Genomic DNA, 288,358 nt, shown 5'->3' on the forward strand with positions numbered 1-288,358 from the left:
CACGGGTGGACTGAACATTTTCTACAAGCGGGGGGTGTTTTGTACCTCACTGGTAATAAATTAGCATAATTTGTTATTGTAATAGCCTTTCCTCCACGGTAACAGCAGCGTCACACGTCCATATGGATTGTGATCCAAAAAAAGTAACACAACGGATCATTTAGGGATCATTCGCAATCCATTGTGATCCAAAATAAGCTCTAGGATGGACCATTGAGGGATCATTTACAATATCTAATCCGGTGGATGTCCACCGGAAACCCAGAATAGGATCCAGGACGTTTGGACCATTTGAGGACGTCCTCAGGACGTTTTGCGTTATATGGGATGGTAACTGAAAGAATGCTGTCGGTGATTTTTCACACCACTGGAACCATCCGTATGCAATTAAAGTAACTCATATGATAAACTTATATCTTGTCGGCAAAGGGTTCCTTGAAGTTTGCGCTAATAGTATCCCCCTTTGACATGGAAGGCATTTACTGTATCGGCTTCTTGTGTGTGGAGAGCCTACTTCTCGAAAATAACTTGCCGGTTCACGCGTGTATATTCCAACCTACTGAAAGGTTAGGAATGAGTTCGCAATGCATTCGCTGGTCACGGCAACGTCACGGCACCCCAAGATTCCGGAAAATACACTATAGAATACTCATCATTAGCATCATCTATTTTTTGTCCATGGCAGGGCTAAGGCCTGTCCTAAATATAGTAGCGACAATATTGTGGCTGCAAAACTGGTGGATCGGTGGGGTAGAATCAACCGAGCCCAACATGCACCCACCGTGCAAGCCGGCAGGAAACTCAACCACGGAGTTCACACCCGTCCACGAGCGAGACAGCCAGCGACTGCGAGGTTTGCCGGTGGAATTGCAGCCCATGACCAACAGACCTACGATTATGGCCACGCGGGACACCAGCACAGTGACCTCTCATACCGGTACGACACCTTCCTACTCCGTGGTACACCAGCCCCGCACACCAAATCTTTCCATGGGGATCGACTTCTTCGAGGGCACGGAGGATTGGCTCGACCAACTCGGGCACGTCGCGAACTTTAATCGATGGAACGAGGAACGAAAGCTGCACACTGTTAATTTGAATTTGAAGAGTCAGCTCGCATGCGGTTTGAAACACGTCGTAAAACCAGTTTCGCCGGCAGCTGTCGTCCACGTACGCCTGCATGGATCGACGGCAACGAGCTGAGTCAGCGCTGCAAGCCAGAAACCAACGGCCGAACACGGCCATGTGCGTAGGAGACATGGCTCGCCTCTTCGGGCGTGCAGAGCAGGCTATGTCTGAGGCAAAGAAGTTAAGACACATTATGCGAGGTGTAAAGTAGGATATATCTGCTGGGAGATGGAACGCAATTTGCCGCTGCCGGTCAGTTGAGAGAGTACTACTCCAAAGGACGTGGCAGCACAGCAGGGACAACATAACTCGGCTCGCCGGAATCGGGAATGCCGAGCAGTGGCAATTAGGCTTTGGAAAGGAGCAAAATGATGGTACGGCAGAAGCAAAAGAAAAGTACGCGATTGAGCAGGCGCCGCGCATGCGCACCGTCGCCCGTTGTAAACGCCGTGTGTAGTCCAATGCCGGGCAGGCATGGTCGCCAGCAGTTCCCCCATCTTACGCCATCTCTGATGAACTAAACCAATGCCGCCGCGCACATTGAGTCGCCTAGGTTCAACACGGGGCCAAATATTAACGCCAGTCCCTCAAAAACAATGGAAAGCCTACATTGTAACCAGAAACGAAAATGTGCACCACTTAGAAGCAAAACCGAGTATATGGCATTGTTTGTAGGGTTTAACGCGCCGACGCAACGCAAGCGATGAGGCGCGCCGTAGTGGAGGGCTCCGGATTAATTTTGACCACCTGGGGATCTTTAACGTGCGCCGAAATCTCGCACACACGGGCGTTTTCGCTTTTCGCCTCCATCAGAAAAGCGGCCGCCACGGCCGGGAATCGAACCCGCGACCTCGTGCTCAGCAGCGCAACGTCTTAGCCACTTAGCCACCGCAGCTTTTTTTTTCTTTATTTCAAAACAAGCACCGCATTTACAAACATAAACATCAGTGTCACAACAAACCCATACTAAAACATAAAATCGCTGCTCCCGCTCTGGGATACAGCGCTGGTGGCTAAAATATTTTTATCTTTGTTAGCCTTTAACTTGTGACAGCCATTCCGGAACACTTTGTTGGGCCTTTTTCAATTCAACAAACGAAACAATAGCCTCCTGAAAATACTCTCTGACTGGGCGGGCGTCAATGTCCGAGTGACGGACTGCCAGCCGACACCTCCATATGCTGTGCAGGCCCAATAACATTATTAGATCTAGCGGTACACCCTCCTCATCATGTTCAACGCTCAAATACCGGATGCCATGGGCATCGACTGGCAGATCTTTTTTCAACGTACGCTGCAGCACATCCCAGAAGAATACACCATCCCAACAGTCGATGAAGACATGTTCAATGGTTTCCGGTTTCTTGCACAACCAACACTGTTCCCCCCATGGCATAAAGAGGCCCTTTTCTTGCATCCATGTCTTGACAAGGAGTGTTCCGGTATGTAATTTAAAGAAAAACGTTTTAATCCCTGGTGCAACTGGCATTTTCTTGACCCGCTTTAACACATCTCGACCAGGGCCTGCTGAGTACGTTATTCTGTACAACGGAACCGGGAGAACTGTATCACAAAGATCACCATACAGTCGCTTTCTTGAAACTGCGCTCCGATAATCCAACAAAAATCGCACAGCTAGAAAACGAAATGACTCAACAACTTCTTTTAGCTAGCCACGTATACCTCCCGGCAAACATAATGCCGTAACTATAAACTCTGGCAGAACCCTGCCTAATCTAATTTGACAAACCGTGCGCAAAAATGGGTCTTTAACATCCCGCAAAAAAAGAAAACGGTTTACCAACTGACGTAAAAAGAAATGCGTTAACCCTAAACCCCCATCACGAACGCGCCGAAAGAGGTTTGTACGACTGGTTCGTTCCCAGGACGAACCCGAAATAAATACTGCAAAAACACGGTGCAGCTTTTGAACATTTGCCCGTGAACAATGGAGTACTTGCAATACATACCAAAGTTTGCTCACCATGAATGGGTTGCAAACCGTTGCGCGAGCAAAGATGGACAAATTTGTGCCCTTCCACTTCTCTGCCTTCTCTCGTAGCTCCACAGCTTGTTTCCGCCAATAATGGTCACTATCGGTATACTCTAGCGGCACGCCTAGGTACTTCACGGGCGTCGTTACCCACTTGATATTCTTAAAGGGACACTTAAGTGATATGTAAACATTGCGGGATTACTAGCGCAAATTGTAGTCCGGAGTCCCCAGGCCATGTTTCGACCACTCTAGGCGCGTTTACGCGATTTTATTTAGTAGAAAAACTAATTCGAAAATGCTGTCCTCCTCTCTTTACGCTCGCCCATTTTCTGTGGCGTTTTCGTGTGACGTCAGGAGGGGATGAGCTGGCAATTGGCTGGCTGCGCTACTGCACGGCTCCCCGGCCTTCAGACAGAGTCAGTCGGCCCAGCGTTTCGTCTGCCGGCCGCCGACGGGTCGTCGCAATTCGTTCGCTTAGTTGAAACGAAGCCAGGACACGTTTGTGAATGGAAGAATGTGTCTTTCTTTACTTGGTTTGTTTGTACACTGTATCTAGCTCCAAGTCAAGGTCGCTTCACACTAGCGCTGCACAAGCCCACATGCGACGCTTCGCTGACTGGTACGCCAGTAGGAAAATATAAGGCCTCTTGAAGGCGGGAGAAGAGTCAGCGAAGTCAATATAGGTACTAAGGAAATAAAATGAACTGATATTTTTACCGTACAGCGTAAAACTAGGGCGCGGAGAGCACTTTTTTGCGCTGGGCGAACAAGCACAGCGGCACGGAGCAAGAGTGCACAGCGGTCAGCAGCACGACTACGCATCTGCGAACGCTTTTACGTCTACGAAATGCAATTGCTAGACGTGAGCTACTGTGGAAACTCGGGCGACGCTTACTGCACGAGCGTAGTACAACAAATAGTCACCTAGGCTGCTTGAAATGCCAAAACTAAATAAAAGTGTAATCCGGTTGTACAATATATACCCTATATTACCATGGCCAGCGGAGCCAGCTCCGTGGCCGAGTCGTTTGGGGCGCTAGATATGCCACCGCAAGTGTTTTGCAAGTCAGGAGTTCGAATCCCCGCGGGTACGTGCTTTTTTTTTTCTGTAAGTAAACTTTTTCGTTTTCTGCCGATGTTTTCTATATTGAGTTCACCTTTTTTTGGGCCGCAACGTTCATGGCTCCACGAACTAGTTCACAAAACGCGCGCAGGCTGGCACTGGCGCGCTAGCGAGTTCTCGTTGGTGTGCTGTTGCCATAAGCACCGACTGCTTGCAGGCAGTGGGCACAGGCGAGAATGAACAGACCCTTGGCCTGGTACGAACACGCTTTTTACGATACAGGCATGAGCGAGGAAAGCTCCAAATATGGGGGAAAAGCGCATGACATTTGGGCGTCTGCGGGTACGCGGAGGGCGTTCATGCACTGCGTAGGTCTCGGCTAGTGAATGCTACGACTACAAGCCGTCCTGGGAGGCTTATCTTGTGCATTTTACAGCCGACAACATGGCAGAAGTGCGGTACGATGATTACTGAGATATTGAGAATGCCCATTCAACAACGCCATTGGTTATGTTTTACAGAACCGAAACCGAAACCGAAACTTGTTTGATTGCTAACCTTGGGCATCGTCCAATCGCGGCGCCCCTCCTCCCAACGTCACAGCCTTAGTTGGTGCGGCCGCCGCAAACCGCGCATGGTAGTTTTTCTTCTTTCGCGCTTTGTAAAATAATTACGGATTTGTCAACCGGATAAACGATGAAAAGTGTGCTAATTTGAGCCAGTCTACGCAGTGCAAGCAAAAACGGGAGTTTGGCAAATTCACTTCAGTGTCCCTTTAAATTCCACCGGTGTTGTACTCCACTCTCCATGCCATATTCCCAGGCACTTGTCCCAGTTCACGGCGCATCCACTCACATGACAAAACCATTTCTAAGTTAACGACTTGAGCGACGCTTTCTTGATCCACGCAGAAAATAGCAATATCGTCTGCGTAAGCTAAAACTCGAACCTCGGCTGCATGAAGTTGAAATCCCTTGACAGTTTCATTTCTCATTATGGTTAAATACAAGGATTCAATGTATATGCAAAAGAGGAGAGGTGACAGAGGACACCCCTGCCTCACCGACCTCTGCACTTTTATGCGCCTTCCCAACACCTTGTTAACAATTATTCTGGTCGTTCACTTGTTGTAGGCCATGCGAACACCTTCTAGGATAACAGAGCCGATGTTAACGTGCTCTAATACTGCCATAAGCCCATCGTGTGGCACGCGGTCGAACGCTTTATCGAGGTCCACTTGTAGCATTGCTACACCGGTATGCATCACATCACAGCTCTCGAGTACACTCCAAGCCTTGTGTATGTTCGTGACAATTGATCGTCCTTTTATCCCACATGTTTGATGCGGTCCCACTATGATGCCAATAACAGTCTGTAACCTTTTAGCCAGTATTTTCATTAGTATTTCGTAGTCAACGTTAGTTAAGATTATTGGGCGGTACGACGTCACCTGACGAAGTTTGACAGTGTCTTTGTTTTAGGAATTAAAATGGTGTGCGCAGCCGAAAACGACGGTGGCAGCACCCCTAACATAAAAGCTTCTCTAAATACTGCCGTTAACACAGGGGATATCTCATGTTTAAGGAACTTATAAAAAGCCGCACTCAAGCCATCAGGACCATGGTGACTTTCCCAGGTTTAGGCTATTAATCGCTTCTTTCACTTTCTCTACCGTGATGGGAGATTCTAATAGTAACCTTGTTTCGTCATCGATTTTTGGCAGCAGAGACACAAATTCACGTTCAAACTTCTCAAGTTGAATAGCGCTTCGCGAAAACAAGGTACTGTAGTGCTAAAAAAAATCACGTTCTATGTCTATGTTTTCGCCGCTGACTACGCCGTTGTACTCAATTTCTGTTATTTCGTTGCGGCGAGCGTATCTTTTTTCTGTCCCCAGTGCTCTCTTGGTGGGCATTTCGCCCGCTATCAATTTTTCCGCTCTAACGTTCGGCGTCTATCAGCTCAAGTTTTGCTTTTGTGGCCTTTATCTCATCTTTACACGACCCCGGGACTTGGCTTTCTTCTTCGAACATTGCCTGCAAACAAGTTCGCAAGAAGCTTTCTTGCTTTTGTCTTTCCTTCTTAATAGCGGTTCCTCTTTCGATTGCTTGCATTTTTGTTTCTTGCTTAAAGTGCTCCCATTGAACTCCTAATTTTTCGCTGCTACTATTACCAATATTTTCTACAGTTGCTCTTACTTGCTGCATAAAAAGATCGTCCTCAAAAAGTTTATCGTTAAATTTCCATAAATCCCATGTAAATTTACTTCTGTTTTCTTTTTTATTTCCCAGGCAAAACGATACTAAGCAGTGGTCGGAGAACGAAACAGAGCGCACGCTGTAGTCACAACACCATGGCAGCAGCTCAGCTGAAATATACGCCCTTTCCAAGCAGGCGTGACTAGCCCCTTGAAAATGCGTATAATGTACATCTCTTCCACTGCTAACACACTCTCCCACGTCCTCTAAACCAAGATCGTTCACCATTTCACATAATAAAGTTGTGCTTACGTCACGATAGGGTGTACAGCTGGTTTTGTCTCGTGCGGAGCATACACGGTTAAAGTTGCCCGTTAACACTGTGTATCGATCACCACTGCAGTATTTTCTAATTTCCTCGAAAAAATCGCGCCTTTCTTGGACTCTTGTTGGTGCACAAACACAAATCACTCGCCACTGGCTTGTTGAAAAAGCAAAGTCACAAACTACGAAACGTCCGTTTAGGCACACTGTGACATTTTGGACTACCACCCCTAACGATTTGCGAATCAGGAGAACACACCCCGCCGACATTCCAACCGCGTGACTAACACATGCATAATAGTGTGACAAAATAGAACTAGCCGAGCTTTCGAAGTTAATCAATCAGCGTAAGGCAGCTGACATACGGAAGTATAATATGGAGAGGATCGAATACGCTGTAAAGAACGGAGGTAGCCTGAAAGCAGTGAAGAGACGTCTTGGCGTGGGGAAAAATCAGATGTATGCACTTAAGGATAAGCAAGGCAATGTCATCAAAAATAGGAATAAAATAGTTACAGTAGCCGAGGAGTTCTATAGGGATCTGTACAGTAGCCGGGGCATACAGGATAATGCCGAACGAGACAGTAGTTCAGAGGAGATAGACCAGTAACGGAAGGCTTTGAAAGAAATGAAAGGGGGCAAAGCACCTGGTGAGGATCAGATAACAGCACACCTCTTGAAGGATGGCAGAGAAATTGTACTTGAAAAACTGGCAAACCTGTATACGCAATGCCTAATGACCGCAATGGTACCGGAATCTTGGAAGAACGCGAACATCATCCTAATCCATAAGAAAGGCGACATGAAGGACTTGAAAAATTACAGGCCGATCAGCTTACTGTCAGTCGTCTACAAGGTATTTACCAAGGTAATCGCTAACCGAATCTCTGCAACCTTAGATTTCAGTAAACCTAAAGAACAAGCAGGGTTCCGTAAAGGTTATTCAATAATGGACCATATTCACACGATCAATCAGGTGATAGAGAAGTGCGCTGAGTATACTGAACCCCTATATATATATATAGCCTTCATAGATTATGAGAAAGCATTTGACTCTGTCGAAACCCTAGCAGTCATTCAGGCATTACGGAACCAGGGGGTAGATGAGCATTATGTAAGAATACTAGAGGATATCTACAATGAGTCTACAGCTACCATCATCCTCCATAGGGAGAGCAGTAAAATACCTATAAGGAAGGGTGTCAGACAAGGAGACACAATCTCTCCAATGTTATTCACAGCATGCTTACACGAAGTATTCAGAACTTTGGATTGGGAACAGGTGGGAGTAAGGGTTAATGGAGAATACCTCAGTAACCTCAGATTTGTTGATGACGTTGCCTTGCTAAGTAACTCGGGGAACGAATTGCAAAGCATGCTTTCCGCACTGGGCGAACAGAGTAGAACCGTGGGCCTGAAAATTAATATACAGAAAACAAAGTAATGATCAATAACCTCGGGACAGCACAGCAGTTTGAGATAGGTGGCGAGGCAGTGGAAGTGGTAAGCGAATATATCTACTTAGGCCAAGTTGTGACCCCAGATCCCAACCATGAGGCAGAGATAATTAGAAGGATAAGAATGGGGTGGGGTGCATATGGCAGACATTCTCAGGTAATGAATAGGAGCCTACCATTGTTGTTGTTGTATGTGTTGTTTATTGGCGCAAGGGCAGCTTGGCCAAAGAGCGCCAAATACCAGGGTCTTTTATATTTCTTTGGGGGTATACTTCTTTACGTAAAAGGGTTAAAAATGATGTAGGGGGCCATTTCATTAAAAGCAACCTATTGGTGTAGAGAGCCATACTGCTAAGAACTATAAGCGGTGAGTGGAAATGCAGTTCAGCTTTCAGTGATTATGCAGTCCTCATCAGAGGGAAATCGGTGAAACAATTATGGTCGATATGAAATTGTTTGTAAAAAAACGACGCTAAATAAATACTCTAGGACACGACTGCACGCAAACATGGGATTGTCTGCAAAGAAATGCGCTGGGTGAATCGGGATGTGGTGCGTGTAGAGTTCTGGAAAGTGTTTGCGTCTGTCAGCATCGTGTTCTTTGCATTCAACAAGGATGTTAATAACGGTAAGTGCTTGTCCGCATCTCGAACATTGTGTTCTTTGTGTGCCATTTAAAAGGTGAGAATGTGTGCCGTGTGTGTGTCCTATACGTAATCTGCAAAGTGTAACTTCAATGATTCTGTTCCGTTTGTCTGTTATGTATTTGCCTATTTTTGGCTTAATTACATGAAGTTTGTTCTCTGTCTGTGTGTCCCATTCTTCTTGCCATTGCTTGCGCAGTTTGCGTCTGATGAGGGGCTTTAGATCAATGTACGGTATTAATGTCACGTCAACCTCATCACGGTGGGTGGCGGCAGCTGCTTGTCTGTCAGCAGACTCATTGCCAACTATTCCGCAATGGCCGGGGACCCAGCAGATTGTAATTTGGAGCCCCATGGAGTACGCACACATAATAGTCTTTAGAAGCTGGTTAAAATATGTATTTTTGTGGCTTTTGCCACACGATAAAGCCATTACAACACTAAGTGAGTCTGTGTATATAATGGACATAGGTATTACGCTTTGTATGATGTGTTCAACAGCCATAGTAATACTGTATGCTTCTGCAGTGAATATGCTTGCGTTTAGGTTCATTGGTTTTGAGCAGGAGAAGTTTGGTCCAAGTGCCGCAGATGCTACTGCAGAGCGCGTTTTGGATGCATCAGTGTAGAATTCTGTGCATTGATATTTGTGTTGCAGACTTAGGAAGTGTTGTTGTATGAGGGCCTGAGGGGCTCGGTTCTTATCAATTTTAACAAATGACAAGTCGCATGACACGGGTAGAAGTTTCCAAGGTGCAATGAGATCCGTAAAAATAGTTTTCTTAGTGTCCGTGAAAAATATTCCCAACTCAGAGGCCTCAGACCTGGCTGTAAAAGAAAAAGGTTGGGCCAGTGAGGGGCGTTTTAAAAACAAGTTTGCGGTAGTGTGATCGCTTAGTGGTGCGTTACAGGGATGCTGAGGTAGCGAGGCCACTTTAACGGCATACAAGAGTACACTGAATTTACGCTGGTGTTCTAGGGACCACATATCAGACTTCACATAAAGACTTAAAACGGGACTCGTACGGAAAGCACCTGTAGCTAGCCGGAGTCCTAGGTGGTGAACAGCATTGAGCATCTTGAGGGCTGTTTTTGATGCCGACTGATACACAATGCTTCCATAGTCAATTTTGGAGATAATTAGGCTACGGAATATTCTCAGTAAGCATGTCTTGTCAGTGCCATAGGAATGGTGTGATAAAACTTTAAGTATGTTTAAAGATTGCATGCACTTTTTTTTCCATACATACATACATACATACATACATACATTTTATTTCCTCTTCATGACAAACAGATACAAGTGCCAGCCCGCGTAAGCAGGGCAGTCGGTTCGAGAAAAAAAAAGATAATAAAGGCACAATACATTCTGCTATCAAATCGAAATAACGTCCAAAACTTGTACTGTTATAATAAACAATATATATATATACATACATATATATATACACACATATACATACACATATGTATCTACACATAAACACATATATATATTCAGAGGGAGACAGGTACCATGCAATAACAACACACGTCTATTGCAAAAACATCAACCGTAGGGTAGAATTCCACATCTTGCACTATATGCGTAGCTGAGCCCACAGAAGCCTCAAAGTGATAATAGAGCACATGAAATAGACCTTCTAATATATATATATATATATATATATATATATATATATATATATATATATATATATACATACATACACATACATATATATATACGCGCACACACACAAACACAGATTCGATATTTTCTTCTGCAGTCGCGTTTATTTAGGCAATGTTCTCGGAAATCCAGGCATGGATTAACGTTCGAGCGTCTTTCATAGAGACTACTTGAGCGTCATTCGGCAATTTATTAAAGTAAAATGGCAAATAAAATGCTCTAGTCCTTTTGCCATAGTTGGTGTACACTTTTGGAATTTTATACAGTTCAGTTTTGCGAAGGTTTCGGATTTTCACATTCTTTATTTTAAAGTCATTCGAGAAAAAGTTTTTTGTAAGTGTTACAGACAAAAATAGCTGCTGCACGCTGAAAACTGAGTGTGCTGCCATAAGCTTCGTTGTATCATCCGAGAATTCCCTTGTGCCATATGCTATATTTTTGGTAATCCTGCGGAGTATTTTGTTCAATATACTTAGTTTATACGGAGAAGCTAACCCATATATTGAGACACCGTACCGCAATATCGATTCCCCTAATGTTTTGTATATAATTTTACGCAATTTCCCGTCACAAACCGATCTAATTTTATATATTGATGCACAAACCTGTCTTAGTCGAGTTGCGAGGTGTTCGATATGGCTGGTCCATGAAAACGTTTCATCGAATATTAGGCCCAGGTACTTTACTTTTGTCGAAAAATTCACACTAGCACATTTGCAATTTCTACATAGATTATTATGTAAATACAAAGGGACATGGAGTTCAACTTTTCTATGCGGACTGTGAAAACAAATAAGCTGGGTTTTGTCTTTGTTAATATAGATGTGATTATCTTCAAACCAGGCTATTAGTTTATTAATATCTTCTTGCAATAATGCCACTCCCTCGGATACGTTTTTCCCCGCTAATACAAGGGCTGTATCGTCAGCGTACTGATAGATCTTAGAATGCAGCTTAACGTCTGAGATATCGTTAACGTACACGTTAAAAAGAAATGGTCCCAGAATAGAGCCCTGAGGCACGCCATATCGGAGATGTAAGCGGTTACTATCAGTACTGTTGATTCTAACAAGTTGATAACGGTCTTCAAAGTAGTCTTTAAACAAATTTGTATAAATGCCGCGAAATCCGATCAATGATAATTTGTTAATGATAATACTGTGGTCAATGGTATCGAATGCTTTTTTAAGGTCTATAAATAATCCTAGGGCTATATTATTACTATCAATTGCTTCGTTTACACCATCTGCAAAATCCTCTAATAATGTAATGGTACTTCTCCCAGTATGAAAGCCATGTTGTGCATCCGACAGAAGCTGAAACTCCTCGCAAAAAGAGATCATCCGCCTGTAAATGGCTTTCTCCAGAATACAGGCTACGCAGGACAATATAGCAATGGGCCTATAATTTTCGCATTGGTCTTTTTTGCCCTGTTTGAAGACAGGTCTAATCAATGAAATTTTCATTCCTCTCGGAATTTTTCCTGTTTCTAGTATTTTTGAAAAAATGTACATAAGCAATGCTTTCAGCTTTTCGAAATGCACAACCAGGTCTCTAATTCAGATTCCGTCGTAACCTGGCATTCTGTTAATAGGAAATGTTCTAATTATCTCCCATATTTCTTGCTCGGTTATATCAGGTAGATACGCTGAACGCATGTTACTTTTCGGACTGTATATCTGAGACTGTTTTATGACACTTTGACTTCTTAATTTTCTGGCGGCGTCCGCAAAACAATTGTTGAAGTCATTTGCTAATTCCTCAGCTTGTCTTTCAGGGAAGTTGATCGTAATAACCTCGTCTATGCCATCTTTTGGCTTTCTGCCCGTTAACGAGTTTACTAATTGCCATGATTTTCTTATATCCTTCCGGCAGCTATTTAGTTTGTTTTTGTAGTAATTGTTCTTGGCCAGCCTTATTTTGGCGGTAAGTTTATTTCTCATTTGCCTCGATTCATGTTTTAAAATTTCATCAGCTGGGTTAGCTTTACTTCTGCGGTACAAACGTTCCTTCAGATAACTTAACTCCATTATTTCTTGAGTTAACCATGGTTTGTCTTTCTTTCTTTGTTTAATTGTTACCGTTCTTTGGCTTCACTTATATATGTGCTGCAATTTTGAAGCGAGTTCATCGTACTTCATTTTGAGTTGCTGAATATGTGGAATGAAAGTGAGCTTTTTGTCAAGCAAAATGCCCAAGAACTTCTGTCTATCCTTCACGGGGATTTGGTTTCCATTGAGCGTAATGCACGGCTCCACTATGATGCCTCGCTGCCTAGAAAACAACACACAGGAGGTTTTGTCGGCGTTGAACCGAAAGCCATTTTCGGTTGCCCATTTTGACAGCCTGTTAACTCCTAATTGTACCTGTCTTTCGCAAAATGCTACATTACATGATTTGAAACTTATCTGGATGTCATCCACATAAACAGAATAGAATAAAGAGCGTGGCAAGACATTCTTCAGGGAATTCATTTTGACAATAAAAAGCGTACAACTCAACAATTTGCGGCAGCGAGGAGCCTACACGAACTCTGAAAATACGGTGGGTTCAGTAACTTGTAATGAAATTTAACATATTTCCGCAGATTCCAAGCGAGTCTAAGTCCAGTAAAATTCCGTGGCGCCACGTGGTATCATACGCCTTGTCTAAGTCAAAGAATACCGACATGCAAGTTTGTTTGTGAACAAAAGCGTCTCGTACATAAGAATCAAAGGTAACAAGATTGTCGTTTGTGGAACGATGTACTCGAAAACCTGATTGGTGATTATCCAGCACACCATGAAACTCCAAGAAATACAGTAAACGCCAGTTTATCATCTTTTCTAACAATTTACACAAGCAGCTTGTAAGGGCTATTGGCCTGTAGCTGCTAGGCAGACCTGGGTCTCTCCCTTGCTTCAGCATAGGAATGACAATTACCTCTTTCCATGACTTTGGCAGTCGCCCTGTTTGCCATATCAAGTTAAAAAGGTAAAGAATTGCTTCAAGCGTGTCTTGGTGTAAATGTTTTATCATATCATATGTTATGTTGTCTGCCCCTGGAGCTGTTTTCCTACATGATGAAAGTGCAATGGAAAATTCCTGTTTTGTGAGTGGAGAATTATAACCGTCGCTTGATGTTTTCTTGTTGTGAAGAGGCTTACGTTCTGCAATCTTTTTATGACGAAGAAATTCTGTTGAATAGTGGGTAGAGCTGGAGATATGTTCAAAATGCTTGCCGAGCGCGTTGGCCTGATCCTGTAGTGTGTCACCTGTTGTGATAATAAGTGGGAGGGTGTTCGTGTTCTGACCCCGAAGTGCTCTTATTCGTTTCCATACCTTGTGTGTATCAGTGAATGAGTTTATAGAGGTCAGGAATGTTCTCCAGCTCTCTGTTTTCGCAGCACGTCGAATTTGTCTCCCTTTGGCTTTTGCTCGTTTAAATGCAATGAGGTTTTCAACTGTTGGATATCTTCTGAAGGTTTCCCAAGCTTTATTTTGTTCTTTGCGTGCAGTCCTACACTCTTCGTTCCACCATGGTCTGGGCCTGTTTTTTGTGTTTGTTGAAGCTCGAGGGATGGAGGAATGTGAGGCATCAATAATATGCGCAGTAATAATGTCTGTGGCTTGGTCAATGTCTAGATGCTGTATGGATGTGTAAGAAAGCTCAGATAATTCTTTGAACTTCTTCCAGTTTGCTCCCTCTTCTTTAAACCTTGTTGGGATGGTTGAAATTGCAGGGTTGTGAGCTAATTTAAGTATGACAGGAAAGTGATCACTCCCATATGGATTTGGAGCGACGCTCCATTCAACTAGAGGAAGTAGAGTGGCAGACCCCAGCGCTAGGTTAATAGAAGAAAATGTATTGTGTGTTGCGCTGAAAAAAGTTGCTTGTTTCTTATTGAACAGACAAGTGCCAGAGGACAACAAGAATTTTTCTAGGAGTCGTCCTCGAGGGTCAGCCCGTGCTGAACCTCAGAGCGGGTGGTGAGCATTCAAGTCCCCTACTAATAAGAATGGTGCTGGAAGTTCATCTATTAAACTTTCAAACTCTGTTGTTGTAAGGTGATAGTCGGGCGCAATGTATGTTGAACATGTAGTTGTTAGCCTACCAAAAATAATGGCCCTCATTGCTAGAGCCTCTATATTAGTCTGTAGGTTTAGTTTTTGGCAGGCCACCGACTTTTTAACAACTAAAGCTACACCACCTGATGAATGAGTGCAGCCGGCTCTGTCTTTTCAAAAGATAGTGTATTGCCTAAGAAAGTTAGATTGTTGACTATTCAAGTGTGTTTCTTGAAGACATAATATGCTTGGCTGGTACTCGGTAGGAATTTCATATATATCGTCAAGATTTTTGATTAGGCCCCTACAATTCCAGTGAATTAGGCTTTCTTTCATACTTTATTTACTACAAGAGGAAGTTTAGTGTGTTGTGTTTCTGGAGTGTCATTTGTTTTTGGGTGGTTGAACTCTTGGAGGTGGCTTTTTCTGGCGCTCCAGGGAATGGCGCCTTTCTTTGTACGTTTGTGGAGCCGGTGAGGCCTGCGTCACCTCCATCTCTTCATCTGATGGCAAAGGAGTAGCTGACGGGTCAGGCTCCTTCACCCGTGCACCCTTAGGAGTGCTGGATGTGCGTGCCACAGAAGGCTGCAGCAGCGCAGCGTTCGCAGAAGAAGAGCCAGCGACTCCCACGTCCTTGCCCGTCAGGCTTTCAGGGGCCAGTGGAACAGGATTTGGGAGTGCAGACTCTCTCACGGCAGTGGTGGTGGACGCCACTACCACCGGTGGTTCCCCAACCGGCGGAGCAGTGTCTTGGGCTGCTGGGGCAACCCAGAGGGGGGCGGGGGCAGGACAATGTCTGCACTGCAGTACTGGGTCGCTGCCGAGACAAGACGCCGCTCCGCCCCCCGGCGAGCTGCGTCGGCATATGCTCTAGACGAGAACATAGCGTGCTTTTTGCGGGCTTCGGCAAAAGTGATCTTTTCAGTGACTTTCAAGTGTATGATTTGCTTTTCGTTTTTGAAGACGTCACAAGACCGGGAATAGGCGGCGTGGCGATTTCCGCAGTTAGAGCATTTGAATGTGTTGCTGGGACAATTTTCGATTGGGTGGTCATGCTGAGCACATTTTCCGCATGTCAGCCTACCTCTGCATGTCGTGGTACCATGCCCATAACGCTGACATTTGAAGCATCTACGAGGATTTGGAATGTAAGGGCGAACCTGACAGCGAATGAAAGCAGCATTGATGGTCTGAGGAAGAGAGCTTCTGTCAAAGGTTAGTACAACATGTTTAGTCTTGATTTCTTTGCCGTCGCGTCTCATAATAATTCGTTTTACAGCTGTTACACCTTGATCACGCAGGCCTTCAAGAAGATCTTGCTCTGTTTCATTCAAAAGTACTATTTCAGAGATTACCCCCTGCGAAGAGTTCAGGGTGCGGTGCGCTGAGACAGCTACTTTGAGGTCACACATATCAGTCTGGTTTAGAAGCTTGTCTGACTGGTGCTTGGTAAATACTTCGACAAGCACATCACCGGATGACAGTTTCGTTGCTTTATAATTGCTACCAACAATAGATTCAAGGGATCGTGCCACTTTGAACACGGACTTGCTTGCGAGTGCAATTTCAGCTTCAAGAGAGTGAATCACGAGGAATTTGGGAAAATTCTGTGGTGCACAAAATATTTGGCTGTTGGACAGTAGCTTAGTTGCTTCGGTGCGGACCCTTTTCGGGGCCCGATCTTTTGGAAGAGAGGGTTTCGATAATACCATGCGACATAGTATAAAGCAGGGGACTGGGGTACTTTCTTCTTTGACGTTACCCTGATGGTCAAAGAGGTCCCGGAGCTCCCAGCCTGATAGACAGACAGGGAGCCCATCGGCCGGAGCTTGACCAGGGCTCCGACGGCCACCGTTCACGGCTTCTAACCCTTCACTTTTCAACTTCTCGCCACGGTAGGTAACAGCTTAAAGGGGCCCTGAAAGGCATTTTGAGCATACTGAATGAACTAGCGCAGCCGTTAGATTGGGTCGTCAACGTCCTCTGTGCCAAGTATTACTCTTTTACGCGCAGCGGAAAGCTCACACATTTGTTGCAAAGTTTGTCGTTTTTTTCTCACCCTTTTCTTCGTGTTTTTGGACGCCGCCATCTTCACATGTCTACATCATCGATTCCCAGATGTTCGTCATGAGCTAGACATCCTGCTATTGGGCGGCTTTTTCACGCACTTCCGGCAAAGAGATGAGTCGTCTGCTCAGCGTCGGCTCGCCGGCTGATCTGCCAGCGGAGTGCCGGAGTGCTTGGGCATTTTACGACAAACGAAACAAGTGTAAAACAAACGCTTAACCGTTTGTATTGAATGCAACAGGGCCATAACACGACATGGATATTCTCTTACCTGAGTACGTTCCATAAAGAAAGCGTTCAAGCCCCGCGGCACTTCTTTCGTGCAATCGCAGAGAACGCCCTGAGCCGAATGCCCGGGTTTGACGCATACATTTTATTCAACTTCAAAACAATCCAGAGATGCATTTCTAACGAACACAACGTCACAACATGCGTTGAAAGTCTGAACCACGATTGACAGAGGATGGGTTGCCTCCTGCCCATCGTAAATTCGGTACTCACCTCGCGCGCGGTTTGCGGGGACGAACAGCAAGTCACTTAACTCTCGCGCACAAGCCGATGGCTTTTAGCCACGCAGACTGCACATACCCCATGCGAGGTTGAGTCGTACGTCGCTCGAGAAAGATTATCCAGACCATGGGAAGAACTATATATCCACCCGCAGAAGCACAACGTCGCATTTCATCGCGAAACAAAGGCGTCCACAACACACACACCATCGCCTCCTGTAATGCCAAACGCATCTCGCACTTCCCAATAGGAGTGGGTGGTACGCCTGCAGTGCCCACATGTCGCGAGGTGGGGCCCCAAGCTGAACCGGGATCACGGAACCGTAACTGACTTCTGGAGCGGTTTGTGCTTTGTTGCCAAGGCAACCGATGTTTGAGATTGTCAAAGAAATGGCGCTCGCTCCAGCGCTAGAAAGCTCAGAGCCGTGGCGGAGAATGTTTTGCCAACGTTGCCGCTCTCCACCACGCGTCGCCCCAAGCTGAACTGGTCACATGATTGAAGCGTTTTGTGCACGGGTTCTGTATCGGTTTAAAATGTCTTTTAAGTGCGAATGCACTTCTTAAGCGAGCCTGAATCGTCCGCCGCCGTAGTCCACATAGCAACAGCTGCGGGTGCGCGCGCTCCTCGTCTTCCTTAGCAACGGGGGGAGATGGGCGCGCGCTGCCTGGCCGCTGACATGGCACATACCCACGTGGGGGATTGGCCAGGAATCGGGCGTGAGAAGGGCTAATGCACCCGCTTAAAGGAGTACTGACACGAAATTTCAAAGCTGAGATCCGCTCTAGCAATCAAGTACAACGACAACACAAATAGGTGTCTGTGAATAAATGCATCTTTCTTTCTTTGTAGTTGTGTGTCTGTGTGTGATCTCTCTTTCGCGCACATTACCGAACCGCGCAAATTCTACTCGTGCATTCGCACTTTCACATTCTTCCCCTCGGGGAAATGCGGGAAATTTTTTCACATGCCGCCGGCAGGAATTACCACCGCCGCAAAATAAGACCCGGCACCAGCGGGGCCACATCTGATACGGCGTTTTTTGTATAAACAGTGCGCGGTGCATCAAGGGAACGAGCGCACGACCCTCCCCGTGCGGCTGCGAGTTCGCCGCCGATAAAAAGTCATGTGCCGCCAGCAACGTACACCGCGAAAGGGCAAGGCCAGGCCGCCGCATACATGCGGCCAGATTTTTCGTTCGCTTTTCCAGCCTTGAGCGGAGTGCGTGTGGGATTCATGGGTGTCAACAAAGCCTGCCCGTAGCAGACGACAGTCTGAGCAGCGCAATAGCGGAAGTACGTCACCGCTGCGGAGCGCAGCATCATGGGAGGCAAGGCTCTCGCGCCGTCAACAGCGGAGAGTAAGTCGAAAGGAGGAGGAAACTCGGAGCGACGATAATGCGCGGTTTTTGATTTACGATTTCTCAGCTTATACTCATCGCTTTAACAAAAATCTTGCGGGAGGAGATTGCAAATACATTGCTTTATTTGGGTGCATGTACAGCCGGTAAAAGGCTTGTCTATAACACAGCGTTTGTACTCTCAGCCCTATCCTGCCCCGCCGGAGCGGGATTTGAATAAAACTACTGCGGAATTCTGAAGTCTTAGCCCTTCGCTTTTGCATCCGGCTCGTTTGGAACGAGCATGTTTCGGCAGTTTTCGGATGTAGCTGGTTGAAGTTGAAATCGCTGTTATAGACAAGCGTTTTACCGGCTGTACATCCATGCATCGGTGGAAGGTATTTCAGGACCCCTTTAAGTATGGGGGGCTCGGGGTACGCGGTGTCGCCACTCACCGTCACCAAGATTACTCAAGGTGCCCCGTGCGGGGGAGCCTACCATTGTCGCTGAAGAGGAAAGTGTATGACAGCTGCATCCTACCGGTACTTACCCACGGGGCAGAAACTTGGAGGCTCACTAAGAGGGTTCAACTTAAATTGAGAACGACTCAGCGGGCAACGGAGCGTAAAATGATAGGTGTAACATTAAGGGACAAGAAGAGAGCGGAGTGGGTCAGGGAACAAACGCGTGTTGAAGACATATTAGTAGAGCTTAAGAAAAAGAAATGGACGTGGGCAGGGCATGTAATGCGAAGGCAAGATAACCGCTGGTCATTAAGGGTAACAGAGTGGATCCCTAGAGAAGGCAAGCGTTGCAGGGGGCGGCAGAAAGTTAGATGGGCAGATGAGATCAAGACGTTTGCGGGGATAAATTGGTCACAGTTGGCACAGGACCGGGGTAATTGGAGAATAATGGGAGAGGCATTTGCCCTGCAGTGGGCGTAGATAGGCTGGTGATGATGATGATGATGATGATGAATAGTGTGCTGTAAAGGGACGCACCATACAGTCGGTCTGATCCTCACTTTCGACTTTCGTCTCCTGTAGGGCGACGACATCTAGGTCTCGCTCCGTAACCATGCGGTACAGCTGATTCTGCTTTCGCTCAGCTGAAAGTCCTCGTGCATTGAGGGTAGCCATTCGAAATGGCTTACAGAGGGCCGTCATTTTGGAGGGACCAGACCAAGTGTAAAGTGCTCACCTTTATCTCGCGCCATACAGTGTGCCCGGACCTACATGTGGTGAGGTGATTTTCGTGCCGCCTTTTCCCGGCGACGCCGCCCCTGGCTTAGTAGTGGCGGCTCGCTAATTCTTCTTTCCCCGACCAGCCTGCCACGGCGGTTCTGGCTTTCGCTGGTTTGGTTCGTCCGCAGTCTCCGGGTCATCTTCGTGCCGAAGCTTGCTCGGCTGAACCTCGAGGTCCATCCTCTCGCTCTCGTCCTTGGTGGTTCCAGCACTGTCCCCGTCGTGAGAGGTGGCCTGCCGAGGCGGATCGGCTGCTGGCGCGCTACGCCCCTCCGCCGTCAGTGGCTTTCTCTCGTGCTTTCTTGTGGTATCCGCGTCCGTTTCCAGCTCGGGGTGGTGGGTCCTGGGTTCAGGTGCTGCGGGTGCCGCTGCTCCCTCTGCTTCTTCCTTGTCCATAACGAGTTCACTGTTGTCACTTTCCAAGCCTCGACCCACAGCCCGAGCGTACGAGCGGGTGCAGTCCGCCTTCTCGTGCCCTAAGGCGTGGCATTCCGAGCACCTGGGGGCCCGGCATTCTCGGCGAATGTGCCCGGCTCTGCGGCACCTTAGGCACAGTGGGGCTTGCCCAGGCACCGCGACGAGCGCAGTGCTGGGGCATAACCGCAGCTGGTGGGGAAGCCTGTCCGGCGTGACACCTTCATGCAAAACTAGGTGCACAACCCGGGTTGTCGACTCGGAGCTCTCAAAGTCCTGCACACGCCACTTGTCACTCGTCACCTCCTTCACGTCGCTGTACTCAGCGAAAATCTTCCTTATAGTCTCGTTGGTAATGTTGAAGGCGACCCAGTGCAGCTTCACCCGAAGTTCGTGCCTTACGGGGTCGACTACAAGGCATGACCGTCCTTTCCCGCTCAACGGGCCCCTTTCCAACAGTTTTTTCTTCGCTCCGTCCGTCCGAAAATTTATCAGCCAAACATGAGACATCTGGTAGGCCCCTATGCCACAAACTTCCTGTATCACTCCAGTGTCCTTCAACGGCTGCCTGAAGTCGTCAATTCTGTACGGTCGACCGCCGACGTCGCAGTGCAGAACAACCACACGATTCGTCGCTTCTCCGGTGGGCAGGGGGGCAGAACAACACGGTAATCCTTGGGCAAAGAAGAAACCGGTTCACAACGGCCGGCATCGGCCGCTATCGCAGCTCGCACGGAGCCATCCATCCCGCGTCCGCTCCTATCGGCAGCCGGATACAGAATGAGCCACCGCGGCGGGTAGTATATGGCATCTAATTACAAGAACTTAAGAATAACCATTTTCGTGTTCGTGTCACACCACAAGCTCCGTCCGGCAAACGATGATTGGCCGGCAAATTAAAAAAAAACAGAAATCGACCAACGCGTGATCCCCGAAAAAAGCCACTTAAGAATATTCGGCATGGCCCTTTCAGAGAAGCGGGAGAACTGATCATACAATCGCCAAAATAGAAGAAATTAAACATCGTAATACGCCGTAGAGGCGAAGTGTAGGAGTGACCGAAAAAATAACCAAATTTCTGCAGGCAGTGATCATGAGTCGAATATTGCACAGTTTTCAGTACCAGAAACTACTTACCCGCTCTGAAGAAGCTAAGCAAACAACATCATGAGGAGAGCACATAGGGCACCCCTTAAGCTGCATTCACAATCACCGCAAGTACGTTTAAATTGCATCTGGCTATGCTCAGACTACCGACGTAACAGCCATATCGAGAGCTGTGGGCATAAAAACACAGCGTGTCACGCAGTTCGGTTGGCTGAGACGTGAAATGACGTCATTCTTTACAGATATTACGACAGCTACGACAACATTCTGAAGTTGGCCTCATATGCGGCTAAGTATCTCATGTGGCTGTGGAGGTACTATTTTCATAATCACCGCAAGTACCTTTAAATTGTATCATATGTGGCTACCCATCTTTATGTGGCTACTCGCTGGCTGGGAGGAGGTCTTGCAGCGAAGACTTCGTGTTGGTGTAACCCTCTCTCCCGCTCTTACCCGGGAGTGGCCGCCACTCTTAACAAGACGGTGCCCTTCAAGGACAACCGGCGGCTTTATTGAGCGTCTCGCAGACCACCGTCAGTCCGCCTCCATGACCGAACATGAAGAGGACGAAGACAAAGTGCACGAGCCGGGCCCATACCCCAAGCATGCAGTGCAGGCCCAGCGCCACCATTCAATGTCACTTCTTTTTCCTCTAACAACAAAGTTCCAACAACCTGCCCCCCATGAAATTAGCAGGGCGGGGCTTATGAGTTTTCCTCAAAACGCACTTCTAAGGGGTACAGCATCCGAATGGAACGCTGTAACTGTGATCCATCAGCGAGTTTGACGGAGCAGGCTCTAATCTTTCCGTCGCATCCAACGTGAAGATCTGTGATGCGCGCCAGTCTCCAGGTTTGGCGAGGCCTGAGAGGATCATCTACTAATACGATGTCTCCGGCTCTGACAGCTGCTGTTGACTTGATGGGGCGAGACGGTAGCTCCAGCAGGTACTCGGTTGCCCATCTTCGCCAGAAGGTTTCCAGGAGATCTTGCCTTTTTGCCCACAGATTATGAAGTTGCGGATGTTGGAAACGACAGAGTTCTGATGATGGGCAAGGAACAGAGCAACTGTTGTCAGCGGTGGGATGACAACGTCGCAACAACTGGTTGGCAGTGGTCAGATGGCAACTTCGTAACACCTGGAGCCAGCGGTGCGAGATCCAACACCACAGACGTCAAGGCAGCTTCGGACTTCGCAGAATTCACGGCGGCCAATGGTGAGTGCGGGACTTTTCTTCACTGAGTTTTACAAGGCTTCTGAGGATAGCTGGTAGGGCGTGTGTTTTTGTCGCGTGGGTTATTTGCGCAAAACATTTTTGGAGCAGTGGGAAAGCAGTACTCTAGACCGGCCATGAATTTGAAAGCGTTGAAAAAACCGCAGTTGTTGGGGCTTGCAAAAGAGTTGCGCTTGGATGTTTCGGACGCGCTGAAAAAGCCAGAGCTGATACAGGCTATACTCGCCGTTGGGGCTGAGGATGACGAGTTGTCTGAGAAAATTGAGAGGATCAATGGCAGCGAGACCGCGAAACGTCAGGCTGCAGAGGCAGAGGCTGAGCGCCAGCGTGAGGAACGCGAGACAGAACGAGAAGAGGAGCTCGAGAGGGAGAAACAGGAACGCGAGGAAAGAAAGCGAGATGAGGAACGCGAGGATGGAAGTCGACAGCAGGAGCGACAGCATGAGCTGGAAATGAAGTGTCTAGAGATCGAGGCATCTCGATCTAGGCGTGAGAGTGACAGCAGCGCGCCAAGCGCGAAGTCTGCGGTGACTGAGCGGTCTACGCTACGAATGAGTGACCTAATGCGACCCTAAAATGTAGGAGAAGACATCGGTTTTTTTGGTCAACTTCGAGCGTACGTGCTAGAGGGCCCAGTTAAGCCGAGACTCATGGCCGCAAAACTGCTTACACTTTTGCCAGGTGAGGCATCCGACGGGATGACCCGCTTGCCAAAAGAGGAGGCGGAGGACTACGAGAAAGTCAAGTCGAGCCTCTTGCGTAAGGACAGGGTGTCAGCAGAGGCGTTTCGCCGGAAATTCCGTGAAGCCGAGAAAGCTAAGGGCGAGTCGTACTCAGAGTTCGCCTACAAGCTGAGGGCTAACATGGAGGAGTGGCTCAAAGAGGCAAAGGTTTTTTGAGAGCACGACGAGGTAGTTGAGTGATTCGGTCTCAAGCAGTTTTACCGCCATCTACCAGAAAACCTGAGACTTTGGGTGCAAGACAGGCCAGGGGTAAATACTGTGGATAACGCAGCTCAGCTAGCCGACGAGTTCGTCGCACGACGAGGTGCGCAGGGGCCGAAAGACGGCCAAAAAGAGTTCAAGCCGAGGCCTGATAAGTCAGGGCCTAACGGCAAAGCTGCCCAGGAAGACGGTGGAGCAAGGGGAGTCGTTGTCGTGGAAAGGGAAACTGGCCGCGATAACGGAAAATTAGCAGAAGACGCTGAAGAGCAGCGCAGAAAGAAAGGTTTTGAAGCGCACAGACGGGCTGCGTGTTACAACTGCGGCGAGACGGGACATTTCGCTGCGAGTTGCAAGAAGAGAAAACTCGTCTTTCACGTGGTAGATCACAGTGAGGACAGCAGGCAGTTTCTAGAGCCGTGCGTACGTGCGCTAGTGGTCAACGGTAAACCATGCCGAGTTCTTCGCGACTCCGCGGCGACGGTAGACATGATCAACCCTTCGAACGTTGAACCGGATCAGCTGACCGGACAGTGTATTTGGGTGAAGCAGGCCGTAAAAGCACGAAACGTGCGCCTGCCGATTGCTTAAGTCAGCATCGGAGGTCCGTTTGGTGAACTTGTCACGCAGGCGGCAGTGTCCCCACAACTTCTTCCGGAATACAGGTACCTATTCTCGAACAGGTTGGATCAGCTGTTGCGCGAGAAAGGGTACAATTTGGCGAAACTGCTGAGCAAAGAATCAGCTGAGCTCGCTGCGAAGCGCTCATGTAACGATAGTGTCGCCACCTCTAAGAGGAACGGCGAAACTCGGACAGATAGCGAGGATGGGGCGTTTCCGGAGGCTCACGACAGAGGGCAGCGTAAGTACACGGTGTGTAGGCCCCTGTGAGCGTAGATGTATCAGCGTCGTCGTGTGCGAAGTGCGCAGGTTCACGGGAGGCCTTGAAAACGGCTGTCGACCCAAACGCGCGCAGTTCGCGGGCTAACCAGGGCTAACGGCGTTCTGCGGGAAAGCCTAGACCGAGACGTTAGCGAAAGGGGGCAGCACGAGTCCGTTGAAACGGCGGTTGTTTCCGAAGCGACTAAAACCTGACTGGAACACGGACGTTGTTGCCAGCATACTGTACAAACGCGTGCTGGCAACACTGCTTCGTCCTGACCGCAACGGGGCGCCCCACGGCAGTGGGGCGCCCCGAGGAAGTAGCCCAGCTGGAGGATTTGGGGACCGACCCCGTAGGAAAAATGCTGCCACGGGCTTTTGTCAGCCGACGGCGCAAACGCAGAGGCCTACGGCGAAAGCGACAGGGTAGAGGTCTGCAGCTAGGTTTCCTCAACATGCAGGGAGCAAGGAAAGAGTCGAAATGGGCCGAGCTTACGAAGGAGATGCGGACCCATCGGCTAGCGGTTTGTGCAGTCGTGGAAACACACCTTCGAGATGAGGAAGTCCCCCCAGCAGATCCTGACATGCATTGGGAGGGGTGCAACCGGCAGGCTAATGAAAGGCGAGGAGGTGGGATAGGATGCCTGTGTGCGAGTCCCCATCAGTGGACAAGAGAGAGGCCTACCTGCCAGGAACATATGTGGCTAGCGGGCAGGGTAGCCGACAAACCAGTGGCCCTGGCCACAGTGTACTGGTGGACGGGGGCAGGGCGTGAGAAGAACGAGGAAATTAGCGCCTGCCTCAGCGCAGACATGCAGGAGCTCCGCAGCCAGTATGAAGTTCTGATAGTGGGGGATTTCAATGCCCACGTCGAGGAGCTAGATGGTCACACGGACGCGAATGGAAGACTGCTGCTGGACATGGCGAGGAGAGAGAATCTAGTTGTGGTTAATCTGACGGACAAGTGCCAAGGGGCAGTCACGTGGACAGTGCGTGATCGGACATCATGCATTGACTACTGCCTGATGTCTGAGACGCTGTATGAGTCATTAGACATGATGGTCATAGACGAGGACGGGGAAGGCAATCTGGCCAGCGACCACAATCGTTTTCGTCTCTTCTTTGGCCAGCATCAGCAGACCGTCCCACAGCCTGCTCAAAGTGGACCGCGACGACCAAGTGAACGTGACGTTGAAAGGATGGCATCTGTTCTGGAAGACAGGGTGGATGAAATGACAACATATGAACAGATGATAGCTGTGCTCCGTGGAGCACTGGCCCAGTGCTCTATACAGAAGAAAGGCCGGCATCGGGTGAAGGCGTGGTGGACGGCCGAAGTGGCGGTGGCCATTAAGCGCCGGCGTGAAGCCAGCCGCCTACACCGGCGGCTGAGCAAGCACACGGACCATGAAGCCACAGCGGGTGCGTGGGCAGAATTTCTAGCGCGTAAGCGAGAGGCGGCAGCTCTGGTGCAATCTCGAATAAGGGATCTGAACCAGCGTTTTCTGGCCGATTTACAGCGCGCTGGGAGGCAGGCGCCCCAACGTTTCTGGCGCCACATTCAATCGGGGAGTAGAACGGCTCCACAGGGCCGACTCCGCGCATCAGGGGACGAACAGACACTGGAGGGAGCGGCTTGCGTGCCTCTACTCGAAGAATGGCTGCGCGCGCTCCAACGGTACGAGGACACAGGGATCCCTCCGAGCAAACCCAGCGAACAGGTGGCGCAGCCAACTGGGAGAGCTGCCGCCGTCCACGACGACAGCTTTCTGCCGGCCGACCTGCGACAGACACCGACGGACCGCGAATTCAAGCAAGCTACCCGAAGAGTGGACGCAGGAACGGCCTTGGGGGTGGACGGCATCCCCATGAGTCTCATCAAGGCGTTGGGCCCGAAAGCCAGGGTGCGAATGGGGGACTTGCTGTCACGGGTCCTAGTGGAGGCAGAGATTCCTCGGGACTGGAAGCGCAGTAGGGTTCGCCCCTTGTATAAAGGCACCGGGGATAGGATGGACCTGAACAACTGCAGACCTATAGCCATCACTCCGGTGTTGTACCGAATGGCCATGCAGATTGTGAACAGCCGGTTGCAGCGCTGGGCCGAACGCAAAGGTGTCTTGGGGGAGCTGCAGGCAGGCTTCCGGGTCGGCAGACGCATTGAGGACAACTTGTTTGTCCTTACGCAGTGCATAGAAATTGCCCTGCAGACCGGGAGCCCGCTCTATGTGGCGTTCCTGGATATCTCCAAGGCCTACGATCGGGTGAATCGTGAGATGCTGTGGGAGCTGCTCCGGGAACATGGCCTGGACGAGTCAGATCTGTACCTACTCCGGGCACTGTATGAGGACATCACGGCACAAGTTGAATGGGGTGGCGAGACTACGGCGCCGGTTGACATACCACGCGGTCTGCGGCAGGGATGTCCTCTCTCCCCACTTCTGTTCATGTTGTATGTGGCAGAGGTAACGCACCAGTTGGAGTTTTCGGGGAGCGGTTACCGGCTGGAACACCGGGTAGAGGGGCAGCAGGTGGTCCATCGAATCCCAGCCCTGGTGTACGCGGATGACTTCGCCGTCATGGCAGGATCGCCAGAAGAGTTGCAACACCTGCTGGACATCTGTGGCTCAGAGATGGCGAAGCTACAACTGCGGTTTAGTCAAGCTAAGTGCATGGTGATGGTATGGGGCATGGCACAGGTACATCAGCGGACATGGGCACTGCAGGGGGACACGGTGCACATGACGAGTGCGGCGAAGTACCTGGGCGTGCACTTGAGCACAGGACCGGACTACCTGGTGACACACGAGCGGCACATCAAGACCAAAGCTGCCAGAAACAAAGGGTTTCTGGGCCGGCATGCACTTTGGGCTTTCAACCGCTACGAGGTGCTACGTGCCTTGTGGAAGATGGTGGCAGTGCCAGGGCTGACCTACGCTAACGCCACGCTGTGCCTCTCTGCAGGAACGCGTGAATTCTTAGAGAGGAGACAGAGAGACGCAGGCAGGATGGCCTTGGGCGTCCACAAGAACACTCCGGTGGAGGGGATCCAGGGGGACCTGGGTTGGTCGTCATTTACGGCGCGGGAAGCAGTGGCAAAGTTGAGCTACGAAGGCAGACTTCTCCGGTTGCCCGACACTAACCTGGCCCACCAGGCCCTGATCCACACCATCTATTCCGGCATCTCGACATGGTGGACCCGACGGACGGCGAATCTGCGGCGCCGTTATGAGGTATCGCCCGAGTCTATCGCGTCAGCTGCCGCACAGCCCGTGAGCACGAGGACGGCCAGGATCCGGGCTCAGGTGACAAAGGTGGAGACGAGGGAGTGGCTCGAAGGTGCAAAGGCGAAGCCCTCTCTGGACCTGTATAGCGCCACCAAGACGACCATCGGCCGGGAGAAGTTTTTTGATAACTCCCTGGGCAGTGGCCTGCTGGAAGAGGCCCGTCTCGGCGTGCTGCGGACACGTGTGTGGCGGGCGAAGTTTACGGCCGGGCTCGACACAACTTGCACCGCCTGTGGAGCTGCAGAAGAGACCACCAGCCACGTCGTCCTCGAATGCCCTGCGGTTGCACCTGCTCCCGAGAGCCACACCCTGTCAGCAGCTCTCGGTTTTGAAGAGGCTGGGGGTGCTGCGTGGGTGGACAATGCGAAACGACGCCTTGAGGCCTGGTGGCGACATGCGGCGTTGCGACGGAGAGACGGCTTGAACAATGGTGGCAGTGGCAGCACGGAGCAGTACGGGGAAGGTTTGCGACATTGAGGACTGAGTAGTAGTGGCTCATCATGTCTTGTGTGTTAGGGACAGTTTTTTCGTCTTTTTTCTTCCTTTTTTTTTCTTTTCTTTTCTTTCTTTGGCTACGCCGCGCGATCCAACGCAGCGGCGACCCGCTACAAAGGGCACAGCCACATCATCATCATCATCATCATCATCATCAACCGACGCTGAACGTTGCCCCTCACGGCTACGCTGGCAACACTTGCAACGCGCACTGAACAACGTCCGTGTTGCGGTCAGCTCTTAGTCGCTTCGCTCAGCTGTGCTGCCCGTCACCAACAGGACGCGTCTAACGAGCTACAGTGAATCAGTAGCCCAGCTTTATTTGGAAGCTCCTACAATGTGCCCTTCTTGCTGGTTGCTTTCTTCAAACTGCTGCTGAGTGTTCTCCGTGCGATCCTTGTGTGAAGTGTTGCAACGCGCACTGAACGACGACCGTGTTGTGGTCAGGTTTTAGTCGCTTCGCTCAGCTATGCTGCCCATCACCTACAGGACGCGTCTGCCGAGCTACAGTGAATCAGTAGGAAGCTCCTGCAATGTGCCCTTCTTGCTGGTTGCTTTCTTCAAACTGCTGCTGAGTGTTTTCCGTGCGATCCTTGTGTGAAGTTGGCTCACCGTGGTGCATTTCGTGCAGCACCACCACCCGTTTGTGCCAAGTAATCTGAGAGTGGAAGGCGAGCGTCACGCTTCCTGCAAGCTTTCGACATTGGTGCCTGTGCTGCTTCGTGTATTGCCCGGCGTGCTTCCGGCCGTCGCTTTTATCTCATAGTTGTGATGGAATATGCCTAGCAGTAGTGACTAATAACTCAGAACTTCTAGATAACCTAGTGTGCTTCAACGTGGTTTTACAATCTACTAGAGCGTGCAAGCTCCGCATCAGTATGTTAGTAGCGTTAGTAGTGTATTCTAGCCTGTGGGATCTGTAGTCGCATATTTTGACGTGTGTCGGTATATGTATGTTCCTTTCAGAAGAATTTATTGAGCATGTTGTCTTAAGTTTAGTGCGAAGGGCGAACAACGAAACGCACAATGCTTTTTAACTGTACATAGAAGCTCTAGTTACAGCTGTTACCTGTGCTACCCACTTATGATGCCTGCTTCGCTTATATTTATGTCAGCAAGGCAGGTACAGACTGCTTCCAAATAATTGCCACATATACAGCAGAAAAGTGCCGCACTGTTTTGTGTTTGCATTCTGCGTTAGGATAGGATGATGTGCTGTTTTATGCCCAATTTGGCCTTTGGGTGAAAATCTGTTTTATACCCAACCACCCTGGATTTTCTGTTTCTACTAGTGGAACAGCTGCACCATAGCCACTTTTACCTTCCAACCACTCTTCAAGAGGTCATTGGTACGTGCATCAGTTCTGGGTGCGAAGACCATAAGGACATTGAACAGACAGGACGGGCGCTACTTGCAACCGATTTATTTAGGGTATGTCGATCAGGTATAAGAAGCATAAAAAAAGGTCACAGGATCAGGTATAAGAAGCATAAAAAAGGTCACAGGCGTTTGGCAAGAGCACATTCCTTGGAGTAGATTGATAAAGAGGGGGCTCACTCACAAATTGTTCTTTCATTTGATGCAAAACATTTGTTACATTATGTGCCATTACATCCGTGCTTTCTTCCACTATTTTTCTTTTTGTCAACTTGGGTGCACAATTACAATGTTGCACTCAAACGGCCAGTGTAATTTTCTACCGAAGGTGCACATTTTCAAGTGGTCCCTGATACATCACTGATTTGGCCAATGAAAGCTTTATGTCAAGTCAAAGGTGTCTCATCGCACAACTAACAAGGGGCTTAGCATGCTTCTTGCCACAAATTTTGTGCATCTTTCCTTGTGTTGTTGTTGTACAAAGCATGGCACAGTTTAAAGGTACCGAAAACACTGTCGGAAGATTTCATCTGGAGGCGACCTTTTTAAAGTTGTGCACATTTCGGTGTGACCTTGGTATGATCTTGGAAAAAGTTTTATTTCAAAAATGGTCTGCAGTAGCCGTTGGTGACACAGCTTTTGCCTTATAAGAGTCACAGCCAAGATGTTTAGAGGACTACACAACAGATAACGTTTCCACCTGCACTATTTTTATGCGGGAGCACTAGGTTCCCCACTTTGTAGTGTTGTGCCCGCTGTTGAGTGAAGCCTGTCATTGAAGCCTGTGTGTGCCCTGAACAGTAGCGCATGCTCTCACAGGGATTGGCAAGGACAGGGTACTGTTATACTTTGGAGGCACTAGGAGCAGGGTCCATCTGGACCCACTTAGTGAGTGCTGTAGCTGCACAGGATGCGCAGCGGACGATAGTGCGGAGAGACGGTTAGCATTATATATATATACATTAAGACAAACTCGAGGGGACGGCGAAAATTTCTATTTACCAGAAATTCGTCTTCAGCGGACGGTATTGCGTTGTGGATGTTACAAGTAAACGAAAGTGTTGTTCGTCTTAATCATGGCACATGGAGTTCATCTTAAGCGGACTCTGGTACTTGTAGAGGTTTGAAGCCTTGGGAAAAGGGAGCTGAGCATGGCCAGTGGTCAATTTACTACGACAGCAAAGAGGGCAGCCACCAACTTGGAGGGGCGGAAAAAGCGGGGAGCCCCAGCTCGAGGAATCAACATGGCTTTGTGAGAGAGGCACAGTTTTCTTACAATATATATATATCCAGATTCTGGCCTGTGTGGCTTCATTTCCTCATGCTTGTGCAGTGTATTGGCCCCACAGGCTCCACTGGCAGTAGGACAGGCCAACTATTTCAACTGATATCGAAGCTCAGTATCACACACAGTCGTCGTACTGAACAAAAAAACAAATCAGAACGATGACCAAGCTGTGCTTCCTCCACTCAAGCGCTCCTACTTGCACTTCCTGTAGTCAAATGACTTCCAAACTCTTCTTTATAATGGAGGATATGTAGTTCACAGAAAACAATGAAAATGAAGCGCCGACTGTGCATGCTACATCAGATTGCGAAAACAAAAACATTATCTTCCAAAGGAATTAGATGCACTACTCCTGCGATATTCCTTTTTTGCTAGAAGTGTACAATGATAAAATTCGGTACTGCAAATCACGTGCAAGTAGAAAAAGTAACTGAAAATATAATAAATTATGTTCGAATATGAATATCATTGGTTTAGTGTAACAGCTTTGAAAGCTGAGGTCAAAGGTAACTTGGGCAATCACGGCCTAACACGAGTGTGTGCACTGATTAGAAAATGGTACAAAAAAAGGTGAAGAAAAGACAGCGGAGCAGTGAACAAAATTTGGCACACATGGATGTGGTTCTTCAACATGCTGTGAATAGCAGTATATATTTGACTGGATGCAGTCCTTCCAGTCATTCAAAAGAGGCCCTTGCTATGCATGCCTACTAGGACCAGGATGTTACTGCAGGCATTGCCAACAAGTAATAACTCAATGTCTTGCTCATGCCGTTCTCTTGAGTAGATGGTTCTTCCCAGCTCATAAATTCTGTACTGGTAACATTCCACGTCATCTAATGTACACCAGAGTGAACAAATTGGCTTTGGGCAAGGTTTTGCGTGCATTAGGCTTTCTTGCATGGCGTAGGTGTCGTGCAATAAAGCCGACCTAAGCAGGCGTGTCTTGCAGTAACCCACTGTAACTGCCCAGCATCTAGGATGTTTTGCTGCCATCATCGAAGACGTTGGTTCAATCCCAGCTGTGGCAGCCATTTTTCTGGTAGAGGTGGAAAAGAAAACCTCTGTATAGAGACTTCGTTGCACATTTCAAGGCCCACGAGTGGTCCAACTTGATCCATAGCTCCTAATGTGGTGTCCTTCAAGGAGCATGTGCAGCTTCGGCACGTAAAACAAAGCCCCCCCCCCCCCCCCTCCTGCATAAAGGATGCGTATTTCAGCTGTTGAGATCACTTAACTACATTAGACTAATAGAGGACCTCTACTTTAAGATTTTTATTGACTTAGAAATTTGGTGCTCCCTTGACAGACCGGTGTTTTATCACAGCCCTTCAGGATTTAGGGTATTTCTTTCAACAGTGAGGAAACCATGGTGTACACCAGATATTGCCATTTCAGGCAAGAGCACACAAGTCTGGTCGCAGTGAAAAGTTGTGCCACCTCTACACATTTTCGTCAAATTGTCATCCCATCCATGTTATGATTGGGAACTTTTAAATTTGTAATAGTGCCGTGGAGGCCTTTCCTGCCAGCTAGTGTACACAGACGAACTGACAACTCTTCAGTAAAAATTTTGTCTGCACTTAGTGAAAAATAAAGGAGGATTTATGGCTTGCTTTGCTGCCATATTTTCATTTCATTCTGTTAAGCAAGACCTGGCCGTCAAAGTTACTTGTAGAATTGACACTTGGTTGATTGATTTTAGGGTTTAACACGGCGACGCAATGCAAGTGATGAGGTGCACCGTAGTGGAGGGCTCCAGATTAATTTTGACCACCTGGGGATCTTTAACGTGTGCCGAAATCTCGTACACACGGGCGTTTTTGCTTTTCGCCTCAATCAGAAAAGCGGCCGCCGCTGCCGGGAATCGAACCCGCGACTTCGTGCTCAGTAGCGCAACGCCTTAGCCACCGCGGCGGGTAGAACTGACACTTGGACAAGCAGATACAAACTATAATGACAAGATGCAACACAAGAAAAGGAATCGCACTAGTAAATAAATTTTATTCATAGCAATCCACACAAATATATACACCGACATACACTTGTAATGCAGGTTTTATGCTATAAGGCGTACAACTGCAATTAACATAAAGGGTTGACAGCGCATAAACACGACGACACAAGGAAGAGAAGACAGTCGTCGTGTTTACGCGCTGTCAACCCTTTATGATGCTACACCAACTAGCCCACCAAGCCATCCTCGTGAACTGCAATTAACGAATATATTTGCGTCATTTGTGTGCTTACATTGAGGTGTACAAAACTGTAGGCACCAAAAACAATAGCAATGGCCATGAAAGGCACACGTACCCATTGAAAATTATATTCTAGCATACTGCAATTGCACTTCAACAACAATACATAAACAATCCATGTGGATTATGTGTATAGTCAGCTGAAGAGTATGAAAGACAGGATCTATCCATCTCCGCTGTTTTTTTATTTACTTTGCCGTGGCTAAAACCACGACTGGCTTCATAGATAGTGACCTACCGATGGCAGCCAGCGACAATGGGGGCCAGTGTGCCAAAAAATTGCTGTGTAGGAGCGGCACGCCCCGACAGGAGGGGCTAAATAATCTCCAACCTCACCAGCTTCGCTTTTCTCACAGTGTGACTGCTGGCCCAAGATGTAGTGGCTGTAACAATCAGTACCGACCGTTCCAGTCGGTATGTATATCACCAGTCAGCACCTCGAATTCAGCACTTAGTCACAAGTCAGTATCAGTCAGCCGGACCCGATTCTCACCTATGCAGAAGTCAAAGTGCACAACTAAACCATACAGGTATATATCTGCCTGCTTGACTACCATTATTAATTTTTGAGCATATACTTCATTCAAGCGTTCAGAACCTTTACCAACTTTGTCTTTACATGGAGAAGCTTTTTTTAAGTGCGAATGCACTTTATAAGCGACCCCAAACCATCCACCGCCGGCGGCGGCGGCGGCGTCCGCAGTGCTCCTCTATATTTAAAAAAGAAACAGCATCCGGCGCCAGGTTTCGATCCGAGGACTTTGCGGCCGCAGCGCGACGCTCTACCGACCAAGCCACGGACGGGACGCTGATATCAGTGTTAGTGACGCGCCTTATATCTTTAACGCATTCAAACTACGTCGTCAGCGGCGTGCGTTGGCGACTCAGCGGCGTTATAGCGGCTTGATAACTGCGTGGTGTACACGTGATACTACAAACCCGATGGAAGAGAAGGCGGCGAGGCGGTGGGCTGCGGGGGCCGAGCGCAAGCGCCGCAAGCGGGCCGACAACCGTGCATTCGCACTTTCACATTCTCCCCCTCGGGGAAATGCGGGGGAATTTTTTTTGGCATGACGCTCGTTTGCGCACATGCGGAAATGCTTGAGTGTGTGCAAAACAGTTCCAACTTGGCCATATTTCAAGCGTGGCAACGCCGTCATTCTAGCGCGGAAGCATGATGTTTTGCAGTAGCAGGAGCACTACTTGACAAAAATTTCTTCAGGGGCTGTGGCGCTTTCGGATAAGCTGCGCCCCTCTTGTAGCACCTTCCGCAAGGCGGCTTGCCAGGCCTACAAGTGGCCAAGTTGGGTATACAACAGTTGACCCCGGTCAAGGCCAGCAATGAGAACCGTACATGTAGTTATCTTCAGGATATCTTTTTGAGCCATGCCCTCATACCAAAGCGATAGGAAGCAAAATGAAAAATGCTTTGGCCATGTCGCACGCAAAGAAAAAAGTTTAGCAGTGTTAATAATTCTTTGCAAAACTATTCTTTTTGCACTTTTGCAGGGCATCAGCAACAAAATCACTGAATCGCTCCACAGCAATCACTTTCTTCTTGCTCCGCAAGTGTCCTGGCTCTAACACGCAGCTCAAACAGATGAGGCACCCTACTCCGCTGACCATGAACAGAAGTTGGGCTCCAGCAACATAACACCTGTGGTGCCAAGTTTATACAAAGTTTGTTGCGTCCTGGCTTGTGGCTCCCTCGGAGTAACAGGTCCTGGCAAAAAAATGGGCAGTAACAGTTAGACAAATGATTGCAAGGAGAAAAAAATAAATTTCTCCTTTTACAGGATTACATGGCACAACGAAATTTCACATATATGCATGAGCAAACACACACGCACTCCTTAAAGGAGGCTCCATGTCAATGAGGCATGGGTGACGTAACACTGCCCATTTCGAAGGGGCAATGTTATGCTCTTCATCTTGCTGGATGACGTGGCCAGCATGTCAAAGATGGCAAGACCGAGAGAAGGAATGATGATGCGGAAGGGAGACAGCGGCATTCTACTCGTTCGTAACTGTCACACATAAGAAGCTGCATCACGCTTCCATGACTTTCTTACACTAGTGAGGACCACATCTGCTTCTTGTAAGCACAGTCGTGATCCCACTCATCATTCCCCACCCTCTCATTAGTGGAGTGCGGCTCCTCCCCCGAGTTAGTGATGGCTGTGACAGTGTGTAGTGATGCAAGTGGTACAGATAAATTTTAGTATAAGTTTGCTAGGTGCCCTACCTTATTGAATTGCATCTGTCATTTTGTCAACCTGTGAAGTCTGCCGAAATATGCATGCAAGAAAAAAAAAAAAGAAAGAGTGTAACAATGTTAGACCACACAGAAAACAGCACAGTAGAAGCAAAGGATGGGGTGAGGACGGGACAAGAGCTAACTTTCAATAAATGCTTTACTGTAGGACCAGCATGTATAAACACATCTGGCTTGTAATAGGTATGAAAGAGAGAAAAACATCAAAACGAAAAACTGTTGGAAAGCAAAGCTTTAAACGACACCCACAACAATTGCCCATGGGATATCCCTTGAATTCGTCTCACACGTGGCTCTACAACGAGTGAAACCAGAGATTCTGCCAGCCGTTACTTGAAATCCGCGGGGGCGGCGTGCCGAATGCTGCAGCGTCGGCCACGGCCTGGCTAGAGTGGTGGACGCTGCCTCCATAGCCTGCCCGTGCGTTGGCATAAAGAAAATGGAGAGGAGCGTCTTCCGAAGGGTGAGACAGCAGAACCTAGCCATCCTGATGTGCTAGCTTGGGGCTACGCCACTGCGTGACACAAGCGCAGACACCGAAACAATTTGGCATGTGAGCTTAGTGATTCCAATTTATACCGATTTAAAGTTTAGTAAGTTTAAGAATTGCAAGAAAGCTGAGGGAACTTTTATAATCACTATTTATCAGGACCAGTTGCTACTTTTGCCTTTTGTAATATTTCTTAAAACACAACCGAATTGGTATTCATCAATTTGAAAAATGGAGCCCCATTCGTGGCAAGTAGTGTGCAAAAAGTAGCGTTTCTCTAGCGGCCAGATGTCTGTATGTGGTTTGTACATTTTGTTTTCTCGTCCTGCACGTGGCGGTTTTCGTCTCTCATCTATTCCTGTTTGTTTTTTTTTCCTTTTCCCTTTCTCCTCTTACGAGCCAGATGTGTTTATATGCGCTGGTCCTGCAATAAAGAATTTGTTGAAACTTTGCACTTGTCCCGTCCTCGACTTGTGTTTTTACTGCACTATGTTTCTCGTGTGCGTATGAACTAACATGCCCAAACATTTTCTCTTCTACCCTCCAATAGTTTCAAAGAAACAGGCCATGCAATTCAGCTGATATTGTGTTCGTCATCACGCTTTTAGAACTTGATTGATTGATTGTAAGGTTTAATGCGCCGACGCAACGCAGGTGATGAGGCACACCATAGTGGAGGGCTCCGGATAAATTTTGACCACCTGGGGACCTTGAACATGCGCCGCAACCTCGTACACACGGGCGATTTTGCTTTCCGCCTCGATTAGAAAAGCGGCCGCCGTGGCCGGGAATCGAACCCACGACCTCGTGTTCAGCAGCACAACGCCTTAGCCACACGCTCTAGAACTTCACAGCATAAACAATGCCAAGGTCATCATGCACTGTCGAACCCAGAATAGTAGCTGTACTAGTCACACAGAACAACATAAGTAACAGTCACTAAGCAGTGCTTAATGTCAGTTCAAGCACTACCACATCAATTGACATTAGGTAAACAATTTTTTTTTCATCTAGCATGCATTGCATTCCGTAAGCATATATGCTCGTGTATGCATATATGTGTGCCCACATATTTTGTATACATACGCACTAGTGGCATAGGCAAGATGCATAAACTTGTGTATAGCTTCTTAGCCAACGCCTTTTGGCCTTGGCCACTACAACACCAGCCAGATTAAATTGTGGTGGAGGAACTCCTGACGTTTGTACTGTGGATCCGGGCAAATTTTGATACAGTCAGGCACACATCACATTTCTGATAAAATGTGGCACTCCCCAGCATTCAGCTGAGCGACAGTGGGCCCACAGTACTGGATGCATTGCATGGACATTTAGAACGTAACGACACCCTGCAGTGTATGGGGATAGCATTCCAACTTACTCCATTGTGGGGTAATATTTGACAGCTGAAGCAAAAAGCACCATAATTGTTTGGCCATCGAAGTCAACCAACGTGTAAGCAAGGTGCTCACTGCATGTTCCAAAACATGCAAACGTCTATTGCAATCTCGTCCTGTCTATTATGTTAGGTTATTATGCACGCTTTCAGCGTTTAATCAACTTCTAATTTTCGCTACGCATTCCACCGATGTGTGCAACATTTGTGAGCGTCGCCCTCGCCTTACCGCGGACAAATTTACCCGTAAATTTCAACCTCATAAAAATCAGATTTCATTACATTTAAATGTTTTCAAAAGAATGTTCGATCACTGACTGATTCGCACTCTCTCACTCACAAGACATCCAATCGTCATCGCATCGTCACAAGTTCTCGAAGCGAAGATCGGCAAATCGTAACGGTCATTCTTAGCGGTTTTCAACAATATCGATGCAACCAGGCAGGTTTCATTACGGCAAATCATGCCTGAACATCAAAGGAGTACTATAAAAACAACGGCACAGCCGCAAGCAATGAAGCAACCAAGTTACAGCCACGGGACGCGCAACAACGCCGGTAAGCAGGTCGGCCGATTCCACTGGTATTTTTACTATACACAGCTTAACAGTAGAGAATCGCTAGGCTTCGAAGCTATTTGGGCTTCGGGTGCGTCACTTAAGCTCGAAAACCTCGTAATATAGACCGTAAATAATTATTAAGCGGTATTTGAGTTCGATAACTCACTTGCCGTAAACAGACATGGGCGCCGCCATCTTGGAAGTTTGTTTACATCAATGTTACCAGACGAGCATCGACATTTCGCTAAATTAAAAGGCCACTTACAATTATTGCGATTTTGGGTACTCATTAAGCTTAAAAACAAAGCCAAAGTAGCATGGTATTCATCCACAAAACACAAAATTCGCTGTTGCAAATTATGGTGCAATGAGAATGCGCTTGTAGCAATTGTGTCACCATAATGGATTTGCAGAAAATTTTAATGCATACAAGGTATTTTTATTTAGTTATGCTGTCTTTTAGTGGGTCAGCACGCTCACTGTCCTGTGTCGCGCTGCTTCTGCGGACCGTGTGGCTTGCTGCTAGAGTTGTCTTTCAAAAAAGTCCGGCATTTATTCGTTCTTTTCTGTGACCAGCCACCAGTAACAGACATGTTTTCACTGTTTTTTCCATATGCTGCAAGCTATGTTCAATCAGGTGTGTGTGGCACCTGAGGTAAGCTTCCACACATTTCTACATTCTCCAGATGTGTGAAATAGAACAAGCTCGCTTTTCCGCCAGATTCATGGCTCACACAAGAAAACTGGCGCTCAACTAAGAATACCTTGTTCTGTTTGGTTTATTTCAGAAACAATGATTTCTTCTATGGCTTGAGCATTGTTGGACAAATACACTGGCACATTGGAGTCCAGCATGATGATACCATTGCCCACTGTGCGTATAAAGATAAAGGAGCATTTAAAAAGTTGGAATGCAAAATAAATGTTCTGAGCTATGTCGGCAGTCCATGCGTGTTTTGTCCTCCATTGCAGTTTGTACAGAGTGATTTTGATAAGATTGGTAGCAGAATATCTGACACTGAATTTCCTCACCACTGGCTGCACTAGAAGAAATCGCAAACATGATAATACGTAACTAGTATACTGTGAATCTCTCTGAACACTGAGCTAGAAATAATTCTCAAAAGGAAAAAAAAAAAAAAAGAGTAAAGAAAGAAAGGGGAAAAAAAAAAAAGGTTGCTCAAGATTACGATACCCCCAATGCAAAATCGGAGCGCAGTGCAAACTGCAGTCTTCTCGGTGACGGCGCGTAACTGCTGTGTCTCAGAAGTGACCGCGTCATCAGTGAACACACGACAGCGGGCGCAACTCTGGGGCGGTATTCTCGTAACTGTCCCTTTTGAAAACGTCCCTTTTGCGTCCCTTTCATCGTGACGTACTTCCGGTGAAGAAGTGGACCTTTGATTCAAATACCGTAACTGTTCTTGCAAACACATTTTAAAGAACTGAAACCGTATCAGAGTATCTTTTATGTGTTTATTGCTCCGCGAGCGAACCAACAATAAGGCGACGAAAAATCGTCTGCTCCAAATCGTCTGCTCCGAGTAGCCACGACTCATAGATCCGCCGTGCTTGCATGGCGTCACATCCAGGTTTTCGCTTTTAGCCAATCAGGGCTCGCTCAAAAGGGACACTTTTGAAAGGGACACAAAAGGGACAAAACACGGGAATACCGCCCCTGGTGTTTTATCACAGTGCATCACTGCCGCCGAGTATGTCTCGCGCGGCCTCTGCTTACTGCCCTCCCCCTCACACTTTCACCATACTTTCCTCCTCCACCTTCCTGTTTGCTCTATCTCATTTATCTCTGGTGCCCTCTTCTTCATTCGGTTACACCGAAGCCGACAGTGATGTGAACCTCTACCTTCCTGTTTGCTCTATCTCATTTATCTCTGGTGCCCTCTTTATTCGGTTACACCGAAGCCGACAGCGACGTGAAACCACAGAAGCGAAGTGGGCACTTAAGGGGTGCCCTCTAAATAAGAAATGGCAAGCAGATTACCTTAGAAAGCTGTGTTTCAATGAAATTTCTTTTATACCTAACCTATCCTAACCTTGTAGCTGAACAGTTGGCATTGTTCAATTTACCCCAGTCAGCAAAAGCATGATATACAGCTCTTTAACTCCAGCCCTTGTTCATTTTTAAAAAGTGTTTTTTCCCTTCTTTCCTTACTTTTTTTGCTGCTCCAGCAGCGCTGGGAGCATGAGCATGCAAGAAAAAATGTTTATATGTGTTTCACATGAAAAGTTGTATGGCCATGACACCTTTAACTTGCGTTACAAATTTCCTGCTTCACTTTACCTGAAGCAATTGAATAATTAAGTGAAGCATCAGTTTTACATTTAAAAAATGGGTAAAATAAGCAAGTCCACCAAGGCAATAAATATTTTAAAGACAAAATGAAATGTCTATTTATATCTTATGTTAAAGTTGGGAAAATTAAAATTCTTCATGATTAGTGTTTGCTATTAATTCAATTTGCAACATTGTTTACTGTTTGAAGCATTTATAATTTACAAAAATTCCTTGGGGCACTTAGTCTGCTTATGTGGTTTTCAAATAACAAGCATTGTGGCTTCAGCTGGCATTATATGCTTCCTGCACTTTGGTCTTGTCATTGTACTTGCCTGGTCAACCAAAGTTAGCTAGTGCAGAATCTAGCAGTACACCCGACGTCAAGCACATTCCATACCAAGACACGGTGCTAGTAACTCCAATACCTTTGAGAAACATCATGTAAACTGATAGGTTCGCCTGGCGTGCTATTGAGGCACAATTATGTAGTCCTCCAACAGCTCCGACAAATACCAGGCAATCTGATGGCTCCAGATGGGAGGTTATTGAGCCACGCAGTCTTGTAAGAGCCACCAAGGACTTGCTTTCGTTTTTTATGTTATTTCTCCTTTTAGCACACTTTTGTTCATAAGCCATGCTCCACGCGTACCTGATAAATATCAGGGCCATTCACTGCTTATAACACTAAATATTTCGCCTCATGGAGCAGATAAGGCTTGCACCTCATTAATAATGATGATGATAACTGATAACGGTATCCCTTTTGTAGCGGGGTGATGACATGTCATCTTACAAAAAAAAAAAACCAACTAATATACCTGGGTTTTACACGCATTTAATACTAGCTCTGCTCTTAGGGCAGGCACAAAAAAAACTTATTAGGCACAGAATACTTATTCTTTCTGTTACACGTGGTAGCTGTCCTAGGCAATATTCCCGTCTGCTTTTCATCCACCAGCATTCTATTAGAATATCTTCTCTTTGTCGCCTCGACAGCCCTGAAGTTGACTTCCTCTGTGCTACCCTGAAACCCTGCGGCTTCTGGAAGCCAAACATTTCCCTCTAGGTTTGGATGGATACCCTCGCATTCAAACACTATGTGCCGCATAGTTTGTTTCTTTTCCGCAGACCGCGCATACCCCATCACTTTGTGTATACTTTCCCACAAAGCTCTTAGTTCACAAGCAATCTGTCCCAGCCTCGAGAAGCAAAATGCTTCCCTTAGAATTATCGTAGAAATTTTCCTTTCTATTGTCCAATTTCTCAGCCCTGTACATTTCTAACGACGTTTTAGCTTCCATTTCTTCTCTCCATTTATTCATTTCTATCTGCCTTGCCTCCTTTTGGTTGCTTTGGCTGTCTTAGCTTCTCCACTGTTGTTTCTGCATTTCATCTAGTCCTCCTTAACCATTGCGTGTCCACGCTTTTCATGTATATGTACCTGAAAACCTTAGCTGTCCACCTACGTCGATCCATTGCTCTCAGCCTCCTCTCAAAACATATTTTACTCTGAGCTTCTCGAACTGGAAATGCCGCTCAGGCCATTCCTCTGTGCACTGCTTCGTTACTTGTTTTTCCATGCGCTCCTAAGGGCAAATGGCCTACTGTTCTCTGGTTCACTTGAAGGTCTGATTTTAAGCTTATTAATACAGAAATAAAAGTTGGCTCTGCCGCACAACATGCAAACTTACAAGCCTCACTGCATGGCTTGTTCCTTGGGGTAGGTTTTTTAGCACAACACCAAAGCCATGCAAGAAAGCGTACCACAAAAGCCTTGCACAATGTTGGCTGCAAGAGTTGGCTGCAACCAATATATTGGTTAATTTGAAGTTACTTAGCATAAAAAAAGAGAATGTGAAAGCAATTGAAAAAACAAATGTGCGCGGATAACGCAATCTCACTGGTAGTAACCCACAACGGAGAAACTTGTAATGCTTCATGTGAAGGAAGGGAACGTGAAAATTGCAGTTAAAGGCTGTGGGATAAAGAGAACAGAATTGGGGCTGCTGCGATAACGGCCATTTTGGACCTCTCGTCGTGGCAAACAAGAAGACAGAAAAATCAGATGGCGAATAACTTCACCGTATGAAATTTCAGATGTCGTTATACACTGGCACAGCCAGGTAGATGGCAGTGCCACTGATGCTTTCGAATTATTGGACATTCCAAAAAAATTGTCCAGTGACCGTGTACAGCGCTCGGCGATTGAAACGCGATACTCGGAGCGCGTGGCTGCCGGTGCTTGTTGCGTTACAGGTGAGCGCTTGTGAAAGCGAGCTGACGCATTGTGGTATACGGTGAGGGTGAGAGCATTTGTGACGCATGCTTAGTGCATCTGGGAGACAGCCCTTCAGTGCGTGGTTCTTGACGGCGCCATAGGGGTGCTACATGCCATGGCTTCAAAACGCTGCGGCTGCGTGCTGCGCCGGGCCACGATTACACATCGCGATAAATGTGCATTCAAATTCTTCATAATGCGCACGGTGCCCGCTCGCCCAGCTTCGCACGGTGCGGCGCAGCACGCAGGCACAGCGTTTTGAAGCCATGGCATGTAGCACCCCTATGGCGCCGCCAAGAACCACACACTGAAGGGCTGTCTCCCGGATGCACTAAGCATGCGTCACGAACACTCTCACCCTCATTGTATACCACAATGCATCAGCTCGCTTTCACAAGCGCTCACCTGTGGCGCAACAAGCACCGGCAGCCACGCGCTCAGAGTATCGCGTTTCAATTGCTGAGCACTGTACGTAGAGATCGAAGTCAAACATTATGATTAATTTTTCATCAAGGAATTTGGCATCACTACTCGTTTAAAAGCACCTTTTGTTACATAAAAACTTGCACACACCTATAAGGTTGCAATCAAGGAATGCGAGGCCTGAATAAAACGGAACACTCGGTGGATGAGTGTGAAAGGAAAACCTATGGGCAACAGATAGATTTGGATAAAGCAGGATAGGAGAAATCGGAAATGGAGCAGACAGGCCTCTGTTCTGGAGTGTACACAAATAGACTCAGGATGATGACTACGGCATGAGCAATGTGAGAAAAATTCTGGTCTGGCGATGTGGGGCCGGTCAAGGAGTGCCCCCTGTCAGCAAAAAAGTAGCGATGGCTACCTATTCTTCGATTACCTGAGGCTCCTTTAATCTTAAAACCCCACTTGCATTGCTTGAGGAAATTTTTGCCGAAACGCAATTTCATTAGTAAATTGCAATAAATAACTGACTTCTAAAACGACCATGTACAGCAACCTCTGTAGTGCAGTCTTAGCGATAAAAAAAAAAGAAACAGCGGCTTTGAATGCACTCAACACCAATGTTTGGGCACCAAATGTGAGTGCATTAGGTGGGTGCACCACATGGTACGCAGTATTTGTTCATTGTTAGCATCGAGTGTCTCCATTTCACTTTCCCCTGAACAGAATAAGTCGCGGCATGTATCCTGTGGAATCCATTCCATCTTCTAACTCCTGCATGCGAGCGCTAGGAATTCTCAATTATGTTTCCTAAAAAATTACAACAGAAATTGTGGTGACAGGTGCAAATTGTATTTTTACACACACACACACACGCACGCACGCTTATATAATCCAGCTTCTCAACAGGAATATACTTTCACTGCACTGACACTACGAAAGACAGACTGCGAAGAGCAGATTTTGCGAAATACTTACACCCGCAACGAGAACAGTGACGCCCTTAGCCCAAGGCATCGACAAGCAGTCTCTAGAGGTAGGTCTGTGTCTCTTTAGAAACAGCGCAGGTCACCCGTCGGCCACTCGTACACGTGCACCGGCTGTAGTGGAAATTTTCGACCAGCCCCTGTAATGGAAGCAGTGAGCAACGTTTTGATGACATAAGATACCGAAATAAATACCTCCGAAACTGTGCCCGCTTTGCATTTGTGCATGCAACCCAGAACCCCTGTTCTGCTTACTGAGGCTGTGAACGTTCACCTCGGTGTAATAACTGTCACCAGTAGTAAGCATAGTGACACCATAGCTAGCAGATTCGAGCTCAGTTACGCATATGAGCCCGTAATAAAAAAAAAAAAAAAATCACGACGCTATGCTTGCGGGTGCGCGTTCGCAAGAAATATGGCACGTAGCTTACCCACTTTAAAATGAGCCCACACTTCTACCACGAGCCCTTAAGCCAGCAACACCTTGTGTGTTTTCTTCGGGATATAAAAAGCGCAATATCAGATGACTTAAACACTTACCTCCTGACGAGCTTGTCGCTACCACCGATGTAGACGGCCACAAAATCGAGCTCGCTAAGTCTCCGCCTTTGTGTCGTCGAAGCTGAATGTTTGAAGTTGAGGCGCAGACTGACGTGAGGCTCGGTAGCACCCTAGGAACGTCAGCTGGAATAACAGCTGCCATTTCAAACCACAACAGCGTACAAGCCGTCCGTCCGTTCTGTTGAAACGGTGCCGCAAAAGCACGGACAGACGAACAAGAAACAAGAAATGCACAAAACAACGTCGTCAGCGTTGTCAGCATGGCCAGTGCCCCTCGATTTTTCACACCAAAGTTGGAGAGATTTTGAGGCCAAAAAGACAGCGTTGCCAGCATAGTTGGGTGAGTTTAGGCCGATTTGGCGGCGGTTGTGGTCAGGTTTTAGTCGGATGCGTTGTTTCTCCGGACGCGAGTTCCGAACCGAGCAACGCTGTGGCAGAGCCGGCAGTCGAGACCATGGATGGTCGAGACACACCTGACGTTCAGGAACGGTGGACGAGCCTTACTGCGCATGCGCCAGCTAGACATCAAAAAACAAACAAAGCGACTTTTTTTTTTTGCCGGATGTGACGTCATGGTTAAAGAAAAATGGCAGCTGTTGCGCGGTTATCTCGCTGCGCTCTTCTCGTCGTGATTTTTGCCTGCCGTTGCAGCGGTGCATAGGTGTTTGGCTTACGATTGTGATGAAGGCGCTCTTGAACTTCTGGAGAGCACTTACGGTGGTGTGCAGCGTGTGACCTGGACGCTGAGTGTGTTCGCGTAGCGTAGTACGTTGCGACGGTGACCACGGGCGCCCTGCATCAGTTCTGCCGCCTCGATTTACGACAGTGATGAGTGCGTTCCCGACGAACTTCTGCGGTGTGTTTTATTAGAGCGCCGTGTTGAGGCCGCTGGGCGTTTCGCCGCCGCCGTGTTGTGGCGAGAGGCAGCAACGCCGGTCAGACGAGGGCACTGGGACGGCGCATGACCACTCCCATCGTAACCAAGCTAGCCACTCCAAACGTAGACCGCAGGGCTGTGTTTTTGTCCCAGTATAACGGAGTTAACCTGTGCGAAGGTATAATGTTCGGAGTCGTGAGGCAGGCAGGTAATGTTCACCATTGCGAAGGTGTAGTAACTACCATGCTGAATAATCTGTCTGCTAATCACTTCGTTGGTCTGAAACCTTAAGCCAGCTGATAATAGGACATGCAGCCCGGTGGAAGGTAGGGCTGCGCACAGGACAAAGGTTTTTTTGTTGTTGTTACCAGTTGTAGGAACCAAGCCTTAATAATACACATCCAGGCCTCAAGTAGTGAATGAGAAAATATTAACTAGCTGCACTTAGCCCTGGTGCCAAGCATTTTTTTTTTTCGTGGGCCCTCTCAAGTTGCCGTTTTTAAAATTATCCCTTCTGGGGCACGTTCAAGCTGGTATAATGCCATGCATTCAACACACGCTGAACAGTTCACTACCCAATATGTCCTTGATGTGTGCTGTCACATGCCGAAGAACAATATTGTATTTAAGTTGGTGCTTTTAGGAACAGATCTTATGATGTGCAATGCTTTCAACTTCATTTCTTCTGTGTTTAGCGTGACTGAGCTGTGTCTGCAGCAATCTTACCGCAAATAAGTTCATCATCATCATCATCATCACCAGCCTATCTACGCCCACTGCAGGGCAAAGGCCTCTCCCATTATTCTCCAGTTACCTCGGTCCTGTGCCAACTGTGACCAATTTATCCCCGCAAACTTCTTGATCTCATCTGCCCATCTAACTTTCTGCCGCCCCCTGCAACGCTTGCCTTCTCTAGGGATCCACTCTGTTACCCTTAATGACCAGCGGTTATCTTGCCTTCGCATTACATGCCCTGCCCACGTCCATTTCTTCTTCTTAATTTCTACTAATATGTCTTTAACACCAGTTTGCTCTCTGACCCACGTGCTCTCTTCTCCGCAAATAAGTTATTGCTTGTCAAACAACACAGAAGTACCACTACAACTTAAAACTGAAATTAGTCAGGGATAAGGTTTTGCTTGTGAGATTTCTCTCTCCAGCAGTGATGACAATGGCAGCAAAGCAGTGGCATTGCTGGGTATAAACTTGCACCCGGGGCCCAGAAAATTTGTCACCCCCTCACATATACAAAACAATTAATAATAAAACTAGTGTTATTGTTATTATTGGTAATATTAATTTCTTCTATTGTGACCATATGAAGGCTGGTTCACACTTGCGACTGTAGCTATCAAAAGCGATTTCTGTCACTCTTGTCACTCGGCATTGCTCTCATCGCGCAACAAGAGCGATTGGTCTCGACAAATTTTGTGTCTTTCATTTGGATACCAATGTAAAAAAAACTTTTTACAGATACTGAATGCGTGGGCTTCGAAACGTCAATGCAAGCATGCATAATATGCGATATGCGATGCGAAATGAAGCCACAGGATAATTGATGTGTAGTTATTTATAAAGAACTGGCAATATATCAGAAAAGTAAGCAGAAAGATAAGAAGCCGTGTGGTATTAGGCAATAATAGCTACACGAGCTTGGGTTAGAGAACCCCAAACGACGACTCTGGTGCAGATGTTGATACACAACACCGACCTTTTCAGTGAATTAGGCATCGATAAAAATCCTAACAGTAAGAAGCATCATGGTGTGTCACTCGTGAGCACGAAAACACCGTTAGCAGCCGAGAAAGGAGTGGCCAAGAGCTACTTGCGGCAGCACAGGGTGCAATGTGCCAAACCAAAGTGGGGTAGGGGAAAAGTGAAAGCTGATACGCGGCAGTGTTAGAGTACCACATCTTACAGTCGATACCAAGCAAATGGATGCCTGCAAGAGCAATAGAGGTGTGAGAGAGTCTCGGGCCTCGTCAGAAAACGACACTATAAGGTGGTCGCCAGAGGCGTTCGGAAAGCTTCACAGCCCACTGTGCCGACTAAATCATGCAGACGTCATGCGGGCCTGGAGGAGGGTGGCCAGCAATGATAGGGCTGTTTAAAGGCAACACATGCAAGGCAAATAGTCGCTTCATTCTCATCAATTTTCCTGTGTCTAGGAACACACCTTGAACAAATTACGCTTGAAGGATCACAGGCGGAGCCTGGTGAAAGACGGTTGGGGGAGAAATAGAAGCTGTCCCAGCAAATTAACAGCCGGGCTTAAAAAAAAGCTATTTCCAAGTATTGTGCAGGAAAAGTGGTATAAAATGTGAAAGAAACGGCCGCCCCAGAAATTCGGAAAAACCGCCTGCGCCTGCCCGTTTGTCACTAAAGGCAGCCTCTGCGGCAGCATGCAACTGCATGCTGGAAATTTCTCTAAGTGAGAATTTCAGTACGTTTGAAATAGATACATTGTCGGGTCTCTTTATTTCTATGGTTACGTGATTACTGAGAATGGAAGCAGATAGAAAGGGAACATTTAGCGGGGAAAGAGACGACTGGCCGTACATGAGTCATCTAAGCGGCCAGTGCACGGCTAGTCGTGTGGATGTTTGTCTGCGACGATGTTGTTTCCTTTCGTACGTTGTAAAAAGATTCCACCACACATTTGCAAATAAGTTAATTGACATTGGTGTCTTGGGAAAATGAACACAGTATAAAGTATAAAATGTGAGGTTCGGGCTTACCAGTGAAGCAGCCAATGGAGGAAATCTGAATCGAAGGAGGTTACGAAGCGATAAAGAAAGAACTCTTGAGTAAAATATCAGATTTGTACAGGCCCGAGTGTATCGACGCCACACACTGGCTCACAACCGTTCGGTCATGCCCATCCCGATATGTTGGTGACAACGATTTCATTAACGTCGTCGTACAGTCGACTAGGTCAAGGCAGATCCTAGATGAAACAACCTTTTCCCAGTAGCTGAGGAAATAATATCGCCCTCTCCAACCAAAAGTAATAACCAAGAACAAGACGTTTGGGACCCATCTCGATTCCCTCTTCCTTCAGGGGTGACTGGGGTCGCGTTGTAGCGCCGGTCACTCACAAAGCGCCTCACTGTGGAGCGCGGTGCCCGCGTGTACACAAGTGGTGAGGATTCGGAGGGAAGGATTTATGTTATTTGCATCTTTTCCTCCAGTAGGTCACGCTCCTGGAGCGTTTCACCGAAGTCTCTTTTGCGTTCTGATGTTTTGCAGTACTGGGCAACGGTTTTGCAGCCGGACGTCGTCGTTGTGCTGCCCGAGTTGTTCCAGTAGATTTTTCCTCTTCCCAATGCATGGCGAGGGGCACTCAGCTCAAAAATCTTGTATACAGCACTGGGCGTTCTGTCCTTTGTCGCACAGTCTTCAACATTTTTTTTTCTAGTAATGTTCACAAAGCACTCAGCAGAACGCTTTCACTAACACAGAAACTGCCCCTCACTCCCACCTCAATTATCGTGGGGTCTCCCGACCATATACCGGGATGGGAGCACTCAGCGGATCGAATGCCTAATGATAGAAAGTGGGCGACGTACCTGGTGTTTATCTTTTTGTTATGCACTTAATTTTGATGTCCTGTTTTTTTTTTTCACCCTCCACCTCGAAAGATGAACCTACCAAAGCAAAATATTTAGGTCATCAGCTTCAAGTATTTCTTCACTTAGAACTCCTTGGGACAGCCACACGAAAACCATTATAAAATGGAAAGAAGAGGAACACAAGGCTATCCGCTTTATTTATATGCGCAATGCAGGTAGTCATTTGTATTGCTCTTAACTTACAGGAGAATAAAATAAAAAAACAGATTTACCTCATTAAAAGTTAGGTAAATAAAAAAAATGCCTACATAACTGTTCTATTTTTTGCATAATTTGTTCGACAAGCTACTCGTCTGTTGTTGTTCTAGTTTAATTACACGGGCCACATGGGATACGCCCCTTCCATATAATGCCATCTTCGTACAATCGCCATGTGCTGGCTGCGTCGCTGGGCACGATGAAGGAAAGTCAACGACATAAAAAATATGAGCTTCAACGCCCGATATCAGATCCTTCGCGATTGCTTGGATTGCAAATTGGTTGGTTAGTGCAAGCACTGAAGGAATCTGGTGCAACCAAGGGGAAATCGCGACAACCCATTTGTCTCGCCTAATGTTGGACACCTGAGCTCCCACCCCTCCTCCCAACACAGGCTTAATTTGTACAGTTAGCTCCTCTGCACCAACCTTCATTGCATGCTTTCATTTCGTTTTAATTCTCAGTCCCCAATTCCTCAAGATTCCCCATATTTTTTTTTTTTCCAGGTCATTTTCACCTTGGTTTCCTTCTGAAAATATGACAACCGGACCGGGGTACGCGGTCTCCGGCGCGTCACCGCGAATACTCCAGAAAATGCTAAGCATTCACCACGAGCCCGTACACAATATCCCATGTGCGTAAAAAAAAGCCACATAGAAGACCGCCGAGGACACATGACCAAAGTCTCGTAGGCTTGGATGCCTCCCCCTTCACTCCCCCCCCCACCTACTGATCTCGTCCGTCGCCCCAAAAGTGGTCCTGGACGTGATGAAAGGGCTTTGTTAGCCCCCCGTCATCCCATTGAAAAGCAAGCTCACTCGCTACACCCCTCCGAGCATTGCAGTCGTATACCGACACACCCCCTCTCCAGGAATCATTCCTTGTTTGCCTCCGCTCACCCTGCAGCCAATTAACTCCGCAAGCTGCACCCATCCTCGACTACCGCGACATTCCTGGATGCCAAAATTCTCCTCACTTTCTTCATTGTACCAGGAAACAAATTTGAATAGACTGGTGGGGACGTAAATTGAACAGGCCAAAGCTGTGGTCTCGTTACAGTTGTCTTCCAGTTTTCGACTTCAGCATTACACATTGTAGGTGCACAAGTGGCACCCCCCTCTTTACCGAGGGGCTGGTACCCGGGTCCCAGGGACCCCCGGCACCCCCTTAGCGACGCCACTGCAGCTGAGCGTTTTCTGTCGCTACAAACGACAACTTACCTTTTGTATATATATTTAGAGGTGTGTGATTATCAGCTTTGCATCTGTGAATTGAATACAAGAAGTTAACTTGGCTGTGAATTGAATAAAATATTTTTGGATACGAATAGTAAAAGCTGGCTGTGAATTGAATATTTTCAAACCACACTATCTTTGTTTTGGTGTTTCTAGAGTGTATAGAGCATAGCTACACCAAAAAAGGCAGCTTGGGCAGTCAGAACTAGACACATCTCTGTTCAGGTACTTGTGTTTGACATACAAAAAATTTAATGTAACAGAAAATAAAACATAGACATGCAAACCAGTGCAAGAAGAATATTGCATACATTGCCATGGAGAAATATGGGTTCCTCAAAATACTGTGAACACACTAAGCATATTAAGTATATTTAATATGATAGGCAGCAGTCCCCCCCCCCACCCTCCTCAATGACTGAAAGGAGGCTGGGCATGCTAGTTACCGGTGGGACCTTACCAACAAGCCAGCAATAATGTTTTATTTCTCACTCCTACTATTATATTTATAGGAAACCTATTTTAGATTATAAATTTTGCTCTCATAGTGTTGCACTTGACCTAACATACACCACAGTTAGCAAACACTTGTTGGGTGCAAGGCATCTACATTGGGCTTTTGGCACGGCTTCGGTGTCATGCAGAGAAACCAACCCGCAAGGTCGTACCACGTAGTGAAGCTTGAAAGTTTGCACGTCTTCAGATAGAGCAAACATTCGTTCCTCTACTATTTGTAAATTTCAAATATTTGAAACAGCTGCAAATCGAATATCAAAAAGTACTCACACAGTATTCTAAGTTGCGAATGTTCACACACCTTCAAATATACTGCCTGGTCACTTCAGTATAAGTGTATAACAAGTTTATACAAATAATTCCATGAATGAAAGTTAAAAATGCTGTAAGGTGTTCCGCATGCAAGTTTGACGCATTTATTTGAAATCACTGATAAGCATTTGGTGCAGTTGATTGGATGGTCAACCTCTCTGTCTTCCCTGTACTATCTCCTACATCCCCTCAAACTCAACGGGCACGGCTTCATTTCTCCTACTCCCTTCTTTAGACACTGCTATGCTTTCCTTTCTGTCTCCACCGGATTCGACCTCCCTCAAAGAATATGCCATTGCCCTTGCAATAGAGCACGCTACTCTTAATGTTATTTATATATTTTCTCCGACTGTCAGTCAGCCCTTCGTAATTTCGCTGACCATGAGACCCACCCACACACCACTGATTTCGTCACTCCGATACTTGCATCGAATTCTCGGCCACGCTTCACACTGGTTTGGGTTCCCGGCCACGCTGGCATGTGCGGAAACGCCTTAGCAGACGCGCTCACCCGAGTACCTTTCCAAGGTCCGCCCATGTCCTGGCCAACCTTGTACCACCCACCGACGGTTCGTACTCAACACCGCGCTTCCCGCCATTACCAATTACACGCCCAACGCCTATCACGCACCCTGTACCCACCCCCCAGTTCCCGTCTAACTCGTGAGGCTGCGTGCCTCATTCGACAGGCTCAAACCTCTTCACTCCCCTCCCATCACATTCTTCACCGCATCTATCCATCCTTCCTGCCCCAGGTGTTCTTCCTACCCATCCAACGCTCATTCTTATGGGGAATACACCCCACCATCTCTTACCCAATCCCTCGCTTTCATCACTTCCTGGGAGCTCTGGCTGTCTCCCCCGCCGACAGTGAACATCCAGGCTGCCCAGGAAGCTCTCTACAAACACGTGCACAGGATCCGCACAGGCATTCAGGAGTACTACGTGGATCCGGTGAATTGAACTTTCAAATTAGTACCTGAGAAATAAAAGTTTATTCTCTCTCTCCTTCCTTCCTTCCTTTACAGGGTGGGCATTCATAGGGGCATGTGTTGGGTAATATGTTGTGTTGTAGTATGTGTGGGTTTGTAGGCATCTCTACAACGGCTTTGGACTTCGAGGTGGATGAGGGAATCTGGCGGGTCTTTTCTGCTTTCTATGAATCCGTGGCTAGTAAATTTGAGGGCAGCAGTGCGTGCCGCCTCATTCCCTTGTAGTTTAATAAGGCGTGATGTCCAGATGAGGTAGATGATCACTAGCTTTTGTATGCGTCGTAGTGTACTTGAGGTGTGATGCATCCTTCTTGATAAAGGGACATGCTTACTGGGAAGCACGGTGGAATCTGTCATGGCTGTGCTTGCATCTGTTTTTTGCAAAGTTGTGGAAGTGGTGAGTTTGGCGGGCATCAGGGGTTTCTTATGAGTGATTAATGGCAGACGTCCCAGGGTTTGGTGCTTAAATATGCATCAGAACAGTGAACTGAATGAAGGTGGCTACGCAGGCTAGTTGAGACTTCATGGAAATTTTGGTCAAATGTCAGGCATGACTCAAGGAAAGGATAGAGACAGGAATGAGCTTCATCAACGAAGCTTCATTTCCCTCTGAGAGTGATTACAAAGTAAACAAAACCCTCATGTGACACTGCTTTAACACCACATGTAAAAAGCAGTTACAGCTGCTGCACACTTCACACTAATTATTCAGTAATCTATAGTGCATCTGTCTCCCATCTTTATCACATAGGCCTCAAAGATTTCTCATTCCTGTTTTGTGCCATACAACTTCAGCACTCTCGTCGTATCAAATTCTGGCATGCAGCCACCTGGCATGCATTGTCTTGGAGTAGAGCACAAAATCGGTTCCTGTTCCAGTCGTCAGCAATGCGGCATGCTCCCACCACCACCTGTTAGGGCAGTGCTTTGTCTGCCCTTTGTACCATCAAGATACATTGAAATACGAACAACAAAGCACGTGACTTGCAGTACATGCTGTGCATCATGGTGAAAGGGCTGTGTAGTCACAGTCGGAACAAGTTACAAGAATTGGTGTCCAACGTTTCTGTGTAAATAGCATTTGAGAATGTTAATTTGGCCCACTGCCGCATGTCGTGCGGGGCCCGCTACGGTTATCAAACTTTGTGACTGTGTAGGATCAAGCAGAACACGACGAAGGCTGACAGCAGAAGCACAAACGGGCACCAAATATGTTGGGGGCGAAATAAATATTTTCACAGACCGAACGGTGCCTTCTCGACACCCACGTGCAAGTTGGTCGAACTGGAAGTACATAATACCTTAAACTGCACAAAGCTTACCATCACTCCCAAACCTCCCGCCTCAACCACCTACCAGACGAGACACCCTTGAACTCCTCGTATATCCAGCGCCCTAAGAACAGTTACAAAGTGTGCCCCTCCACATCCGTCAACGCATTTGTACAGCTCCCATACCGCGACATACGCATCAATACGCTCCTCAGGAAAGCAACCCTCTAGAGACCAACGAAACTAACGTGGATAATTACAAACTTTTCATTTCTGCGCGCCAAGAGTCCTCTGCAATGTTTTAGCGAGAATATGCAGCAGCACCATGACCACCTGAATGTAATGTCCCGGAGCTTATGACAGCATGCAGCAATTACAAGACACGGGGTTCGACGAACCAAAGCGACGCGTAGGAATCACCTTTGTAGGTCGCAACAGTCTTGATATTTCTTAGACAATGACCGTGTGGTGAGCGACAAGAGTTTCGTGCGAACGATCGTTCGCGGCTGGCCATGATAGCACCGCCGTTTGAAGTTGAAGGCATACGCGCACTCGCACGTCGGAGACGAGACGCCCAGCGGCCTCAACACGGTGATCTAATGAAATGCAGCGCAGAAGCCTGTCGCGAGCGCACTCATCACTCTCGCAAATCGAGGCGGCAGAACTGATGCAGGGCGCCCGTGGTCACCGCCGCAACGTACTACGCGAAAATTAGGCAGTCGCACACACTCAGCGTCCCGATCACACGCTGCACACCACCGTGAGTGCTGTCCAGAAGTTCTTAAAGAGTGCCTTCGCACAATCGTAAGCCTGTGCACCGCTGCAACGGCAGACAAAAATCACGGCGAGAAGATCGCAGCGAGGTAACCGCACAACAGCTGCCATTTTTTAAAACCATGACGTCACGTCCGGCAAAAAAAAAAGTCGCTTTCTTTGTTTTTTGATGTCTAGTTGGCGCATGCGCGATAGAGCTGGTCCACCGTTCCTGAACGTCAGGTCTCTCTGAACGATGTCTCGAACGATGAGCAGTGAGCAGTGAACGATGAGCAGTGACGGCGCCGCAACTGGGCGAGTCGCTAGCGTTCCACCTGAAACTCAGATACTCGATGTCAGGCAATGTCCAGCCAAGCTCGTAGTCACTCCGGTGTCGCCTGGGGTTGAGCCGTCTTCTGAGACCGGGCCGCCCGTGCCTAAATTGACCTTGACAGCCGGAAAGGAGAGCGAAAAATCAGGGGTGTTCACTTGCAGACAGGGTCGCAAACAAATCAATCAATCAATCAAAGAAGTTTATTTTTCGCCATATATACAACGAAAAAAAGGTGGTCGGAGAAAAAAGCCGCACTTTCGCAGCTTGACGAAGCTCCATCCACCCGTACACAGCAGTGGTAGGCGCGAGAGAAAAAAAGGAGAAAAGAAGGGGGAAAAAAAAAGGAGGAAAAGGGAAATAAAGAAAAAGGTAGACGAAAATACAGATTGTAAAATTCGTTTAAAATTTCGATTAAAAGATTCGCTTAAAATTTTCACCCAGGATACAAGACGATAAAACCGCGATGATGCATGTAAATGTACATTTCACACGTCAAAATTATATGTAACTCACTCGTGAAGCGAAGCATTCTCTTCAACGCTGGAGTAAGAAGGTATATATATACATTATATATCTACATACACACGTATACACACATACATGCGCATACGCACGCAGACATACCAGACACACACATATATATGTATACATATACTGCAGATGCCGCAACTCACACGCCATACAAAGAAGCAATATTGGAGAATGACACAGGGCGTAAAACTCACAGCCCTGCATTAAATAAGCAACAACCAACCAGACAACAAATGAAACAAGGGCAATAAGTGAGTACCGTGACAAGGTCAGGCTGCTTGCGGTACAGCAAAGTATTTTTGAGGCATTATACATTCTTAGAAACATGCGATGGAAGCATAACTTCGTAAAAATAAAAAATGACATTTTGTTCTGACAAATTCGCTCACAATAACAATGCAAAAATGCCTTTACGAGGCATGTTTAGGATGTCTATGCGTCCTACATCAAGGAAGTTTAGTGTAGCGGGTAATGCGTGTCGAATTCGTTCCGTCCCGTACGTAGTACGAGAAAATGGTATCTTCCATGGTGGTCTGTAGCGTAGAGGATATATATTATTCTGTATATTGAGATGAGCATGTTCTAGAAACATGTACAGCCTTCCCTGGACAGCACTTTTGTAGGTACACAACAATCTGAATATGTAGATATTTTGCGCTTTCATTATGGCATGTTTTTCAAAAAGTGGCGCTGTGTGCTGTAGGTATGAAACGTTTTCTATAATACGAATAGCTTTTTTCTGGAGTAAATAAATTCTGTGTAGGTTAGATGAAGTAGTTTTAGCCCATACTAGTGCGCAGTAACAGAGTTGTGAATAAAAAAGCGTGTTGTAGAGGAGCTTTTTAATCCTACATGGTAGCAATTGCCTGTTGCGGTTTAACATGCCGATTATTTTGCTGAGCCTAATCGACAAATTTCTAACGTGATCATTCCACGACATGTGCTGGGTAAAGGTAACGCCCAGTGTTTTTATGGACTTTTCTACCGCAATACTGAAGGGACCTAGAGTAATTGTGTCTGGATAGGATACATCGGTATTTTGGGTCCTATACAGTACGCATTTTGTTTTTGCTTCATTCAGAGTTAAGCTGTTTTTTCTGCACCATTCTTGGAGATGGTGGCAGAAATTACCGGCCGTTCGTGTTATTGCTTTTATATCCTTGCCACTAGTGAACACTGCACAGTCATCTGCGTAGATAACAAATTTACAAGTTTTATCTAACATGACAATATCATTAATATAAAAAAGAAAAAGGATCGGTCCAAGAATACTGCCTTGAGGGACGCCTGATTGAATAGGTCTCAATTCTGAATTGCATTTGTTTATTTCAACAAACTGGTAACGGTTTGAGAGATAAGATTGAATTAGGTTCTGAGCTAATCCACGAAAACCGTAGTTTTCTAATTTGGCAACTAGAGTTAAATGATCCACACGATCGAATGCTTTGCTAAAATCAAGGTACACTCCTAGTGTCAGAAGTTTATTTTCGAAATTTTCCAATATTATTTCTTTTTGGGCCAGTAGAGCGCTTTCAGTGGATAGGCCTTTTCTGAAACCAAATTGAGAGTCGTTTATGAGTTTATGCTTACCTAAAAAACTGTCAATGCGAACATTAATGATCTTTTCTAGACATTTCGAGAAAACTGGCAAAATTGAGACCGGACGATAGTTGCTAAACGTGTTTTTGTCCCCACCTTTGTGGATAATTACGACCTTCGCAGTCTTCATTTTGTTAGGAAAGACGCCTGTTAAGAGTGCCGCGTTAAAAACGTGTGTTAGTGTGGGGGCGATCAAGTCCAACACATGCTTAATTGGTCTGATTTCCAAGTCATCAGCATCGCAACAATGGCTGTTTTTAAACTTCTGAAACAACGTTATTATTTCATAAGGGTGGGTTGGGCAGAAAAATAAGCTTTCTGTTAGACTTAAAATGTCGGCCGCAGCTTCGGGAGAGTGTACGCCTTTTCCTATTTCGATGAAAAAGTTATTAAAACGATCTGCAAGTTCTTTACCGCCTATCTCTTCGTTGTCAATAACAAGGCTATTAATCGGATCATTGACTTTGTTGGGGTTAATAACGTTGTTTAGTTTTTTCCATACCACTTCAGAATTCCGTAAGCAAGTGCTATCAAAAACGCGATTGTAGTATTCCATTTTAGCTTGTTTTAAAGTTTTATTCAACTTGTTTCTGAACACCTTAAACTTTTTCAATTTAGTCAGGTCACGTGATTGAATAAAAGATCGATAAAGTCTTAATTTCTCATTTATTAATCGGATGTGTTCCCTCGTTACCCAGGGCTTCCGGGACTTCGTGTGTTGGCGGGTTTTTAGAGGGAAACAAGCGAAATAGTGGGTTTTAAATATTTCGAGAAATTTTTCATATGCCTCATTTGCATCACTTCGTGCCGTTACGGCCTGCCAGTCGACCTGCATAAGCGTATCACGGAATTTTTGCAGAGTGGATAATGATATATCGCGGTAAACGTTTCTCGTTTGTTTTTTTGTTTCGAGAGATTTATTGCGCTCTACCATTAGAAAGATAGGCAAGTGGTCACTGATGTCGGCGCAAATTGTGCCTGACATGGTTTTATCTGAAGGTGCATTTGTGATAAACAGATCAAGCACAGATGACGTCATGGAAGAAATACGCGTGGGCGTAGCTATGGCGTTACGAAAATTATTGCTTTGTAAAACGATAAGAAAGTCAAGAGAAGCGGTGGTGTCTTTCGTCACATCGATGTTTAGGTCTCCCCCAATCGTTAACACATACTGATTTTCGGCAGCAAAAGAAAGCAGACTGTCAATGTAGCTTAAAAATGCTGAGAAGCTTCCGTTTGGTGGTCTGTATAGGACCGTGAAAATAGTTTTTTTGTTCCTGATTGATAGCACTTCGTAGTCATTGGTCATTGCAGTGTAATCTTTAAGAATTTCAAAGCCTGAGACTGCGCTTTGAATGGCCACCCCTCCACCCCTCGTGCCTGAGCGATCCAAGTGGTAATGGCAGTAGCCCGGGAGTACAACGTGATCAGAATCTTCAGTGTACCACGTTTCGGTGAAAAATAATATATCGAATGAGAGGCCGCAAGATTCTAATAACGAAAACACTTCGTCTCGCTTAGGTGAGATTGACCTGCCATTCAAGTGAAACAACTTCAACCACTTTCCAGCATGATTTGTTGAGACTAAATGTGGCAAATCTTTCGGGAGAACGCAAACCGCCATATCTTCACACGACAAGTGGACCGGACTGTGTGGTTTTATGCGTGTTCACTTCGAATTTCACTTATTATTTTGTCGAGGTCACTTTCATGTTGAATTGATACGGCATCGGAAGAGTCAGTTCGGCGGGCGAAAATGCGTCCCTTTTTTGTCCATACATAGCGCCAGTTGTGCTCACGCTTTCGAGCCACGGCCATTCCCAAAAGCCTTTTAAGGTAAGGGCAAAGATGTTCATTTACGAAAATGGGCGTGTCTTCCGACTCAGACGTTGATTCTGCCAACCGCAGCCCGATACCTTCGTTCGTAAGCTTTGTCTTACGGCTTTTCTCGAGAACTTTGTCCCGCTTTTCACGCCTCTGAAACTGGACAATTATGTTTGACTCTTTTTTGTTTTTAGTTGGGACCCTGTGACATACACCTACATCGCTAGGTAATATCGGCTCACCAAGGGCCTTCCCAATCGCTTCCAGAATCTCGGGGATGCTTTCGCTCTGTTCTTGGATAACACCTTTAACCTCAAGATTTTTATTTCGGGTGTATTGTTCAGACTTAAATAGGTTGGTCTGACATTCAGAGAGGTCCCTGTTCAGCACGTAGACGCGCTGTCGCAGCTCTTCGTTTTCCTTTTTTAAACTTTTATTTTCCTTTAACGTATCTTCCAACCGCTCGTTTGCCTCGTCAAGGCACTTACTGATATGATTCAGACCAACCTTCATTTCGTCCATTTCCGTCCGAAGACCTCGATCTTCCGAGCGGAGAGCCCGCTCCATTGCGTCCTTTAAATTCTGTTCGGAACTCCTCCTTAAAGTCTAGAAACAGCTTCTGGAAGTCTTTCGTCATCACTCTCGCGACAAAATCCGACACGGAAATATTACATGCACAATACCAGCAGCAGTAGCAGCGAGAGAAAAAAATATCAACAGGCTGTGAGAAAACTGCGCTAACCTGCAAAGGGCCGAAGGGGAGATTACGCAGTGCTCGCACGCTGCCACTGCTGCAAGTGTCCTCGACTGGTCCGGTGCTGTCTTTTATAGGGTGCACAGTGGTCACGAGGTCTGGTCGCTGCGTGTCTCTGCCTTGGGGCTTGTGACGCTCGCTGCGCCGACGAGGACCAGGGTGATGTTGTCGCGCATGCGTCGGGTTTCAGCCACCGGTGTCCAGTTGAAGCCAGCTCTGCAAAGGGCCGAAGGGGAGATTACGCAGTGCTCGCACGCTGCCACTGCTGCAAGTGTCCTCGACTGGTCCGGTGCTGTCTTTTATAGGGTGCACAGTGGTCACGAGGTCTGGTCGCTGCGTGTCTCTGCCTTGGGGCTTGTGACGCTCGCTGCGCCGACGAGGACCAGGGTGAAGTTGTCGCGCATGCGTCGGGTTTCAGCCACCGGTGTCCAGTTGAAGCCAGCTCTGCAAAGGGCCGAAGGGGAGATTACGCAGTGCTCGCACGCTGCCACTGCTGCAAGAGCTCTCCACTGCGGCAAGAGCTCTCATGCGCGCCTGCCGAGTGGCAGCGCCACTCGCCCACTTTGTGCCGGGTCTCAGAGGACCACGCAGCGGCCGAGAACGAAATCGCAGCCCTTGCTCAAGCGGTGCAAAGTAGGGCAGTTTTCTCCGTGCGCTCGAGACACGTCTCGTAAGAAGGCCGATGTCCTCTCGACCGGTCGCAGTCGCTTTCAGAGCGCGGGGGCCCCTAAAGTACGGTACAAAAAGGGGAAAAGCTCAGGGCAATGACGAGAGGTCAAATCGCAGCTCTCAGTGAGAGACGTGGCTTGCAGACGCCTGAATTTCTCAATTTCATTGTTTTTTTTTGTGAATCAGGTTTCGCCCTTTTACGATTACGTTCTTTTTGTGTGGGACATTTTCAATCACGCTAAATGTCACCTTTCAAGTTTGTGCACTTGTCTAAAGTTGCGCTGGGCTAAAATATAACTAGTGTAGTAAGTTAGCGTATTTTATCACAACTAAAAGCCTGGTAGAGCTTCAGTGTGGATTTGCCTTCGTACTTGCCTGCGATGCGGTTGTGTCTTCCTGTTTTGTTCTGTTGCTTGTCCGACCAAGCCAGAGACGTTCTTGGGGAGCCACTACTCGTCCAGTGACCGGCCCGGTGAAGCTCCAGCACGGTGTCATACAGCCCAGGCCTGGAGTCGATCATCTGGCGAGCACTTCTCTCCGAAAGCATCCCCCCAAACAACGGTTGAACGCCCTTATCCATTGGGATCTCCGACAACCGGTGGAGAAGCTGTTACGACTGAGCTCGTCGCTGGGATTCGTCTCATCACTCCTAGGCTGTGCGGCGAAGCCACTACGTGCGCCTTTCGAGGAAGCCCCACCGTGTCGGTGACTATTACTTTCACGTCTCGACAAAGCCCGGGGCAGACGCTTCGCTTTCGGCACGTTTCCAACTTGGACAGTTGCCGGCCTGGCCAGGCATGTCTCAGCGCGCGTCAAGGACACAGAGGCCCCGCGATCGTAGCGGAGTCCTCCTCTCTCTCCTCTCTCGGACTCAACGTGCGCCGATGCTACCGACTGCTCACGAGCTCTGGAAAGAGCGTTGTGTGTGTCTGTGACTTTCGTAGCGTGTGCACAAATCTACAGGGAAGGCTGTTTTGACTGTTGCGCTTTTGGGTATAAGTACGAGCTGCCCAAGCGCTTTAGATCATTCCTGTTTGGGCAGAAAATCCATGCTGTCACTCTGCTCGAGTCCTGTCCTGTTACCTCGCCGGTCGGGGCATTGTTCTTTGCCTTCGGCTCACCTCTTGCTATGAAGGAAACCGTTACGTTAGCCTACGGCTTCTGGACTTCTTCACGGCTGCAACAGCGGCTAGCCGTTCGCTTCACCACTCTACCACACGTATGTCTGAGGCGACGGAGCTCGGCTCAGGTCGGCCCCTCCCGTACGCAGCAACTGTTGTCAGCGGTGGGATGACAACGTAGCAACAGAGGTCTTTACATTATGTTTTCCCGCCCTGCAAAGCAATACTTAACGTATGTTTGCCGTACGAGCACTTGATTCCTGCGGGTGCGGGTTACCCTGGAGGTGTTGTCGAACAAGTTAATCAAGCCCTACGCAGGCAGCGCGCAATAGACGCGAAGCTGCCCCAAAACAGGCCCAAAACAACCGTCGCTAAAGCAGACAACAAAGTCGTAGCGCCGACGCGGCCGCTGGCCAGCAGACACCTACGCGCGGGGAACGCTTGGTAAATTCGGCGCACCATCTACAGTGTGCTCCGAGAGTGAAATCCTCCTCCTCTGATACGGAGGGCGGAGGCAGTAGTATTAGAGAGTTGCCGCAAAGGAAAGTTTGGCATCCACCTGAATGCAACCGTACGGCTACAAAGAAAAGCTATACAGCTTCCTCGGAAACTTCGCAGTTGAAGAAAAAATCGTCCTGGTGCAGGATTCGAACCCGGGACCACCGCTTAAAGGAGCCATGAAGAGAAAACACAAGTTTGGTTCATTCAAAAGATTGTCTCGTTAGAATCATGCTGGCACCACTTTTAACGTAAACTTCGCTCAAATAAGCTACATAATTAGGAAAAACGGGAATGGTCATGCGACCCACCAGCTCATTTCCCGCAAAAGAACCTGTGATGTCACATGGGCTAAGCTCGGCGGTTGGCGGAGGCTGGCAGAAGCAGACGCAAATTAGGTAGAGCTTTCAAACTAGACGAACGAGCGATTTGCGCTTAAATTTAGGGCACATTCTTTACAAAGCAATAAGAATGATGGGACAAACAGTGGAAGTTACGAAAGCACATGTAAACATAGAAGTACTGATGCGTTCTGCTGTTCGTACTGCGCACGGCATGCTTTGGTTTAGCTGCACAGCACTACGGGGCTTGGGGTTGTCTCAGACGACACTGGCCGATTGACGCAAGCAACGGTGTCTTACGTGACCCCATTTGTCGAGCGAGCACTGTTTCAGGGAACGAATATTTTCTCCCAGAACAAAAACAACCCAGGTTTAAATGCGGGCAAAAACAAACCAAACGCTTGCCACGGTATGGTGGCGCCATCTAGGTTACGGAACGTAAAGAAACGCGGCAACAAACCAACACCGCTGTGCAGGGTGGAGACAACCTTTGAACGGTCCCGTGCCGCCGAAATTGGGCCAACGGGTTCAACGCGTTATTCTTTTCGTTTCCCACGAGACCCAGCAACGCGAAACAGACAATATGATTCAAACTTCTTCAGTAAAACGCGTTGCGGCGATAATTTTAGCGCGGTTTTGACACAATGACTTGCTTCGGCGGCGAGCGAGCAACCGAACATGGCGGCGCCAGCGTTACGTGTCTCTACCCTGTACGGCGGATGCGTGAATGAAGGTACTCTAGGCTGCAGAGCGGTCGGTTCCCGTGATGTCACTTGGGACCACGAAAACGCACTATTGAGCGGGAAAATCAAAATTTTAACCTATATTGTTTAATTTCTCAGTGAATAAAGCACCGTTTGTATCCGGACAAGCGCTGGGGGCACTATAAAACACGAAATCTTTCGAATAAAACCAACTTGCATTTTCTCTTCATGGCTCCTTTAACCGGAGCAGTCGCTCTACCAACTGAGCTAACCAGGAGGCTAGCCGTTTGTAGCGCGAGAGCGAATTGATCAATAACTCGGAGTGAAAGACAGGTGTTAATCGACCAGATTTGTAGCCGTACGGCTGCATTAAGGTGGATGCCAAATTTTCCTTTGCAGAAACTTACTCCACCTTGGGGATTTCCCCTAAATCTGGTAGATTAGAGAGTTTTAGCAGTCAGTCTGTTCCGTTGCTTACGCTGTTACCGGGTTTACCGGGACCTGTCTGCGCTTGCGCGCGCGGGAGGGCGAGGAGGAAGGGCGGGGAGGCGCGTACATGGCGAAGGCAGGCCCGCGGAACAAATCCCCCTACCCCGACGATTTCCCAAGTGCCCTGACGGGTCCCGGCCAACCCGGTAGCAACGTACACGACGCAACGGACGGACTGCTAAAACTCTCTATTAACACTATGGGCGGAGGGCTCCCGATCGTGAGCGGATGCCGAGTAGACAGTTGCCACGAGGACAACGGTGCGTCTTTCTCGTCAACGTTCCGGCACGCGCGACGCCGTCGTCGTAGCCGCGCAACGCCGCGCCTCGCATCGTCGCCGGAACCAACTTCTTGTTCTTCTTTCTTCTTCTTCTTCTTTTCTTCTTCTTATCTTCTTTTTCTGTATTAGTTGTTATTGTAGCAGTACTACTAATCTCCGTTTCATACATCAAGTGCAACGCTGTCAAAGCTAGCGCTCTTGTTTGCGCTGTGTGCTTGCGCGACCAAAAGTAGTGGGTTGCTTGCGGTGAGCCAGAAACAATAAATGCGTCGCCGGCAAACTTAAAGCATAAATATTTATCATCAGCTTCACAAAAAACACCCGTATTGCCGGAAAAACGATCGAAATATGCGAGTTTGTATTTTATGTTTGTCGCGTTCGTATCAGGTTTTCGCCCTCCGCGCAACCTTGAACGCCGTTTTTTGTTTACTCTTTGAGGCAGCGTTGAAAAAATGGCGTCCAGCTCTCGGGCTTCGGCCACGTCTCCTGTACGCATTTTTTCGGGGGTTTGCAGGTCAAGGTTGTCAAAGAACGCCAAGCAAGTAATTGCAAATGTGTACGCCCGTACCAGGATGCGTTTCACGGCGAAATGTGTGCTGGAAGTACTGAGTGTTGTGAGCAAGGACACTGGAGTATCTCCCCGTACCGTGGCGAAATTGAAGGCGGAGTGTGTGCGTGGGAATTTGGTGTCTCCGAAGAGAAGACCTCGCGAAGTGACGATATCAAGCACGCGAACCGTCAAGCATGACAGCTTCACAGTCCATGCTATCCGTCTGAAAGTGCAGAGCATGTACGCAAAGAGGGAGATCCCGACACTGGGCAGTGTGCGAAAAGCTGTCAACGAAGACGACGACTTGCCGAACTTCACGAAAACCACCTTGTGGAGGTTAATGAAGGACATGAGCTTCACCTATGATCAGAGAATATGGAATCTTGGCATCATTGTTTGGCACCGCAGGTACCTGCGGGGGATCAAGGAATTCCGAAGACAGGGCAGGGGGAATCGTTGATCAACTTCCCAGGAATGTGTGACCTCTCAGTGGCGGCTTGGTTCACGAGGGTCAACCGCCGGCAGAGCTGGAGCGTGGACACTTTTCTATCCAGCCTGCTCGCGCTGCTTCATGCTGAGCCGATTCCCCGAGAAGGCTTTGTTACCGCGACAAAGCAAACTGTGTTTCCTCGTTGTGTGGTTTTGTTTGTGGGGTTTAACGTCACCAAGTGACCCGTGCTATGACCCGTGCTACATTGCAGTGCTGTCCTGTTCGGTCGTGAAGTGTATACAGCCGGAACAGTCATATAACTTCTGCAAAAACTGGGTGGAAGAAAGAAACGAAAGGGAGAAGTCGGAACCCACCAGGAAATCGACCAGAGGTGCATGCTCTCCTATAAATAAAGTTAGAGTTTATTTTTAAAACGCGAAAGTCAGCCTCCTCTTGCAATATTTGTGTACGACACACAATCCGTATGTATTTATGTATGGCAACAAATTCCAACTCATGAGCTAGTACTGTTTTTTGTCACAGCATTAACCTATACCATAGACATTTCCCTAACACACAAAAAAAGGCCATATCAAGGTTCGGTATGTAAAAACAATTTACCTATCTATGAGTCTCTTGCGAATAAGAGCCTAGCTTTAAGAGCTCCATTTTCAACCACAAAAGAAAATATAACTCTTGCTTCTGGGGTGAAACATTATAGTGAAACAAAAGATGAATCACGCACAAGAATTCACAAAAATGTTGGATATATTCGGACTGGAAATGGGCGAATAAGAAATTTAAAATATGTATTATGCGTTTCTGCGCCATAAATCAGTATTCTAAGGTACAGAAATCTGCTTTCTGGCCTTTCCCATAAATAACAAATGGTACGTTATTCGCACCAAGTGCTTCAGGCTACTCCACAGTGCAGTGCCAAAGTCGGTTCCAAGCTGTTTCGGTAAAAACTGAACCCGTTGCTCTGCTGGCGGCCCGGTATAATCAATAACATGCTGAGTGTTTTAAGACAGGCCCAGAAAGAAGTGGATCATCAGGGCAACGGCAAAAACGAAAGTTGAAAGTGAGCACCTGTTGGTAATTCACCCTGGTTGGAACAGCTGTGCTAACTAATCAATAAATTAACGTGTTTTTCTTACACAAAGTTCTCGACAGAATCAACGAGGTAAACTGACGATCCGGTAGAATCGCGACAAAATCACCACTGCTGGTCAAACATCGGTGCGAGCGTGTTTCGGCCCGTACAAATGAGCACGGTATGCATCCAATGAACCCATACGTGCAGTTCATTTCCGCATGTGCGCATTAAGTTTCTGGGAACGAAATAAGATTTAGAATTGAACTCGCAGAAGATGTGATAAAAAATAAAAAGAAACGTCAGAACGCGGTGTCGAACCCATGCACTTAAAAATTCAGCGTCTTTTTTCCAGAGCGACGCGTTAGACCACACGGCTAAAAAACCGCGCGGAGCGATACGCCTTCTTTCTTTGCGGACTACTTGCGTAGCCTTCACAGCGTTGCACTTGATGTATGAAACGGAGTTTAGTTGTTGTTGTCGATGTTTCTTTTTTTTTTTTGAGGGGAGGAGTCCCTCTTCTTTTTTTCTGTTATTTTTTTTTTCATTTTCCTTTCTTTTCGAAGAGGTTTCTTTCTTTGCTTTTCTTTTCATTCTCACTCCACCCCTGCTGCTGCCTCTGTCGATGGATCTTAGGGCTTGTCAAGCTGCTTAGAGCGGCTTTTTCCCAACAAATCCACCATAAAGTAATGTATATTTTATGGAAATAAAGCAATTCAATTAAACTACGCCCTGCGGGCACCGCCTCATCGCGGCGAGCATTTGATGGGCACTTTTCTTGGTGTGTTCTTTAAGTTTGGCATTCGTTAGGGTCATGGAAAGTTGGCGTGGGTTTTAGTTGCAGTTGGCTGCACGTGTGTTTGTTCAAGAATATATGTTTCGCGATGTTTTTTTGCAAACACGCTCGTGGTTATTGGCACTGCGGCAAGTCCCAGTCACCACTGAATCCCTGAAAAGAAGCTGCTGGGTTTTCCCTCATAGTACGATGTTATTTATGTATGATGTCTCCCATTTCCCTACATCTCTCCCGGTATTGCCACCAACGTAGTAAATAAACGTTTGTACAGCTCAGCCGTAGTGAGCTTGTGTACTGTCTTCTGCACATGCTTGGCAGCTGCCTGCTCCGGCCAGCCAGCAGTCAAAGCTTCCTTTCCTATCTGTTGTGCGTAAATGAAATTTTCCGCGGCCATATTTAGATAATCCAATCAGTCATTTCTAATTAAAAAAAGCCGCGCATGGCTAACTGTGCCTGCATAATATATTTCTTTAACTCGCGCTTTTGGTGGGGGAGGTTGGCAGGCGCTCTGCGTGTGAGTTTTTGTCTGTTAGACACCCTATGGATGTACTCAGCCTAGCAGTCACCGAAGGCTGTAATATCTTCTATCCCCCCCCCTCCCTCCCGGCCCGCTCCGCTTCCGCACGCCCATTATATGCCGCTTTCATTTCTTGCGCGTTTTAGTGGCGAAGCCGCTTAGGGGCCGGGGCTGTTGGTGTCTCCTGTCGTCCGTCGTCGTCGCCGTAGTCGTCGCCTAATGTAGTCATGGTACTTACGCTTACGCTTACGCCTTATGCCTCGCGTTAGAACGTAACGCGTGCTAAAAAAACACCTGGGCACTCGTTTACGCCTCGTGCTAGAGAGCCTCGTGCTAGAGAGTCAAGCTGTATACCCCGACCCCCCAACGGTTTCATCTCCGTTGGCAAAAACGCCAAGGCGCCGAGAATACGCTGATGCACTGCATGCCCCTCCCCAGGATTCACGTTAGTGGATATGGCTCGGGATTTTTTATGCTGTTAATCCTCACATTGTCCCTAAAGATGAAAGAGTATAACAGCTACGTCTTATCAGTACTCACATACGGGGAAGAAACTTGGAGGCTCACTAATAGGGTTTAACTTAATTTGCGATCTCTGACACGGACTCCGAACTAAGAAACTAAAGGCACATTCTTCCATATACAAGTCTTTCCGTGGCTTAGTTTTTCTGAGCGAACGAACTGCAACGACGACCCGCCGGTGGGGGACGACTCGGGGTGTCGGCCAGCCACGCAGTAGCGTACACGCTTAGGCAAAAAGGTCTAAAAGTTCGTCCTTTGGGGGACCAACGGCCTTCGCCACAATTATTACTCCCTTCGGGGACTAAATGTGAGGGGACGAATGTGAGGGGTCTAAATGTGAGGGGACTAAATGTGAGGGGTCCACCACCCGGTTGGTCCGTTCCGATAATCCCATTTGCGGAAGAGTAAGAAGACCGCTTGCCAAATGTGAGATCACCATAAGGAACTAGTGGAGAAGGAGGATTAAACGGGTGTTCTCAGCAGAGCCATAGCGTATAGGCCTAGTTTGTAAACATGTTTGGTTCCGTGAAACCCAGGAGCAACGGCCTGGTGGACACCAGATGACGGCGTACAGCGACTTCGAGGCACGCGAGGCCCGGGAAACCACTTTATGTCCTGATCCCGCGGGCCTAGCCCTCGAAAGGCACCCCCCATGGCTGGCTGCTCGACCCACCGCACCGACCACTAGTAAACCGGAAGTGTCCAGCAGTAGCGCCGTATCCAGAACAACCTCCCTGTGGACATTCAGCTTACTGAGGACAGGGAGGCCGTGAGTCAACTGAAGTGGCTCGGGGGACATTCTCCTGGCGAAGATATCCGAACTCGTCAAAACAACCGACAGCCTTGTGAAATCACCAACTCCGACAATCCTTAAAAGTCCTTAAAGTACCTGAAAGTCCAAAATCCTAAAAGTCCTAAAAGTAAAGTAAAGTAAAAAGTCCTTAAAGTACCCTTAAAGTTCTCATATTTCTTACCCAAGTACAGGACGACATAAATAATCTTGACATACAGGTACGAGATTTCCTAGATATCTAAGATTACGAAAAGGATTACGAAGAATCTGATATTAAATACTTATATACGATAAGATCTCAAAGATGAGCTTGATCCGGAAGAAGATAATCATGCAGCATGTCAAGAAGGCGAGTAACAAGCAAAAAACACGGGTTGAAAGAATGACACAATCAGAATGGCTGTATACAGGCCCTGGTAATTAGCAGAATAACCTACGGTACCCCTTAATTGGGGCTCAAAATTGCTGAAATAAAGAAAGTCGACATTTTAATTCGTCAAATCTACAAATTAGCACTGGGACTGCCAGCCAAGACATCCACAGAGAAACGTTTTCAGCTAGGAATTCACAACACATGGCAAGAACTCACCGAGGCGAGGCGCATCACCGAGGCGCATCACTCAAGCTTACCCCGACCGGCCGAGCTACCTTGTACCGCCTCGGTTACGAGCCAAGCGTGGGACCTCAAAACCAAAAACGACGCATCCCCCATGCCTTGAGGGAATACATCATGGTTGAAAACATCCCACGCAACATGCACCCGGTTCACCACAAGGGGCGAAGGGAAGCCAGGGTCAAGGCCTTGAGAAAAGCCTACAGCAAGGACAGCTCAACAAGATATGTCGATGCTGCGAGGTACCCTGCACGAACCGAGTGGGCGTACGCGGTTAGTCTGGCAAGCAATAAAGGAGATGAGTTGTGCTCAGCAACGGTCAATACAGATGACACCGACTCTGCGGAGGAGACAGCTGTCGTGCTTGCCACCACCACAGTACCAGATACCCAAGACCGGGTGACCGTCATCACCGACTCGCAAGCGGCCTGCCGTAATTTTCAAAAGGGCCGTATCTCAGCGGTGGCTCTTGATCTACTACATAAGGCTTCAAGAGCACGGAAAACTCCACTGGACATTTATATCATTTGGACACCAGGTCACGAGTCCTTAGAGGGTAATGAAGCGGCACATACCACAGCCCGAGGCCACTCACACCGGGCTTCAACCCGCATAGGCACTCACCACTCTGCCGACAACCACCCGTCCATCCCCAAGCGCAGCAGAGACATATTAGAGCACTACAGGTTATCAAGAAGACGATACCCGCCACCACACCCGAAGCTAACCAAAGAAGAAGCCACACAATTCCGGAGACTGCAAACAAATTCATTTCCGCACGCCACACAGCTGTCCAAAATAAACCCCACGCTCTTCAGCTACGACTGCAACTTCTGCTCTGGGCCGCCCAACACCCTGTACCACATGGCGTGGGAGTGTAAAGGCGTCACCGAACTACCTGAAGACATCGCACCGACACAGGAGCAGTGGGAGGTCCTGCTGAGTAGCGATGTCCTGGAAAACCAGCGTGGCCTGGTGACCAGGGCCATTCGAGCTGCAGCTGGCCATGGCATCCCGGACTAAGGACGCCACCCACCATGGACGACCGACAACCATCCCGCGCTCCTTTCTTCCCGTTCAATGGGACCAATACACGTTTTTTTCCTCCTCCTCCTCGTAGGATCACCACCTTCAGCGCCACATGTTGAAAGTGAAGAAATACGTACGCAAAGTAACCAACTTGCAGATGCGATGCGAAAGGTTTTCAGAACACAGGATGATATTGAAAATCGCTCCCGCAGGAATAATCTTCTGTTTTTTGGTGTAGAAGGAGAGGAAAAAGAGACATGGGATGAATAAGAGGCCAGGGTTATTTCGCTTTGCGCTGAAAAATTGCAGGTTACAGTGAACCCGTCATCAATAGAAAGGGCTCAAAGCCTAAAGATGATAATCCCAGACCAATAATTGTGAAGTTCGCTCTTTTTAAGGACAAGCAACGAGTGCTCTCTGCTGCGTAAAAATTAAAAGGTAGTAAAATTTCAATAAGTGAAGATTATTCTAGAAACATCCGACAAGAAAGAGAAAAGCTCATCGCTTTTTCACGGGAACGCGGCGCCAAAATTAAACTTAGGTACAATAAGCTCATGCTGGATGGCAAGACCTACTCGTACGATAGCACCAGTGATTCGGTTCGTGAATGCGCTCATTAGCAGCCAAGGCATACGACGTCTCACCGAAATAATGCTTCTTTCGATAACCTGTCTTTTGTTCTTGTGAACTGCCGCCGCTTGAAAAACAAAACCAGTGAATTTCAAAGCCTGGTCAGCATCACGCAACAGGATATTATTATTGGAACAGAATCCTGGCTAGATGGTGACATTTTAAATAATGAAGTGTTTCCTTCGGGGTATACCAGCTATGGGAAAGATCGCAATACGCGAGGTGGTGGCGTGTTTATTCTAGTACGCGATACTGTACAGAGTATTCCGGTCCGTGGTGATGACGCTTCTTCCGAATCTGTGTGGTGTAGAGTAATATTTCCGGACGGACGGAATATTGTCGTCGGTTCTTTTTATCGACCCCCTGGTTGTGTCAGCACAGCCCCCCTTCTTAGTTTATCGAGATTTCTTTCTGCCCTTTCGTCAGATATTGTTCTTCTTGGTGGTGATTTTAACATGCCTGACGTTACAAGGAATGATACACTTCCAGTTGAAAATAGTCGAAGCGCAATTCACGCTGCATTTTTTGAAATTATTCGTGCATATGGGCTTTTCCAGTCGGTAAATTTTCCTACTAGGATTACTGCCTCCGGAAGTAGTGTACTGGATCTGGTATTCAGCAACCAAAATGATTTTGTTCAGTCGGTTATACCATTACCAGGAATTAGCGATCATGAAGTTGTAAGTGGTCCATTAATGTGCAAGCGGGTCAAGAATAGTAAACCATGTCCACGAAAAATTTATTTATATGACAAGGGCAATTACGATTCCTTGAGTGCAGAATTGAGTTCTTTCTTGCCGTCCTTTGTGGACTACAGCCAATACCTGGACATAGAGAGCTTGCGGACCATATTTAAGGATAAAATAATTTCATTAACAAATAAGTTTGTCCCATCAAAAAGACAGAAACAGCGCGTCAAGAAACCTTGGATGACAAAAGAGTTACGTACGTCCATAAAAAGAAAGGCTAGAATGTACAAGACATTTAAACGAACAAAAAGCACCAGCCTATACGGTAAACTAAAGGAATTTAGTATGCAGCTTAAAAACGACCTGAAGCTTTCAAAACGCCGATATTTATCATCCCTAGCTGATAGAATGAAGAAAAACCCCCAAGAAGTATGGCGTTATATCAAAAATAACAAGAATGACCCCGTTGGCATTCCTGCTATCACGGATAGCGGCAAATTACTGGAAAATAATTTCACTAAAGCCGAATGCTTTAACGCATATTTTTGTTCAATGTTTTCAGCTCAAAATCCCACTTTTGTGTCTCATTCGCTTCCACAATTGCCATATATGAAAGACATTGTTAGTACCGAGCAGGGCGTGACGTCATTACTCAGTAATCTTAATCAGTACTCTGCGTATGGCCCTGATGGTATCTCAAACCACACTTTAAAGCGCTGCGCAGCCGCAGTAGCTCCTTTCTTAGTTTTAATTTTCAATGTTTCACTCCAAACTGAAATGCTACCTCGTGATTGGAAAAGTGCAAATGTCACACCCATGCACAAAGCTGGGGACCGGAATCAAGTATGCAATTATAGACTAGTATCTTTAACGTCAGTTTGCTGTAAGACACTTGACCATATTTTGTACTCGTCTATCATAAAACATCTTGAGGGAAATCATTTCTGTTCGCCAGCTCAGCATGGCTTTCGCTCTCGTTTATCGTGTGTCACACGATTGACTGAGTTCATTCATGATGTTGCCTTCTCTTTCGACCAGGGCCTGCAAGTAGACGCAGTATTTTTAGATTTTAAAAAGGCGTTTGACGTAGTGCCACACAACCTCTTGTTGCATAAGTTATCACTTTTGGGAATCTTTAATCGCCTTCTTGGTTGGTTAAAACAGTACCTTATTGCACGGGAACAACGGGTAGTCCACTTCATCATCACCAGTTGAAGTTCTGTCTGGCGTGCCCCAGGGATCAGTTCTTGGCCAGCTGCTGCTTTTGGTTTTTGTGAATGATTTACCCAATGGTATCCGGTCAAATATCAGATTGTACGCCGATGACTGCGTCTTGTACTATCCTGTCAAGAGTGTCAGTGATTCACATGTATTACAATCAGATTTATTCAAAGTATCAGAATGGTGTGCGCAATGGCAGATGAATTTAGACATAGCTAAATGCTACCATGTAACATTTCCTAATAAGAAAAAACCACTGCAATGTAGTTACCTTTTAAACAATAATGTATTACAAAGTGTAGAACAAATGAAATATCTAGGTGTAACATTGAACTCTAAATTAGATTGGACAGACCATATTCATGCAACAGCTGGAAAAGCTTCTCGGCTCTTGTACTTTTTTCAGAGAAATTTCAAACATTCCCCTCAATCACTAAAAGAAACACTTTATTTCACCAACATTAGGCCTATTTTGGAATACGCGTGCGCAGTGTGGGACCCATATACGGAAGTGTTGAAAGAACAGCTGGAAAGGGTGCAGAAGCGTGCAGCCAGATTTGTTACAGGGAACTTCAACTTCAATGTAAGAAGCTCTGTCATCCGAGATAACTAAGGGTGGCAAACATTATGCTCGCGTAGAAATATTTGTATATTAAAGCTTCTCCATAACATTATGATAGGGTCAACTGGTATTAACAAAAACACTTCCCTAAAAACGCCGAATTACGTGTCCGCACGAAGAGAAAATTTAGAAAAAATTAAACCGTTCCAGTGCCGCATCATCAATTTATTTAAGTATTCCTTCTTTCCCAATACAATTAACGATTGGAACGTGCTCCCCAATGAAATTGTGTGCTCACCGAATGTTTTGACTGCTCTTGAAAGTGTTTCCTGAATGCTAACATTTGATTTACTGCTTTTGACCGTATATTGTTGCTATGTTCTGAATTATGCTCTGTTGCTATGTTCTGCTGCATTCTGATTACCGAGACAAACCTGTATTCCCATTTTATAGCTTGCATTTCTATGATTACTTGTTGTTTTTGTGATTAATAATTAACCCCCTACAAAAATGCCCAACGGGCGCTGTGGTATTTGGAATAAATAAATAAATAAATAAATAAATAAATAAATAAATAAATAAATAAATAAATAAATAAATAAACGTGAGCGCGTACACAAATGCTACGCTGGGGTCACGGATATATACTGTACAGAGTGAAGAACTCTTAGCACAACCTCCTGAGGCCGTTCCCGATCATCAGAAGCACGTTGTTTCAATGCATCTGATCACGAAAACTGATGCCATGACCACCGACATGAACCGGCGCAAAAGGCGAAGACTTCGGGACAAGCCTAGAAAATAAAAAAAGGACTGCCAAACTAAAGACGAAACTCAGAGTTCGTGGACATTCGCTTAAACTACGACCCGATTCCGTCAGGCGGAGTGCAACTAGTTCCTCCACATTTACAAGGCATGTTCAGACACGGGAGGTTCGGTCGGGACAAGTGCGATCCCGACTAAGGCGATGTGAGAGACCAGCTAGACGCCAGACAGCCCGAATTTGCTTCCCTGCAACACAACAGAGGGCCGTTGTACCTTCATCTGCGATACTAACGAAGACCGTCATTAGAAAGCAGCATCGGACGTCAAAGCACCGATGGAAAGTTAAGCTGTTGACGAACGGTGACCGAATGGCTAGACGGATTCAAACCAGGCTGCTGAACAGACTATTATTTTATTTTTCCCGCATGTTTTTTCTCCTCAAGTCTTCTTGTCCGTAGATGCATTGTGAAGAAAGGGCGAGCCGGGGAGACCCCTCACGATGATTCCTTTAACGCGGTAAACTCCTGATAATGATAGTGGGGCACGGGAGAGGCAGAGATACTTCTTTTACAACATCCTCCCCCTCGCAACAACGGAAGAGCAGAGTCCACGGCAAAAAATTGCTGAGTCCCAGGAGAGTTCCTTTCAAGTACATGCGAGCCAAATGAGTTGCACGCCATGTGGTTTCCGTCTATAGACGGTATTCGCTGAAAAGTTTAGCGGTCAGTTTCTTCGATTAGCAACCCTGGAAACGGCCACAGACATGGCCGATGCGCCACGGACACGGCGCAGCCTGGGCCACTGCGGCCGCACGCCCAAGAAAAAGAAGACACCGGCGTGCGTCACCTGCTCCGTTCCAATCCCATTCTAAACTGTGGCGCCAACAGAGATGTTATTAATCGCACTCACAGTGAACTCGACGCAATACTTAGTGTTCGGCAAAGAGTTCGTGACGTGAAACACAGTCTTGTGTTTCACAGTCGTGCTTAGCACGGACATGTGCCGCCATCCCGCGTAGCCCGACGTAACGAGTGACGGCGCACCGTGGCCTTCGTGATCGGCTACCGGCAAATCGCGTAGGCCACGGGCGCACTAACACGGTTGCATGGAGGAGAAGAGGGGTGCCTGAACTGCGGGCCGTGAGCGCAACGTCGCCTAGCAACAGTCGCTTGGCCACAGATATGGCGGCGCACACTTGGTAGCCTGCATACATTCCACGCCATTGAATACCGAGGATATGATCGTTGATAACTGTGCCTTGGGTTTCGTGGGTCCATGAACAGAACTACTGCGGCCCCTAAATGCAGTGTTGCGGGGAGACTAGTTGAGCTCGTTTTCCCGGTCTTGGTTGCACGTATTACTTGCTATTTCCGCCCTACGTCATTTTTCTTTGTGGCAGCCGGATGCACGTGGAGCACATTGGACGTAGGCTTGATTAGACACGACAAGAACTGGCAACCTTTAAAGGAAGCCAATTTTCAAACGCCTGAGAAAAATGATTCATTTATAGCTTTCTCAAACAAGCAAGTGCAGCTGCTTTCCTGCTGGGTGTGGTGTTAATTTTGTTAAGCATAGCATAGGTTTTTTACAGAAAAGCAACATTTATAAAGTATAAAAAAGCTTTTTTCACAAACATTTCGGAAGTTTTTACTCGCGTTAATAATATCCCAAGTAATTTGTAATTATTTACACAAGTTGAACGACCAAGTAAAATCATGCTTCCCTCAAAGAAAGGCGGCTATGAGCCCTAAATATTTTTTCACGCATGTGTGGCTAAGCGTAATTTAGTAAAACAACATCCACGTTTATATTTCTAAAAAACAGGAGCACTCATGAAGCAGAAAACCCGCACATTCACTTACCAAAGTCTACGTAACCTTATAAAGGCATTAACACGTATAGTTTGTAAATAAGGTACCACAGAAATAGCTAAGTACGCCTACATAAAGTAAAAATTAAATACCAGCGACGTCTAAAGAACGTCTGTAGGTTATGTCTAAATAGCGCCCACAAATAAACGACCAAGTATATCTGAAGCCCGTCTGTAACATACGTTTAAAAGCTTAAGAAAATAACGTACCACCAAGTATTCTTAATGTCGGAAGTTTTTAAATCAGCAATTAAATGTATTGCGTACTTCCAGTAGGTGTACTCCCGGGACAGACACTCGGGTCTTTCTTTAGTGTCGCCTAGGAGGTCGCGCAGATATCAGATAACCTGCATTTCGAACGGGCACCGCGTTACAAATGCCAGATAAGGTATAGGGGAGCGGTCACGCGTTGTTGAGAGAACAATAGGAACCTGAAGTCATTGTTCCAGGTAATATGCTCGACAACAGCAAGATAGCTCTTTATTCTAGGCGGGAAAAATAACGCCCCCTTGTGAAGTGCTTCCGTCGAAGCGGGACGTATATGTCGTTTAGGTAATTTGCTACGTCTACTTGCGATAGTACCCGGCGGTGCCCGTGGGGGCCACTATACTGGTTGCGCGAATGGTTATAACAATTGTTTAGGTATGTTTTACTTGTCATAAACCGATAATTTACCGAGGAATGGTACATAATTGGGATATGCAGCCTGTACCGTCAATGCATGGGCTCTCCCCGGATGCGTGTCGCAATGGAAAACGGCCGGAACGTGGGCTTTATCCGAACTATCCTGAAACAGATTTACCAAAAAGGTGCGCTCGTACGACTACTTACTCATGGGAAGTATGATCTGGTAGGTGTTAAGCTTACCGATCAGTCACTCTGTCACATCAAATGTTAGGCCTTTTCGGCCCACAATGGGTGCAATTCAAAGAAATACTTTTCGCCTTTCACCTTTCTCGCAGGGTGAAATCTTTAGAATTCGTATTGAGCATTTATACGAGTGACGTTTGTCAACAAAAAATTAATTGAATGTAGCAAGCAATGAAACATAAATTGGGAGATCTATAAAACCATTAACGTAGGTCCTAATTGCAGATTCGCGCCATTAGTGTTGGTTAAGACAAAACTGTAAAACTACCTTTTAGATAATCTTTCTGGTTACACATATCAGCAAAAAGCATCTCGATATCTGAAGGATTGAGCAACTTAAACACAAATTTGGGCAAATAAAATTTCCTCGTTGCCTCGGTTAGGGGCGTTATTTTGGAAAATCTAGCGCTAGGGAACCCCATACGCCATTAGGGAAATATACTCCGGAAGATTCAAGTCTCTACGTCCAGTAGGTTCGGCTGGGCGTTTGTGAATCCGCAGTCGGTCGGCTGGTCGACGGGCAATCCATTTATAACTATAGATTGCACTACGCGTTTATTCTGCGCAGGTTCGAAAACTTGAACTTTCTTAGAACTTTCTTGTTTTCCCAATAAAGATTGTTTGTTAGTATGCGCTCTCCTTATATTTTACGTGTCCTTCCGTAAGCCCTCGTTGTATCAGGCGTAGTATAATGAACCCGTATCAATTAGCCCATTTGACAGAGCTCTTCTGCACAGAAAAAAGGGCTTTTAATAGAGTGATGAATCGTGACGTCGCCGAGTTCTCGTATGATGAACTTCCCCATGCGACAATTTGCCCTGCTACGAAATGCCTTTCGACGCATAGTACTACAGCCTTTTTATTGAACGTCAACTCGGCTAACACTTAAAACTTTCCAAATATTTTTGAAGCAGGACTGCTGAAACTTTATTCTCGCGAGGGCAAAGACATTCGTGCTCATTGCAGTAGAAGAGGACGATGTAGAGCAACAGCCGATATCCAGCATGTTGCGTCTGTAAAAGGTGTAAATACAGGTGTTATTCCTTAACGGAGGTGTTTTAGTCGCCACGGAGGACAGTCCTTGGATTGCACTCCAAAAATTGCTCGCACAAAATCGCAGCCTTCGGATTTTTATGACGGACCCTTTATGGGGGCGTTGATCAGCGATCCATTCAGCTTGCTATGACAACAGGGTGTTATTTAGGCAAAACAGCTCTTTCCTCGCAATTCTAGTGGTACAGGTGTGATGTGCTGTTTTGTTCTATTACGGTAATTATTTATTTAAAGCGAACTTGCGGGGGCGCCTACGCTCACCCCTTTCATCGCCCCGATGAGTGATACAGCGATAGGGGGCACCCAGCGTTGGCAGCTTACTTATCAGCGTTCACAAAGAGTGTCGCATATTGGCATGGACTTATCAGGACGAGTGCCGCACAGAGTGCACCATATGGCGTTGGTATTGCAGGGGAGCTGGAAATAACACCTGCTTTATTTGCCAGAACAGCTCATACACGGCGGGAAACGTAAGAGGCGACGAGTACAACCGAAGCTGCCCAGGATAGAAGAATCCCTAAAAGTAAGGACGTGCTTACACTGGTCACTTATGGGTAGGGTTTAGTGTTGCCAGAATTTAGTCCGGATGCCATTAGGAGTGTCTAATCCTGACGTTTCTATTTAATTTTACAGTTACAGGATGCTGTGTTTTCGGGACCTAAAATGTTCGAAGAATTTCAGGTCTTATTTAAGTATACAGAGTACAATACGGTGGGCGTGTGCTGCATACAGATGTCAGTTACGAAAAAAAATTGCGGAAATTCAAAGAAATGTCTGCTAATGTGTACCATCATTATGCCGCTTGCCTCCATTGTGAGATCTTTGCAGCCACATTTGGCTAGCAACAGCCAAAGACGTTGGGTTATTTTATTGTTTAATACCGGTAGTCTCAGGCGATGCCCAGTGGTCCACTATACTAATTACACAAACAAGGAAAACCAAAGAAAAAATAATACACTAAGAAGCAGGAACACTAAAAAACAAAGAATACAACTCCAATCTATTCAAAAATGGAGATATGAATACCACATCAACAACAAGACATGATACTACAGTTACAATTCAATCAAACAGAAGGGCCTAACAAGAAAGTCTTTAATTTGGATTTTAAAAACGCAAAGTGAATTACAAGATTTAATATCAGAGGTTAGTGAATTCCAGAGTGAAGTGGCGAAGAATTGAATCGTATGTCTGCCGTAGTTAGTGTGTATACACGGAAGTAACAGATTCTGGCGTGAACCAAAGCGCGTTGAAACGAGATTATAAGTGATGCGTTGAGGGAGAATATCGCAAGCAAGGTGATTGTGCAAAAGGTTAAAAAAGAAAATACCAATGCTGTACCTATACAGATGATGAAGGGGCAAAACACGGAGCCGATAGAACAGCGGGGAAGATTCTGCTTGTCGATGGGAAAATGTAATGATGCGTAACGCTTGTTTCTGCGGTGTTATTAATGGTGCGATGTGGGTATGATAAGTACCACCCCAGGAAGAAATGCAGTAATTTAGGTGACTGTGGACAAAAGCGTAATACAAAGTTACAAGAGTTTGCAATTTGAAGTATGGTCGAGCTTTAATCAAAAACTTTTATACCGAACATAACTTTCTTTGAAATGAAGATTACGTGCTCATGAAATTTAAGGTGAGAATCGAGTATTACGCCAAGAAATTTAGTGCTACGACGAAGTTCAATTTTATCACCTGAAATGTACAGGGAAGGGATGGCGGAAATTTTTCTTTGAGGGGAACTAAAAAGCAGAAAGCAAGTTTTAAGAACGTTAATAGATAACTTGTTGAGGAGACACCATCGCTCGAGGTAAAACAGGTCAGCTTGGAGCATTTGGGTTAAGGCCTTGATTATATACAAAAATCGAATAAAACTGTCTGTGCTAGATTAGTGAGGGCAGAATACTGCTGAAAAATATTGGAACGATAAAAAAATTAGCCGCGAATCTTCTACTTTTGTTGCAAATGTCGGCGATAGACGATAGCCGTCTGGCACCCCTGTCAAGTAAGTGCCTGGCTTCTGTTTCCCACTCATCTGTTATGCTGTTCCTCTCCCGTCTCGCTCCTCCCAAGGTAAACACGTTCACGTCAAGATACTGCGGATAGAATACCGCATTCAACAACACGCGACTGGGTGAACAAACGTGCGCAGCTATAATTTAAAACGAACCGTCTAAGTTTAAAAGGGGCATACTCGTGTGAAGGGACGCTGAAATGGAAAGCGAGTCATCATAAACTCGGTGTGGGCGGCGTATTTTCGTAAATGATCCCTGTGGAGGCAACTGAATTCCTTCGAAAGACGCGTGCATTACTTGTGAGGTCTTAAGGAAACGTAACTACTGCGAACATGGCTATTGCTGAAACCAATAGAATCAACCCCATGTTATTTTGTTTACTTGTAGGTGCAAAATGGAAGGCGAGGACCCAATGGAAGCTACGAAATTGGACTCGACACCAATCAAGGAAATTTCAATGCAGACACCTCCTGGGTTAGCCGCCTTTTACTGTGCTATCATTTATTGTGCAAAAATATGTTGTGCTAGAATATGCTGTCCTAACATTTACGGGCAAATCACTGTTAACGGAGCGCTTGTGCAACCGCTTCTAAAGAAACCATGCGTAATTTGAAATTGATAGTCCTTGGTGCCACGCCGTGTTCATTATAAAATACCCCTAAGCAATACTGTAAAGGACGGGCAGTGGCAACGACATCCCCAACATAGTCAGTCTGCAAACATACTGACTGGCGCAAATACACACACGCAAGAAAGAAGACACGGACAGGCGCTACACTTCCAACAGTTTAATAGCAATGATCGCGACGTACATTTATACACACATCCCGACATGCACAATAGAGATGCCCACAGCGTCAGCAGAAGAATTTATTTAAAAACCACCCCTCAGCTTTGAACAATACCACCGAAGTGTCACAGACGCAGTCACTTCCCTTCAATCTGATACAGTCAAACCCGTTTATAGCGAACTGCAATATGCACCGCGATTTGTTCGATATATCCAATAGTTCGATATAGCCGAACCCGCCTATAACGAGTTTATCGTTACTAGTTCGCATTGCGCGGTAGCCCCCTCCCCCCTCCCCTCCTCAACTCCACCATCCCCGCATGCAGAAACAAACACAGTAAAGTAGCCAATAACCATACCAAAAATAATCCATTTATTGCAATTAATAAAGATTGTTTCCGCCTTACTCCCTATTTTGAAAAAAAAAAGCGGTGATTTTTGTTTTCACTTTCGTTTTGGCGGCTGCAACTAGCATAGCATTCTCTACACGAAACCTTATTTGCAGCAGTACGAGTCTGCGTTCCCCAAATTCGAAGAAGCATTGGCGGAGAACATCGACTGCCGAAAGCGTTTCACTATAAGCATCGGATGTCTTTCACTCGCGACATCATCAGCAACGTTGGCGAACTCTTCCCACAGGTCACCGATGCTGCTGTCTTGGTCCGGACTCGCTGACTGGACGGGTTCCGTCGTAAGTCCTACGCGTCGGAAAGAGTTACGGAAAGTGTCGGCCGTCACGGCGCTCCGTGCAAGGCGCAATCTCCCAGTCGCGGCTCTTGCTCCGTGGTCGGGGCCAATCCACATCTCAATCGCCGCTCCGAGACCATGCATTTCGGCGGCCATTCTAAGCGCGCGGAGTTCGGTATATCGGATGTGAACTTCGTTATAAGGAATATGTTTCCCATGTATTTCCGTAACTGAAGTATTTTGGTTCGATATATAGCATAATTCGCTCTATCCGGGTTCGTTATAGCCGGGTTTGACTGTACGATGCGCCTCGAGCCATTCTCTGGCCTTCTGACATCTGCTCTTTCGCAGTATCTGTCTCGGAAAATCGTGGTTCGCACTTTGTGCAGGAATCACAATGCGCTGCCAAATGTGCGCCATTATTAGACTTTAAATTTTGCGCATGCTCCCTGAGGCGGTCCTTCAAACATCTCCCAGTTTGGCCGATGTAGGACTATCCACAGGTGAGGGGGGTTTTGTAAACCACCCCTAATGCGCAATCAACGAACGGTCTATCATGTCCTGTTTCGCAGGCCCTGTTTTTGCTAGTAGTAGCAATGCGAGAGCAAAGTTGGCCGCGCTTACTCCGAGCAGAAAAACGACAGGGACACCGTACCTCCTCGCACCCTTTTTTTAAGTTATGCGACACCTCGTGTAGGTACGGAACCACTTCAGGTCGCTTGTCATTTCTTAGCGGCGGATTGTCCTTGGCTTACTGCCCTTCACTTTTTGAACGAGGGTTTCCGCCATCGCATTCACGACCGACAGAGGGAAGCCAGCCACCAAAATTAAGTGCACCTGAAATTCAAACCTTGACTGCATCATGTGTGCGCACGATTTCCTCAAGGAACATTCCAGGTAGAGACTGGCAATGGCCCGCTTAACTAACTTAGAGTGCGCCAAGTGATACGGTAGCAGTTCTTTTCGAGACCGAGGTGAAAAGGACCAACACACATGGCCCTGCAACACTTTAATATTCAGGTCTAAGAACTGGACGGCATCATCATGCGGCAACTCACGAGTACACGTCAGGCCTTTTCCAAGGCGCTTAAAATAGTCTAAAACACATTTAACCAAGTCAGGTTGCGTCACAGAACTCTGTTTGCTGAAACAATTTAAAAATCATCTACATATCAAAAAACTTCAACACTAAAAGAGGACTAAAACACGCTCCAATGCCTCCAGGCGCTTGTCAAATGATATGAATGTGCTTTTACGATACGCCTCTAGCAAGGTTAAATAGTTGTCAACCGGCATGCCGATACTACTTTGAAAGGGAATTACGCCACTGGCATTAATACACGAAGTTAAGCTTTCGAAAAGGTCAGCGTGGGGAATCGATTAAAACAAATCTTCTACGTCTACCGACAACATAGGTCCGATGGACTGGTTATCCCTTAAAAATCGGCCACATCATCATATTTCTTCCTGAGAAAAGGAAAAGCCACGGCCAAGCGGTTTAAGCTTTTAGCAGAAATTGACTAACAAGAAGCTGCCAAGTACCTTTCTCATTTATTACCGTTCTAAACGGCATGTCGGGTTTGTGCGTCCTGGCTGTGAAAAAGACAGACAGCGAGTTAGTCTTACACTTGGAAGCGCTTATTCTTACACTTGGAAGCACTACTGACAAGTGCTTCCAAGTGTAAGAATAACTCGCTTTCTGTTTATCACAGCCAAGACGACAAACCTGACATGTCGTTTCGAACGATAATAAGTGCGAAAGGTACTTGGCAGCTTCATGCTAAAAGCCTTGAACTGCTTGACAGTCGCTGACTTTCTCATGAAGAAATCTGATGATGTGGTCGATTTTTTAAGGGATAACCAGTCCATCGGATATATGTTCTCGGTAGACGTAGAAGATTGCTTTTATTCGATTCCCCACGCTGAACATTTCGAAAGGGTAACTTCATGTATTGATGCCAGTGGCGTAATTCCCTTTCAAAATAGTATCAGCATGACGGTTGACAACTTTTTAACCTTGCTAGAGGCTGATTTGATTGATTGTAGGGTTTAACGCGCCGACGCAACGCAGGCGATGAGGCGCGCCGTAGTGGAGGGCTCCGGGTTAATTTTGACCAACTGGGGATCTTTAACGTGCGCCGAAATCTCGAACATACGGGCGTTTTTGCTTTTCGCCTCCATCAGAAAAGCGGCCGCCAACCTTGCTAGAGGCGTGTCCTAAAAGCACATTCATATCATTTGACAAGCGCCTGTATGTGCAGAAAAAGGGTATTTGTATTGGTTCGTGCCTCGCCCCTATCCTGTGTAATATATTCTTAGCACAGATTAACCAGCCACTGGAGCGTGTTTTTAGTCCTCTTTAGGGTTGAAGGTTTTTAGATATGTAGATGATTTTTTAATTGTTTTTAGCAAACAGAGTTCTGTGACGCAACCTGACTTGGTGAAATGTGTTTTAGACTATTTTAAGCGCCTTGGAAAAGGCCTGACGTGTACTCGTGAGTTGCCGCATGATGATGCCATCCAGTTCTTAGACCTTAATATTAAGGCATTGCAGGACCATGTGTGTTGGTCCTTTTCACCTCGGTCTCGAAAAGAACTGCTAGCATGTGACTCGGCACACTCTAAGTTAGTTAAGCGGGTCATTGCGAGTCTCTGCCTGGAATCTGCCTTGAGGAAATCGTACGCACACATGATGCAGTCAAGGTTTGAATTTCAGGTGCACCTAATTTTGGTGGCTGGCTTCCCTCTGTCGGTCGTGAATGCGATGGCGGAAAGCCTCGTTCAAAAAGTGAAGGGAATTAAGCCAAGGACGAATGCGCAGCTAAGAAATGAAAAGCGACCTGAAGTGGTCCCGTACCTACACGAGGTGTCGCATAACCCCAAAAAGGTTGCGAGGAGGTACGGTGTCCCTGTCGTTTTTCTGCTCGGAGTAAGCGCGGCCAACTTTGCTCTCGCATTGCTACTACTAGCAAAAACAGGGCCTGCGAAACAGGACATGATAGACCGTTCGTTGATTGCGCATTAGGGGTGGTTTACAAAACCCCCCTCACCTGTGGAAAGTACTACATCGGCCAAACTGGGAGATGTTTGAACGGCCACCTCAGAGAGCATGCGCAAAATTTGAAGTCCAATAAAGGCGCACATTTGGCAGTGCATTGTGATTCCTGCACAAAGTGTGAGCCACGATTTTTCCAGACAAAGATACTGGAAAATAGCAGATGTCAGAAAGCCCGAGAATTGCTCGAGGCGCATCGTATCAGATTGAAGGGAAGTGACTGCATCAGTAACACTTCGGTGATATTGCTCAAAGCTGAGGGGCGGTTCTTAGATAAATTCTTGTGCTGACGCTGTGGGCATCTCTATCGCGCATGTCTGAATGTGTGTGTAAATGTACGTCGTGGTCGTTGCTATTAAATTGTTTGAAGTGTAGCGCCTGTCCGTGTCTTCTTTCTTGTGGGTTGTGTATTTGCGCCACTCAGTATGTTTGTAGACCTCCACCAACACGCCCAGCAACATGTTCTTTTGAGAGTCAGTCTGGAGTGCTGTCCCACCGAGCTTTGCAATGCTATGTGTAGGTGGCCTTAAAAAGACACTGAAGTGACTTTGTCCATCTCTTGTTTTGCTTGCATTGCGTAGACTGGTTTAGATAAACACACTTTTTATCGTTTATCTCGTCGATAAGGGGATATTTGTTTTATAAATCATTAAGGAAGAAAAACTAGCATGCGTGGTCTGCGGCGGCCGCACCAACTAAGGCAGTAACGTTCATACGAAGTATACAGTTGCCGACGCATTTTTCGGACCTGAAGAAGAACGAGAAAAAACAGTCCGAAAACTGCGTGAGTCATTACTCCTATGGGACAAATGGCGGTTCGTCGGGAAAGTCGAAATTATCGAGCCAGTCCGAAATTTCGGAGTCCCCAAAAACGGTCGGCTACTGCAGACCGTTTAGAGCGAGCCGTTAGCCCCACCTTAGCCAGAGGTCCGGTTTCGTCGTAGACTCTCATTGTCCGCTCAAAGTCCGTCGTTATACAAATTGGCTAGGCACGAAGAAAAGTCATAATTTAATATTGTAGACGCGGTGGGACCTCATGTTGGTCGTGTCGAAGTGGAACAGAAAGATCGCGGAAGCACGCAATGTGCGCAAGCATGCGGAGTCTGCGGCGCGGCACCACCAATCATGATTGAAACATTGGCTACAAACAGTTCAAGTTCCCTACATAGGCTCCATGTGTCACGCTTATTGCGATGCGACAGGTACATCAGAGGGCGTGGGAAAAGCACAGAAAAAAAACGTTATCGATCGCAGCTGTGGTTCAGAACGTGTGCTCAGTCGGCACCCTCAACGAGCATCACGTACATTGCGAAGGGCGCACTCTCGAGGGCGCCAGTATTTGAAATCTTGGCAATACATTTCGCTGCGCAATTTCTTGAAGTATATTACAGTCAAACCCCGTTATAGCGAACTGGAATATGCGCCACGATTAGTTCGATATATCCAATAGTTCGAAATAGCCGAACCCGCCTATAACGAGTTTTTGTTAGGAGTTCGCAATCCGCGGGACCCCCTCACCCCCCCCCCCCTTTCCTCCTGCCATGCCCCCTTACAGAAAAAAACACAATAAAGTATGTCATTACCATACGCAAAACTATCTATTTATTGCATGCAATAAAGCTGCTTTCCGCTGTAACTACCTACTTTCCCAAAAAGCTGTGATTCTTGTTCTCCCTTTCGTTTTGGGGGCGTCAACTAGCCCAGTAATCTCTACATGAGACATCCTTTGCATCAGTTGCAGTTTGTCCTTCAATATCTAAGCAATATTGGTGGAGCACACTGAGTGCCGAAAGCTTTTCATTAAGCATCGGACGGCAGTCACTCGCGACATCCTCCGCCTCTTCAGTGCCTCTAGCAGCGCCAGCAGCCATGACATCGGTGACGGTGTCGGCGTCCGAGGGGCTCACAGTGAAGGGGACTAGGTCGTCGACACTGAGGCAATCATCGAAGGGCACTTCTTTCAGCACGACATCGGCAACGTTGGCGAACTCTTCTCACATCGATGCTTCTATCTCGGTCCGGACTCGCTGACTGGGAGGGTAGAATCGTGAGTCAGGCGCGTCGGAAACAGTTATGGGAAGGGCCGGGAGTAACGTCGCTCCATGAGAAGCTCAACATCACCATCGCAGCAAATCAACATCTCAATCGCCGCTAGGAGACCATGCATTTCGGCGGCAATTCTAGGCGCACCGAGGTAGATATATCAGATGTGAACTTTGTTATAAAGAATATGTTTCGCGTGTATTTTCGTAACTGATCTTTTTTTTAGCGATATGTAGCATAATTCGCTGTATCCGGGTTCGTTATTAACGGGTTTGACTGTATTGTAACGGCATATTTCCAACGTAGTCTGATGCATAGCCACAACTGAGTCTGTGCAAAATGGAAGTTCGCCACTTCAAGTGTCTGTGACTAAATCCTATGTAGGGTTCTAATCAGCGGCACAAATGGTTATCGCAGTAAAGCAAACGTTACGAATAATAAAACTTGCTGCAGGCAGTCTGAAAACAACGGATGCGTGAATGCGCAATTAAAAATAAAAACTAAGGACATATCGAAAAATTGTCATGTCCCATATGCTACGAAACAAATTATGTAATGCATAATATAAAAGTGCAGAAAATGCTTACATCTGCAGCCTTATGGGCCAGCTACGGAAGTATTTGTATGTACGTATTAACGAAGCTTGATCACCCGATTTGCACGCCTAAAAATATCACTGTATGCACAACGCAAAGTATTATTTGGTGATTTGCGGGCGAGCGCGCAACGTTAATAGCCACGCATATGTGATATTCCCGTCCAGTGTATGCGCCATGTGACACTGTGAGCACGTGAGTTTCCTTAGCCGAAAGTTAGCACATACAGAACAGGCAACAGCTAATCATGTGGAACAGGCATACAATACCGACCGCGTCCGCTGTAAGTCAGCTGACAATTATAACGCTGAGCGCTGCAGCTTTTTCATCGCACGTCGAAACATGAAGAAGCGGTACGAGGGTACTTTTTCCATACCCGTGCAGGATTATTTTGTTTTGCGGCCGTTCATATTGTTACGTGGCAGCGGGACGAAGATGAGACGAACGATATGATGGTGTGAAGCGATCTATTTACATAGCGGCCATGACACAGCTCGCGCGAGATTTGCGCCAGGCACTAAGGCGTCGTCGTCATCGTTCTTAGTTGAAGGAGCTGTGAGGCATTGCCCACCTTAGTCCCGTAACAATATTCATGATATTGTGGGTTCGCGGCCAACGGTTTTGGCGTAGGCCGGGAAAGAAAGCTTTCGAAACAAGCTTTAGGGCGTTATTAATACAACCACATTGTATAATCATTTGAAGGAATTCGGCAACTGTACTCTACCAGGGTCGCCCAATCCTTGTCCGGTGACAAAATGGGGTTTTGCGTCCCAGGGAGCCTCACCTGGCATGGCTGAACCCAGGTAGTGCAGCCTCCCGTGGGATACGGCGACGTTGCGACCGAACCAGGCAGCATTTCGCAGCTTTGTAGCGGGAATGTAAAGCGTGCTTTGTAGATGTCACAGTTAATGTGCATCAATGGAGCGTGCCACAATTTCCAAGCATACCAATGCTCAGCAAGCACCCTCCATCACATTACCAGGTCCGAAATGCTGCCTGGTCCGGTAATGACGTCACGGGATGCCACGAGAGCCTGCACTAGCCGGGTTCAACCATGCTAGGTGAGGCTCCCTGGCACATAAAACAGCAGTTCCGCACCGGACAAAAATTTGGCAACCCTGGTTGAGTAAATTGCCTAAACACGTCCTAATAATTATCTACCCCGATAGGCGTGACTGGAGATATTTAGGAGAGGCTTTCATGCTGCAGTGGACACACCCAAGGGCGTCCGCAGAACTTTTTGCAAGGGGGGGCATCCATCAGCGGGGAGGGGAAGGGGGGGGGGGAGGGTACGGTTGGATAGCACCAAAAAGGCGTTATTTGTGGTTACAAAAATTACAAACAGCGAATTAGAACCAGACTTGGAGAATATACATTGGATTTTATTACCGAACAAAGAAATAAGGTTAATAAAGAAAATTCGAAAAGTTACTGCCACTTTGTAAAGGAGAGTGGTCAGTCTCGCTGCGTTAGGGTTCTCGACTCACGCCAATTGATCATCCGCACACAGCACAATACGTTCACATACACACAACTGCACTGTGTAAATCTTCCTTGAATAGCAGCTGCAGACGCCTCGGGTTTTTCTGTTTTTCTGGGCAAATTGCGAGATGACATGTGTGAAGAAGTCTGTTAAAATGGCTCACACAATATAGATACTACTGGCCTCCCTGACTTTCAATACAGTACAGGCATACAAGCGTTTTGAGGGGCTGATTTATAGGTTTTGTGTCGGGGCTTGGGTGTTGCCGACATTTCGCAATTTCGAAGGAAAGGGTGTACAAGGTGATGGGACGGCACGGGAGGATGTTACACTCTCGCTACTAAGTGTAGCGGTGAAAATGTTTTGCTAGATATAGCTGCAAATTTGTCCGAAAACTGAAGTTCTTGCGGTAAGACTGCATAAATCTAGAGTTTGGAAAAAAAAAAAAAAGAAGTCAAACCTTTCAGAATTGTTCGCTATCTTCAATAGCCAGCACAGGCAATCTGTTTCACTGCCGTCATATGACCGGCAATGTTATAAGTGTCGAAAGTGCAATGTTGACCGCAGTCCTGAAGGGCGTTCTGTACGGATATGCAGGACCTGAGTGTGCTAGTCATTTGAGTGGAGTGGATTGTTGGGCTAGTTCGTTCGCGTACATAATTAAAAAAAAAAAAAAACTTAGCGCTAAAGGACGAGACAACGGAGGGAACGTCGGTGTCGTTCTCTCCTCTCTTCCGTCCTTCAGGGCAAAGGTATTTTAATTATGGGCCAACCAAGCTGTGCAGCTTTTTTGTAGTGCATAAAAATATCCGAATCTCCAGGGAGGGGCAGTTGCCCCCCCTTGCCCCCCCTTCCGGACGCCCATGGGTCACACACCTAAGCTTATGACGATGATGAGTACAGCGAGCATAGTTTTTACTACGCGATGTTACAGACCTCAGGGTATTATTTGGTTGCTAGAGAGTACGTAGAAATAAAAAAAAACTAAAGCCATTGGGCAGCTTTATACGGACGAAACGCGTGAACAGAAATCTAGGCAACGACTGCCAATCAAAACTGAGCTCAAACAACCTTTATGTGGGATTATTTGTGACTAACTAATTTCTGAACCTTAGCCCAAGCTACCTATAACAACAAGCCCCCATTCGTAGCAACCCTCGAACAAAATTGTCGAACACGACCGGCCAGCCATAGAGAGAAAGAGAGCGAGAAAGCTCTTTATTAAAAAAGAAAGCCGATAGATTTGCCAGAATCTTTACACTGACATGCTACTCGGTGGGGGAATGGGTAGGGGAGGGTAGAAAAGTCCCTATAGATAAATGGGCTGAAGAACGAGGGGAAAAGAGAAAAAGCACACATCCTAGAGTTTGTGGGAATAGTTCGATGAACATCACAATCTCCTTAGTATGTCAAATCAGTTCAGTGACACCGATTTCGTCTATGTATTCAAATAACGCCACTGCTTTGCGTTGAGCTGAAGCGGAGGGCCATGGGCCGAGGAGTACTTTTAAGTTGATTGGTCATGGGCGTAGGCGCTCGATCTCCTGCTCCAAACGGCATCTTGCGACTATGTAAGCGGGCCACTCTAACAGTAGGTGTTCTACGGTTTTGGGCGATCCGCAGTTATCACAGTACGGATTCGAGGTTGCGCCAAGTCGAAACAGGTATGTTTTTGTGAGCGCTGCATTGAGGCGTAATCGGTAGTATAAAGTTTCTAGCCGGTGCGGAAGTCGCTCTGGCAGCTTAATCCTGAGCTCGGGGTCTACGTAGTGCAAGAAGGCATAATGGTTCTCTGGAAAAGACCAGAGATGGTTCCGCTCCGTTAAGACAAGTGCCTTCGTCATAGCTGAGGCATCATGCTTGGTGAAGGAGACCTTCCTCCTGTTATGCATTTGAAGGCCCCTGCGAGCTGCTTCATCTGCCTTCTCGTTCCCTGGAACAACACAGGGGCCTGGAATCCAATGAAATGTCACTTGGTGCCCAATGTCCTTGGCTAGATGGTGCAAGTAAGTTATTTCACGAGAGGCGTGTTGGTGGATGCTGAAGCAGTCGTTGCGCGGTAGACTTTGGAGGGCAGCCTTAGCCATAGAGTTTCATAGAAAACTCTATGCGTCTAGCCGCGACAGCGTTCGCCGAAGCGCACGGGCACCAGCGGAGGCCGTGGGAACTGGGAAGAAACGCGCTCGAAAAGGCCAGCCATGCCGAATGACGTCACGCCGGCCAACACGGCCGCGCCGACAGCGCCGCGGCGTAAACGGTCTACACTGTATTTGTATGATGTCCATGATTAGAATTCTAACCGGTTTCGGTTTCGGTTGTGAAAAAAAAAACATACCTGGCATCAGACGTTATCGTTGGCTCGGCGTTCTCGATATCTCAGTAATCGCCAAACCGTGTTTGTGCCATGTTGTCGGCTGTAAAATGCGCCAAATAAGGCTACCAGCACGACTTACAATCGTGACGATCGCTAGGCTAGGCCTACCCAGTGGATGCACTTTTCCACCACCTTTGGAGCTTGCCTGACTCGCGTCTGTATCTTAAAAAGCGTGTTCGCCCCAGGCCAAGCGTCGACTGATTCGGGACTTTGCCCGAAAGCACTCTGTGCTTGTCGCAACACCACACCAAGGAGAATTCGCCAGTGCGTCAGCGTCAGTCTGCACGCGTTCTGCGAACTCGCTCGTGAAGCAACGAAAGTTACAACAACAAAATGGTAAATTCAGCGTAGAAACCATTGCCCCAAGGCAAATCAATCAACTTCAAAATAAAAAAGAAATAAAACATGCCCTCCCGGGGATTTGAACTTGCGAATTGCGAAACGATGTACCTAGGGCCCCAAATCACTTGTTCATAAGTCCGCGCTTAAAGGGGCGGAAATATAAAGTATATATTGCATAGCCTGTTTACTTTTTTATTTGAGTTTGGGCATTTAATTTCAAGCAGCTTTGATTACTATTTCTCGAATAACGCTCGTGTAGTAAGCGTCCCCAAAATTCCACTAAATGTCTCATCACGCGACTGAAGAAAACCGTTGGCAAAAGTGTGGTCGTGCTGCTGACCGCTGTGCTAGTTCGCCCAGCGCAAAAAGTGGTTTCCGAACCTAGGTTTTACTCTTTCCCATAAAAGTGTCGATTGATTTTAATTCCTTAGTGCCTATAATAACTTTGGTGACTCTTTCCCGCCTTTAATTTGGCTGAGATTTTTCTACTGAAGTACCAGTCAGCAAAGCGTCACACGTGCGCTTGTGTGGAGCTACTTGGACTTGATACAATCTATAAACTAACAAACTAAAAGCACATTCTCCCAGGCACAACCGTCTCGTGGCTTAGTGTTAACTGAGCGACCGAGCCGGCCGACTAAACGCCGAGCCGCTGATTACGCTGGAGTGTCGGCGAGCCGTGTAGTAGCGCAGTCAAGCTAAGCAATCTCGCTTTGACATCACACGAGACGTCTAGAAAAACGGCAAGGAGGAAGCATAGTGCAGGACAGCACTTTGGAATTGATTTTTAGATGCAACGCATCTCATTCACCCGCCTTGTCCCTGCATCCGGCGTTGTCGTCGTCGGCGTCCGCCCCTCCCCCATTCTCCTCGCCGCGCCAGCTGCGCTCTCCGCCGCTCACCCCCTCTCCTCTCAGATAGCGAACACTCTCTCGCGAGGGGCATTGGATTGGATTCGATTAAATTGGCTTGGCTTGGATTGGAATGGATTAGATTGAATTCGCTCGGATTGGATTTGGATTGGATTGTGTTGTATTGTGTTGCTTCATAGCCGCGGCAGACGCACTGGCGCCGGCGCGTCCCCTCACCGTTATGAGCGCTATAAAACGCGGTGCCTGCGCCGCTCCGCTCCATCGTTCCAGCGCCGTTCCTCCGCTGTCCAACGCTGCAACGTGAACCCCCTATGCCTCGCATCTACACAGGGGTTCCCGCGAGGGGAGGTGGGAGAAATTTTACTTTTCTACTCAATTCAGTACCCGTAAGCGCAGCGAGAGTGGTCGAAACATGGCCTTGAGGCTCCAAACTACAATTTGCGCTAGTGCTTCCGCAACATTTACAAACCACTTCAGTGCCCCTTCAGTGCCATCGACCTAGCTTATCAGGGCACGCTGCAGGGTGCGGTCATGTTGACACGAGGCACCGACAGGCGACTAACAAACTTTGTCGTAATGGGGGGATTTGCCGCAGCTTAAGGGCACAGGGTAAGCCCTATACTTCCCATGCATTTTTGGCCATATTGAGGTACATTTTTCTCGGCATCTAAGAAAGGTATCTACATAACATATATATATCATTTTCTTTCAAATTTCGTGCTCTTTTAACTGTACTAGAATTATGAACATTCTTCCACGGCGACGAGTTGCCGTGGAAGAAGAGGACGAGGTGTGATGGTTGTGCTTCCCTGAGTGTGTACTAGCGGCACCCAGCCTCAGGCGCTTTGAATATTGCAAATATATTTTTTCCACGGCATCCTCGCCTTGTAACATTTTGTGGTGGAGGTTCGGGAGTCTTCTCAGAAGACGGAGCTTCGCAGCGGTCACCAGATTTCGTTCACCGAGCTTCGCTCTGACTACCCAACGGCTACTGCAACCATGACAACCCCGCTTCGCAACGAGGCCCCAGCGGCTACTGCTTCTTTGACAAGCTCCCACATTTTGTCACACCGCCGGGACCCTCCCTTCTTCTATGGCACGGCTGACGAGGATGTGGAAGACTGGATCAAGATGTACGAGCGCGTCAGTGACCACAACCGCTGGGACCAGACTATCATGCTCGCCAACCTGTCTTTCTGCCTCAAAGGTACGGCCCAAACATGGTTTATCATGAACGAGGCACGCCTCACCAGCTGGGACGGTGCCAAAGAAGACCTCAAAGCCATTTTCGGGACGTCCGCTAGTGGGCAGCTCACAGCAAAGAACAATCTCGCTTCTCGCGTGCAGAGTCCCACTGAGTCCTACGTCACGTACATCCTCGACGTACTGGCCCTTTGTCAAAAAGTTGACCGCCAAATGTCCGAGGAAGACAAAGTGCGCCACGTTTTGAAGGGGATAGCGGACGACGTGTTCAACTTCCTGGTTTTCAAGAACTGTGACAAAGTAGACGGTATTATCGCCGAATGTCGCCGCTTTGAGCAAGCGAAAAGCCGTTGCATCGTTCAACATTTCACACGACTTCCGAACACGGCTGCGACCTCGTAGTGCTCCGACAACGTATTGCCAACACCACCTCAGTTCCCTTCGACAGGGGCAGCACCGACGTCCGAAAGTGTGACCAGAATAGTGCGTCGTGAACTTGAGGCCATGGCTCCAGCCAGTGCTCAGCCTAAGCAACAACCCTCCATTGTTCCTGCTGTATCTTTGATACAAGCCGTTATACGCGACGAGCTTATCCATCTCGGATTGCAGCCTATTTGCGCCGTCACTCATCCAAATGATCGCCCTGTTCCTTCCTTTCAAGCGCCTCGACGCGACAATATACCGCCACGCTTCCGATACCGCAAGCCACATGAATGGAGGACGCCCGATTTGCTTCAACTGCTGCCGCGCCGGCCACGTCGCGCGCTACTGCCATAACTGCTCGTTCCAATCGCGCCCGACCAGCTTCTCCCGGTACAACGACGAGGGAAATCGACGCTTCTACACTAGCCGCTGCAGACGCCACCCCCCAACTTCTCCAATTCTACCGACAGTCCTGGTCCGGTCGCTCGCCGTCACCGCAGACCCGTCAGTCCCGTTCGCCCTGCCGCTCTTCCTCGCCATACCCACGCTCCAACCTGGAAAACTAGACGATGCAGCGCCCAGAGGTACCGCTGCATTTTCCCGACAACCAGAAAATCCTCTAACAACGCAGCCTGTTGAAAGGAACTTGTTAGACGTTAAAGTTGACGGTGTCCCTGTGAGTGCACTGATAGACACAGGGGCGCAGGTGTCCGTGATGAGTGCGCAACTTCGCTCCCGCCTGCGCAAAGTTTTGACGCCAGCCACTTGTCTCCGAGTAGCTGACGGAGGAACTGCTGCCATTGCAGGCATGTGCACTGCACGCGTCACAATTGCTGGTCATGATACCTCTGTCCTGTTCACCGTTTTAGAGCATTGCACCCATGACCTAATTCTCGGGGAAGATTTTCTGTCGGACCATTCTGCGCTGATCGATTGTTCTCTCGGGCTCGTCCACCTTGACCTACCCCTGTCACCAATCACCGTCGATGAACCCTTGCCCCGTCTGTGCTGTCTCGAAGACACCCGTTTGCCGCCTCAAGCTCTTTCTTACGTACCACTGTATCTCCCTCTGTTCCTGAGGGCAATTACGTCATTTCTCCAATAACAGCCGTTTTCCTGGAGCGCAATGTGACCCTCCCCCACACAGTCGTCACGATCACGCAAAATCGGATATCTCTTCCCTTCCTAAATTTCAGTTTTTCTACCCAACTTCTGCCGCAAGCCATCACTCTGGGCCTCCTCTCCGCTTTAGAGGAATGCCATGTTTCTGTATTGGCCGTTAGAGTGGCTCCGCTGCCTCCTGGCTTCCTTTTGGGACATTTTCGACCTGAACAATCGCCCTTTAGGGAAAGCCTCCTCAGTCACCCACCGGATCAACACCGGCAGCGCAAGCCCCGTTCACAAAGGCCCTTACAGAGTTTCTCGTGCAGAGCGGCGAATTATCCAACAGGAAGTGGATAAGATGCTAGAGAAGGACATCATTGAAAGTTCTTGCAGTCCGTGGGCCTCTCCAGTGGTGCTGGTGAAGAAGAAAGATGGCGCATGGCGGCTTTGCGTCGATTATGGGCATCTCAATGCAGTCACAAAGAAGGACGTGTATCCCCTCTCAAGGATAGACGACGCCCTTGACTGCCTTCACTGCGCTAAGTATTTTTCATCCATTGACCTTCGGTCTGGATATTGGCAAATTACCGTAGATGAAATGGACCGTGAAAAAACCGCCTCCATAACACCCGATGGTCTGTACCAGTTCAAAGTGATGCCATTCGGCCTTTGTAATGCCCCAGCCACATTCGAGCGCATGATGGACTCGCTGCTCCATGGCTTCAAGTGGTCCACCTGCCTCTGTTACCTGGATGACGTTATCGTATTTGCTCCCTCATTTACTACCCACGTCGAACACCTCTCGGAAATTCTAACCCTTTTCCGGCGCGCTGGTCTTAAGCTGAATTCCTCCAAATGCCATTTCGGACGTCAGCAAATCACGATCCTCGGCCACCTCGTTCGCGCGAAGGGGGTTCGTCCCGACCCTGATAAAGTTCGCGCAGTTGAGAACATTCCAGCACCGCGGTCGACGAAAGACGTTCGACGCTTTCTCGGACTTTGTTCGTATTTTCGACGCTTTATCAAGGAACTTTGCTGATATTGCTAGACCCCTCACCAACCTCTTGAAGAAAAACGTTCCGTTTTCGTGGAGCTCCGAGCACGCTGCCGCTTTTACCAACCTTATCTCCGTACTCACCCACTCTCCGCTTCTGGCACACTTTGACCCGTATACACCCACAGAAGTACGCACAGATGCCAGTGGCTACAGAATTGGGGCGGTTTTGGCGCAACGACAGGATGGTCTTGAGCGGGTTATTGCCTATGCCATCCGTACAGGAATATACATTCGACGTAAAATACAAATCTGGACGCTTGCACCAAGATGCTGATTGCTTGTCTCGCCATCCGGTCGACCCACCTGACGCTGCTGACGATGACGACGCAGACTTTCTGTATGCTATATCTGGACTCCTCCATATTCCGGAAGAACAGCGTCGTGACCCAGCCTTACGATCGATCATCAACAACATCAACTCTGCCTCACCTGACGCGTCGACGGGAATGTTTCTGCTACGCGATAACAATTTGTATCGCCGCAATACCCGTCCTGACGGGCCGGCACTTTTGCTCATCTTCTTTATGGCCGTGAGCCCACCCTACCACTGGACACCCTTAGGCCTATGTCAGCAGATCAACCCTCAGTGCGGTCGGAGTACGCTTGGGACGCTATTGCTCGCGCTGACCATGCTAGGTAGATTGCCCGAAACCGGCTTTGTTCCTCCCAAGCTGATCAGAAAACGATTTATGACCGAAGACATCGAGTGGCGCACTTCGCTCCGGGATCCCTTGTCCTCCTCTGGAAACCTCCCCGCCGTATCGGCCTTTCTGAAAAGCTTCTGCCCCGCTACTATAGTCCCTTTCGTGTCTTGCGCCAAGTTACCGACGTAACGTACGGGATCTGCCCCGTGGCGTCGACACCGTCGAGTCATGCTACTTATACAGACGTTCTACATGCTGTACGACTCAAGCCATATTTTCCGCCGGACACTGTAACCCCATAGCGCCGCGATGGCGCTCGTTCGGCCGGGGAATAATGACACGAGGCACCGACGGGCGACTAACAAACTATGTGGTTATGGGGGGATTTGCCGCAGGTTAAACGAACGGGGATTGTGCGACGAGTTCCCGTGGAAGAAGATCACGAGGTGTGATGGTTGTGCTTCGCTGAGTGTGCACTAGCGGCACCCAGCCTCGGGCGTTTTGAATATTGCAAATACATTTTTCTACACCATCCTCGCCTCGTAACAATATCACCACTTCTATTAAATCTGGCCATTCTAACAACACCACCAAAAATCAGCCAAATCTCCGGACTCTACCAGAGCATATGCGCTTATGACATTACACTCTGGGCAAACCAAAGCAGTGACACGCAAATAGAAATCCTCCAGAAATGCGCCCACATACTGATCAAAGAAGCCGCCAACACAGGATTCTTATGCTCACCTCCTATATCAGAGAGAGAGAACAAACTTTATTTCCGCAGGACCTACGTCCAGGTCCTAATTTCAAAGTTCAATTCACCGGATCCACGTAGTACTCCAGAATGTCCGTGCGGATCCGGTGCACGTGTTTGTAGAGAGCTTCCTGGGCAGCCTGGATGTTTACTGTCGGCGGGGGAGACAACCAGAGCTCCCAGGAGGTGATGGAGGCGAGGGATGGGTCAAGTGATGGCAGGGTGCAGTCCCAATAAGAATGAGGGATGGAGGGGTAGGAAGAACAGGTGGGACAGGAAGGATGACCAGGGCGCCGATAGATGCGGTGAAGAATGTGATGGGAGGGGAGTGAAGAGGTTTGAGCTTGCCGAATGAGGCACGCAGCCTCACGAGTTAGACGGGAACTGGGGGGTGGGTACAGGGTACGTGATAGGCGTTGGGCGTGTAATTGGTAACGGCGGGAAGCGCGCTGTTGAATACGAACAGTCGGCGGGTGGTACAAGGTTGGCCAGGACATGGGCGGACCCGGGAAAGGTACTCGGGTGAGCGCGTTTGCTAAGGCGTTTCCGCACATACCAGCGTGGCCAGGAGCCCAAACCAGTGTGAAGCGGGGCCGAGGATTCGATGCAAGTATCGGAGTGACGAATTCAGTAGTGTGTGGGTGAGTCTCATGGTGAGCGAAATTACGAAGGGCTGACTGACAGTCGGAGAAGATATATACTGGCGTGCTGGTAGCAACAGTGAGAGTAGCGTGCTCTATTGCAATGGCAATGGCGTATTCTTCGAGAGAGGTCGAACCCGGTGGGGAAAGAAAGGAAAGCGTGGCAGTGTCTAAAGAAGGGAGTTGCAGAAATGAAGCCGTGCCCGTTGAGTTTGAGGGGATGTCGCTGGCGTCAGTAAAGTAAACGATGGAACCATGGGAGAGTAGAAAATTAATTCGTCTGGAGAGGGCCTGAACGCGCAGTGCACGACGAGCAGGGTGTCGATCAGGATTCATGTTGCGAGGCAAAGGCTCAACCCGTAAATTAGTGAAAGTCGCCCAAGGAGGGTGTTCCGGTGGTATGGGGGGTAGTTGCGAAGTGGGGTAGTTAAGTGTATTGAGAATAGCACGACCTTGGGCAGAAGTCTGCAGGCGTTCGAGTTGGGCCTGGCGATGGCACGCAATGCGTTCTTCAAGAGTATGTACCGACTCTGCGCACACTTCACAATCAGATCACTCAGCTATCCTATATCAGAGTTACTTTGCTAACACCACAAACCCGTAAACCGGACAAGCCAAACATAAGGCGACACTTTCAAGAACACCCTATACCAGAGGCCTCGAGCATCCAGGTACCCGTTTCACTGGGTTTTCCCACCTAACGAGCCAGTACGAAAGTCTTGCACGATCAACCGAAGGGAGGTACACACTCCAGGAGTTATCCATCAGAGACCACAAGAACTTCACTCACCTCTATCCTATACCACCACACATCCACGCAAGGCTAAAGGTGAAACCGCTGGCCCGCATGATTCACCCCAAACATCACATAGCCAGGGGAAAGATACGGGACTAAGCACTGCACAAAACACGCAGCAATAAAATATAGGCACCACGGCACATACGTAGTTGCTATAACTGACCTTTCTCTGCATCCAGCGATAATACGAGCCACCCGCCCAGAAATGGCGGAAGAGGCGGCCATAGCCTTAGTTATAATACAGAATAGCAACATCCAGAAAATCGTTTGTTATTCAAAGACTGCTATTTAAACTTTCACTATTGGCCGATTGTCAGGAGTGGTACTAAAATTTTCAGCAAAATGTCCCCTCCGTCCAACTCGATCTGGGCACCCGCACACTCCAGCCGCCAGGGAAACGAGACGGCCCACGAGCAGTCCCGATAGCTCACGATCCCAGCAGAGCCTAATCTTTATTCCTATCACAAAGCGTGGTCTGCGAGGGGTCGCCGGTCACATTTAATGATATCACCACACACTACCGCCTCTCCACCCGGATCTACCAACCTGCGGAGCCGCAGATAGATAACAGCAAAGCTCACTTTTGGCGTTTACAACAGGGAAACATTTTCCCCAACCCAGCCCGTCTTACCCACGTACAGCCAATACTCTACCGAATCGCCGACTTCCACCTGCGTGGCGAACACTCTAGCTCATCTCACATAACATGGGCATGCCTTCAGAATCTGTGCCTGCTAGTAGTCACTGAGGGGCACTGGGAGGCCCCTCTCCACAGTCGCGATTCGAACCATTAGGCGTGGTTCATCCACAGGGCTAAGGAGGATGCCAACGCCCACAAGCGCGACCTGAATGAAATTACCCCCCCCCCCCCCCCCCCCCGAGACAGCATTGGCGACACCGTGGACTCCGAGCCCCCAAACGTAAGCTATAGCGAACCGTGGCAATGCGCTTATAGGTGGAAAGCAAGAAACCACAAACGGTGGTCGTCGGAGCCGTGGTCGAGCTCAGGTGGATGGGCTCCCTGTATGTTTACAAGGCAGGGAGCTCCGGGACCTTTCTGACTACAGCCCCGTTTACATTGACCCGACGACGGCGCGTTGAGTTGAAATAAACAGGTTTTTTGGACTCGACGCACTCATGTATAAGCGGACGCGGTGAGTCGACAAGCCGTCGGGGTGAGTCCGTTCGACTAGCAGGCAGGGGGTGGGTTGACGGGCTCGTCGGGCCGAGTCGGCGGTCCGTGAGGAGCTGAATACCGTATTTGCACGATTATAACGCGCCACCGATTATACCGCGCGGGTAGGTTCACGCAGGAAAACACGAAAACATAACTGGATGCCGGCTTTACCACGCAGATGTAAAATACATCCCACTACTTACCTAGAAGAAGGACATTTTATTTTGCGCTTGCAACTGTGGCAGCCAAAAATAAATTGTGCTTCGTAAACTTGCTTATTCATCTCCTGCAGGGAATAAAACTATAGTAGGAAACATTGAAGCTTTTTGCGATTTCAAGTGTCTTGACCTTCATAATTCTACGTGTGACGGGCTAATTGAAATAGTAGAAAAATGTGCAACAGCTGGCCAAGGTATGTCATTCAGAAATGAGTGCGCCAAAATTCACTCACATGATATTGACGGATTTTTTTATCAGATTGAGTTGGAGTTCTGGAGGACCTCGTGCCTATGGCAATGTTGCTGGCCGATAAAACCTGTTTTGGTTTTGAGACCAATTGTAACGCGCACACAAATTTGAAGTCAAGCTTTGAGCAAAAGAATGTGCGCGCTAAAATCGTAAAAATACGGTAGCTCCTTCTCCGGCAATCCCCCGGCCCCCTCGCCTCGACTCTTTGAATGGAGCTCATATATACGCATGAGGGGTCGAGGTAGCTGAACCCGCCAGTGGACTGGACCCTCCCTCGTCGGGTCCATGTATCCGGGGTTTATCAGGGTAAGGTTAGAAAAGAAAGAACCCCCGTCCCGTGACTTTTTCCTATGCTCTATGGAAAATTCAAATCCCCCCTCCGAAAATGTGACGGTCCCTGAAAAGGGGCCGCACCGAAGGTTCACATTCGCCCCTTCCAGCCATTTCTTTCCCGAAGAGGGAGAACTATCGCCGCTTCTCGGTTATTGAATCTGTGCACCAATCAAAGCCTCTTTCCTCTCAACCCGTAATTCTGGTTTCTAAGTTTTTTGAAGGCACCCTCGGCAGATCATAAGACGCTAAAAAACTCCGAACCGGTGAAATTCTAGTTGAACTCAAAACCCAGCAGCAAGCTACCAGTCCCCTGACCCAAACCCGCATGTCAGATCTGGACATTATGGTTACACCCCACCGCATCCTCAACAGCTCCCACGGTGTAATTTTTGAGCCAGATCTGATGACGGATACGTATTCCGACCTTTAATTATTTAAGGCCCTGAAATATTAAGGTGTCACTGCTGTTCGGAGTATCACCATGCGCCAAGCCGAAATACCCACCAAGCACATTATCCTGACTTTCGATCGGTCCACAATTCCAGAACATGTAAATGCCGGTTCATCCGTTGCCCGATCACACATACCAAACACGCGCCGCTGTTTCAATCGCCAGCGGTTCAAGCACGGTACCACCTTCTGTGGTGGCAGAACAACGCGCACGCCAGTGGCGCACAACACTACCACCAAACGGAGGCCTGTAATACACAACAATTGCTCTGCATGAACTGCCAGGATCCCACCTTGTATACTGGAGGACTTCGAAAATGTTCAAGTAAGAAAAGAAAATCACAAACATCGAGGTAACGCAAAACAGCTCCTTCCCAGAGGCGCGAAGGACGCTTGCCTCTTTCCCACTGGGGAGATACGCCGACGCAGCTTGCCGGGGGTGGAGCGGCGTCTGGTTTCCACGGCGACCCAATTCAGCGAGTCTTATCTGGTCCCTCCCTTTGCCCCCCGCTAGGTTGTCTCCGGCAGCTCAACCCGTCACCGCCCAACTTTGTGAGTCACCAGCGATTGTTGTGGCGACCACGTCTGTCGTGGCTGATGCTGAACTCTCCGTTTCCACTCCGCCGGTACAAAGCACACCTGAGGGCATGGAGATGGGGACTGATAACACACGGCGGCTCCCACTGCCGCCACACCACCTCCACCACTTCTGGCACTGCCAACGCCATCGATGGTGGTGGTGGTTGCAACAAAGAGCACCCACAAGGGTGTCAGGTTCAATGAGCCCTGCCCGTCAGGTACTCTTTAAACGTACGACGAAGACATAGACGATGTTGTACCCTTCCTGTCGGAATCGCAACGAAAGGAATGAGTTAATGATTTCTGTCGTTCAAACCTCCAGATATGCCAAAAAAGACAACAGTCGCAGCCCCGAAAGACCGTACAGAAACACTCACCCACAAATTTCCTGTCCCTACAAACTGTGAATAATGGGAAGAGAAAACACTACAATGGAAGTGTAGAGGCCTGATAAAAAACCTTGACGATGCATATGAGATACTGTATGTCAAGCAGCCAAGTGTAAGGTGCCCTAAGGAAACGCACCTGCACAGAAAGAGCACAAACTTCCTGAATATTATATAGGGTATTTAGGAAAAAAAAAACAAAGATGGATGCACACACTTCTCGGGTGGTGTGGCCATTCTCGCTCGAAAATCCGTAGCCTGTAGTACCATCTCCACAAACACAGTCCTTGAGCATTTTGCAGTTCGTTCAATAATATTGAATACATTAACAACGGTATGCTTTCTTTGCATCCCTCCTGACTCTGAAGTCTCGAGAGAGAGAGAGAGAGAAATCGACTTTATTGGATCAAAAATCCTACGGAGGCTGCAGGCGGACCACGCAGGATCGCCCACAGCCCGACTATTCTAGGCCTGTCGTCAAGGCGCGGTGTCCCCCCGACCTCCACTCGGGCCGGCCGGACCGCCTCGAGCCCTGTATTCGAGGAGCTGATAGATCAGTTGCCTGAACCTTACATCCAGATAGGCGATCTGAATGCGCATAATTCCCTCTGGGGCTCTTCCGACACCGATGCCCGGGGTCGCCTCATTGCAAAATTTCTGACATAATCGGGAGCATGCCTATACAACAATAAACAGCCTACGTACCATAATACCAGACACGGAACATACTCTAATCTTGATTTGGAGGTTGGATTGGCTTTAATCTTTCCATCTCTTGAGTGGGACGTGGACACGAATCCATATGGTAGCGACCACTTCTCTACTTTCATGCATAAGCAAATTCCCTAATAGTACACCGCCCCATAATAGGTTCAATGAAGCTAGAGCGATCTTGAATACATTTACAGAAACATCCAAACTACACCACACATTCATAAAACACCTAGACATTGAAGAATCAACCAAAGTACTCTCGGTTAGAGCACTGCACGGGCCTGATTTTAAGGCCCGAGCCCGGCCCGAGGCCGCTATGTGACGCCCGATCCAGACCCGGGCCCGTAACACCGAGTCCGGGCCCGGGCCGGGCCCGTCGTTTCGAGCCCAGGCCCGACCCGGGCCCGGTCATTTATTTTTGAGTCTAGGGAGGGTGCGCGTGTGTGTGACCAGGCCCGCTCTTAGACGCTGAAGAAAATTGCTTTATTATATTTGGTCCATTGTCTTCGTAGCGGGAAATCAGACGGAGCATCTAGTCTGTACAAGAACGTCCTGGATTGAAACGGAAAATATAATGGTTTAAAAGTGCACGTAGTGCTCACACCGTCTGCAGTTCACGCCACATCGGCGTAATAATAGCTCGTGTTCTTACACGAGAGACGATCACCTTTGACGACCAGATGACCAGACTTCTGGCAACTTCACGTGGTTGTCTCGGTCACAAGTTGGTATCGCTGAAATTTCTTGTTCCCATTGGAATCCACGAGTATGTGCGTGCATTGAAATATTTTTCCTGCAGTGGTTGTTAAGCGGTGGCGCTTCTCTAGCACGCGAGTTTGATTTCCAGCCACGGCAGCCGCATTTAGATTGGTTCGACATCTAAAACACACGTAAATAGACATAGACATAGGTGCACAGCTCCAGGGTGTCTTAATTAATTCCTTCCCCGCTAGGGCATTCCTTGTAACCCTATCTTTTATATGTTATATGCCAAAACATAAAATCTCGATTACATGAAATGTTATAAAAATTACAGTATGTGACTACCAGACCTAGCAAAACACGTTTTAAAAACAATGTGTACAACAAACATCAAGAAGCGCGTAAAAGTAAACTGAGAATATTCACTTTTATGCTCTTTTCTACACTTCACGTCGGAACTATTCATGGCCGCGCCTATAAATTCAAGCCCGAGCCCTGTCCGGACCCATGGCTTCGAGCCCGAGCCCGGCCCGGGCCCGCCGATTCGGGCCCGGCCGGGTCGCGCCGGGTGCCCGGGGGCCGGGTCGCGACCGGGCTGTCGGCCCGGCCCGGGACCGTGCAGTGCTCTACTCTCGGCGCACATCCTCGACGCCGACGAAAAGTTCATTCCCAAGGCCTCCGGTGCTTCGCGCAACCAAAGGAGGCCATGGCGCATTAGGGACTCTTGGCAAGCGCGATAGGACCAGAACAAGGCGTGGGGGGCCTTCGTAGGTACCCCACGCAGGATAACATAATTTCTTTCAAAAGGGCGAAGGCTTTGGGAACGGGCCTGCGCCGGGGGGCAAAACGAGAGTTGCCGCTCCTTCGTAACACCCACAAATTTATACGCACACTCACGCAAGATATGGTCACGAATATGTAAACTTGAAGGACAATATTGAGTTTTAGTACTGCCAGAGTCCTTCAATGCTTCTCTGGTCATGAAACTCCCGGCCAAGTTTCGTACGGGGACAAAGGCTACCGCGAGGGGCGCAACCACAGATCGGAGGGCATCGGGCAGCCGCCGCTGCTCTGTAGCCAGACCGGCAGGCAAGAACGCAGTAGCAGCATGCCCGTTCGCACCAAATTTTTTCGCCACTCACAAAATGATAAGTCCATTTGAGCGGCCCACGACACGTAAAGCGAGAGCGCACTGCTGATATGGCGGAGCGCGTCTGTTTTATTTTACTCCGTGCACGGCCGGACTGGAGAAGCGCCGAACGCGCACTTTCATACGGCCTGCGCACCCAACAAGGAAACAATATAGCAGATTCTTGACAGAGTGAGGGCGCTTCGAACCAACCCTCTACCCTCCCAGCCCTCTTTTAAATGCATAGCATTTTAGTAACTCACAATGTCACGCGGCGTTGGCGTGCCTTGTCGTGGTCCGCATGCGCGCCTTGTCGTAGTCCGCAGCCAGGAAGAAATAACAGTTTCCGGCGCCCGGTTTCGAACCCATGACGCCGCGGGCGGAGCGCAAGGTGCCCGGCGCACTACCGACCGAGCCACGAAACCGACACAGATTTCGATGCACCGAACGCGCCTTATATCCTTCACTCATTTCTCGTTTGTTTCGAAAGCGCCACAAGTTGTCCCGCGCCTCCAAAAGATGGCGACACGGGTCCCGCGATCAAGACTTGCCGGCGCACCCCCTCGGAAATGCTGTGCATTTGATCGTGCCCCTCGCATGGGGGATGTCTTTTTTTCTTAGTCGACGCATCGCCTCTGGCCGAGCGAGCCGACAACGCTTGCCGCACGTGTTTTGGATCTGCCGCGGAATATCACCGGTACCAATGAATGCCTTCGCTGCTATATCTCACCAAAAAGAAGTCTCGTAGTGCACTTCAGTTGCATGATTAAGAGTTTCAGCTGTATGTTTTTGACAGTGCGCTCGCTGCCAGCGGTCCGCTCAGCCCGACCGGAGCGTGAGCAGCAGAAACACGTTTAGCTAAGCGATAACCGTATCTCCCTCGGCGGGAAATCATTCGCGCCACTGGTCGTGCCCTGTGCGCGTGCAAACCAAGGCATCATCCGAAAGGAAAAATAACTGATATTTCAGTCACGGAAAATGCCGCGTTTATTTCCTGCCTCACCATTTTCATATAATACAGTCGCTGATAAGATATGAAGGCCTCGCATATTTTTCTTCATGTGCCCCGAGTTAAAATGTTTCTTTCATCAATTTTTAAATGCATAGCATTTTAGTAACTCACAATGTCACGCGGCGTTGGCGTGCCTTGTCGTAGTCCGCAGGCGCGCCTTATCGTAGTCCGCAGGCGCGCCTCGCCTTGTCGTAGTCCGCAGCCAGGCCACTACACTATAAAAGAAATAACAGTTTCCGGCGCCCGGTTTCGAACCCATGACGTCGCGGGCGGAACGCAAGGTGCCCGGCGCACTACCGACCGAGCCACGAAAACGACAAAGATTTCGTTGCACCGAACGCGCCTTATATCCTTCACTCATTTCTGGTTTGTTTCGAAAGTGCCACAAGTTGTCCCGCGCCTCCGAAAGATGGCGACACGGGTCCCGCGACCGAGAGATACGACTTGCCGGCGCACCCCCTCGGAAATGCTGTGCATTTGATCGTGCCCCTCGCGAGGGGGATGTCTTTTAAATGCAGGGCATTTCAGTAACTCACGATGTTTAATTAAGCGGCTGACGAGATCAGTACGTAGGGCATTCGTAGAAACTGCCGGCGACGCGGAATCGAGAGTGCTACGGCAGCTCAGCTCTGTGATGTCCGTCCGACGTTCACTTGGACAGCTCTGTTTATACAAAATCCCACGTTTCGCGGCACCCGCTGAAACCGAAACTGGGATTGGCCGCATTGAAAACGTCTCTAGGTAATCCTTTCGGCCCTGGTGGTGTCAATTGACGTCATCACATAAAAGTACCTCCAGCGCATAGGGCACAAAACCAAAACTGCTAGTTGGGGCATTATTCGTCATTGATGCCTATTGCAATAGATATAACTGTTGTTTCATTTTTGAACTATAGGCGCTTCCGAGTGATAATGTTAGGCTGTTTGACCCTATTAGACAGAAAATTCAGAAGGGGGGAAGGAGTCGCCGATTTTAATGACGCACATGTAAATGTACACGTACATGTATCACCTGTAGCCACGGCAGGGCTACGGCAGTGGCAAATGCGCGCGCGCCGCCGCTCTAACCCGCCCGTGCTGTAGGTCAACCGGCGAGGGTTAAAAGGGGCTTTAGCGCTGCGAGGGTTGGTCCGCAGCGCCACGGACTAGCGGCGGTGAAAGGTGGGAACTATACCCAAAGCTCAGGCCGTATGAAAGTGCGCGCCCGCCGCTCCTCCAGCCCGGCCGGCCGTGCTCCGTGGTCCGTTCCCTGCCAAACGCGCTCTGACCACGCCCCCGGCTGCTCTCCGATCAACACCAGCGCCGCGGCACGGCAGCGTATGAAGCTCTCCCATAGCGTGACGGCGAAGTTTCATGACCATAAAGGCATTGAAGGACTCTGGTACTGCGTTTGTTGCGTTTGCGCATGCAAAACGCTAAATTTCTGCGGCACGCTACGTAAACACCGCGAGCAAATAAAGTTTTAGTAGGGCGTCACATCTGTTTTACGTGGGGACGCGTGAATGCTTACGGCGCCATCTGTCGAATGTTTTGCGAAATGTCTCGCTGGCTGATGTGCCAGCGAAGTGCCGGAGTGCCTGGATATTTTACGACTATCCAAGCAAGCCCAAACAAACGATTTCCCATTAATGCAATACGTCCATAACACGATATGAATATTCTCTTACCTGAGTACGCGTCATAAAGGAAGCGTTGAAAACCCTTGGCACTTCTTCCGTGCAATCGCACAGAAAGCCCTGAAGCAAATGTCCGGGTTTGACGCACACATTTTATTCAACTTCAAAACAGTGCAGAGATGCGTTTCGAACGAACACAACGTCACGACATTCGTTTCAAGTCTCAACCGCGGGTGACAGGCGATCGGTTGCCTCCTCCTGCCCGTCGTAAATTCAGCACTCACCTCTGGCCGTTTGCGGCCACGAACAGCAATGCGCTTAACTCTGGCGCGCAGGCCGAGAAGGCTTTTAGCCGCGCACACTGTACAGTACATACCCGATGCGAGGTTGAGTCGTACGTCGCTCGAGAAAGATAATCCCGAGCATAGGAAGCACTGTCCACCTGAAGAAGCACAACGGCGCATTTCATCGCGAAGCGAACCCGTCCACAACACATCGCTGGTCGCTGGCCGGCTACAAAGCTACGTTCGGACACTCAGCTGCAGCGATGTCACGATGATACAGAGCTGTGCGAGAGGGACGGGCTAACTACGCGAAGTATTTAAAAACACAGGAGCAACGGACTTTGTGCAGAAGAGCGGAACCGTCGCTGGTTGCCGCGCCACTTGCCGCCGTGTCGGAAACTCAAGCGGCCTCGCGTACGCACGCTATTTTGCTGAAATAGCGTCCACTCGACTTCCGTCGCTAAAGGCAGAACCGGCCTAGCGTACTGCGCATGCACAGTGCGAAGGACTCAAAGACATAGCGTTCGCTAACTTTTTGCGTACGGCTGCGTACGTTATTCTCGTACGTACGATGTTCTTCTTTGATGCTCCCTTTACTTATCACAAATTCGGTGCTGTCGCACAGCATTTCACCCCTCCTCGCTTCCGCCATGTTTCCGATTACCTCGATTCCCTTTTTTGAATATGCATGGTTCGATGCGTTTAAGACGAGACAGTCGACAGGGAGGCTACGTTTGATTCTTGACATTGCTTTCTCTCCTTAATATCTACTTTTCTACATAACCGCTACGACAAAGACTGTTTAATTTCAGCTTCATCTTTTCAACCAATGAAGCCAACTAGGAATCAGAATTATTAGGGATGCTGAAGTCAGTTAGTTTTTAGAACGGCAGCTCATTCGAACACCGTTTCTTTACGGTTTCTCGTTCTGTGCGTCCCGCATGTGCATCAAATTTGTGGTTCCTCTTCTCAATCATTTCCTGGTGTTTGGTGCTGTTGTCGATAGTTTTCACCAGCGGCAACTGTTTTCTTTTCGCGTGAACAAACAAGGCTTCCCAGCCCCTAGGTGCTATTCAAAGGGATCAAAAAGAACGTGGGAAAAAGCATGGGTTGTCAATGCCTAAGTTTCTCCAGCAAAGTCTCGTTAATCCTGGAAGGTGATGGATATGGGAGTGAAAGACAGTTGTCCTTTGGAATATGCCCCTTTGAAGTCGCACCAACGTCACCACTTAACTGTTGCTTACTTTTTGCTACGAAGATCTTACCCCTATTCGTTCTCTTCTCTTACTACGCTACGTTCACACTCTGTTTTTTGGCGCATTGTTCCTAAATATGCCTAAACTGGTCCAGCTTCGAGAAATCCTTTTCACAAGGCTTCCTGTTTGCGGAGGTGAGATGCAAGTTTTGGCGTGTGTGCGGGCGAATTTAAGGGAAATGTGCATCACCCTCCGCACAGGCTTGCATCCGACGTGGTCTTCCGACCCCCAGCTTTCTCGCTAAAAATCCCTATATACCCGAAACCTAGTCAAACCATTGCAGGAAAGTGATGTCTAGCGTGCACTAGAAATATGAATTGTATACGGTAAAGATACTTTGTAAAGATACTTTGGAGAACTGAACATAGTTAAGTGTAATTCGTTGCCAAACTCACCGCTCGCACATTTCAAAGGGAAAGGTGCCATGGATCTGGGATGGAGTAAAGCGGAGTACAAAACTTCAAGCTCTGCACAATGCAAGCTTTGGCCCTCACCATTAGCTGCGCAAAAAATTTCTTGCATTCCACTAAATAACTACAGCAATAGCTCCTGAAAGATTTTCGATGAGTAGCCAAGCTGCACGTGTTCATTTATTGAAATACGTAGCGCTGCTCGCGCATTTATTATTTACGCGTCAATGTTCCGTAAGAGACACTGCCCTGTCTAGCATGTGGGGTATTGATGTGCTGCGTCCTATACCATCCTATTCGATATTGCCGCGAACCATACATTTGGTTTGTTTGTTTATGTTTGTTTTAGCTGCCCGGTCGCGCCCGGCTGTGTTATCAGTGTGCCAAGTGAAGCGCTTGTTCCATTCTTTATTTATTTCTATGCCGCACGGGTTATCTCATTTGATAGGGAGAGTGTTTCGCCTTAGCGTCACTAGCCTAGAATAATCTTGTTTGATATACAGTGTTTTCGACGTAGTTCGACGGTTCCAGAAACACTCGCTCCGAAAGATAAATACCCGCACAGCTGACGCCGCGGCATTCGATTAGCCGACACACACCTGCGCACGTCACTTTTTTGGCTGCTGATTCACCACCCGTGTATTTTTTTGAGTTGTTAGGGGAGAACAAGTTCGCTCCAGTCAACCTGTTCTTCTTTCAAGCCAACTGCGTCATCTTTGGCTTCATACACATAGCCTGTCCCTGGTGAGTACAACAGGGTACACAGTCGAAGACCAGGCCAACACACTTGCCCAACACTTTCAACATGTTTAACTGCATGAACTGAGGGCTTCTCTGAGCACAAGCCCTCAGCTCGAGGCCAGACAACATCACATATACAATGATGCAACACCTACACGCAAACACTATTTTAACACTGCTCCACCTATGCAGCAAGATATGGCTTTTTAGGCACATTCCAAGGTCATGGCGAGAGGTCATAGTTGTGGCTTTCCTGAAGGAGGGAAAGGACCCGTCGTTCCCGTCAAGTTACCGTTTCATCGCCCTGAGAAAATGGTTAACAGGAGACGTTTGTACTTTTCGGAGTACAATGGTCTTCTCGAGAGCTACCAGGCAGGCCGGGCGATCCACGAACTACCATCTCGTCAAACTTTACATGTACATCAAGGATGCCTTCGTGCATAAACAGTTTTGAGTAACAGTGTTTTTCGATATCGAGAACGCCTATGAAACCGCTTGGTGTTATGGCATGCTTAGTGACGAAGTCAATTGGTGCTTTGGGCAAGTAGTCGAACATCCTATATCCAGTTATATGTCGGATAAAACCTCATGTGACAGTTGTTAAAGGGACATTGAAGTGATTTGCAAACATTGCGGGATTACTAGCGCAAAGTGAAGTCCGGAGTCCATAGGAAATGTTTAGACGACACTAAGCGCATTTGCGCGAATTTATTTATAAGAAAAATCAATTCGAAAATCCTGTCCTCCTCTGTGCATCCTCGCCCATTTTCGGTGGCGTTTTCGTGTGACGTCAGAAGGAGATGACTTGGCTTGACTGCGCCAAGCCAAGGCGCACGGCTCGCCGACCTTCCGGCCCAGTCAGTCCGCCCAGCGTTCAGTCCGCCGGCCGCCGACGGGTCGTCGCAATTCGTTCGCTCAGTTGAAACGAAGCTACGACACGTTTGTGAATAGAATAATGTGCCTTTCTTTACTCTGGTAATTTGTACACTTTATCTAGCTACAAGTCCACGTCGCTCCACACAAGCGCTGCACAAGCGCACATGTTACACGCTTCGCTGACTGGTACGCTAGCAGGAAAATCTAAGGCCACTTGAAGGCGGGAGAATAGTCAGCCAAGTCCATATAGGTACTAAGGAAATAAAATCAACTGAAACTTTTACCGTACAGCGTAAAACTATGGAGCAGGAAGCACTTTTTTGCGCTGGGTGAACAAGCACAGTGGTCAGCAGCACGACTACGCATCTGCGAACGTTTTTCCGTCTAAGAAATGCAATTGCTAGACGTGATATATTCTGGAAATTTGGGGAACGCTTACTGCACGAGCGCTACAAAACAGCCACCTAAGCTGCTTGAAATGCTAAAGCCAAATAAAAGTGTAGACTTGTTATTCGTTATATACTTTGTATTTCCCGTGCACGGCGGCAGCGCTCTCCCGTGGCCGAGTGGCCTGGGGCGCTATACTCGGAAACAAGTTACGAGCGGCAATAGCTCATGTGCGGTATCAGTCTGCCTCAGCGACGGACCCGGATGTCAACGGGCGCGCGCGCTTTGAAAGGACATTGATATGAATGCGTGATATCGTCTGCCTTTGCTCGCGTAGTTTGTTTGTCGTCGCTGCAGTCGTTTATAAGCATATTGAGTAAAAAAAAAAGCGAGACGGCTCATGCCATGTTCAAAACATTCACAAGAACGCACTACCTGCCCCCCGCGGAGTAACATCCGGCTGCGGTGATTAAGCACAGAGGTAACTTCCGTTGCCGTTTTTAAGTTGTTCCCGGGTATAGGTTTGTTATTTTGAAAGTCGCAATTTCGAATCCCCGAGGGTACTTTTTCTTGCAAAGCAGTACATGTCTGACCCCCCTGGTTTTCATTCCGGTGCCATCGATTTACTCGGCGTAGCTCCGGGGCTCCTCCTCACCACCGCTGACACCTTTTTCACAACTATTTTCCCCCTCGCCTCCACCGATGCCCCTTTGGCATCGGTGGAGGCGACTGCGCTGTTAGCTGCGCAGTCGGTAGCTAACGGCGGTGTGGGGTTATCAGATGATTGCAAAAATAAACAGAAGCATGGATATGCGTAAAAAATGCACTGATGATTACTACACTCCCTAATATAAAATTTGTGCGCAGTGCGAGCTGCAGTCATCTCGGTCTCGGCGCATTTCTGTTGCGTCTCAGAAGGTGTTCCCGTGACCAGCGAACGTACGGCGGCGTGCGCTACTCTACTGCTACCGCAGTGTTACCTCTACTGCTACCTCGCAGTCACGTGGTTCGGATTAGCCCTGCACAGGGGAGCAGCGAGCATGTTGTTGCATATCGCGTTTTAACCTCCCGCGCATACGTCACGTGGTTTGGATTAGCGGAGAATGGAACAGCGACTGGGGAAGTATCAGGGGAAGGGCACTCCTTGGTGACAACACATTAAACCTGTGTGAGGGAAAGGCAGTGAGAGAGATGACGCCGTAGCCGCACGTGTCGTGCTTTTCGCTGGACGCTCCTTTCCGTTTTAAATGCAGAGCATTTCAGTAACTCACGGTGTCACCCGCGCTGTCCCGTCGTAGTCCGCACCGTCGTTGTCCGCACCCCTCCCCTTACACTATATAGGAGAAAATACTATCCGACGCCAGGTTTCGATCCCTCGACCCTGCGGGCGGAACGCAATGTACATGCTGCTCTACCCACTGCGCCACAGAGCCGACACAGAATGGGGCACTATGAACGTGCCTTATATGAACGCGCCTTATAACGCGCCTTATAACGCGCCTTATAGCAGTTGCCACAAGTGCAACAACATTACCGTAACGCAAACTACTTAACGTAATGCGCCCCCGGAAATGCTCTGCATTTGATCGTGTCCCTTGCGAGGGGGATGTTTGACGCTACCTCTTGCAGGACCGAGTGCAACCGCCGAGAACAAGGTCCCACGAGCGGCGCGCGCGCCGTGGACTGGTCGCGCCATCTGTCAGCTGCGACGCGAACTACCATCAAGGCAGTCAGAAAACCGAACGCGCGAAATACAAACTGGGCTTTAACAAAAGAACGCTGTTTTATATAGTGTAGGGGGAGGGGTGCGGACAACGACGGTGCGGACTACGACGGACGTCAACGCGGGTGACATCGTGAGTTACTGAAATGCTCTGCATTTAAAAAACCAAGAAAACGAACTCGACACAGCCGCGCACATGCCCCTCACGGTCAAAGACACTTCCCAGGGAAAACCACGTGAAAAGTCGGACGCGCCAAAGTTTTCAGGTGCGAACACGTGCGCAGCCATCCACCGATCACGGGAACGCCGCCGGACGGCAAGACGCAGCACGTGTAGGACGAAGAAGGAACGAGAAACGGAGCTTGTAGGAATGAGCTTCTCGGCACCATCATTTCTTCACTGAATACCACACAGGACCTTACACGAGTTGCGCCAACGACATATGTTATCCCTCCCTCTCCCAACAAGACATATGCCTCTTTATCGTCAACTAACGGGGCGAAACCCACAGCTCCCCATCTCTACCCAAATGGAACGACACAGCGCCAACGAAACACGTTTATCTATGGAAGCAGCACTATGCTCGAAACTACGGTTAATCATGAGCGAATCTCAAAACCTCCTCCTGACATATCCTTGAAGGAATACTGAATTGAATTCGTCAAGTTTGTGCTGCACTGCGTAGGCTGGCTAAAATAAAGACACTGTTTATCGTTTATTCTTTCTTTCGTCGCTGCTGCGTCGCTCACTCGGGTACGCGGTCATAAATAGAGGCCGCTCCCGTGAAGCCCAGGTAACGGCTGCCAAAGGGCTTTTCCCAAAAACGACCGAAAACCTCCGTCACCGCTTCCACTCAAATTCACTTGGCCAAGTAGCTGCGAATTCTTCCCACCAGAAGAGAAACTTCCCAAGTTGGAACGCCGGCTTGAGCCCATATTTATTTTTCATCTTGCAAGGCCTTCCGAGCGACATTTTCGCCGATGTCTTTCACGCCTAAATGTGCGCCATCAGCGGTTGCCGGTTTATGCGTGCACGGTGTGCGGTTGAAAATCGGGGGCGTGCACGCAGAGCTAGGCTTCATGCCGCTACCGATGAAATGCCCATTGTGCTGTTATTTAGATGTCGAAATTACATGGCTCAATGCGGTTAGCCGGCTGTCCTCTCCAATCGAGTGGTTCTGGTGTGGGTTGATGTGTTACACAGACATCTTACACTCAAGGTAAGATGCATACGAGGGGGAAGGAAAACCGACAGCCACATGTCTGCACGCGAGAATAGAGCTCAAGGGCTTCCAGGTTTTAAGTTGTTATGGGATGGATGCACGCTGTTTCTTTGGAGGAAGAAGAGCAAGAATCGAAGCGTTGGCCCGAACACAAGCGCGAACGGGTGCAAAAACAGCGGAAAGCTGCTGGCGCCGCCGTTATCGCCTCAAGTTCAGCTCGACGAGTATAGCGTTGAATCGCTCCCGGACTAACGGCAAATTGCCCGCTTGGAACGCCGGCGTGAGCCAATTCTTCAGAGGGCTTTCAGGGGATATTTTCGATGGCGCGTGTCACTTCTAAGCACGCGCACATGACCGGTTGCCTGTTTATGCGTGCGCGAGAATAGTCCGTGCGAGAATAGTGGGAGGGAGGAGGTGAGGCGTGCACGCGCAGCTACAGCTTTTATGCCCGTACTGATGGATGGCATGTCCGTTGTACTGGTGCGAGATTTATACGTGTAAGTACAACGGGCCAAAGGGACCTGTCCGGAGTCCTTTTTGGTAAAGCGGATTGGGTTTGTGTGCTAGGCAATGTTCAGATTACCAACGCAAAACCCGTATCGTGATGTATGGACGTAAAAAATGCCATGTCACGCAGTGCGGTTGGCTGAGACGTGAAATTAGGTCATTCTCTAAAGTTATTACGACAGTTGCGGCAACAGTCTGAACCCGGCCTTACCCGACGCGGGAGGGACACAGGCAGTTCTATGTTCATCTGCAAGAACAAAGCTTGGATCCGTTAGAGGTTCATTCAGCTAACTGGGTAGGAAGTATGCTCCATCGCAAATTACGATAAACATGTTTTGTTTCGTGCACTCTGTGGACTGCGTCCAGCTTTGGAGGTTATCCTTCTTCAGAGTGGAAGGGCAGTATTTTTTTTTCGTAAGTTGATTTTTTTTTTCGTTTTCGGTCGATCTTTTCTATACTGTGGTCAGCATTTTTTGGGCCATTACGTACACTGCTCCTCGAGCGAGTTCGTAGAACGCGCGCAGACTAACACTGACGCGCTAGCGAGTTCTCGTTGGCGCGTTGTTGCCATAAGCACCGACTGCTTGCCCCCAGTGGGCACAGGCCAGAATCAACAGACCCTTGGCCTGGTGCGAACACGGTTTTTACGATACAAGCATCACTGAAGCAAGCTCCAAATATGGGGGAAAGCGCATGACATTTCAGCGTCTGCGGTGACGCGGAGGGCGTTCATCCACTGCGTAGGGCTAGGCTATTGATTGCTACGATTCGAAGCCGTCCTGTGAGGCTTACTTAGGCTTTTTACAGACGACAACATGGCAGAAGCGCGGTATGACGATTATTGAGATATCGAGACTGCCCGTCCAACGATAACGTCGGATGTCAAGCATGTTGTTTTACAAAACCGAAACCGAAACTGGTTGGAATGCTAACCCTGGACATCGTCCAATCACGGTGCATCTCCTCGTGACGTCACAGCCTTTAGTTGGTGCGGCCGCCGCAGACCGCGCATTCTTTCGGGCTTTATAAAATAATTATCGACTTATCAACCTGACAAACGATGAAAAGTGTGTTAATATGAGCCAGTCTACGCAGTGCAAGCAAAAATCGGATCTGGACAAATTCACTTCAGTGTCCCTTTAATGCACTAGTTCAAGAAAACGGCGAGCCTCAGGGCGGCGTTCTAAGCCTCACACTTCGCCTAGGAAATATAATTTTAGTTGGGAGGACACAACCACCTGCAATTTCTTATTACATGTATGTGGAGGACGTCCACATATCGTTTAAGTTAGGTAATATATCTTGGTGTATATAATATATACGCCAAGTGCAGCTTGGCGCTAACAAATGTGCTGGCTGGGCTGAGAGGAGGAGTAGGAGGAGCAGGAAGAAACATTTTATTGTGAGCCTGGTGGTGTGGGAGTGGCTCCTCAGCCCAGAAGACCATGGGACGACCGTGCTGTCTCATCCCTGGACTGTCTCAGCCCTGAGTTGCTGTGCATCCAAGCCGCGCTGGTCGTCAGGTTCTCCCACAGCTCAGGGAGGGGAAAGGAAGTGGGTAAAGGTGGGAGGGCTGGGTTGTGTGCGCACCGCAAGGTCATGTGTATGAGGGTACATAGGTTAGGGCAGAATTTACATGTGGCAGGGTATTGAGTGGGGTACATCCGATGTAGACAAGTTGGGTGAGGGACGGTGTTTGTTTGAAGCCTCCGGAGTAATACTTTTATTTTAGTAAGCTGCGGGTGAGGAGTAGGAAAATGTTGTCTTGATGGGCGGTGATGTTGGGTGATGTCTCCAAATGTGAGCAGAGGAACGAGGCTCGGTGTTTCCTGAGAGGCCTGGGAGAAGAGTTCGCAGGCTTGTATGTGGGCAAAATTTTTGCCGTTAGTGAGGAGTGTCCCGGGTCCACACAATGTCGATATTCCTGTTGGGGCGTGTTGAGCCAGGAGGTTCCGCGTAGTTGACCGTAACCGTCCGATGACGTGACGCGTGCGTGTTCCCGCCTGACGCACCCATCTGATCAAAGACTGGAGCAGCTGACCCTCCGCTGGCTACGGAATCAGTCGCGCTGGGCACTTGCTGGGCATTTCGTAGGAGCAAGCGTGCTGGAGAGGCGGCGTAAATATCTTGCGGGTATACTCTTCCGCTCCTTCGTGCTCCTGCTCCAGCCCGTCGTCATCCGTAGCATCGACGATTTTCTCGTTGAGGGCGGTGAGCTCTGGCTCTCGCTCTACGATTTAGTCGACGTGGGAGCCCAAGGTTGCCGAGTCGGGAGAGGGCTGCTGCAGCAGGTCATTCAGCTGGGTGCGAGCCCGCGTGACGCCGCTCCTGACGACGCCACGAGTCTTCCGAAGGCGGTCGATCGACGAAGACATGCGGGTGATGCTCCGAAGGGCGATTTCCCGGGTATAGATCGGCACCAGAGATGTCGCAGAAGCTAGCGCGACTCAAAGACCCTGAGCCATGACAGAGCGACCCGACCTTCTTTATTCGATGTCCTCGAACCACTTATCCTGATCATGATAATTCGCCGCGTGCCACTGCCCACTTTCCCCTCTTCATTTTAATCGGTACGTGCTCTCTTCCCGTCACTCTCAGGTACAGTTTAACGAGGTTTCACTGTAACTGGATTTCCTAAGGATAATAATGATGATGACTGGCGCAATCCCAGCGGGAGATTAAAGAACGTCTACCGAATGTGGTTGCTCGCTTGGCAGAATGTTTATTTGCGTACCGCACACGCATAGTTTTTAAGTGACGGCGTTTAAAGCAGCACTCCTGGCACTTTCTGCTTTCAGCTACTCGGCTTTGTCGTGGTTCCGAAAGTAACCTTTGCCGGTGGGTGCGGCAGAATCGGCAGAACAGCCAGAACCGCGCCCGTCGCAAAGTATGCCAAGGAATCGCGTGTTAGAGCATGTGCTTTGTAAGCGCATCGACCGTCGTATGGTACCGGGGAGATCCCCTTTTAAACATAAATACTTTTGCGATAAACATCTTCAGCGAGTGGAGCAAAGTCGACCAGTGTAAATATGTGAAAAAAAAATGTGTAATTTTATGCCCACTATGCTAGCAGTAGCTGTTTGCCAAGGTATTTTTTAAGTACACAAAGTATTGTGTTTTTTGTTATTTTACTAATTTCCCTGCAAATGAGTGGGGAATGGCCTGTTCGTTCTTAAACTCGGTGACAAGTTGAACAAATTGCCGGGTACGCTGTGTGACGCCGGTAAAACCCAAATGAGAAGGAAGCATTCCTTCCGATTTGATGGCAGTATGAACGGAAAATATGGCAGCCTTGCGTGTACAATCCACGTACACGTCGCTGATAGGAACACGTCACGAAGAGGCCGTTTAACTTCATGCACGATGAGCAACACTTAGAAATGAGTACAGCAACATGTGACAGTAAATGTCATTGTGTGCGTGTAAAAACTGTGAAATTATTTTCTCCAACAAATCATGTTGTACACTGTTGTACAACATGAATATGTTGTACACTGCTTTTCAGATCAACTCAAATTATGTATATTAGACCTCCTAAAATACCGGCTTGTACTTCAAACAGCGTCGACACGCTGGAAGAAAATTATGTCGCAGTAAAGTACTTTTCTATAGGTTGTGGTTAGCTCACATTACGGTGACTAAAACTGCCGGTTAAAGTTATGTTCGAGAGAGATCACCAGGGGCCAACGGAACGCCATATCCTAGCTTGTGACGCCTTGCACGTCTCTGGTAGCGCAGATAACTTATACAATAGGCACCTTACACTTGCCGCTTCGCTTAGATATTTGTCATTTCTCTCAGATGAGCCGTTTATTCTTCTGGACAAGGCTTGGAGAAGCCGAATCCAGTGTCACACGCTTTGGTTCTACGGTTATTCGAAGTGGTGCATAATTCAATGTCAACCGCTGTGCCTTTAAGGGTGTTATGAGTGTTACAGGGTTGAGTGAGGCGCGTTTACATATCAAGGTCATCGATACTCACACAAGTGAGTATTAAACACAAGCAAGCGGTAGTAATGAGGCTTTTCGTGTTGAAAAGATTCGTGCTCGTGTCAAACCACCTGTGGTAGCGAGAGAACACTTGACGTTTTTGTATAAAACTACTGGGTTTTAGTTAGTTCCGATATAAAAAAATTTCTATTTTGGGCAAACACCACGGAAATGTGTGAATATTGGTGATTTAAAGAAAAACTGCGTAGCGCGTGTCTCTGATTCTTTATCCAGTCCTTCTACTTTTGCGCGTACGTCACAAAGTATAGAAATATATCGCGCAAACTAAAAAGTACCATCGACCGCCGACGCATTTAAAACCTCTTAAGAAAAGCGCTAAATTTTCAATAAATTTTTGTTTGGCGGTCAGTTATTGAGGCAGAACGTTGTGACAGCATAGTCAGCACTCTATATGCACACTTATTTATTAATAATGCATTGCCCATATATTCGCAGCATGTTCTGGATAATTGGTAGCACAACAGGATTAGAGAACTTAAACTGCACCTAATAAAAAGGCATTTCGTGCATGCGGTGTACTTGAGGACAATTTTATACATATACGGGGTGTGGAGGAGCTTGGAACACAGCGAGCCCTAAATAAATGTATCACACTTTGCCACTCTATTTTAAATAAATGCAGAAATTACGTCGACACATTGCAAAACGACTACATGAGGAATTGGAATCGAATGAGCAAACTGACTCGAAAGCGTATGTTGCCGCGTGGCTGCATCGAACACCTGTGCCTGACCTATACTGACTAAACACCGAGATAAATTACTGCTCCTTCACGACATAGCGGTTCCTGCGTCTTTTGCAGTGTTTCGTTTCACAATCAGCTGATTCTGACATTCATGTTTTTTGCAAGAGTTCATCGGTCTTTGCACTCTCCAGCTGCATTGCTCAGTTTGCGGTCCCGTTGCCCGGTGCTCCTTTTGCTGAGTGAGGCCCAGGGGGTTCACGCCCATTTTATGGTGATTACACCAAGAAACAGATTCATTGTTTGTTTAGTAAGTGTATGCAGGTTGACAAAGCCCATGGACGATACTTGAACTCAAAGCCATCCACCACTTCACGTTCTGTGTTCCATATGTTTGTTCCGTGGTTAATTCGGTTTTTTATCATTTAACGGCTGTCATGGTGCCGTACGGTATAGAAAACAAGGTCGGATATTAATGATCGACCTCTGTCTTTTTAAGGTTTATGGTTCGAGCTTGGGTTTTGAGAAAAGTCGAAAGCGAAGTAACAAAAGATGGTCGGCCAGTAAAGCGGACAACGCTGTACCTGGAGGACGAGACCGGAAAAATACGCGCTGTTGGCTTCGGCGACAGAGTTGCGGCCTGTTGCGAGAAAGTGGAAGAATTGACGGTAAGTATAGCGGCGAGTGTTTTAAAATCATTTTTTCTTGTAAAATTCTTTTTGCAGACGTAGCTTCAGGCAAGAAAAATAGGTAATGGGATGTATGGCAGGCAGCTCCAAAGCTCTTCAGTGTGGGTGGATTACAATATAGGAGCGCAAGGCACTTTTCTGTAACAGCGATTTCTACTACAACTAGTATCAGAAAGATGCTGACGCACACTTGATACAAAACGTTGGGGACTTAATTGGTCATGTCAAACTTCAGAACAGGCGTTCAGTTGTGGCTTCATCAATTTAGGCCAAGGCCGCCGAGGGCCTAAAGTAGGAAAAGCAGTGTTAAGTACGTGTCTTGCGTTCTTGTCCTCTGTGTGAAGACAATACATTTATATAGGAGGCAATTACAGTAACCTCGACTCGTAAAATGCCCTCGCTTTACCATAGGGGCGCTTTTGCGCAGTTCTACGTGGTAGTAATTTCGCCATTTTGGAAAGATTATACGGATTTTGCCTACAGCTGAAGTATTTGTGAATTGAAAGTTGAAATGTTGTGGACAAAATCTTGATACTCGTACTGAGATCCGCATTGCCCTCTATTTAAAAAAATGCATATCAGACATGTTGTTAAAAATTTTAGAGGACTAAGAGGTACCTTGGCAGCTGCCTCCTACTATCACCATCATTGTAGAGTTGCATCCGCCATAAAAAGAATCACCCGCGTCCCGCGGTCGTCGCCTCGGTTCTTCAACAAAATGGTGCCGTGACCAGGATGGATAATACAGTTGAAGAGCTGAGTGAGCACCGCCCCACAACGATGACCTGAGTCACCACAACGATGGGACTAAACTGTGAGCGCTGACCACGGATCTCAGGCGGGCGTGAGTACCCAAGGATCAATTGAGGGCTCGCCAAGCGACTAACGATCAGACGCCCGCACCAACGCTACCGACTCTTAACGGACGCCTGCCGGGACCTACGAAAGAAACGGATAAGGTTTATCGCCTACCATGACTCTTCTCAGCGACCTAGAGATATTAACGACGCCAAGCATCGACATGGAGGCCGTTTGCAAACAAAGAAGCCTAATCCGGAATGACGCCACCACACTGATCAACGACATAAAATCACGGATGAATGCCGAGACATCATCAATCGGTGAGCTAATTTGCCTCAAGAAAAGCCTAATGGAAAAATATGAACTTCTGAAGCAACTGGACAGCGAGATTGAAGAACTTCTCGACTTGCATCATTTATAGAAAGAATATGAAGCCGCCTATAAATTTGAAGATATTATCCTGTTGACCAAATTTAGAATACAGTGATTGTTCCCGTAACTGGAAAAGTATTGTACCGATAACAGTGTTACAATATCCCTGAAAAAGCATGATGGTATCGTAAACGTCAACGAAACGGCTTTGGAAAACAGTCACCTTCTAACAGTCACCTTAGGCGTAGGCTTTAGTGTACCTCATATATCCGCCCCCCTTCGCGAGCATATCTCACCTACAAATCAGAATTTATCCAGAATTGTGCAGCATCCTTCCTCTTGTGAAAGTACCCACGTAAAATCAACATCACTGAACCAAAACGAACACTTGATCTTCCCAATTTCCAATACCGTCGTATCATCTCGCGTCGGCATACTTCACACTTCCTGACCACCACCTAGTATCTAACCGCCTTACAACTACAGCAATTGAACGACACACATTCAATGCCGCACGTCTCCGATGAAGTAATATTTTTTTAATGGCGAAAGCCATTGTGCCCGAGTTGAGCGAGTGTCGCCGTGCTTGAGTGATACCATGTGACTCACCCTAGCTGCACCGATCGGAACTCCGTGCCTGCCGCCTGTGTCCACGTGACTGAGCACGTGACTCACCCATCGATTCAGTTTGATTGATTCTAGGGCTTAACCCGCCGACACAACGCAGGCGATGAGGCGCGCCGTAGTAAAGGGCTTCGGATTAATTTTGACCACCTGGGGATCTTTAACGTGCGCCGAAATCTCGTATACACGGGCGTTTTTGCTGTCTGCCTCCATCAGAAAAGCGGCCGAGGCATCCGGGAATCGAACCCGCGACCCATCATTTCCAAGGGAGGCGGCGCCGCTCCCACTGCAACCACCTCGAACACTCGTTTCAGCTTCAGCCGCCGGAGTCGGACACTTGGGACATGTTCCTGGGTCCTCTGGTGCGGGTAGGTGTGAGGGCCACCCCAGCCCGAAGCCTCCTGAAAAAAATTTCTTCCACCCGGGAATGATTAAAGGGGAGAAAGCAGACACATGGGGGAATTAAGGCACGTGTGTCCCTTCTAGGAGAGATTTTACTAAAACCGACGCAACCGACTAATCGATCAATTAACCGATTGAACCCTGATTAATCAGGCGCACTGTCGCAGTTTCAAGTGCAGAGTACTTTAGGGGCTCGCCCAGAACTCACCCATTTAAAAGAACGTGCCTTGCGACCTCTGCAAACCCACACTCCCCTTGCAAGGCGGTACTTTACCACATTCGTCCCTCCCGGTACCCATCACCTATAACTGCCCCGCGTCTGCTATCCGTGCTACAGTCCCCCATTCTGTGTGGGGCTTCCTACTTGACCCTTTCCCTTTAATCACCTCTGACGAGCAGTGGGAGGGAGCGCTGGCTAGCTCTGAACGGGAGTCCAAGCCTCACTCGTGGACAGAGATGCTACTGTCGCCGCCAGACTCTCTCTCTCTCGTCGCCGTAGCTCGCTGTAACGCGTAACGGTCCAAGATGTGAAGCGACTGCCGGAATTAAGCGGCGCAGAGACATAGCGGACCCAAGTAGAGCCCGGCGTACCGTCGTAGCGGCTGCCGACAGAGGCTTCGAGAACCACGCAGTTTGTATATTAATAACCGTTCGAAACTCGTGAACCGCTGGCGCTTGTCATACGTCTCCCGTTGTTAAGCGCAAAGAAACTGCAGGTGCAGTTGAGGCAAATTATACGTAATTGACCGGCAGCCCTCGCGTTCATTTAGTTAAGAACGCCCGTTTGGCTCCATTTAGCGATGGTAAGCGAAAAAAAGTGGCAGTGCAAGAAAAAAAGTAGCAGTGGCTTAGCTTGGCTATGCCAGGGTCACGGTGGCCAGGGTCACGTAGCGTGAGCTAAGGTTATTCTTAGGTTATTCTAAGGTTTCCTGGTTGTCTAGGTTACTGATTATGGTTACTGATTATGGTTATGGTCTGATTATGGTTACTGCTGCTAAAACGTTTTTCAATTCAATTGAATCCAATCCAATCCAATCCAATCCAATCCAGTCCAGTCCAGTCCAGTCCAGTGATATCCAATCCAGTCCAGTCCAGTTCGGTTCAGTCCAGTCCAGTCCAGTCTAGTCCAGTCCAGTCACTGCTCCTCGCGCATGCGCGGCACGGCTCTCCAGGAGCCACGTGAAACGGCTATCAAGCGGCTCCTTCGCAGCGTCAGACTTGGCTACTGCGCAACGGAGGCGCACAGCTAGGCACGCGCCGCGCCAGTGCGTCTGCCGCGGCTATGACATCACTCCTCTGGAATGCGCAGACCGGCGAATGTGCAGACCCAATTTTCTACACTCCCGTACTTCAATTGGATTGGATTTCAATCCAACACAATCCAATTTAATCGAAGCCAATCCAAGTCAAGCCAATCCGATCCGATCCAAACGAATCCAATGCTGCTCCCGCTTGCGCAGAACGGCCCTTGACGGCCCACGCGAAACTGCTCAACCTCGGCCAGTGTAGCTTTGAGAACGGTGAAACCCAGCCTTAAAGACGCCAACACGAGAGAGAGCAGACAACACACACGCGTTTCACCGTTCTCCAAGTATGTACCAACAGGCCCAACACCAAACTCTTCTACCAGTGTAGCTTACGCTACAAAATGAAGGAAGCTCACACTAACGCCGGTACGCAACGTTCCCGACAATCTCGAAGGTTTAAATCCACTATTGCAGCCTATTTGCGTCTTCTTCGCTGCCGCAACGACGTTTACTCCATCATTGTTGCTAGAAGTGTGAGCTTCTTCATTTTTGTAGCGTAAGCTACACTGGCCGAGGTTGAGCAGCTTCGCGTTTGCCGTGATGGGCCGTTCTGCGCAAGCGCGAGGAACATTGGATTGGATTGGATTGGCTTGGATTGGATTGGATGGGGTTTGATTGTATTTGGATTGGATTGGATTAAAGTGGATTGTGTTGGATTGTGTTGTGTCATAGCCGCGGCAGACGCACTGGCGCCGGGGCGTGCCCAGGTGTGCGCCTCAATTGCGCAGTAGCCAAGTCACGCTGCACCGGAGCCGCTTGACAGCCATTTCGCGTGGCTCGTGAAGAACCGCGCTGAGCATGCGCGAGGAGCAGTGACTTGACAGGACTGGACTGGACTGATTGATGATGATTGTAGGTTTTAACGCGCCGACGCAACGCAGGCGATGAGGCGCGCCGTAGTGGAGGGCTCCGGATTAATTTTGACCACCTGGGGTTCTTTAACGTGCGCCGAAATCTCGTACACACGGGCGTTTTTGCTTTTCGCCTCCATCAGAAAAGCGGCCACCGCGGCCGGGAATCGAACCCGCGACCTCGTGCTCAGCAGCGCAACGCCTTAGCCACTGAGCCACCGCGGCGGGTCTGAATTGGACTGGACTGGATTGGACTGGATTGCTGAACCTTAGCTCACGCTACGTATATCTTGGCATAGCAGAGCTAAGCCACTACTAATTTGTTTGGAACAGGTAATCAGTGAACATCACCTTGGAGGGGTCCTACGCTCTGTGGTGTTTTTCTCGCGCCGCGCAAGTGCTGCCACGATTAGGGCGAACGTTGGAATTTTTTTGCCAATCTTGGCCAGTCTCTTAAAGTGGGTATGCTTGGCATGACAAACGTGCAACGGAGACGCTGCGTGGTCGTCGCAATCTTAGCCAATCTACTTAAGTGGGTATGCTTGACTTGGCTGACGTTCGCCGGGGACACTGGGCGGTCGCCGCGATTCACGCACTCACGAGTGCTCGGCATTTTCTTGTTTTTGTTTTAACTGCCGGATGGTCGCCGCATTCTATGGGCATGATTGGTTTGCAAACGTGCGCAGGGTACGCTGGGCGGTCGTGACGAGGCACGTGCACACGAGCGCTAGGCATTTTCTTGGTTTTGTTAACTGCTGGGCGGACGCCGCGAGGCCCGCACTCACGTGCGTGCACTCGGCTATTTCTTGCCATTTGTAACTGCGGAGACGAAAAATTACGATTCGCTATTGAGCTTCGCTATTCAAAAATGGCGCGTTCCAAACTGGACAGGATGGCCCCGGTGGCGCCGGCACGCGCGGGACAAAAAGCAAGCACAAAAAGAACAGAACTCACGCTGACGCTGTTTCAGGCAGGGAGTGCGCGAACACTGCGAGATCGGGAAATTTGAATTGCATTTGACAAACCTCCGTTCCACTCATCACGAGAGGAGTGAAACGGCGGCGAAGAACATGGTTGGCGGTAGCAGTGTGCGGATAACGGCGCTACTGCCCATTATGGCGAATCACTGCTGTGCACCTCGCACAGCTGTCACGTTGAGTGGAACGGCTTTAATTTTTACGCTTGCTGGACACACTCCATGAGAGCGATTGATCTCACGCTTGTCTTCTGCGGTAGTTACGTCAGGAATTGTTGAGGCGATTGCCGGGACGACCCATGCAGATTTATTTATTTATTTACTTTCACATACTGCAACCCAAGCGGGCTATCGAAGAAGTAGGTCAAGAACAGTGCAAAAAACAAGGTGAGCTCAGAAACAGCGTTATACAATAATATTCAGTGATTGTCAATTTCGTACACAAATTCATGATATGGGAGAGAACGGGTTGAGCCGGGCAGAGTGCGGGCAAAATACGGGGTAACGTTAAGGCAGTGAAAACTGCGCGTTGTGGACGGTTCAGCGAGGATGAAATAATGATTATCAGAAATTTAAGACGTCAGTGCGAGCTGATACCTGCACGAAGAAACTTCAGTGATTCGGTGTTCCGACGCACAGCTGGTGGAGTTAGCCCTAGAAATTAAGTGCATTAGTGGGTGAAATTTCTGAATCAAAGCGGATACAAAGCGAACGGCTTTCTTTTGTACAGATTTGATCTGGATTATTTCGCCTTGGTTATAGGGACCGGGCGGCCGTTGTATGGCACCACCGTCGCTTCAGCGAAGCGCCGCCCGTGGCGAACCGCTCGTCAGTGGAATGCCGGTGGCGGTCAGCGCAGCATGGTTGTGCACGGCTTTCTGTCACTCTGCTGCAGTGTGGCTTGCGAAGCGCAGATAACCACAAGGACTTTTTTTCAGATCGGTAAATCTTGAGCGTGGAGGTGACCTTTATGAGGCATGCAATGTGTGTTATTTACGCCCATACTCAGTAACTACATATTGCAGACGACGCCCAATGCGCCAAGCTAGAAATTAAGCTGGTAGTGCAAGACCGTTCCTTCGTGAAAAGGTTTCATGCTTGCGTGCAGTTTGGCTTATCGCGGAGTATATTGCAGCTAAATGCTGCTACAAAGCCGGTGTATTCAGCAGATCCAGTAATGCTGCGGGGTTGGACTTTGTCAGTTGATGACGAAACGGCGTCGTGCACAAGCGAAAGACAAATTTGGGGCGTGCATTCTAAGTTTTACGTAAAAACAAATTGTGATGAACGACGCTTCCGTAACTTCATTAACTACGGTAGAAAAGTGTTTAATTTCGCAGAAATAGATTTCTTAAAGACATCGAGAATCGTTTACAGAATAAATACCGCATGATAGTACAACGTTATTGCTTCTCGGGGAAAAGCATTGGTTTATAAGGGTTGCAATGGTTGCTGGATAGTTGAATAATGGTTTTTCAGAAATAAAATTCCTGCGGGGCTGAAGGACGAGAGACAGAAGGGTGCCATAAAAACCTGTCCTCAGTTTCTCAACTGAATGCTGCGGTCGTTTTACAAGATGCCACACGCTTGAAAAAATCATGAACTCTTCCGTTTAACTACGATGATGGTTTCCTTGGTTGCTTTCTGGATTTAAACGTCGATTAGTTGGGCTTTGAATTTGACCAGCACTCAGTTTGGTCTTTTTAACGCAGCGTCCTTGACTTTGACCATTTCTCATTCGATTTCGCACGCAGAACCCTTCGCCTTCAACTATCGTCTTCGTTAAACGGAGGGATGGATGATTTTGATGTTTAATTTTGTACTTCCATGCACTCCTCTCCAAATCCTAAGCGTGTCGGAGATGCGTCTGTGCTGGGGGACTCGGGCTGATGCACCCCCATATATATACTTGACGTTTTTGGTTTCTTCACAAGGCATTTCACGATTTTTTTAGGCGCTCGGGAAAGAATCCTTAAGCATTAAAAAACACAGGCAGACGTCCACACTGCCACATTTTTTAACTTTCGGTGCCAGCCTTTATTCCACGCAGCTCGCAAAATGGGAAGGGCAGGAGGGTTGGTTTGTTGCTTGGGCTGTTGGGCGGTTGAATAACTTTCGGTCTTGATAAAATGACCACATCAAACGTGGGAGTTCCGCTTCGGCTCTGAGGCTCCCATGCTGCCACAGTGTCGCTCATCAAAACCGAAGGCACAAAGCTCAGCGTTACAGAAAGTGTAAACTGCCACGAAATTTCCACGGTCACACGTTAATCGATCACGTACGTAAGTGCCTTTCTCTTCAAAACGCACATATCGAGGTATGCCAGCGTTAAGGATGGCGTGGAAACCGCAGTCATTGAAACAAGTGAAGATAATTTAAAGTAGGGGAAATGAATACTAATATTAATAGTTTTATTCCTACTCAGATCGCGCGGAGCCACGCGCAAAGCCCTGCATAAAACGCTCATGTCAACGTAGCCCATTCCCAAACTTAGAAGCGTCAAATAAGTTTACGTAGCCTCTAGTGCATGTAAGAATTAAGAAATGCTTACTAATAATAGTTTTATTCCTACTCAGGACGGATAGAGCCAAGCGTAGATCTCTGCAATAAGCGCTCATGTCATTGTAGCCCATGCCCAAATTTAGAAGCGCAGCCGTTATTGCATCTAAAAACCCAACACATCTGTCTAGGCTTCGTTTCACCGCACATATCCGCTCACAATACTAGCAAAACATTCAATCATGGAGGAAAGAATAGTTTACGAGGGAGCGTCACATGACTATCAGGAAGCCTAGTCATAAAAAAAATTGGCCTCGTATCTCCTCCTTTCGTTGCAAATGTCGTCAAAAGACGATAGTCTTCGTAGACAGATCGTGCAGGCAAAGTGGTCGGACGGGAGAGACAGAAATCACCTTTATTTATTGGGCTTTCGGATCCGTCGAAGGTCACGCAGCAGTCGAAGTGTTGTGTTCCGCCGCCGTGCAGAAGTGGAGATGACTCCAAGCAAAATTGGAAACGCAATCGTCAAAGCACACCTGGCAAACACCACGCACCCGTAGGCCGCTCCGTGCTTGTGAATGTCTACAGCGGCGCGTTCGAGCAAAGCCGGTCGTGGTTCCAGCGGTAAGCGTCAAGCTCGGCTCGCAGCTCGTGAAGGTGCTTCCTGAGCATGGGATCTACGTCTCGTGTCGCTTTGAACAGCGACAGTACTTCCACGATACGAGGGTGGGAGCGCAACGCTGGCGAAAAATCTCGTACGGCGCCTTCGGCAACGCCCCTCGCCTCCACCTCCACCGGCAGCCAGCCGGAGCCACTAAATGCTACCGCGGGCCTGAGAGTGGTGCATTTTACATAATTTTTTTTTCATTTTCATTTTTATTTCCCTAAAGGCCCTTGCGGGCATTACATAGGGGGGGAACAACAGATTGGCACAATGCACTCTAAGCAGCAGAAAGTAAATTTAAAAAAAAAGTGTTGAAAAAGTACACAGAAGGTTACAATAAACAGGTAAAAACCGCACACAACAAGCGTAGGTAATACACTCTCATTAACAGAACAAATGTCAAACTAAATACACGGGGTAGGTCCGATCAAAAGTAGGACCTAGGCAACAAACGAGAATAGACTATATTTTATTGCACACACTGGAACAGTTCAACAATTTCCTCGGTGAATTTTTCGTGGTTAGTAATTGTGGCAATACGCTCTGGGAGGGCACTCCATTCACTAATGGCTAAGGGTAGGAAAGAAAGGCGGTGCAGGTCCGTACGCGAAAATTCAGACTGAACTTTGTTAGGGTGGTCTACACGTGCGGAAATATGTTGGGCTGGTTTTATTCTTGAGGCAGTGAAGTTGTTAGGGTGATGGTACAGCTGATGAAAAAATGTAAGCCTGGAAATTTTGCGTCTTGTTTCGAGCGATTGAAGACCGAGATTCCTTTTTATCAACGTAATGCTAGAATGGGGCGTGTATTGTCCTGATATGAAGCGGGCGCTCTTGTTTTGCAACGATTCTATTTTCGTGGCCAAGTACGATTGGTAAGGATTCCAGATTATTCCAGCGTATTCAACTTTTGATCTTATAAAGGATGTAAATGCGAGCAGTTTGGTATCTTTATTGGCTTGACGTAAAGAACGACGAATGAAACCAAGTTTCTTGTAAGTGTCACCTAAAATTGAATCTATATGAACTTTCCAAGACAGGTTGCTTGTGAGGTGAACTCCTAAGTATTTAAACGGATTGACAGGCTCAACAATCACGCTATTCAGTGTATAAGCAAATGAAATAACTTCTTTGCGTGTGGTGAAGCGCATTAGTTTAGTTTTTTTAACATTAATGTTCATTTGCCAGTCGGAACACCACTTTTCCAATCTACACAAGTCGGTTTGAAGTTTAACACAGCTAGAATGGTTCGATACACGCCGATAAACTACACAATCATCTGCGAATAACCTAAGAGAAGAATTTATGCCAGCACAGATGTCATTTATGTAAATTAAGAAGAGAGTGGGACCAAGCACAGACCCCTGCGGAACCCCTGATTTGACTAGCTGAAACGAAGAGTGTACATCATCTATAGTAACGGCCTGTTGGCTATTTCGAAGATATTCCTTAACCCACCTAATAACATTGCGTTCTATTTTAATGTTTACCATTTTATGAATGAGGAGATTATGGGGGACACGAGCGAATGCCTTTTCAAAATCGATGAATATGGCATCCGTCTGCTCAAGTTGATGAAGGGAGTCATGAATATCAGTTGTAAGTTCAAACAGCTGGGTTTCACAAGAGCGCCCGAGCTGAAATCCGTGCTGATTCGGGTATAGAATGTTATAATTTGTCAGGTATTTCATTATTTGGGACGATAGGATATGCTCAAGAAGCTTGCATACTACGGAAGTTAAAGATATTGGCCTGTAGTTAGAGAATTCATTTTTATCCCCCGCTTTGAAGATTGGTACCACATACGCTAGTTTCCAATCCTCAGGTACACCAGTACACCAGTATCAAGAGACTGCTGGAAGATAAGTGCTAGGATTAGTGCGGAGTACTTTTTTGTAACTTTGAGTAGTTTAGTGCTTATGCCATCAGGACCTGGACTTGAATACGTTGGCAATCGCTCGATCGCTTTTATAAGTCCTTCGGAGGTAACTAGAATACAAGGCATGCTGTGCGGAAGACTAGTGAATAGGCTTTCAGAAGGTATCGGACTCTCGTCCTCAAAAACACTGCAAAAATAAGAGTTGAAGGTATTTGACACCTCTAGACAATTCGAGTGAGATTCGGAAACAAGCTGAGGCATTTCTTTTGAGGGTGGCGGAGAAAGAACTTTCCAAAATTTTTTAGGGTTTGTTTTCATGAAATTTGGTAAGTCGACATTGAAAAATCTGTCTTTGGCCTCTTCGATAAGCTTCTTGCACACTTTTGCATAATCAAGATAATCGCTCCAGTCCTTGTCTTTTTTGCTTCGCCTGGCCTTGACGTACAAGCGCTTCTTTTTATTCAAACATCGCTTTATATATGTCTTGAAAACCAAGGCCTATCAGTAGTTTCAAGAAGACATATTTTGGGGACATATTTTTCCTGTACCGATCTCAGCTTATCTCGGAACAGCAACCAGTTTTCATGTACCGAACGTAGTTTATATGTTTGTGAGAAAGATATTAGGAACTGTTCCAAGTCTCGGTTTATGTCCGCGAAATTGCTTTTAGCAAAGTCGTACACGAATTTCTTCTGGGGTACCTTCTTTTTAGATGCAGAGCATCTGATTCACTCGCCTTGTCCCTCCGGCGTCGTCGTCGTTGTTGTCGTCGGCGTTGTCCACCCCTCTGCCATTCTCCTCGCCGCGCGAGCTGCGCTCTCCGCCGCTCTCCGCCGCTCACCCCCTCTCCTCTCCGATAACGAACACTCTCTCGCGAGGGGCATTGGATTGGATTGGATTGGCTTGGCTTGGCTTGGCTTGGATTCGGTTGGATTGGATTTGGATTGGATTGGATTAAAGTGGATTGTGTTGGATTGCGTTGCGTCATAGCCGCGGCACGTTGCGTCATAGCCGCGGCAGACGCGCTGGGGCCGGCGCATGTGCAGTACTCTCTCTTCCGCGGTTTCCTCTCCTTCGGTCATCCTCTTAACTCGACCATTCATGATGCATCCTCACAGCAGCTCTTTTTAAACCGTCCATCTATTCCCATGCCGTTCCCTCTCAGAGTGAGAGCAGAAGCTTCTGAGCTAGCAGTGTCATTCTCATATATCCACAAGACACCGATCATTGATTTTATTGCACCATGGCAGGCCAGGGATGTTTCCTGTGACCTGTCTTTTGTGCAGTTCGACAAAAACCGGGCACCAAGGGCAGCTATTATGCAGCATTTCCTCTTCCTGCAGGATAAGTACCAGTGTGCAGAGTTTTACTCCGACGCATCAAAGACAGCTGATGCTGTGTCTTGTGCTGCCCATGGACTGAACTTTAACATGGCAAAAAGAATGAACTCACACAACAGCATTTTTACAGCTGAAGCACACGGCATTTTACTTATTTTAGACCACATTGTCCAACATCAAATTCCAAAGTCCATAGTTTTTACAGATTCTCTTAGTGTTGTACGTGCACTTTTGTCCAGAAAACGCTCAAAAAATTATGTAATCAATCTTGTTTGTAAGGCCCTTATGGCGGCATACGCATCAAGTCTTGAAATAACAATATGTTGGGTTCCTGGCCATTGTGGAATAGCCGGGAATGAAAGGGCAGATGAAATGGCCACTGCTGCTACACTCTTGAATTTAGTGGGCATTGCAACACTGCCGTACACAGATATGAAGCCACACATCAGACACCAACTTCACAACACATGGCAAACACACTGGAGTGAACAGACAGATAACAAGTTACACGTAATAAAACCACACTTGGGACCATACGCTACTGACTCACACAACAGACACATTGAAGTTACCTTAGCTAGGTTGCGGATAGGCCACACACATGTAACACACTCACACCTGCTCACTAGCTCTCCAAGACCTGTGTGTAGCAGGTGTGGGGAGGGCCTATCCGTAGTCCACATCCTAATAACATGCAAGGCACTCGACACAACAAGACACAGACACTTCAAGGAACTATACAGACAACACTTTCCGCTACACCCTTCCTTGTTTTTGGGTGACAATGCCATGGTCTCTGTGCAACGCGTTTTTAAATATTTGTCTGACGTTAAGTTTTTAAACCTCATTTCCTATCATGCGTAATCAAAACTGGCTCTATACACCAGCCATCACCATTGCCGTTGATTGATTTTACTGCTGTTATTTTGGCTTCAGTAGCCACTATTTTCTTTTACATACTTTTGTTTGGCGCTCTTTGCCCCAGGTGGCCTTGCGCCAAAAAACTCCAACCATCATCATCATCCTCTCCTTCGGGTGCGCTGCGCATATAACCGGTGTGCCGTTCTCCGGCGAAGCAACATCCACGCTTGGCTCAAACACCTAGAGTCCACGCCGCTTTACAAGTACGCCAACGTCGTCATCGACTGGGACCAGCTTACGCAGTCCCCTCAACGTTATGAGCGCTATAAAACGCGTTCCCTTCGCCGCTCCGCCTATGCGTCGCATCTACACCGGGGTTCCCGCGAGGGGAGGTGGGAGTTTTTTGTAATTGACTTAAACAAACAATGAACAATGCGATGGTCACTGATGCATTCTAGTACATGCACATCAGCTTGATCGGGGTGTGTAGTTAAAATAAGATCAAGAATGGCATCTGCACGTGTAGGGGAAGTCACCAGCTGAGTTAATTGGAAAAACGATAAAAAATCCAAGAAAGCAGAACGTTCGTGTTCTGGCCTTATGCCATCAGTTGATACGTTGGACCAGTTTAAAAAAGGAAAATTAAAGTCACCGGCTAAGATGATTGGAGAGTTCCTATACGTATCCTGAATTCCGACGACAACGTCGTGTAGTTCGTCGATAAAATCTGCAGGTGAGTCAGGTGGCCGGTAACATGCTCCAATAACTATTGTTGCGCTCGGTAGGTAAAGAGCAACCCATAATGTTTCAAGAACGCTGTCCACATGAATCAGCCGCACAGGAATATGTTTTTTCGTGGCTATCAAAACTCCTCCTCCCCGCCTACCATCACGATCCCTACGAAAAACAGAAAAAGATTTGGAAATGTCCATTTCGGCACTGTCGATCGGTGATGTGAGCCATGTTTCCGTCCCAACAATGACGTCTGCATTGCAGGTATGAATAAAAGCAGCGAGTTCATCCTGCTTGTTTATAATGCTGCGGAAGTTTGCTAATATCAGTGAAAGATTCGGGTCAGTCTCTTGAGGTTGTTCATTACACCCTTGTCACGAACGTCGATCTTGCTGTATGCACTCAACCACCTGCGCAGCAGCTTGGTCATAACGGTATCTACGGTTGTTGAGCAGAAGCTTGTCAAAAGATATCTTCATTTTTTCATTTGGTTGACGATTTGCTCGCGCATAGTCCCGAAGTTGCTTTCTGACAAATTGAATCCTGGGTGAAAAGTCTTCTTCAATCCATATTTTTTGATCCTTTAATTGTTTCAGTTTAAACGCGTTTCCAAGAACTTCACATTTTGTTTTGTAGTTGAGAAACTTCACGATAAGAGGACGGTCGTAACCTTCCTTTGGAGCGCCAACCCGGTGCGCGCGTTCAATATCAGTGATATCTAAGCCGAGATGCTCCTTGCAAAAGTTAGTAATCTTAGATTCAGAGGCGTCAGAGTTTTCCTTTTCTTCCTCAGGCAGCCCCTTGAAGATTAAGTTTTTACGTCGCATGCGATTGTTCATGTCATCTACCACATCGAGTAGGCCGGTTTGGCTGTCCTGCCAACGTGAAAGGGCCAAAATATCAGTTTTGATTTCACTAACTGAGCCTCCGACGGTTGTTATGGTGTCGCCATTTTTACTTAGTGCAACCAAACTTTCCTCAACCTTGGAAAGACGCTTTTTTAAATCTATGATTCCTGTAGATATGTCTCTTACTTTAGAGCTAATTTCTTTTTGGAAGGCATCACGTGACGTTGCCGCATCCTTCAGTGCACTAATAATCATGTCCAGTTTGTCAGGGCCGGGGTTGCGCGGGAGGAGCCCGAGGAGAGGGGAATGCGGCGTCAGAGGAGGTTGGCTTGCCAAAGCTGGGCCGCCTGACGTCATGCTCCCTCCTAACATTTTTCTTCCTCCATGCATTCATTGCACGGAAGCGAACATGGCAAAAACAAGGGGAGGCTGCGTAGTACAATGCGCCGGCTCATACCACTAACGAGGGGAGTTCCGCGTGGTGGCGCCACCCGTCCAGGTATAACAAATATGAAGTAGTAAGAGGAATGTGGAAAGGAGTAATGGTTCCGGGTCTCACGTTTGCGAATGCTGTACTCTGCTTAAAATCAGACGTTCTATCAGGCCATGAAGTAAACCAGAGAACGGTAGGACGTTTGGCCTTAGGCGCGCATGGAAAAACAACTAACGAAGCAGTTCAGGGAGATATGGGCTGGGCATCGTTTGAAGTTAGAGAAGCTCAGAGTAAAATATGCTTTCAGATGAGGTTGAGGGCAATGGATCAACGAAGGTGGGCAGCTAAGGTTTTTAGGTACCTATACTTGAAAAGCGTGGGCACGCAGTGGTTAAGAAAGACTAGAAGGCTAACGATGAAATACGGAAAGAACAGTGGGGAATCCAAAACAGCCAAGGTAACCAAAAAAGACGCAAGGCAGATTGAAACGAATAAATTGAGGGAAAAAATGGAAGCTAAAACGTCGTTAGAGATGCACAGGGCTGAGAAAATGAACATCAGAAAGGAAAATTTCTACGATAATTCCCAGGGCAGTGCTTTGCTTTTTGAGGCTAGAGCAGGTTGCCTGCGAACTAAGAGTTTTGTGGGGAAGTATTCACAAAATGATGGGGTATGTGTGGTCTGCGGAAAAGGAACAGAAACTATGCGGCACATAGTGTTAGAATGTGAGGGTATCCATCCAAATCTACATGAAGGGAATATTGGGCTTCCAGAAGCCCTAGGATTTAAGGGTATCAGAGAGGAAGTTAACTTCAAGGCTGTCGAGGGGACGAAAAGAAGATTAGAATGCTGGTGGACGAAAAGCAGAGAGGGGAATATTGCCTATGAAAGTTACTACCTGTAACAGGGAAAAGAAAGTATTTCGGGCCTAATAAGCTTTAGTGCCTGCTCTAAGCAGCGCTAGTATTAAACCAAGAGTCTAAAGCATGGTTATATTAGTCCTTTTTGGTAAGATGACATGTCATCACCCCGCTTCAAAGGGGAAACCAATAGCAATCATCATCATCATCATCACCTATACGAGTTCCAAAGTGGCGAAGCGCATTCGGGCATGGGGCGTATTAGCCACTTGTAAGCAATCAGCTTTGTTTCTCTAGGTGGTTCAGCCAGCGTGCGTCGAATGTAGTCAATGTTTTTCAGTGCCTTGTTTGTGATAGAATTGATATGCTTCGGCCAAGACAAACTAAGACAAACCAAAAGAGATCAGGCGCTTTAACCAAGCAGCGAAAAACAGTTACAACTTTCAACCGTTTCCACGCACTGCTATTTCCATATGCCGCGACGAAACTACTACTGCAGATTGTCGCGTCATCTTGCAGTTTTTTTCAGGCAGTGTGTCCGCTAAACATACTAATTGCGAAAGCACACCAGCCTCCCACCAGAGTGCTCTGCAGTAAAGGCGAGCTCCCGTGTTTACTGTCATAAAGCTTTAGAATGCACACACCTGGAGATATCAGGCAAATTGAGGTGCTGTAGTATTCTTCCACAGCAAGCAAAGCTTCAAATTTACTATGCTTTATTTTACTCACACATAAATTACTGCAACCTGGTTTGGGCTACCACAACTAAAAGAAATATGAATAGGATTGTCACTATACAAAAAAGAATTATACGACAAATATCAAATCTTAAACGCACCGACACGACAAAAGAGGCATTTCTAGGGAATAATGTACTTCGCGCCGATAAAATGTATGAGTTTCGGTTATTACAGATCTTTAATTGCTCCTCACCTCAAATAGTTAATTACCTGTCCTCTCTTGCATCATTACAACATTACTCATCGACTGTTAAAACACGCTGCACCGATATATGGGCTATACCACATTTTCGTACAAATTACAAGTTTCAGTCATTATCTCATAATGTTCCCATGACACTAAATAGACACCAACATACTTCTGGGTACAGTAGAAAACAACTTCGAACAAACATCCTTCAATCGTAACTGAACCTAGCTTGTTTTTACTTCTGTATTCCTGGCCTATTGTAACTGAACCTAACTGGTTTTTACTTCTGTATTTTCTGTCCTATTGTATGTTTACTGTGTGTTTGGAATCGATTATGCACTGTGTTCTGAATCATGTTTTTTCCTACATATTTCTAGCGTATTATTTTTGATCTTTATTTACAGTGTGCTTGAATCTCCTATTGATAATGTAAACTATTCATTCTGTTCGTGGCCTGTTTCTCTAATCTGTGTTTCCTTCATCTAATTTTGATTTTCTTTGATGAAATTTTTTTGTAGAGCTGATTTGTTAAATTGAAATCGTGTTTTATTTTTGTTTTTTTGTTACTTATGATTACATCTGTGTTACGTGGTCCGTCCTCCATGCCTTGTAACGGCTTCCTGCGCCTTTGTCAAGCTGCTCGAGCAGCTTTTAGCCAGGAAGTCGTCCAGATGCTTCTGGGAAATAAACTGAACTGAACTGAACTGAACTAATTTATCTGGATCGGCGTTCCAAATAAAAAAGTATATGGATCCTAACGCGAAAAACGTGGTGCAGGAAATCTTCCATGTAACTTATTTAAAATCGGAAAATTTTGATGAGAAGGCAGAAATAAATTTGGGGCAAATAACAGGCACAAACATAAACTTCACCGTGGGACATGCAAATGCACCCAAAGAGCGAGTCCAGTTCAGTCACAGCCATTTAGAACGCAACCAAATGAATGATTTCCCCCGTCGCACCAACATAAATTGTAGTTTTTATACTATGTAAAATTTTACCACTATAAATTGTGCTCACAGCCCCGTTTCTATCGGTACGATTTCATATGCTAGGCAGGCGTGAACAAGGAATAGTTCGCCACCCTTTGTGCTCCAGACGTTGGATTGGAGGGAAATGCCTCGCCTGTTAGTGACAGCCGCAGCGATGCAGCAGTGCAAAAGTCTTCAGTAGTCGCTGGGTTTCGCCTTAAAATCACTGAAAAGAGGCTTAAGTGCCCGTTGAATTTTTTCCGTTTACACAGGAGAAGGAGGAATAAACATTTATTCAGCTGTATTAGTTCCGTTGTGGGAGGCCTCCTTGGTACAGGAAGCCTTGGTCCTTGGCGGCCCGGCGGGCCCTGTCCACCAGTCGTTGCTGGTCTTGAGGGCGTGAGCTGGTCAGCTGGTCCTCCCACTGCTCCAGTGTTGGGTTTGGTTGGGGGGTTAATGATGGCGATTGTCGGCACTCCCAGACCATATGGTAGAGAGTGTTGGGTGTGGGGCAGTGTTGACAAGTCAGAGTGTATGTTGTTGGGTAGATGGCATGGAGTAATGTTCCGTAGGGGTAGGTGTTAGTTTGCAGCTGTCTGCGGGTAATGGCGTCCTCTCTGGTCAGGTTGGGGTGTGGTGGGGGTAAATGCGGCGCTGCAGTCGGTAATGGGCGAGGACATCCGTGTATCTTCTTGGAATGTCATCGCTGGAGGTCATCGATCTGTCTGCCGACGAGGGGAAGGCCCGGAAGGTATGCTCGCGGGCAGCGGCGTGTGCCGCTTCATTCCACTCGAGGGATGCGTGGCCCCTGTCCAGATTATGCGGTGTTCGGGTGGGCTTTGTAGATTGTTCAGGATGCGGATGGCTTGACCAGGAACACGACCTAGTTGGTAATTGCGGCAGGCGGTTTTGGAGTCTGTGATCACAGTGAGGTAGTCTGAGCCCGTGGTAGCAGCGAGGGCGATGGCAATTTCCTCTGCAGACTCTGTGTCAGGGACTGGGATTGTGGCCGACGTGAGTTCTGTGCCATGGTTGTTGACAACGCTGATGGCATGCGCAGACTTTCGAGGGTACCGGGCAGCATCTGTGTAGCGGACCGCTGGTTTGTTGTCTCCGTAGGATTTTCTGAGGGTGATGACCCTGGCCTTTCTTCGGTATGCATTGAATACGGGGTGCATATTTCTGGGGATTGGAGCAACGGTAATAAGTTGGCGTAGAACCAGGGGAATGCGCTGTTTACTATATAATGTCTCTTGTGCATCGTAGCCAAGCCGACGTAGCGTATGACGACCCGTTTCGTGAGTTTAAGTCTTTCGAGTTGGCTGATTTTGTGAGCTTCAGCGAGTTCCTCCCAGGTGTTGTGCAGACCAAGTTTCATTAGCTTGTCGGTAGAAGTCGTCGGAGGTAGACCAAGTGCAAGCTTGTAGGCCTTCCGGATAAGGACATTCAGTTTGTCGCGCTCGCTATTCTTGGGACTGAGGTATGGAGTGCCGTAAGTAATCCTACTGATGATTAGGGCTTGGGTCAAGCGTATTATGTCGTGCTCTTTGAGACCATGGCGTCTGTTGCTTACGCGGCGAATGAGATGGGTGACTTGAATTACTGTTTCTTGAACTTTTTGGATGGTTGCAAGGCCTGCTCCGTCTCTCTGTAATGTTAAGCCGAGAATCCGTAGGGTATTAACCAGGGGTTTGGGGTTACCATTGACTGAGAGTTCAAGGTCGGGTATGGGGGCGGGTGGGCGACCTCTGCTGCGTTTCTTGAGCAGTAAAAGTTCCGATTTGTCAGGGGCACAGGAAAGCCCGCGAGCCCTGAGGTATTCTTCCGTGATGTTTATTGCTGTTTGGAGTGCGTCTTGTTGTTCTTCTACTGAGCATGTACGCGTCCAGATAGTGATGTCGTCTGCGTACAGCGCATGGCTGATTCCTGGTATCTTGTTCAGGAGTGGCGGTAGCCCTCGCATTGCCAAGTTAGAAAGCAGTGGAGAAATGACAGGACCTTGGGGGTGCCTTTTGGTGGTGTTTTTAGAGTTGCCGTGCGGAGTTGTCCCTCGCCAATCGTGGCCGTGTGGTCGGTGAGAAAGTCGCGCACATAACGGTAGACTTTCTCTCCGCAGTGGGTAGATTGCAGGCCTTCGAGTATAGCTTGATGGGTGACATTGTCAAACGCGCTTTTGACGTCAAGTGCGAGAATGGCGCTCTTGTGTTGGCTGCTGAGGTTATCTAATAAGTCTTCTTTAATTTGAAGAAGGATGTCCTGTGTTGAAAGTCCGGGGCGAAAGCCAAACATGGTGTGCGGGAGGTACTCCTTGTCTTCCAAGTACGGTGATAGTCTGTCGTGCACCATGTGTTCGTAGAGTTTGCCCACGCAAGAGGTAAGAGAGATTGGGCGCAAGTTGCGGAAGTTAATGGGTTTGCCTGGCTTGGGAATCATGGTGATGTCTGCATGTTTCCACTGCGCCGGCAATTGTCCTCGCTCCCAGCTTTCATTGATGTATTGTAGGAGGCTGTCAATGGTTTTATAGTCAAGGTTTCGCAGTGTTTTATTGTTGATGCGATCGTGTCCTGGTGCTGTATTGGGGGTCAGTTTGCGGATAGCAGCGATAATTTCCGTCGTCGGTGAAAGGGGCATCTAGGTCCGGGTTAGGTCTTCCAGCGTAATCGGGTAGGCCCATGGTCGGGGAAGAAGCGCTAAGAGAGGCGCCAATATGATGGGTCGTGATGTCGCGGAGGAGTTCTTCATCGGTACCGGGATAGTTGTGGATGAGCAGCTGGAGGTGGTGTCCTGTAGTTGCTTTGCTTTCCGTGCGCCCGAATAGAGACCGGAGAATGAGCCAGGTGCGGCGATTACTTAAGGTACCTTGTAACTGATCGCAAAGCTGGTTCCAATTTTGTCGGCTGAGGGTGTTTGCTCTTCCTCGAGACGTATAACGCGCTGGTTGAGGTTCAAGCCCATCTTGTCAACTTTGTCGTTAAGAGCTTCTTTGAGACGAGTCATGCGGGTGTTGAGTGTTTCTCCTAACTTCATGATGGTATGGCTAGTGTTCTCCAGAGCTTTGTGGACATTTTCCAAGTGGGACGGGAGGTGTTGCTCTCCCTGTTTCTTGAATTGCGTCAGCTTCTGGTCGATCTTCTGCTCTATCATGAGATTTAGCTGCTCAAATGTCGGGAGTGCAGGGACCTGTGGGGCGTCAGGGGTGGGCGGGGGTGCGTCTTGTTGGAGAGGGCGCAGGGTCGCTGAGCTGCTTTGAGATGTTTCAATTTGGGTGATAAGTTGTTCTATTTGGCGTTCTAGGGCTTCGATTCTGCTTTGGGCGGCTTTCTCAATGAGTTCAAGCCTTTTAGTTAATTCCGTGTTTTGGCTACGTAGGGTGCTGATGGTCTGCTCGTAATGTTGGGTGTTGGTGTTTGATGATCTGTCTGGGAGTGGGGGAAAGGGGTTCGGAGCAGTGGGGGGGGGGGGGGTGCTTAAGGACTTGTGACCAGCTCACCTTGGTGTTGTCTTGCGGTAGCGTTTACCGAGTCTCCTGGGCGGGTGGGCACTGAACGCAGGTGTCTCCGGAGTATTCCGGATACCGGATGAAGCGCTCACGGATGTGTAGAGGTGGAGGGCTTGGTCGAAGGCGTTTCTTACAGTCCTTGCCGGCTGTTTCATGTGGTAAATCGCATAATTTGCATTTTGGTTGGCACAAATGATTTGGCTGGGGGTTTTCATCACCGCAAAGCTTGCAGACGTTTTTTTCCGTTTACACAGAAATTAATATAATTGTTTCATGCTGCAGCGCAAAGGTCCCAGCAGAGCTTCCGCTCTCAAAATATGCGCGCGACTTCATTGATTTCAGAAAGCGGTTCCTTCACTGCAGATTGGTCGCATCGCAACAAATTTCCCTGGGAAAGCACTGTGTTTTTTTCAACCTTGCCTTGGTTGAAAAGACGCAAGAAACATGTTTTTTTCTAATGCTTTTTTTTGCTTTTTCAACCGCTCACATCTCTGGCCAGTGGCGTTGTGAGCGACTGCAGCCGCAGTAGGGGACCGCCAGCGTGCCGAAGTCGCCAAATTGCCCTGCCGTTGTCAAACCAAGGTTCCCGTACAGAAACCGTACTCCTAAGTCGAACGCGCCCACCGCCGGCCCACCCTTCGGACGCGTACGCCGGGCCCACAAGTGCTCCCAGCACGATGCGATGGCCGTCCATTGCGCACATTCCGCTCGTGCGCCGTGGCACAAACTAGCCGCCCTCCGTGGGTTAACTTCGAGTACATGCATACCGCGGCGATTGGCGTTGTGAGTGACCCCCGCCTTTCCGGGAGGTGGCCGCCGGCGTGCTGAAGTGTTCTCCGCTGTTTCTGCAGATGTCACAGGCGTGGAACTGGATATAATTTTTGTGTACGGCCGCTCGTAAGCCTTCTTTGTTTGTTATAAGCTCCGCTCGGCCACAGCTGTTACAGAGTCTAACGGCTGAAAATAGTGGTCGTAGCTAACATTTGGTACGCCACAAAAAAATTGCTGGCTAGTACACAGCTAGTTTTTGTAAGTTTTTAGTTTTGTGCGCACTGCCGTGCAAAAGCAATCGGCACTTCAATTGTTCGTTCCACGCTACTTGTATTTCGTGGGAAAATGGAGTGTTTAGTTTTCAGACAAGCAGGTTGCACAGTGACGGTTGTCTGCACTTATTTTACACAAAGACTCCTAATTTGCGTGCACGTCTAATGCGTTATTGTGACAATTGCACTTCAAAAAACCGGAAGAATATTTTTTTCTTCAGCCCTTGCCACATCAGAACAGCCGGACATTACGTCAAGTGTTCCGCTGGCTCGTCGTACCCTATCTTTATAGTAATCCAGAGGTGAATGCAGAATGGCACTTCCGTTACTTGGAGCACTCGTAGCCATCCCATATAAATTCGCTTTATCCTGGAGAGCAGCGAGACGCGATGTAAGCGGGCACCTTGCTCTCAAAGAACGGACGAAAGAAATTACGCCGTTCCGCTCATCCAGGGGCACAGTGAGGCGAATGATTACTGATAAAACTCGATTAATAACGGCTGCGGGATCTAATCCAGGTGAAGGCTGTTGCAAAGATAGAAACATCACACAAAAACTTTTACGCACGGGAATTGCGGCCGACACAAACTGTTGCAAAGTTTTGCATAAAAAAACTTGGAGAAAAAAAAGTGGTTTTTAGAGACCATTTTCACTGCTGCCATCCCATGCCCACTGAAGGGCAGAGAATTGCAACGGCTGGGTATGTAGGTAATCGTAGGCGATGCCCATGTTCCTATGGCAGCTTGGGCCATGTCCCCTTGCGGAGACGCATCAGCTCGCAGATGACATGGCGCTGGGCGGACGGTTTTTGCCTCCAGCAAAGGAAATACGTCAGCAGTACCCGGCTCCGGCTATGCTTTGACGCCGGCATAAGGGCACATGTTCAAACTCCAGCCAACAGAACAAAAACGCGGAATGGGTTTTTAACGCCCATTCACTGCTGCCACCCCGTGCCCACTGAAGGGCGGGAAAAAAGGGCGGAAGGGCAGGTGTAGGAAAACGTCCAGCAGGGCAAGGGAGGAGGCCGTCGTCTAGGAAAAGCCAATATATTTACACTATGTACAGGGAACCGTTCTCAAAGCAGCCATCTCGTCGCCTCGCTTGGTCGTCTTCCCACATGGTGCCGAAAAACCGGGACTTGTAGCCGACGCCAAGCACATCGACGCACGGAGTCGCGAAAGCAGAGGAAATGACGCAGCGCCTGCGATCTTGGCGAGGGTTCCCAGCTGCGTGCGACCAAATGGAACGGCATCTTCGACGACGCCTCAGACTACGCGCGCAACTGGATGGCCTTCTAGCGGAAGCCGAAGGCCACATCAGAGGACATGGAGAGGCGACACCATTGGCAGTAAGTGTATTGCTTGAGCGAATCGGCGCATTTTACGCACAGATTGATACAATGGATTACGCGATTTTTGAGGAGGCACCAGACGACTTGCTTGAGAGTGAGACCTTAGACGCTGGACAGTACCGCGACAAGGTTGTCACCTTGACGGCAAGTCTACATTTCAAGATTCAGGAATTGCCGGTCTTCGACGCTACGCCCGGTGACCGTTCATTCACATATAAAGGGCAAGCGCACATCCCCACAAGCAGACGATCCACTACAGGACTTAGACGCATGGACAATAACTCGGGTGCCCTTTGGAGTTGGTTCGAGTCCTGTCATTTTAACGGCTACTATGAACCACCGGATTCAATCTGTGGTAAACTGGCACCCAACGACAGCCCGACTACCACAAGACTCCACGTGTATGAACGATCCCCTTATTGAAGCGGAGCCTACCAATGAATCGACCAGGGTGCACAAGAATGAGATCGCCCCCGAAGCTTCCATGAGCATTTGTAAACCAGCCAGCGGCGACCCTGTCGTAGTTTCAACCTTCGAACAAGAAATGACTTTGCTAGAAAAATCTGTCTGCTTTCGTCCTGGAACCCTGAAAGCGCTAGGCTTTATTCAGAACCAGCGTTTGGATGCCTTTTCGTTCAAGCCTAAGATCATCCTGCCCTCCAGAGGAGTGGCGTCACAGGATACAGGAAATCTTCGCGACCGGACGCCTACAAAGCTGACAGAGTCGAAAAAGACAACGCACAAAGAAAGCACGTACCAGGGGACGCCATGCCGAGAACAAAGTGAGGTGTCAAGGGAAAATTGACGCGCTGCAGACGCGGAACACAACAGAAGTCAAGACGCCAAGATATCCATGCAAGAAAACACAAAGAAAGGGCAGAAAAACCACGCCCTCACCGAAGGTCGGACACATGCAAGAAAACTATTCCGCTTACAACAACTTTGCCTGGTTTAGAAACCGTTTATGCTCAAACCTTCGCAAACCGACTCTGGCTTGCAAAACACCCTGCAGAAGTGGCAAGAAAGATGTTAGGCGCTATAAACACGGATGGCACAGAAAGCGTTCGGAGGGTTGTAAGATGACCTATTCTCGGAAATTCACCTGGAACAAAAAAAAATATGCAGACTTACTGAAGGATAGTATGCGATTCGGAAAAAAAGTAGTCCAGGACATCTGTAGACCTTGGCTTGAATCGAAGAATTGATCACCGGACGAGACGGCATTGTCAGATCCTGCTATCTACGTTTGCCCTGCGGCACTACCGTCAAGCGCCCCGTACAGCTACCCCACCCTTTGGAAGCCACCTAGCGTCATTTGTCGGCGGGGGATTGTTGTTGTTGTTCCTTCACTATATTGGCTCATACCCAATCAGGGGATCGGCCAAACATCAGTCGCTAATTCGAATGAGATTGCTTCACCACTTCTAACAGACGACGTGGATCATCATCATTTTCATCATGCTTTTCACGAGCTGTCGCATTCTCGCGTGGCTGCGCCGACTCGCGCCCTTTTTGCAGGTTCCATTAAAGCCTCATCGCATCACGACGTGTCGCTCCCCTTCCTGAGCATCGCGCCGCAGCTGGAGGACCCAGAGGTCTAACAGCAGCATTACCCGCTTTCCCCAACCCTGACATGACTTTCAGTCATTCTGAAACAATATAAAGAATCATCATCATAATCATAAATGTAGTGATCACGGTTAGCTTGCTGAGGGGATGAGAGGACAACATTTTGGAGGCACAAGTACATTCTGTTGGTTTTAATCCTTCCAGAAGAGTTGTTTTATTTACCATAGCCAATATCATACTTGTCGCATGCGAGTACAGGTGACTACTGACTATGAAAAAAAACAAAGTTCTGAGATAGTGTAGTTCGCATCCCTTGAAACTGTTAGGGGTGAAGGGGCAATAACAGTTCCTGTTTTCAGGGAGGTGTTTCATTCATATCAAACAAACTGCCTTTCGCGAAACCCATTTACGGGATGCTAGACTGGAGAATTTCTCATTACAACTAATTCAAAGCAGTCCTCGTTTGACGTTTTGCCATGGGAAAATATTGCAGTCATGGCGAGGGTTGTCACCGAGTGCTCCTTGCGAAGGGAAGTGTGCCGGACGTGGGGACCGCTACGCAGCTCCGTCTTCACAAAAGGCCCCGCAGCTCCACCACAAGAGGATACGAGGGGGGGATGCGGTAGAGAAAAATGTATTTAAAGTATTTACACTATTCACAGGAGGAAAGGCTGGGCTGCCGCTAACATTCAGAATGATCCACAAAAGAGCTCGTCGTCTTCTTTTACCAACACCCGTCACTGAACGTCCTGTTTTTTATTGTGCGGCAATCCTTCATAACTACATTGTACGTCGTCTACAAGTTTGCCCCGTGGCATTATCAATGTAGAATGCCCCAATGATATTATCCTTTCTTATACATTTTTGCAGGTATACGAAGTGTCCGGAGTACACGTTTTTGTGGACAAAGAGAGTATGCATTTCCCTGCAGTTAGCGAATTCAGTCTGAAGCTAAATGAAGAAATGACCATCAAGCCCCTGATGAATGTGCCAAGGCGGTACAATTTCGTGGGCATCGCCAGTCTTCCGAATGAAAGAGATCTGTTTGGTATGTATAAGTTCTTATACAAAGGTATAGTGTTGTTTATGGAACATTAGAACGTCTCAGCTACGTCTAAGCTGATGCAATGCGGCCTAATTATATTTCAGGACTTAAACACGCCATCAGAGGCATTTAAATCTTGCCATCTGCCTCACATTTTTTTGTAAGTCGCAAGATATTGTGTTGTCGAGGCCATGCTCCTACTTTACGGCCGTTTACGGTTGTCCCGACAATCTTGTTTCAGTTTGCTTTTACGGTGACGCGTAGCGGAGGTTAGGTGTTCCTTGGTAGTAGTAAAACCATTATTTTAGATGCGACTGCATCTCATTCACTCGTCTTGTCCCTCCATACGGCGTTGTTGTCCGTCCACACCCCTCCCCATTCTCCGCCGCTCACCCCCTCTCCTCTCCGATAGCGAACACTCTCTCGCGAGGGTCATTGGATTGGATTCGATTGGCTTTGCTTGGCTTGGATCTGATTGAATTTGGATTGGATTGGATTAAAGTGGATTGTGTTGCGTCATAGCCGTGCCACGTTGTGTCATAGCCGCGGCAGGGGGTTCACGGCACGTTTCACGCGATGGGAGAATCAACCAACGGAACCCCCTATGCATCGCATCTTCACAGGGGTTCCCGCGAGGGCAGGTGGGAGTAATTTTTTCCCTAAAGGGGTTCTCATTGAATCACTGAGTTATTCACTCCGTGATCTGGACAGCGGGCCTTCCGATGTGTTGGGAGCTAGGTGTGTTCAACCAACTGGGTGAGGACCTTTTGCAGGAAGGGAGCTAGCAGCCTCCCAGTCTGTGAAGGGTGATATTTTATGAAGGCTATGTTAGGATGAGCTTCTCTACGTGATGCCGGCATGTCTGGGCATGATTAAATAGTGTGGTGAAGCCAGGCTCATTCCACTGATCGGAAAGGCCAAGCGTTCATATATTCCCCACGATATATGATGCATATTACGTGTGGAGTGGGGAATGATACAGTTTGAAGCTGCCTGAGAAATACTGTATGCCTGTATGGTTGTGGTGATGGAAAACAGGTACCATGCTGGCGGAATGGTATCTGAAAGTGTGGAGATAGTTCATATGACCAAAAGATTTTGGGTTTTTTTCAGGGTCCCATGAGGCTCTCGGGGAACCGTATCTCGAGCAGCCTTATTTCTCTCTCAGTTCCCATTAGGCAAACGTGTGCCGGTGTCCAGATGATGCAGAAGTTCCGGCTATGAGGGGTGGGCCGTAGCAGCAGGGTTGCCAGGGTTCTAGATGATACTCTGCTAGTTTAAAAATTTAGCAAGGTCAACTTGGAATCGATATGATGGCTTGATGGGTAAACCGGCTGTGGGCCATAATTAGGCCTATTGCCATTACCTCTGCCTCTGTGTAGGACGTGCAGCTGCTTACAGATACTGTAGCGATGTGGCTACCCTTAGCGTCGACCACCGCTAGTGCGCTGTGTCCCATATGGGGTGGCATCGGTGTATACCACAGGGTGTTGTTTGGCAGGGCATTCGCTCTTGCTTCGCGGCGTTCTTTATTGTGGATGGGGTGCATTCTCCCAGGGGTAGGGGACAGTTTAATACCGCTTCCGCTTTCAGGGACCGACGCCACGAGGACGCTTCGCTCCTTTGGACGTATGATTACCATGTAGCAATGAAACACGCCGGATTTTTCAAATCCCTGTCTGTATATTCAAGATCCTCTTCTTCAGCACCGTTTTCCGTATGGGCTGTCTCGACCCAAGTCGACTTTACTTAGTAAATTGTGGTTGGGAGTGACCTTCACGAAAGTCTATTCCTTCCTCATCGATATGGCCACCAGCACCCCCCTGGGACGCCTGTGGGGCGGAAAAGACTGTAGAGCATGTGCTGTGTAGCTTCTCTGAATACTCGTCGGAGAGAAGCGCACTTGCCGCTGCGCTCAGCCGATTGGACAATCGACCATTTAGAGTAGAGGCTATCCAAAGTCAGCGGTATCTACCATCGACTTTACAGAAGGCGATGAAAGCCCTTTTACGTTTCCTGAGCGAAATGAACTTGCATGAACGACTATAGTGCCGAAAACACGACTAGAGTGCGTGCCTTCCGACTGCTATCTCTTACTTTTCTCCCGCCCTCTCTTGTATCCCCTGAACTCCACACCCCCAGTGCAGGGTAGCAAACCGGGCTATACACCTGGTTAACCTTGTGGGGACCCTTGTTGCCTTACGCCTCTGCTGCGCATGTTTCCGCGAGCTGGGTGCCGCCATTTTGGGTAGCCGGCGCGTCACGAAGGTCGTGTCCTCTTCACGACCCCGCGCGACGCGCCGAACCTGCTCGCCGCGAACGTGCGCAGAGGGCGAGGGGGAAGGAGTACTGGTTCGTCGCCTTCTCCTTCGCCGCCCCCTCTCCGAGCGCCGGGGGAGACCTCCTCTTCCCCACGAGCCGACCTGCGGGATGCGCGAATGTTCCGCGGGGACTCTGCTGAGAGATTCTGCCCTGATCGGTCGCACTGGATGCCTCCCCTGCTCCCGCGGCTGTGATGACGGATATCGAGGTCTGAGTCCCGCGGCTTGAGCGAGCGACAGCAGCCACTGTCTCCCCGCAAGCGATAATCGCGTTGTCTGGTATATGCCCTGTATCTGCCAGGCAATAAATCCTCACTTTGGATTGCCGGAGCCTGTCTACCGCATGTGAGTACCCGAACCCGTGCGTAAGTCTTCGGATTCCGCAGGGCTAGTGTACGGCGCGTAGCGTTCCCTAGCGAAGCTAGCCGGGGTCCTCTGCTATCCCGTACACTAGCCCACATTGGCGCCCAACCAAGGTTTTTTGCGATGACAGGGCGGCACCCCCGCTTCTCGTTGCTTGATTCCGAAGTTGAGGGCTGGTTGTCGGACGAGATTGCTCGTGGTAACGGCTTGCGGGACGCCACTGTCGACCCGCTGCTGCCCGCCATCGCGCTTACGCGAGAGCTTTGTCGCGGCGGCGCCGACCTCCCCGATAACTGACGCGCCGCGCAGGAGAGTTACGGGAGCCATCGCACTTCTGCCGGCGTGAGGCACGCTGACAGCCCGAGGGATGATTACCTTGTCCCGCGCCTGTCGGCCGCCACCACTACGCCCAGGCCCCTCTGGGGTCCAGGCAGCGCTATCCTAGCAGGCAACCAAAGCGCCGCGCGGGAGAGTCACGGGAGCTATCATCCCAGTCCTGCCGGCGTGCCGCACGGTGTCGGCGGGCGGAACGCTTCTTGCGACCACCTGCCGCCACCGCGGGCTGCAACGAGATCATGCCCTCCAGGCCTTGGTCGTAGCAACCCAGCGGATATGTTTGCAAAGGAGGAGCTGCGCCGCAGCTCTAGCGCACCCGACCCCGCCGTGTCCGAGCCTCACGGCTCTAGCGGTGCGGTCACCTCGTTCGCCGGCGCGTTTGCGCCACGAACGTACCCCACCACGCAGACTTCGCAAGCGGTTACGGCTGGGGCGCACGTCGCCTGCCTTACGCCAGCGTTGTCTCGCGACGAACCACCCCTGCCTTCGGCAGCAGTGGATCTCGTACAAGCCAGCTAATCAACGCGGTGCGCGCACAACCGAGCGTCAGGCCTAACAGCTCGCTCGGTAGGCTCAGAATACCCGAGTACGGTGGTTACTCTGACAGCATGAGTGCTACGGAGTACCTAGAGGCGCTGCACTGCTATCAGGAGGCGTCGGGTATGGACGACAGCGTGGTTATAGGACGTGTTCTGCCTATATCGCTGACCGCCCAGGCTGCACGGTGGTACCGGCTGGTGGGACGCGACTCTCGTACGATGGGCGAATTTGAAGCGCTCTCTTGTAGGGAATTCCTGCCCCCAGATTACGAGCGCCGCATGTTGAACGAGCTAGAGATGCGAACTCAACACCGAGATGAGTCTCTGCTCGAATACGTCAGGGCAATACAGGAGCTGTTTTTGCTTGCGAAGCCCGTGGCCTCTGAGGCGGAAAAGGTTGAGAGGGTGACGAGACAAGCCCTCCCAACTTTTGCAGCGTACTTTCGAGCAGTCAGTTCGCCAACCTCAATGAACTGGCCAGAGAAGCAAAACGCATCCAAGCCGATATTCTTGCTGCTCGCAGCTATCGCCCGCCTCCCCCAGCCCACACCACGCTGGAGCCAAGGTGCGCATGGCAGGGTGCGTCCCCACCATCCCCACCGCCCATGCCGCGCGTCGCGGCAACAGCAGCGTACGCGGAGAGCAAGGAAATAGAGCCGCGCGATGTGTCGGAGCGCGCGCTCGACCCGTACTCGTACGCCATGCGAACGCGTTCTAACGCCCAGCAAGGCATGCCGCGGCACGGCTACGGCCGGGGGCAAACCGCCATGAGGAACCCAACAGCTACGCCGGTGTGGAAAGCTCGAGGGGACCGAACGCGCAGCGCGACAGTCAGGGAGCAGTAGCGCACTCGAACCCACCCGCTACGCCCGAGTGGCAAGCCAAGGGAACCCGCCAGCGTTGCGCGGACAGCGGGCTCAGGCTGCGCAGTCGCATCGCGGCATCGTCTGCTACAAGTGCCGCGCAACGGGCCACTATGCCCGCGCGTGCACCGCTCCTTGTCCGGCGCCGGAAAGGCAGCGCAATTCGGGAAACGCCAACCGCCGTCGGTGAGCACTTCGTCGCCGACGGCTATGGCTACATTAGGTGGTGAGCCTGAGCCCCTAATCCCGATGGCGTGCAGCGTGAAACGCCCCGAAGCACTAGCGCCTTTCATTGCCCTTACGATCGCTGGTCGAAAGTTTGCGGCGCTGTTGGACAGGGGAGCGTCTGCTACGCTGTTCGGCGATGATGTGATGTCCTCGCTCATTTGCACCGGAGAGCTATTCGATTGCGAGCTTGCGACATCACTTTCCACGTAGCGAGCGGCAAGGCCCACTAAGGCGGCTCAGCGGGGTTGGTGGTCCGATGGGAGAAACGAGTGCGACGCCACAGATTCGTAAATCTCCCGGGCCTGACAGTGCATGTAATTCTCGGCCGTGATTTTCTGGCTCGTACAGGCTTTATGATTGACATTGCCAACGGCGGGTATAGGGAAGGCGTTCATGCAGACCTGCTCCCGTTCGCAAAACTTGCCGATGTATCGGAAGCGCCCCCCGCGCCGAAAACCTCGCGTGCGCGCGGCAACGACGCAACGCTTTCGGAGACGCTTTGCACTCCGGAAGCCGCGCGAGCGGGCAGGGAAGCCATGTCTCCCAACCTCGCAGCCGCCGCCGCGACGGCAGCCCGACGAGAGCCTCGAGCTTCCCGGAATACGCGCGGGCGCTCACCGGATCTTGCGGCGCCCCGCCGCCCCCCGAGCGGCGCGCGCATAGCCTCAATGACCCTAGAGTTACTGTATATAGCTCCCACTCTACTCAACCCTAGAATTCCTGTATATAGCTCCCGCAGGGAGCTAAGAGTTGCGCGACCCCTTTCCACGCGCCGCCGTGATTGCGACACTCCGGTTATCCATGCCGCGCAGAGAAGCCCCCACTACGGCTGCGCCGCAGCCGCCGACGCGGGCGGCACCGCGCCCCGCCCAGGAACAGCAGCAGCAGAAGCGTGAGTGGCGTGAGCGACATCGCAAGAATCCAGCGTAGCCGTCGTAAGGTGATGATGATTAGTGGCTTTCCCTTTGAATCTGGGCGTCGGTTGTCAGCAACCGACTTGCGTGTTTTATTACGTTTACTTGCCCTACTCCCAGCTAACCTATAGATTTGCTTCCTCCCTCCCATCTCTCCCTCTTTTCTGTTTCAAACTCATCGCCCCCACCCCCCCTTTTTTCTCCCCTCGCTGTTCTAAATTCTCGTCCGCATGATTACTCCGCCTGTGTACCCATCCCTTCCCTAGTTTTCCTTCACCACCACTCCAGTCGCCTCTTCGTCACCTCTATGGCCTTGAAGTTGAGGTTCCCCCTCGCCCCAAATCCCAAAGCCTCTGCCAGCGTCGTTTCCCCCTCACCCCGCGGTGGCCGTATCTCTGTGCAGCTCCTGACAATATTGTCACGGAAAAAAGAAGAGAGCAATCTCCAATCTCCAGAGAAGAGGACGAAGACCCAGCTGGGCGGGCTCTCTCATGGCCGACATCGTGTAGTATAGTGTAAATACATCACTCGCATCTTCCATGGTTCATTTCCTGCGTCCTGCCGTCACGTAACATGTTTTGGTGGAGGTTGCGGAGTTGATCCTCAATCTGGCCCCAGCTTCGCTTCGTCTCGGCTGCTTGAACATCGCTTAAAGGCTCTTGGAATGCGTCGGCCCGCCCCAGCCCCTGTGAGCCATGGACGCACCATTCCCCAGCTCCGTGTCCCCAGCCTGTGACTTGCCGAGAACAAACAACGTGACCAGCCGCGACCTACAAAGAAGATGACGCTGTTCCCCTGCCCAGAACTCCGGCGCATCTCCGAGGCCTTTGGACGTTGTTTCACTGTGTCGGCGGGCATTGATGCACCGGGCCAGTTCTGACCACGACCATCATCCTCATGCATGGCGGCAAGGACTTTTCCACTTTTCCTCTCTTCGTCCATTGTCACCGCATCTGTACATTTCGGACGGGCTCGACCGGGACGGTCGCTTTCGACGAGGGGGACGTGTCACGGAAAAAAGAAGAGAGCAATCTCCAATCTCCAGAGAAGAGGACGAAGACCCAGCTGGGCGGGCTCTCTCATGGCCGACATCGTGTAGTATAGTGTAAATACATCACTCGCATCTTCCATGGTTCATTTCCTGCGTCCTGCCGTCACGTAACAATATGGTCTATAGTTTCCCGATCACTGCCGCAGCATGCACACGTTTCATCCTGCTGCCTGTAGCTACTCGTGTATGCCCGGGTTCTCAGGCACCCTGCCCGTGCCTCGAAGAGCAACGCACTGCCTCTCGTATTGCCATAGAATCCCTCCTTCTTAATTTCCCGTTTCTCTGCCCTATAAGTCTCCAGGGTTTTTTTCGCTTCCATTCTCTCTGCGCACTTCGTCGTCTCTGCTGCCTTTACCTGCTTTTTAACTGTTGTGTAAACCCCGCTGTCCCCTACCGACTTTCCGTACCGCTTGGTCAGCTGTCTGGTCCACCGTCTCCACCGCGTGTCCACGCTCCTCAAATACAGGTACTTAAACACCCTCGCGGCCCATTTTTCGTCCTCCATGTCCCGAAGTCGCTCCTCAAACTTTATCTTGCTCTGCTCCTCCCTCGCCTCGAAAGACGACCAGCCCATATCCCCTTGTACCGCTTCATTTGTAGTTTTACTGTGGGCCCCTAGGGCCAATCTGCCTACCGCCCTCTGATTTACTTCCAGGCCCGCTTGGGTCTCTGACTTCATGCACAGAACCGAATTAGCGAAAGTTAATCCTGGTACCATGACCCCTTTCCAGACTCCCCTTACCACTTCGTATTTGCTGTATCCCCAGAGGGCTCTATGCTTTATTATAGCCGCGTTCCGTCTTCCTTTCGTCTTAAGGTGAGCCTCATGCGCCTGCGTGTAATCTTCGCTGTTGTTCAGCCATACTCCTAAATATTTATACTCTTTCACCAATGGTATTTCTACTTGCTGCACTGATACTGTTTTGTGCTCCTCGCCGTCATTAAAGACCATGATCCCCGATCTTTCTCTGCTAAAGGATAGCCCTAGGTGCGTCGCTTCTTAACCGCATATATCCATCAAGCCCTGCATACTTATCCGGTTGTCCGCCATCAACACTGTGTCGTCTGCATACATTAGTCCCGGAACCCGTTGTTCCACCACCAGCCCGTTTTTCATGTAGGATAAGTCGAACCCCATCGTGCTGACTTCCAGCTTCCTTTCTAACCCCGTCATGTAGATCATGAACAGCAGCGGAGAGAGAGGACATCCTTGTTTCAGACCCTTGTAGGTGTATACAGGCCTATTGTATGTTACCCCCTCCCACACTATTTGCACTTGGTTCTCCCGGTATAGCTCCCTGAGTAAGCTAATGAATTCTGCCCCAACTCCCTCGTCCTCCAGGATACTCCAAAGCCGCTCCCTGTCTACATTATCATACGCCACTTTAATGTCCAGAAAGGCTAACCACAAAGGTCGGTTTTGCATCTTCGCCACCTCTATGCATTGGCTTACTACGAATAAGTTGTCGTCTAGTCTTCTGTCCTTTCGAAACCCATTTTGAAGCTCCCCTAATATCCTATTTTCTTCCACCCACTGCTCTAGTTCGAACTTCACTGCCTGCATTGCTAACCTGTACAGCACTGACGTGTCTGTTACTGGCCTATACGAACTTGGGTTTGTCCTGACTCCTTTGCCCTTGTACACTAAGTTCATCCTGCTCATTTGCCACGCGGCCGGTATTGCCTTTTCTTCTATGCCTGTTCTGATGGCTTGCAGTAGCTTTCCCTTGCTCTTTGGTGCTAACTCGTTAATCAACTCCATCGGTATCCCATCCGTGCCTGCCGCGGTGTTCTTGGGGACCTTTTCCTCTGCTCTTTTCCATTTCAGCTTGTCCCCATCTATCTCTAGACCTTTCGGCCTACCCGCCGCGACATCTCTGTGTCGCTGCAGGGCCTCTTCATCCACCTTACCGAACTTCTCCGTGATGATTTTGTGCAGGTATGCTAATGCTTCCTCTCCCTTGAGCATCTGCCCCTGCTCGTTTTCTATAGTACCGCCTTCTGTGGGACTCGTACGTTTCCCTAATGCCTGCACATGGTTCCAAAACCTTTCAGGCGCGTCTCTACCCCTTCCTCGTATTTGCGCTACCCATCGCTCACTGTCCCCCTTTATTTTCGCCTGCACTAATTGCACTTCCTGTTTCATTTGCTTATACTGCTCCCATTTTAGGTCCACCTCCTCCTGATGTCTCCCCATCCTCTTGGCCTGCCTGTGCTCTCTAGACGCCTGTTGACGCCTCTCTATCGCCGCCTTTATTTCTTTGTTCCACCAGCTTTTGGGTGTTTTTTTTTCCTCTCCATCGATTGGCCCCCTCTGCCTTGACTATTTTTTCCTGCATAGTCTTGGTGAGCCTGTCATATCCCCACTCTTCTCCAGGATTTCTTTCTATGTCAGCCTCTATGCTTTTGGCTATATCCGCAATTTGTTTGCTGTTTAACTTTGTGCGCTGCCCCGGTCGACCCGTTTTTTCGCCCCCCAGTTTCCCAAAACTCAGGTTTATGCGCTTGTGGTCACTGCCCAGACTGTGGCCCCCTTCCTCATCTATGGTCATTCCATCCAACCATTCATAAATTCCCTCTGAAATAAGGCAGTAGTCAATACTCGACTGTCTCCTACCACACTCCCACGTTATTTGACCCTCGCATTTTTGTTCCCTATTTACTATGATCAGCTTCTGGTACTCACACATATCTAGCATTAGATTTCCGTTGAAGTCGGTGTACCCGTCTAGATCTTCAATGTGGGCGTTCATGTCCCCTACCAATAGTACCTCCCCAGAACGTTTCAAATCTTCGATGTCCTTTTTTAGACACGCCACCAGTTTTTCGTTTTGTTCTTTGCTATCCTTACCCGTCCACAGGTAAGACACCCCTAAAGCCATCTCCCTACCCTCCACTATCCCTTTCATCCACACATGTTCTTTACAGTCTTCTTTCACTCTCTTCCAATTAGTCCCCTGCCGTACCAGCATACCTACTCCTCCGCCTTTTCTCAATCCAGCCGTCCTGTTACAACCTTCCCATACATACTCTCCGATTACCGGAGGTTCCTCCAAGTCCCGTAGGTGCGTCTCGGCCACAGCGTATACCTGGATATCTTCCTCTTCTAGCTGCTTAGTAATCTCCATTCTCCATCCACTTCTCTCTTTTCCTGCCACCCGGCATGTTTATGTACGCGATATTAAGTTTCCCCCCTCTCTTCTTTACACGCCGTCGTCGTCCCTTTCGTTTGCCTGCACCAATCTTCACCGACCCTGCTATCTCCCTTTGCTCCTTGCATTTGTCTACGCCATCTTCGCAAAGGCCTGTGGGCCCCCTAAAAAAGCCACAGTTCGCGCCGCGTGTCTCTTCCGATGGCTGCTCCCACCTGCCCGTTGAAATGCACTCCGTCACGCTGGAACGCCCTTTTCCGGCCCATCCATCGGACATCCCTGTTGATGTCAACGACAGAGGAACTCAGCTCCTTGCCCAGCTCCCGTATGTCTCGGTTTACGGCTACAACTTCCCTTTCCACATGTACCCCTCTCCCAATTATCTCTGGTACTGTGCTCACGACGACCTGCACATGTGGACACAGCGCCCGAAGTTCCTTCACCCCCTTTTCTAGCTCCTTGCGCACTCCCGCGCCCCTTCCCTGCAGAACGTCATTGGTTCCTCCTGCGATAATCACTAGGTTCTGCCCCTGCATATTTTCCCACATTTTATCCTTTGCCTTTTCTAACACTACCCTGGCCGTCTGCCCTGGGAACACGCTAACCTGCACTCTCTCGTCCTCTCTCACCCGGCCTCTAATCTCCATTTCTGAGTACCGCATTTTGGAGTCCCCCGCCACGATCACCATGCGCCTTTCTTCCTTTTCCTGGCTGCCCCCCGGCGCGGCCACCTGCTCCCGCACCGGCTGAGTCAGCGCCAGTCCGGGATCGTCTTCCGGCGTGGCGTCTTTGTCCTCCTCCTTTCCCTTCTCGGGGTCAAGCACTGCCGACACATCTGCCCCGTGACCTGCTTCATCGTTTGTTGGGATGTAACCCTTCGTCGCCATTTTGACCTCCATTTGCGCCAACCTCGCTTCGGGTGCCTTCCTCTGCTCTTTTTCATCCTTCAACTCCTCCTGTAGCTCGCCTACCTGAACTCTGAGCTGCTCCTTTTCTTCCTCGAGCCGGTCGAGGCGCGACGCTAGCACACACACTCCGCACCAGAAGTCCTGCCCTTCCGCGTCCTCGACCGACTCGAATCTCGTCTCCACCAGAGGGTATTCGTGCTCGCACACCGTGCACATCACACCCGGCTTCTTCCTCTGAGGCATGGTACTGCCCGTCCAAGGCGTGCCCAACTCTGGCTTACTTCACTGCCGCGTTCTCGCGCACTCCCTTCCAATCTAAAGTAAGCCGCAACATGCGACTCTTTCCTACAGCATCAATTCTTCTTTCACGAATTACCAACGCTTACAAACCGCCACGTGCAACAACCGCGCGACACCTCTGATTCGGTCACTTCCCTACGCTAAAAACTACCGCCCCTTTCAACTAACCTACATCTCTCTCTAAAACATGGTCACTCTAAAAAAGGAATAATAAATTTGAAACACTTATCCGTTTTCGTCGTCGATGCCTCCGCCGCGCTCTGTACGTCCGCACACCTCGACAGCTCGAACTCGACCGAAGCGCCCCCACCGCGCGTCCGCCACCGTCGGAAGCGTGGCGGCGAGGCTCCTTCACTCGCGACGGGCGGCTTTCCCGCAGCAATCCGGATAACAAAGATGGCGGTCGGTCGCGCAACTCTTAGCTCCCTGCGGGAGTTATATAAAGGAACTTTACTCAACCCGAAAGGGACGTTAGGCCGTCTGCATCCCGCTCCGTCCGGCGGCCCCGTGCTGCCCGGCGAAGCGGGGGCGAAGCGCTCGAACGCTGGAGCAGAGGAAGCGGTTATGCACAACCCGATGATCGCTGCTGCTTCTGGCGACACGAACCACAATTTGCCGCCCCTGTCGGCCGATCTGTCAGAACGTGAGCAGGCGTGCATATTGGCGTTGTTGAATCGGTTTAGCGCCATGATCACTGAGAAACCGGGTTGTACGGACTTAATACAGCATCGGATTGATACTGGTGATGCTCTGCCCTGGAAATGCAATCCTCGGCCGGTCAGTGAGGCCCAAAGGAGAGCAGTCGACCTCGCAGTGGATGAGTTGCTCGAGACTGGTGCAATCCAGCGCTCCGACAGTCCACGGGGTTCCCAGTCGTGCTAGTCGAAAAGAAAGATGGCATCTTCCGTCTTTGTGTTGACTATCGCCGGCTAAATGAGCTTACTCGGAAGGACGCCTATCCCATGCCGAGTATAGACTCTATCGTGGCTACCCTAGGTGGTTCTCGTTACTTTACCATCGTAGACGCTAGTCGCGGGTACCTGCAGGCAGTGGCGTAACTAAGGGGGGACAAGGGGGTACAAGTGCCCCGGGCGCCACTTGAGAGGGGGCGCCGAGCAGAGTCCTCTCAACATGTGCCCGAGGGAAAAAAAGAAGCAGCGGGGCGTCACTACCGCAAAAGTCCCTGTTGAGAGCGCCAGAATAAGCTTGTTGGTACGACCTTGCAGCAAAAGAAGAGGGCTAATGAAAACAAGGACGACAAGTGGGCGTCACACATGGGCGCAATGTCGGAGGACACACACGGGGCACTAGCGCCCCACGCACCTCCCGGCTTAGCGCCCCGTATATGTCCCCCTCTGTCCGTCCTTGTCTTCCTCAAGACTATTCATTTGCTACAATGTGGCTATTCAAGTAGTTTCTTTTCTTACTGCTTTCCTTGTCACGAAGCGGCGCCATCCATTTGTGTGAATACTTAGGTACGGAGTCCAGGCGGCAACCCCAGATGATATCCAGTGTGTGTGCGTGCTGCTTTATGCATGTGCTTTCTGTTTTCGTTTGTATTCCAGAAGCGGGCGGTGGGGTGGGTGGCGCTCTTAAAATTTGTACCCTTACAATTAGATTAATCCTTTTCAGGTATTCTTACAAGGCGAGCTGAACTACGCGCAGTAGATTTTAGGGACCCTCTACTATTCACTCCGAAGCATTACAGTCGTGTTCGATCAAAAACTATATCCGCCACGTATGCTCAGTGGAAAGCGTTGCGCTCCTCAGCTTGCGCGGTTGCGTTCTATTTCCTGCCGCAGCCCCGAGCTAGCACATCAGGATGGCTAGGTTCCGATGTCTCACCCTTTGAAAGACGCTCCTCGCCGTTTTGTTTCCGCCGACTGACGGCCGGGCTACAGCGGCGGCGTCCGCCGCTCGAGCCCGGCTGTGGTCGACGCGTCCTCGACGGCGTGGCAGACGCCCGGCCGTGGCAGACGCTGCTGCGTTCGTGACGCCGCCCCCGCGAATTTTAGGTAACGGCTGGCAGAATCTGTTGTTTCACTGTTTGTAGAGCCACGTGTGTGAATCCAAGTGACGTAGCATGGGCAATCCCAACCACCTTCAAACAGCGTGGATTGGAGTCATTTTTTTTCTTGGCAACTTGCTGACGATGAGCATCAGCACTGGCGTCACAAACGGCAGCGATATACGACGAGGAGACAACAGGTATTGCCGGAATGAGTATTTTAACGCATCATTAGCATTAATAAAAAAAACGTGGGCATAGTATGCAGATATGAAGTTTGCAATAAATAATTTGAGCAATACATTTCATGGTTCTATTTTATGTAAAGCGAAACGAAAACCGGTGACCACGTAAGGTCCATTTCTTCTTTCACTTTTCTTTCGAATTTTGTGGACTTCTGGCGTATATGGTACGATGAATACATATTCTAAGACGGCTACCGTCCACTGTAGCGAACAAACAATAAAAAAGTCCCTGATTCGCTTTCCCAAAACAGCCAGGTGGCCTTTTTTCGACATATTGACGACGATAATAATAATAAGAATAATAAAAACAGCAACAACGACAACAACAACAACAATAATAATAATAATATTAATAATAAAAATAATATTAATAATAATATTCACTATCGTTGTTATCATGAGGGGGGCGAAAATATATTTGACATGGGCGCCATCTTATCTAGTTACGCCACTGCCTGCCGGTACAGATGAGTGCGGGTAACGTAGCCAAAACTGCGTTCACTTGCCACCGTGGGCTGTTTGAGTTCACTCGAATGCCTTTCGGTTGTTCTGGAGCTGCAGCTACCTTTCAGAGGTTGATCGATCGTGTTCTCGGGAAGGCAAAGTGGTGACATGCCATGGCGTACCTCGACGACATTGTCGTGTATTCTCGCACCTTTGAGGAACACATTCGACATCTGGGGCGGTATTCTCGTGACTGTCCCTTTTGAAAACGTCCCTTTTGAGTTTCTTTCATCGTGACGTACTTCCGGTTAAGCAATGGGCGTTGACAAAAGGTTTGCCGCGCTTGCGTTACGTCACTTCCGGTGGTTTTCTTTTAGCTAATCAGGGCTCGCCAAAAGGGACACATTTGAAAGGGACGCAAAAGGGACAAAGCTCGAGAATACCGCCCCTGGAGGATGTTATCACTAGGTTGCATGCAGGATGCGGGTATTACCCTCAACACTCTAAGAAAAAAGGGTAGAAAAAGAGAGGAAATCAAGGGTTTTCTCCCCCGGACCAGCGAGATTCTCCCTTTAGCTCGTTACACGTAGCGCCCTCTGTACGGCCTCTACGAAACACCGAAACGGGGGAGGAACTATTCTCCCCTGTCGTCTGCAATATGCTGTCGGCGCCGACGCCGAAAACGAAACCGTTCATCGTTGCACTGTGGCTTTCGCCGATCGGGGGCATACGACGACTATGAGCAACACCTCCTCTGTGGTGTGCTGCTTGTTTGTTTTCTCGCTGTCTTTTAATTCTTATTACCATGTGCCCGCCACGCTAACGCACGGCTCGCCAGCCGTGTGTTTGAAGCACATTCTGTGGGCACCGCTGCATGCTTGCTGTGGGCGACTCGCCTGAGCCCTGTTCAACGTTACCACTTCATTTGTGGACGTTTTATACTGAGCCCAAGTGTAAAAGAGGTCAGCGATGATAGCAAACTGTCCCTTTTTCCGTCAACGAGCACGGACCTCAGTTACCAACAACAAAAGGCCCCCATTCGGTAACATCTTGGCTGAATGGTTGCCAGACCAGCGGTGCGCTCTACGCTAAAAGAGCGAAGGCGAGGCAATGAGTGTCATTACCCAAACATACCTGCCGTACTGTTTCGTGAAACGTTTTTTCTTATTTCAGCTATTTTACTGCTTCTTACAAAACCTCAAATTATTAAAAGTTTGCAATTGCACGGGTTACATTTGATGAAATTACAAAACCCAGCTAAGGCTTACGCACTGCCGTGGGTTATCGAAACAAGCAACGATCTCACTGTTCCTACCTGCATTCTCGGCGATCAGGGTTACAAATACTTTGTCGCCGTTTCAATGTTTGGTTGTGGCTTGTGATCATGCGGACATGTGAAAAGTGTACTATGTTGTGGTGTATACGTGTGTATGTTGTGTGTTGCGTGTATTGTGCGTTGGCAGTGCCTTTAATGAAGTGTATGTCGCTGTGTTGTGCTATGTTTCTTCCCAATATGTGCCCGTCCACATGCGTCCTCCGTGATGTTGGCTATAATAACATACGTTATCCATAAACGAAACCAAGGAAACGCCTTGATGTTAAGTGCCCACTGATGGTGATGCTTAATAGCTGCCCTCCCCACCCCTACTGTTTTTTGCGTCATCTATCGGTCATTTTAAAACGTTTACGATTGTTTTACTTCAAGCACGATAGAGGGCGAGCATTGTCGAGGATGCGACAGCCACAGAGTTTCATACAAATAACTAGAGGGGAAACTGGCGGTGCGATCGTATGCCTCAATGGGCGTGATGGGTAGTTGTGGTATGGTCCCTAGAATATGAGCTAGTCTGCCGTTCGCGCGCCTGCTCGAAGGGAGGCGTGTCCGCGCCGCTGATGCACGCACAGCGCTGCGCAGAGGGCGCTGCCAGCAATCGGAGCGCCCGAGCGGCGGGAGCGAGAGCGGCCGCCGGCCGGCCTGTGCCGCGCGCTACTGCCGCGGAGAGCGGGCGCGCATGGGGGTTTTACGGCCAGTTAGAGCGGTGAAATCCAGCGGCTCGGGGTACATCGGCTCACAATTGAAGCTGCGTTAGAACTACTATAGGTCCTTTTAATTTCGGCGGCCCGAATTTTTCGCGAATCGGGCTACAAAGCCTAGGCTATTTGCGGACGCTTACCTTCGCGAGTGAGACCGAAGGATGAAACCACAGCAACGAGAGTAGCCGTTTCGCTACCACCGCTGGTACCATTATTTCGCGCATTGTTGAGACAGTGAGATCCGTTCCAGGAGAGCCCGGCGGTGCCACACGCAGTGTTTGTGCTAATTGTGAAAACTGCGTGGTTATCCCCGAACGCCATGTATGCGTGTACCCGTCCTGGGTGACTCTAGAAAAAAGAAAAAAAAAAGCTGAATGAAATGCTTTACAAAAAAAAAACCCGTTCCTAAATACTTCTGGCCGAGCCCTCCTACTTCCCCTAGGGAGCGGGGATGTTAAAGCAAGGCATATGGTCATTGAAATAAATAAGCCTTAAGAGCTGATCTTTTTAATTTCATACAGCCGCAAGTAAAATGATTGGCCATAACACAGATGTTCTCCCTTGTTGCTTTCCGTGCGTGCGTCTCGCGATTCACTCCGAGTATGCGGGCGATCAAAAAAAGAAAAAAAAAAGCCCCGTGTAATGAAGAATGCAAGCGCAGTTACTGTTTGGCAGCCTGATTCTAGTGAAAAAGTTTCCCGCACTCTTCAAGTAAGCGAATTTTCCAAATCGTGGAATTCACAAAAATTACAGGCGCGCAAAATAGAAGCTAGTACCACAGTTTCTGTCTGTTGATTGAAAGTGCCAAAAACATCATATGCGCGCGGGCCTACATTCCTATTACTTGTATTCGGCATTTACATTTAACAGATATTCCCAACTGAGGAGGCAGCGTTCGACGTGCGATGGGGCCTAATTAATGAACGATGCGAATTGGTCAGATTCTGTTCAAGCTTCAAAGCGTATACAGTAATCCCTCGTTATAACGAAGTCAGCAGGACGGCGGAAAGTTTTGTTATAAGCGGTATTTCGATATAAGCAATCGCTCGAGAAGAGCTTAAGCAATTGAGCTTTAATTGCACCACAACTGCAAGTAACCAAAACACAATGTATTCAGAGAAGAACAACTTTATTCGGGTGTAAAAAGGGAAGTGAGTTTTGGCTGTTTCAAGTTTTTGTCGGGCACGAGCAACCCCATCTCCGATTTGACCAGCAACGCATGAGGCCGTGGTCGTCGCCCATAAAAGTGACAGTGGCTGTGGCCAATTTATAGGGAGGCGTGCGGGCGCCACGGAATGATTCGCGAATTTCGCGCTGGAAACCGCCGCAAATGCCGTGGCTGGGGTTGTGCTTGTTGCGCTCAAAAAACGACTACCCGCTCACTCTGGGTACACAGCGCAATCATGAAAACTGACGGTTTTCGCACTAGAGGCTTAGCATGATCACTGGGCAAATTTTCCTCGAGGTGTGCAGCCGTGAAGCTTGCAAAACAAGGGCTTTTCAGCGTTCCCTCGTCGACGACACTGCTAATTCTACTGTTCGAGTGTCGGTGTTCGCACACTGTCGCGCCCACGCCATTGACCAATGTCTAGGAACAAAATTTAAGCACCGTACCACGAAGTTGGACCGTTTGTCTAAAGTCAGTTGACGCAAATCGAGCATGAACTGGCTCCAGACAATCGCCCGGGGAAAGACCAGTTCGCGTCGACCGGCCATGTTGACCGCCTGACTTCCTGATGGGTCGCCGCCAATGGGCGACGCCTCCGCTCGACACTTTGCTCTAAGCGGGTCAGCATCTTCGAGCACTTCGAGTAATGCGGCCTAAAAAGCATGCGTTTGGGTTCGGAGCAGAAGAAATTTCGAATAAAGCGATATTTCGAATACAGCGATCTCGTTATAACGAGGGAATACTGTATTGACTCCCAAGCAAAGAGGAGTGAGGATGGTTCCAAAGCGCCTAAAAAAAAATTACGAGGCGCCCACACACAACACAAATATTTTCACGCGCTATATATCCATGAGGTCGAGGGTTCGATTCCGGGCCGTGGCGGCCGCTTTTCTGATGGAGGCGACAAGCAAAAACGCCCGTGTGTACGTGATTTCGGCGCATATTAAAGGTCCCCAGGTGGTCAAAATTAATCCGGAGCCCTCCACTACGGCGCGCCTCATCGCTTGCGTTGCGTCGGCGCGTTAAACCCTACAATCAATCAATTATATATCCACGGCAGTGTACGGCGGGGGTATACACAAAAACACTTCTTTGTTAGGTAACTTAGTCGAAAAAGCGCGGGATGTGCTCCAGCTAGCAAAATGTTCCGTGCCGACAGTGTTTCCGATGCCCCCCAGAATGTGTAGAAATCTTTTCCCTGGAAGAGGATATCGAGGATAGAGCGCAGTGACACGATTCCATGGTTTGGCGGCTCGATCGTTCTTAATTCGCAAAAAAAAAAACGCACTGGCATCAATTCATGCTTCGGTAACAAACTCTTCGTATTCGTAGGAACCAATTTAATTGGCTATCGGTTTTGTAGAGGACAAAACTTCCACCTCCCCCTCGCGGGAACCCCTGTGTAGATGCGACGCATAGGGGGTCCACGTTGCAGCGTTGGACAGCGGAGGAACGGCGCTGGAACGATGGAGCGGAGCGGCGCAGGCACCGCGTTTTATAGCGCGCATAATGTTGAGGGGACTGCGTAAGCCGGTACCAGTCGATGACGACGTTGGCGTACTTGTAAAGCGGCGTGGACTCTAGGTGTTTGAGCCAAGCGTGGATGTTGCTTCGCCGGAGAACGGCACACCGGTTATATGCGCAGCGCGCCCGAAGGAGAGGAAACCGCGGAAGAGAGAGTACTGCACATGCGCCGGCCACAGCGCGTCTGCCGCGGCTATGACGCAACACAATCCAACACAATCCACTTTAATCCAATCCAATCCAAATCCAATCCAAGGCAAGCCAAGCCAATCCAATCCAATCCAATGCAAGCCAATCGAATCGAATCCAATCCAATGCCCCATCGCGAGGGAGTTTTCGCTATCGGAGAGGAGAGGGGGTGAGCGGCGGAGAGCGCAGCTGGCGCGGCGAGGAGAATGGAGGAGGGGCGGACAACGCCGACAACAACGACGACGACGCCGGAGGGACAAGGCGTGTGAATCAGATGCTCTGCATCTAAAAATGCGCCCTTGAAACCGGCTGAAAGCGCCCATACCTACGAATGCAGCAGAGCGAAGCGCCGTCCGCTGCACTGCTCCCCAGGCCGACACTTGCCGGCCGCGCCACTAGTCGGCGACTTTGGCTAGTTTCGGTTTCCGAAATTGTGGCGATCCTAGCGGCACGGTGCTGCGGCGTGGCCCTTCCCTTTCCCTCAGCGTTTCTTTCTTTCCACACCGTCAACGCTTCCGCGCCTCCTCACGCATGCGCAACAGCTCACTGGCGCCAATATTTTTTTTCTTTCTCTCGGCACGCACGGCAAGCCAGTTCGGTACGTACGTGAGCGAGCCGGCGTGCGACGGGCTGCGCTAGTTGCCTAAACGCCTCCACGGGCTGAAAGTTCCGCTGCATTATAAAATACGTTCGAATGTATTCTAAATATGGGGCAGCGTAGGACGGAGCGTTACCACTCCTGCGCAGCTCTGTGGTGCAGCAACACATGGCGGTACAGTTCGGCCAAGTTTCTCGCCTTCTCCAAAGACGACAGGTAAGGAAATTAGCTTTGTACAAGTTATAGTGAATTCCTTAAAAGCCGACCGATTGCACTCTTCTGTTTTCAAAATATTTCGCGCATGTAACGTGACGTTAATAAGACATGTCACTCGTCTTGGAGTGGAAAGTAATGTGCAAATATATCCCAGCTGTGCAGGTACGCAAAGTTTTAGTAGAAGTAAACGCGTCTTTGGCACGCACACTCTTGCACGCAAGATCAATTTGTGGTGGCATTGCCGTTTTTTGATTGCCTTAGTAACTGCTGGAACGTCGATTCAGTATACTTATCAAGGTATTTTTTGTTGTTTCGTGCAGCAGGTATGAGTCTAGGTTTGGGCCCCAAGTCGAGGACGGTTTGCGACTTCATTGTACGCTTCCTCCGGCGACTTTCCTCAATCCATCCAATGTCATCACGACGTACCTGCTCACAAAGAAGGCAAGCTCAACTGTACGCACTTCTTGCCTTTCACGGCGTGTCTACTACCACAGCGATTGGAGGCGTAGAGGTGCTGCGCCCTAAGCATTTTTTCCTCCGCCGTCTTGTTCCAAAACGTATATTTGCGGCGAAACTGCTTCCAAGCGTTGCTTCAGTGCTCCGAAAAATCTGACGTGACACCGCGGTGTTCAATGCAAGTCGATTTTCACATGAAGCAGTGGAAGGCCATACCGAAATACAGGCGTTGTGTGCAGCCGCCATTGCATGCGTTTCGCTCATTAAAAAATAAATAAATAAATAAAACCAAGTAGCATTGCCGGCTTTGCTGTTCAATCTAAACTGCGCGCCCGCGTCTTGTCATCTTATCCGAGTGGGTTTGGTGTTCCATAGTTCTGAAGTTAGAATGGTCATGCCGTATCGGACAGGATGAGATAAGAGGCGCTGCCCAGACACGAGCTAGATGGTAGCTTGTAACATCCTGGCCGATATCTGCGGCTTACAACACAGGAAAGATTTTTTTCTGTGTGTCTTCTCCTCCCCCCTCCCCCTTCCCCCCTGCTTTCCCTCCCACCCCCGGCAAGCAACCTGTTAATTCACGCGTCATTAGAAGAAAAGACGGGTGCGTTCGATTTCTGTTCTGTGTTCTACGACGTGCACATGGTTGCGCATTGTTTTTGTACGTAGATATAATCCAGCAATGAGTGTCTACAGTGCGGTCATTGTGTCGCAACAGTTTTTTATGGCTGCATTTTGTTGGTGTGAACATGATTTCTAGGAAGTGTATGCAGGTTAATGGGCGGGTCAACGCTTTCTTTCGGAGTTTGCGTTAACTCGCCCGAAAGGCAGGGCTTGGAGCATAAGTGTGCGTGCTTTCATTTAACATATAGGTTCCCAATTATTGTGTCTCTGAACTGAAACGAATTTTTTTAATGTCTAAAGAACATTCCTGTCTAGAGGGTGAGACCAAGAAATAAGTATACATTGAGTGGAACTTTCAAGTTCTTTTCTTCTCCCGCCGAGGTGTGCGCGAAAAAAAAACAAATCTGTATAAGGATTACAACTTTCGAAGTTCTTTCGTAATCAAGTATTGTGTAGCTAAATGTCTATTCATGGCTGTAACTTTAGCGCAACATTAGACGGAGACAGATACAAAAAGGGACACGAAGACCTGTATCTGTCTTCGTCTAAAGTTGCGCAAAAGTTACAGCCATGAATTCAGAATACCAACTAGCCCGCCTAACCGTGTTATTGTAAATGTGTATGTAGCACGGTTTTTTCCTATTGTACAATATGGTGCCTAAATTTGCATGTCATATTTTTTGCTTAGTCCAATACTGTGTACATAAAATGTATGTGCAATATATGAGTGTAGTACATGTGTTTTCATGACTTCGAATCAAAGACGTCCTCATATGAATTTTGAATAAACGCAAAGCGAAAAGAATGTTTGTGTAACACTCCAATTAATATCGCCACAAAGACAACAATTCGACACCAGAAAACATACTATTACCTACATGTTTTCCTTTATTCAATTATTAAACACGTTACTGCACACATAACAAACGACGGGCGACGGCCATTTCGAGTCATTGCCGCCGCTAGTCCAACTTTCGCGCCTGGTGCCATTGCCGCGCGGGCCATGAGGCAGCGACCGGCAGCAGTCGCGAAAGTTGGGCGAGCGTCGGTTTCAGGGGCCGGGGCGCGGCGGTCTGGCCTGACTGCCACGGGAAAAATGACGTCAGCAACCCCCGCGACGTCAGCAAACGCCCTTTTCCCCCTCGCCACTCGTTGCCATGGCGATTAATACAACGTTTCTCAGAGGCCACGTACTACTAGGGGAGGATTTGGCGCTGCTGGCGCGAATTACGTGGGACCATGGTGGATGCGAGAGAGGCCGCCCCGTGGCCGCGCTCCGACTGCGTGCAGCGCCGCCGCTGCATGCATCACGGAGGAGCCCCCTTCGCGGCCGGCGGACGCCAGACTAGCACATATTTCTAGAGTGTACTAGAAGTACACTCTATATTTCTAGGGACCATAGTTGTGGATTCGGATTGGCGCTCAATGGCTTGCGGAAGTTACTATGGCAGTTTCGTTTTCGTTTTGGATTTACATGAGCGGTGTGTTGGAAGAAGCTATAAAAAATACGTTTCCCCTTGAACTGCATGCCGCGCGCGCACTGACGCCACGCTAAGTAGAAAGTTTTATAAGTAGAGTTGCGAATTGGGTGGGTTATCAATCCGTTGCCGGCACAGCGAGCACGAAAACACAAATGGCGGTGCTCTGTGTGGCGAAGTTGCCTGCGAATAAGGAGTTGCGGCGCTGCTTATTCGGCAGAGCAATGTATTGTGGAAGCTAACGACGGTTGCGAATCGCTTGGAACAGCCCCCCCTTCCGTGCGAACGCCGGCTCCTACAACGTAGTCCAGCAGTATCGGCGGTTGATAGGAACGCAGCTTGATGAATGTCACTAATTCAGGCAAGAATAACTCCTCCAAAGGTAATCGGTTTCTTTTTTTTTTTTTTTTTTGAGCACAAAACTTTTCGCTTCCTATTACAAACCACCAGCGGCGAAACTTTTTACAAGTAGTTTTTAAAGAAGTCCGCGTCTTGCTGTAGTTGGCGGAAAATGGCAAACCTGCTCCGCAAACCTCCTCGACTCCGCGTCTGCTTTTATTCAACGCGGCGTTTTATTTCGTACAAAGCCAGTTTTTTGTCACTAACTTTTTTGTTCGCCATGTAATTTGCAAACGGAAAACCGGACAATAACATTTTTTTTTTGTCAAAAAACACAATTTGCGCAGCTAGAAGCTTGTTATGATCCTACGCAATCCGGTTCCACAACTACCCATCATTCCCATTGAAGCGTAAGCGCCGCTGCCATGTTCGCGTTGACACTAGCGCCAGTTTCCCCTCTAGTTATTATTGTATGAAACTCTATGGGGATAGCGACAGATACGTTTTTCGTGTTGCCTGCATTGCCTTTGCGCTGAGATTTACGATTGCAGACGATCCGCATTTTGATGCATCGGTTGTATAAGGTAAGACGACTAACAACAACTGTTTGTTGGTGTCAAACGGCCGCATTGGATGCTTGTGATCTCGTGTGCGGTGAACGGCGGTGTCACGAGCCTTTCGGAAATAAAGGCGGCATTTTGTAGGAAATCGGTATGACTTCTACTGTGTTTACGGCGGCGTTCGCTCTGAGCGCGTAGGCGGGGCGCGCAGCGAGAGGAATGCAAGAAGTAAGTCGCGCATATACGATTGGCGACATCGCTTGCTAACCGCAGTTCTGGTGCTCGGTAGGTAATTTCTTGGTTATTGTAGCGCATTTTAAGCGCACACAACCACGGTACCTACTTATTTGTACTTCCTCTATCTTCAAACCGATCAGCTCGCTAGGCCTTTCTCGCATGACAAGCCTTGCTTGGGCGACGCTGCCAGGGGCGGAACGCTCCTCCATTAGCTCACGAAAGGGGGAAATCTTCCTCCACTCCTAGGGGTAGAAACGCGCTCCTCCCTCTTGAAGGGAGAATCTTTCTACCTATTAGGAAGCAATATATTATACATTCCTGTTTCACCCTTAAGGGAGAAACTACCACACCCTTTTTTCTTAGAGTGAACCCAAGAAAGCTCAGATTGCGGAGACTCGCGTCGCTTTTCTGGGCTTCACCATCGACAGTGGTCGCGTCTTGCCGTGGGAGGAAAAGGTCCGAGCTTTGCTCGAGTATCCCTCGCCGACAGACATCAAGGCGTTGAGACGATTTTTGGGAATGGTAAACTACTCTGCAATTGCGCGGCTCTGCAGGCGCCTTTGACCGCACTGTTGAGAAAAAGTGCTCGCTGGAGCTGGGGTAAGGAGCAGGAGGAGGCCGTTCGCACCCCCATTAAAGCTCTCATTGACACAGCCGAACTGCGGCTGCCCGACCTGAACAAAGAGTTCGTGATTCAGTCTGATGCGGGCGATCTCGGTTTGGGCGCGGTGCTGCTGCAGGAGCATGAAGGTGTTTTTCGGCCGGTTGCCTTTGTCAGCCGGTCGTTGACACCCGCAGAGCGAAACTACTCCGTGACGGAAAGGGAGTGTCTCGCGATAGTTTTCGCTCTGCGCAAGTTCGACTTGTACGTCGTTGCGTTCGTGGTGGAGACGACCATATGGCGCTAACCTGGCTGAAGCGCCTGGGCGAGCCGTCTGGCCGCCTGGCGCGCTGGGCTCTGACGCTGCAGCGCTACAACTTCACTGTGTGGTACCGGCAGGGAAGCACGAACGTGGTGGTGGACGCTCTGTCACGAGCCCCCGTTTCTGCTCCACATACTTCTGAAGCGACGCACGCGTGCGAGCACGGAGCTTTTTGCGCCGACCACTCAAACGAAACCAGCCCCGAAGGGACGGCTGCCGTCGTGCAGCAAAACCCGGGCGATTCCGCATACCTGGTAGCCCCTGTCTACTCATCCGGTATTGCGTTCAGCAGAGAAGGGCTCCTCGAAGCTCAGCAGAACGATCTATTTTGTCGGTCAATCACTGACGGGCTCAGGGAAGAGCCGTGCTCTGAGATGGAGCAAGGTAGCGCGGCCACGGGGCGTCTGGTAACAGCTGGTATTACTGTCGGCGCCGAGCACAATGCAGCTGGTACTGCTGCTGGTGCGTTGGATACGTATCTGCTTGATGCGGACGGACTGCTGCTGCAATACATACCATCGGAGGAGGCCTCTCACCACTTCAAGGTGGTTATCCCGCGCAGTCTGCGAAAAGCGACTCTGAGCTATTTCCATGACTCGCGGGTGGCCGGTCACGCGTGCGGCCGTGAGGCTTATTTTAAGTTGTGCAACTCCGTGACCTGGCCGGGCATGAAACGGTACGCTGTCCACTTTGCCCGCTCATGCCGCGTGTGCCAAAGCGTGAAGCCCAGGGGTGGCAAAGCCCCAGGCCTCATGCAGTCGATCAACTCAACAGCCAGCAACCCTGGCAGATCGCGGCCTGTGACGTGATGGGCCCCCTCCCTAGGTCCAGAAGAGGTCATATGTATCTCTTAGCCGTTACGGACCACTTTACGAAATGGGGCGAGTTGTTTCCCCTGCGTAAACTAACGGCACGCGCAATATGGGACAAGTTGTCGGAAGTATTCACTCGGTTTGGCTACCCCGCCGAGTTGATAACTGACAACGCGTCCTTTTCACTGCTAAGGTGCTCGTCGAAGCCTGTGCGGCCCTGGGCATTAAGCACCGAAAGACGACGACGTATCACCCACAAGCAAAGCCCACCGAGCGGTTGAATCGGAACGTGAAGCACATGCTAGCGGCGTTTGCCGAACAGCACCGGGACTGGGATGCCTATCTGCCCGAGCTGAGCTTCGCTTTGCGTACAACCGTTAACCGCTCGACTGGGTTCACGCCCGCATTTCTCACTTTCCGGAGAGAGCTGCCCAACCCACTGGAAACCGTACTGCGGGCTCATGGGGGGGGGGGGGGGTGGCCGCCGCTTCCTCGGCACCGAGTGAGCACGCGGCGCAACTGCGCTCTAGGATGGAGCAGGCGATCTCGTTAGCCCGCAGAAACTTAGGCAAAGTGCGCGCTGTACAGAAGGCCCAGTACGACAAGGAACACAGAGAGGCCCGCTACAAAGAGGGGTGACCTTGTCCTAAGACGCAACCACGTCTTGAGCGACGCAACCAAGGGAATCTCTGCTTCCCTGTCGGCCAAGTGGTCGGGCCCGTACCGAGTCGGGGATGCGCTCACCCCGCTCGTGTATCAGCTGGTAGATCCGAAAGGGAAACCAGTTGGCGGTCCAGTCAACGTCGCAGATCTGAAACCTTTCATTGCGCGCAGCAATGATTGGGATGGTTAGGAGGCAGCTCCCAGTCTGCGAAAACAGCCGAAGCGCGGGGTGGTGGCCCAACGGCCGAACACCCATCGCTACCGGTTGCGCAAGCGCGCATAATCACCCCCGCAGCCCCCCGAAGGTAAGCAGAGCACTCTGCCTCTGGCGCCTTCCCCGCGAGAGGGAGCGTGGGTGGTTTTCTCTTGCGTCTCGTGCGGCGCGGCGGAGAACCCCTTTTCCTCCATGTGCCTGCCGAAGCGAGGACGCGGCGTTGGGGGAGATTGCACGGGGGAAGGTTTTGCCCATCTAGCACTGTCACCCGGTTACGGTGCCCTCCTCTCATCGCAACCATGAAGCGAAACCTCTGGATTCTCTCCTCGCGACGATAACCTTGGATGTCGTGTAATACCTGTGGCCTCCTACTGCTCCGGGCAAACGAAACTCCGTGTTATTGAACCGCTGCGCCAGCGTTAGGGTTCCCTTTTCGGTCCTAGCCTGGCCCGAGAACCCTGTTTCGCTTTCCCACGTGGAGAGCTGCAGCAGGGAAGTTGGGCATTGTTTTGTTGTTGGCCCCAACTTCTTTTGCAGCATTTGTCTCCCGTTTGTCCTCTGCGTTTGTCCCCGGTCCAATCCTGTCACCTGCAGCCACACCACACGCGGCCGTTTCCGGCAGCCCCTGGTGCGGACATCACTGGCAGCCCAGTCCCTGTCCTCAGGCCGCAGCCCGCTTGACACGGTTCTGCGACGATAGAGATGCAGCCTCCTGAGCAGGCACTCCTGGCCCCTCTCCGAGGCACCTGCCTCGGGCGCTTCCCAACTGGCAGCACCAGAGCGCTCGGAAAGCTGCTCTTCTAGGTTCGTCACTGGCAGGCCTGCACACTCCATCGGGACCACGTCCCCTGGCCGACCTGCTCCTCTGAGGCCCTCACCACCAAGGCGGCCGGTTCGGCGGCCGTCACTGTGGGCCTAACGGACGAAGCACTGGCTCAATGAGGCCCCTCCTGTCTGTGGACACGTCGGCCTGCCTGCTCCTTACGCCTGTGTCCTCAGCCTGTGGCTTACACCTGCCGCTCTCGCCTGCTGTTTACATCTGCTGCCCCGAAGTGCTGTTCCTGGACTGCCCTACCTCCGGTGACTACAAAGACGCGCTGGACTGAAGGTGTGTCGTGGACTGTGCGTGTGGAATTGTGCTGCTTCGCGATGGAGAGCTGTTAAGGTCTTTGCGGACATTTGTTGACCCGGGGCGAGTGTTGTTAAATCTGGTGATGCGTTGTGCTTTTGCTCGGCAGCGGTTGTCCTAGCGGTGCAGGCTCCGTCTTGAGGAGCGGGGTTGTGCAGACCCTTGTTTTCTTACGCCTCTGCTGCGCATGTTTCTGCGAGCTGGGTGCCGCCATCTTGGGTAGCCGGCGCGTCACGTAGGTCGTGTCCTCTTCACGACCCCGCACGACGGGCCGAACCGGCTCTCCACGAACGTGCGCGGAGGGCGAGGGGGAAGAAGGACCCGTTCGTCGCCTTCTCCTTCGCCGCCCCCTCTCCGAGCGCCGGGGGAAACCTCTTCCCCACGAGCCGACCTGCGGGATGCGCGAATGTTCCGCGGGGACTCTGCTGAGAGATTCTGCCCTGATCGGTCGCACGGGATGCCTCCCCTGCTCCCGCGGCTGTGATGACGGATATCGAGGTTTGAGTCCCGCGGCTTGAGCGAGCGACAGCAGCCACTGTCTCCCCACAAGCGATAATCGTGTTGTCTGGTATATGCCCTGTATCTGCCAGGCAATAAATCCTCACTTTGGATTGCCGGAGCCTGTCTACCGCATGTGAGTACCCGAACCCGTGCGTGAGTCTTCGGATTCCGCAGGGCTAGTATACGGCGCGTAGCGTTCTCTAGCGAAGCTAGCCTTGGTCCTTTGCTATCCCGTACGTTAGCCCACAACCTCCCGGCCTTTACCCCCATTCTTCTTCCTTAATTGCGACCCTCAGAGGATGCGGAATGCCAACAAGTGCATAGTGTGGTGTTTGTGGTATGAGGTCTCAGGATGCACCGACCGGCAGAGCTGCGAGAGAGTCTCTCAAGCTTTACGGTTCGCTTTGCCTGTATAGGCTCGAAGAGGGCATTGTGAACCCCGAGGTGCAGTTGTTCACAGTTGATGTGTGGTGAGGGAGGCCGAGTGCGCAGCTTGTACACCGTATGGTAGGCTATCAACCTCGTCCCGCGCCGTCTTTCGCAGGGTGAGGAAAGGCAATGCATATGTCACGCGCGAGATAACGAAAGCCTGTACCGTCTTAGAGAGGTTGGAGTCCTTGATGCCATCGTGCCTCGTCCAAACCCTTGAAATGAGCCGGTGGATTTCATAGCCCCCTCCTCGATCTCCCTGAGTGCATCAGTATTCTGGCAATTAGCATTTAGACGGAGGCCCAAGACCTTCCCGGAGTATTCCAGGAGTGAACTCCGGGAATACTGGCCCCTGATGATGTGGTTGCCTTCAACATCGGTTGGGGTTGATGATCTGGTTTGTCGACGAAAAGCGCCGACTTTTGTGGGTAACACGATCAGCCCAGCACGGCTGTGTCCTCCTCAATGGTTGGGTTGTCCATTGCTAGGCTTCCTGGATATGGCCGTAGGAACCTCGAGCCATTGGCAGGGTGATGTCGTCTGCATAGAAATAATGATGCAGTTATGGGTATGTCCGAGAGGAAGGCCGGTAGTTCCCCCATGGCGAGGTTAAACAGGAAAGACGACAGTACCGACCCTTTGGGGGTTGCTAGACTACCCAGCTTAGGGGATCCGAACGAGTTTTTGCGAAATGGAGTGAAAATAATAGATGAGAGGCATGATCTTAAGTTGTTGTACGTGCGTCTTCGAAAACCGTTCTTTTTCATTATCTCAAATGACTGAGTGTCGTACAGTTTCGAATGCTTTGGAGATATCTAAACCAAGGTTAATCTCAGTTGCACGCTCTAGCGCGTATGTCAGGTGCAAGATGCGATGGTGTAATTACAACATAACGTCCTGAGCGGATAGGCGAGGGCAAAATTCTAGCATGGTGTGTTAAAACAATAAGTTGATGTGTTCAAACAATAAGTCGATATCTACAATAGAAAAAAGAAAACCTTCTGTTTGGCGCATGACGGTCTTAGTTCCTTATGTGGCCATAAACACAACACAACGCATTCCCCACAACTTCTTGTCGGCTCCTTCATTTCACTCCCACTACCCCTTACACTTCTTGGCTTAGCATTTTTCTCCACTCCACTTTTCTGCGCCAGCTATTGAGCGAAGCCCGGCACTTCTGGAACTCAAGCCCAAAGCTCTAATAATAAAAGTGTCTGTTTGAACTCGCCCTAGCTTTTTCGGCAAGTATCAGGCTAGAGGGAAGAGCTATCTTGAGGAGGGCAACGTTGGGTAGCATCTTGGAACGTGACCAGGGGAATGAGACTTGCTGTTGACTCATATGCCTGGGAGAAAAGTCAGCAGGCTTAATTATAGCGAAGCTTTTGCCCAATAGCTTGGAGTACCGCGGCTCGACGCAAGCTTGATCCTAATGTGGGCGTGTTGGCCGAGGACATTTTAGATAAAATAACTGTGCCACTGAAATCACCTGCATATACTCTGCGGCGAGCTGTTATATTTCCTGTAAAATGTTTTGTCCAGACCGCGTAAACGTAGTTATGATAACGGCGTATCTCCTAGATTTCGTGCTTTAGTGGACCGATAAACGATTTGAATTAGAAAATGCAGCGACGTGAATGTTTATAGTTTTCGTCACCAGGCTGCAAAAAGCACAAGTCTTTGGCGCCACTGTCAAGCTCGCTTTGCAAAGCCACTCCAAAATTCAAACATAACTTTTTGGCATCTGTATTTAACATAGCTGATAGATGTTTCCTTGTCGTTATTTCTTGCAACAACGTTGCAATTTTATCTAGCTGAGTTTTTAGGAGTATCTCTGGCAATAAAAACGCCGACAGTAAAATACATTTCGATTGTTTGCGACTTGTATTGATACAGACTATTTTTGGTTTGTTCTCTTGCAGACGTCCTCGGAGTCGTCACGAATGTATATGGCGAGATAGTTTGTGGCCCCAACCTCACAAAAAAGAAAAGAGACATCATCCTGATGGACAGCAGCAACGCTTGGGTGTTTCTAGCGCTTTGGGGTGAAATGGTACGGCTAGTTCTATCCTGTCTCAAATTCATTGTGAAAAGGCTGCGGAATGCGGCTACTTCGTGCTCCCGCAATCGTCAAGGCTAAGAAATGGTGACCTTGGGCAGAAGACCCCTTGTGGAATGCGGAGGGCCGATGGCCTATATCGCCGGTCAAAGTTCTGCCTAGACGGGTTCCAATTTTTTCACCCATTCTTGTCAGTCTAAATTAGCTGGTTCAACTATGTAACAAAAATTATGAAAAGAGCACAAACTGGCGAACTCTTCCATCAGCCCGTGTGGTGTTGAATTCGCCGCAAATTACACATGAACCAACGGCGAAGCTCCTTGCCATCAGTTCTCCGCAGTTGTTCACCACGTGCCCTGGTGGTAGTGGGTGCATCAACACAGCAGCATAAGCCCTGACGCCCCCACTGGGTCAGCCCACGTGCCCAATATCTTTTATTCAGACAGGGGGCGAGTGACTAAGCGTATAAATGCTAAGCGTATAAAGGCTCTTTCGCTCACTAGAGGATTTCGGACAAGCGCTAAGCGAATGTTCTATAGTCTCAGAACGACCACAGAAACGGCAGTCCGGGCTGTGCTCGCGTCCGATTGTGTGGAGATACTTGCTGGTCAATGCTACTCCAAGACGCAGCCTGTATAGCAATGTCTGTTTACTTCTGCGAAGTCGATGAGCATGAGTGAGCCAAAACTTTTGCTCTGGATCGAGCCTGTGAAGCTGTTCATGTCGATTCTGCGAGTCAGGCGAATGCAAGGCTGCAGCTTCTTTACGTGCTCGGTAGAGCATCGCGTTGGGTGTAGCCAAGAGAGTTCCATTGTGGTGTGGCTGCTGCGCTCCTGCATCCGCCAACTCATTTCTAGCGATGCCACAGTGACGTGGTATCCACTAAAGTACCACCGTGTGGCCCGTTTCACTCAACTGTATGAGCAGGATAGTGGCATCGGTGGTCAGCTGATCATATGCGCCTCGCTTCATTGGGTACCCTAGTACCTGCAGCGCTGGTTCGAAGTCACAAAGTATAGTCCACTGCTGTGGCCTTGGTGCGGAGCGCTCCGCATGGTGCAGAGCGCTGCGCATCAACCGACCAGTTCTGCTGCGGTAGACGACGTCCTGTGAGCAATCTTGAAACGTTGCGTCAGTTCCTTCTCAGGCATAACCACTGCCGCTGCCTACGAAGACGCCGTGACCGAGCCATCAACGAAAACATGCGACGCCTCCCCGTGCATTTCACTGATTTAAAATGCTGCTTTCTTGTGTTTTAGGTCTACTCATAAATGCTTCTTTCCACTACAGCCAACCATTTATATTACTTGCACACAACGAACTAAAACACCGTGTCTTTCCGTTCGCAGGTGGACTTTCCCGTGGAAGAGGGTTCTGTCTTGGCTGTGCAACTGGCTTATATCGATGGCCGCTATGGTTTGTTACTGATTTTGTTGCCTTCTTCCACTTAAAATGCATGCAAGTCTGTGGTTGTATGCAAACCCATTATTTGTTGCAGTGTTATAATTTATTGTTGTCTGTTAACGTGGCCCAGCAGAGACCATCGCTGTTATAATACTGGAGCTGAAAATTGTCAGAAACTTTTTACATTATTTCGCAAAAGCAGTTACACTGCAGCTGTGGGTTTGTTTTAGCAAAAAGGCGAAAGTATGGGAGATGTGGTCGCCAGTTTCAGGAAAATGAAACAATGCAGAATAATGCAAAACCTCAGCCTAGTGATTTTTTATACACGGTACTTTCCCTACAGTCACAGCTGCCGCTTGCCATGCCGTACTTGGCGCCTGTATCTGTCTTACCTTGTTTTCTTCGTCCTAGTTTGTGCCACATTTTCTTCTCTCTTTAATTAAGTATGTACCAACTAGCTCAGCAACATGTTTTGTTAAATCATACTCATTCTATCGGCGTAGCTTATTCGGTTCGTCAAGGAGACTGACAGAATAGTGCAAGCAGTTAAAAGAATAAAAATGTCACGCGCTTTACGTTGCCTCGCCAGTCCATGGTCCTGTGCCCACGCTTCGCAGATGCTGGTGCGCACAACCGGCACCATCGTGTTCTGCGCAACGAAACTGCTCTCCACACTTTCGCGCCACTGCGGTAGTCGCGCCACGCGAGTGTGCTTACATATTGGCGATGAGATGTTTGAGTGGCGCCCCCTGGCTCTGACGTCGGCTTAGGGACTCGCGCCGCTGTCGTCTGCTACACTCCGCTTGTGAGGGGCAGCAGTGTCTGTGCTATAAATCGCCCGCTATTTGCTGTGGTGCATTAAAAAGCGTATTTCTAGTGCTTCAGTTATTTTGCCAGCTTCTGACGCATCTGAACAATTTGACGCTGTATCCCCCACAAGTTTGCAACACACGAGGAGATAAAGAACAGCTTTCTTCAGAGCATCGGTCAGAAGATCGCGAGTAACTCGTCCTTTCTAGATTATTCGCGAGGATCAGCGCTCAGAGCTCCTCGATAAGTATTCAAAATGCGAAGGCTTCCCTGCAGTATTTTTGAGATGCTCTTATGAAGACTCAACAGTCTAATGCTACGTACCAAGCAGCAGGCCCCTACACGCGCATCGCACAGCAGGAAATAAAACGGTTGTTGTTGTTGTCTTGTATCAGATGAATGTTTCTTGTTCTTTTTTGTGCCCAATGCATTATTTTTCCGCACCATCACAAACGTCTTATGAGGCGGTTTGGGGATGGGTGGGAGTCTCACAAAGATACTGTGGATATTTTGTTCAGGTTGTATGGCATACATTCCCGTCTTCACAAATTGGCTTTCACTACGGCTGCGTGCAAGAATGTGCATATCCGCAGCGCGCTTTGTTTGTTCGCATGCAAATACAATGAGGAGGTTTGTGCTGCGCCTCCGCGATTACGCCCCAAACAACGTTGTCCACAGTACTCGAAGGCGGCTTTTGTGCCCCGAATTTCTATTGTAACCATTGTTGTCATAACGAACTCACTCTCAACCCTTACAATGACATGATTACGGTGTTGAAAGCATTATATACTCTCTAACTAACGCAATAAATAGCATACCTGCAAATAACACAAGAATCGAAACCGATGAATATTTCTAGGCGGGTCTTTATTGTTTTCCAACCATTCCAGGCGCAAAGAACAAATCCTATTCTACTCGGGGTTGCGGCCTATGAATTAAAGAAAATTGCTTTCACTCTCTTGTCCTGGACTGAGGACCTGGCCCACTAACCAACTCGATTTCATTGTTAAATAAAGTTTTCTCCTCCTCCTCCTGCTCCTCCCCCTCTTGAGCGCAGTTTTTCTATGACGCATATCCGGATATCGGGACGATATGTCTGTGGAAAATGTACCGAAATGTTCCTCCAGGTCTGAACAAACAGAGTGTTATTGTATCTTTAACGCAGACGTGACTCGTTTTGCTCAATATATCTCCTACTGGTTAGAAGCATCGTACAAAACCAGCACGCGCCTATACACACAGTGGGTTATTTGGAACTCAACCAAGTTTTTGCAGCCTGTAGTGCATGTCGGCAAACTTTCATGCCATGACAACGTAAAGTGATGTGATACAATGTGATGTGATACTTTCGAGCGTTCGGCAAGGTCGGAAAAACTGTTTTACCTTACATATGATTACCGGCAATCATAATGCCTTCTGCCAAAGCCGATAGCCCTGAAGGCCTAGAATTTGTTTTGGTCGTTTATTTTTAGTGTTGTCCGTTATTATAGCAGCTGACTGTTCCCTTTTCGAAAGATTGCTTAGTACAGAAGCTGACGCCTAGCTCCGACTCGTCGCGCTCCGCATAGGACCGGCTTCGCAAGGAAGGGGGCGACGCCGGCAATGTTTCTTCCGTAGCGGTATCTAAAACTATACTTTAGCTCACACTTTAAGCTATTATTATGATAAAAAGTTACCCACACGCCAATTCTGGCGCGGACAAGCATGGGACGTTGACCGAGCGCAAAGAAACAGCAGGGAGAGCGAGCCTGAGTGAAGCAGACGACAAATGCGAGAATCCCTAAGCTGACGTCACGAAGGCGCGCTCCGCAGCGCCGCCCGTGTTCGCGCTCACCGCCAATACCTTTTTAGAGCATGCACGTACCCAGGAATTCTTTTTTTTTTTGGGGGGGGGGGGGGGGGGAGGGGGGCGGGGGCTATCCCAAGGTAGCCTTTCTATGCGAATTAGGAAGAGGGCGAGGGTACCGAGCGTTCCTAGTACAAAGACGATGAACAGCCGGCGCTCACCATAAATGCGTCTAACCCTGCAAAGAGAAATGTAATTACGTGTATCTGCTTTTGTGATGGAGGGGAAAGCGAAAACGCCCGTGTGTTCGATATTTCGGCGCATGTTAAATATCCCCAGGCGGCCAAATTATTCCGAAGTCCTCCACGACGGCGTGCCTCATCGCCTGCGCTGCGTCGACCCGTTAAACTCCACAAGAAATAAACCAATCAATCAATTAGATGCGTTAGATGCATTTAATAGATACGCCTGTAAGATACACGTATTTGGTATAAGATACCTTATTTGGCAAACAAGGTATCAGATCGAATAGACTCGCCACAGTAAGAAATGTAGGATCGACACTGCAAAGAAAACGTTACCCAAAAGCGAAAATGTAAAATAAAGATGTGTATTGTCGGTTTGTTGAGTTCTGGAAGAGGTAAAGAGAAGGATGCATTGGCGGAGCGATAAAAGTTCTTTTGGATCCCCTGTTTACTCCTCTACCATGTTTAGGGACAAACCCGCCTCATGATGTTATTTAGGAAGTTGCTGGTGCCGCCGCACAACAGCGAAGAGCGCAAGACGCAGTGGTCTGAGAAGTACTGCGCCCACGACTAAAAATTGGGAAAAGTTCACATTGAGACGGCAGAAACGTGCCTACGTCGGGCGACCCGATTGATAACTGTTGAAGCGTAATTTAAAAGACATAAAATCACCCACCACCTGCGACGGCGTTCTCGCTACTATCTTTTTAAATAAAAAGATGTCGATCCAAATAAATTTACTGTATACCACTCTGTCGAAGCGCAACGATGGGGGAACGCGAAAATTACCAAAGCGAAGTCGAACACCGTGTTCCGTTTATGTGGCGTGTCTGCCGTGACGATCTGCTATTGGAAGAGTGTATGATGTAAGACTGTGCGCTTTTTATGCGAACCTCTTTTGTTATCGTGGCGGTTTACTGCACAGCGATTGTGTTCTCTCGTGCTTTACTGCTACCGCATATCACGGAGCAAATAAACCTCGCGTTTTTTTTTTTAAATCCAACATTGACCACCAAATGAGGGGTTTTTTTTTTTCGAAATCAACCAAATCAACAAACCAAAACTAAGTCAGATAAAGCTGTACTGGCAAGGAAATCCCGGAAACTGTCCCCTAAAAGAAATGTGACAAAAAAATAGTTGAGATAAGGCCCTGCAAACGTGTACGCAGATCGAAGTTCGTATCGAAAATGAACCAGATCCTGCTGTGGCATGGATCAAAATGAGCCAAATTCATTCGCCCAATGGGATTTTGCTTTCGGTGGGACTGTTCGGGCTGTCTTGTTGGTGTCTCTGTAAGATTCTTTTTTGCTTTTAGAAGCTGGCTTATGAGTTTAGACAGCAATTAAAAGAACAGCGAAAGAGCTGCCGCTAGACGTCCACGAAAAATGGAACCGCAGTGAACGAAATTAAGCTGAGAGATGTGAAACTATCATTTCCTCTCGTCTCCCTCGTCCTTACGGAGTAAATCTGGTTATTTAAATATTATTACACCCATATTTACCACATGGGTACCTAACAAATTAGCCGCCGCCTACAAGCCATGGCAAATCTCCTTTGTCTGTGCGCACGAGCCGCTTCATTTAGGGGAAGATTACGATATGAGCAGGCTTCCTTGAAGCGTTTTGGAAATTTATGGCAAGGACAGAAGAGCCTTGTGTCTTCAGGCGTGCCCAAAAAAGTACCCTGCGGAACGTTTCGAAAACAGATGCTAATGCTGCAAAAGGACTCACTGGCTCTTCATGTATAGTTCCACTATTCTTGAAGCCCTGTTGCATACGTTTGTTGTCTTTTTTGCTTAAAACTCGATCGTACCATTCTTGGAAGCCAATTGCAATAAAGTTTTATAAAAATGCCGCACCAACTTGACTGACGAGCCAAATCCGTACTTATCCTAATTTTGCTCAAATTCTCCGCATAATTCTAAATTACTTGTCGCCATAAATTTCGCCTAGCATGTAAAACATGTAATTTAGTAGTTTTGACAGCATGGCAATTAGGTCTGGTACCAAACGTTCGTTTTTTTTTTTTTTTCTCAAACTTGAATTGGGGGTTTCTACCCGCCGCGGTGGCTCAGTGGCTAAGGCGTTGGGCTGCTGAGCACGAGGTCGCGGGTTCGATTCCCGGCCGCGGCGGCCGCTTTTCTGATGGAGGCGAAAAGCAAAAACGCCCGTGTGTACGAGATTTCGGCGCACGTTAAAGATCCCCAGGTGGTCAAAATTAATCCGGAGCCCTCCACCACGGCGCGCCTCATCGCCTGCGTTGCGTCGGCGCGTTAAGCCCCCACAATCAATCAATAAATTGGGGGTTTTGTTCATTTCGAAAAAAACCCTCAAATAGCTAACAATCCCAGGATTTATATGGCGGCGCTTTAAAATGTGTGCGAGGAGAGAAGAGAGGTGGCGGGGAGGAGGGCCTATGGCGCAGAAAAATTTCGAGAGCGGGTGGCGGGCCCCCGCGGGCCCCCTTTCTGGGTACGTCCCTGTCTTGGAGGATGTGGAAACAGCAGCCGTTCCACTTTCACGAGTGTTGATTCACAGCGCTACGCTAATTTGATCAACTTCGTGTACCCCTGATGGTGGTCGTGTGCCGTTTGAAAGGGTATAATTCTGGCCCGATTCGCGTAAGCGTTTACTCAGTGTCGCTGATAACTCCGTTGGCTACAATCGAGTTGCGCTTGAAGAGCCGAATGCGCGGAATTCCGACTTTGTTCTTACCAGCCGGAACCTTTCCAAATACTTGTGAGTGACCAGAGTATGAGCGTGTGTTGGGTAGTATAAGATGTTGCTTCCGCGGTCTCGGTATTTCCCGGCTGTGGTGGCGGATTTTTTGATGGAGGCGAAAGAAGAAAACGGCGCTTGATATTTCGGCGCATGTTAAAGGTCCCAGGATGGTCAATATTAATACTGCACCCTCTACTACGGCACGCCTGATATCGGCAAAGTTGTAACTTTGGCTAAGTGACAATGTGGCTATGCCGGTAAGAGGTCGGGTGTTTCGAGAAAATGGGTTTCATTCAGTTCACAACTCGGACCTTGCACCACAGGAGTGCAGGTCCTGCTAAAATTCTACCAGGAGCTTCTCCAGTATGATGTGCGGAGCAAGAAGCCGCAGGCGCAAGGTTTGATTTTACCAGAAGGGGAATATGCTACGATATGGTGGTTATATGCAGTTGTAGGAATCAAAGTACGTTCCGTTCCTTTTGTCACATGCTTCTGAGCAACAGTTTGTGCGAAACAAGACTTTTGGGTTGCTTCACCGCCGGTGTCTACACATCTGTTTGAATACGTCGGTCAGTTTCCCTGAACACCGCACTGCCGAGGTAACCATTAAAACATCACTGCATGTTAAGAGACTCACATTTGGTTATGCCTGCAATGACGAAGGCATAAATGGGGCTCGGGAGGGCCTCGTTGCGTAGAATGTTTTAGAAGTCACATGGAAAAACTTACCGACCATGTTGGTGACAAACCGCGAGCAAATGACTTCCCTAAGTGCAAGAGTGCTCACGACAGCGACACCTTAAGACGTTTGACGACTACAACCCGTAAACGTTGTGGGAGCGCTACGTTGAGATGAAGTAGAGCCATTTGTTATGATGTGTTCAGCAGCCGAGTAAACGATTTCATAAGCTACAAGAAACAACTTAAAAAATGACTTCTCCGTGTGGCCCTTTCCTGGGCTGTTGTTAAGAAATTGTACTCTGCAATAGTGGAATAAAGTACCATACCGCCCAAAAGTCCGCCTTCATATTACATTAACGGAATATGCTCTTTATGTGAACGAGGGGCAACGTAACGCCCACGGTTGGAAATAAAGAAACGTTGGTTGCGTTGATCCTGAGGACTTACAAATGCGGATGGGGACGCCTCGTGCGATTCGATATACACAACGTATTTGTATGAATGTGCCCCCGGAGATAACGGTCCAAACACATTTAAAGAAAGTGCATATTTCACAGCATCAAGAGTCTGTTAAGTACAGAGCATGCACCCACAGAGTTGTTTCAAACAGCTTGAAGCCCTTTTAAATGCGGAGCATTTCTTAGGCTCGCGACGTCACTCGTCGATGTTGTCGGCGCCGTCCTCACGCTCCCTCCGCAGGTGCGCGTCTCTCCCCTGTACCCTCCTCGCTCTCAACAACAGCTGCGGCGGTGCGGCAGGAGCGAGTCTGCGCGCGCATGCGTCGTAGCTGCCCCGTGCGCCTCGTCGCTCTCAACAGCAGCTGGGGCGGTGCGGGAGGAACGCGTCTGCGCGCGCATATGCAGTAGTTAGCCCGTGCGCTCCGTCGCGCTCAGCAGCAACTGCGGCAGGTGTACACGTGATAGCGGCGTGCTAGCGGCGTGTCAGCTGCGTGATAACAGCGCGGTGGGGGGTGTGGAAAGGGCGCGCGCTTGCATACGGAAGTGTGCGCATGCGCGTCTCTCCCCCATACTCCTCTCCCGCGACAGCGCGCGCAGTGTATATAAGCGGCGGAGCGGCCGCTCGGAATTCAGTCACTTGAGCTCCTTGGTCGACGCTCGAAACCCTCCCCAAATCCAAACGATAACCACAAACTACCCAATTACGCAACGTTCGCGCAATGCAATCACCCCTATGCGACGCATTTACTCGTGTTCCCCCAGTGGGAAGATGCGGGCGGGCGGGCTTTTTTGTAACGGAAAGCCCCCACCGAAAAATTGACTTCACCAGGTAAACTTCAGCTGTAAGCCTAACTTATCAGCACTCGAGCGACCTCTTGGGACTTCAGATGCAGGCGACTTCCCTCCACATAGTCCCTTATTCTCGTTGTGACAGGCGTTTAACATTTTTGGAAATCATAAAAGCGACAATGACTTTTCAGGCTACTCCCATAGAGTCAAGACTCTGAAGGAAGAATAAATGCAAATATTGTTCTGTTCTTGTGTATGGCACCGAAACATGGTGGTGAAGGCGCTGTTCAACTTACTCTCTGTTCTGTACGGGCCACTTTGGTGGGAGAATGAGCCAATCGCCGCACAGACTCAACTACTCAGTAGACGACGGTTTTTCATGAACTGGCGCGTGCTCCGTGTTATCTGCCTCCAAGCTACCGTCACTCTGATGCGTAAATATATAACTCGGTTGGCTAATTTGTAAACAGTGTAAATTTTCCATCAACAGCCATAAAACATCGTTCTGGTAGAGGTTGCGGTTCTCACCCCGGTACCTGTCACCGGCGCAATTTCTCAGACCACGGAGCTTCGGAGTGGGCGACACATTCAACGCCGGATCATGCTTCCTACGTACGAAACAGGGTCCAACGCGCTACTCATCCCCGTGACGGTTGTTTTTCCGGTACAGACGACGTCGATGTGGAAAAATTCGCTGCGCATGTTTGAGTGTGCCACCTCTCATAACAGGTGGGACGACATGCTTATGCAAGCGGATGTAGGTTTCTAATTTACAGGAACGGCGCGGGTGTGGTACGAAACCTATGAGGATTAATTGACCAGCTGGGATGTCTTTAAAGAGAAACTGTTAGATCGATTTGCTTGGCAAGCCGGTTTGTCGCCAGCTTGCCCAAACAAGAGCTCAGACTATGCGCCCAGACATAGACCGATGCTTACGTGGCGTACATTTCGGACGTCTTGGCCCTATGCTCGAAGGCATACCCCAGAATGTCGGTAGCCGGCAAGGTGGGACACAATGAAGGGCATTGCAGATGACGAATTCCATCGACTTATTTTGGAAAGGCAGCACCATTACCGAGTGCCCCCTCAACTAATTCCAACCCTTTGAGGAAGCCCAATGTCACCGCAGAGCACAAAAGTTCACGCGATGGCCACACACGGCAGCGACCTCATTGTGCGGCACTCACTGCGTCCACCACTGACACGATGATTCCGCCTGACAGCCTCACTGAACCAGTGCGCCATGAGATTGCGGCTACGGGCCCAGTTCGTGTTTCTTACTTCACTCATGACCGGAACCTTCCCATCAATGTCCTAATACAAGCTGTTGGAAGGGAGGAGGTTGCCAACCTGGGTTTTCACTCAGTACAGGCCTTGGGACGCCACGATCTTCGCGCAGGGTACCCTACTAAGTTCCCCTGGACTGACGTGCCTTTACGCTAAAATGTTTCTATTTTATTTATTTTATTACTACATACTGCAGTCCTCTAAGGACCAAGCAGGAGGGCAGAAGAGAAAGTTACATGACTCACATGGTAGGGGTGAATACATATCAATTACCATGCTTGTTCACACACACAAAAAGTATAAATATATATAAACAAATACATACACATACATACCTATGTACACACATATGCAGGTAACAAAAAACGGCAAGATCATATTAAACAAAAACCGCTCCACAATGGAAAACTCATTGTAAACTAAAAAGGTACAACGATCACACTATGTTTCTACATCGAGAGAAACAAATCCTTCGTACAATAGAAACTCGTACAATAAGATACTACCCTAAATGTTTCCACATCAGGAGAAACAACAAGCATTAAGCAAATACGCAAATTTTCATACAACCAAAGAAACCCACAATTAAATATCCTCAGCCATTCAAGAGCTACACGGAAAACAGAAAAGTGCAAACAATCAGAGGGCAAACCTTTGACACAAACATGCTTATTATTCTAGGGCAGCGAACACCTTCACTGAAAAATCGGCTGCAGTTCACGCAGAGAAAACCGAACTCGGTCACGCATTCCACTCCGCAATTGTCCGCGGGAAGAAAGAGTATGTGAATAGATTTGTGCGAGCTTTGTAAGGAAGAAAATTGTGTGAGTGGCGATGTCTCGACGCTCGAGGCAAGAACGGCTTGACGTAAGCGTTTGCATTGAGCTTCAGGTGGCCATGAAAAAGGGAAAACACAAATTTTAGGCTAGCTAGTTTACGTCGCTGTTCTAAAGTTGAAATTCGATGTTGCACCATTAACGAAGACGGGGAATCAGTGGATATGTACTTGCTGAAAATAAAACGCACTGCTCGGCGCTGCACCATTTCTAGCTTTTGCTTGTATTTCTTAGAAAATGGGTCCCAAACAATGTTGGCGTATTCAAGCTTAGGTAAAACTAAAGTCTTATAAGCCAACAGTTTTGCTTCTGTAGTGGCAGCTTTAGGTTTGTGCCTTATGAACCCAAGTTTTCGCATGGCAGCTGCGCAGATATTTTCAATGTGCTTAGACCATAATAATCTATTAGTAATTGTCACCCCTAGATATTTGTGTTCAGAGTTTTCTTTAACAGTCACCCCATCAATACAATAACAAAATATAAACGGCTCTTTTTTGTTTGTGATTCGCAGTAGAACAGTCTTATCCGAGTTTACCTTCATGGACCACGACGTGCACGAGTGGCTAATACGTGTCAGGCTGTCGTTTAAAGTTATTTGATCCTCAGGACATGTACTTTTTCTGAAAATGATGCAATCATCTTCAAATAATCGTATATGAACATCAGACGAGACAACTTAAGTTATATCATTTACATAAATTAAAAAGAGAATTGTGCCCAAGACGCTTCCCTATGAAACACCTGATAAGACAGGTAATGCGCCTGACGAGCACCCGGAGATATCCACATATTAGAAAGATAAGAAAGGAAGATTTGTTAGAAAGGTAACATGGAAGATGTTAGAAAGGTAAGATTTAATACAATTAACAAGAAAATTGGGTATACCAAGGTTTAGTACTTTGCCTAAAAGTTTACCATGAGGAACGCGATCGAACGCCTTGCTGAAGTCGAAGAACACCAAGTCGATCTGGCTGGCCGAATCAAGGGCAGAGGCAATTTCGTGCACAGAAGCTATAAACTGTGTGTGCGTCGATAGCCCTTTACGAAAACCGTGCTGAAATTGAGAAAGTAAGCCATTACGTTCGAGGAAGTCTATTATGAAATGAGCAACAATGTGCTCCATTAATTTACAGCATGTAGACGTTAATGAGATCGGGCGGTAGTTTTCTATCCGTAAACGATCACCGTTCTTGTGTGCTATATTCGAGCAACTAGCCAGTCATAAGGCAAAATTGCAGACGCCAGGGGCAAACGAAAAAATTCAGTTAAAATGTGAGATATTGGTTCGGCGTATCGGCGTTAGAATGCGTTGGGTATGCAATCTGGACCCCTAGATGACTTGTCTTGTACACTGAGCAGCAATGATAACACGCCGTTTTGACATATAAAATCTTCAGAAGGGCATGGTGTAGGAACCAAGGGATAACTATCATCGTGCGGTGCGGAAAATACTGACTGGAAGTAGTCGTTTGCCTTGTCGGCCACTGTACGAGCGTCAGTGATAAGAGCACCGTTTTGTAGTATTTGTTTTAGCTTACCACTCTAGGAGGCTAGATAACGCCAAAACTTTTCCGGGCTTTCTTTCATGAAGTTTTGCTGCGTAATCTAAAATATTTGTTTCTAGCAGTCGCCAGCGCCGAGGAGAGCTCAGTCTGCAGCGTCTGTATCAGCGAGTTTTAAGAGCACTTACGACCTCTTTGTTCCTTGCACGTTTTAGTCTTCTTTTTAAATGTATTACGTGGCGATCAATCCAGAGACTTTGGCGCTGCGACTTGATGCGCCGTAAGGGAACGTCTTAATACAGTCCTTCACAGTTTTCTTGAATGTTTCCCAAAGCGTTCGAGGATCAGTATCAGAAATATTGTCAACAAGTGTCAACACCGCGTTGCCGACACCGCATCACACATGGGTGGAGAAGACCCGATGACAGGGCCATCTACTTCAACTACTAACGCATTGGTCACGTCCCTGTTACTGCCGTAGCACCTGGTCGTCATTTCCCTGCCAATGATTTTCCGACAACAGCTAATCTGACTACCGGCCTCGATGTTTTGAGCGTGGTCTTCAGCTGCGCTTTGCACCCGACAACGCACAACGCGGCCGGTCTCAACGGCCGGTCTCAACCTCAACGGCTCCAGAGGCGTTCGCCGCAGCCCTCTTCTCCATCTCGGAAAACTAGCCAGTGCAGCACCTGAAGTTGATGCTGGATATACGGCCTGGCCGGCAAATTTTCCTTTGACTGCGATTGCAAGACGAAATGTGACAAATGTTCTCGTTGACGCTGCTCGTGTTATCGCGTTATTCGACACCGGCGCCCATAATTCAGTGATGAATTACAACATTCGCCGCACTTTTCGGACAGTTAGGAATGTTACACCCCATTCCTGCTACATCCCGCACTGTAACAGCCGACGACGGAGAAACGTCCACCATAGCCGGAATGTGTACCGGTCACGCCAAAATTGCCTGACACTGCAATGGGCGTCCGGAAGGGGGGGGGCAAGGGGGGGCAACTGCCTTCCCCCCTGGAGTTCCGGATATTTTTATGCACTAAAAAAAGCTGCACAGCTTTGTTGGCCTCTAAGTAAATTAACTTTGCCCTGAAGGACGAAAGAGAGGAGAGAAGGACACCAACGTTCTCTCCTTTGTCCGGTTCATAGCGAGGCTTACCCCTTTTCTTTACGAAGTGACAGTAACTTTTCGCATTTTCTTTATTAACTGTAGTTTTTTTTCGGTAATAAAATCCAATGTATATTCTCCAAGTCTGGTTCTAATTCGCTGCTTATAATTTTTGTTTCATATGCGTAGTTTAAACCACAAATAGCGTCCTTTTGGTGATGATCCAACCGTATCCCCCCAGCTATAGATGCCCCCCCTTGCAAAAAGCTCTGCGGACGCCCTTGGTCTTGTTCACCGTCTTGGTCACATGCTCTTATGCCATTACCCTGACATTACAGTAGGACTTTCTCACTACCCATGGCGCCTAGCTTGACTGTGCCGCCACGATTATTCGTCTTGAGCTACCTATGGCTCCTGAGAATGTCACGCAAGTGTTATCATGACGACAAGCCTGCTGCACCGAGCACGTTCGGCTGATTCCCTAAACTATCACACACCTCCGTGTGTCCTCATGTCTTCCTGTCCCAGATGGAGACTGTCGTTTCGCCTGTCAACGACAAGCTATTTCTGCGCAACGAAGCTCTTCTCCATCCTAGAAAACAAAATAAGCTTGCCTTCACTGTACTTTGGTTTCATTGCCCAACCACTTCCGCGAGGAATGTCACTAGCCCAACTTCCTCCCTTGAGCGAATGCTGCCAGTGGCCCCTTTGAACCCGCCACAGACGACACACAGGACTTATGGCCGACTACTTGTGGTTTTGCAAGAGTGATAGTGTCAGACCTGCAAAACCTCAGGAGCTCCACTGCCTTCTTGAGACTTACCAGGACATTTTCGACTCAGACAACCGTCCCGTCGGCAACACGTCGACGGTCGCTCATCGACTCAACAAAGGTGATGGGAGCCCTATTCGCCGACGTCCATACGGCGCCCACGCCGTACGGCGATGCATCTACAGTCAGGAAAACAGTCTTGGCCGGATGGAAGTGCACCAGCACCGGAGCCTTGGTGATGAGCTCCTTGCTGTGCTGCAAGGCCAAGTCCTGTTCCCTTTTATTTTATTTATTATTTCTTCCAGGCCCACTTCTGTCCATCTCGAAGCAGAAGATGGAGCACCTGTAGATGCGACGACAGGTTCGGCAGGAAGCTCCTGTAGAAGTTCACGAGGCCGAGGTAGCTCTCTAGCTCTTTCTTGTTCTGGGGCTTGGGCGCCTTGAGTACAGCCTCAACCTTGAGGGGTGCCGGGGCCATGTCTGCCTGGGAAATGAAGTGGGCCAGGTACTCAACCCTGGGGGCCAAAAAATGTACTTTTCCAGCTTGAGCTTCAGCCCGGCATCCTGATATCGTCCCAGGACGTTGTGCAGGTTCTGCAGGTGGTCCTCGTCATCTGTACCGCTCACCAGGATGTCGTCCAAGTACACCGCCACGTGCCTCATGCCCCTGAACAGGTTGTCCATATCCCTCTGGAAAATGGCAGGAACCGAGGCCACGCCGCACGGCAGGGGCGTGTACTGGAAGAGTCCCAGCATTGTCGATATGGTGACGTACTTCCGGGACGACGCCTGGAGCACCAGCTGCTGGTACGCATCTCTGAGGTCGAGCTTGGTGAACTTCGGTCCCTCGGACAGCGCCGACCAGAGATCTTCAATACGTGGCAGCGGGTACTTCTCGACCGTAGCGACGGGGTTGATTGTGACCTTGAAGTCCCCGCAGATCCTTACACTGCCGTATTGCTTCAGGACTGGCACGATGGGAGCGGCCCACTCCGACGATTTGACTGGCACCAGGATGTCGTGTCGCTGCAGCCGTTGCAACTCCTGTGTGACCCCATCCTTCAGGGCGAACAGCAGCGTGTGCGGCTTGAAAAACTGGGGCCGGGCTCTCTCTGTCACATGAATGCTTGCCGCCGTGCCGGTGAATGTGCCCACCCCGGGCTGGAAGAGGGCCTTGAACTTGGTCACGAGGCTCGGGACGTCTTCCACCGCATGCACTGCTACCTGGTACTCTGGCAGCCGCACGCCCTACGCCTGGATCCAGTTCCGGCACAGCAGCGTCGGTGACGACCCCTTGGTCAAGTACAGGAGCAGGGTGGCCTCCCTGTCGCCACGGCGAACGCTGACCTGGGCTTGACCCTCGACTTGGGCGGGCTGTCCAGAATAGCTGCGCAGCATGCACCCGACGCCTCGAGTACACGCCAGGGAAGGTGCGTTTGAAGGCTTTCCCGGCCATGACCGACACACTGTCCCCCGTGTCCAGCTCCATAAAGATGGGACGGCCGCAAACTTCGACAGTGAACATATACGGTGGCACAGACGACTGAAGTGTGTCCGTGTGCCACATGTCAAAAATCTGCGGGTCTTCGGCCACGACGTGTAGCCTAGCCGTTGCACCCGAAGCTGCTGCCGCACGCCCCCACCGCCTACCCTTGCGCCGGCTCCCTTGGGCGTGGGCTTGCGAGGAACACGTGCTTGCCCCCGGCTGCTGCTTCTGTCCGTTAGGCGTCGTCCCCCCTCGGCACACCCGAGCAATGTGCCCAGTTCTCCCACACGCAAAGCACTCTGCTTGCGTGAACTGGCACTTTGAGGGAGGGTGGTCACCACCGCACCGAACGCACCTGCCATGCCGTGTCGCCATCTTGTTCACCGCCGCCTCCGTCGACGATGAGCCGGCCGCACGCGCTACCTCGCCCGCGTCCTTGGCCGCAGCATCCATCGCCAGCGCTGCCTTCACGGCGTCGCCCACCGAGGGGTCAGGAAGCTCCAGGAATCGCGTCTGCACGGCGGGGTCGTTGATGCCGCAGACGAAACGGTCCCGGAGCAGCGAGTCGAGCTGCTCCCCAAAGGTGCAGCCGCTCGCTAACCCTCGCAGCGCTGCGACGAACTGCCCGAGCGTCTCTCCGTCTCGACGGCTCCGGTTGTTGAAGCGAAAACGCTCCATTAACGTCGATGGAGGCGGGCTGAAGTGCGAACGCAGCGTCACGAGCAGCTCACCCAGCGACTTGTCATGCGGCGTGGCCGGCTTGAGCAGGTCGAGCAGGAGACCAAAGATGGGGGTCCCGCAGCTGGCCAGGAAAATGTCGTGCTGTTTTTCATCTGGTGTGTCGTTCGCCCGGAAAAGTTAGCCGACTTGTTCCTCGTAGACCGGCCAGGCGGACCCTTCACCATCGAACTGCTCGAGCCTCCCGTACAGCGGCACGGTGTAATGGCGGCCGGCGGGGAGGGCGGTGTCTCGGCGCTCGCGGTGGCTTCGGTCGCTCCGTGGGCTTCTTCCTTCGTCGCCAGTGTCACGATTTAGCCCGCATTCGTGAACCTGGGATGGTCGGAGTACCCTCCAGCGAGTGACGACCTGCAACGTGCTGGTGGTGATGGTGACTGACCGAGAGCAGCTGTGCTCGTCGCTGTTTATCCGCCAGCCGTCGCACAATGTTTCCCACTGAGCCTGGTGGGGCCACCGAACTTAGCGGCTAACGAAGTTTAGGGTCGGGGGGCACCACACACTTGTCACATCACGGTTTGAGCAAACGAAAGAAAACCCCTTCTTTGCGACCCACCGGACCACTTGATCCAATCGAGATGACACCCGCCCAATTCTCTCGTATTGGCTTGCACCTTCTTAGTCGTTTCCCTTTGTCTCCACCTCAAGTGTGGGTGCGTGTGAGCCGAAGGTAAAGGAGGTGATACATAAGACAGCTAATGAGAAAGCTGTGCGAAAGCTAGACGACCCTGTTCAATGAGGCCGTGCTGTTGGCGATACGCCGGATGAGGTGTGTAGTCTGCGTGGTGTATCGTTTAATGTATTGGAGGGTGGGCGCTGGGGAGCGGTTGTTGGTAAGAGTAATCCCCAGGAGGCAGAGTTGCGAGACGTGTGGGACTGGGGTAGAGCGGATGTAAAGCTGTATAGGAGAGGTCGGTGGTGGTTTGGAGTGAGGCGGGGGGAATATGAGAAGGGCGGTTTTTTGGGGGAGAGCAGCTAAGAGCGAGGGGCTCGGTGTGGTGGAGAACTGTGTTGAGGCCAAGTTGCAGAGTTGTCTCAGTACGGTAGTCGGAGCCGGAGTGCACCCAGAGGTTAATTCATCTGCATAAAGCGTGCTGCGGAGATTGGGAATGGTGAGGAGGTTGCGGGCAGGGGTATGAGTGTTGGATTGAAAAGCATGCGGAATAGAACAGCACCTTGCGGGGCGCCTCTGTTTGGCATGATGAAAAGAGCAGATTGTGTGTGTGTGAGGCGTATGGTGGCGGTGGGGGCAGAGAGGAAGTTGATTACATAGTGGTAGAAATGGGTGCCTAAGTTGTGGCATGAGATAGCCTCAAAGATGCTGTGGTGTGAGATGTTGTCGAAGGCCTTTTGGAGATCTTGGGACAGGAGGGACGTGTGAGCGCGTTGGGGTGGGTGAAATGGAAGTCGTGGTGGAGTTGGAGAGCGTCTTGGGTATAGAGTTTCGCTTGAAAGCCAAGCATGTTAGGTGGATAGGCCTGCGTACTCTCTAGGTATAAGTTCATTCTTGTTTGGAGGACGTGTTCATAGAGCCTGCCCAGGCAGGATGCAAGGTAAACGGGGTGAACGTTGCGGATGGATGGGGTTTGCCAGGCTTAGGTATCAGCGGGATATTGGAATGTTTCCAGGCAGGTGGAAGGGTGTGCTTTTTTCTCAATGGTGGTTGAATAGTTCTACAAAACGTTCGATGGCGTCTTCGGTAAGGGGCCGGAGAAGAGTGTTAGTGATTTGACCAAGGCCCGGCGCAGTGTTGCGTCGGAGTGCTTCGACTTCAGTCGGTATGGAGTTCGGAATATGTGATAGGGGCGTCGAGCTGCGAGTTGGGGGGTGCCCGTGTAGTTGGAGGACTCGGTGGAATGAGGGAAAAAGGGTGGTATGTATAGATCCTTGAGGGAGACACAGAGGGCGTCGGGGGGTAATTTGGATTCAAGGATGATTTGAGTAGTGCGGTTGCGGGATTGGGTTTTGCTGTTAGTGGAGTCTCGTAGACAGCAGAGTATACACCAAGTCTTCTTGGTAGAGAGTTGGCACCGCATGTCATCACAGGTGTTATTCCGCGGTAACGATGCTTAAGCGATTCGTTGCTTGGTACAGAATTACACATCGCCTCTACTCATCTAGAGTAGAGGCGATGTGTAAAATCTAACTTTTAAGCAACATTTACGGAGAAAAATTTTCGCGTTGTGCGATATACACTAGGCGCTTTTGCAGTTATTGCATGGCAGCTAAATACTAAAAAATGGCTAAATATTGAGAACGCAAGCATCTTCTGCAGATTTCAGATATGAAGATAGAAAATAGGAGCCTCTAAAAACCTGGGATTCTGAAATTGAGCCATGTTTAGAAAATAGGAGCCTCTAATAAGCCGGGATTCTGAAATTGGGCGAAGTTTTGAAAGACAGTCCTACTTGGGATACCCAACCCCAAAAATTTTCACCTGGCTGCCGGCCTGCCTATCCGTCCGCCCATCCGTCCGTCCGTCCATCCATCCATTCGTCTGTCTGTCTGTCCGTCTGTCTGTCTGTCTGTCTGTCTGTCTGTCTGTCTGCCTGTCTGTCTGTCTGTCTGTCTGTCTGTCTGTCTGTCTGTCTGTCTTGTATCAATTCCGCAGACCAACCAAAGTGAAGGAACGCCTGACAACGAATTACATATTCAGACGCCGTTCCAATCTAAACAAACGGCTGAAATGACTCATACAAGTGAACATATGAACAAGTGAAGATATTTCGATAGAAACCTCACGCAAATTTGAGCCCAAATGTAACCAAATCAGCTGGTGTACTCGTGTTCTTTTACTAAGACGAGAAGCTGAATCGGCTAGGAAATAAAAATAACCGTTAAAAACAGTGCCCAAGAGATGCGAGATAAACGCAAATACTACAACATTTCACCTAGTGGTGTTCCAAGCAGAACAGGAAACAAGAGAGAAACAAGAAGAACCGATCAATTCCCGCAGATCGCTCGTGAACAGTGCGAAACGGGGAAAATGGATCTACACTGAACTAAACTCACTGCATTTCCCATTGGTGGCGCTAAAATAGAGACAAGCGTTAGGGGCACGCGGGGCAGAGAGGCACCGCCAGGAGGCAAAAGACCACGGCCGTCTGACGGAATTTGCAGCAAAGGAAGCAGAGACGCAGCCACTTTTTATTTGCGTTGTTTTAACCACTGTGTTTCAGTAGGCACGTGGTGGTTTGATGTGTTTACTACAGAGTGCAGTATTTATAACTTTATGCCTTAATTTCAGGTGTAAAGCTTGATACCTGTGAGTGGACATGTTTGGAGGTGGTAGGTCCCGAGCATCCTGAAGCTGCCAAAGCTAGAGAACTCTTGGAGTGGTACCAGCGTCGGGATCACGACAGCGCCCCTCCCACCGAAATATCGCAATCCGGAGAACCACTCTTGCCCTGAAGGACCCACATGTACGGTGCTATGGCTGCTTCCGAAATTTATATTTCAATCAACGTGCAGTGTGAAGAACGCGTGTGACAATATTGTACCGGGAAAGTTTAAAATCTGGTGCTATTTACTGCAAAAATTGAACCAAAATAGTTTTATTGGAAGCCCGAAAATTGCATGAGCTACTCGTGTTGGCCGTAAAATTTGCAATAAAATATTTTCATAGCTTTCAAATAACTAAATAACTTGAAAGGCTATTGTCCACTTGATACAGATGATTTATTCAAACGGACCGAGAAGCAATAAAGTCATGAATACCCATAGCTTTTATAGTATGAACGAAGAGCACCACTATTTTGAGAATTGTGACATACAGGCCACCGGTATACATTAAATGTACAGTTGCTTCCATTTGTAATGATGACCAGTTTTGATACAACGCAGATGCTGGCTAGACAGATTTTCAGTCTTGCCTAACAAAAAATTCGTTTCCACGTGCATTGGTTTGCACGCGAACTGTCTCTGGCGCGGTTGTTCTACGTGAGTTCTTAAGGAAAGCATAAGAAAACGGGGGGGGGGGAGGACATTTATTCTCGAAAAAAATAAGAGCGGCGTTGACGGAATGTTTGGTTTTCAATATACGCAAGATGTAGTTTGCATGTAGACATAGTGTGCAGATGTAGTATTCGGTCGCACTGGAAAACTCAGCGTTGTACATTACCAGGAAATTAATCTACAATCGCATCACAAGCATTGCTGCAAGGGCATGAAGATATTCCGCCTTAGTTTTGTTGAGCGCCAAAAAGAGATTCTAGGAGTGCCGCCCTTGCTGTACAACCTGGGCGATCGCGTACAATGAACCCCGCAACAGACATCATCAAACGTTCATTCGCCATTGCATAAATGCACCGCTAACTGCGTTGTAGGGCTAATTTTTATTATTAAAATTTGTCGGTTCTACTTCTGCTATTCGGAGGTTTTTCCCCAATTCATAATGCGCTGTGCACTGAGGCTAGCATCTTTCCAAGCAGGCTTGCCGTTGCTGACTACTTCGCGCAACTTTGGCTAATTAGGATCTGTCTGTCAACGACAATTTTAGGTTGGGTGCCCATATTTTTGTACTTTGGAGACATGGCATACACGCAATAAAAATCCCTAGCTCTTGTTAACCTTACTTCGTGTGAACTGCAGACATGACAATACGTATCAAGGAGGCGTGGTGCCCAGTTCGAAGCTTTTCTTCAGCGGTGTGGCAGCTGCGCTCGAAAGTAATCGTTTTGTTTTTGCGTGCCAGACCCTTGGCGTTTTGAACCTCGTTATTTAGCTGCCACTCGTTATTCGAAGTCATGCTCTCATCGGACAAAATGCTTAAGCGTTTGGCGCGCAGCACCCGTCTACCATAGCAGTACGGGGGCTCTCTGTTCCTCTACGAGCGCAAGGCGCATCGAATATGTGATTCCGTCTGTTTCGTATATGTGCGCATGCAGATATGGTCTGCTTACAAATTCGTTACAACAGAGCACGTGCTATCGCACTTAAAAGCAGTCTTGCAAGGCGAAGCGGGCACGCTCAACGTATCCTTGTTTTCTCGGCACACCGGGAACACCTCGAGTTTTAACCGCAATTATGCAGCTTCAGTTCCTTCCAAGCCCACGGATGGGGATTACTGTGTGTGCGAAACCTCTGTAAAACAGCAATTTTTCTACTTAACGAGCCAGTTGAAAATGTGTGGAATTTTGTTGTTTCAATACGCATTGTAGCTTCCCAGCGTTCGCATCCGTAGATAACAAGTTCGGGGCCGCAATTTCGGTTTTTAATCATGTAGCTGCTTGCGTCGCTGTGGTTCTCACGTAGCCCCAAATGACTCCAGAACAATATCAACTGAAGAAAATACACCGAAAATATATCAGTCAATATTTTCATAATTTCGAGCAATATACCCGGAAAAAGAAATATTAAATGACGCAGAAAAGCTATCCAGAACCATTATTTTCTAGCAAGTATACCTGAAAAGTTTTCTTCGAAGAATATCTTTTCTCTTAGAGGAATTTCATGCCGATACACAACATAAAGATATGATACGTCTGTAACCTACCTCAACACAGTGTCCGGGTGTACCATTTTAAATGCTTCAACATGATAAAGTGATTTTGTACAGGAACCGGAACTATTTCATAGAAGGGTTTAGTTCTAATTAGAGATAAAATTAATATGAACACAATGCAAACTGATAATTGTGACGTACTGTCATTTTTGCAGGGATACAGCCACCGGAAAAACGAGTGTACTCAAATCAGTACCCGCACGCCAACGATGAATATCTGCAGCCAGCGGAAATTGGTGTTGCTAAAGTTTATTGGGTGTTAGCGGCTTTTATTGTCCGCCGTTACTAGATTTATCGGCTTTGGCTTTCTTCTTTTTGTACTTTGCTTGATTTGCTTGCTTGATTTGCTTGCTTTGCTTGATTTTGAAGATTTACTTTCGGTTTATGCGTGGGTTTGGTAATATGAATAAATCTTGGCATTGGTATTTGTGCACTGCGAGTTCTGCCTTTCTTACGCGACTCGACGCCGAACGACCGTCGTAGAAACTACAGTGTCCTACACCCGGGTAAGCAACGGGAATTTTCTGGCTCATTGTCTCACCCTGCTGCGTGTTAGCATAAAACTCATAGGCCGATGCTATTCTTCCTCCGAGACATGACATATTAGATGTCAAGACCGATGCGTTCTGTTTGCTTCTGTAGGCAGTTTCATTCGCCGTAGGCTCCTTCGCAACATCCTACGAACGAATAAGAATACGTAACACATGTAGGCATGCGGCAGACATCGCGATTGGAGAATCGTTGATTTTTGTGTGTTTTATAGGCTAATAGGCGGCTCTGGCAGTAAGGTTTGCAGTCTGTTGAATGTACGGTAACACTGTCGCAGCAAATGCGGAGTATTGAGATAGACGGCCGCCAGAAATGATACCGAAGCACATTTTTGCACCAGAGTATTCGGCGATCTCGGAGCTTACGGCATTCGTGTTGTCAGAAGAATACTTTGATGGTCTGGGCGCCGAAACAGCTATTTTACATTGGTCGTTTTATTCTACATTACGCCTTCGTAATGGAAGGCAAGAAAAATCTAAGAAATATCAGGAAGGAACATCTGCGCATGAAAGGGTCGGAGTTGTGGTTTGGCCTTACAGGAAGACGGTGGGAAATTTGTGCAGCGATGATGATGATGATATTGTTACGTGGCGGTAGGACGGATGACATGAACCATGGTCGATGATGAAGCGATCTATTTACAGAAAGAGATGCAAGCTATTTACAATTTGGCCATCGGTGTAAGATGCCCATCGCACTAGGCTGCACAGTCCACTTCCTCGTCTTCTCGTTACATATCCCCCCGCCATCCAAAACGACCGCCCCGGTCGAGGTCACAGTCAATGAACCCGTGCGGTGAAGATGAAATGAATATAAACAGTGAAGTCCTTGCCGCCACTGCACAGGCTGATCGGTCCATGAAGATGGGCCCCAGAACAGCGAGGCCGCCGACGCCACGAAGGAACCTCAAGCTCTTGGAATCGCGCCGGAGAACTGGGCAGGGGAATGTCGTCGGCTTCTGGTCTGGTCGCGGCTAGTCAGGTCGGCTGATCTCGTCGGATCACGGGCAGGGGACACCGGGCTGGGGAATGCGCAGGCCAATGGCTCACCGGGGCTGGAGCGGACCGACGCAATCCTTGATCCTTGAGGTGGTCGCTTCAGAAACCGAGACGGGCGTAGCTGGAGGTCTACGAAGGGGATCAGAACCGCAACCTCCACCAAGGATGTTTCGTGGCAAATGCGCGTAAGGTGAAGCTATTTTTAAGTCAGAATAAGCTGGCAAGCACTGGATTAGGCGGCAGCGTGAGTCCGGGGCCAAGCGTTGTCGTTCTCGTCGTCTTCTATCAGCGGCGCAGTGCCCACCGCATGTTTGGCGCGAACAGGGATTGCCCCGTCACATGACCCCCGGCGGAAGAGGCACCGTCTCGGTGCTGTCTAAGGAGAATCGGTCAGCGGGGGCTGATATGGCTTGAGGCGGGCGACATGGACAACACTGGTAGGCGGGACAGTAGAGGACGAGGCCCAAGTAGAGACGGTAGGAGCAACCTCATACGTCACATCTGTGACGCGACGCAACACTTTGTATGGACCAGAATAGGGTTGGAGCAGTTTTTCGGACAGGCCAACACGACGTGCAGGAGACCAGAGCAGGACGAGGGATCCCGGGGGAAAGTGGACCGCGCGGTGACGTTCGTCGTACCGTGTCTTTTGTGAGACTTGCGAAGCAAGAAGCTGGTCGCGAGCCAGTTGACGAGCTTGATGGGCGCGAGTGATAGCATCGCGAGCGTATTCAGAGGAGCAGGCAGGAAGGAGCTAGTCCTAAGGCAAAGCCGGTTCACGGCCAAACAGTAGATGAAATGGGGAGAAACCGGACGTGTCATGGCGGGAGGTGTTGTACGCGAAAGTTACGAATGGTAATGCAAGGTCCCAGTCTCGGTGGTCAGAAGACACGTACATAGACAGCATGTCGGTCAGCGTCCGGTTCAAGCGTTCGGTGAGGCCATTAGTTTGCGGGTGATAGGCCGTGGCAAGCTTGTGTTTCGTCGATCAAGAGCGGAGGATGTTGTCGATAACGTTGGACAGAAAGTTTTTCCTGCGGTCAGTTAGAAGCTGGCGGGGAGCGCCGTGGTGCAGAAGGACGTTGTAGAGAAGAAAGTCAGCGACGTCAGTCGCGCAGCTTGTTGTAAGGGCGCGGGTGATGGCGTACCGCGTCGTGTAATCTGTCGCAACGGCTACCCACCGGTTTCCCGCTGACGACAGTGGGAAGGGACCAAGTAAATGGAGACCCACCCGGAAGAACGGCTCATGGGGAATGTCGATGGGTTGAAGTTCTCCAGAAGGAAGTGTGGAAGGCTTTTTCCGACGCTGGCAGCTGTCACACGAGGCAACGTAGCGGCGTACAGATCGGTAAAGGCCAGGTCAGAAGAACCTACGCCGCACTCGATCATAAGTTCTGGTTATCCCTAGGTGGCCTGCGGTGGGTACGTCGTGTAGCTGGTACAGGACGGTCGGACGCAGGTGGCTGGGCACAACGAGGAGGAGGTCCGGACCGTCAGCACGGAAGTTATGGCGGTATAAGACGCCATTTTGTAGGGTGAAGTTGCGCGTGGAAGAATCGGGTGATGAAGTGGTAAGTCGTTGAATGAGGGAACGGAGCGACGGGTCACGGCGCTGCTCGTCACCGATGTGGAGAAAGTCAGATATTGCGAACACGCAAGCGACATCAGTAGGTGGGGTGGCCTCAGGGGGCTCAACAGGGTGACGTGAGAGGCTGTCAGCGTCTTTATGCAAGCGACCCGACTTATAGGTGACGGAAAACGTATACTCCTGCAGACGTAATGCCCAGCGACCAAGCCTTCCGGTGGGGTCTTTCAAGTTGGTAAGCCAGCACAGCGCATGGTGATCTGTGATGACTTTAAAATGTCTGCCGTACAAGTAGGGACGAAACTTTGCGAGGGCCCAGACAAGAGCAAGGCACTCGCGCTCTGTAATGGAATAATTGCGCTCGGACTTTGACAGCAAACGGCTGGCGTACGCAATCACGCGGTTTTGGCCGGCTTGCGATTGGGCCAACACGGCGCCGATCCCGTGGCCGCTTGCGTCGGTACGCACTTCGGTGGGAGCGGAAGCGTCGAAGTGACCCAAAATTGGCGGTGACGTTAGGAGGGAAATCAAAGTGCTGAATGCTTGGGCTTGATCGGGACCCCAGGTAAAAGTGGCACCGTTCTTCAAAAGGTCCGTGAGAGGACGAGCGACGTGGGCAAAATTTTCTATAAAACGCCGAAAATAGGAGCAAAGTCCGACAAAGCTGCGGACATCGTGAGTCGAGCGCGGCACGGGGAAATCAGTGACGGCTCGAACTTTGTCGGGGTCGGGCTGAACTCCAGAGGCGTCGACCAAGTGCCCAAGAATTGTTATCTGGCGGTGGCCAAAGCGACACTTCTTGGAATTTAGTTGGAGACCAGCGCGTCGAAATATTTCAAGGATATCTGACAGGCACTCCAGGTGTGCCTCAAATGTGGGTGAGAAGATGATGACGTCGTCTAGATAACATAAGCACGTGGTCCACTTAAAACCGCGCAAAAGAGAGTCCATCATTCTCTCGAATGTGGCCGGAGCATTGCACAGACCAAATGGCATAACCCGGAATAGGTAAAGGCCATCAGAGGTCACGAATGCTGTCTTTTCGCGGTCTTGCTCATCAACGGCTATGTGCCAGTAACCGGATCTCAGGTCAATCGACGAAAAGTATCTGGCACCATGCAGGCAGTCGAGGGCGTCGTCTATGCGCGGAAGCGGATAGACATCTTTTCTCGTGATCTTGTTTAAATGCCGATAATCCACGCAAAAACACCACGTGCCGTCTTTCTTCTTGACTAAAACGACAGGGGATGCCCACGGACTAGAAGACGGTTCAATGATGTCCTTGCTGAGCATTTTCTCGACCTCTTGTTGGATCACGAGGCGTTCAGAATGAGAGACGCGATATGGCCGTCTTCGGACCGGTGCGGCATCTCCAGTGATGATGCGGTGCGTCACAGCGTGTGTCGTGCTCAGAGGACGGCTGCCTAAATCGAAGATGTCTTTATAGGACGTCAAGAGAGAACGAAGAGCATCGGCGTCCATTTGCGCAAGATTGGGTGCGATCATCGAGGCGATTTCATTCGCTGGGAGTGATGACTGCACAGTGGGACCCAAACAAGGCGTCACGGGCTCTAACGGGGTAGTAGCGGTATGTGCTTCCAAAGGGCACAGTGATGAAAGTGCCATTCCTTTCGGTAAAACTTGAGGGAAGGAACCGAAGTTGAGGAACGGGAGGCAGGTCTTGTTGTCAACAATAGTGACTATAGTATGCGGCATAGTAACATTGCGGGACAAAAGCACATCCAGAAGAGGTGAAACGACGTAGTCGCCGTTTGCAACAGGGGAAGACGGGGATAAGGAGATGTAGCTGACAGCATTTGGGGGCAAACGAACGTGTTCGGTGTTGCAACAGCGCAGCTGGGGTGCGTCGGAAGAAGAAGGGAGAGGAAATTGGAGGCTGAGGAGTCCAGTAGAACAGTCGATGAGAGCGGAATGCTCAGAGAGAAAATCAAGGCCCAGAATGAGGTCATGAGGACAGTGTTCGAGTACGGTAAACAGAACGGCTGTTTCTTGGTCGGCGATGCGTATGCGAGCTGTGCACATTCCGACGACCGGAGACGTGCTGCTGTCGGCGACTCGAACTACACGGGACGTTGGCGGCGTAAGGACTTTGCGGAGACGGCGGCGAAGGCTCGAACTCATGACGGAAATCTGGGCACCGGTGTCGATAAGAGCTCGTACTACAACTCCATCGACAAGGACTTCAAGTAAATTGTGTATAGACGGCAAAGTCAGTAGAGGATTTACGGGCCGGGTCGTTGATGCAGCGTCACCTCCTTGAGCTGCATGACTTAGTTTTCCGGAGGGGGTCGAGAGTAGTCGGCCATGGGGGAGGGGCGGCGAGTCTGCGGTGATCGGGACTGGCGGCGTTGCGGCGATGGCGATCGGTTCATTCGGGTGTTGGGACTGGTAGAGTTGGGCGGGTTGAAGTCAGTGCGGGAAGAGAAGCAGTTTTGCCGGTCATTGGAGTAGCCAAAGGATGGTCGAGTACTGTAGTTGGCGTAGCCGTTGCGGAAGATCGGGGGCCTGCGGTTGCGACAGTACCGGGCAATGTGGCCGACTCCAGAGCAACTGAAACAAATGGGTTTGTCGTCTGGTGTACGCCACTCAGCAGGGTTCCGGCGGGGGTAGCGGGGAGGAGGATGGTCGATGTGGGGACCGGGAGACCTAAACTGTCGGAAAGTAGAGCCAATCGCGCACACAGGGTGAAGGCCCAGGTTGGCTATTTCGTCGAGGACAATGGCTTGGATGGCGGAAACAGTGTGGAGCTCGTTCCGATCCGGCCCGTATGGCACCGCAGTGGTAGGGGCCATAGCCTCTAGTTCTCGGCGCACGATTTTTGTTATATCTGCCGACGGCGGAACGGGATCTTGAAGGCCTGAAATACGGGCTGGTGGACGTCCATCTTCACATGAAGATGTAGCTGCTGTGGGCGGGAGCCTTGTGAAGTTGTGGGCGATACGGCGTCCTTTGGCCTCTTCGAATCGGCGACATTCCGTAATGATGGACTCCACTGTGGCACAGTCTTTGCACATAACATGGTGGAATGCATCATCCGCAATGCCCTTCAGTATGTGGCCTACTTTATCGGTCTCCGTCATGGTGCTGTCAGCCTTCGAGCAAAGGGCCAAGACGTCCTGGATATAGGAGACGTAAGATTCGGTCGACGTCTGGGCGCGCGATGCGAGCTCCTTTCGGGCAGCAAGCTGACGGCCAAGAGGCTTTCCGAATACCGCTCGCAGCTTCGTTTTGAACACCTCCCAACTGGTCATTTAGGTCTCGTGGGTCTCAAACCATTTGCGCGTGGGACTTTCCTCTTTCAGGTAGAAGATCGCATTCGCCAGCATGATGGTAGGGTCCCACCTGTTGTGAGCGCTGACACGCTCAAAGAGGCTAAGCCAGTCGTCGACATCAACGACGTCTGTTCCGGTAAACAGGCCAGGCTCCCGGGGATGAGACACGATGACGAGGGGTGTCGTTGACGCGGTCGCTCCATCGGTCGGCATGGTGACACGAGGAACCGAGCGTCCACTACGAAGCTCCGTGGTGGGTGGAGCTGGTGGATCACGCCCGGGCGAGGGTACGGGATGAGTTGTTCACTCGAACCCCGCACCTCCACCAAAACATGTTACGTGGCGGTAGGACGGATGACATGAACCATGGTCGATGATGAAGCGATCTATTTACAGAAAGAGATGCAAGCTATTTACCATTTGGCCATCACAGCACGAGCGATAACCCCACGCCAACCGTCTTCGTCTTCGTCGGTGTAAGATGCCCATCGCACTAGGCTGCACAGTCCACTTCCTCGTCTTCTCGTTACAATATCAACAGTAGACGCCCTTCTGTAAACTTCGTATATACAGAATTCTGGGACTACACCATTTTCCCCTTTGTTGAAACAACTCCCGAATATAAACAGGGATACTCTGCAACACATGGTAATGAAGTACGGTATTGCGTTAAATATTTTTTGCACCGGGTTTATATATGTACGACCACCACAGATGCCCAATAATGGTTCGCATGAATCTCGTATCTTCGGAGTGTTGATTCTCGATCGCGGGAGAGGGCGCGTGCGCGGTCATTTGGAAGAAGAGAAAAAAGACGCACGCGGTGTTTTATTTATTTATTTATTTATTTATTTATTTATTTATTTATTTACACAGGTACCTACATCACCCTCACGGGCATTATTCTAGAGTGGAGAACAAGCACAGGAACACAGCACAGTTGATATAACAATAAAAATGAATGCGGGTAAAAGGCTGCATGGTTGAAACAACAAAGTGCTGATTTACACTGTCATAAATAAGGCATCACATTGTAAATACAAAGCAAAAACTCAGAAACAGAAGAGTGCTATCAGTTACACAGAGCAATAAAATAAAATTAAAAAACACGAAGTACGGAACAGTAATGATTAGTTCAACAAAAAATTGTGCCAGTTTCTAACAAAAGATGAGGGAGGCGCAGAGACAATTCCTTAACAAGCCGTTCCACTCATGCGTGGTACTTGAAAAAAAAGGCGTATTGAAATGCGTCGATCCTGGACGCGTATTCACGCAGTTTTAAAGAATGGTCAGTACGGGTGACACATAGGTAGGTTGTCTTTTATACTGTTCCTTGACGATGCCTGTTCTCTTCATGAATCTGCTGTAAAATGGGGACAGTCGTAGGTATTTTCGCCGGTCAGCTAGCAGAGGCCACTGTAATTTTTTTTCTGCGAAATATTGCCCTGCGGCATAAGAAAATATTCTCATATGTACAACACTGCACAGGTAGGGCGCAAGAATTCAAGAAGAGACTGGTGCTGGGGTCCCCATATCCAGCGCTTTAGATCTGGGGTCTGCCAGGATTGAGCCCTGTGCCTCGGAGGTGCGTTCAGGCGTCCCTAAGGCCTGGGAAAGTTCAAAGCAAATGTTCTGCGTCAATCCTGAACGTATGTCAGCTGATCTTACGGTGAAGTTATAATTGCTATCCACAAACCCTGCTGCTCGTGCCTGTACCCGCTCTAGGGCTTCTATATTTGATTTTGTTGATGGGTCCCAGGCACTGCAACTATACTCTAATATGGGAGGCCCATTAGACATGTATAGTGTTTCTTTCAACTTACTTGGTACCTGTCTAAAATTGCGCCTCAAAAAATGTAGCACGCGACTAGCCTTTATAGTTAAGTAATTAATATGAGCGTTCCAAGACAGGTAGCCAGGAAAAATGATCCCTAGTTATTTATATTCTGCTGCAACAGGCAAAATAGCCCCGACCATGACGTAATTTGAAATCCGAGGCTGTTTTTTGTTCGTAAATCTCACCAATTTACACTTCGACAGATTTAATGTCAGTTCAGGCCATTCTTAAATTGAGCGGTGTCCGCTTCACAGGTAATGTTACCGTAAATGCAGCAATCATCAGCGTACGATCGAACACGGCTAGAAATATTGTCACAGATATCACTTATAAAAATTAGAAAAAGCAAGGGCCCCAAAGCAGACGCTTCCGGCACTCCTGACAATACACAGACGCTTCATGAGCAGACACCGTCAAGAATCACGCACTGCTGTCCTTCAGAGAGAGAGAGACTAAACATATTAATTGTTTCTTAGTGAAGAGTCTTTAGGGTGGCCTCCTCATTCCAGGAGTCCATTTGCACGGGCCTCATTTTCTGCCCTCTCCACCAACTTGCGCTGGACGTCGAGGGAAGAGCTGGCCAAGGCGCTCTCCCAAAGATCATAAGTGTGAAAGGAATGGGGCGGGTCAAGTGGGCTTTGTGTACAGCCGCCGACCATATGAAAAAGTGTTCCAAATTCCCCGCAGAAGCGGCACAAACGGGCATACAGGGTGGGGGCTATGTAGTGGTTTCTGCTAGGGTGGGGGTAAGTATTAGTTTGCAGGGCACGAAGTATTCTATCGTGGCCCTTGGGTAGCGGTTTGTCCGTGGGGCGTACCGTACGTTTGTCTTTATAGCCAATAGTGCGTGGTAATCTCATGAAACGAGACTAGAGTAAGTGGACGCAGATCTTCTTCTTCAGGTGATCGGCTGGTCAATTCTCAAGCTGTGAGATGGGCAATCTCGTTCCCTGAAAGTCCAATGTGCGCATGCGCCCAGAATATCTTGGCGGATCTTCTTAATGGCTTCTGTTGAAGTATTTTAAGTGCAATTTTGTGTATTCTCCCGCAGGAAAAGTTGCGACAAGCCTGTTGAGAGTCGGTAATTACGGTCTCAACTTGAGTTTGGGTAGGTACGCTTTGATCCACATGAGAAGGACATTGGGTATGCCAAGATAACGAATCTTTCGCCACAACAACACATGTGACACGGAATCAAATGCCTTCTAAAAAACCAGAAATATGCAGTCGACCTGATTGATTGTAGGGTTTAACGCGCCGACGCAACGCAGGCGATGAAGCGCGCCCGTAGTGGAGGGCTCCGGATTAATTTTGGCCACATGGGGATCTGTAACGTGTGCAAAAATCTCGACCGCACGGGCGTTTTCGCTTTTCGCCTCCATCGGAAAAATTCCCCGCATTTCCCCGAGGGGAAGAATGTGAAAGTGCGAATGCACGAGTTGAATTTGCGCGGTTCGGTAATGTTCGCGAAAGAGAGATCACACACACACACACAACTACAAAGAAAGAAAGATGCATTTATTCACAGACACCTATTTGTGTTGTCGTTGTACTTGATTGCTAAAGCGGATCTCAGCTTTGAAATTTCGTGTCAGTACTCCTTTAAGCGGGTGCATTAGCCCTTCTCACGCCCGATTCCTGGCCAATCCCCCACGTGGGTATGTGCCATGTCAGCGGCCAGGCAGCGCGCGCCCATCTCCCCCCGTTGCCAAGGAAGACGAGGAGATTCCTGACCAATCCCCCACGTGGGTATGCTATGCGGACATCGCCGGTGGACGCAGGTTGAGGGTCGCTTAAGAAGTGCATTCGCACTTAAAAGCGGCCGCCGCAGCCGGGAATCGCACCCTGCACCTCGTGCTCTCAAGAGCAATGCCTTAGCCACTGAGCCACCGCGGCGGGTATGCAGTCAACCTGAAGGCCTGAGTTAATAGCAGCTGCAATGTCGTGCGTAATCTCGACCATTTGTGTATCGCACGAAAAACCCGCACTGAAACCATGTGCAATGGGGAAAAGAAGTTATTACTTTGTAGATGATTCATTAAGTTTGTGTAAATGATATGTTCGAGTGTCTTGCAGCACACGCTTGTCAAAGAAATAGGCCAGTAGTTACACTTCTTAGTTTTATCCCCGCTTTTATATACTGGAGTTACCTTGCCATTTTTCCAATCAGCCGGTAAAACGCATTGTTCAAGCGGCGTTTTGTACATGAGTGTTAAAAAGGGGGCGAGAGACACTGCTCACTTTCTCAAGACGAAGTTGGATGTAGTACAATTAGGACCAGGAGCAGAGTGAACATTTATTTCTTCCAACAAGAGGACGACGCCGTGTTCGGGAATTTCTATCTGGTTCATTTGCGGGAGCACGCCACCATTCTGGCATATACTATGCGTTAAGTGGCTGCGAGAACAGTCTGAAAGTGTGTTTTAAAACCCTCAGCATTGGCTTCCGTGTTATACTTGTAATTTACCCCGTCCATGATGTCAGGAATAGTGGATCTAGAATTACTTTTATTTTTATCCACACTTCCTTAGGGTTGCGGTTAAGTTGCTTGCCTAGACAGCAAGGGTACATTTCTTGTGTTCTGCGCATAGCTTTTGCCACCGTTTTGCCTATCTCCTTCACTTTTGAAAGCAACGCAGGATCATGCACGCAGCAATACTTTCGATACAACCAATTCTTTCCATTTGTCTTTGATCGGAGTTCCCTACTGAGCCATGGGTTATCATTGGCCGAAATGATACGCGAAGGTATGAAACTTCGGCTCAAGTACAATATCTTGGTTTTTAAGAAATTTGACTGCGCATTCATGTCTAACGATGCTATGCCACCTAAGGAAAGAGCACGAAAAACTTAGACAGAAAGAGGGGAAACAGACACGAGCGCTGGCGAGCAACTGGTGAAATTTTATTAGAGTTGACAATAAATAGAAGAGGGAAACAACGTAATCATACGCCAGTGCGAAAACGAAACGCGAGATAAACAAAGCTTAGAGAGCGGCGTCGGCTATAAAAGACGAAAAAACACACAAACATTGTTTTCATCCGGCCAGATACGCAATCTCCCGCTCAAAGAGTGCCGCGGAAGGCGAACTCACGTATCCCTCTCCCTTAATGCTTATAACTAAAGCCTCAAAGATTTCGCGGGATCAGGCATCACGGTACCGCATTAAGATGCGGGTTTCGTTCGGCAACACAAGATTCTAAAGTGAGCGCGGCATCGGTACGGAAGCCTTCCTTGAGGGGCGAGCGTTTTACCTGCAGTCAACTTTTGTTATGCACGACAACAAGCTCTTCCTCCGGCGAGAAGGCGTGTGCATAGGCTCCTCAATAGCACCCGTGCTCAGCGACCTTCTTCTTGCGGTATTAGACAGGCGTCTGCAGTCCGTCCTTCCTGACCTGGCAGTCGTACGAATGTTTCGCTATGCCGATGACTACCTTGTGCTCTTCAAGGTCTGTGACAGCCCGTTGAACCAAGGTTACAAGGTTCTGGGGGCATTTTTGTTTCTGTTTAAACGACCTTCACATTGGCGAGCGAGAGGCTAGAATACGAGAAGCTGCGATTCCTAGACCTGGAATTAACTTTCGGCAGCCACGTGTGTTAGCTATATTCCCCACGTTCTCAAAAAGGACTCCTGCCGTTCAGGTCGGCGCACTCGAAGGTGGTGAAACGTCGGATCGCCGTGGCAGCCATTCAGAATGCAGTGACTAGGTCCTGCCTTCACACAATGAGGAAGAGCTTGGATAGCCAGGTCAGCATACTGACCTCTCTGTGTCCACGTTTTTCGCGCTGTTTTCTAAGGTGTCCTGAGTACCAAACTAGCCCAATGTCAAGCTTTACATGAACTATGTGATTGGAACTCGGGAAAAAATGTATCTAGTTCAAGTGACAGTGATGTGTAGTTACCTTTTTCATAAGAGAACTCTTTGCTGGGTGCCTTAGCCCAGCTATTTTTAGCACTACAAGACGTTTTGGTGACAACGACCTCATGGTCGCTGATACCAGGGACTGTTAAAACAGAGGATACAAGATCCGGTTCACTGCAGAAAAATAAATCAAGTATGTTTTCACTGTCACCACCTATTCGTGTTGGCATTTCCACAAATTGAAATAATGAGTGGGCATTAATCATCTCCCTCATTGCAGTATATAGGAGAGACGTTGGGTTTGACAGGGGTTTAAAGGACTTCCATTCTACATCCGGGAAGTTAAAATTGCCTCCGAGAATTGCGTGCGTTGTTTGCAAACTTAATAAAACGTCGCTCAACTGAAAGAGAGGATGGGCTGTTTTTAAACCGGATGGTCTATAAAATGAGCCAATGGCAACGGAAAAACAGTTCTGTAGCAACATTTTACACCACACAGTTTCGCATGAGCCGGTTTCGACACTTATAGAACTGCTAGCTATGCTGTCATGAATGAGAACAAATACACCACCACCATGGTAATTACGGTCTTTGCTCTATACGGTATAGCCAGAGGGAAGCATTTCGCTGTCGCTGATTGCGTTGTCGAGCCATGATTGTGTACCGCGTACGGATTTGTTAATTCTATCAACGAAGGGAACTGTGTAGTTTTATTTTTGATGCTTCTGCAGTTTAGTACAATACAGACGAGATCGTGTTTGCCGGATGTTTTCTTTTTATGGTAAGCTGCATTCGGTAGGGGCTATCGAGTATCCCTGGTAACGGTGTCGGTTTCAGCATTATATACAAAGATTTGGGTGCCTATTTTCAGTTTATTGAATCGCAACTTGTATTATGCGTCATGGTCTTTGGCTAACTGAATCAGCTTCTTCCTTTCCTGTCAAACTTTACTGAAATAGTACTCACTTAACAAAAAACTCATTTTCTTTCAGCTTTGCGGCAATAGCAGGTACACGTTCGTTGTCTTTAAACGACAAAAAAAATTCACAATCCTCCCGTTGGGGAGCCCTCAGTAGTATGCGAAGTAGCCATGGGGTCGACTCAAGTTCCTATTAGTTTTCATTTTGATCGCGGCAATGCGGGAGGAGAATGAGGGGAGCGGAGCGCGAGCGCACGTCATTTATGCCGCGGAGCTACAGTGGCGCCCCCAGCGGAGTATGCAGCGGCTACCATTGCGTCTCTAACCCTAAGCTGCTTCGCATGATCGCGCGCGGAGCCGCAGGTGTTGCCATGCGCAATCCCGGGGAGCAGAGGAGCTTCGGAGAGGAGAGGAGGAATGCCGGAGAGGAGAGGAGGAATGCCTCGCACACTACTCAGGGTTCTCCTACGGGAAGATGACGACGGTGGTTGAACGCGAAGTTCTCTCGTGATGGATTCTTTGGTTGGCCAATCCCTAGGGGCATCCTGCCACAACCTTCATCAGCGGTGCCTGGCCAGGCATGCGCAGTGGGGGTGTGGTACTCATGGTTCCCCTACGGGAAGATGACGACGGTGTTTGAACGCGAAGCTATCTCGTGATGGATTCTTTGGCTGGCCAATCCCTAGGGGCATCCTGCCACAATCATCATCAGCGGTGCCTGGCCAGGCATGCGCAGTGGGTGTGCGGACGGCGGACAACAACGACAAGGGAGGGAGAGACAGCCCCAGCATGAAATGCTCCGCATCTAAAACCTCAGAATTACGGGCCTTGCCTTTGCCGCTGTGTAGCGCCCCAGCTTGTGAGCTCTTTCAATGGCAGTAGCCCTGATTTCCACGTTTAGTTTTTAGGAGAAAAAGGAAATCACTCGAGCTTCTGACTCAACCCACTGTTTGGCTTGCGCTCGGGCTGAATCGGAAGAAATAAAACGAAGGTATTCCGAATGGTAGCGCGTCGTCGGGTCTTCTCGAGTTAACCTTTGTGGTGCCGTGAAACCCGGGAGAAGACCGGCATCGAGTCCTGACCGATGGACAAGCTCCATCGTCAGCGAGGCGCTCCCCGCTGAGCCGTCACGAGGCTGCTCAAGGCAGCCACTGAGCTCTACCAAGTCCCTTTGCCGTCTCCGTATGACATGCAAGAGGCTATAGACCTACTGGCAAATAAAGAACGCTCATTTAAAGAACTTGATCTGGGAAGCACTCGAAGGCGATGAGTTCGACCGGGACTTTGCCGACACGATAGACTACCAGGTAAACATCTGCCGTGCGCTCTGTCGGCTGCGCTCGGCATTGAATGAGCTGCCGGCGCCCGGCATGAGAGCTGCCAGTGCAAGAACTCCAGGAGAACCACAACTCGTTCAACCACAGAGCATGGTGCTCGAAGGCGTTCGCCCTGCAACCCATCCGAACCCGCCGCCGCACGTCGGCTCTCGTCCATTGATATCGCGGGTTGTCCTGCCGACGCTGCAAGTCCCCCACTTTCCTGGCGACCCACCCGAATGGCAGGGCTTTTGGGACCATTTTGAGGCGACCATTCATAACCATCCCGACCTACCTGAAATTAATAAATTGAAGCATTTAAGGTCTTACCTTACCGGAGACGCAAAACGCGCCGTTGAATAGATTCGCCTAAAGAACGCCAATTACCGTGAGGCCGTGAAGATCCTCACCGACCGGTTTGGATGCACAGAACTTCTCGTAGACGACTACTTCGATAGCCTACTCCTCATCGCACCAATTCAATCTTCGGAGCAAGTGGCACGCCATTGAGAACTACCTGTACGAGCAAGTACAATTCAACACTGGCTCTCTCGAAAGCCTTGGCGTTCCAGCTTCCGAGTGCGCGGTGATCCGGAACCGAGCCCTTATGCGCTCGCTGCCAGAAGACCTGGCAATTCAATGCCACCAGCGCATGAAGGAGACTGCCAGCGGCGCCAACGCCGAGCCAACGCCTCGAGAAGAGCAAGTCAAGGCCATAATGGCGTTTTTAAAGGTGCCGGTGGAGAGGAGGGAGGAGAATCGAGCTTTGCGGTCAAATTTTGAGTCGAAAAGGTCACCAGTTCAACAGCCGCCGAGAAATTCATCTCTTCATTTGCCGTAAGCCTTGGCGTTTGCGGCCAGGTTTGCATCCATTACAACGGATCCGCCGTCGGGAAAGCCACTGATGTGCTTCCTGTGTGATAGTCAGGACCAGAAGGCAAAGGAATGCCGATCTGTCCTAGCAGTCGAAGACAAGCGACAGCGCCTTTCAACGAAATGCTGTTTTATATGCGCGAGACAAGGGCAGATGGCACGTAACTGCCGCATTAGCATGACACCGGCAAAACTCTCGGCTTTCTCCTCTAATAAAGAGCTTTCTCTCTCTCTCTCAAGTGTGAGCCTTGTTCGGGACCTCACATAACCGTCCTTTGTGACATTTGGGAGCGATCGGGGACCACCTGCACGACTGCTTACCGCCGTGACGGAGCCATCGATCGTGAGCAACTTGCAGAACGAGATCGTAGCGTGATGACAGCTCCTGCCAGCAGCACTTGCTCCTCATCGGTGCTGCCCTGAGCTGTCACAGTGTGGGCATCTGGTGACTGCGGTCGGCCGGTATTGTTCCACCCACTCATCGATACTGGGAGCCAACGAACCTACGTGCGCAGTGACCTGTGTCGTCAGCTGGCCCTGCCTGGTTCTGGAGTGGAGGACTTGGCCGTGTTCACTTTTGGCAGCTCGAACCGTCCGCCATCGTACCAGTGCCGGAAGGTGGCGATAACCTTACGAAGCCGCTTTAAATCGAGTCCTGTTACCCTCGATGCTCTTTAAATCCCAGACGTCTTCACGGTAAAAGGTCACCCATGTACACCGAAGTGCAAAGCTGCTTCGCGACTGCAATTTTCTCGTTGCCATAAAAACCCCACGAAGGGCAGACATGAACACCGACTATAAGCGTGCTGGTGGGTTCCGACAACTACTGGAGACTCGCGAGCGGACGCATCGAGCGTATCAACGACAGCCTTGGCGCTGTTGAGGCAGTGTTTGGCTGGATTCTCCAGGGCCCGTACTGAAGTATCGACAATCACTGGGTGAGGAGCAGCAGCACAAACGCTTCGTTCTTGGTTTGCGTTGACAGACCGGACGAAAGTTTCCAAATTATTGATCCCTCAGCAATGTGGAGATTGGATGCTGTGGAAGACGTCCAGGGAGGCAAGGGAGGAGGCCGTCGTCGATAAAAAGCAGATATATTTACACTATTTACATAGAACGGTACTGTGAGCAGCCATCTTGATGCCTCGCCTAGTCGTCTTCTTCGTCATCGCTATGGGTCTGTTGCGCTCACTGCTTGCGACGTCCTCGTCGTCATCGAAAGTTCCAACAGATGCCATAAGGATAACGGGCGCGCCTCAGAAAACTAAAGCCGAAGACCACGATGCGTGAGTAAAGTTTTCGAGTAGACTCTACAAAGAAGATGGTCGATACGTCGTGAAACTTATGATCGAAACTCCAGGCGAACACTAACCGGGCTGTGATGGAGAGCAGACTTCGCCGGCAGCTGCAACGCTTCGAAGATCAGCCCAATATTCTAGAAGAGTACGACGCAGTCATCAGCGAATGCTTGAAGGAAGGTCATGCTGAGCGAGTGGTGCAACGAGATGTCCGCGGGGAAACAGTTTACCTCCTCCCTCATCACGCTGTTGCCAAGGGGAGGCACTAATGGCGAAGGTTGGCGTGGTATTTGATGCTTCGTCCATGAAAAAGGCGAGCCATCCCTTAACGACGTGCTGGATAAAGGAGCTAAGCGTGGGCCCGAGCTGCTGCAGTTACTTTTGCAGTGGAGGTGCTATCCTGTCGTCATGACTGCTCATATCCGAAAGGAATTTCTACAGATATCGATTCGTCGATAGGATCGTGACGCTCTGCTCTTTCTGTGGACTGATCGGCTGCCGAGCAGCAAGCATCCCATCCAAACATAGTTGAATGGCGAATGACAAGGGTGCAGTATGTGGCCTCGTCTAGCCCGTTTCTTTTGGCAGCTACCTTACGGCATCATCTCGAAACGTGGAAGGTTTGGTATCCAGAAATATCAGCTCACCTACAGCGATCCTATACATCGGCGCATCTTGGGAAAAGGAAGCGCTAGAGCTTTACGAGGCAGCTATCACCGTTATTTATTTATTTATTTATTTTATTTATTTATTTTGTACACATTGCTAGCCTAACAAAGGCTTTTGCAGGAAAGGGTACAGTAGTGAAAGTTCAAAAACGTACATGATCATTCAGACATATTTCAACAAGAGTAGCAAGAGGAATTTGCCTTGGTTGAAGCAATCATAACGATAAGACCCATGCTGCGACATACACAATGCGACATTTTCTCGCGAAGCAAACTCAAAAGCAAAAAACAAGCGTACAATATTACGTAGTAACAAAGTAATAATTAAACAATCCGGACAGAAAAGAGTCACGCGACGTACAATCAACAAGTTCTTGGGGTAACATATTCCATTCTCTGATGGCCTGCGGAAAAAAGGAATACCTGAAGGTGTCGCTGTGAAATCTGTATTCGAGTAATTGTTTATTGTGTTTTGTTCTAAAATTCCTTGTATCGAACATGTTAGGAACCGGTTTTTGTCTATTTTTAGAGAATTGCTCTGGAGAAGAAACAGGAATTTCACTCGGAGGTATCTTGCGCGATCGCTGATTGTTGGGAGCCCAGCTAATCTTAACAGTTCAGTTGACGAATCACGACGGCGGTATTTTTATAGATGAATCTGGCTGCTCTTCTTTGTACACCCTCTAACTTTGCTATTGCACACTTAGTATGTGGGAACCAGCATATGACGCCATATTCGATGATAAATCGAACGAGTGACGTGTATGCAAGTAGCTTGGTTTTTGCCGAAGCGTATCGGAGGGACCGTTTGAGGGAAAGAAGCGCTGAGAGAGATTTCGTTGAAATGTATGACACGTGCTTGTTCCATTTTAGATCAGAAGAAAGAATGATACCTAAGTGTTTGTGTTCATTGACCCTTTGTAGTACACTTTGGTGGATTTGGTACGGAAAAAATAAAGGGTTTTTCTTTCTCGTGACTGTCATGCAAACAGTTTTTTCTACATTTATCGTCATCTGCCAGTCCTGGCACCACTTATCAATTTTTTAGAGCATTGTTCAAAACTAACTGATCATTCACGGTGTGTATTTCTTTGTAGATGATACAATCGCCTGTGAACATGCGCACTGTTGCTTCTATATCTTTTGATATGTTGTTGATGAAAATAAGGAAAAGAATAGCAGCCAGAACTGTGCCCTGAGGCACACCAGATAAGACGTCAACACACTGTGATGACTGGCCTTCGAAGTGAACGAACTGCTTACGTCCTGACAAATAGTCTTTTAGCCATTTGGTTAGAACGCCGTGCCCGAAAATGCTTTGCAACTTATAAACTAGTTTTCGGTGCGACACGCGGTCGAAGGCTTTCGATAGATCCAACAATACAATGTCGACCTGACCACGCTTATCAGTCGTTAGGGCTAGGTCATGTACAGTCTCTACTAACTGAGTTACTGTCGACAAACCGCTCCTAAATCCGTGTTGGTTAGGGTTAATTAGTGAATGGTTTTCAACGAATGTTACGATGTGTTTTAGTGTTAAATGCTCTAAGATTTTGCCTGCTGAACAAGTCAGCGAAATCGGACGAAAGATGGAAGGATTTGAAGCATCACCAGACTTGTGTATTGGAATTATTTTAGCAATTTTCCACTCTTGTGAGACTTCGCATGTTCGTAACGATTTTGTAAAAATCAACAGTAAGTACCTAGAAACCCATTCAGCATACCTTCTGAGAAAGGCGTTTGGAATATTTTCAGGGCCGCTGGATGTTTTTGTATCGAGACTGAGTAATAGAGTCAGCGATGCCAGCGTGGAACTTCGGAAGCGGTGCTCGAACTCCAGTGTACTAAGTGACCGTTTCGTCGTGGACTCCGTTTCTCTTCATAACGTTGGAGCAAGCAAGCCAACTTCGAAGATCTTGGGTTGCGCTGGGGTCACGGGGCGGACAACATAATACTGACAACTCAAACCGTGTCTTCGTACGTTTCGAAACAGCCATACATCAATCTAACTGTGCTACAAGCCTTTGCACAGCTTTTCGATCCTTTAGGCTTGATACGCCCTTTCCATGTACGAGCTAGACTGACCTTTCAGCGTCTGTGGTGACACATCTGTGCATGGGCCGATCGCTTACCGCAAGACGTTTGAGAGCCGTGGACAGCGTGGGTAACAGAGCCCTGTCTGCTCTCCGACTTCGCAGATGCGTCAGCTACTCATAATCGCAGGACTGTGAAAAATGCAGTTGCATTTTCTTGCTAACGCCAGCCCTCTAGCCTATGGAGTGGTTGTTTATGTCTGGCAACAACTCTCGGACGACAGCTTTACCACGAAGCTTCTTATGAGTAAAAGCCGCGTCGCGCCACTGAAGGCTGTTTCCCTACCTCGACTGCAGCTACTAGCATGTCTTTTCGCTTCGAGACTGTGGAGCTACATACGACAAGTCAGGAGTTTGCAGATTTTCTTGCTACATCCTGGTCAGATTCGGCGATAGTGCTGCATTGGGTGTTTGGGGACACAAGTCGCTGGGAGACCTTTGTAAGAAATCAAGTCACGGACATCCAACAATTAAAAAGAGGGTGTCTCTGGTGGCACTGCATGAGTGCTCATAAAGCCGCTGACTTGCTTACACGTGGATATCCGGCTCTGTCTCTAACGCCAAAGACGATTTGGTGGACGGGACCACTGTGGTTAGGACGTCCTGAAGAGGACTGGTCTAATGAAATTTTCCAACATGTACCGGCGAGTGACCTGTCTCCGGAGCTTGCATACGTGTGCCCAGCTGGGGTCGTTCCAGTGCCGGAACCTTAGTTCGCCGGGCTGCTTGACCTTGATCCCTATAGACCTTATGCAAAAACTGGCGCCCTCTCGCGGGAACCCCGTGCGTTTCCGCCATGTTGGGGGATTCCCGGATCTCCGGATACCGCTGTATACATGATAGCCCGGGGTTAGCGACGCGCACGTCGGCATTTATCGTTGTGCAATATGCCCAAATACTGCCGTGTAACTTGCTGTGCTCAAAGATGATACGAGGACGACGACGGAAATAGCGTGCACATCTTTTTTATTATTATTATTTCTCTACGGAAGCGTGACTCGAGCCCTGCGTGAAGTCGCTTACGGGTGTCGGCTTCCCTTCGCGCAGTAATATTATAGCTAGATCGCATGCATAGTCAGGAAACGATTAATATGTGCAGGACTAAAAAGGTCCCAAAGTGAGCTATTTTCTAGCCCTGTATTTGCCGAGGAGCACTTTTCCCTGCTGGTAGGTAAGGCGCACTGCATCGGTCAGCTCGTACTTTATCGTGCGGGTAGAGTTTTGAGTCTGCCGTTCGTGCCTTGCGCGCCCGCATTTTCTTTTTATTCTGGACGTTCGGTAGGCTTTTATGGAAGTACTACGCATTCTTTTGTTTGCCAAACGTTGCAGGAAATAAGGATCATTCACGTAGCCCCATGAGTAGCGCAAGTAACGTACATAGTAACCCGTGTATCGGTCATTTACCGCTCGTCGCCTGCTGTTCGACCGTAGCCTATTTTCGCAAGATCAAATTTTTCAAGTGGAATTTTCTAAGCGGTAGTGTGCACCCAGTTTTGTTGTCCACGGCGCAAGCAAAGGACGCTCCGCGGTCGCCGCGAGGCGCTCACGAGCGCTCGGCATTTTCTCGGTCTTTAAGGCTTTCGCAGTTTGTTTGTTTTTTTGCTAAAGCCTTTGCGTGCGCTGGGGACGCTCGGCGGTCGCCGCGATGCACGCGCTCACCAGAGCTCAGCAATTTATTGGTAATTTAATTATTCATTGCCAATTTATTGGTAATTTATTGGCAATGTTCAACACGTTGCACGCCGTACACGTTACGCGCTACACATTACGGCCAGCTACAGCAGCTCCGCTGTTAAAAAATGTCAGGTATGTGATTTATTTTTTAGGTTTTTTTTTTCGTTTGCAGGTTTCTTCTGCGTCTCAGAGGATCCTCAGCGTATAGCTATATCGCGAGTGCCCCCTCACCCATTTCAACCCCAGGACAGCCCGCAAGGTTCGAAGCGTTTCAGGAATGACCTCCTGAGAAACCCGCCGGATGCTAACCGAGACATACGTACTTTCAACGCCAAAAAAAAAAAGAAAGGAAATGCGACAGCCTCCAACAGCTTCTCTGCCGGTGCCTCCCTGACTGCTTTTTCGATGCATAATGCGTATTTACGAAGTCGCCCGCAAACGTGGGCAACAGAGAAAGGTACACAGATCACTCGTCGCTCATTTTGCTGCGCTAGAATCTGAATATAAAAGGATCGCCAAGCCGAGAAAGCTCCTCACACGCTTCGTACCAAGCAATCCCGTGACCGGAGGCCCCCAACATGGCGTCGCGTGCTCGTTTCGTTTTTCTTCCGGTAGATGGCGGCACTTTTGCATAAGGTCTATTGTCGCATCTCCAGGGTACTGAGAGTTACGCCGCGTTATGAGGTTCCACAGCAATGCCGCCCCAAGTGAGCCGTCAGTTTCTGGCCCGCTCCAACCAACGTAAATTATTGAGGCATAACTGCACTGGTTGCGACTCCTTCAGCACACTGCCTTTCCCTCCGAGCTCGCGGCACGCCGTGGAGGCCAGCCACTTCCCTCGAGCTCCAGGGTGCTCACTCTACAACCCGATATCGACGAGTATGGTCTGCTTCAAGTGGGCGGTCGGCTACACGAACTAGATATCCCGGAGGAGCTGAAACATCCAGTCTTGTTACCTGATGGTCACTGGTTCACCCCACTGTTCATCAGTGCAACGCATGTCCGCCTTCTACATGCGGGTGTTCAGACTACGCTGTTCGGTCTCCGTTCACGCTTCTGGAATTTGAAAGGACGTCAAACCGTCTGAAATGTACTGTTGCCGCCGTGCTGTACAGAGTCCACCGTGCCGCCGTAGGCACCTACGTCCTGGGTCAGCACCTATGGCACCACTGCCAAGGGATCGCCTAGCAGAGACTTCACCCTTCGACGTCGTATCTATAGGCGTGGACTTCTGTGGGCAGCTCTACTCACGCACTAGCTCCCGTTCATCTACGAAGTTGTTCATCGCGGTGTTTTCTTGTCCAGCAACGCGGACGGTGCACTTAAAGCTGACCTCGGATTTGAGCACACGGACCTTCCTTCCTTCTCACATTCCCGCGCTTCAGATCAAGACGTGGAATACCATCGACTGTGTATTCGGACAACGCCAGGACATTCCAGAGCTGCGCAAGACAGCTTCGAGTGTTGTCTACACGAGAGATACAAGATCATGCCAGCTCCAAGCGAATCGAGTGAAACTTATTTGCTGAGCATGCTCAATGGTGGGCCAGCTTTTGGGAGCGCGTCATCTGAACCATAAAGAACTCGCCCAAACATTGTTTTGGGACGCAGATGTCTTGATTATGAAGAGTTGCTTACTGTGCAATCTTACTGTTCCTTACTGTGCGCAGGGTGAGGCGGCTGTGAACCGCCGTCCACTCACTTCAGTTACTGATGACAGTGTCGAAATTAGAGCGCTCACACATCTAGATTTTCTCGTCGGAAAGCGCGCTGTAAGTCTGCCACTGAAAACAGAGCGCGCCATGCCAACGTCCGCTGCAGCCGATCTACGCCGACGTGCTAAGCACAGAGAGGAAACAGGGCACCAACTATGGAGCAGGTGGAAGAAAGAATATTTGCTCCTGCGATCAGCGCATTACGGCATGTCAACGCTCCCGTCAAGACTCAACGTAGGGGACCTGGTCGTGGTTCAGGATGACAAAGTGGCCGCACTGAGCTGGACGGTCGGCCGTGTGGTCCAGTCATTTCCAGGAAGAGATGGCGTGCAGTGCCACCACGGGATTCTCCTACCTGGTGGACAGCGAATACGACGCGCCATACAGCGGATCTGTCTTTTGGAATCAACCGTGGCCGCGGGAGTATGTTGATTCTCAGTAGCGGGAAAGGGCGCGTGCGCGGTAACTGGGAAGAAGAGAAAAAAGACGCACTCGCTGTTTGGTTCGCGCTCGGGCAGAATCGGAAGAAATAAAAGTTGAAGGTGTTCCAAACGGCAGCTCGGCGTCGGGTCTTTTAAGTGCAGAGCATTTCAGTAACTCACGATGTCACCCGCGTTGACGTCCGTAGGCGTCCGTAGTCGTAGTCCGCACCCCTCCTCCTACACTATATAAAAAAAATACTATCCGGCGCCTGGTTTCGATCCCTCGACCCTGCGGGCGGAACGCAATGTACATGGTGCTCTACCCACTGCGCCACAAAGCCGACACAGAATGGGAGGCTACGAACGCGCCTTATATCCTTGACTCATTCAAATTACTGCTGACGAGCGCTCTCTCGTCAGCAGTTGCCACAAGTGCAACAACATTAACGTAACGCAAACTACTTAACGTCGTACGCCCCCGGAAATGCTCTGCATTTGATCGTGCCCCTGGCGAGGGGGATGTTTCACTGCGTCGCCATGCGAACAGTTTGTCATTATAGTTTCCGCCCGCTCCGGTCGGTGTCGCCACGGTTCAAACCACGGCACGGGAGCTGCGCGGGCGTTCGCTGATCGGCGTGCGTTCCGGCGTGTTGGTTTGATTTCTTTTTCAAGTCGCTCTTACGTCCACGCCCCAAATCCCTATTTTGCTAACGTTGTTTCATCATGTTTTGCTGTTAAAATTGTGACAGAGACTTGGCTGTGCCCTGAAATTCGTTCGCACTCCCTTTTTTTGCTTATTTTATCTGTAAAATTCAATAGTTGTCAATAACGAAACAGGACAGCAATGGCGACACCAAAACATGGCGGGCGAACGCGGAAACTTTCAATTGCCTTTGAGAATTGTCGTGTAGATCGGCGGAACCCCTTCCAGTGTGAACAGCATTTGAAATTTCGACGGTCATTTGACTAAATGTACTTTCAAATGCTCGTGTAGCACAGGTATAAGAAATGCAGAGGTCCTGACGATATTCCCAATGTGTTTTTCGAGTTAATACGGAGTATATGGAAACATACGGAAAACATATGGCGCCGTATTTCGCGTTTTAATTAAGACAGGAACGTAAAAACTGTGACAAACGTTTTTCTTCTAACAAATGTGGTGATCCTTTTGTTTTTCTAGAGATTATCTACATTAGGTAAGTCTGGCTGCGTAATAATGCGTATGAATTCCGTATCCGCATAATTATGCATGTGCGGAACGATTCACTAGGGCGATAATATTATTACGCAATAGTTCTAATAATAATAAATCGCGCCTGATAATAGATTTCAGGGCAGGGACAGCCGATATGCCTTTAAGGGCTCCCGGACAACGGTAATAAATAATACATTATTTAGTAGTATTGTACAAAAGCATCAAGCAGGCCACATACGTGCCCGCAGGGGTACCTTGTGTAATCAACATGACGGTAGGGGCGACACCACGGACCCCGATCCCATGTTAAGTGTTGGACCCACCCACGCCCCGGCTTTGCATCGCTTAGCCGTGTCCGGGGAAAAAGGCACCCTAGTGGCTGAGCCAAAGCCGGGATTCTTTTGGACTTTCACGAGCCCCCGGTAGCGGCAACACATCTCTTTGGCCCCTGCTTCTCGCAGACTTACTCGCCTTGGGGGAATCAGCCAGTCGCTTTTTCATGCCTCCCTCTCAGCTCCTTCACCTTCCTATCTTCTTTGCTACCTCTGTACTGTCATCTCTTTTTTTCCTCATTTCCACACATCCCCAAATGACGGGGGTTATTCCTGGGTAAGAAATCAACCTTGAGTACTTAAACAGGGTTATAGCAGCCGTGTATGGATAACGTGCATCTAGTGCGTTCCCAGGTTCGGTTCGGTGGTGGGCGGCCAGCACAGCTGCTGAACTGAGTTCACTTGTTATGGTAACAAGACCTTCTAAATCCAAGGATCGTGCTCCGAAACGGAAGCGCAACAAAGCAGTCCTGCAGTTTCGCACCAAAAAAACAGAAAGGTTTCTCAAGTTCCACTGTTAAAGAGAAGGCACTTTATGAGACGTCTGTCACCATTCTTGGTAACCAAAGTTCTTACGAATGACATAGGAAGTGGCTATAAAGCAAGCAAGTTGGGAACCGGTGACCTTCTCTTAGAAGTCAAAGACGCAGCTCACTGTGCCAAGTTGATCAAAATAACCGCTGTTGGTGACAACCCTGTGGGCATCACTCCCCACCGATCCATGAACACTACCAGAGTTGTTATCTCTGATGAAGGTTTCGTGAACTCGCCCGAGAAAAAACTCCTTGGAAGGGTTCGGGGGCCAGAATGTTGTGAATGCTCAACGAATCAAAATACGTAGAGATGGGAAGGAAATTCCAACCAAGCATGTAATCCTCACATTCTCGACCAGTGTACTGCGCGAGCCTGTCAAGGCTGGCTACGTTTAGATCCCTGTCTGCTTGTTTATTCCAAACCCCCGACGGTGCTATGCCAGATTTGGCTATGGTTTGTTAAGCTGCCCCTACATCCCACGATGGAAACCTCTCTAACAGTGGTTCTGCTGCAACGTTTCCTAGACCAGTCCGTTGCTTTGCCTGCAACACAGAAGTGACCCCCACAATCCACCATCTCGTCTGGGACTGTGGGGAATTCGATCGGCTTCGCGCCAAATATCGTCCCGCCTGGGTCCTCTCCTATGAGGACTGGATCAGGCCACGTGATCGACACCAAGCTGCGTTGGCTGCGTTGTGGCACTTCGTTTGCGAGGCAGCCATGGTCGGACATTATTAACCACCGCCCTTAAGCCTGCGGCCTCGAGCCATCCAAATAAAAACATTTGTCTGTCTGTTAAGCTGCCGAGGCAAGGCAGCATGTAAAAAGTGTAGCCTTTCCGACCACTCGTCTAACACCTGTGAAGCTCCACTTCACTGTGTAAACTGCAAAGGAGAGCACGCCACATACTCGCGATCGTGCTTTCAATCGAAGAAAGAAAAAGAAGTAATTGCTCTCGTGTATATGGAAAACATTACTTTTCGGGATGCACGACAGAGACTGTTGTGTCCTAACACACACTAGTTTTGCCGATTGAGCGCGACGGGGGGCGGCGCTACACTCGCCTACAGTTCCCTTTGGAACCGTCCCCGCGAGGCCCAAAAGGACACCTCAAGCCCCCTCAGTGCCGGTGGGTAGGGCCACCACACATGCCACAAAAAAGCATCAAGGCTGGCCCAGCACCCCTTAGTGTAACGCTAAGCCTCTGCTGGCCCTGCAGGGCCGGTTTCGGCTGAGAGGCAGGATGCCACAACCAGCCAGCCGAGGCTTCGCAAGAAGCCATGGACTCAACACCAAGCTCTCTGGTGCGCCGTATGCCGAGCGGGTGGAGCACTTTTCTTGGCCGCACAAACGTAGAGCCCCTTAAGGTCACGGCTCCTGGGAAGGTGTCATGAGCCTGTGAAGCTGACAAGACGAAACTTTTCCAATTCTTGTTATATCATAGACTGATGGTAACTCATAATGTTGTCCAATGGAACGGCAGAGACCTTTTGAAAAACTTCAACGATACCTATGAATTGCTGCCACAATACGAAATAAGTATTACGTGTCTCCAGGGAGCACACCTTAATGTGAACCAAACCAACATCCTTATGAACTATTCTGCATACAGGAAAGACAGGAAGAGTTGCATGCACCCCTCGGGGGGGAGGGGGCAATGATTGCCCAAATATCAGTTGCATGCCAGTACCTACCCCTCCAGACCAACCTAGAAGCTGTTGCCATACGAACCTTAATGATGATGATAATGGTTGGTGCTTAATTGCGCAAGGCTAACCAGGGCAAAGAGCGCCAGAAAAGAAATTATTTGATGGTTACAGACAACTGATTACCACAAAAAGGTACGTATAAAAACGTGTAAACTGGACACAGTAAAATAACTTAAAGATAATGGTGATGTCTGGTGTATAGGGCCAGATTTGATTATGCATGATAGGAAATTAGGTTTAAAAACTTTATGTTTGACCAATACTTAAGAACACATTTGACAGGGACCATGGCATCGTCACCCAAAAACAACGATGGGTGGAGTGGAATGTGTTGTTTGTATATTTCAGGGAAATGTTTGTGTCGTGTTCTGTGAAGTGCTTTGCATGTGATTAGTATGTGGACTACGGATAGGGCCTCTCGGCACCTTCTGCACAGGGGTCTTGAAGATCCCGTGAGCAGGTACGAGTGGGTTGCATGTGTATGCCCGATCCGCAGCCTAGCCAAAGTGACTTCTGTGTATTTGTTGCGTGTGTCTGTGCTGTATGGTCTTAAGTGTGGTTGAAATTACGTGTAAATTGTGGTCTGTCTGTTCTCTCCAGTCTGCTTGCCATGTTTTACGAAGTTGTTGTCTAATGTGTTACTTCATGTCTGTGTACGGTACTGTTGTTATATCTACTGTGCCTTGTAGTGCAGCACCGGCAGCCATTTCATCAGCAACCTCATTCCCGATGATTCCGCAGTGGCCTGGAACCCAGAAGGTCATTATATCAAGGTTTGTGGTATATGCCGATAGAATAACCTTAAAAATAAGATGAACAGCATAGTTTTTAGATCGTTTGTTAGAGGACAACGCACGTACAACGCTGAGGGAGTACGTGTACAAGATGGACTTTCGAATTTTGTGTTTAACAATGGGATCTAAAACCACTAGATACCGTATGCTTCAGCCGTAAAAATACTATTCTGGACATCCACTCTTTGACAGATACGAAAGTTCTGTCCGTGCACAGCAAAAGACACAGCGGTTGCAGTCTTCGACGCATCACTATAGAATTCTGCCCAGCGGTATTTATCCTGTACAAACAATAAATGCTGCATAATCGCAATTATTGGTGCCCTGTTTTTATGAAGCTGTTAAAAGACAGGTCAAAGAACACAGGGCGCAGGTTTCATGGTGGTATAAAATCAGTGATGGGTGTCCTCTGAATTTCTAAAAAGAGTACATTGAGCTCAGAGGCTTCCTCTCTTACCCTAAGTGAAAAAGGCATATAGATGGAAGGACGACTTAAAAACATTTGTTGTGAGGATGTATTATAATGGTGGAATTAAAGGGTGGTTAGTCAGGGCCATGATTTTTGAGGCATACAAGTCCATGTAAATCATCTGGTGATGTAGAGACCATTTATCACACTCGGCCAAGAGGCTTCGACTGGGTTCGAGCGAAAAGCACCACATGCAAGGCGTAGCCCCAGATGCAGCCCTGGGTCTAGCATTTTTAGAGCTGTTTTTGATGCAGACCCGAAAACGACACTTCCATAGTCCAATCGAGACCCCACTAGGCTAGTAAAAATACGTAAGAGGAGTTGCTTGTCCGTTCCATAGAACTGGTGTGACAAGATTTTAAGAATGTTGATAGTCTTTAGACATTTATGTTTCAGTTGCCTAATGTGAGGGATGAATGTAAGTTTTTTATCCAAGACCACACCTAAAAATTTGTGTTCCTTCCTCACAGGAATCGATACGCCATTAAGGGTAATGTTTGGGTCCAAATGGATCCCACGCTTCCTGGAGAAGACAACAGAAGTGCTTTTTTCTAGGTTAAGTTTAAAACCGTTCTCGCCTGCCTAAGTGGCACATTTTTTGACACCGAGCAGCACTTGACGCTCACAGATGGACACATTGCAGGATTTCAAAGATACCTGGACGTCGTCTCCATACATTGAATAACAAATCGTAGGTGGCAATGCCTTCCCAAGGGAGTTCATCTTTACTATGAACAGAGTCCAGCTTAGAGCTCCACCTTGCGGCACACCGTTTTCTCGCACGTGAACCTTTGACAGCGCACTACCCACTGTCACGCGAAAGGTTCTCTCCGACAAGTAACTTAAGGGTATTTAACAAGTTACCCGAGACACCGAACGACTTAAGGTCACTGAGTATGCCGTAACGCCATGCGGTGTCATAGGCCTTCTCTATGTCAAAAAACACCGTAAGACAGAACTGTTTGTCAACGAAGGCATCTTTTATATATCAATCCAACGCAACCACTTGATCGTTGGTAGATCTCCCCGCCCTGAAGCCAGCCTGGCAGCTCTCGAGAAGACCATTGTACTCTAAGAAGTACATGAGTCTCCTGTTGATCCTCTTCTCAAGAAGCTTGCACAGGCAGCTGGTCAGGACAACGAGTCGATAGCTAGCGGGAGAGAAAGGGTCCTTCCCTTCTTTCAGGAAAGCCACTACAATGGCCTCCCTCCAAGACCTTGGAAGCTCCCCCGAAAGCCATATTTTGTTGCATAGGTTTAGGAGTGTCTCAAGAGTGTCTAGGTGTAGGCCTCTCATCATGGTATATGTAATCTTATCTGCGCCTGGAGATGAAGGTTTGCATGTGCTCAGGGCAGCCCTTTAATCATAGAGTGTGAATTCAGAGTTGTAAGAAGATTTGATTTGTCTTTGTCATGTAAGGGCTTTTTCTCTGCAGATGTTTTGTGTTGCAGGAAAGTGTTAGTGTAATGCGCTGAGCTGGACATGTGTTGGAAGTGTGCGAGTGTGTCAACCTGGTGTTCGAGTGTGTCCGCTGTTGTGCTGACCAGAGGCAGGCTGTGTGTTTGTTGTCCTTTTAGTTTGCGCATACTTGTTTATATTTTCGTGTGTCTGTGTAGGAGTTTATTGATGTTACAAAGGAACGCCAACTATCTCGTTTTGCCTCAGGGCGCACACGTCTTCCGAACGCCTTGGCCCGTTTGAACAAGAGGAGGTTACCCGACGTGGGGCACCGACGAAGGATACCCCATGCCTTGTCCTGGGCCTCTCGCGCCCGCCTACAATCTTCATCCACCACAGCCTCCGCTGGTTGCGCGGGGCGCCAGAGGCGTGGGGAATGGACTTTTCGGCGGTGTCGAGGATGTCCGCCGTGAGGAGTTGGGTAGCTTCTTCAACGTGTAGGTGTCCTATGGATGTGTGGTGTAGTTTGGATGCCTCTGTAAATGTATTCCAGTTAGCTCTTGCTTCATTGAACCTGTTTTCGGAAGATGGACTGCGTGGGCCTTTACCTATATATGTTAGTGAGGTGGGGACGTAGTCACTACCATATGGGTCCGTGCCCACACCCGACTCAAGACATGGAAAGAGAGTTGCAGAACCAATAGCCAAGTCAAGGTTTGAGTATGTATTCTGTCCTAAGTTGTGGTATGTAGGCTGTTCCTTTTTGAAAAGGCATGCTCCAGAGGATGTTAAAAACTTCTCTATCAGGCGACCTCGGGCATCCGTGCGAGAAGAGCCCCAAAGATAATTGTGTGCATTAGGGTCGCCTGTCAGGATGTATGGTTCGGGCAGCTAGTCAACCAGCGCCTCGAAGTCAGAGCTCGAAATTATAAAATCAGGAGGAATGTACATGGAGCATACCGTTATCAGCCTATTAAATAATATTTTTCAAATTACTACAGCCTCAAGGACAGTGTTCAAAGTGACAGGGTGGCATGCTAAGGATTTCCGAGCGATTCTGGCCACATCCCCAGAAGAGTGTGTTCAGCCATCCCTGTCCTTTCTGTATACCAGGTAACTAGTCAAGAAATTTGTGTTTGGAATTCCAATGTGTTTCCTGAACACACATTACACTTGGCTGATTAGCATGCAGTATTTCGTATACATGGTCAAGATATTTAGGAAGGCCTCTGCAGTTCATTGTATTATGCTTTCTCTTGCCATTATGAAGTGTATGGAGCTACTGGAGTGTGACTATTTACGTAAGGTCTTTCGGCGCTTGCACTCTTGAGAGGGGATTTTTAACCTTCTCTGGAGGGACCCGCTCCTTCCGCGGCGAATCAGACAGCAAAGTTCCAACATCCATGTCGTCATCAGATTTTGAAGGGGTACCCGGCGGACTGGACCCCTTTTCTCGGTGCCCTTCGTTCGAGCCGCGACCGTCGAAGGTGCCAGGAGCGCCACGGGTGGCACAGGCGGTGTGGCGGGGGTGGGAACTGCTGCGGGTTCCTCCGTCTTCATCTCCTCCGCGCTCTCGCGTGTGCTTCGGGCTGGTGGAGAGGACGAAACAGTGGGTGCAACAGCATCGTAAGGAGTTGTTGCCGGACATAAACAGCCACTCCATAGGCTAGGGGGCTTGCGTCAGCAAGAAAATTCAACTCCAATTTTGCACAGTACTGCGATTCTGGGTAGCTGACGCATCTGCGAAGCCGCAGAGCAGACAGGGCTCTGTTACCCACGCTATCCATGGCTCTCCAAAGTCTTGCGGTAACGGATTGTCCCATGCAAAGATTTGTCTCCGCAGATGTTAAAAGATCAGTCTGTCTCGTACGCGGAAAGGGCTTATCGAGCCTAGAGGATCTAAAAGCCGTGCAAAGGCTTGTAGCACAGTTCGCTTGGTGTATGGCTGTTTCGAAACGTAGAAACACACAGTTTGAGTTGACAGTATTATTTCCCACCCCACTTGATCCCAATGCAACCCAAGAATCTTCGATGTTGGCTTGCTTTCTCCAACGTTCTCAACAGAAACAGAGTCCACCGCGAAACGGTCATTTAGTACGCCGGAGTTCGAGCACCACTTCCGAAGTTTCATGCTGGCACCGCTGACAATGGTGATAGCTGCCTCGTAAATCTCTGGCGTTTCCTTTTCCCAAGATGCGCCGATGACAAGGTAGTCGACGTAAAAGGATTGCTGCAGGCGAGCTGATATTTCTGGATACCGGTCCTTGCACGTTTCGAGATGATGCTGTAAGGTAGCTGCCAAAAGAAACGGGCTGGACGAGGCCACATGCTGCCCGCTTGTCATTCGCCATTCAACTATGTTCGGACTGAGATGCTCGCTGCTCGGCAGCCCATCAATTTACAGAAAAGAAACCGCAGAGTGCCCCGATCTTCTCGACGAATCGATATCTGCAGAAATGCCTTTCGGATATCAGCAGTCCTGACGACAGGATAGCACCTGCACTGCAAAAGCAACTGCAGCAGCGCGGGCCCAAGCTTAAGGAACCCGGCCACACTTTCTTCAACTTTTTTTTTGAAATCCTAATTGCTTGCAGAAGGTAGTCACCCAATACACCCAGTACTTAGATTAGGGTGTCGCAAAGTACCTCAGACAAAAATTACTGCTCTATGCTTATCAGATAACTTGTAAACTCACCCAAAAGGTTTTTTTTTCTTTCCTGGTCTTGACATTCTTCGGCGGCTTGAATTACGTCACTGAGGCCATGTTGCGGCTGTTGGCCGATTTTTCTTTAGTTGCAGCAATGAACCCTTTTCGATAGACACTTAAAAAAAAGGCCACAAAAGCGAAGCAGAAATGGAAGGCGTACCTGGTGCGACGAGCAAATCCCGCAGTGCCGCTCCGTGCTGGCGATAACTACAGCTTTCGCAGTTGTTCCAGACGGGAAGGAAAGAGTGAAAGCGCTTATCTAAAGGGGTTCAGGGTCCCTATAACTCCTTTATGCAGCAGGTCGTTAAGGGATGTCTCGCCTTTCTCGTGCTACGAAGCATCAAATACCACGCGACTCTTCGCTGTTGCTACCTCCCCTCTGACAACTGCGTGATGAGGGAGGAAGTAAACTGTTCCCCCGGGGACATCCCGCTGCACCACTCGCTCGGCATGACCTTCCTTGAAGTATTCGCTGATGACTGCATCGTACTCCTCTAGAATATTTGGCTGATCTTCAAAGTGTTGTAGCTGCCATCGAAGTCTGCTCTCCGCGACAGCCCGGTTAGTGCTCGCCTGGCGTTTCGATCATAGGTGGCACAATGTTTCGACCATCTTCTTTGTAGTGTCCACTCCGAAACTTCACTAACGCATCGTCGGCCATCCGCTTTAGTCTTCTCAGGCGCGTCCGTTATCCCTATGGCATCCAATCTCCACATTTCTGAGGGATAAAAAATTGTAAACTTTCGTCCAGTCCGTGAACGCAACCGAAAAACTGTCCTTTCCGCTACTCTTTTCAATTATGCACTTCGCACCCAGCCTCGTTTGCTTCACTGCATTCCTAATCTCTCCTTTGGACTGTGCGCTGACTATATAACCCTGTGGTGTTCTACAGGCAGCCCAGCTGAACTGTTCGGCACACTTCAGGCTGGCATTGGTCCTCTCCACCTTTTCGGGTCAAGCGTAGGTCTCACACCATTTCCGTAGGAATCTGAGTACCTCGTGCTCACTGACGAGCGTTTGCAGGCTAAAGCTGTATGACAACGTTCTCAAGTAGAACTCATGATTGATGCCACCCCTATTCCACGTAAGGCCTGGCTGCGCATCCTCGGCGCAGGTTGATGGGAAGGCCTCACAGCGGCTCAATCGATGTACGGTTACCCAACTCACTCATATAATCCGCCGTCTGACCCGAAGTCGCCAAGGCCTACGAGAACACAATATTACGCGTCTTGTGAACTCTCTATTCGCATTCTGTACGCGCTGCCATACGTAAAATTAACGTCATCCCAGCGATCCCAGCTTGAGCAGCTCCTAAGGCCAGCCACCCGCCTGGCTCTAGGGGTACCTAGATAAGCCCCCCTCGCCAAATTGGAGGCTGCACAGCCGTTCCCGTCACTGTCGGATCAGGTTGATTTTCATTTGTCGGCACAACACACTCGTCTCCAGCTTACTTGGCATGGCTGTGTTCTCCTATCCTCAATTCATTACGAAGTATCTTCCTTACCCTACATTACACCATCATACCTCCTTTGGTGTCCCCTCCCTCGCGTAACAGTTCCTACCATTCCAATCAACGTATCCGCAACCTCACATCCAGGACGTCGTCGAGCTCAAATATGCACTCTTCGCTACCGCTACAGTGATCTAGCAACAGTAACGTACACAGATGCCTCCTTCTCCACCACAGACGCACTCGGGGTCACAGTAGTTGTCCGTCCTGCCCACCCGCCCTTGCAGAAATGATACTCGGGCGTTCCTTCCGTCCTGTCTCTCGAGGTTCAAGCAATCGCTGACACCATGTCATCCTTAGACACTCCCGGTAACCACGTGATTCTTAGAAACAGTCAGGATGCTCCCCGCTTGTTCCAGGAGCAGTTGTTTCACAGACGTATGATGCTTACACTCCACACTCATATCTGGCCAAACACACCGGTACTGGCTACGTGCTGGACTGGGTCACGAAGGCGTCCCGGGCAACAAGCCGGCGCATCAGCTCTCCCGTGCTCCGTCCCAACGGGGAGACTCGGAGGCGCCCTATCCAACCCCTTTCCACCCACCGACGCAGGCGCAACAAGCCGGTCCACATCGATGCCAGACTGGGCACGGGTTAGTCAGAAATAGGCAGACTCTACCATCGCCCTCTCACCTGTTACCCCGCGCAGATGCTTGTCTTATCTGGCAAGCGCCATCAGACAGCCTTCCAACCCCACACATCGTACATCGATTAGAAGGCCATCGCAGCCCTGCACGGTGCTCTAAGTGTTCTGCCTTTCCCAGTACGCCGCATGTTCTTTGGGAATGTTCTGCTTCGCAACCATCACTCTCAACTCATCTTAAATCCTTTTCACCTCCTCTCTCTTCTCTCCAAGACTGGCTCGCGGCGACGGAGGGACCGGACCGAGCGGCCTGGTGGCGAGCTCTGGTGGCTCACGTTCGTCAGGTCCTCCCGTCTGTATAGATAAAGTTTATCAACAAGAACAAAAACAAAGCGTTCGTGCTGCTGTTCTTCACCAAGGGATTGTCGGTACTTGAGTACGGGCCCTGGATAACCCAGCCAAACACTGTCTTGACAGCTCCAAGTCGGTCGTTCGTGCGCTCGATGCGTCCTCTCCCGAGTCTCCAGTGGCTGTCGGAACCCGCCACCACGCTAAAAGTCGGTGTTCGTGTCTGCCCATCTTGGGGTTCTTCGGCAACGAGAAAACTCCCGTGCTTAAGCAGGTTTACACTTCGGTTTACATGGGCGGACTTTTTACAGTGCAGAAGTCTGGCACTTCAAGAGCATCGAGGGCAACAGGACTCAATTTACAGCGGCTTCGCAAAGTTATCGCCACGTTCCGTACGATCGCGGACGATTCGATTTGCCAAACGTAAACACGGCCAAGTCCTTCACTCCAGAACCAGGCACGGCCAGCTGGCGACACAGGTCACTCCGCACGTAGGTTCGTTGGCTCCCAGTTCCGATGAGTAGCCGAAACAACACCGGCCGAACACAGTCACCAGATGCCCACACTGTGGCATCTTGGGGCAGCACTGACGAGGAGCAAGTGCTGCTGGCAGGAGCTGACGTCACGTTAAGATCTCGTTCTGCAAGTTGCTCACGATCCGTGCCTCCGTCACGGCGAGAAACAGTCATGCAGGTGGTCCCCAGTCGCTTCCAAATGTCACAAAGGACGGTTATGTGAGGTCCCGAACAAGTCTCACACTTGAGTGTCGTGCTAGCGGCGGTTGCGTGCCATGTGCCCATGTCTAGCGCATCTTAAACAACAGAGGTTCGTTAAAAGGCGCCATCACTTCTCTTCGACTGTTAGGACAGATCGGACTCGTTTACATTGTGGCCCTAAACTATCACACATGAAACACATCAGTGGCCCTCCCGACGGCGGATCTGTTGTGCGGATGCGAACCCGGCCGCCGAGGCCAAGGCCTACTGCAAATGAGATCAATTTCTCGGCGGCTGTAGAACTGCCGACCTTTTGAACTTCGAGTTTGACCACAAAGCGTGACTGTCCTTCTTGCTCTTCACGTGCATCTTTAAAAATTACACCATCTTCCGGTAGGGGAACCCTGAGTAGTATGCGAAGCAGCCATGGGGTCGATTCAAGTGCCCAAAAGTTTTCAGTTCGTCGTTTCCGTTAGGTTGAGGTACGTAGCTACCGTTATATTTACCATTTGGTTTCCATGGTAAATACTACACTTTTCACTTACCGGAAATAAGAAATGGGAAATTGCGCTGACCCCATGGCTGATTCGCATACTACTCAGAGTGCCGCTACGGGAAGATGGTGTAATTGGAGGGGGTGGGGGGTGTTAGAGTGGAGAGGCATTAACGAAAAAGAGGGAGAGAGAGACGTTGTACGTAGTGTGAGTTTGTCTTTATTTAGGCATTATCATCATCATGTTCAACGTAGGGGACGTCGAGCTGTGTTTGCCGTTCCGCTTTGATTATGACCGCCTTATGGTCGGGGAAATGTAATGTCAAGGGCTGTTGTAGTGGATGAACCCTGAAGTTGCTGAACATGAGGTCGATGTACGTCCCCCGGATGGTTGTGGGCTGCTTGTAATCACGGACCACCGAGACTCGCCGACGCACGCCGCTGCCGACTACGATGAAACGCCGAAGGCGCGTGAAGTGTGCTCGTCTCGTGCGGGCCCAGGAAGACACCGGAAACACTGTCGCTCCAAGAGCCATTAAAGGGTAAGACACCACCGGGCGTTCAGCAAGCCGAGCATGCGCAGTGGGGGTTTGGACGGTGCAACAAGGTAGAGACATAGCCGTAACCATGAGATGCTTCGCATCTAATAAACAAACCCATACATGGTTCGCGGCATTACCCCCCTCTAAGAGTGCATCGACCCGATGGTAAATTAAAAAAAATTGGGCCCATCTCCCCGCGAGGGGGACTCGAGTAAATGCGTCGCTTAGGGGGTGGGTGTATTGCGTTAACGTTTAGTGTTTGGGAAGTTGGTGGTAGTGAATGCGTTGTATCAGCAGCTTCTGGACGTAGTTTGAATGATTCAAGGATATAAGGCGTGTTCGTAGCCTTTGATTCTGTGTCGGTTTTGTGACGCAGTGGGAATAGCACCATGTACCTCGCGTTCCACCCACAGGGTCGTGGGATCGAAACCAGGCGCCGATAACTAATAATTTTGTTTATAGTGTAGGGGGAGGGGTGCGGACGGACAACAACGCTGCACCTGTTGTTGAGAGCGAGGAGGGTACGGGGGAGAGACCCGCACCTGCGCCTCGCCGCGACGTGCATGCGCAGTGAGCATGTGAACGCCGCCGCCGACGGTCGAGGGACATCGTGCGACTAAGAAACGCTCCGCATTTAAAACAGTCCGAAGAAACAAAAAAAAAATTACACCATATTCCCGTAGGGGAATCCTGGGTAGTATGCGAAGCAGGCATGGGGTCAATTCAAGTGCCCATTAGTTTTCAGGTCTCCATTTCCGCGAGGTTGTGGTACGTAGCTACCGTTATATTTACCGTTTGTATCCATGGTAACTACCACACTTTTCACTAATAAGAAACGCAGTTTCCCATTTCGTAGTTACGAAATGGGAAACTGCGAAACGTAGTTACGAAACGTAGTTACTGCGTTTCCGTTAGGTTGAGGTACGTAGCAACCGTTATATTTGCCGTTTGGTTTTCATGGTAACTATCTGTTGTGCCAGAGCGCCTGGCCCAAAGGCGTTGCACGAGGCGACGCGCCGACAGCGAGGCTGAGTCACGCCTCTCCCTTTCGTCGCTGCGGCGCGGCCTAATCCTGCATCTCGAAACGCTGCGGCGCGGCCGAATCCTGCATCTCGAAACGCTGCGGCGCGGCCGAATCCCTCAGCGGAGAACGACCCAAACAAGGGCATGTCGCTACGCCCGGAGGCGAGGTCACGCAGACGGCGGTGGCATCGCTCTCCCTTTCCCCATTGGCGGCGCAGCTGACTCACCGCTTCGCTACCATTCGTCGGAATTCAAACTTCAGGCAGCGAGAGCCCTGATTGGAGCATTTCGAACTTCTTGGGGCCACAACGAACTCCCGGGCTATAAAAGAAGCCCGGAGGCTCTCATCGTCGGCTTTCCTCGGCGGCTTCTCTCCGGCACCAGTCTCTTCGGAAGCACCGAGTGAAAGGGTGCTGTCGCCTTTGTCTGGGTTATGTAACGTTTGCTTACCCTGTACATACTGTATATAAATGTTACTTCAAGTTTTCGTCGGCTCGAGAACTTCTTCGCTCGGCTCTGCGCCGCGTCGATAGCGGACGGAGCAAGGCAACATCGCTACACCGGTGAGTGCGCTCGGGTGGCCAGTCGCAACAGCGGAGACAGCGTCGGGATGGCTGATTCCCAACCTCGGTGACGAGCAGGAAGGCGAGTCACAACCTTGGCGACCGCCCTGGGATAGTCATTCCCAACAGTGGTGCCAGCGGTGGGATACTCAGTCCCAACAGTGGTACCAGCGGTGGGATCGTCATTCCCAACAGTGGTGGCAGCGGTGGGATCGTCATTTCCCAACAGGGATGGCAGCTGCGGGATCGACCGGCAACGGCTACTGCCTGGTGTGGTAAGCGCTCGACGTTTTCTCTCAGTTCACCAGACTTCTCTAGCACAGGTTATAGTAGTTTAGAGAAGGGCTGGGTGAAGCACTGTGTATAGCTTTGAGTGTTTCAAGCCTAGAGAAAGTGTTTTGAAACCAAAGCTAGTGCCGAGAGGTAAACAAAGGAGCGTAGAGAATTTCTTGCGCGTGCCTTGCTAGTAGTTCGATAGTGTAGGAACGGCAAGGGAATTCTAACGCGGGTAAGCAGCAAGAGGCCAGTGCAAACGATGGAGGACCTTAAAGTGAAGGAACTCATCGAAATTTGCGAGGAGCTGGGCCTTGACTTAGGCCGTGCGAAACGGAAGCATGCGATCCTTGAGATCATGCGGAAGGAGAACGTAACGGCTGAGCAAGTCAATGAGGCCAGGGATGATATCAAAGAACGCCGTGAGCGCGAGGAGGAGGAAAAGAAAGAGCGCCGTGAGCGCGAGGAGGCTAAAGAGCGCCGGGAGCGCGAGGAAGCCAGAGAGCGCCGGGAGCGCGAGGAAGCCGAAGAGAAAGAGCACCGCGAGCGCGAGGAGGCCGAAGAAAAAGAGCGCCGTGAGCGCGAAGAAGCCGAATGGCAGGAACGGGAAGCCAAAAGGCAGGAACGGGAAGCCAAAAGGCAGAAATGGGCAGCCAAAAGGCAGAAACGGGAAGCCGAAAGGCAGCTCGAGTTGATGAGGCTAGAGTCGGAGCTCCGGCAGGGTTCGCCGGCGCCTAACATGACTTGTCCAACGGTTCAGGCGAGCGGTCCGAGAAGTCAGGACCAACGGCCGCCGTTCGTTGTTGAGAGGTCAGGGCCCGAAGACGGAGCGTGCCAGGGCAAAGGCGAAGCGACCGCACTCGTATTCTTGGCCAGAGAAGCGAGCCAAGAGAGCGGGAACGGCGCGGAGGCAGAGAGGCCGCTTCGAAATAAAGATTTCGAAACGCGCGCAGAGTCCGCGAGCAGTGGCCAGTGCAAGGCACTTACGAGTTCGCAAGCGGGGAAGCTCTCGGAGAATGTTGACTCTTCCCCAGCGAGCGAGACGCGAAAGGACGCCGAGCAGCTTAGCCCGAACTGCGAGCCGACCGAAAACTCTCGCGGTAGGTTAGTAGAACCGCCAGCAGCAGAACGGGGTTGCGCGAAATCCTTCAGTGGAGAAACGCAGCCGGGCGAGACGAACGATACGTTGTCACCGGTTTCTGATGAGCGTTTACGCGAAGACGAGCTCGAAGTCGAAGCGCTGCCGTCAGGGCCGACAGAGAAATCCGGTGAGCTCGTAGCGAATGAAGTTGACAGAGACTGTACCGCCGTCTCGGAGAGCAATGGCGTACCTGAAGTAGATAACGCACTTGCTGAGACGTCCGATAGAGGGCCGTGCGGGTCCGCTGATCGCGTTCATGTGTCGGTCTCGGGTTCAACGATCTCGGCAGAACGCTCAGAATCAGAGGAGGCCTCAGAGACGGCTTCCAACAGGATCGCGCACAGTGCGCGAGATAGCGAGGTTTCGCGGGAAACTTTGGACAGCGAGGCTAGCCGGACGAAGCCGCTAGAGCCCCCGGAAACAGAAGGTGTTCCTTCGGGTGCGAGCTCTAACGCGGGCGATGTGGTGGCTAAGCCTGCGAGCGGGACACGAGAGACGCGCGAGCAACGAAGGCCGAGCGGCGAGCGGACCGAAAGGTCTGGCAGTAGCTTAGTGGAGCCGCCGACGGTCGAAGCGGGTTGCGTCATCCCCATCGGCAGGGAAACCCATGTGGCCGAGTGTTGCGCGGCGAACTCGATGTTGTCCCCAGTTCGCAATGACTTGCTTGAAAGCAAGGTGGGGCACTTTCACCCGCATTCCAAGCCAGATGAACGAAGGCGCTCAGGGCGAAAGCGAACGTTCAGAGCTTTCTGCTATGAGCGGAAACGCGGTTGCGAGGCATGCGTGCCGGCCGCGATGTTGGCCTTGAAGTCAGCTCCGCGCGAGATTACGGGTGTCAGCTTTGCGAGGCTTGTATATGACCGCGGAAAGAGAACGCGTTTCGAATAACGGAACTAGCCTATGGGGAAGAGCTAGTTGTAACGCTGCGTTCTTCGTTTCCCCGTTCGTACAGTCCGTCCCGTCGTGTTAAGTTTCGGTCTCAAAAGCGCGCCGTATTGCTTCTCGGAAATAATGGATCGGTGTTTCGTGGCCTCTCGGAGTACGCGCTGGGTAGGAGCATGTAGAGCCCTTACGAGTCGTGCTGAGCAAAGAAGCAGGCCTATCAGACAAACAGTCGAGTGTCGCATAGGTTGCGCCGAAGTGACGTATCAGCGCATGTGGCGGTGGTAGCGCGGCCGACGCAGACCGTCGGAAATCAGTGGCCGCAGTCGTGAACTATCGCCGACCAAACACTAATTCAGAGAGGACTTTTCGGGTTTGACTGGATATGGCTAGACTTAGCGGAAAGACTACTCCACACTGGCTAGTCTTTTAACTGACGCTCTCAGAAAGAGTGAGCCAGTTAAGGTAGAAAGGGCACAGAGAAGGAGGACGCATTTAAGCGCTGTAACGAGCCTGAGCGAGGAGCCAGTTCTAACGGTCCCCGACTTTTCGAAAGGTTCGTTATTCAGTTCGATCGAGCAATCGTGGCATGGGAGCTGTACTATGCCAAGAGGATACGAATGGCCGGGAACGACCAGTTTTGTACTTAAGCCGCAAGCTAAGTTGCAAGGAAGAGGCGTACAGTACATCCGAAAAGGAATGTGGCTGCGTCGTGTGGGCAGTACAGAAGCTGGCGTGCTATGTAACCTGGCTGAATAACATGTCATCTAAAAGCGGTCGTTTGCTAAGGTGGAGTATGATACTCCAGCAGCACAATCTTGTCGTTCGCTACAACAAAGGAAAGTTGAACGCTAACGCAGACGCACTAAGCCGTGCGTTCTAAGTAAGGCTGCGTTCATCATCCCCGTGTCTTTCATTTCGCCTCTTCGTGAGCAGCTTTTATCTTAGCAGGTAGATGGGAGCAAAATTATTGCCATCATTTGCTGCCTCAGTTGATTATTTCCGCACCGCGTGATTTCAAGTAATCAACCTTAGTTATCATTTAATGTCGTGTGTTACGTTTGACACTTAGTGTGAGTTCTTCTTTTAAGAGTTCTACGTCCCGCATGGGTCTCTTGGTGTAGAGGGTCCAAATTTGGGATAGACACTTAGCTAGGAGAGTTTGTCACGCTTTAGAGTCTGGTGTTCTGACAGAGGACAGAGGGTGCTTGCTTGCGCTGGGTGTTGCCTGTTGTCGGTCAGTTCTTTGCAAGCTCCAGAACGATGAGCAACCGGTGCTGAGGACAGACCGGAAGAGCCGGACGAAGCTGGTCGAGACACCTGGGCAGCACGGCGAGGTACCTGTGATCCGGACCTGGCAGGCGGTACCTGTTCAAGGAGAGGAACTTGGTGGAGCCGCCCTTTTCCTGAGGCACTGGAGGTGTACCTGGATGATCCTGGCGAACGAGCGCGCCCAGCATCCGAGCCACGTGAAGGCAGCTCGTCTTCACGGCGCATTGTCTGGCGGCGGGGGTGCTGTTGTGCCAGAGCGCCTGGCCCAAAGGCGTTGCACGAGGCGACGCGCCGACAGCGAGGCTGAGTCACGCCTCTCCCTTTCGTCGCTGCGGCGCGGCCTAATCCTGCATCTCGAAACGCTGCGGCGCGGCCGAATCCTGCATCTCGAAACGCTGCGGCGCGGCCGAATCCCTCAGCGGAGAACGACCCAAACAAGGGCATGTCGCTACGCCCGGAGGCGAGGTCACGCAGACGGCGGTGGCATCGCTCTCCCTTTCCCCATTGGCGGCGCAGCTGACTCACCGCTTCGCTACCATTCGTCGGAATTCAAACTTCAGGCAGCGAGAGCCCTGATTGGAGCATTTCGAACTTCTTGGGGCCACAACGAACTCCCGGGCTATAAAAGAAGCCCGGAGGCTCTCATCGTCGGCTTTCCTCGGCGGCTTCTCTCCGGCACCAGTCTCTTCGGAAGCACCAAGTGAAAGGGTGCTGTCGCCTTTGTGCGAGTTATGTAACGTTTGCTTACCCTGTACATACTGTATATAAATGTTACTTCAAGTTTTCGTCGGCTCGAGAACTTCTTCGCTCGGCTCTGCGCCGCGTCGATAGCGGACGGAGCAAGGCAACATCGCTACACCGGTGACTGCGCTCGGGTGGCCAGTCGCAACAGCGGAGACAGCGTCGGGATGGCTGATTCCCAACCTCGGTGACGAGCAGGAAGGCGAGTCACAACCTTGGCGACCGCCCTGGGATAGTCATTCCCAACAGTGGTGCCAGCGGTGGGATACTCAGTCCCAACAGTGGTACCAGCGGTGGGATCGTCATTCCCAACATATCACACTTTTCACTTACCGTAACTACGAAATGGGAAATTGCGTTGACCCCATGGCTGTTCCGCATACTATTCAGGGTTCCCCTACGGGAAGATGGTGTAATGTTATTGGAGGGGGTGGGAGGTGTTACAGTGGAGAGGCAGACGTTGTACGTGGTATGAGTTTGTATTTATTTAAGCATTATTGTCATCATGTTCAGCGTAGGTGACGCAGAGCTGTGGTTTTCGTTCCACTGTGATTATTACCGCCTTATGGTCTGTGAAATGTAAAGTCAAGGGCTGTTGTAGTGGATGAACCCTAACGTTGCTGAAGATGAGGTCGATGTACGTCCCCTGGATGGTTGTGGGCTGCTTGTAATCACGGACCACCGAGACTCGCCGACGCACGCCGCTGCCGACTACGATGAAACGCCGAAGGCGCGTGAAGTGTGCTCGTCTCGTGCGGGTCCAGGAAGACACCGGAAACACTGTCGCTCCAAGAGCCATTAAAGGGTAAGACACCACCAGGCGTTCAGCAAGCCGAGCATGCGCAGTGGGGGTTTGGACGGCGCAACAAGGTAGAGACATAGCCGCACCATGAGATGCTTCGCATCTAATAAACAAACCCATACATGGTTCGCGGCATTACCCCCCTCTAACAGTGCATCGACCCGATGCTAAAATAAAAAGTCCGAAGAAACAAAAAAAAAATACACCATATTGCCGTAGGGGAATCCTGAGTAGTATGCGAAGCAGGCATGGGGTCGATTCAAGTGCCCATTAGTTTTGAGGTCTTCATTTCCGTGAGGTTGAGGTACGTAGCTACCGTTATATTTACCGTTTGGTTTCGATGGTAACTACCACACTTTTCACTAATGGGAAACGCAGTTTCCCATTTCGTAGTTACGAAATGGGAAACTGCGTTTCCGTTAGGTCGAGGTACGTAGCTACCGTTATATTTGCCGTTTGGTTTTCATGGTAACTATCACACTTTTCACTTACCGTAACTACGAAATGGGAAATTGCGTTGACCCCATGGCTGTTCCGCATACTATTCAGGGTTCCCCTACGGGAAGATGGTGTAATTTTATTGGAGGGGGTAAGGGGTGTTATAGTGGAGAGGCAGACGTTGTACGTGGTATGAGTTTGTATTTCATCATCATCATCATCACCAGCCTGTCTACGCCCACTGCAGGGCAAAGGCCTCTCCCATTATTCTCCAATTACCTCGGTCCTGTGCCAACTGTGACCAATTTATCCCCGCAAACTTCTTGATCTCATCTGCCCATCTAACTTTCTGCCGCCCCCTGCAGCGCTTGCCTTCTCTAGGGATCCACTCTGTTACCCTTAATGACCAGCGGTTATCTTGCCTTCGCATTACATGCCCTGCCCAAGTCCATTTCTTCTTCTTAATTTCTGCTAATATGTCTTTAACACCAGTTTGCTCCCTGACCCACTCCGCTCTCTTCTTGTCCCTTAATGTTACACCTATCATTTTCCGCTCCATTGCCCGCTGAGTCGTTCTCAATTTAAGTTGAACCCTCTTAGTGAGCCTCCAAGTTTCTGCCCCGTAGGTGAGTACCGGTAAGATGCAGCTGTCATACACTTTCTTCTTCAACGACAATGGTAGGCTGCTATTCATTATCTGAGAATGTCTGCCATATGCACCCCACCCCATTCTGATCCTTCTAATTATCTCTGCCTCATGGTTGGGATCTGGGGTCACAACTTGGCCTAAGTATATATATTCGCTTACCACTTCCACTGCCTCGCCATCTATCTCAAACTGCTGTGCTGTCCCGAGGTTATTGATCATTACTTTAGTTTTCTGCATATTAATTTTCAGGCCCACGGTTCTACTCTGTTCGCCCAGTGCGGAAAGCATGCTTTGCAATTCGTCCCCCGAGTTACTTAGCAAGGCAACGTCATCAGCAAATCTGAGGTTACTGAGGTATTCTCCATTAACCCTTACTCCCACCTGTTCCCAATCCAACGTTCTGAATACTTCTTGTAAGCATGCTGTGAATAACATTGGAGAGATTGTGTCTCCTTGTCTGAGAGTTTGTATTTATTTAGGCATTATTATCATCATGTTCAACGTAGGTGACGTCGAGCTGTGGTTTGCGTTCCACTTTGATTATGACCGCCTTATGGTCTGTGAAATGTAAAGTCAAGGGCTGTTGTAGTGGATGAACCCTAACGTTGCTTAAGATGAGGTCGATGCACGTCCCCCGGATGGTTGTGGGCTGCTTGTAATCACGGACCGCCGAGACTCACCGACGCACGCCGCTGCCGACGACGATGAAATGTCGGAGGCGCCTGAAGCGTGCTCGCCTCGTGCCGTCCCAGGAAGACACCGGCAACACTGTCGCTCCAGGAGCCCTTAAAGGGGAATCGTGCTCGTCTCGTGCCGGCCTGGGAAGACACTGGCAACACTGTCACTCCAGGAGCCATAGAAGGGACCTGGCGTTAAGCAAGCCGAGCATGCGCAGTGGGGTGTGGACGGCGCAACAACGACAACGACAAGGCAGGGACATAGCCCCGACCTTGAGATGCTTCGAATCTAAAAAGGTCGTCATCTTGCATAGTAGGGTTTCAAGCGAACCACGTGGACGACACCGGGCCGCATGCGTCATCGTGATGTTCCGGAATCACGATCGGGGATCACCTCTTAGTTAAGTTGACCGACACGTCGTAGAATCTGGTAGGGCCCGAAATACCGTCGCGGAAGCTTCTCACTGAGTCCGCGCGTCATCGGATAGGAGTCCAAACCAAAACATGATCCCCTGGGTGACACTCGGCGTCTCGGCGTCGGAGGTTGTAGCGGCCGGAATCCAGCAGCTGCTTTTCCGTTCAACGAACTCGAGCGAGCTGGCGGGCCTCCTCCGCACGCTGAAGGTATCTTTGGACGTCGGGGTTGTGGTCGTCGTCTTCTACATGTGGAAGCGTGGCGTCAAGCATCGTAGTCGGCCGTCTTCCGTAGACAAGCTCGAACAGCATCATCTGCGTAGTTTCCTAGATAGCCGTGTTGTACGCAAACGTGACATCCGGGAGCACTTCGTCCCAAGTCTTATGTTCAACGTCGACGTACATTGACAGTATATTCGCAATCGTTTTGTTCAGACGTTCCGTAAGTACGTTCGTTTGGGGGTGGTACACCGTAGTTCTTCGGTGATCCGTGTTGCTGTAGCGTAATACCCTTGCATCAGCTCCGCAGTAAAGGCTGTTCCGCGGTCCGTGATTAGGACCTCGAGCTGCACAACTTGGCTTATGAAGAACTTTGCGACTTCTTGTGCAGGCCTCCTCGGAAGAGCGGCGGTGGTTGCGTAGCGCGTCAGGTAGTCTGTCGCTACGACAATCCACTTGTTCTCGGATCGGGATGTAGGGATTCGGCCCAGAAGGTCCATTCCAATGGGTTGGAAGGGCCTCGATGGGACGTCGATCGGCTGCAGAAGTCCGGCGGGTCTCGTTGGTGGCGTTTTTCGGCGCTAGCAGTCACGTCAGCTCCGGACGTAGTGGGTGACGTCGGATGTAAGGCGGGGCCAGTAGTACTTCGCCTCGACTTTTCGATTTGTGCGGGCTGCGCCCAGATGTCCGGAAGAAGGGTCGTCGTGGCACGCTTCCAAAATTTCGTCACGAAGGTCTTATAATTCGTTCTCGTTCTGGGGCTGAAATTCTTCTTTACTAGAACGGAGTTTTTGAGGCTGAATGCTGGTAGGTTGCATTTCAAGGTCCTTGGCACGGCGACGTTGCATCCGTCGGGGTAGTTGATTATGTAGCTGAAGTTGGGGTCCGCACGCTGCTGGGTGGCCAGGTCGCTCTCCGGCACGACTCCGAAGAACGGGCTGTCTTCATCAGAGTGTTGTGGGGGTGGGTCGACGGGAGTGCGGGACAAGCAGTCGGCGTCGGAGTGTTTCCTGCCGGATGTATAGACGATTGTAACGTCGAACTCTTGCAGGCGCAACAAGCTCCGCCGCCCAAGATGGCCTGAGGGGTACTTCAAATTGGCGAGCGAACATAGCGCATGATGGCCTGTCACAACTTTGAATATTCTACCATACACGTATGAACGAAATTTTGAAATCGCCCATATAACAGTGAGGCAGTCTTTTTCAGACGCTGAGTAGTTTTTCTCCTGTTTCGACAGACCACGGCTGGCAAAGGCGATTAATGTTTCGCAACCGCTTTGGTTTTGGACGAGGACAGCACCCAAGCCTATATCACTGGCCTCTGTGTGCATTTCCGTTTCTGCGTCTTCGTCGAAATGAGCGAGCACGGGCCGGCTTTGCAGGCGTTTTTGCAGCTCGCAGAATGCTTCTTCTTGGTCGTTTTTCCAGCTAAAAGTGGTGCTATCTTTCCTCAAGCGTGTGAGTGGCTCTGCAATGCTTGCGAAGTTTGCGACGGAGCGCCGGTAGCATGCTCACAGTCCGATAAATCTTTGCACGCCCTTCTTGTCTTTTGGCCTTGGGAAGTTCGCAATGGCTGAAGTTTTTGCCGTGTCAGGTAGGGCTCCCGCGGCATTGACGACGTGGCCCAAAAACTTCAGCTCCTCGTACGCGAAACGGCACTTTTCAGGCTTCAGCGTTAACCCCGACGTTCGAATGGCCTCGAGTACAGACTCCAACCTTACCTTGCAAGTTGTTAGTCGAAAGTCCGGGAGAATACCACAACATCGTTGAGGTATACAAGGCAGGTTTGCCACTTCAGGCCATCTAGCACAGTGTCCATGTCTCTTTGAAGCGTTGCTGGCGCCGTGCACAGCCCAAACGGCATCACCTTGAAGTCGTATAGTCCGTCCGGGGTTATAAATGCGGTCTTCTCTCGGTTTCACTCGTCCACTTCAATTTGCCGGTAGCCGGTCTTCAGATCCATCGATGAGAAGTACTTCGCCTGGCAGAGGTTGTCGAGGGCATCGTCGATTCGTGGCATGGGGTACACGTCCTTTCTGGTGATTTTGTTCCATCGCCGGTAGACAACGCAAAATCTTAATATGTCGTCTTATTTCTTCACGTGTACGACCGGCGCAGCCCAGGGGATTTCATATGGCTGTATAACGTCATCGATGAGCATGTCGTCGACTTGAGTCCGGATGGCTTCCCGCTCGGGGGAGGAGACGCGGTACAGTGACTGTCGGGTAGGTGGGGCTCCATTTTCGGTTATTATTCGGTGCTTCGCTAGAGGTGTCTTACGTACTTTTGAGTTCGACGAAAAGCACTCGCTGTAGCGACACAGCAAAGTCAATAATTTGTTCTGTTGTTCTTGCGGTAGCGCCGGATTCACGTCGAAGGGCTGCGGAAGCTTGAAGGTGTCTTCGGGTGTGCGTTCAAAGCCGGCGACCACGATCATGTCACTTGCTTCTTGCGTTTCTTCGAGGAACGCAATTGCCGCGCCCTTGTTTAAATGCTGGGAGTCTTCGGTGAAATAAGTGACCAAAACGTGGGATTGGTGTTCACTGAAGCGAGCAGTGGTTCTTGCGACAGAGACATCGCGGTCGATAAGCAACCTTTGATCACTCTCTGCGATAGCGTCGGTGTCAGGAGCAGCATCTTCACAGTAGACCGCGATCATCAAGCTTGCACGGGGTGGCAGGGTGACATGATAATCGACAATACTTACAGCGGCACGATGTTCGGGGTTCGGTTCCAGCGTCATGGAGTGGTCGGGGGAAAATATTGATTTGGTCTGCAGATCCATTATTGCACCGTTGTCCATCAAAAAGTCCATTCCAAGAATTACGTCGCAGGAGCAGTTGGGCAAAATGACGAACGCAGCAGGGTACGTGGTGCCGTATATGGTAACGCGTGATGTGCACGTTCCACTGGGCGTTACAAGATGGCCTCTTGTGCTGCGTATGTGGGGACCGTCCCATCTGGTCGTAACTTTTTTCAGCTTAGACGCGAATGATCCGCTCATGACTGAGTAGTCGGGTCCCGTGTCTATGAGGACAACTACATCAAAGCCGTCGATGGACAACTGGACGTAGGACGCCGCCTTCCTCGAGTTCCGGGTGCGTCGTGGCGTCGTATCTCGGCTTGTGCGTCTTGACTGTTTGGCACTATGTGTCGTCGTTATCGTCGTTTTCTCAACGGCACGCTTGGCCATGTCGGATGCGCGTCACGCCGTGTCGTTGTCGTCGTGTTCGGGAGTCACGTCCGGGTTATATCGGGTCGTAGGACTTAGGGCAAGTCTTTATTCATGGTCTTCGGCGAGTAGTTGCGTCGTTGGAGGGTTTTCATTTTTCCGCCGTTGTGAAACTTGACCTCCAGAAGTTGCAGCTTTTAGTTTTCCCCGCGTGGACTGGGGGACCTTCCAAGTGCGAAATCAGCATTGCTACGGCGGTTGGGCGACTGGTATGGGTAGGGCGACGGCGATCGGTTGAAACGGGCTGGTTCACGGCTGGTGTTGGACAGGTATTCTTCTATCTACGAAGGGCGCTGGCCGGGTCGGGGGCGGGGTGCGTCGACGGAGAATCCTCGCAAACCGAGCCTCTTGTAGGGCCTGCGACGGTAGATGTGGTCAGCCTCTCCGCAGTGGTAGCACAGCGGACGATTGTCGGGCGTTCGCTCGGTATTCCTTGGGGCGGGGGGTTGCACCGCAGGTGGTCTGCCCGGCGACAGGGGACGACGGTATGGAGCCTCGTGACGACAGGGCGCAGGTGGGCGAGGGCGACGAAGAGCAGCCGCGTAGGCCATCGGTTGCAGCTCGCGGGGTGCTTCTGAGGTCGTTGGAGTTCCCAGCGCTTGCTGCACTTTTTCTCTAATGACGTCGGTAAGAGAAGCGACTTGTGGTTGCGGCGGCGTCGGGAGAAGTTTCCGCAGCTCCTCCCCCACTATTGCGGGGATAGTCTCCCGTAGGCTATCTCCCGGAATCCGCATGCTGTCGACGTAATTCGCATTGGCCGTGCCGACAAAATTAAGTTGTGGTCGTACTGCTTAGCACGGATTTCGAGGGCTTTTTCAATTGTGCTGGCTTCGGTCACGAATTCGGCGACGGTTTTGGGCGGATTGCGAACAAGTCCAGCAAACAGTTCTTCCTTCACACCGCGCATTAAGAAGCGTCCCTTCTTTTCTTCCACCATGCAGGGGTTAGCACGCCTGAACATTCTCTTCATATGTTCCACGAACACCAGAATGCCTTCGGTAGGGTGTTATGTCCGCGTCTGCAGCAACACTTCGGCCCGCTCTTTTCGGACAACCGTGGTGAACGTCGCTAAAAATTGTCTTCTGAATTCGTTCCAACATTCTAGGGAGCTCTCGGTGTTCTCGAACCTGATCCGGTTAAACTTGGCCTCACCTCTGAGAGCCTATCCTAGCTTAGCAAGAAAATTGCAAAACCTAGAAAACGTAGCAAAACTCAGCGACACCGGAAGAAACTAGGTGGGCCCGCAGCTGCGCTGTTCTTTTTTTGCAACTGAACATTGTTTCACCACCCTATAGAAAGCCAAGCGTGTTGCCGTCGTTCAACACCTTTTTGCCGCGCAACTACAGTTTTTCTTTATTTTAAATGTTCAAATTGATATTTCGCGTGCCAAAGCTGAACTTGGGCATAGGACACACCGTATATAGAAACGAGCAATCATTGCAGGCGACAATTTTTTTTTTGCTTTTAAATTTTTATTACGAGTAGAGGAGGGTATTAGGGGATGTCTTGTTATTTACAGTGCAATTATACATGTATCCATGGGCTTATTCAATGAACAGCTGAACACCTTTTGCGCACCCTTTCAGCACCATAAGAAAAACCAAGGGTGGTGAAGTTGATCAACAGCTTTTTTTTCAAACAAAAAGGGCGTAGAGCTAGGAAAAGGGTGTTGAGATTCAAGAAAAAGGGTGTAATGGGCTCCCATCACCCTTTTTCCACTTATGCTACACTATTTTGGCCAAAAAAGTTGTAAAAAGTTTAGTGTGCTGGATATTTTCTTTCGAATATCTTCTTATGCGGTAGGGCAATCTTTCGCACAAAAAAAAATTACAATGGCCTCTGCTAGCTGACCGGCGAAAGTTCCTAAGACTGCCCCTATTTTACAGAGTAGTCGTGAACAGAACAGGCATCGATAAAATACAGTATATAAGACAACCTACCTATGGGTCACCCCGTACTGACCATTCTTTAAAACTGCGTTAATATGCGTCCAGGATCAACGCATTCAAATACGCTTTTTTCCCGAGGACCTCGCATGAGTGGAACGGATTGCCAGAGGAAATTGTCTCTCCGCCTCTTTCATCTTTTGTTTGAAATTCACACAATGTTTTGTTGAACTAACCATTACTGTACATTTTTCATGCGTTTTTATTGCCCTGTGTGACCGATAGCACTCTTGTCTTTTTGCGTTTTGCTTTGTATTTACAATGTGATGCCTTATTTATGACAGGGTAAATCAACACTATGTTGTTTCAACCATACAACCTTTTCCCGCAACCATTTTTATTGTTATATCAACTGTACTGTATTCCTTTGCTTGTTCTCCACCCTACAATAATGCCCGTGAGGACGATGTAGGTACCTGTATAAATAAATAAATAAATAAATAAATAAATAAATAAATAAATAAATAAATATGACCGCTCACGCGCCCTCTCCGGCAATCGAGAATCAGCACTCCGTATATACGAGGTTCATGCGAACCATTATTTGGTATCTCTGCTGGGCGTACACATATAAACCCGGTGCCATAAATATTTAACGCAATACCTTATTTTCTTAGCCTGTGTTGCAGACGCATATCCCTGTTTATACTCCAGAGTTGTTTCGACAAAGGTGAAACTTTTGTATACCCATAATTCTGTATATACCAAGGTAACAGAAGCACGTCTACTGTTGATATCATCATCATCATCATCATCGCTGCACAAATTTCCCACCGTCTTCCTGTAGGGCCACACCTCAACTCCGACCCTTTAATGCGCAGATGTTCCTTCCTAAAATGTTTTAGATTTTTTTCCCCTTCCATTACTGTGGCCTAATACAGAATAAAACGACCAATGGAAAATAGCTGTTGCGGCGCCAAATCCATCAAAGTGCTCTTCTGACAACACGAATGTCGTGAGCTCCGAGATCACCAAACACTCTGGTGCCAAAAGTGTGCTTCAGTAGCATTTCTGGCGGGCATCTGTCTCAATGTTCAGCATTTGCTACCGTACATTACCGTACATTCAACAGACTGCAAACCTTACTGCCAGAGCCGCCTATTAGCCTATAAAACAAACAAAAATCAGCGATTCTCCAATCACGATGTCTGCCGCATGCCTACATGTGTTACGTATTCTTATTCGTTCGTAGGATGTTGCAAAGGAGAATACGGCGAATGAAACTGCCTACAGAAGCAAACAGAACGCATCGGCCATGACGTCTAGTATGTCACGCTCGCAGGCAGAGGCAGGCATCGGCCTATGAGTTTTATGCTAACACGCAGCAGGGTGAGACAATGAGCCAGAAAATTCCCGTTGCTTACCCGGGTGTAGGACACTGTAGTTTCTACGACGGTCGTTCGGCGTTGAGTCGCGTAAGGAAGATAGAAATCGTAGTGCACAAATACTAATGCCAAGATTTATTCATATTACCACACCCACGCATAAACCGAAAGTAAATCTTCAAAATCAAGCAAAACAAGCAAATCAAGCAATTAAATCAAGCAAAGTACAAAAAGAAGAAAGCCAACGCCGATAAATCTAGTAACGGCGGATAATAAAAGCCGCTAACACCCAATAAACTTTAACAACACCAATTTCCGCTGGCTGTAGATATTCATCGTTGACGTGCGGGTACTGATTTGAGTACACTCGTTTTTCCGGTGGCTGTATCCCTGCAAAAATGACAGTAAGTCACAATTATCAGTTTGCGTTGTGTTAATATTAAATTTATCTCTGATAAGGAACTAAACCCTTCTATGAAATAGTTCCGGTGCCTGTACAAAATCACTTTATCATGTTGAAGCATTTAAAATGGGAATTATCGGAACACCCGGACACTGTGTTGATTTAGGTCACATATGTACCATATCTTTATGTTGTGCATCGGCATGAAGTTCCTCTAAGAGAAAAGATATTCTTCGAAGAAAACTATTCAGGTATACTTGTTAGCAAAATAATGGTTCTGGAAAGCTTTGCTGTGCCATTTACTGTTCCTTTTTTGGGGTGTATTATTCGAAATTATGAAACTTTTGAGTGATATATTTTCGATGTACTTCCTTCAATTGATATTGTTCTGGCGTCATTCGGGGCTATGCGAGAACCACAGCGAAGCAAACAGCTACATGTGTAAAAACCAAAATTTCGGCCCCAAACTTGGTATCTACGCATGCGAACGCTGGCAAGCTACAATGCGTATTGAAACAACAAAATTCCACACATTGCAAATGGCTCGGCAAGTAGAAAAATTGCTGTTTTAAAGAGGTTTCAGACACACTGCAATCCCCATTCCGGGGCTGCGAAGGAACTCAAGCTTCATAATTGCGGTTAAAACTCGTGGTATTCCCGGTGTACAGAGAAAAACTTTGAGCGTGCCTGCTTCGCCTTGCAAGACTGCTTTTATTTGCGATAGCACGTACTTTATTGTGACGGATTTCCAAGGAGACCATATCTGCATGTCCACATATGTGAAAGAAATGGAATCACATATTCGATGCTCCTTGCGCGCGTAGATGAGCAGAAAGCCCCCGTACTGCCATGCTAGACGGTTGCTGCACGCCGAAAGCTTAAGCATTCCGTCCGATAAGAGCATGACTTTGAATAATGAGTGGCTCCAAATAACAAGGACCAAAACGCAAAGCGTCTGGCACGAAGAAAAAAGAAACGGTGACATTCGAGCGCAGCTGCCACACCGCTTTAAAAAAGCTTTGAATTGGGCACACGCCTCCTTGATACGTATTGTCCTGTCTGCAGTTCACACCCAGTAAGGTTACCAAGTGCTAGGGGTTTTTATTACGTGTATGCCATGTCTCCGAATCACAAAAATATGGACAACAGTTCTTGCAGAGCTTGTGTATTGAAATCCAGAACAAACTGGAGCACCCAACCTAAAATGGTCATTGACAGACGGATCCTAATTAGCCAAAGTTACGCGAAGTAGTCAGCAACGGCAAACCTGCTTGGAATGATGCTAGCCTCAGTGCACAGCGCATTATGAATTGGGAAAAAACCTACGAATAACAGAAGCAAAAGCGACGAATTCATTGATTGTAGGGTTTAACGCGCCGACGCAACGCAGGCGATGAGGCGCGCCGTAGTGGAGGGCTCCGGATTAATTTTGACCACACGGTTCAAAACATTTTTAATAATAAAAATTAACCCTACAAAGCAGTTACCGGTGCATTTATGCAATGGCGAATGAACGTTCGGTGATGTCTGTTGCGGGGTTCGCTGTACGCGATCGCCCTGGTTGTATAGCGGTAAGGGCGTCGCCCCTAGAATCTCTTTTTGGCGATCAACAAAACTAAGGCGGAATATCTTCATGGCCTGACAGCAATGCTTGTGATGCAATTGTAGGTTAATTTCCTGGTAATTTAAAACGCTCAGTTTGCCAGTGCGTCCGAACACTATATCTGCACAGTATGTCTACATGCACACTACATCTTGCGTATATTTACAACCAGACATTCCGTCAACGCCGCTCGTATTTTTTTCCACAATAAATGTCCCCACCCCCCGTTTATTTGTGCTTTCCTTAAGAACCGACGTGTAACAACCGCGCCAGATCCAGTGATGAGTGCACGTGCAAACTAATTTTTCATTTGGCAAGACTGAAAATTCGTCGAGCTAGCTGCCTTGTATCAAAACTGGTCATCATTACAAATGGGAGCAACGTATTCACTGTACCTTTAATGTATACCGGTGGCCTGTATGTCACAATTATTAAAATAGTGGTGTTCTTCGTTCATATAATGAAAGCTATGGGTATTCATAACTTCATTGCTTCTCGGTCATACCTTAATCATAACTTCATCATCTGTCTCAAGTGGACAGTATCCTTGCAAGTTATTTAAATATTTAAAAGCTAGAGATATGTTTTTTTCGAAATTTTACGGACAACTGGTGTTGCTCATGCAATATTCGGGCTTCCAATAAAACTATTTCATTGAATGTTTGCAGTAAATAGTACCAGATTTTAAACTTTTCCGGTACACTACTGTCACACGTGTTCTGCACGCTACACGTGAATTGAAATATAAATGACAAAAACAGCCATACCATCGTACATGTGGGTCCTTCAGGGAAAGAGTGGTTGTCGGGTGCGTTCTTCAAACTTGAACGATATTTCAATGGGAGGGGCGCTGTCGTCATCCCGACGCTGGTACCACTCCTTGAGTTCTTTAGCTCGAGCAGCTTCAGGATGCTTGGGACCTACCACCTCCAAATATGTTCCCTCGTAGGTTCCAAGATTTACACCTGAAATTGAGGCATAAAGTTACTGCATACTGCACTCTGTAGTAAACACTTCAAACGCCCAAGTACCCACTGAAACACAGTTGTTAAAATAATCCAAATGAAAGGTTACTACGTCTCTGCTTCCTTTGCTGCATACTCAGTCGGCACGCGGCAGTGTTCTGCCGCCCCGCCATGCCCCACGTACCCCTCACGCTGTTCCCTCTTCTTACTCCACCAACGAGAATCGCATTGGAGGTTGGTTCAATGTACATCCATTTTCCCTGTTTCGCACTGTTTTTGAGCGATCAGCCAGAATTGATCTGTTCTTGTGGTTTCTCTCTTGTTTTTTTTTTGTTCTGATTGGAACACCGCTAGGTGAACATTTTTAGTACGTTTATCTGGCATCTCTCGAACATTGCTTTTAACGGTTATTTTTTATTTCCAAGCCAATGCAACATCTAGTCTCAGTAAAAGAATGCGAGTACACCAGCTTAGTCACTCACATTTGGCCTCAAATATGCGTGAGTTTTCTATTGAGCTATATTCACATGTTCATATGTTCACTTGCATGAGTCCTTTCAGCTGTTTGTTCAGGTTGGAATTGTGTCTCAATTCCTCAATTCTTCGTGGTCAAGCGTTCCTTTACCTTTGGTTTGTCAGCTGAATTGATACAAGAAGGCAGACAGACAGACAGATAGACAGACGAGTAGGCTGGCAGGCAGGCAGGCAGACGGACGGACGGACGGACAGACGCACGGACAGACAGGCCGGCAGTCAGGTGAAAATTTCGTGTTTGGTAATGCTAAGTAGGAATGTCTTTCAAAACTTAGCTCACTTTCAGAATCTCGGCTTCTGTTTTCTATCTTCATATTTGAAATCAGCAGAAGATGCTTGTGTTCTAAGTATTTAGTCATTTTTTAATATTTAGCTACCATTCCCTAACTGCAAAAGCGCCTATTTTTGTTAAGTGGGTGTCGCATAACGCGAAAATTTTAAAATGTTGCTTCACAGTTAGAATTTACGTATCGCCTCTAGTGTGGATGACTATTATGGGTAATTCCGTACCAAGCAACAAAACTCTCAAGCATTGTTACCGTGTTATGCTTCAGATTGTGTAACTCGGCGCGGCTGTTACCTGGCTCTCGGTCAGTATTTGAGCTCACCACGGCTACCGTATTACAACCATAACTGCGGACTTTTTAACGACTGCAGAAATAAAACAAGTGTGTCAGTGTTTCGTGTCAGTTGCGAGATGAAACTTCTCCGCATAAATACGCTGGTGACGTTACTAAAGAGCTGGAAGATACCCCACTGCCTGTTGATCTATTCTCGCGGATGAGTGCACGTGCCCGCCGCGTCATGCATTGTCTCGAGCTCGCTCAAAGAAAGAGGCTGCTACACCGAATAACGGCTACAAGTCACGTCCTGCCTTTATTACCAAAAGCGGATATGCAACTACTGGAAAATGTGCTATGCATATTCGGCATGGCTCGCGAAGAAGCTAACAGTGGCCTGTCGCTGCAAAAAGCGCATCAATGTGAACAAAAAAATCGGGTCCAATCGAGGCTGTGAATGTGGTTGGGCTGCGAAGCTGTAAACGACACCCACGACGATTACCCATGCGGCGTCACTTGAATTCACACACGTGGCTCTACAAAAAGGGTAACCAGAGTCTCTGCCCGCCGTTACCTGGGATTCGCTGGGGCGGTGTCACGAACGCAACAGCGCCGGCACATAATAAACGGAGGGGAGCGTCTTTGGAAGGTTGAGGTGGATGGCGGCACGCGCGGCTATGGCGTCATCTCTGTCACTGCCTCCTCCTCACTCTTGTTTCATGTGTCACCTCCAAAAAGGCCCTCCTCCTCCTCAGACTCTGAACCCAAACCACCGCCTGTCTCCCCGTCTTCACGTGTGGGCGTAGCTTAGTCGGCAAGACGACGGGCTCTCGCTCCGTTTCTCCATGCGCTCCCAGGTTCAATCCGTGGCGGTGCCAATACTTTGTTTGTGTAGCCTGGGTGTGGCCAGCGTTCAGTAGTAGCCTGGGATGTTTCTTTGTGTAGCCAATATTAGCCGGAGAGTTCTCTGCTGCCGCGGACACGAACATTTACTTCGCTGGCTCACAGTATAACTATTTAAGTTCTCTCGTCATAGCCAAAGTGTACAAGACTTTTGGGTCAAAATGTTTAGTGCTTTATGCAAGCAAGCGAATTACGCCACCCTTACACAGTGTATACTTCCAACTTGATTGGTCTGTTTGTGTAACCCGGGTGGGTTCCACGACGCGGAACCAATATCACGCTTTGTATAGACGGCAGGTTCGGTTTAAGCGCACAACGACTTCCTAAAACAACACAGCAGCGACTGCGTAGGACGTCGCTGAACAGATCCCGTGAATGGGGGCTTTCTCCTGCCTCTGAAGAAAACTCTTCCTATAATTGTAGCGGTCAGGCCTGCCCGACAACGCCAGCTAGTCGCATGCGACAAAGCAGGCGACAAGGCAATAACCATGTGTTCGTTGAAGGCCTCCCACCTCCACGCAATCCGCGTTCTCTGCCCCTTAGTGCAAGTAGGAGGCAACCGCGGGAAGGGCGCGTCCAGCGCTGCGAAGAGCGCGGAGCTGTCGGGCTTTGAGGACACGTGCGGTGGCACGCGGTGCCCGCAATTGCAGTGAACTAGAACGCAGGGTGGTCCAAACGTCTATATTTTTAATACGTCAAAAGTGAAGCCATAAACGGGTAAAATTCGTTAGGGGCGCTGTGATCGCAAGGCTTCAAAATGTGGCGCAGTGGTAGAATACGGAGGTTCGATTCCCGCCGGTGGCATGCTGTTATATCTTTTCTTCTAAGTTTTTCTCTTTACACTAAGAAAAAAGGGTGTCAGAAAAACAGTGTCCCGGCCACCACGACTAGCTTTTACGCTAGGTGACTCTTGTAGAGAGTCACACAAGAGAATCGCTGTCTGTGCGACTCTTTTCCGGGGCGTAAGGGGAGACCACCGGAACGGGGGTGGGGGGGAGAGGAGTCTCAGGGGCTTGAGCTTACTCCGGTGTTTTCCGGGAAGGCTCTGCGACATCTCCCTCCCGGCGATTCTGATCCCTGCCCCCCTACTCCTAGAGGTGCTATTACCACTGGCATTACCACTTGACGTTTTTTAGAGCTGCCTCTACCTCCTCACTGAAATTTTTATTTGGGCTACATGCTTAGGGCATCATTGAATTGTCGCAGGAGTGGACGTCTTACCTTCACACTTTCCTTTTATTCCTTGCAATTTTTACCATAGGAGGACAAGCGCAGTAGAAGCATGTATGTATGTATGTATATTCGTATGTATGTATGCACGTATGTATGTATGCACGTATGTATGTATACACGACGATGATGGGTACATTTTATCATCATCACCATTATGGGCTGCAAGTCAGAAGGGGGCGAGCCCCCCCCCCTGAAAAATGAAAACTCTCCGCCTATGCTTTTCCAACTCCGTTCGCGGCACTGCCTTGTGAGAGAGGGGTACTGATACGAGGAACGATGAAAGCAAACAAAAAATTGGGCCCATCTCCCCGCGAGGGGGACTTGAGTAAATGCGTCGCATAGGGGGTGGGTGTATTGCGTTAACGTTTAGTGTTTGGGGAGTTGGTGGTAGTGAATGCGTTGTATCAGCAGCTTCTTGACCTAGTTTGAATGAGTCAAGGATATAAGGCGCGTTCGTAGCCTCCCATTCTGTGTCGGCTTTGTGGCGCAGTGGGTAGAACACCATGTACATTGCGTTCCGCCCGCAGGGTCGAGGGATCGAAACCAGGCGCCGGATTGTATTTTTTTTTATATAGTGTAGGGAGGGGTGCGGACAACGACGGTGCGGACTACGACGGACGTCAACGCGGGTGACATCGTGATGCCGCGTATTGGCCGCCGCTCTTATTGGCCGCCGGAGGTGTGATGTCGGCCGTTTCGTGTCCTCCGCGCGCAGGCGTCCTGTCGTCGACGTCCAAACGGAGAGAAATTTTCGTAGCGTAAGCTACACTGGCCGAGGTTGAGCAGTTTCGCGTCGACCTTGAAGGGCCGCGCTGCGCAAGCGCGAGGAGCATTGGAATTGGATTGTACGGGATTTGGATTGGATTGGATTGGATTAAATTGAATTTATTGGATTGTATTAGAAATCCAATCCAATATGAGTACGGGTGTGTAGACCCGTACGGGTGGTCGTTGCGCAGTGGCCAAGTCTTACGGTGCAGCAGAGTCGCTTGATAGCCGTTTCGCGTGGCTCCTGGATAGACGTGCTTCACGTGCGCGAGGAGCAATAACTGGACTGGACTGGCCCGGACTCGAATAGACTGGAGTGGATTGAATTGGATTGAATAGGAAATCGTTTTAGCAGCAGTAAGTATGATAATCAGCTAATCATAGACAACCAGGAAACCTAAGAATAACCAGGTGAACATCAGCTCACGCTACGTATACCCTGGCGTAGCCGAGCTAAGCTACTACGAATTTTTTTTACTTGGCTGTGGGCTCTGCCGGCTGGGCATCTTTTGTGTTGTGGCCGTTAGGGTGGTGTTTTGTAACTACGTGGTCTCGCTGGTCAATGTCGCGGCAATTTTCCAGTGTTTTTTTCCGTGCTGTACGTAAGGACAGCGTCCGCGATAATGGAAGATATACGGACCGAGCTGCAGCAACACAGCAACTGCATCTGATAGAGACAAGTGAAGTATTCACCGCGGTGAGAGGTTTTCCCTCGTGAAGAAACTTCGTGCGCAATCTCTGCAAAGAATGCTCAAGTGTGTAGGATATACTGGCTCAAATACTATGGCGACATTCGTGTCAGAAACGTCCAACCGAATTTCTCTGTGTGTGGCAGGCTTTCGGCGGCCTGAGTACGCGAGCAGGGCAGCATGTCCGTTGGCGCGAACCGCCGCCGCGGAGGCCGAGGACTAAACGACGTTAAAACGGCGACCTTGAACGCGCTCGCCGCTGCACGGCCAAGGCGCAGCGCAAGTATGGTTTACTTTCTGTAGCGCATTTAGTTGTCCCCAAACAAGGAATGCTGTACGCGCTTTAATGAGTTTGTCTCAAGCTCACAGAAGGGCGAAATGTCAACATAAAAAAATTCCCGCGCCTTCCCGCGAGGGGAACACGAGTAAATGCAGAGCATTGGGGCCTCAGTACTGATTGAAGGCAGTGATGCATCCATCGCTTCTTCCGTGATGCTGGAGTAGCAGACACGAGTAAACGTGGGCACGAGCGTCAACCAAGGAAGGAAGGAGCAACGCAGTGACTGAAACACGAGCGCCCGCTAGCCGCTATATTTGCAGCGCGCGCAGTAGAGGGAGAGCACTACGGGGAGGGGGAGCGCGCATGCGCAAGCAGCGCGCGCCCTTCCAAGCCCCACCGCGCTGCTATCACGCACCTGTTACGCCGAGACCGCGACGGAGCGAACGGGTTGACTACGACGCATGCGCGCGCCAGCTGCTGTTGAGAGAGAGGAGGGAAGGAGAAGCGCACCTGCTGCGGACGCGGAACTGTTGACACCGTCCGACGCAGGAACAGGCGAGGCTAAGAAATGCTCTGCATTTAAAAGAAGACGGGCAGGCTTTGGACAGCGGCTGATTTCGGCGCCCAAGCAGGGGCGCTTCAGACAAATGCGCGACGCGCATATATACGCGTCGAAGGAAACGAAGATATGCAAATGCACACAAAGGATGAACTTCTGTCCATACACACCCGTTCTAAGAATCCTGGTAAGGTCATTGAAACGTGAGACACGTGGCTTCTGTTGGGGGGAGGCAAGGGTCACGCCAAAAAGCAGTAGGACAGGTAGTTTCGACTCGAAATGAGCGTACATTCATAGGAAAAAAAAAAGACAAGGTCAAACAAGGCATGAAAAGAAAGAAAACAGGCAGGTGCACGCGTATGACGCGGCAGCAAGTGGTATTCATCTGCCCGGCGCATGGTGCCAGTTCAGGGAATGCCGAGGCGGTCAGCCCCTGAACTGGCACCATGCGCCGGGCAGATGAATACCACTTGCTGCCGCGTCATACGCGTGCACCTGCCTGTTTTCTTTCTTTTCTTTCTGTTTTCTTTCTTTTTTTTCCTATCAATGTACACTCATTTCGAGTCGAAACTACCTGTAACTACCTGTCCTACTGCTTTTTGGCGTGACCCTTGCCTCCCCCCAACAGAAGCCACGTGTCTCACGTTTCAATGACCTTACCAGGATTCTTAGAACGGGTGTGTATGGACAGAAGTTCATCCTTTGTGTGCATTTGCATATCTTCGTTTCCTTGTTCCGCGTGACTAATCTTTTTGCCCATGTCAAACACGTGCATGGGCATATCTTGTTTTGACCCCTCTTTCACCCCCGTTGCCACGAGGGAGGGAAAAATTACCTGGTTATTTTATTTTTTTGTATTTTTGTATTTTTTTTCGCTCTTTGTATACCAATGTACACTCTTTCCTGTCGAAACTGCCTGTCCTATTGCTTTTGGGCGCGACCCCTGCCTCCCACCAACAGAAGCCACGTGTCTCTTGTTTCAATGACCTTACTTGGATTCCTAGAACGGGTGTGAATGGGCAGATGTTCGCCCTTTGTGTGCATATCTTCTTTGGAACGTCTTCGTTCCACGTGACTAATCTTTTTGCCCATGTCAAACACGGGCATGGGCGTATCTTGTTTTGACCCCTCTTTCACCCCCGTAGCCACGGGGGAGGAAAATTACCTTGTTATTTATTATTTTTTTTTAATTATTTATATTTTTTCTCTGTGTTTGGTTCTTCTCTCTCTCTTTTTTTTCAAGTTCGTACCGCGTGACTGAGTGTTCTTATTATCCTTTTTATAATTTATTTTCCCGCTCTCTCTTCATTCTTTTGCTACCCACCAACCATGATCCATTTGTACAAACTCTCCCTCCTATTACCTTGCCCTCGCCCTTGCTACATTTTCTGTATATATATAGCTCTGAAACGAACATATTTTGTACTCTGAAGAAAGGGAGTCCCCTCCCTGAAACGTCAGTAAACTTATTTTTATTTTCTACGTCTTTCTCGTTTGTCTCTGTCTCTACTAACCTTATTTTTTTCGCGCGCTGTGTGAGTTTTTAGTTTTTATCTTTTCAGACTATATATATATATATATATATATATATATATATATATATATATATATATATATATATATTGCAAGCGTTGTAGTTCTCCGCGGCACAATATTTCGCTGATTTTTTCGATATTATGTGTAATCATCATCACCTGTCATCCTTTTCAGTAATGCTTCATCTTCGTCACCTGTACATGATCATTGTCATCGCTGAGGCTAGTGCTGCTTGGCTGCGCGTTCGCCAAATAAACGGCGTCTGTCTTCTCCGCTCTATCAGTGAGCGACGTCTCGTTGAAGGCCTCTTACACGTGGTGGAGGTGCACCTCGACCCCGCCCTCTGGCTCTCATAGCGCACCCCTGGAGCTACGTTCAGGAAGACGCCTTCAAATGCCAACCGGGCCAATGGAACAGGACGTCCCGACTCACACCGCCCCTGCAACGGCTTCTGCGCCTCCTGCGTGGACCGTTACCAGCCGCCAACGGGACCCCAGATCCTTCGCTGGTCTTCGCGGTTAAGACTTCGACGATTGGCTCGACTATTACATTAGAGTGAGTGCGTTTAATCCGTGGGATGACTCTATGAAGCTCTTTAATGTCCCGTTCTGCCTTGACAAAGTGGCTAGGACGTGGTTTTATAGCAACGCACATCGCCTCGGAGATTGGAATACGTTTACGGAAGAGATTCCCAAGATTTTTGGCACATCGGCGAGCCGATCGGAGAGCGCCACGAAGAAACTCTCCCAGCGCGTTCAACATGTAGGTGAGACCTACACGTCTTACATTGAGGATGTGCTTGCGCTTTGTCGCCAGGCGAACGAGGACATGTCGGAGAATGACAAAGTCCTGCACCTTCTGAAGGGCATTAGCACATGTGCCTGTAATGCTCTCGTCGCTCAGAATCCCACCACCGTACGCAACGTAGTTACGATTTGCCAGCGCTTGAATGCGCTGCAGTCCGCTCGCATCCAGCAGGATACCCCACGAGCCTGCCTTCCACCCGACACGGAGCTGCGCTCTTTAATACGTAGTATCATTAGGGAAGAACACCAGGAGCAGAAGACCTCTGGACTCTCTGGTGATCGCCAGTTCTCCTCTGGTGCCACTTTGCGTGACCTGGTTAAACAAGAACTGTGTCTCACGGAAAGCGGGCCCTCTACCGAACACGCTGCTCCACAGCACGTGGCTCAATACGCCGACATCAGCCCACTACAGCCAGTCTTCCCGCATCCTGCGCCTGCTCAGAGTCATTTGTCTGCCCTTCCTCCGACACTCCCTGAGCCGTGCAGCCAGTACTATGATTCCTTGCGACACCCCCCCCCCCCCCGCTTGCTTCTACTGTGGTATCATGGGTCATATTGCCCGATTTTGTCGACGGCGTCAGCAAGAAGAACGTGCAGGCCTTATACATGACCGCAACACCTACCGACCTCCATATGGCTTTCGTCAAAGGCATATCATTCCCCTCTCCCTTTCCGTCAACCGCGGACACACAGGACGTTCCTGGCAGTTCCCGCACATCGTGACGCCGTTCACCATCTCCCTTCCGGAACCGCTCGGTATCTCCCCTTTGCCCCGCGTCTCATGCTGCTGACCTCCGCCAGGAAAACTAACCTCTGCAGTTTTTGGAGGAAAAACTGCTAACAATTCCTCCGCAGCGGCCATCGAACATTTTATCTTTCGTCGTCGAAGGTATTTGTGTTGATGCTCTTGTGGTCACTGGCGCCAGTATTTTAGTTATACATGCAGACTTGTGTGCTCGACTTCGTAAAGTGCAAACGCCCTACTCTGGCCCGACCTTGTGTGGCGCAAATAATGTTTTGATTCAGCCCTCTGGACAGTGCACGGTACGCGGTACGTGCACGGTACGCGTGCACGGTATCCCGTGTGAGGTGCTGGCGTCGTGTGCTCATTCGCTAATTTTGGGATGAGACTTTCTCTCTTCAGCCTCAGCCGTAATCTCTTGTGATAGCCCAACTATTGAACTTTCCAATGAGCAAGTTTCGAGTGTTTGCAGTATGCCTCAAGTGAACCTCATAGTGACTGGTGATTGTGTTCTTTCGCCAGGACTGGACACTCTCCTCACAGTTCGATCGGCCGACATCAGTGAGGGGGACATTTTAGTCGTCCTTTGTGCCAGCCTACTCTCTAAAGGAGTCGTGATAGCTACGTGCCTAATACGCTTCTGCAATGGGTTCGCAACCCTTCCCGTGACCAACGCTAGCCCCGAACTGATCCTGCTGCAGGAAGGCACCGCAGTGGCCTCAACTCATCAGGGAGAGACCATTGGTGTTGTTCCTATGGGCTGGTTGTCGGCTCTTCCGCGTTCCGTTTTTTTGGACACTTGTACTTCAGCGCTGACCGCCACCATTAGCCGCGACGTCTCGCAGGCAGAGGCACAGTCCTTAGTGGCCTTACTGGACAAGCACCGTTTGTCTTTCGACTCCTATTCCAAAACGTTAGGCCAGACCACTGCCGCAGCACACCGCATACAGACAGACAGTCCTCACATCATACACCGCCGCCCGTATCGCGTGTCGGCGTCTGAACGAAAAATAATTGAAGAGAATGTCTCGGATATGCTTAAGCGATACACAATTCGTCCCTCCGCGAGTGCCTGGTCTTCTCCTGTTGTATTAGTTAGAAAGAAGGATGGGTCAGTTCGCTTTTGCGTGGATTATCGAGCCCTCAACAAAATTACCAGGAAAGATGTCTACCCGATGCCAAGGATTGATAATGCTTTGGATTGTTTGCAAGGAGCTGAATATTTTTAAAGCCTGGATTTACGTTCAGGGTATTGGCAGATACCAATGTACGAGGCCGATAAAGAGAAAACAGCATTCTGTACCCCCGACGGCTTATACGAGTTTAACGTTATGCCGTTCGGGTTGTGTAACGCGCCCGCAACCTTTGAGCGACTCATGGACACTGTTCTACGTGGCCTAAAGTGGAAGACCTGTTTGTGCTATCTGGACGACATCGTTGTCTTCTCGTCCACCTTCTCTCAGCACCTGCAGCGGCTGGATGGAGTGCTGACCTGTCTCGCTAACGCCGGCCTACAGCTCAACACAAAAAATGTCATTTCGCCAGCAAGGCGATCAAGGTCCTTGGCCATGTTGTGAGCAAAGAAGGTGTCCGGCCCGACCCTGAGAAGATTTGCGCAGTAATGAGCTTTCCACGCCCGCAGCAACAGAAGACGCTCCGCAGCTTTCTTGGCCTGGCTTCCCACTTTCGACGTTTCGTGCGCAACTTCGCCGCCCTCGCGTCTCCGCTAAACCACCTTCTCCGTTCTGGCACGCCTTTCGTATGGTCTGAGGACAGCGAAAAATCATGTCAAGCCTTAAAAGACGCGCTGACCTCTGACCCTGTCTTGACCAATTTCGACGACACCAAGCCAAACTTATTACATACGGATGCAAGCGGGCACGGAAGTGGTGCTGTTATTCTCCAGCGCGATAACCAATCTAGAGAGCGTGTTGTGGCTTATGCCAGTCGCACTCTCAGTTCCGCAGAGAAGAACTACACCATTACTGAACAAGAATGCCTGGCAGTCGTCTGGTCGGTACAAAAATTCCGTCCCTACTTATACGGCCGCCACTTCACCGTAGTGACCGATCATCACGCCTTGTGCTGGTTATCGACGCGGAAGAACCTTTCCGGCCGGCTCGGACGGTGGATTTTGCGATTACAGGAGTACGACTACACTGTACAGTACCAATCAGGCAAAAAACACCTTGATGCGGATGTCTTGTCACGATGTCCCCTCGGGTCGACATCAAACACCGCTGACGATGCTTCCTCCGCTGCACGAGCTACATCCTTGGCTCCCATCGACCGTGCGCCAACCGTTGAGTGCTCCGACCTGGTGTCTTTTCAGCAGGTGGACCCGCACTGCCGAACCATAGCTGACCGACTGTTTGGGGTGGCGCAGCCTCCTAACAGCCGTTTACGACGCCAGCTTGCAAAGTACACGCTCCGCAACGGTGTGCTCTGCCGCGTCAACCATCACCCTGCTGGAGAAAAATGGGTGCCTGTAGCTCCTCGGGATTTGCAGCCAAAGCTTTTAGAAGCCTTTCACGATGACCCAGCTGCTGGCCACCTCGGCTTTCAAAAAACGTTTGATAGGATCCGAGCTCGCTTCTTCTGGCCTGGCATGTCAAGGTGCGGCGCAAAGTATGTCAGCTCCTGTGCATTGTGTCAGCATCGCAAGCGCCTTACGTCACCTGCTGGACTTCTACAACCCATTCCTTGTCCGGCGGATCCTTTTGACGTGGTGGGTATTGATCTATACGGCCCTTTACCATCCACCTCATCCGGCTACCGTTGGATCGTGACCGTGGTCGACCATTTGACGTGTTATGCAGAGACGGCCCCTGTTCGCTCTGGCTGCTCCCAAGTCGCCGAATTCATCTTGCATAACGTGATCTTACTCCATGGCGCCCTCCGGGTTCTACTAAGTGACCGTGGAAAAACATTTCTTTCAAGCGTCATTGCAGATCTGCTTCGTGCATCGAACACCATCCACAAAATAACGTCCTCATACCACCCCCAAACAAACGGCCTCATGGAACGCTTCCATCGTACACTTTCGGATATGATCTCCATGTATATCGGACCAAGCCATACTAACTGGGACGCCATCCTTCCATTCGTAACGTTTGCGTATAATACGGCACGCCAACGAACAACTGGGTACGCTCCGCTTTTTCTTGTTTATGGCCGTGATCCCTCCTTCGTCATAGACACCTGTCTGTTCTCGGCACCTGCGACGGGATTTGTCCCCGGGTCTGACGAATTCATCTCTCGCCTTCACCACTGCCGCCGTATTGGCCGCGAAAACACGCAAGACTGCCAGCAGGACCGCAAGCTCCAGTACGATGCCTCTCGCCGGTGTATCCAGTTCCGCCTAGGGGACCAGGTTGTACTCTGGACTCCCGTTCGTGTGCCTGGGCTATGCGAAACGCTTCGTAGACGATTCATCGGCCCTTATGCCGTTTTGGAGCAGTCGTCGACAGTCAACTATCGGGTCACCCCTGTGTCTCCCAGCACGGACCATCGCTGCCGGGGAACCGAAATTGTGCATGTCTCCCGTCTCAAAAAGTTCCACTCTCGCACTTCCTAAATGCCAGCGGCCGGGCGGCCGCCTTCCTCGAGGGGGGGGCAATTAGTGTAAGCACTGTAGTTCTCTGCGGCACAATATTTCGCTGATTTCAATCTTATGTGTAATCATCAACACCTGTCATCCTTTTCAGTAATGCTTCATCTTCTTCACCTGTACATGATCATTATCATTCCTGAGGCAAGTGCTGCTTGGCTGCGCGTTCGCCAAATAAACGGCGTCTGCCTTATCCACTCTATCAGTGAGCGACGTCTCCTTGAAGGCCTGTTACAATATATATATATATATAAGACAGAAAATAAGGGCTGGCAGTCAAGAAAGCCTCGGAAAGCAAAAGGAAGGTTGTGGTGGGTCAGAGAAACAGATGAAGAAAGAAAGAAAAGTCCGAGTTGCGCTGGCTGCCACCCCCAAGTACAGGAAACAAAAAATGCATTAACATAAATACCCGAGAAACTGGTGGGGAAACAGCCCCGCCGGTAGCATAGTGGTTATCGCACCAGACCGGTATTCAGGAGGTCGTGGGTTCGGATCCCACCCGGCGGGCATTTTTTCATCAATTTCTTTCTGACTCAAAAAATTCTTCATCTGTTTCTATGACCCACCGCAACCTCCCCTTTGCTTTCCGAGGCTTTCTTGACTGGCCGTCAAGAAAACATCGGAAAACAAAGGGGAGGATATGGTAGGTCATTGAAACAGATAAAGAAAGTGGAAAGAAAGAAAGTGCGTAACAATGCTTGCATTCGCGCCCGCGCAACCGCCTAAATTCGGTAGAAACAAATGACTTGTCGCCTGTGCACGCCGCTACGCTGTTTCCGATACGGCCGCAATAGTAAAGGGGAGGGGGGCTTTGGACTCTTTCATCGGGATACGGCCGCAATAGTAAACGGGAGGGGGGCTTTGGACTCTTTCATCGGGTCCTAATACAACAACTTTTACATGCATGTATACTTTTCGCGACTTTTTCTTGCGTGTCGTTGTGCTTACGTAAAGTACGTAAAGTTCAATTTGGAAATTGTTGCATCGCCCCTTCAACTGGTACGCAAGTGCAGTAATTTTGTCACCGTGCAGGCTCGAAGGTGGGTGATCTCCAGCGGGTATTCCTAGCAGTCGATGGAAACAACAGCATTACCACAACTACAATGAAGCAGGCAGTGTCACCACTTATCGTGGATTCTTCATGTTCAACACGTGTTACCTAACCGGCAGCCCTCACTCTCACTATTGTGTTTCGAAAGGTAAATGAGTGGGGAACAAGTTCCCTTGGATAACGGTTGAAAATGTATTAACTGTTTCAAACAAATATACTGCTAATAAAAATGTGTTAGTGCAGCAATTTTATTCTTAAAAGCGCTACACTGGCAAACGCATTGAGTGCGCTGCAGGGTTCACTGGGAAGGTCCCACGGTCGATCGGTGTGCTGCTTCTATAACGCTTTCATCGCTGAGGCGACGAATGCAAAACTGACTTGGACGGCACACTAGCCAAATTTCACAGAGCGACCAACGGGCTCAGTATCCGCCTCGTAAATACGTGCTTACTGTGTAAAAATTGTAAATAGAAATGTTTTCGTTTCCACGTCAACGGATCGTCGCCGTCATCACTGCCGCAGCGCTGCATGAGAACACAGCGCATGGCAAGCAGGACCGACTCCAAGCACCATCACCTTCCGCCTTGAGGACAGACGGAGGAGAACCGGGCGATTACTATAATATCCCGACGAGGCCAGCCGTGGCCTCGTCGGAAAATTGTAGGATATAAAAGCGGAGGTCATCAGAAATGTCCAGCCACGCATCAGGGTCCTACGAACTGAAATTTCGGTGGTACAGGACACCGTCTTGAAGCAAAACTGTATTCAAAGTTTGGTCAGTTAGTCTTGTGTTGAGACGAAAATTATCGGCATCACTAATAGAAGGTGGCGCTGATGGTGACCGATGTTGTGGTTTTCCGATAGGGCGAAGATACAGTAATCGACTTTATGATCACATGTGTAAGGTCGGTCAACGTCATAACGCGACAAACTGTTGGCGTCGCAGCGCAATCCGACAATCTTATAGGTTGCCGAATACTTCGGAACGAGTATGGCCAATCGCTAAAGTTCCCTGTTGGAGCATTCGAGGAAAGCCAGCAAGGACATGATGGTCTGTTACAGCGTGAAATGGCCATTTATGCAAACATTGTCAGAACTTGTTGATGATCTATCACTTGGTCGTGGCTAGCTTGCTTCCTAAAAAATACAGCACCTTTGCTGTGACCACAATTTCACCGAAGTTTCTTACGAAGGGGCGGAAATAGGAACACCGCCCTACGAAGATGGGAACGCTCTTCGCCGATCGAGGAACAGAGAAATATTTTACGGTGCGTATTTTTTCAGGGTCTGGACGAAGAGACATAGCGCCGACACAATGCTCAAGGATCTTGATTTCACAGGCAGCCGAAATGAAATTTTGCCAAATTGAACTGCAAACAGGAGCTACTAAAATCCTTAAGCATGTCCGGCTGATCAAGATTAGTATCGAGAGGGAGAAACGGCGATCACGCCGTTAGGGATACCATAGGCAAGTTTTCCACTTGAATCCACGTAGAACGGGGTCAATCATGCTTTCCAATGTTGCTGGCGCATTGCAGAGACGGAATGACATCACCCTAAATTTGTAGAAACCATCTTCCGTTACCAGGGTGGTCTTTTTAGGGCCCATGGCATCGACAGCAATTGGCAGTATCGAAGGTCAGTTGATGTGAATTACGCCTTTCATACATTCCAAGGCGTTTTCAATGCGTGGAAATGCCTTTAAATTACGCCTCTATTGGGGTTCTTTGTTTAAGTGCCGGTAAACAACAATGAAGCACCATGAGCCGTCTTTTATTTTTACCAAGACGACAGCTGATGTCCATGAACTCGAAGTTAGCTCGATAGCATTCCTGCTCAACATTTGTCTGAGTTGAGCAGGACAACACGGTTGTCTGAGTCGAAAATGTCCTGGTAAATCTCAAGCAGGCAGAGGAGATCCTGAGGTTTTGCAAGACCGATGATATTACTCTTGCAAAACCACAAGTAGTTGGCCATAGGTCCTGTGTGACGTTTGTGGCGGTTTCGAAGGTGCCACTCGTCAGAGTAGAGAGGTAGCATTCGCCCAAGGGAGGAAGTTCGGCCAGCGGCGTTCCTCGCGGAAGTAGTTAGGTAATGAAACCAAAGTACAGTAAAGGCAAGCTTATTCCGTTTTCTACGACCGTCACGACTGAATGAGTAGGAGCTGTGGTGCGCAGAAATAGCACATCGTTGACAGGCGAAATGAGTCTCCATCTGGGACAGGAAGACACGAGGACACACGGAGGTGAGTGATAGTTTAGGGAATTAGTTGAACGTGCTCGGTGCAGAAGGCTTGGCGTCATGATAAGGCTTGGTGTCATTCTCAGGAGCCATTGGTAGCTCAAGATAAAAAATAGTGGCGGCACAGTCAAGCTAGGCGTCATGGTTAATAAGAAAGTGCTACTTTAATATCAGTGTAGTGGCATAAGAGCATGTGACGCAGACGGTGAACAAGACAGGAGCAATGTCCGGAAATTTCGACGTGACCGGTACACATTCCGGCTATGGTGGACGTTTTTCCGTCGTCGGCTGTTCAGTGCGGGATGTAGTAGACGTGGAATATACCAGTCGTAACTTACGGAAAAGCGTGGCGAATGTTCGAACTCGTCACTAAAATATGGGCGCTGGTGCGGAATAACGCGTTAACACGATCACCGTCAACGAGAAAATTTATCAACTTTGGTCTTGTAATCGGAGTCAACAGAAAATTTGCAGGCCGGGTTGTATATCCAGCATCAACTCCAGGTGCTGCACAGGTTAGTGTTTCGAGATGAAAAAGAGGGCGGCGGCGAACGCCACTGGAGGCGTTGAGGTGACTACGAGAGGCCAGACCTTGTGCTTTGTCGGGTGAAAAGTGGAGATGAAGACCACGCTCAAAACATCGAGGCTGGTCGTCAGATCAGCTGTTGTCGGAAAACCACTGGCAGGGAAATGATGACCAGCTGCTACGGCAGTAATAGGGACGTGACCAACGCGTTAGCAGTTGAAGTACACGGGCCGGTAATCGGATCTTCTCCACCCATATGTGATGCGGTGTCGGTATCGCGGCGAAACATTTTAGCGTAAAGGCACGTCCGTCCAGGGGAACTTAGTAGGGAACCCTGCTCGAAGATCGTGGCGTCCCAAGGCCTGTAGTGAGTGAAAACCCAGCTTGGCAACCTCGTCCCTTCCAGCAGCTTGTATTAGGACATTGATGGGAAGGTTCCGTTCATGAGTGAACTGGGCCCGTAGCCTCAATCTCATGGCGCACTGTGAGGCTGTCAGACGGAGTCGTCGTGTCGGTGGTGGACGCGGTGAGTGCCGCATCTAGGCAAAATGAGGTCGCCGCCATGTGTGGCAATCGCGTGAACTTTTGCGCTCTGCGGTGGCATTGGGCTTCCTCAAAGTGTTGGAATTAGTTGAGGGAGCCCTCGGTAATGGTGCTGTCTTTCCAAATGAGTCAATGGAAGGTATCATCTTCAATGCCCTTCATTATGTGTCCCACCTTGCTGGCTCCTGGCCTTCGAGCATAGGGCCAAGACGTCCGAAATGTACGCGACGTAAGCATCGGTTCACGTCAGGGCGCGTAATCTGAGCTTTTGTTTGGGCAAGCTGACGGCGGACCGGGTTGCCAAACAAATCTATCGAAGAGTTTCTCTTTACAAACATCCCAACTGGTCGATTAATCTTCATAGGTTTCGTACGACACCTGGGCCGTTCTTGTAAAATAGAAACCTACATCAGCTTGCATAAGCATGTCACCCCAACTGTTATGAGGCCTGGCGCGCTCAAACCTGCATAGCGAATTTTTCCACATCGACATTTGTACCGGAAAAACAACCGTCACGGGGATGAGCAGGGCATTGGACCCTGTTTCGTTGGTAGGAAGCATGGTCCGGTGTTGAATGTGTCGCCCACTCTGAAGCTCCGTGGTCTGAGAAATCGCGCCGGTGAGAGGTACCGGGGTGGGAACCGCAACCTCTACCAAAACGATGTTTTATGGCAGTGGATGGGGAATTTACACTGTTTACAAATTAGCCAACCGACTTATAAATTTACGCATCCGAGAGACAGTAGCTTGGCGGCAGATAACACGGAACACGCGCCAGTTCATGAAAAACCGTCTTCTACTGAGTCGTTGAGTCTGTGCGGCACTTGGCTCGTTCTCCCACTAAAGCGGCCCGTACCAAACAGAGTAGGTTGAACAGCGCCTTCACCACCATGTTTTGGTGACATACACAAGAGCAGAACAATAGTTGCACTTAATCTTCCGTCAGAGTTTTGACTCTATGTGAGTAGCCCGAAAAGTCATTGTCGTTTTTATCATTCCTAAAATTGTTAAACGCCTGTCACAACGAGAATCAGGGACTATGTGGAGGGAAGCCGCCTGCATCTGAAGTCCCAAGAGGTCGCTCGAGTGCTGCTAAGTTAGGCTTACAGCTGAAGTTTACCCGGTGCCGTCAATTTTGTGGTGGGGGCTTTGCGTTACAAAAAAGGTCTTCCAGCTGCCCAAAACAACTTTGTGGGCGCATGCTCTGTACTTTAGAGACTCTCGATGATGTCAAATGCACTTTCTTTCAATGAGTTTGAACCGTTATCTCCGGGGCACATTTATACAAAAACTTTGTGCAGATCGCATCGCACAAGGCGTCCCCATCCGCATTTGTAAGTCCTCAGGATCAACGCAACCAGCGTTTCTTTATTTCCAACCGTGGGCGTTACACTGCCTCCCGTTCACGTAAAGAGCATATTCTGGTAATGTAATATGAAGGCGGCCTTTTGGGCGGGTTGGTAATTTATTCCACTATTGCAGCGCACAATGTTTTTACAACAGCCGAGGAAAGGGCCACACGGAGAAGTGCTTTTTGAAGTTGTTTCTTGTAGCTGATGAAATCGTTTACTCAGCTGCTAAACACATCATAACAGATGGCTATACTTCATCTCAACGTAGCGCTCCCACAACGTTAACGGGTTGTAGTCGCCAAACGTCTGAAGGTGTCCGTGTCGTGAGCATGGGTATCTCTTGCACTTAGAGAAGTCATTTGCTCGCGGTTTGTCACCAACATCGTCGGTAAGTTTTTCTCTGTCACTTCTAAAACATTCTACGCAACGAGGCCCTCCCCAGCCCCATTTATGCCTTCGACATTGCATGCATAACCAAATGTGAGTCTCCTAACATGATGTTTGAATAGTTGCCTCGGCAGTGGGGTGTTCAGGGAAACTGACCGACGTATTGAAACAGATCTGTAGACACCGGTGGTGAAACAAACAAAAAGACTTGTTTCGCACGAAATGGTGCTTAGAAGCACGTGACAAAAGGAACGGAAGGTAATTTGATTCCTGAAACTGCATATAACCACCATATCGTAGCATATTCCCCTTCTGCTAAAATCAAACCTTGCGCCGCAGCTCTGCCGTCAGTAAAAACTACACTGTGGCTTCTTGCTCCGCACATCATGCTCGAGAAGCTCCTGGTACAATTATAACAGGACCTACGACTCTTGTGGTACAACGTCCGAATTGTGAACTGAATGAAACCCATTTTCTCGGAACACCCGACCTCTTACAGGCATAGCCACATTGTACTTAGCCAAAGTTACAACTTTGCCGAATATACACAATGGATATCAGGCGTGCCGTAGTAGAGGGTGCAGTATTAATATTGACCATCCTGGGACCTTTAACATGCGCCGAAATATCAAGCGCTGTTTTCTCTTTTCGCCTCCATCTGAAAATCGGCCACCACATCCGGGAAATACCGATACCGCCGAAGCAACATTTTATACTACCCAACACACGTTCATACTCTGGTCACTCAAGTATGTGGAAAGGTCACGGATGCTAAGAACAAAGTCGGAATTCTACGAATTCGCCTCTTCCGGCGCAACTCGATTGTAGCCAACGGAGTTATGTGCGACACTGAGTAAACGCTTACGCGAATCGGGCCAGAATTATGGCCTTGCAAACGGCTTGCAACCACCATCAGGGGTACACTCAGTGGATCAAATTACTGTAGCGCTGTGAATCAACACTTGTGAAAGTGGAGCGGCTGCTGTTTCCACATCCTCCAAGACAGGGACGTACCCAGAAAGGGGGCCCCTCTACCTCTCTTCGCTCCTCGCACACATTCCTAAGCGCCACCATATAAATCCTGGAATTGTTAGCTATTTGAGGCGTTTTTTCGAAATGAACGAAACCCCTAATACAAACTTGAGAAAAAAAGACGCGAGAAAAAGACGAACTAAATGCAATGCTGTCAAAACTACTAAATGACATGTTTTACATGCTAGGCGAAATTTATGGCGACAAGTAATTTAGACTTATGGGGATAATTTGAGCTAAATTAGGATAAGTACGGATTTGGCTCGCAAGTCAAATTGGTGCGGCATTCTTATAAAAACTTTGTTGCAATTGGCTTCCATGAATGGTACGATGGAGTTTTAAGCATAAAAAAGGAAATAAACATATGCAACAGGGCTTCAAGAACAGTGAAACTATGCATTAACAGCCAGTGAGTCCTTTTGCAGCATTAGCAGCTTTCGTCGAAACGTTCCGTAGGGTACTTTTTTGGGCACGCCTGAAGACACAAGGCTCTTCTGTCCTTGCCATAAATTTATCACCTGAATTCATCACCTCAATGAGGCGGCTCGTGCGCACAGAGAGGGGTGATTTGCCATGGCTTGTAAGCGGCGGCTAATTTGTTAGGTACCCAAGTGGAAAATATGGGAGTAACAATATTTATAATAACCAGATTTACTCCGCAAAGACGAGGGAGACGAGAGGAAATGATAGTTTCACATCCCTCAGCTTAATTTCGTTCACTTCGGTTCCCTTTTTCGTGGACGTCTCGCAGTAGCTCTTTCACAGATCTTTTAATTGCTGTCTAAACTCATAAGCCAGCTCTTAAAAGCAAAAAATAATTTTACAGAGACACTAACAAGAGAGCCGAACAGTCACGCCGAAAGCGAAATCCCATTGGGCGAATGAATTTGGCTCATTTTGATCCGTGCCACAGCAGGATCTGGTTCATTTTCGATACGAACTTCGATCTGTGTACACGTTTGCAGGGCCTTATCTCAACTATTTTTTGCCATGTTTCTTTTGGGGGAAAGTTGCCGGGATTTTCTTGCCAGTGCAGTTTCATCTGACTTAGTTTTGGTTTGTTGATTTGGTTCATTTCGAAAAAAAAAGACGCCTCATTTGGTGGTCAACGTTGGATTTAAAAAAACGCGAGGTTTATTTGCTCCGGGATAGCGGTAGCAGTAAAGCACCAGATAGCACAATCGCTGTACACCACGATAACAAAAGAAATTCGCATAAAAAGCGCACAGTATTACATTATACACTCTTCAAACAGGAGATCGTCACGGCAGATACGCCACATAAACGGAACACGGTGTTGGACTTGGTTTTGGTAAGTTTCGCGTTTCCCCATCGTTGTCGCTTCGACAGAGTGGTATACAGTAAATTTATTTGGATCGAAATCTTTTTATTTAAAAAGATAGTAAAGAGAACGCCGTCGCAGATGGAGGGTGATTTCGTGTCTTTTAAATTACGCTTCAACAGTTATCAGTCCAGTCGCCCGACGCAGGCACATTTCTGCCGTGTGAACTTTTTTTCTAATTTTTAGCCGTGGGCGCAGTACTTCTAAGACCACTGCGTCTTGCGCTCTCGCTGTTGTACGGCGGCACCAGCAACTTCCTAAATAACATTACGAGGCGGGTTTGTCCCTAAACATGGTAGAGGAGTAAACAAGGGATCCAAAAGAACTTTTATCGCTCCGCCAATGTATCTTTCTCTCTGACTCTTCCAGAACTAACTCAACAAACCGGCAATAGATATCTTTATTTTACTTTTCGCTTTTGGGTAACGTTTTGTCGGCAGTGTCGTTCCCTCATTTCTTACTGTGGCGAGTATATTCGATGTGATACCTTGTTTGCCAAATAAAGGTAGGTGTATCTTATAGGCATATCTATTAAATGCACCTAATTTGATTGATTGGTTTATTTCTTGTGGAGTTTAATCGGTCGACGCAACGCAGGCGGTGAGGCACGCCGGCGTGGAGGGCTTCGGAATAATTTGGCCGCCTGGGGATCTTTAACGTGCGCCGAAATCTCGGACACACGCGCGTTTTCGCTTTCATCTTCATCACAAAAGCAGATGCACTTAATTTCATTTCTCTTTGCAGGTTTACACGCATTTATGGCGAGCGCCGGCTGTTCATCTTTGTAATGGTAACGCTCGGTACCCTCACCCTCTTCCTACTCCGCATAGAAAGGCTACCTTGGGTTTGCCCGCCCCCTCCGAAAAATATTCCTGGGTACGTGCCTGCTCCAAGAAGTTATATCTAAGCACAATCGCGTGGTGCGTCTACCACAGTGGCGTGAAAGTGTGGAGAGCAGTTTCATTGCGCAGAACACGATGGTGCCGGTTGTGCGCAGCAGCATCTGCGAAGCGTGGGCCCACGACCATGGACTGGCCAGGCAACGTGAAACGGGTGATATTATTATTCTTTTAACCGCTTGAACTATTCCGTCAGTCTGCTTGGCCAACCGAATAAGCTACGGCGATAGCATGAGCGTGGCATGGCAAGCGGCAGCTGTGACTGTAGGGAAAGTACCGTGTAGAAACAAATCACTGGGCTGAGGTTCTGCACTATTCAGTGTTCCATTTCCCTGAAACTGGCAACCACATCTCCCATACTTTCGCCTTTTTGTTAAACAAACCCGCAGCAGCAGTATTACTGCTTTTGCAAAATAATGTAAAAAAGTTTTGACAATTTTCAACTCCAATATTTTCACCGCGATGGTTGCTGCTGTGCCATGTTAACGGACAACTATAAATTATAACGCTGCAACAAGACTGATTGATAGATTGTAGGGTTTAAGACACCGACGCAACGCAGGCGATGAGGCGCGCCGTAGTGGGGGGCTCCGGATTAATTTTGACCACCTGGGGATCTTTAATGTGCTTCGAAATTTCGTACACGCGGCAGTTTTTGCTTTTCGCCTCCATCGGAAAAGCGGCCGCCACCGCCGGGAATCGAACACGCGACCTCGTGCTCAGCAGCGCGACGCCTAGCCATTCAGCCACCGCGGCGGGTCACTACAACTAGTAATGGGTTTGCACACAACGGCAGACTTGCATGCAGTTTAAGTGGAAGAAGGCAACAAAATCAGTAACAAACCGTAGAAGATATTGATTTTAGCCAGTTGCACAGCCAAGACAGAACCCACTTCCACGGGAAAGTCCACCTGCGAACGGAAAGACACGGTGTTTTAGTTCGTTTTGTGCAAGTAAAATAAAGGGCAATTATTGGATGTAGCGGAAAGAAGCATTTATGAGTAGACCTACAACACCAGAAAGCAGCATTTTACATCAGGGAAATTCACGTGGAGGCGTCGCATGTTTTCGTTGACGGCTCGGTCACGGCGTCTCCGTCGGCAGCGGCAGTGGTTATGCCTGGGAAGGAACTGAGCAGTCGTTTCAAGATTGCTCACAGGACATCGTCTACCGCAGCAGAACTGGTCGGTTTACGCGTTGCGCTCCGCACCATTTCTTGTGAAAGGCCACAGCAGTGGACTATCTTTTAAATTCAGAGCATTTCAGTAACTCACGATGTCACCCGCGTTGTCCCGTCGTAGTCCGCACCGTCGTTGTCCACACCCCTCCCCTTACACTATATAAAAGAAAATACTATCCGGAGCCAGGTTTCGATCCCTCGACCCTGCGGGCGGAACGCAATGTACATGGTGCTCTACCCACTGCGCCACAAAGCCGACACAGAATGGGACGCTACGAACGCGCCTTATATCGTTGACTCATTCAAGTTACTGATGCCGAGCGCTCTCTCGTCAGCAGTTGCCACAAGTGCAACAACATTAACGTAACGCAAACTACGTAACGTCGTGCGCCCCCGGAAATGCTCTGCGTTTGATCGTGCCCCTCGCGAGGGGGATGATTCATTGCGTCGCCATGCAAAGTTTCCCACGCTTTTGTGACTGCAAACAAGCGCTGCAGGTACCAAGGTGCCCAATAAAGTGAGGCGCATATGGTCAGCTGACCACTGATGTCACTATCCTGCTCAAAGAGTTGAGTAAAACGGGCCACACGGTGATGCTTCGTGGATACCGCGTCACTGTGGCATCGCTGGAAATGAGTTAGCGGATGCAGAAGCACAGCAGGAACACGACAATGGAACCCTCCTGGCTATACCGAACGCGATACTCTACCGAACACGTAAAGAGCTGCAGCCTTGCATTCGTCCGACCCGCAGAAACGACATGAACGGCTTCACAGGCTCGATCCAGAGCGAAAGTTTTGGCTCACTCATGCTCATCAACTCTTCGCAGAACTAAACAGACATTGCTATACAGGCGGCGTCTTGGAGTAGCATTGACCAAGAAGTATCTCCACACAATCGGACGCGAGGACAGCCCGGACTGCCTTCTGTACGGTTGTCCTGAGACTATCGGACATTTGCTTAGCGCCTGTCCAAAGTACTCGAGTGAGCGAAAGAGCCTTGAGGCAGCATTACTATACGCTTAGACACTCGCCCCCTGTCTTAATAAATAAAAGATATTGGGCACGTGGGCTGACAACAGGAAATAAACCGTAGCCGATAAAGCCCTGCTTATATTTCTTTGCGACTCCTTTCTGGATACTCGGCTCTAGGTAGCGACAAAATTGGGCCGAAAGTGGACTGAAATCATCTGATTCAGCGCCCCGTTGTATGTGAGACGTTTATTGGTATTACTGCGTGTACATAGTTCATTTGTTGACTTCATTGTCATTTCTCATACCGTCTATATTTATTGCTTTCTCCTTTTGCCCGCTGTACCCTCCCTCCAGTGAGGAGTAGCAGGCGTGCCTCAGGGTCTCCGGTCGACTTCTTCTCCTTTTTAATAAACACTCTCTCTCTCTCTCTCTCTCTCTCTCTCTCTCTCTCTCTCTCTCTTGAGTTTCAGCAGCCGCCTCTGTACTCCCGCATAGATAGAACGCCATTCAGCGACATTCACTAAATGCCTGCAGCGGCAAAGCGTACAGCTGGTATAAGAACATTTCGCGTGCAATGAACTGTTTCAATATATAAAGAGATTCACAGCGAATATGTTTCTCTATAGCTGTTGTATGCATGCATGCCCCTCCTGCGTTCCAAGAAAGAACGTTGTATTTTTGCAGCCACCTCATTCCTTAGTGGCGATTTTGCGTACAGGCCGGGTGAACTTCCCAAGCGTTTTAGTCCCACCAAGGGCACAGCGCAAGGCCGGGGAGTCGCTTGTACCTATTTGGCCGGTAGGTGCCCGGAGCCATTAAGGCACAGGAATGCACAGGAATCCACAGCCACGGTGAACACTAAAGTGGTAACCGCCTGTGGCAGGACATGCCGCGGGACTCTTTCACCGCCCGGCAGCGCAGCAACGCGGCATGAAGGTTGGGGGGTACTGCCAGATGGACAAGGTTCAGGGGCCCCTCGCAACGGTAAAGGCAGCTTTCCAGGCGTAAGTTCCCCTTTTAAGGGTCACCACTCGGCCAGGGACGCCTGTACCCATTACTAAAACCGGTGGGTCCCGGTTGTACGCTGATTCGAACCCGGTGCCCCGCGAATACGAGACGACTTTTGTCCCTCTGAGCCATCACTGCGGTGAAGGAATCCAGTAAATACCTGTACATTGAAATCGTGGTAGATTGAAAGGTCAAGCGATAAGGTTTCACAGTACGCGCAGTTCCATAGCGCACTCTTAAACCTAGCAGTAGCGTGACGTGCCCGTACACGCCAGAGGACCACTGATGGAGGCAGCATAAGACCGCATACAAACGACCAAAGAGGCAATAGCCATCGTCAATGAAGGGACCCTGCAACACTATTCTAAACTTTTTACTGCAAAGCAGTGTATGTATAACCCCTCTCCCCCCCACACAGTTTTCATTCCGGTGTCATCGATTTACTCGGCGCCGCTCCGGGGCTGCTCCTCACCACCGCTAATACCTCTTTCAAAACTATTTTCCCCCTCGCCTCCCCCGCGCCCCTTTCGCAATTTGCGCAGTCGGCAGCTAACGGCGGTAGTGTGGTTTCAGATGACTGCGAAAAATAAACAGAAGCACGGTTGGGCATAAAAAATGCACTGACGATTACTACACTCCCTAATATGAGATTTGTGTGCAGCGCGAGCTGCAGTCTTCTCTGTCACGGCTCATTTCTGCTGCGACTCAGGAAGCGTTGGCGTGATCAGCGAACGTACGGCGGAATGCGGTACTCTGCTGCTACCTCGCAGTGCGCCGCCAGCAGTGCGCCGCTACCTCGCAGTGCAGCGGCCAGCATGTTGCAAATCGTGTTTGAACCTCCCGCGCAAATGTCACGTGGTTCGGATTAGCCCGCACAAGGGAGCAGCGAGCATGTTGTTGCAAATCATGTTTCAACCTCCCGCGTAAGCGTACGTCATTTGGATTAGCGGAGAATTGAACAGCGTCTGGGGGAAGTGTTAGGGGGAGGGCGCTCCTTGGTGGCGACGCATGAGACGTGTGAGGGAAAGGCAGTGAGAGAGATGACGCCGCAGCCGCACATGTCGTACTCCACTTCGCCCTTCTATAGACGCTCCTCTCTGTTTTCTTTCCTTCGTCGCTGCTGCGTTCGCTCACTCGGTTACGCGGACATAAATATACGCCGCTACCGTGAAGCCCAGCTAACGGCTGCCAAAGGCCAGCCCCCTAAAACGACCAAAACCCGTCGTCGCCGTTTCCGCTCAAATTCCCTTCGCCAAGTAGCTGCGAATCCCTCCCAGTACCCAGTTGGAACGCCTGCTTGTGCTCATATTTATTTTTGTGCTTGGAAGACCTTCCAAGCAACATTTTCGCCGGTCTCTTTCATGCCTAAGTATGCGCCATCACCGGCTGCCCGTTTGTGCGTGGATGGTTGGCGAGTGGAAAAAGGGGGGCGTGCACGCACAGCTAGGCTTAGTGCCGCTACCGATGAAATGCCGGTTTTGCTGGTGGGAGATTGAGATGTCGAAATTACATGGCTCCATGCGGTTAGTCGGCTGTCCTTTTCAATAGAGTGGTTCGGGTGTGAGACACCTTACCCACACTAAGATGCATACGAGGGGGAAGGATAACGGACAGCCACATCTTTGTACGCGAGAATAGAGCTCAAGGGTTTCCAGGTTTTCAATCAGTATGGGACGGATACATGCCGTTCGTTGGAGGAAGAAGAGCAAGAATTGAAGCGTTGGCTAGAAAACAAGCGCGAATGGGCGCAAAAACAACGGAAAACAACGGAAACAAGACCATATTGCAAGGCTGACCGACGCAGGTTTTCCGCCATAGCTGCTCGGCGCGCTAGCTGAGAGTTTTCTGTGGGAAGCCCAGAAGCAACGCACACCAAGCACAAGGGAAAAAGGGGTCCCAAGAATTGCGGTGATACCGTATGTGCATAGCGTGTCCGTAGGATTAAGAAGAGAGGTGGCCGCGTATGCGTACGCGTTGTCTTTTCGGCGCCTAGGAAAATTAGCGGCATGTGCGGTTCGGTGAATTTGTCGCCCGTAAGCAGTAAAAATGCAGCAATAAGTGTGCCAATGACTTTAGAGAGTGTACAGAAGGACGTGGTATATGAAATCAAGCTATCATGGGGCAAAAATAATGTAGGGCAAACGGGCCGCTGCATTAAAGATCGGCTCAGGGAGCACGCCAACACTTCACGTACAGGAACTGGCAGACATTTATCTGCACGCTGTGAAAAGTGCCAGCAATATCAGCTCCGCCTGCCAGCGTTTGGGAGCACCGACATCCTGAAGCGGTATCGTCAGTAGTGCACGAGGGAGATACACGAGGCATCCCTTTATCGAGTTCGAGAGGGAGATAAATCCTTAGAATCATGACCGGGGCATTACATGTCTACTTTCATTTCCACAATCAATTTCTTTTTTGCCTGTCTTTGTTATGATTTTCGTTGTTTCTTTGTTTCGATTCTAGGATATATTCGTTGTTCATCTAAATAAAACTAAGCTGTCAGTTCAGCGCGGTGATTGTCTGTTCTTGCTGTCGTATCGGTTTTAGCGTTGCTTTTCTAAGCAGCATCATGCACCAACTGGCACCCTCAGTTCACTTGTTGTGATTGTGGTTTCGTCGGCGGTGATTAGTGCATCTTTGCAGGACGAAGTTAGCGTATAACATATTGATTGCGGTATTTTCTTTTAAGATGTCATGGAAAAGTCGCCGATGGCTGTCAAGGTGGTGTGGACAATAATTAAAGCCAGGTCGTTTGTTTCAACATGAATGGGAGAGAGAGAGAGAAACATCTTTACTTGCCCTTCCATAAATGTTTCTGCGTTTCTGGCGTGGAGGTGCTGTTACCAGTCGCCCCCAAGGGCTGCCTCAATGGGTGAGAGGAGGGCCTCCCAGTGTTTCTCTGCTGTCAATCTTAATGAGGAGGTGGTCAAGTGTCTGACTGAGGATGGGTACCGGCCAGTCCTTTTCGTGCGCTTGGCAAGAGCGAGTTTTAGCTGTTTTGGGGGGTCCTCTGGGGGGTCGAGCCACTCTTCCCAAGCGCGAGGAGAAGGGGAAAGAGTCTGTGTATATGGTCCTTGTCTTTACAATCTCTGCGCAGTCCCGCATGTAGTGCTGGTTGTTATGTTACGCGTGACTGCAGCGTGGGCAGGTAGGATAACCAGGTTGTTTTCTATGTAGCGGTTGATGTAGGGGATGCGTAGGACACAAGAGGTTTTGCTTTAGATGGAACGGGGTTTGGGAAGTTACCCATATCCTGGATGAGGGCGCAAGGCTGGGAACCAAACACTGATGTGTCTGTCACATTTGGCTAAAAATTCTGGCGGGGGTAATTGGTGTGTGATTTGACCTGAAGCACTGTGGAGACTGGTGTTTTGGATCTTCCAGGTGATCCTTTTAAACGTGCTTCAACAGGGGTCTATTGTGGGCATAATTGCACGAAACACTTTCTTGGACTGTTTCCTGCAAGTATGCCTAGAATGAACTCTCGTTACGCACCTTGCATTTGATTAGTTAGCCTAGCACTTGAAGCGCGTATTCTTTATTTGCACTATTTTTAGGGCGAATGTTAACTTACTGTTCATTAGTTAGACGCGCTTCACTAATTAGTATTTAAGCCTACAGCTGAGCTTGCAGAATTTCACACATTATTTGCAAGTTTGCTTAGATACCGTAAGCCAGACCATCACATCTACAAAATTCAAGTGGGGGAAGTTGCTCCCCAGGCATTCATATCCTAAACTTCTGTCAATCAGTCCACCTAAATGTTTCCTCTAGATAGGGGGGGGGGACATTTACTTCAGATTGTACGTGCTTGTTCGATTTAATTTTCGATTTATTGTTCGATAGTTCGATTTAATGAGTGTCTGGCGGTATTGAAGCAAACTGTTACGTTAAGGTACGAGGCACACACACACGTTAAGGTACGAGGCACACACACACAATGGCAAGCACGGAGAGCCTACGAGGGAAATGTGTTTCTAGAAAGGTGCGAAAGAGACTTAAGACAAAGAGGACAAAAAATTAGGCGACACTAAATACTTTGCACTAAAAGAAGAACAACTGAAGATCAAGGTCGTAGTCTCGAAATTCTTAGTAGCAACCACAGTTCCGAGCAAGGCAAATCTTTTTAGGAGAATAAAAAGACAGGCTCCCAGTTTGTGCTTCACAACTTGTATGAAAATTGACGTCGGGGGGGGGGGGGGGAAGGGGGGGGGGCATCCACAATACGCCGAAGCGCGTTCTGAGAGGCATTGTTGTAGACGGGTGCTTGCACGTTGCGTACCGGGTCTGGACGCTCTACAGAAATGGCGCCGTAGGGCATTCAACACAGAGATTTGGGCTAGTTAGTGAAAAGACTTCGACAATGCAAAAGCGCGAAAAGAGAGGGACACAAGAAGAAACCCCTACACAGGATGTGTGCCGCTCGTCCTGTGTAGGTGTCCCTTCTTGTGTGCCCGTATAGCCGCGCTTTTACCACATAGAAGCCGTAGAGCAGTTGACTTGATGGCCAGAAGTAGCACCCGACCCGGCAAAGTTGCACGGGCACCAGAACGGGCGATTCAGAAACAGATGCCCTGCCGGCACTTGACCAGTGGCGGGTGGCTCAGAAGAAAACGTGTCACCCCGGCCTGTTAGCACGAGTCCAGCGACCCACAGCACGGGAGCCTCGAGTTGCGGAAGGAGCGAGTGGTAAAATGGGAAAACGCGGGGCGGCCCCCGCAGGAGGAAACGAAGGGCAGTTTACCCTGCGCAAAACTTTGTCACCGGAAGCTGGAGAATGAAAGCCTGACCCGTCGCAAAGGCGCGGGTCCCGGTATGCCAGCAGGAGGCAGTGACCTCCCGATTCTGTAGCACCATCGCCGTTGACGGTTGAAGTTCGTTGTTTTCTAAGCGCACCCCGAGCTCCAGCGGGTCTTGCTTCTTCACAGCGTCCCGACCTTGTCCTATTCGTCTCCTCCCCAGACACGGTCAGGTTATGTAGTGGCGCATACTCGTATGCTTGCAATTGGCCTTGTTTTTTGTTGCTTTCTTCTCCTACTTCTGTATTTTATATTCCCTGGTAGCTCACCACAAAGGAATAAAATCACTCATGTGATCCTTGCAAGGCCCCACAAGGGTGTCATTGTATCATAAACGACATACTCGGGCAATGCTACACTTGCAATTGTGGATTGCAACGAATCAAACCTTTTTACATGATCTATATACGCTACGTACAGGGAATTATTGCAGTCCATCAATTTATGTATTAGCAGGTTGATTGCATGAATGAGATTGAATGTCAAGAAAGATTTGCTTAAATCGTCATTGTTCTCTCGCTGTCTTGAATCTCAACATGACTTTACGGTTTGAAAAAGTCACTTGTAAGGTCTCCCGCATTATCGACCTTGTGAATTTCAATTAGGTCCCAATTGTGCGGGCTCGTAAAGCTCGAAAATGCTGAAGCACTGTTGCAAAACCTCTCCGCGATTTGGTAGGGCGATGTAACTGTCATTCTATAGCACGTCAAGAGGAGTAAATGGTCCATAGCTTTCCCTTGATTCATCTTCTATAGCGCATTTCCCATTTCGTCTTCACTTACCGTTTGCATCCGCCTACCAGATTACGCCTATCGGCATTGGGCTATAGCCTAGCGATACTAACGTGCGAATACGCCAAGAAACTTTACCGTAGCTTCGTTTTTGCTTCTGAGCTGCCTCCTAATTTTAACATTTCGTAAGAATGCTATGCCGTGGTAAGAAGTTGATTCCGTCATTTTTAATTATGTTTTAAAACCAGGCCAACTCTAGAGTAAAAGCCTGTCATTTCAAACTTCAATAAATATTATTTATTGATATATCGATCTTTACAACGAACTATTTGGGTAACTGAATTACCCGGCTTTAATGTATTTGCTTTATTCTTCTTGCTATTCTTGCTTTTTTCAGAGAATTGTTTGGATATTCGAGGCAGCCTATTAATTTTCTGTTACGTATTTCATCTTTTTCCAGCTACAACTGATTCTGAGATTGACTGTCCCAGGTTTTTTAAGCCCTTCTACGCTATCCCCATCATCGTCTGTTATGATCACAAATTTCTTCTGAAGAGGGCAGTCATAACCTCTGCACTCTGCATCTTTGTGACTAGAAGATTAGTTTTTTATGACTGTTTCAATGTTAGTACTTGTCATGTGGTAAGAACCCATACCCGAAGGGGGATTGGCCCCAGAAGAAGATGTTGTCAGAAAAGATGAAGAAAACGAAAAATCAGCATACGGGATGGTGAGAAGGATGTTGAAGGGACCAATGGAGAAGAAACACAGGGTAATCGAAGAGGAGGAGGAGGTAGCTTGTTCAGCGAATGGGAACTGTACACGATTAATGCGAGGTGAAGAGGAAGAGAACAAGGTTGGAGTGGACAGAGTGGAACGGGTTCTTTGGAGGAACGGTGGGAAGTTCGGGCCGTGCCTGCACACCGCACCAGCGGCATCGCACCGTTTGGCAGCGGGCTGCCCGGAACCACCGATTACCAGCAGCTGCGCTCTGCTGGCCTCCTGCTGACCGGCGGCATCGCACCGCCGGCGACCCGTCGAGCCGTGCCCCACGACGCACCAGCGGCATCGCACCGTCTGGCAGCGGGCAGCTCAAGACCACCGATTACCAGCAGCTTCGCTCTGCTGGCCTCCTGCTGAGCCGCGCTGCTCAGCGAAGCCGGGTCATCGCACAGCGGGCAGCTTCGGACCACGACGCACCAGCACGGGCCATCGCGACGTTCGGCGACGTTGGGTGACGCGTAACCCAACCGACCCACTGGGCCACGTCATCGGCATCGCACCGTGGTACCGGCGGTAGGATGTTTGGATTTGGGGTAGACAGTTAATGGGTTATAGTGACTATCTGACTAGATTTTTGGGATAGTATGAGGTTGTGCTTGTATTTTTTTGTATAGTGTGATATGCTTGTGAGTGTGTTATGTTCGCGTTCGTTTGAGGTTTTGGTTCTGTAAATATATTGTGTGGTCATCAAATGAATCAAGTTGAGCCTCATTTCTCCGCCGCGTGAGACGCGTGACAAACATTTGGCGAGCCCGCCAGGATCTATCCTTGGCCCAACCACGCGTCTCACCTGGCGGAGAGATGAATCTCGAGAAACTTTTAAGCTTGGCTAGTACAATAGGTTTGACCAAGGAGGAGGTGCTCAGCTTGCACGAACGGGAACGTATAAGGTTACGAGAGAGAGCACAAGAAGATGAGAGGAAAGCCATGCGGGAAAAAGAGATTTTGGAACTTCAGATACGCCTAGCAGAGTTAAAGCGGTGCTGCGAGGAAAGAGAACGCAGAAAGAACAGTGAACGCGCAGCACGTGAGCCTGAAGGCACGCGGGTCGCCGACCTCCAAGATGCACGTGAGAAAGAAAGTAAGCAGATTGCCGACACTGAAGAAGCACGTGCGGTTGACAGAACGCGGCTTGCACACCGCTATGAGAAGAAAGGCTCGTTGGAAACGCAAAGCCGTGAAATGTCTGGGGGAGGCAGAATCGCAGACGAGGCGCCTGCAAATGAGTGCACTGAAAACTCACCATGCGAGGACAGGGCGTTGCCTCCTAGTATCTCTGTTGAGTCAGTTGGTTTTATGGTCTCTGAAAGATTAATAATTGAGACGGAGGTACCTTCCGCTCCGTGCACTGGTAGAAATAGCATCCGGACAGAAAGCTCTATTGCTGTTCGGGTCGAAATGCTTAGGACTATTGAGAGTACACTTCTCCCACAAAAGGACAGTGCAAATTCTTTGGACGGCTCAGCGGACAGCTCAGCGTCTAAGATGGTAAACGGGGTCAACAGTGCACAGCCAGGTGAAGGGATTCCGGAGCAACTTGGGCAGCTCCCGCAGACCGAGCACCTTGTTGTTGACAAAGAGTCCCGGCTCGAGAAATTTAGGCTAGGCGCAGGACCGGGGTTAGTCCCAAGCGAAAGGCAATGTCCAGCGCACCGTACGGTTGCTGAGACCCAAGAACGCGAGAAAAAGTGCCCGTCTTTTCGTAAGCGTGCGAAGCAGAGGAGGAAAAAGAAGTTGGGTCTTACGAAGGTTCGAGTGCATGATCGGAGCTGTGCGAAAAGTGACAGGTTAGCTGGGAAGTTCGCGGAGTTAGCGCACGCTACGAAGATGGCGCGCAGACGACGAGCCAAGGCCTGTAAGACGAACGGATGGCTCCGTAATCAGCCCCGAGGCCAAGGTGGCATCGGCAGAAAGATATGCAGTGAGTTTTCCTCCGGGAGTAACCAGACTACCAGCGCCAGAGGAGAGCAAAAGCGCAGACGCGCAAAGAAGACAAAAACGAAGAGATCGTGCGAGTCAGGCACAATCGAGAGAAAACTGAAAGTAAAGGATTGGAGACAGGGCACGGGTCATAGGGCAGTGAGACAAGTGAACATTGATGGTGGTGCCAACCGAGAAGACAGTGTAATGAAAGGGGCTGAATGGACGAAGCGCAAGAAGGTGAAGATGAAGGCAAAGGTCAACTAACCTGATGGAATACACGGAGATGACCTGGACAGAAAGAGGACTCATAAAGGCGACGAATAGGTTCGGTAATAAGATAAGGCATAAATATGGTGTGGTGGAAACACAAGGGTGTTAAGCGTATGAAGCATAGATGGAAGTGATGTACGTGAGAAGTGTAGAGTGATTAAGAGGATTTGCAATCTTGGGATTTGTTGTTGTGTTTGACTTTGGTGATATTAGAGCAGATCGCATGAGCAGATTAGTGTATGTGGATGTGGAAGAGTTGTCTGTTATTGTTACGTGTTGGGATTGGGTGCAGGATTTGTAGTTAGTTTTTGTGAAGATTGAACTTGGTGTGTGATGAATATTAATAGTTTAGTAGGACTGATGTAGTAGGTTAATAGGACTGAGGTTGTTGTGACGTACGGACTGCGGACTTTGTTTCCACGAACAGGCGTGGTGTGTAGCAGTTTTTTTTTAAACAAAAAAACTCTTCAATTTTGGGGGGTAATGTCATGTGGTAAGAACCCATACCCGAAGGGGGATTGGCCCCAGAAGAAGATGTTGTCAGAAAAGATGAAGAAAACGAAAAATCAGCATACGGGATGGTGAGAAGGATGTTGAAGGGACCAATGGAGAAGAAACACAGGGTAATCGAAGAGGAGGAGTAGGTACCTTGTTCAGCGAATGGGAACTGCACACGATTAATGCGAGGTGAAGAGGAAGAGAACAAGGTTGGAGTGGACAGAGTGGAACGGGTTCTTTGGAGGAACGGTGGGAAGTTCGGGCCGTGCCTGCACACCGCACCAGCGGCATCGCACCGTTTGGCAGCGGGCTGCCCGGAACCACCGATTACCAGCAGCTGCGCTCTGCTGGCCTCCTGCTGACCGGCGGCATCGCACCGCCGGCGACCCGTCGAGCCGTGCCCCACGACGCACCAGCGGCATCGCACCGTCTGGCAGCGGGCAGCTCAAGACCACCGATTACCAGCAGCTTCGCTCTGCTGGCCTCCTGCTGAGCCGCGCTGCTCAGGGAAGCCGAGTCATCGCACAGCGGGCAGCTTCGGACCACGACGCACCAGCACGGGCCATCGCGACGTTCGGCGACGTTGGGTGACGCGTAACCCAACCGACCCACTGGGCCACGTCATCGGCATCGCACCGTGGTACCGGCGGTAGGATGTTTGGATTTGGGGTAGACAGTTAATGGGTTATAGTGACTATCTGACTAGATTTTTGGGATAGTATGAGGTTGTGCTTGTATTTTTTTGTATAGTGTGATATGCTTGTGAGTGTGTTATGTTCGCGTTCGTTTGAGGTTTTGGTTCTGTAAATATATTGTGTGGCCATCAAATGAATCAAGTTGAGCCTCATTTCTCCGCCGCGTGAGACGCGTGACAGTACTGTCTTCCTATATGTAGGCTAATTATACTCGTCACCATTCTATGACCGCAGTTGTAGACCTGGCAAGACAGCCTAATACTGCATTCATTAGGAAACAGTTTTATTTTAGCCATTGAAATTGGATGTTTCCCACACCTACTCCGCACTTTTGCGCTTGCAGGTGGAGCTGTTTATCCTGCGAAAAGTTAGCCCCAAAGGTCAACCTGCCGTTTTCACCGCAATGCCGCTCTCTATTCTATTTTTTTCTACGCTCTTGCAAGCGCTTCTTCGTTAGCTCTGAACTCACCCTCGGTAATTGATTAGTGAGTGCCCCTCCATTGTGTGTTCGACATCCCCATAAAAACTGAAAATAGCTTTATCCTTACAGCTACAATTTTGTGCGCAGGCTTGTACTACTTCGAATTCCCAACAATATTTAGCTTCATCCCAACAACCCCTTCTTTATTGCTAATGCCCACCAAGAGTTCTCCTGGCGTATCAAACATTATACCGTAAGCACGACCTGTTATCTGAATTTATTTCGAGGACAGAATAGAGCGCTATACATTACCTTAGCTATATATTCTATGTACTCTTGCTATATGCATTATGTATACAGCGCTATATACTCATGACGGTACCAGGCTTTTATAGCTAGTGTAATACCGGAGAGCTCCTGTATTGACACAACTAAGTTGTTTTTCTTCGGCAAAGTTCAACGGCATTTTTTATGGTCACAATCGCAGTGGTGGCGTCAGGGCGCATGCTGCTGTGTTGATGTACCCATTACCACCAAATCACGTGATGAACAACTGCGGGGAACTGATGGCAAGGAGCTTCGCTGTCGGTTCATGTGTAATTTGCGGCGAATTCCACACCAAATGGCCTAATGAAGGAGTTCGCGGGTTTGTGCTCATTAGTACCTCAATTTTGTTACATAGTTGCACCGGCTAATTTAGCCTGACAAACATGGGTGGAAAAATTGGAAGCCGTCTAGGCAGCAGTTTGACCGGCCATATTGGCCATCGTCCCTCCGCCCTTCGCAAGGGGTCTTCTGCCCAAGTACATGGTCACCATTTCATAGCATTGACGATTGCGGGAGCACGAACTACTCGTATTCCCCAGCCTTTTCACAATGAAGTCGAGACAAGGTGGAACTAGCCGTACCATTTCATCCCAAAGCGTTAGTACCACAACAGCGTTGCTGCTGTCCATCAGGACGATGTCTCGTGTCCTACCGTCGGCGCCAAATACCTTCGTGATGACTCCGAGGACGTCTGCAAGAGAACAATCCAAAATCAGTTTGTATAAGTGACCTAATACAAATCGCAAACATTTTAAGTTTATTTTACTTTCGGCGTTTTTATTGCCAGGGATAGTTCTCAAAAATCAGCTAGGTGGCATTGCAACGTTGTTGCAAGAAATAACGACAAGGAAACAGCTATCAGCTATTTTAAATACACAAGCCAAAAAGTTATGTTAGAATTTTGGAGCGACTTCGCAAACCGAGCTTGACAA

At 49.1% G+C, this 288,358-nt stretch overlaps 1 protein-coding gene and 3 long non-coding RNA genes across 4 annotated transcripts; 3 read left to right on the top strand and 1 right to left on the bottom strand.

Annotated features, from left to right (window-relative positions):
* The first annotated feature begins 27,460 nt into the window (after nt 1-27,460).
* Nucleotides 27,461-29,674, top strand: LOC144164220 (uncharacterized). Its single transcript, XR_013321100.1, has 2 exons — nt 27,461-29,489; nt 29,524-29,674. It is a non-coding gene; the product is annotated as an uncharacterized LOC144164220 (long non-coding RNA).
* A 4,123-nt stretch (nt 29,675-33,797) lies between these two features.
* On the bottom strand, nt 33,798-44,478 carry LOC144163990 (uncharacterized). The gene is made up of 3 exons (XR_013320982.1): nt 44,213-44,478; nt 43,665-43,812; nt 33,798-34,691 (listed from the first exon to the last, which is right to left on the bottom strand). It is a non-coding gene; the product is annotated as an uncharacterized LOC144163990 (long non-coding RNA).
* Nucleotides 37,585-38,731, top strand: LOC144163989 (uncharacterized). The gene is made up of 3 exons (XR_013320981.1): nt 37,585-37,687; nt 38,313-38,344; nt 38,478-38,731. It is a non-coding gene; the product is annotated as an uncharacterized LOC144163989 (long non-coding RNA).
* Nucleotides 44,479-77,532: 33,054 nt separating the features above from the next.
* On the top strand, nt 77,533-197,648 carry LOC144164221 (replication protein A 70 kDa DNA-binding subunit-like). Its single transcript, XM_077694735.1, has 8 exons — nt 77,533-77,689; nt 79,574-79,660; nt 119,219-119,387; nt 145,090-145,267; nt 174,950-175,080; nt 176,436-176,502; nt 194,962-195,136; nt 197,373-197,648. The coding sequence occupies exons 2-7, from the start codon at nt 79,581-79,583 to the stop codon at nt 195,123-195,125; spliced, it is 789 nt and encodes a 262-aa protein (XP_077550861.1). The 5' UTR covers nt 77,533-77,689; nt 79,574-79,580; the 3' UTR covers nt 195,126-195,136; nt 197,373-197,648.
* The last annotated feature ends 90,710 nt before the right edge of the window (nt 197,649-288,358 follow it).

Source organism: Haemaphysalis longicornis, unplaced genomic scaffold (genome assembly GCF_048455015.1).
Source record: "Haemaphysalis longicornis isolate Haplotype H1 unplaced genomic scaffold, Haemaphysalis longicornis Haplotype H1 scaffold_13, whole genome shotgun sequence".
Lineage (NCBI taxonomy): Eukaryota > Metazoa > Arthropoda > Arachnida > Ixodida > Ixodidae > Haemaphysalis > Haemaphysalis longicornis.

Coding starts and splice junctions, on each gene's coding strand:
- LOC144164221 (XM_077694735.1), top strand. CDS start 79,581: ATGGAAGGCGAGGACCCAATGGAAGCTACGAAATTGGACTCGACACCA. Junction 79,661..119,218: donor TCAATGCAGACACCTCCTGG/GTTAGCCGCCTT, acceptor TGTCTTTTTAAG/GTTTATGGTTCGAGCTTGGG. Junction 119,388..145,089: donor AGAAAGTGGAAGAATTGACG/GTAAGTATAGCG, acceptor ACATTTTTGCAG/GTATACGAAGTGTCCGGAGT.